The 288,358-nt window shown below is 36.6% G+C and overlaps 2 long non-coding RNA genes and 1 other non-coding gene across 4 annotated transcripts; 1 reads left to right on the forward strand and 2 right to left on the reverse strand.

The window, feature by feature from the left end:
* Positions 1-3,310: 3,310 nt before the first annotated feature.
* Positions 3,311-140,115, forward strand: LOC119866859. Of its 2 annotated transcripts, XR_005381430.1 has the most exons (5): positions 3,311-3,397; positions 57,542-57,637; positions 102,048-102,121; positions 130,345-130,400; positions 139,728-140,115. It is a non-coding gene; the product is annotated as an uncharacterized LOC119866859 (long non-coding RNA). The 2 variants fall into 2 exon arrangements; XR_005381431.1 differs by lacking the exons at positions 102,048-102,121; positions 130,345-130,400 and having other exon boundaries at positions 3,320-3,397.
* MIR8792 (microRNA mir-8792) lies at positions 42,630-42,774 on the reverse strand. The gene has a single exon (NR_128732.1). It is a non-coding gene; the product is annotated as a microRNA mir-8792 (primary transcript).
* A 79,852-nt stretch (positions 140,116-219,967) lies between the features above and the next one.
* On the reverse strand, positions 219,968-221,690 carry LOC119866825. The gene is made up of 2 exons (XR_005381337.1): positions 221,441-221,690; positions 219,968-220,138 (listed from the first exon to the last, which is right to left on the reverse strand). It is a non-coding gene; the product is annotated as an uncharacterized LOC119866825 (long non-coding RNA).
* Between the last annotated feature and the right edge of the window lie 66,668 nt (positions 221,691-288,358).

Raw genomic sequence — 288,358 nt, forward strand, 5'->3', positions numbered from 1 at the left:
TCAGTAATATTCATACGTAGAACTATTTTTCTTTGCACATGGAAGTGCAGCCAATAGATGAAAGGAGAAAGAAGTAATTTGTGAGCCGAGAAATCCACTGCTTCATTATCAACATAATTCGGATCTTACAGAGGGAGAGAGCTCTACCATTTGGATTCTCGTCTCAAAGGCTTACAATAGACATGATTCTGACAAGAGGTTGGTGGTAGCAGAACAGACTTAACAATTAATGGTATGCCAAGGCTGAGTTCAGAGAATTGCTTTACCCAATGCCAATCATTCATTCCTGGCAGTAGTACTTCACATCTTTCCTGGGATGCCATCCAACCACAGTGGCATCTAAAATATATCGAGCAGTGTTGTTACAGTTGGAGGTGAAATTGAAATTTGCGCCAAACAGAAGTGACAAATTCACATGGCTGAGTGTTGCCTAGCAATCAGGTCCAAGGGGGATGCAGCAATTCTGCCTTTACCCATGGGGGTGTGTAGGGAGGAAGGAAACATTTATATTAGAGCCTAGGTGGTCTCACAAGTACAGCCAGGTATACAATAGATTTCATTTCACTTCAGGGTGTAAGGAGGTAAGGTATTAGAGGAGCATAGGGAAGGAGGGCAGCAGCTGAAGTTGGGAGGGTAAGCAGCTTTCAAGGCGGAGATTCTCAGCAATTAACTTGGGGGAGGGGGAGAGTAGCAAGATGCCAAGATGCCAGACATGCTGCAAAAATTCATGGCAATTGGCCATCCTGCTGCCTTTTGACTGCAGGCCTCTGACGCACCTCTGTTCAGCTGACACTTGGCAGCTGTGTGGCCCCAGGGTAAATGGAGCAAATGATGGCTTTCTCTTCCTAGAAATCCACCTGAGAGCAAAGCTCTGGGTGGGCAACCAGATTCAAGAGATTCTTGGAAGGAATGGAACAGTCAAGCTGAAATTCTTATCTTGTGCCCTCATATATTTCTTTTTTGAGTTCCCCTTTCCATCTATTTTGTACTGGTCTTTTCTTTATCTTGAAGAATACTACCCAAACTTCCCCTATCCTGTCCTCTCAAGTATGAAATGATTATCAAATTAATGATTAACATAGGAAACAGCAAGTGAATATACTAAAATACCAACACTGGGGGAAGAGGCACAGTACTTGCCTTATAAAATGTTTTCAGGTCACAAACTGAGAAATTCTGTGCAAATACATTTTTTTTTCCCACCGCTCTCTTATTTGGAAGAAATATAATCCTGGACATTTGTAGAATGGATTTAACTGTAATGGAGGAATTTATAGAGGTATTACAATGACCACACCATAGATTATTTCCTCTTTGCCTACATTTGTTGTTGTTCTTTTTCTCTAACTTTAGGGGGCTAGTTAACCTGCCGAGTCTAGTCTTCACCTTTTATGAGAGAGGAGCCCAATCTTGGGTGGTGGATACTACCATTTTCTGGTGTGATACCCCTGCTCCACAGGCTTACTCTTAATGAATCTCAGGCTTTAGTGAATTGTCAATGTTGCAAAACTTCAATACCATGTCTATGGTATTTGGCTGAATTTGTATGTAACGTATTGTTTTCTGCAGAGACTAAATTCCTAAGGGCAGGAACCATTTCTTCTAAGTAGAGTCAGATAAGATAAACAGGTGAAACTGCAAAGTACTATCCAATTATATTTTGTTACTCCTATTATGTGTAGTATGCTATCCATTTTGTAATAGATGTTCAATAAATGTTGGTGGATCAAAGGATGGAATGAATAAACAGGATGAATTGATAATGACTGAAGAATATATAAAACTACACATTAATTTAAGAGATTATAAAGATCATAAAGCTAATAATATGATAATATAATAATGCAATAATAATAATTAATTGTATGGACTGCTCATTTTGTGTCATCCTAAGTTCTTCACATAATTCATTTAATACTCATAACAATATGAGGTAGATATGATTTAAAGTGAGGGAATTGTTACTCAGAAATGTTAATCAATTTTCCGAAATTGTAAGTGAGAAGAAGTGTTCTCTAACTGGACTTCAGAAGTAATCTCCATTAATGGTATTAATTATGTATATATGAAAGCATAAAATTTGGATATATTCTGTTTGAGTTCTGTAAGCATGAAGAGCTAAAGCAGAGTGCAATTAGTATACTATTGCGGTAGGCAGAAGAGTGGCCCTTCAAAATGATGACATCCTAATCCCTGGAACCCCTGAGTATGCTAGGTTAAATTGAAAAGGAAAAATAAGGTTGCATATTGAATTATGGTTGCTAATCAACTGACCTTGATCTGGGGGAAAGTTAGCCTGGATTATCTGAGTAGGCCCACTAGAATCATAAGGATCCTTAAATGGAAGAGGGAGGCAAAGGAGTCAATAGAGACATGCAACGTGAGAGACTTGACTAGCTATTACTAGCTTTAAAGATGGAAGGGGACCACTACCCAAGGAATGCACACTGTCTCTAGAAGCTGGAAAAGGCAAGAAAATGGACTCTACCCTTAGGCCCTACCCATACCTACCTCAGTTTCAACCCAGTGAAATCCATTTTGGACTTCTATGTCCAAAGCTATAGGATAATAAATTTGTTTTCTTTAGTCATTAAGACTGTGGTAATTGGTTATAGCAGAAACAGGAAACTAATAAAGCTTTCAAATATTAAAGTTACAGAATGAGTTTTGACTCCTTGCTAATCCAACACTGAAATTTAGTGACATAACTTCCGAGAGTTGAAAGTTAGTAGTCTTGGCCTGATTTAGCTTCATTATTAATTTTATTTTCGTTTGAACTATGACAAGGAAAATCTCTTCACTTAACATTCTAGAATTCCTTAACACTTTTCTTCTCTAAAATAAGCAATGTCTATTTTTATTCCATTTTAATCATATGATATTTAAAATTTAGAAACATAGTTCATCAAAATTATTCAGGAAACAGACATTAAGTCCTATGGACCATAATTGAAACTTTTCAGTCCTGTTGCTTCACCTTACTTGCTCTCTTTGTTTTTCCATCTACCTCCATTTGTCCTTTGTTAACTCTCAAAACAATGATCACCTCAAATCTGGTAAGCCTCTGGTTAAAGATCCATAAAGATGCATCCTTTTTTTTTTTTTAAGTCTCCATATGCTAGTATTTTTATTGTTCTTATTTCCCCTTTAATATTATTATTAGTAATAATAATAATATATGAAATTTATTAAGTACTTTCTATGTGCCATTATTTTGGTAAATGCTTTACATATGTCATTTAATCCTCATAAAACTTTAGGAGATATAAGTACTTTTGTTATTTTGGTTTTTAAGATAAGAAAAGTGAGGCATAAAGAGGGTTAGAGACTTGCCCTTGTCCCTCAACTCACAAGTGGAAGAGCTGAGATTCACATCCAGAGGATTGTCTACCTTCACGTGAGTGATCTTAACTTTACACTCTGCTGCTGTGTTTAATGTCACCCTGGGAACAACTGCTAGGTCCCTTGCTAGGCAGGAAGTACTTGAATTATTCACAGTGCTTAAGATCACAAAAGATCACAGCACTTAAATGCTCTGTCCTGAGGATAGCCCTAGGTGGTCAAGAAATAAATAGAATGAACAAGGGGGAGGTAGAAATCCTGGCAAGTGTTGTGCATTCAAAAGCCAGGGTTATCCATTTCAGAAAGTAGACCCTGAGCATATCAAGGAGGGGTGTTTGGTTTATTTAATTTCATGTTTTGAGCATTTAGCACCAAGATCAGTCTATAGTGTTTCACCAGAGATTCTAAATGGGGGTTTGTTGGACCACTAGGAATGTGATGATAATATTGGAGAGTCCATGTGTTTTATAGTCACTATTCTAAAATGTTGAAGGAAATTATTTATCTACAATGATAAGACTGCACACTTTAAAAAGATGAATTTCAGGCAGCCCAGGTGGCTCAGCGGTTTAGTGCTACCTTCAGCCCAGGGCTTGATCCTGGAGACCCAGCATTGAGTCCCACATTGGGCTCCCTTCATGGAGCCTGCTTCTCCCTCTGCCCTGCCTCTCTCTCTTTCTCTCTCTCTCTTTCTCTCATGAATAAATACATAAATAAAATCTTTAAAAAATAAAATAAAAAATAAAAAGATGAATTTCTTGACTGTTGGCTAGAATTCTACCAGTTTAGTAAGATTATGTACTGGATTCTTCATGATGACCAGAAGCTTTGATTAACAGATGTGTATGTACAATAAAATGGGAAACCAGATATGGCTTAAAATAAATTTTGTTTGAGAAACAAAATATTTCCAAACAAGAGTCCATGAAATTATGAAAGCTTCACTTAATGGTGAATGATGCAGGCAGGTTGAGTCCAAAAACCCAGGGGAGAGCCCTATAGGACCATCCAAGAAGGTCCTTGGCTCCATACAGGATAAAATGTCCTGGAACATGTATGTCATCTGGCTCTTTTTATAATTTTTTTTAAAATTTTTATTTATTTATGATAGTCACAGAGAAAGAGAGAGAGAGAGAGAGAGAGGCCGAGACACAGGCAGAGGGAGAAGCAGGCTCCATGCACTGGGAGCCCGACATGGGATTCAATCCTGGGTCTCCAGGATCAGGCCCTGGGCCAAAGGCAGGCACTAAACCGCTGTGCCACCCAGGGATCCCCATCTGGCTCTTTTTAGATATTATTAGGGGTTTTCGACCTAGGACAAAACTCAGAGATAAACTTTTTGCTTCACATAGCTTGTTTACCTTATTCAGAGGCAAAATATGGATCATGAGCAAATGAAGGCTAGCAAAAAAACAGTAGAGATGGAACCTTTTTTTTTTTTTTTAAAGATTTTATTTATTTATTCATGATAGTCACAGAGAGAGAGAGAGAGGCAGAGACACAGGCAGAGGGAGAAGCAGGCTCCATGCACCGGGAGCCCGATGTGGGATTCGATCCCGGGTCTCCTGGATCGTGCCCTGGGCCAAAGGCAGGCGCCAAACCGCTGCGCCACCCAGGGATCCCCTGAGATGGAACCTTTCTAAAATGGAATCCTGTCAGCTTCCCTACCTCAGTGGAAACATTGAGAACCATAATGTATACTCAAGTGTTAATCACAAAAATTGAGTGAATAGGTTCAAGTCTTGTTAAGTAAACCATAAGCATAACTGAAATAACATATAAAAGTATCTGATACCTATTGGACCCTCAAATATTGACTATAAATTTAAAAAGTGACCATATAGGTATAGGCAGATGGAAGCTGATGCCTGTAGTTTAGGGGAGATGTATGATGTTTAAAAATTGGGTTCTGCTGATCTTCAATTTTCTTACCTACAAAATGAAAGCATTGAACAAGTAGATTTGGAAGGTCACAGAAATTCTAATGGTCTCTGTTTCTGAGAAGCAAGATTTTAATGAATCACCCTAATCAAATTTTCTAGGCCCCAAAGCACGGATATAATATTGAATATAAAAATAATAGAAAACTTACCACTAATTAAAAAGACAACATTTGCCTGCTCGTTGGGCATATACTTATGGCTTGGATATATATGAGTTGGTGCCAGTTGGTGATGATATTATTGGATGGCAAAAACAGAAAGTAGTGAACATTGTATTAAGCCACATTATTCAGTTTGATAAGAAACTACATCTTATTGAGGGATTCTTCCCACTTCTTTGGTAGCTAATTCTCTTCATGATAAGATAGAGATAAATGATAGTAATTATTTATTCAGATTACCTTTCCTGGGAAAATGAAAAGTTGGCAACTATGTCAGTTGTTTTTTTATTGTCGATTAATTTTCAGGTTCGTAAAATTTGAAAGTCTAGAAATCACTGACCTAGAGCACCCACCAATAAATAGTTTTTATTTTTATCATTAGCAATGACATTATCACTAACAATGTTGAGAATAAACTTTCTGAAAAGAACGTTTGATTGTTCATTGAAAAGTACCAAGTTTTTAAAAGCCTCCCTAGCCTTTCTCAGCATCAAAGCTTAAAAACACATCCTTCCCCTGCCCCCACTCTGAGGAGAAAAGAAAAAGATATAAGAAAGAAGGGGCAAGAGTCAGATTTTTTTTTTTTTTCTGCTCCTGGGGGATCCTACTGACTGAAATATTTACAAGCGTGGAAATGGCACAGAGGAAGCCCACTTACTGCGGGAGAGGAAGGTCCGACCAGGCATCTAGCCTCCTCAGTGAGCCAACTCTGAAGGCTTGTCTGTATTGACCTAGCTCCAGGCAAGTAGCTATCAGGCCTGTTTGGGGTAAGCGATACAAAGAAGATAAAACATCAACAACGGTTTTAATGTCAGAGCTGCTGCTTGAGTTGCCACACTCCCAGCAGAATAATATAGTCTAGTTTTGGAGGATTTTCACAAGATGAAATTCTTTTTTAAAGATTTGATTTATTTATTCATAGAGACACACAGAAAGAGAGAGAGAGACTGAGAGAGCGAGAGAGTGAGAGAGAGAGGTAGAGACACAGGCAGAGGGAGACACGGGCTCCATGTAGGGAGCTCGACCCGGGATCGAGTCCCACCTCTCTAAACCGCTGCGCCACTGGGGCTGCCCCACAAGATGAAATTTTAACAGATATATTAGAAAGATGGAGGGAAGTAATTCTGTGGAAGCTTAAAGTTCATGCATAGTGATAGATTTTAAATCCATAATAAAGGCTTGGTTTTGACCACCTTCTGACTGACTTTTGAACACATTTCTATTGTAAATTAATGAACTTTTGTAATGCCTACAGACATTTTCTAACTTAAGAACTCAATCATGATAATCTATAAATGATTTATCAAATGTAAAAAACTGCTATTGTTGATACCAAGAGCAACAATATTGGTATTACCAACAATATGGTTTGTATTCTTATTGTTCTCTTTATGGAATTTGACTTTAAAAATAACTTTTATTTGTATATGTTAGCCTTGAGTGTTGAGTTATAGCTGACCTGTTCTTCAGACATACTGACATTAAGAGAAACAAAGGGAACCCAAACTAACTTTGAGAGTTCACCATATTAATCTGTTATCAGAACCAAGGACATGTATTTAGAAGCTCGACTTGCTCTAACTGTATCAGGCCCTGATACAGTTCTGAACATTGTTTTATATATGAGGGAACATGCCAAACAAAACGATAATATCTTACAGATGTATATTCCCTAGAGAAGGAACATGACTTCCAACATGGTGTCATTCTCCGGTCCTCAGTTAAGGTTTGATATTTTATTGCTCAGGAAAGCATCCCACCTTTTGACCGCTTCTGAGTTGATAATAATTGATTTTGATTCTACTTACCTGTTCAAAGTACAGGAAGGAAAGAGGAAGTACCTCTTTCTCATTTTTATTTATCATTGTGAATAGATAACCTATGTTAAAGTGTTTGAAACTTGCTTCAGGATGCCATGAATGCATGCACCTGTCTTATTAAGGTTTATTCTGACTGTGTGTGTGTTTGCTAGTGATGGAAGGGAAAGTAATAAATACAGCCAGCTACATTTTGACAAAATACTTGACTATCATAAAGCAAAATTTATATTTAGTGTTTTTCTCTCTTAAGCCAATAAAAGACCATATATTTAGTTCATCTATTACAAGGTGAATTGTATTTTGACGTCAAAAATTACTTTTAAGTTCTTTCTCTATCCTCATATGCCTATAATTTTTTAAAGATACTCATCAGTAAGAATAGGTATCTAGGTATTTGTTTGTGAAGAGTAGGAAAAAGGGGCACATAGAAACTTATCATCTCTGTAGCCTTTAGAGATACTGAAAAATCCTGTAAAGAACATAATATTATGTTTTAATCACATCATCAACAAAATTCTAAAGTGAGAATTTTTTCGTAATTGCTTCAAAACTAAAACCGTATGTTATAAAGAATATTTGTGACCTCATACTACTTCAAGAACACAGGTCAGGCATAGTTGTTCAAGTATGGTTCCCTGATCAAGACATACAAGGTAGGATTTTTTATTTCTAGACTTTTAGACAAGAAGTTTTAAATAATGAACACATAGTTTGACTCTAAATCAATTTCCTTTGGAATCAGTAGGTGTTCTTCTGGGAATGTAGGGACATATATACACTACATTTGTGTGTGAGATTTGAATGGACCACTCTGGGAACAAGCTATATATATATATATATATATATATATATATATATATATATATATATATTGACACACACACTTATTTTTAAGATTTTTTTATTTATTCATGAAAGACACGGAGAGAAAAGCAGAGACCTAGGCAGAGGGAGAAGCAGGCTCCCTGCAGGGAGCCTGATGTGGAACTTGATCCCAGGACCCCGGGATCATGACTTGAGCCAAAGGTAGATGCTCAACCACTGAGCCACCCAGATGTCCCTACACACACGTTTAATAGTCTAATAAAAAAGAACCTGTAGGCCTATATTCAAGTGTAAGTGCATATATTCGTATTTTATGCTTAAGCACAATTCTGATATCATTGACACTTTGCATTGGAATAGGACAAACTGATGTCACCAAACAGGAAAATTAATTCACTCAGTCCTTAGTATGCTCATGGAAGCCATACAATTCATTATAAGCATATTGCCAATACAAAGACAAACAGTAGATGTATCCTATTAGATCTAAATCATAGAAGGGGGCATCTGGGTGGCTTGTGGATGAGCATTTACCTTTGGCTCGGGTCGTGATCCCGGGATCTTGGGGTTGAGTCCCCCACTGGGCTCCCTGCAGGAAGCTTGCTTCTCCCTCTGCCTGTGTCTCTACTCTGTTTCTGTGTCTCTCATGAATAAATAAATAAAATCTTAAAAAAAAAATCATAGAAGAGAGTGATCTGGTGGAAAATAGAGTACATCCAGCCTTGAGCATTCTGAGTTATATTCATGAATTACTTACTGTATGCCTAGGTTCCACTCTAGTTTCATATTATTTACACAGGGTTATTATACATTGTACATCTTCCCAAATCAGCTATCTCCATAAGAGGTTCATGCATTATAGAACCTGGGGAACACTCAGAATCAGTCTAAGAATGGTGTGTCCATGGGGGAAAAAACAAAGTAAAAATTAGTTCTTATGTAAATGCACAAAAAATGTTGGTCTCTAAACATCAGATGATCCTAAAACTCCACCTGTGAGAAGTCTAATGGCTACTTTCAAGAAATATGTCATAGAGTTTGGATAGATAATTTAAGCTGTCATGAAGTCAGGGAGAGTGGCTAGTTAAATCTTTTGTGAGCTTGCTGCTTCTCCAAACACTCCCTACAGTGTCTAACACACAAACGCACTTTATGGAGCACCAGAGGGTTGTTTCTCACCCACCCCTATGATATTACTCAGACAAATATAAAAATTAAAGCCAGTGAAAATGAAAAAAGTAAAAGCCTAGATGTCTAAAAGTTCTTTGCTCAGAGAAAATTTTTTTGATTTTAATTTGAATATTGCAGGAGTCCTTCATGAATCCTTTGCTTTTTAAAGTTCAGTATGACTTTAGTGATATATTCAATGTTAGAAACTATATCCTTAAACCTATTTGGAAGGGATGTTTGAATTCTATATACCACCAGGCTAACCACTTGAAAAGTAAAATGTTCGGTTATTGCCACTGCAATCAATAAGCAAATTCCTTAAAAAAAAAAAAAACAAAAACAAAAACAAAAATGATTTTTTTAATGGAAACTAAATATAAACTCAAATAACAGATGGACTTTATATATTTTGTTCATGATTGTATTGTTAGTGACTAGACTGTAGTAAACATTCAATACATATTTATTGAAATGGGGGAAGAAATCAATGCATGTGACATGTCAGAACACAGCTCTGAGCAGGTGATATGTTTATCACAGTTGAATTTATTTCCTATGTGTGTTTGCTCAGAAATCCAGAAGATGCTACTTAAATCAGATTTTAATAAAGGATGTACTGATATCTGTGTATGGTCAGAAAAAGGTCAAAGGGGATGTATTTGGCTGCAAATGACAGAAAACTGTCACAGGGCTTTGTCTCCTGTGAGAGGAAGTTTGAGAGTAGGTAGTCCACAGTAAGTGTGTCAACTTAATAATGCCACTAAGGAACCTATTTTTGTACATCTTTCTCTTCTGCCAGACATAGTTCGTAGGCATTTGTACTCAAGCTTAGTATCTTGTGATTGCAGGAAAGATACTTGCTGCTATGTCTTATGGTAATATTCCATCAAATAAAAAGGAAAGATAAAGGAGTGAAGAAGGAATCAGGAATGGATGGTGACTCTATCAAGAAAGCAACAGCTTTCCCATCTATCCCAGTGGACATCTGCTTATGTTTCATAGAGCAGGACTATGCCACATGATTAGCATGCCACAGAGTCTGGGAAAGCAAATGTTTTAACTGGACAATTTGCTGCCTCTCCAAAAAGTCAAGGTCCTATTGAGAAGCAGAAGTGAAAAAGGATATTGGGTAGGCAACTAGCCATGTCTGCCCCAGGGCTGAGAATTTAGGGCATTATGTTAATTGCAAGAACATAAAATCTGAGCAGGGCTCCTCTCTTCTAAAAGATAAATTCAGACCAAAGTAGTTCTATGAGGCAACAATTTAAGTGGATATATTTTTCATGATTGAGTTAATTCAGACCTTGTATTCATAAATAACTAATAGGTGAAGATTTCTTTTTTTTTTTATTTTATTTGATATTTAATAGGAAAACAGTTACAGCCCAAAGTGCAAATGAGCATCCAAAATACAGTAAAAAGTTTCCACATTATTTTGTTCTTTTTCATATATGTTAATAGTGGAATCCTCAGCTTCTTTAAATAGTAAAATTGCTTCTTTCTTTCTTTCTTTCATTTATTTATTTATTTATTTATTTATTTTTAATAAATTTATTTTTTATTGGTGTTCAATTTACCAACATACAGAATAACACCCAGTGCTCATTTCGTCAAGTGCCCCCCTCAGTGCCCGTCACCCATTCACCCCCACCCCCCACTCTCCTCCCCTTCCACCACCCCTAGTTCATTTCCTAGAGTTAGGAGTCTTTATGTTCTGTCTCCCTTACTGATATTTCCCACACATTTCTTCTCCCTTCCCTTATATTCCCTTTCACTATTATTTATATTCCCCAAATGAATAAGAACATATAATGTTTGTCCTTCTCTGATTGACTTACTTCACTCAGCATAATACTCTCCAGTTCCATCCATGTTGAAGCAAATGGTGGGTATTTGTCATTTCTAATGGCTGAGGAATATTCCATTGTGTACATAAACCACATCTTCTTTATCCATTCATCTTTCGATGGACACCGAGGCTCCTTCCACAGTTTGGCTATTGTGGACATTGCTGCTAGAAACATTGGGGTGCAGGTGTCCCGGCGTTTCACTGCATCTGTATCTTTGGGGTAAATCCCCAGCAGTGCAATTGCTGGGTCGTAGGGCAGGTCTATTTTTAACTCTTCAAGGAACCTCCACAGAGTTTTCCAGAGTGGCTGCACCAGTTCACATTCCCACCAACAGTGTAAGAGGGTTCCCTTTTCTCCGCATCCTCTCCAACATTTGTGGTTTCCTGCCTTGTTAATTTTCCCCATTCTCACTGGTGTGAGGTGGTATCTCATTATGGTTTGGATTCGTATTTCCCTGATGGCAAGTGATGCAGAGCATTTTCTCATGTGCATGTTGGCCATGTCTATGTCTTCCTCTGTGAGATTTCTTTTCATGTCTTTTGCCCATTTCGGGTGAAGATTTCTTGATGGATTTTCATCCTATATTTGTGGCTTAGAACAAGAAAGTTACTGCCTTTGTACTGCCTGAATTTAGGGTCTTTTATTCTCTGGATCAGCATTTCCCTTATTTCTCCTTTCAAAACCATTTTTCCTAAATAGGAAAGTAGAAGTATGGTAAAGAAATTCATACCAAAATGTGAATGGTTGACAGTGTCTTTCTATATTGTCCTCTTTGGAGGCTATTTGAAGTTTAATAGGATAATTGCCCAAGTGTCCATCTTGTATTTCAGAAGCAACTGAAAATTGGCTAAGAAAAGCATTTTTTAAAAGGTTTTATTTATTCATGAGAGACAGAGACAGAGAGGCAGAGACATAGGCAGATGGAGAAGCAGGCTCCCTGTGGAGAGCCCAATGCAAGACTCTATCCCAGGACCCCTAAGATCATGACCTGAGCCAAAGGCAGACACTCAACCACTGAGCCACCCAGGTGCCCCAAGAAAAACATTTTTGAGCAGAAGAATCTCAACCTTAGCTATATAGTCACCCATATGGGTAGTTGTCTTTCTTATCTAATATAGGGCTTTGATTTCATTTACCAAGAGTGGTAAAAAAAAAAAAAAAAAAAAAAAAAGTAATAATTTTCTCTTTAATGCTTTGACAAGGTGCCAGAAGAACAATGATTTTTTTTAGCAGATGACCTATATGAATCATGTAATTCCATGGTTCTTTGTTCATAGAAATACAAGCTATTTAATAGTAGTCAGAAGTTGGAGATACTCAAATCTTTAATAAGGTTTTGGCCTTTTCTTGGATTTATAATTTTTTCACTAGAACAAATATTTTATTAATATGATGTAGAGAGATATTTGGTAGAAAGGTATAATGTAAACTAATCCTTTGTAAATTTAAGAACACTAGAAAGAGGATGAAATAAGTCACTTATGAATAATACAATGGAGACTGTGTTGCCAGTGTTCATATGTGTTTTATGTGCACCCAGAAAGTCTTTATAGTCTTCAAAACAATTTGTCTTTACCTACAAACTACATGACCTTATCTTGTATTTACTGCTCACCACCCTACTTGCTACTATATTTTCCTTCTTTGCCTGAAGACTTAACATTCTTGGAGAAGTAGCCTCATGGGAAATAGTCATTGACTTATTATTGAAGCAGTGTTTTTTCTGCATGGGAGCCAGGCTCCAAGGGTATTGCTACAGATTCCAGAATAACCTCCTTGATTTTACAAGAAGGACTGTGAGGGCCCCTTACACTTCAGTAATATGAGCAGAAAGTTTTATTTTAAGGTTTCACCGAAATGTACACACTTTCTTTACTCATATCGCTTGAAAGTCTTGCTCTTGAAGAATCAGAACCTGGGCTCTGGGTAAAGCTGTGTAAGAGACATCTCAAGAAGCTTCATCTTGACTGTCATTTGCTCCAGGTCACCCATTCATCCCCATTCTGGTATCTTCCATGCAGGCCTCCTCTAAGGCTGTGCAGGGTCTTCCTCCCTGCTGGACTATATAGCAGCTTCAAACTTTCTGTTCTAGGACGGGGGTTGGGTATGAGGACATGTAGATGAGATGTAAGTGGATGTTTTTCCAGTAATTGTCAAGAGACAAGGAATATTAGAGAAGGATTTTTTTTTTTTTTGCCCACACATGGAGCACATTGTCTGTAGCTATTCAAAATAAGCCTCTCAGTCTCAGAGAATCCTATCCCTCAGGAATGCCAGGAGAATAGCCCCAATTAACAGAATGTAATTACTTGAGTGGGAATCATATACTTAATGATGAACCTCTCCTCCCAAATGGCATAAGCTCTTGAATAATTTAGAAGGCAAGAACAATTCAATAAAAGAGAGCCTTCTTTAGAGTTAGGGGATGTTTTTGTCCATGGTCATGCACATGCATATTATAAGGGAGGGTTAGAATAAGAGAAGTTTAACTAGCCTTAAGTGGAACAGAGTTGATATTTTTAACCTATAAAGAGCTTATTTAAATACATGGAATGGTATCAAGACCCCTGATAGATAAATGGACTAAGGTTATGAAGAGGTAGCTTATCTAGGAAAAAATAAAACCAGTAAATAAGAAAGATGTACACTCTCATGAGGAATCCAAGGCAATGCATATTAAAACAATACCGGCCCACTTTATGTTTATTAAACTAAGTAAAACTTAAAAAAAAATAGACACTGCTAGTGAGATTGTGGGAAAGCCGGTATCTGTATTTATTGCTGGGCTGCATCATGAAATTTTTAGAAACAAATTTGATCATTTTATTATATCAAAAACCTTAATAGGTGACGAGTGATCCTGAAAGATGATTCAATAAAATTATAAAACTGCATGAACTAAAAGTAATTGCTGTATTTTCTGTAATAGCAAAATTTAGAAGCAAATACTTAAGAAAACACAATAGTGGGGCATATGGGTGGCTCATTTGGTTAAGCTTCCAACTCCTGATTTAGGCTCAGTGGGGAGTCTGCTTCTCCTTCTCCCTCTGCCCCTCCCTTCTCTTGTGCTCCCTCTCTCACTCTATCTTAAATAAATAAAATCTTAAAAAAATTTTTTAAAAAGAAAACATAGTACTTATAAATTATAAAATAATAATTTAATGGAATAGAATGAATTTTTTTTTACAATGGATGATTATAATATCCTAGAATATGATACAGGAAACAAAAAATACAAAATTCAAATTATACTAATGGATATAGCTATATAAAATATATATATATATTTATAGGCAAGCACTAAAAAGGAATTTATGAAATAGTAGCAATATGTTAGTGTAGGTATGATTTTTAGGGTTTGGTTTTTATTCTAAAATTTATTTTAATACGCTACAAATTTTTAAAGATCTGTAATGAGTTTATTGAGCACCCTCAGCTTCTTGGGATAAACATAAATTAGACTTATTTCTCTGATAATTCTGTACTATGCTGACCTGTCCAGTTTTTGTTGAAGCATTGCATCCAATTCTATGACTTTCCAGTCTTTTTAGTTACCTGGTCTTTTCGGTTATCTAAGTTTTTTTTTTTTTCTTTAATTTTATTTTTGGTGTGTATTATTTATTTTAACTAATCTCTGTGCTCAACGTGGGGCTTCAACTCCTGTCCCTGAGATCAAGTCTCATTGTCTACTGGCTGAGCTAGACAGGCGCCCCTGTAATTTTGTTTTTTGTTTTTTTTTAAACTCAATCCTGTGTGTTTTGTATCTTAAGCTCACATTCAATTTAAAACTTTCCCGTTCTCCCTCCAGACTTCAGTTATTTATAACTTGCTATGAACTGCATGTTTGTTTTCCACCAAATTCATGTGTTGAAACCCAAACTCCTACTGTGATGGTATTTGTAGGTGGGGCCTTTGAGAGGTAATCAGGTCTAGATGAGGTTATGAGGGTGGAGTCTTTATGTTGAGATTAGTGCCCTCATTAGAGGAGAACAGAGAGCTAGCTCTTGCTGTGGGAGAGGATACAGTGAGAAGGTGGCCATCTTTAAACTGGGAAAGGGGTCCCTCAGTAGAATCCAGCCATGCTTGTTTGCACCCTGGACTCAGATTTCTCAGCCTCCAGAACTATCAGAAATAATTGTTTTGTTGTTGTTTAAGCTACCTAAACTATGGTATTCTGTAATAGCAGCCCAAACTGAGTAAGACATGACTCATTTCCCTTCCCTCTCTCCTGTTTTGCTGCTCTGATGGACATGGCTTCTTTTCTGATTTTTCCCTTCAACAAGCATGTTCTCCTTTTAGTGCTGACTGTCCATCATCCTTCTTTGGTTCATCAGAGGGTCCTAAGAATGTCCCCTCCATAATCTCCTGAAATGGGAGATCCAAATTAGCTTTAATTTTTTTCCTTCTAGCCTCAACTCTTCTCAGGACATCTACCCTACAGCTTCTTATAGCTAGAGTCCCCTTAGTTAGTAGGCAGTCTTCTTGGGGATGGGTTGATACCAGGAAGACATCTCAAGCACAGCCAATCTTTTCAGGATTTATATAGGAAATCATGGATCCTGGTTTATACCTAATAGTGGAATGTGGTCTGTTTCATTGACTTTTCTCAAATACCATCTAACTCTTGCCCTGCATCTATACTCAACATCAAACATTCTGCTAGCCTAGTATCCCAGAAACTTTTAGATAACTTACCAGCAATTGCTAACTTAATGGGGGACAGGACTGTTCAGACAGTCACTGAGAATAATTCTCCTGGAGACTTACTCTATTTTGGAAAGAATCACCCTCTTTTTTCTTCCTTGATCTTCAGCTGTATGAACCTTGCCCTCTCCAGGAAAGCCATGCCTCAGTTTGCTGGTGATCGAGGTGCTGGTGATGGAAATATCTTTTTGGTTATGTTGAGAGAGTGTCTCTCTGTGAGTCCTTAAGGGAAGATGCTGGCTTTAATTACTGGCATTTCTTTAAACTTATATCATGAAGTATTTAGATGACAGTTCTGGCACTCAGCATCTAACATCATTTAAAGACAGAGAATAATCATTAGATGGTAGTTTGAGTGTTGTTAATTTATAGAATCAGGGAACTAAACTAGATGCACTCTAACTAGTACATATAGTTAATACCACCAATATTTATTTTCTGAATAATTAAATGCTTTTTGAAAATGTCAGGATAATAATTCAAAATGTTTTAGAAAGCATTCCTAAAGTATCCTAACCCAGCCACACAGACATTTTATTTTGAATTACTACCCCTAAGTAGTATCTGCTGAAAACCTGCTGAAAATTCTTACTCTCTAAAATACTTGCCATGCATACTTCTTCTTGGTTTAAAATTGTCACTATTATGGGTAGAGGAAGGGGTTTGGGGTGAAGAGACCTAGAATGTTGGAGCCAATGGGGAGAGATGGGACCTCCAAAGCAAACTACTTCCTTTATTTTTTACCAGGATTAGCACCATCACTCACATGATAATGAGCAGGAATTTTTGTATTTTCTTTTGAAATCTCTTTGTGAGTAGTTATTAACTCATAGACAATTAAGGGGCCTGAGGGCAGAAATCCTGTTTCCTCAGTGAAATGCACAGGTATTGCCTAATATTAAATAATGTGGATACTAATATTTTGAACCATTCCTCGAATTAGAAGACAATGGTACAGCTTTAAATCAATCAATTTTTCATAGTTAAAAACGGAAATACGAGTTAGAATTGACAACGAGGGTAGAAGAGAGAGATTTTTTTAACGAACTATTTAAAAGTTAGAAAAATTTCATCTAAACTTAAGTCTTTGGGATGCTTTTAAATTTAACTCAAAATGTTATTCTAAGGGAGTTGTTTAATTTCCAACACTGTCCATTTTTTTTATGGATTTTGTTTGAGACATGCATCATAGATGTATTTTTAAATTGATCAGTTTGACATAGTAGTTTAAAATACAACATGTCCCTTAAGACTCAATATCTTTGAAAATGGGAAGCTCAAGGTTGAAATAGCTAAAGGCAGAGTTAGAAAATGGCTTATATTAATATCAGTAAGCTTGTTTTGCTTTTGATCATGCACAGACAGAAAATCATGTCTCAGAGGTGAAATTGTGTATTATCAATATACTTTTCCATTGTTCTTATATTCTGTAGTGAAAACTGCTAATGATGATTCTTTATTTAGAATGATGTATTCGGTTTTAGTAGACTATCCATAAAATAACATATAATTGGATACAATAGACTCAGTAAAATGTAAAAAATTACATGTTAGGTGAATCTATAGCAGCTGCTGTGGTAAACTTGACTCTGGGAAGATAAGAGCTAAAGGGTCTGTAATTTTGGTCCATACATAATACCTACATGACCTTCAAATGGACCACGTGAACAAATATTTGACCTTTCTTAAAAATTTTATAGGCTTAGTTATATATTTTATCACCATTCATTTAATATTTAACTGCAAACTCTCTTGTTTTGTATTTAACTTTATATATATGTAAAACTTTTTTCTATTATTTCTACCCTGTGATCATTTTAGTCCATAAGAGGAAGATAAATGGAAGACAATCCCCTTAAACTACAGGGTTAATCTCTCCTTGTGTAGTTCTGCTTATTTGTGTTGTATATTGGACTTGAGACAACTTTTCTTTCCTGCAAACTTGTGATATCTAGTTCCAACTTTGTTGAACTTTTGGTACTCAGACATGACCTAGCTCCAAGTTTCAGCCTTCTGTTTTCTATTGCTAACCCATACTTTAGAATAACAAGTATTGGTACTTCTTCATCAAGGATAAACACTGGTGGTCTCACTTATGCTCCTTTTACTGGGATTTAGTTGGCAGAAGGCTAGAAGTAGCTCAGTTCTGTCAAAATGATTTGAGTTGATTCATGGTTAGTGAAATGAAACTTTCTCACTTCCTACATGATTAGGGATTTTGTTTCTCAGAAGGTATTGAATTTAAATTGTAAGAATAGAAACCACATCTATAGCTCTAAGAACAATGGTTAATTATACAGAGCCTTGAAAATCCAATTCCAATATATGTTACTACAGAAATCTGCTGAAATTAGATTTTTTTTCTACTTCCAGAAATCAGTTCAGAAATTCCAAACTTTTGTTAAGTCATGGTCTTCTTTGAAACCATATTTCTCATATGTTTTACATTTTCACTGCATGAGTTCTCTCTTCTTTTGACGTACTCAATAATTTATACTTTTTGCATTTTTCTTGTGACACAGATCCCAGAGCTATAAGAAACTGACCATTTATTTCATATAATTTGGGCTTAAAATATGATAAAAAAGAAAAATAGTTACTGTATCAAATTGCATTATGAAAGGTATTCTGAATAACAAAGCATATTCCATTCAGTGAGTTTTTCTACTAAAGTGATCTTGTTATAAGAAATTTTATGTAATGAATACTTCTCTGTGATAAAGTTCTTCTTGTTTCTGTCTTATAATCATTATCACTAAGCAGCAGATTTATTTGCTGCCTATGGTAATGATCTATAGATGAATTTATTACAATTACTTCATTCTGCCATCAAATACCAATTACACATCAACTCTCCTCAAGTTTTTACTCCTTTATTACCAAAACCAGTTCAGACAGAGACAATGACCCAAATATTGAAAGTTTTATATCACTATCACTGACCCCCAACAATTATAGTATCTAAAGCTTAACATGATGGATATTTCATAGCATCTTCTATTTTTCCTGACCACGAAATATTTTTTTTTTCTCACAAGGTAATTCTATTAGGAAAGCTATCAGATTTTTTTCATCTTTATCACCTGCAGATGGCAAATCTAATTTTAAGTAAGATGTCATTATTAGGCAATTGAGTGCTTCATGTAGTTTCTTGTAATGCTTTTGAACTATTGCAACCTGGTAACATAAGTGAAAGCCCATTATAATTCTTTGTGTGTGTGTGTGTGTGTGTGTGTGTGCATGTAATTTTGTGGTCCACAGGAAGAATTGGGCAAAGATACTGTGTTCTTCCTCCCACTAGAAGTCAGAAATATAGCACCTCTCTGCAATCTCAAAAACATTCACACCTTCCACGAATTGTTAAAATATAATCACTCACTTAGACTAATAGAAAACATTGTAAGAGATTCTAATATTGGAAACAAAATCAGACTTTATTCTCTTTCAACACTTAAATAACTGGGATGGAGGAAATATACTAAGGCATAAAAAATTGTATTTTTATCAAAGCCAGCCATAACTACCTACTTGGAGGTAGACATGAATCAATCACTCCTGAGCCTTTGTGGCCCTCCTAATACTTTCTAAATCTGAAATTCCAAATTATAGAAGGCAATCATGATAAGGGTCCTAGTATCCTTCAACTACTCTTGAACATTCTCTCCTCTTTATTACAGCATTGTAAAGTGTTTTTTATTTATTTATTTTTTTTGCCTTTTAAACAAAACTTATCAGTCATCATTAGTTTTCTAGGCCAATAGCTATTTTTCTTAACTAAAATTTTATTGGTTTTTGCCCTCACACATTTTGTAGCATGTATTTTTCTATGTGGTTCACTTTTGCTGAAGTTCATCTCTTAAATGTTTATGGTGAGAGCTTCTGTGTCGCAAGCTCTGTCTTTGTAGGACTGATAATATGTTTCCTTTGCCCTGATTCTGAAATGATAATTTATTTATTTTATTTTTTATAATAAATTTATTTTTTATTGGTGCTCAGTTTACCATCATACAGAATAACACCCAGTGCTCATCCTGTCAAGTGCCCCCCTCAGTGCCCATCACCCATTCACCCCCACCCCCTGCCCTCCTCCCCTTCCACCACCCCTAGTTCATTTCCCAGAGTTAGGAGTCCTGAAATGATAATTTAAGCAGATGTAAAAATCTAAGTTGACTTCTCTTTTTCTCAACTTTTAAAGATATTGGTCCATTGTTTTCTGGTTTCTGTTGACTTAGAGGAGATATCTTTGATGGTCTATTTTCATTCCTTTGTATGTAAAATCTTTCTATAGTAAATTTTAAGATGGCTTTAAAATTTTTTGATACTTTATAGATTAACATGGGCTTTGTTATGGGCTTTTAAAAATATTGTTCTTTGGAATACATTTTCTATTTAATCTTTTTCTTCAATTCTGGAAAATTCTCTTCAAATATTGCTTCTCTTTCATTCCCTCTATTTTATCCTTCTGGGGCTTTTATTAGATGAATGTGAGAGTTTCTCAATTTGTCTTACATTCTCAAAATTGCTCTTCTTATTTTGAAAATGTCATTGTACCTGGCATCCTAAGTGGCTTCTTTATTCCTTTTTCTACTATTGCTAATTCTTCAATTGTATCTAATTTAGTTTCATCAACCCATTGCATTTTTTATTTCAATGGCTATATTTCTAATGAGTTATCTTTGATATAAATTATTTCTTCTTTTTTATAATTAATTTCTAAATAGAAGTTATTAATCCACTTATCTCCATGAATATACAAAATATATTTATTCTTAAATACAACTGTCTTTTCCATAAAATTCACTTCCCATGAAGCAAATTCATGTTCTGATTGTTGTTTTATGGTTCCTTTCTTATTGGTAGATTTCTTCATATGTTCGGAAACAATAGTTTGCAAATTTATTTTGAATGAGAAGTTGTTTGTTCTTTCTTTCATTTTTGGCTGACTCCCTCTCTAGAAAATTTGAGGATTCATATACCTGGAACCTGCTCAGTACATATTAATGTACTCTTCTATATTTTACAGATTTCCTTATATTACTTTGGAGTTATGAGTCTGGTCTGGTTCTGGTAAATAGGTTGTAAGTGGAAGTAACATGTATCACTACTAGTCCAAAAGACCATTAAGGATTTATGTGGAATAGCCATGTTTTGTAGTTTATAGATAGGTAAAAAGAACACTGGATTGGCAGAGATGCTAGATGGAATCATCCTAGATTTCTAGTCACTGTTAGAAGACAGTTGCCAAGGAGAGCCACCTGACCTGCCATGGACTATGATGTGAACATGAAATAAAATTTTATTGTCTAAATCTGCTAATATTTTGGGTTTGTTACTGCAAAAAAAAATTTAGCTCTCACTAGTATACCACTTGCCATTCTATCCCCTACTCCAGCCTGTATTCTAGAACCAGGTTATAAAATGATTGTTTAATGTTCCTATCCTATTTTGATATTTGAGATATTAAAGATAATTCACCGAAATAGCAGGCAGATGTCAGTTCTTATTATAAAGCTGGTCTGTACATTCCCATTTCCCTAAGCCTGAGGGTATCTTTGGTCCCAGGCAGCAATCAGCAAGTCCCCCTAACCTCTGGCTATACAAGTTGTAGCTGACTCTGGTTCTTCATCTGGAGTACCTCATGTTTATGAAGCTGACCTGCCTGCTGCCAGTCTGCTTCTGAGAGTGATACCCAGCAAGCCAGGAGCTTCAGCCCCACTCAGCCATCTGAATTCTGGTTTATAGAGATGCTTATCTTTTAAATATATAGCTATGTATTTTTTTTCCGTTTCCATACTTTCTGTATCTTTGGAGTAGAGGGGTATGTTGCGATATAAGTTTACTTCACTACCTTAAATACAAAGACTTTTGGAGCACAGTTCTCCAATCTGGAGTTTAAAGTTTAGCATACATGAAAAGCCATAGTGGTTCATGCAGGCCTCCTTAGAGCCCTGTGGAAATGGGAGGATGTGCAATTGTTTTCAGCCATGGCTTCTGGAGTCATAATAGGCTTTATGAAGTTCTTGGCTTTCAGTATGCATTTTCATTGTCAATTGTCCATTTCACACTCTGACAACTTTTATGGTGCTTTTTAGAGATGTTTTGGAAGCTGTGTTGGAAGCAGTAAGCTAGGCTAGTGATTCTTAAATTTGAATGATATATAGCCTTTTTTTTTTTAAGGACAAAAGAATTCAAGACCTCCTTAATGTTGATTGACACTATTATTTTTTTTGAAGACGCTATCATAATATCATTATTATTTACTCATTAACTTAAGTATATACAAACATAAACTAGATATATGCTTCTTATGATTAAAGCTCAGATATAACTAAAAACAAAAAAAATTATAAATTAAATACAAATGAAACTATAAAACCAGTAAGATTCAGAGTAACACATTAATTTTAATGTGACAGATGATGTTGCTTTGCTGAAACCAAATTGATGCTCGTAATACATTGTAATGACCATTGAGATTTATTGTATCAGACAGATCATGGCAGAAAATGAAACACATTTATTTCAGGAGTATCTGAAGAGGGTTTAATAAAGGAAATATATACAAGGTAAAGACAGGGTTGACTATAGCAATAGTGAAGAGATTATCACCCATGAGACTGTAGAAGCAGATGAAGGAGTAACAATCAGAGCCTGGAGTATGGCTACAGTTATAGGAGCAGAATGATTTAGAGAGGTTGGGCTCTTTGTTAGAAGGATACAAACAATTTGTAAGAACCCAGCAGGGAGGAAGCCATCAAAATAAATACCCTGACCTTACTCTTCCCAGTCTTCAACCTCCTGCTATCAACTCCCATTTGTTGACCCCAACCAGAAGCCAGAGGGCAAAGAAGCCTGGGAATAAAGGTTATTTCCACCTTCAGAGTGGAAAGTAGAGAAAATAGTCTGGAGAGACAAAGGAAAATATTCATTCAAGTTCTTAGAAGTTCAGTATGTACTACCAGGTACTTTGTGAACATAGTTCTCCCATAACTTAAAAAAAAAAATTCAAATTGGTAAAAAAAAAAGCATTTGCCTTTCCCTTGGCATGAATACAAGTTTACAATTGAAGTTCCCTTTATTATTCCCTTATTAGTCTGTGACTATTTGAGTTGTAATTAGTGCCAACACAATGATAAACAGAAGGAAGTCATAAGCACTGAAATTTGTGGCAATATTCAGTTATAAGATGGTCATCTAGCTGATCCTGAATTGGATTTAAAAATTATCATCTAAATGAATACATAATATTTTAAAATTTGAAAAAAACAAAAAAGCAAGCAAATAGCAACAATAACAAAATCCTCAAAGAGATCTTCAATTTGTGCCTGTAGGTCCACTTGAGTTCATGGACCTCATTTGAGAATCACTGAGCTAAGCCATTTCATGCTTCAGTTTGGATAATTTCTCCCTGTTCCAAAGCAACCTGCAAATAGCTACTGGGAAAATTATCTGCAGCTGTGTTGTGATCCTGTTACCTTCTTTAAAAAAAAAACCCTTAGTGGCTCCTTATTTCCTACAGAATTAAGTGTAAGGTCCTCAGCCTGGAATTCCAAGCCCTCAACTTACCTTTAAGCTTTACCTTCCATGACTGTTCCCTTAGATATATTGCTTACTCTATAGCCAAACTAGGGTGTGTATTATGGCCTGAATATATCCTGTGTTTTTCTACTGATCTCTGTACCTGTTTTTTCTCTGCTTAAAAATTTCAGCTGCCTCATGTCTGCCTTTTAAAATCTTACACACCTCTGTAAGGTCATTTCAAATTCCACCTTTTCTATGAAGACCGAGCTAACTAACACTAGAAATCAGATTGCCAAATCAGACTCACAAAGTTTGGAAGTCTTACCTGATATCAAGATTTCCAACCATTTTTAAGAATACAAATACTCAAAAGTTACAGACTGGGCAGAGAAGGCTGGCTCATCCTTTATGACTTCCCACATCCTGTTGTTTGCTAGTTTGTTTTCTATAGACATGTGCTCTCCATCCCACAATAATAGATGAGGTCTTTGATGAGGATTGCATGTCGCCTCACACAATGGGGAACATGTAAGTTGTTAAACATCTCTGCATCATGTTCCAGAGAGTAAGGCTTATGTAACATTCTACGGAGAGTCATGCATCATAAGCCCATAGATTGTAGGCTTGTTTTCCTTAAACAATCCTAAACCACAGACATCCTGCATCATTAGTCTATTTCCTAAGAATTATAGTTATCATATATGTAAAGGTATTAAACTGAATCACTGCCTACTACCTTTTTCTGGAATCATCCCCATAGTAATTGAGAAAGAAATGGCTCACTAACCTACTGCTTTAACTCTTTCCTCCACACACATTTTCTTGATTGCTCCAGTAAGTTATAATCTTTCCCTTCCATCTCCTTGTAACTCTATCATAGCACTATTTTTCTGCCTTGCATTGTACTTATTTAAATTATATTCCCCCCCCTCTTGCAACTCAGGAGAAGGGATATGATATATTCATTTTCAGGTTACTAACAATACTTTGCAAAATGACTTGTATACAACAATTATTTAATAAATGTTGAAAGGAATTAGGAGAAAGAGAGAATTTTCTATTCTAATTAATTTCTACAGATACTACAGTTGAATATTGGACAGTGGAGAGGAATAAGACCAAATATAAGTGTACATATCAGCTTGTATAAATGATAACAACCCCACAGAATTATGCAAAATCCTGCATTAGGTAAAATTGTTTTCATGGGCCTTCCTTCTCATTCCTGAGCACCCTTTCCCTTTCTTCTCAATGCTTATTTCAATCTTGTTTATAGGGATGGACTTTACCCAGGTGAGATGCTGACTAGAAGAGTGATTCACAGTTACTAGGGAAAATACTAGAGGATGTTATCTAGAAATTCTTTCTTGGAGTATCAGAATCAATGGTAGGAAAGATGAGAGCCACAGTGGAATCAAGCTTGGAGTTGGGGAAAATTAGAAAATAGTCAATCAATGCATCAACTGGAAGCAGAGATATTAACCAGTGAAACACGGTGAGGAAGAGAGTCTAGGGAAATGTGCTAGCTGTTGAAGTGAATGGCTCAATATCTCTGTCTAAAAAAACTGAAGCATCCCCTGAGTATTGCTTTTATGTAGGTCTTAGAAAGTTTGTGGGGTGAAGGGCAGAGACTTAAAAGGTTAGAACTGGCATCACAGAGTTCTATATGAGTTCTCTCCATTCATATAAAAATCTCATTCTTACCATAGATATACCTCATTTTATTGTGTTTCAGTTTATTATATGCATGTATTGTGTTGTTTTGTTTTTATAAATTTAAAGTTTGTAGCTACCCTGCATCGAGCAAGTCTGTAGGGCCATCCTTCCAACAGCATTTGTTCACTTTGTGTCTCTGTGTCACATTTTGGTAATTCTTGCATTAGTTTAAACTTTGTCATTATTATTATATTTTCTATGGTGATCTGTGATCAGTGATCTTTGATGTTACTATTTTAATTGTTTTGTGGCACTACAAACTGCACCCAGAAAAGATGGCAAACTTAGTAAATGTGCGTGTTTTGACTGCTCCACTAACTGGCCATTCCCCCAAGTCTCTCCCTCTTTTTGTGGGCTTTCATATTCCCTGAGACACAACAATATTGAAATTAGGCCAATTAATAATCCTACAATGGTCTCTAAATATGCAAGTAAAAGGAAGAGTCATATGTCTCTCACTTTAAATTAAAAGCTAGAAATAATTAAGCTTAATGAGAAAGGCACATAGAAAGCTGAGATAGGCTGAAAGCTAGGCCTCTTGCACCAAACTACTAAGTTGTAAATGCAAAGGAAATGTTCTTGAAGGAAATTAAAAGTGCTACTCTAGTGAACACATGGATTATTAGAAAGCAAAACAGTATTATTGCTGATATGGAGAAAGTTGTAGTGGTCTGGATAAGAGATCAAAGAAACCACAACAATCCTTTGAGACAAAGCCTAATTCAAAGAGAGGTCCCAACTCTTCTCAATTCTGTGAGGACTGAAAGAGGTGAGGAAGCTACAGAAGAAAAGTTGGAAGCTAGCAGACGTTGGTTCATGAGGTCTAAGGAAAGAAACCATCTCCATGACATAAAGTACAAGGTGAAGCAGCAAGTGCTGATATAGAAGGTGCATCAATTTATCCAGAATAGCTAGCTAAGATAATTAATGAAGGTGGCTATACCAAATAGCACATTTTCAGTGTGGATGAAAGTCTTATACTGGAAGAAGATACTATCTAGGACTTACACCTTGAAAGAAGTCAATGCCTGGCTTCAAAGCTACAAAGGACAGGTTGACTCCCTTTTAGAAGCTATTTCAGCTGTTGACTTTAAGTTGAAGCCAATGCTCATTTGCCATTCCAAACATCCTAGTGCCTTAAAGAATTATGCTTAATCTACTCTGCTTGTGCTTGTTAATGGACCAACAAAGCCCAACTGACAACACATCTGTTTACAACATGGCTTATTGAATATTTTAAACCCATTGTTGAGACCTACTGCTCAGCAAAAATGATTTCTTTTAAAATATTATTGCTCGTTAACAATGTACCTGGTCACCCAAGAGCTCCAATGGACTTGGACAATAAGATTCATGTTGTATTCATGCCTGCCAACAACATCCACTCTGCAACCCCTGGATCAAGAGTTCATTATGACTTTCAAGTCTTATAATTTAAGAAATAAATTTCATAAGGCTATAACTGCCATCGATAGTGATTCCTCTGATTAATCTGAGCAAAGTAAATTGAAAACCTTCTCGAAAGGATTCACTATTCCATATCTCATTAAGAACTTTTTGTGAAGGGGGATCCCTGGGTGGCTCAGTGGTTAAGCACCTGCCTTCGGTCCAGGGCATGATTCTGTGGTCCTGGGATCAAGTCCCATGTCAGGCTCCCTGCATGGAGCCTGCTTCTCTCTCTGCCTGTGTCTCTGCCTCTCTCTCTTTCTCTGTGTCTCTCATGAATAAATAAATAAAATCTTTAAAAAAAAAGAACATTTCATGATTCATGGGAAGAGGTCAAAATTTCAGCATTAATAGGAGTTTGGAAGAGGTTGATTCCAACCCTTATGGATGACTTTGAGGGGTTCAAGACTTCAGTGGGGAAGTAATGGGAGATTTGATAGAAATAACAGAGAACTAGAATTAGAAATGGAGCTTGAAAATGTGACTGAATTGCTACAGTCTCATGATAGAGTTTTAATGGATGAGGAATTGCTTCTTACAGTTGAGCAGAGAAAGTAGTTTCTTGAGATGGAATCTACTCCTGGTGAAGATGTTGTGAAGATTGTTGAAATGACCATAAAGCAATTAGAATATTACATAAACTTTGCTGAAAAAGCAGCATCAGAGGTTGAGAATATTGATTCTTAATTTTGATATAAATTCTACTCTGGGCAAATGTTATCAAACGGCATTACATATACCAACAGCTATAGAGAAATCATTTGTAAGAGTCCATCAGTATAGCAGACTTCATTGTTGTCTTATTGTAAGAAACTGCTACAGTGCCCCCAACCTTCAGCAACCACTACGCTGATCAGTCAGCAGCCATCAACACTGAGATACAAGATCCTCCACCAGCAAAAGGACTATAGTTTACTGAAAGTTTAGATGATGGTTAGGACATTTTAGGAATAAAGTATTTTTATTTATTTATTTATTTATTTATTTATTTATTTATTTATTTATTTATTTATGATAGTCACAGAGAGAGGGAGAGAGGCAGAGACACAGGCAGAGGGAGAAGCAGGCTCCATGCACCCACCGGGAGCCTGATGTGGGACTCGATCCCGGGTCTCCAGGATCACGCCCTGGGCCAAAGGCAGGCGCCAAACCACTGCGCCACCCAGGGATCCCGAGGAATAAAGTATTTTTAAATTAAGGTATGTACATTGGTTTTTAGGCATAATGCTATTGCATACTTCATTGATTATGCTGTAGTGTAAATACAGTTTTTATATGCATTGGGAAACCAAAAATTTCCACTGACTCACTTTATTGCAATACTCGTTTTTATTGCAGTGGTCTGGAATCAAACCCACAATATCTCCAAGGTATTCCTGTTTGTAAAAAGGATCGCTAATAGTTTAAAATATCCTCCTTCCTAGGACAATAAACAAATGCCTAGAACACAAAGCCATAGGCAAAAATGAAGAAAGGTGCATTTTTGTTTTTGGATTCGGGAGAATCGGGGCCACAGAGACTTTTTAATACTTAAATTGCCTGGATGGATGTCATGATATGACACTTCTCTTATTTGGCTCCCTAACATTGAGAACTTATAAACATTTCTCAGCCTAACCTCTCTAATTGGTAATAAAATACCAAGTTGCATGCTTTCTTCCCTGTGGGGAGAGTGAAAGATCCCATGGTTATACTTACTTAATTTTATTGTTTGAATAACTGTGTGTTTTTCTTTATCTGTTTTAAACAATGTTTTTCTTGGAAATTGTTTTTCTAGTACTATATAACAAATTATCACAAACTTAATGGTTTAAAGCAATGCACATTTATGATTTCCCACATTTTCTGTGGGTAAAGAGTCTGAACATGTCCTGGCTGAGTCCTCTGTTTAGGGTCTCATGAAGCTGCAATGAGGGTGTTGGATAAAGTTGGATTCTCACCACCAGAAGCTTGACTGGAGAAAGATCTATTTCCATGCTACTTAGGTTTATGGTGGATTTATTACTAAACAGCTGTAGGATTCATAGCAGCTTGTTTCTTCAAAGTCAGCAACAAAGAAAGCTCCACAAAGTTGATGCTATGAAACCATATAATCATATACACATAATCATGGCTATCCTATCACCCTTGTCATATTCCGTTGGTTAGAAGCAAGTCACAGGCAGGGGGAGATTACACAAAAATATGAATATCAGAACATGAGGATCATGGAGGGCCACCTTAGGGTCTGTCTACCACATAGGTATAATGCCATTTATATAAATACTAAGTGCAAATCAGTCTATACTTATGTAGATTTTTCATGGATATGTAGTGATAATGACTCTGATGATGATGAAGATCATGGAGTTGCAGGGCCAGATTTCAGAAATTTGTGCAAGGGCTCTAAAGAAGAAGGAACAGCTTCTTTATTAATAAACTATTGGGTCTTTCAGTGACATCTGAACTTTTGATCATATATTCCTTGAAATATTTTCCCCTTGCTTTAAGATACCACATTTCCCAGCTTTACTTCCTGATTCTCCATTAGAAGCAGTGTCCTTTGTGGACTGCTCTACTCTAATGAACACTTGAAGATGAACATTCCCAAGACATCTGATTTTGGTCTTCTCCATTCACTGACCAATGTTTCCCAAATGGTGTTCTTGAAATGGTGTCATTTCATGATAAAATCATTTTGTGATAAAGGATGATAGGGTAAATTTTTTATATACCTTATTTGGTTAATTGGAAAGATTATCCTTTTTAATATTATGTCATCTTTATTTTTATAAGTTGAAATTCCTTCTCCTTCTATGAAATAATAGTGATAGTATATGGATACTAATATATATTTTTAATATCCATGAAAAAGTAAAAAAAATGAGCAACCCTTTATGAGTTCCTGTTCCTATTTAAAAATGTACTGGACATGGGTATTCTGTTCTACATTTACTCCCAAAGTAATTTCATTGGTGGATAAAACTTCAGTTATCATTTATATGATGATGAACTCTAAGTAAAAAATGTCTCTATTAAGCTCAATTCTGTGTATCCAACTTCTTATTGAATAAATGTCTCTTAACATTTGCAAGATCTTTTGATTTATCACATCTAATCTTGAACTCATTGTGTACCTACTCACTTGCTTCCCACTTTTCCATGTTTCCTATCTCCCTGAATGGCATTATCTCATCACCTAAATCAGAAATGAAAATATCACTCTGAGTTCCCCCTTCTTCAATACATTTTTCACACCCAATTATCAACTTCTTTCATTTTTATCTTTATAATATTTCTGTAGATCATCCATTCTGTTCAATCCTCCATCTTCTTACTGTTACCTTATTTAGGAATACAGCCAACCAATCATCATCCATTCAGCATACATTGACAGAGTCTCTACTTTGTACCAACACTGGGGATTTAACACGAAAACAATATAAGAGCCTATTTTGAGGAAACATTCTTTAGCATTACAGCTTAGTTTAGGTAATGGTTGATTTTCAAATCATATGAATATTTTGAAATTTTCCCATGCTTGGTCAGTGCTATGTATATTTTAGAGGTTTATATTGGAAATATTTTGGTTTGGGGAGATTTAAAGTGAATTATTTATATCAAGCAAAGAAGTTATTCCCTGAACCTGGACTGTAGCCTAAGGGAAGTCCCTCAAGTCTCTATTCCAGTTTTCCATTTGGAAAATGGGATAGTTGTGTAGGAAGCTAAGGGAATTTGATTGTTATGATTTAAGAGCTGCATGGATAAAAATTTAAAGTGCAGATTTCTTATTTATTCATGAAAGATAGCTTTTGCTATGAGTTCCATGACTGAGGTATAATGGATTGTAATAATTAATGCATATTTAAGAGCATTCAAATGTTGCCAATTATTATCTTACCAGTCAAAACAAAACAAAGCAAAACAAAACAAGAAAACAAAATAGAAATCAATGCATGAGATTAGAGGGGATTAGTTAAAAGGATTTGACCCAGGACCATGAAGAAGTTGGGAATGGTATCTCCATTTTTTTATACTGTGGTTCTAAGCAAGGGCTATTGGAATATGCTACTTATCCTAAGTAGGGCATGCAAAAAATGGAGGTCTAAGGGTCAGTGTCTTGAAGGAAAAGGAAAAGCATCTGACTGGGTTCCAAGGTGGCAAGCATAGAAGAAGGAGAAGAAGAAGAAGGTGAAGAAGGAGAAGGTGAAGAAGAAGGAGAAATAGCAGCAGCAGCAGCAGCAGGAGAATTGGCTCTTTGGAATGGGTTACACCATCTGCTTTTGGTCACTGTCCAGTACCTGATGTTTCAGGACCAAAATATCCTGCACCTTTTATACTTTTCACTTGGTAAATAATTAAAACCTGAAAACTATCCTTCCTACTGCCTTTATTTTGGCATTTTTTCCTTTATCACTTATTTCTTTTATATTTCTTAATTGCAATAGATCTTGAAAAATATTAGTGGATAATATTATTTTTCTAAAAGGCTAGGATGCATGAGTACTGCAAGCTTGCTGGCAATATAAATGCTTTGCCAAATTCAGTATTACAGGGAGTGCCTAGAGGGTCTAGATTGCCATCGTGATAACTAAGATGATTCGGAAAGTTACCTATAGTTCCAGCATTTGTTTTAGGTTTCTAAGGGAATGTTTGACTTCTGAGTTAATGATCTGGACAGCATATTTTTGAGCAACATTCTCCAACCAGGAGCAAAAGAGCAGAGTTCATTGTCAATAATGGTTTGAATATTTCCAGGTATCTTCCTCCTTGGGTTTTGGGCCATTTTTAGAATCATGGAATTAAAAAAAAAAAAAAGAATCATGGAATTTTTAGGCAAAAGAGACTAAGAGATAATAAAATAAAATCTCTCCAATTTAGAATCCAATCATTGGCCTCAATCCCATTAATTTGTTCACAGTTGCTAAATTATTAATGGCACAGTTGTGATTAGAACCCAAACCCCACTTGGGACCCCTTTATTTTTTATTCTTTTCCTTTTACCTGATACTCCGCATTCTACTTTCTTTGTTGATACTTTTCTTCAAAACCTCCTTTGAAGAAATGGAACAAAACTAGTTTAGAATGGCTGCTGGCTTCATATGAACTCTATTTTTGTTCTTTCACAGCAATAAGTTCCTCTGATGAAAATAATCATAGAATATTAGAGCTGGAAAGGATATCTGTGGATTCTGATCTCCTTATTTTATAAAGATAAAACTCAAGGCCTACAGAGTCCACATGCCTAAGACCACACAGGTACTAGTTAAGCCTAGAATATGAACTCAGAGTTCCTATGAGTTTAGTGACTTGCAGAGAACTTCACTACCTTGAAAGAGCTACCTCTTTTTCTGAGCCATGTATATACTGGTTGAATACATTATGGCTATTCATTAAAATAAAAACTAGAAAGACTTAGGACTTCCAGTTCTGAGACTCAGTTGTTCTAGTATATCATGTGTCTTAGAGAATTAGTGAAGAAAGAAAATAGTAAAATGAATTTAAAAAAACAACAAAGCTATAAATAAAGTCAACATTTAAAGGGAGCTTAAAAGGAAATCATAGAGATAATAAAAAATGGTTTGTGCTTTTAACAATTATAGGTTAATTAGCAGCTCTCCTGATGTTAAAGACTGGTGTCCAATGTTTTTCCTCTAGAAAATACAGATACCAGCTTGTTTTAAGGCTCCAAGCCATTCCCTGTGGACTGTTCTTGGCCTCTACTGTCAAAAACTATAACTAGAAAAAGAAAATTGACAGAAAGAAAAGCCCTTAAAAGCTGGAGGTTTAATTTACCTTCATGGGAAAAAAAATATTTCAGTTTCTGAGATTTCTTTTGGGTTGCCTGACTTGGAGGTAGAAAGAGAAGCCAGAGGAAAAATCACCAAAAAAGCTTTTAAAAGAAACACTATGAAAAGAGCAAATCCTGAGAGTTGTGTTTAATGACAGTAGTGATGAATTTCCTGGCAGTCTATACTGAGCAGTTAAAGACCAACCAGCATGTGAAGGAGGCTGAATTAGTTAGAATGGTCTAGAGCAGCTTAATAAAGAGTGCCAGAAGATTTATTCTCTCATATGTATAATTTTAAGATATGAAAGATTCTATATTTAATAAATATATTACACCATCATATTAATTTTTACTAAGAGCTTCTAATTTGACTCAAAGCAGGGTCTGAAAAATGGAAGAGCAATGCTTTGAGCCACCAAGTTAGTGCCCCACAGAATATTTTAAAATTATTTAACACACATCATCTCAATGTCAACAACTCATCACAGATAAACTATCTAATTAACAGAACCCTTCATAGTAATTTGATAACTGAGTCTTGGCTCAGCTTTTATACCAGAAGGGCAATCCTTGATAAGCAGAAATTATAAAAGCAGATTTAAAAACCATTAATTCAGAAATAAAAGCAAATTGGTCCCAAATTAACCCCCTATTGGTATTTAAACTTATTTAAAAGCACTTGGCTTAAAGATAGCACTTGGAGAGGCTGCCTTTGACCAGAGTCAGGCTTTGTCTGGACTGTCAGCCTCTGTATTTTAATTTCCTTTGTTGTGTACCATCCTCCTTATGCCCAGTGTAATTGATGTGGGTCCTATACTAGGGACAGATGAGTTTATCCTGTCATTGAAGCCCTTCACAAGATGCTTTAATTATTAGAACTAATTCAAGGATTTGTGTTCTGTGTTCTACTTAGGAAGCTCAATTGTTTTCTCTTTCCAATTCCATGTTGGCAACATTTCCAAAGATAAATCCAATAAAGAATTAGTAATTTGGCTCCCTGTAGATGTGGAAAAAGGACAACAAGAATGTGCAGCAATAATAGTTCCTGTTTGTATGGTATTTTTTTTAAATATGGGAGTTATTACTGTTATAATTTAGGGACAAAGACCCATGAGAAAGTAGAGAAGGAATTTAAATTTCTACAAGGACTGTAAATTTTGATCTTTTTATCTCTGATTTTGTAACTGCAAGGGAAACAATAGTTTCCAATGGAGAGAACTGGAAATAAAGAAAAAGTAAGACATTTCCATTAAAAATGGTATTCTCTGAAAAAAAAAATAAAAAAATAAAAAAATAAAAATGGTATTCTCTGTTTAGAATGCAAGGTGACAAGCAAGAGGAGACACAAATTGTGGTTATTGCAATTAGATAAATCAGGTTACCAAATTCTCAACATAGTGATTTGGTGGAAGTGAACTCATTTTGGCTAGGTATCTTTTATATTTCTTTGGGACCACATGTTTAATTAAGACTTGCTGAATCTCATCCTGCATAATAGCTGAAACAGCAGCGGCCTCCATATATTAACAAAAGAATGTACTTCCCAAGATCTCAAAAAATATTCACTTCTTGCTTTCATTTTGGTATTATGGATGGTTAGTGCATAGATGGTTGATACCCCAGTATTGATTGTAATTATCTCTAGGTGGTAGAACTATGAATAATTTTTCCTTATTTTTTAATTTAACTATGTGTGTGTATGTATGTGAGTGTTCAGCTCTATTTTCAAAAATAAGCATACATTACCTTTGTAATAGGAAAATAGTCATTTCTAAAGTGCCTGCTTTGTGATATTCCTTCAGATGTGTGCATCGTGATTTCCAACATTCAGTTGGGGAAAATCAGGATATATAATATAAACAAACTCTCAACTATTTCATTCTGGTTTCTGGGGTTGATTTTTTTTTTGGGGGGGGGGAGGGGGTTGATTATTATCTAGATTTTGGGACCTGGTGGATTTTATTTCTGATACACGTAAGTTCAAAAGTTTAAGAACTTTTTTCATCTCTGTCCTTTGCTTGTAAGTAGACCAGTAAAGAGGAAACTATTGTAATTTTTCAATATTACATTAACATAGTTCAATTTTTCAAGGAGAGAGAGAATATAGATTGTGTTTGTATCAAGATAATTTTGACACCCAACCTGAGAATGGGCACTTCTTGGCAAGTGAACTTTGATGTCACTATTGTCAATTTTACAGAGTGGCCCCCTGTGTCTAGTCCCTTCAGAGAGAAACTTAAATTCCCTAGATTATCTTCTTGGGGTTAGGATCATTTTATTTACTGTGTGATCGCTTATCTTAATGAACATTTGAGAAGATTCCACAACCTTGTTTGGAAGCCAACTATCAGAAACTAGTTTTTATTTGCAGCTTAAATTTCTCAAATTTCATTTTCCATTCTTTTAATTTTTTACATTTGTGTACAGATCACTGCATAGACGTCATTCATATACTTGTAGCTTTATTATAAGTTTTATTTTTATTTTTATTATTATTATTTTTATTTATGATAGTCATCACAGAGAGAGAGAGAGAGGCAGAGACGTAGGCAGAGGGAGAAGCAGGCTCCATGCACCGGGAGCCCGACGTGGGATTCGATCCCGGGTCTCCAAGACCGTGCCCTGGGCCAAAGGCAGGCGCTAAACCCCTGCGCCACCCAGGGATCCCTTTATTATAAGTTTTAAAATCAGGTAGTGTAAGTCCTCCGACTTTTTCTTTTGGTTTTAAAATCATTTTGAGGGATTCCTGGGTGGCTCAGCAGTTCAGCACCTGCCTTTGGCCCAGGGTGTGATCCCAGAGTCCTGGGATCAAGTCCCACAGCAGGCTCCCTGCATGGACACTGCTTCTTCCTCTGCCTATGTCTCTGCCCTCCCTCTGTCTCTCTGTGTCTCTCATGAATAAATAAATAAAGTCTTTAGAAAAAATCATTTTGGATATTCTAGGACCCTTGCATTTATATGTACCTATACCTTTTTGAATGAGCTTATTCATTTCTGAAAAACAATCTGTTTGATTTTTGAATGTATTAAATTTATAGATTATTTTGAAGAGAACTAACATTTTAACAATATTGATTCTTTCCATTAACATAGTATATAAGTATTTAAGACATCTCTAATATCTTTTAATAATGCTTTGTAGTTTTCAGCATAAAGTCTCATGCATATTTTAAATTTATTTTTTCATATTTCATATTTTGTGTGTTAGTTTGTTATTTTTTTCTTTATTTTTTATCTCCTTCAGTTATTTATGTTCACAAATTTATTGAAGTATAATTGAAGAACAACCAACCGCACATGTGTAATGTATACAATTTGGTCAGTTTTGACCTGTTTATATATTCAGGAAACTATCACCACAATCAAGACAAAGAACATTTCCATTACCCTTCAAAATTTCCTCATGCCTTTGCAGTTGATCCCTTCCTCCACCTCTGGATCAGATAACCACTAACCTGGCTTCTGTTATAATAATACATTTGTTTGTATGCTCTAGAATTTTATGTAAATTTAATCATTCAATATTAAGCTTTTTTGGTTTCTTTCACAAAACATTTCAAGATTCATCCATATTATTGCATGTATGAATATTGTTTCATTTTATTTCTTAATACTGTTCTATTTTATAGAAACATCAGGATTTATCTCTCTCTTCAACCATTGAGGGACATTGGGTTGTTTTCAATTTATGGCAATTACAAATAAAACTGTGATGAACTTTATTGTAGAAGTCTCTGTATGGACAAATGCTTTTTTTTTTTTTTTTTTTTTCTCTTGGGTAAATACCTAGAAGTGGAATGGCTTGGTTAGGGCCTATGAATGTTCGACTTTTAAAGAAACTGCCTAACCGTATTTTTGTGATTTTAGATTCTGATTGTTCATCGCTAGTATATAGAAATGCAATTGATTTTTGCATTTGCTGGTATACAGAAATACAGTTGACTTCACTTTGTTATATTCCACTTAATAGTTCCATAGCTTTTTTATAGATCCCTTAGGATTTTCCAATAAAGGTGACCATGCTGTTTATATATATACAGCTTTACTTCTTTTTCAATTTGTATACCTATTATTTCTTTATCTTGCCTGATTGCCCTAACTAGGATGTCCACTATAAGATTGAATAAAAGTGGTAAGAGTGGACATTCTTATAATTTTTTTCTGCTTTTTGTACAAAGGTAATGATGGTCTCATATGAATTGAAAAGACTTCTCTTCTACTTTTGTGAAGAGTTTGTGTAGAATTGGCTTTATTTCCTTTTAAATGTTTGGTAGAATTCACCAATAAAGCCATGTGACCCAAAGTTTTCTTTGTAGGACATTTTAAAGTTATATGTTAATTCTCTCTAGCAGATAAAGGAACATTCAACTTATCTACTTCTACTTTTTTTTTTTTAATTTTTTATTTATTTATGATAGTCACACAGAGAGAGAGAGAGAGGCAGAGACACAGGCAGAGGGAGAAGCAGGCTCCATGCACCGGGAGCCCGACGTGGGATTCGATCCCGGGTCTCCAGGATCGCGCCCTGGACCAAAGGCAGGCGCCAAACCGCTGCGCCACCCAGGGATCCCTATCTACTTCTACTTTAGTGGGTTTTGGTAGTTCATGTCATCTAAGAAATTGCCCATTTTATCTTAGTTACTAAATTATTTCTTCATAAAATGCATCTTATTACTCTTTTAATGCCTGTAGAAATAGTGGTGGTATCCTATTTCTCATTCATGATATTGGTAATTTGTGTCTTTTCTTTTTTTTCATGATTATGAGGTTTATCAATTTTTTTTGTTCTTTTCAAAGAAACAGATTTTGATTTCCTTGATTTTTCTCTAATCTTTTTATGTTTTATATTTTCTTGTTTTTTGCTCAGATCTTTATTATATCTTTTCTTCTTGTTTCTGTTTATTTTTTCCATGTTTTTTTTAAATTTTTTAAGGTAGAAGCTTAGATCATTATTTGGATATCTTTCTTTTTTCCCCCATTCATAAATATTTAATGCCTCTAAGCAGTGCTTTATCTGCATTTCAAATATCTTGTTATATTTCTATTTTCATACAGTTAAAAATATTTTATAATTAACTTTGTGATTTCTTCTGTGACTTACAAATTACTTGGCTGTGTGTAATTTAACTTAAAATATTTGAAGATTTTCCAGATATCATTTAAAAAATTGATTTCTAATTTAAATCAGTGTAATCAGAGAACATACTACTATGTACATTTTTAATATTTTAAATTTTATTGAGTCTTGTTTTTGGACCTAAAATAGTTTATCTTCATAAATGATTCATATGCACTTAAAAACATTTTGCTATTACTCAAGAGTATTATATAAATATATATTTGGTCAAGTTGGCTGATGGTGTTGTTCAAGTCTTAATTAGACATACTGAGATTGTCTCTAGTTTCCTTATTGATTATTGAGAATGAGATGTTGAAATATCTACTTACAATTATGTATTTGTCTAATTCTGCCTTTAATTTTCTCAGGTTAATATACATGTATTTTGAATCTCTGATATTAAATACAAACATATTTAGGAGAATTAATGCTTCTTGAAAAGTTGACCCTATCATCATTATTAATTTGAATTTACCTTCTCTATCCCTGGTTATATTCATTGTTCTGAAATCTACTTTGTTTAATACTAGTATAGCCATTTGTGCTTGCTTTTGAGTGGTGTTTTCATGGTATATCATTTTGGTATCCTTTTACTTTTACATATCGTATCTTTTTATGTCAAGTGGGTTTCTTTAATACAAGATAGTGGTTAGCCTTGTTTATGTTTCAGATAATTGAACAATGTATACCTTCTAGTTGAAATATTTGGAAATTTTTTTCCTAGTATTTCATATTTTTCATGCTATTTTAAATTGTATTATTTTCTTTCTTTTTCTATCTTCTTTGGTTATCTATTTTAAAATGTATTCAGGCATAACTGAAGTACAAAAAGCTGAACATAGTTAAAGTATATAATTTGATTAGTTTTTTGACATATGTGTACCCATGAAACTATTACTACAGTCAAATAATGAATGTTTCCATCGTTGAACTGTTGTAATATAGGAGTTTAAACCATTCTATAAATATTGATATGGTCAGGTTTAAATCTGCCATCTGGCTATGTAGGCTTTATTTGTCCTATATGTTCTTTGTTCCTTTTTGTTTTTTTATTTTGTTTTATTTTTCTTTTTCCTGTGACTTTTTCTCATCAGATTAGTGTCATTTAAAATAATTCTATTTTATCTTCATTGTTAGCATCTTAGTTATACTTTATTATTTCATTTTCTAGATGGTTGATATAAGTTGACGTTACATATTTTCAATTTATCCTAGTATGTTTTCAAATAATATAATATCACTTTGCATGTCATGTAAGAAACTTATTAACTATGTATTTCCATTTTGACCTGTCTAGTCTTGTGCTATTTTTTAAATAAAGTTTATTTCCAAATCTAAATCTGTATCAATGTATTGTTAATGCTTTTACTTTAAGGAGATGAAAAATGAAAAAACAAATGCCTTTTATATTTCACTACAACTTAACCTTTCCTGTGATCTTCATTTGGTTAAGTAGATCTACATTTCCATATACATTTATTTTATTTCTGCCTAAAGAACTCCCTTTAGTGTGTTCCATAGGTATAGTCTGTTGGGAATGAATTTTCTCAACTTTTGTAAGTCAGAATAAGTATTTATTTAACTCTCATTTTTTAAAAGATATCTTTTCTGGGTATAGAATTCTAGGTTGACAGTTCTTTTCTTTCTGTACTTTAAAGATGTTCCATTGTCTTCTGGCTTGAATGGTTTCTTAAGAAATCTACTTCACTTTTTTGTTCTTGTTCATAATGTGTCATTTTTAGTCTGTCTGCTTTCAGAATCTCTCCTACAGCTCCCTAGTTTACATTAATTTTATTGTGATATGTCTTTGCATGGTTTTCTCTGATTTTTCTTCTTGAGTTGTGGTGAACTTCATGGATTTGTGGATTTCTATATTATATCAATTTGGAATATTTTAACCATTATTATTTCAAATATTTTTTCCACCCCTTACCTTTCTGGGTCTTTGATTATCCTTATGTTAGGTTTATTGTTATTTTTCCACAATCCATTGATGCTCTTTTCATTTTAATTTTACTCTGTTTTGCCATATATTTCATTTTATATAGTTTATATTGCTGTGTTTGTAAGCTCATTGGCTTTTTAAAAATTTAAATTCAATTTGCCAACATATAGTATAACACCTAGTGCCATCTCATCTTGTGCCCTCCTCATTGCCCATTACCCAGTTACCCCATCTCCCACCCACCTCCCCTTCTGCAACCCTTTGTTTCCAAGAGTTAGGAGTCTCTCATGGATTGTCTTCCTCTTTAATTTTTCCCCACTCAGTTTCCCCTCCATCTCTTATGGTCCCTTTCACTTTTTCTTATATTCCACATATGAGTGAAACCATATGATAATTGTCTTTCTCTGATTAACTTATTTCACTCAACACAATACCCTCCAGTTCCATCCATGTTGAAGTAAATGGTAGGTATTCATCCTTTCTGATGGCTGAGTAATATTCCATTGTATATAGAGGCTACATCTTCTTTATCTATTCATCTGTCAAAGGACATCATGGCTCCTTCCACAGTTTGGCTATTGTTTCTGATATGAACATTGGGGTACAGGTGTCCCATCATTTCACTACATCTTTGGGGTAAATACCTTAGTGCAATTTCTGGGTCATAGGGTAGCTCTATTTTTTAACTTCTTGAGGAACTTCCACATTGTTTTCCAGTTGTTGGGAATGAACCAACTTGCATTCCCACTGACAGTGAAAGACAGTTCCCCTTTCTCCACATCCCCGCCAACATTTATTATTTCGTGTCTTATAAATTTTAGCCATTCTCCCTGGTGTAAAGTGATATCTCATTGTGGTTTTGGTTTGTATTTCCCTGATGGCAAGTGATGTGGAACATTTTTTCATGTGCTTGCATAGACATTTTCACAATATTTATTCTTCCAATCCACGAAGCTCACTGACTTTTTCTTCTATAAAGCTATTTCTGTTTTTAATTCCAGTTGGTGCGGTTTTTATTTCATATTTTTTTCTGCCCTAGATGTTCAGTTTTTGTTTTTCATTTTCCAGTTCTTCAACATTTCATACTTTCCAATACCTTCTTTACCATACAGAGTATCTTGATTTTAACTGTTTTAATATATTATCAACATATTTGAGTATGATTCTAATAGTTGATTTTTCTCTTGGTTTTGCATCATATTTTCTCTCTTTTTTTGCACATTTGGCAATTTTTGATTGGATGCTAGCACATATGAATTTTAGGTGGTTGTTTTCTGGATTTTTGGAGGGAGTAATATTTTAAATACTTGAGAGCTTAGTTCTTGGATAAAGTTGATTGGGTCCAATTTTATCCTTAGGGGTTTCCTTTCAAGTCTTGTTAGCAAGGGTCCAGATATCCTTTACTCTAGGCTCATTTGCTGACAGTTCAGTATAGTACTTCTGAGGACTCTACCCCATAACCCATCTTTAGGAGGACTTTTTACTCTAGCTAGTGAGAATAGCACCTATTTCTGGACTAATTTAGCCTTTAAAGATTGACCTACCTCTTTCTGATAGCGCTTTTCCTGGCCTTACACTCATGTGCAGATCAGTATCCAGCCAAGGACTCAAGAGGAACACTTCTGTAGCTCTCCTGAATTCTTTCTCTTAGTAAAAATCTCCTCTCCTCTTTGGTACTCTGCTTTCAAGACTGTAGTCAGGAGGGCATTTAGCAGGGAAATTGGGCAGAACCACAGGAAGGGCAGGGAGGCCTCCAGTCTCCCGGGGTCACTAATAGAGGAAGTGCGCTTCAGGGAAAGCACACTGCACACCATGGGCTGATTTCAGTAAAGGGCTGGAGCCCGCACCCGGTGGGGCCTCAGGGAGAAGCTGGTAGGTCAGAGGGCTCCAGGTGGAGGGGTCTGCGCCCTGCTGCCTTTGGGAGCCACTGCCCCTGGAGCATGATTCCAGCAGCGCAGGCCCTGGATCCCAGGGTGCTGGGGACACAGCTCAGGATCCTGCACTCCCCCTGGGACAGGAGGAGGAGGTGAGGGCACAGGACCATGAGGACTCTGCTGCGGGGCCCCCAGGGGAGGCAGGGAGGTCCAGGACAGTGAGGACTCTCCTGCCGCTGGGTGCCCCCAAGCTATGCAGATCAGCATCCCCCCGCCCCGCCCCGGACTGAGAGCATCTAGGCCCGAGTGGACTGGGAGGTGCGGTAGTTACTGCAGGGAGCTGATCCCAGGGCTGGAGACCTGGCCACCGCCATTGTTGTTGTTCCTCCTGGTGTCACCTTGAGTCTGGGAGGGGCAGGGCCACCAGGGAACAGAGGCCTCACAGGGAACAGCTCACCTGAGCCTGGCTCCCAGCAGGGGGCGGGGCATCTCCCCAGGTACACACACCTGAGAATCAGCACAGCAGCCCCCCCCCCACCGCCCCCCAGTGAGACCAACTGGAACAACAGAGGAACAGCAAGTTTTTGACCAAGCAGCACTGGGAATCTCCAGGGGAAGTCGAGGGATTTACAGTATATAGAACCAGAGGGTACCCTTCCTATTTTTTTTCTTCTTCCTTTTTTCAATACAACTTTTTATGTCAGACTGTAAATTTCCAATTTTTTTCTCTTTTCCCACCTTAACTACAATATTTTACCACCTCTTCATTTTTAAGATTCTTCCTTTTTGACTTTCATATTTCTACAATTACAGGTCCTAGATGTATTTTCCACTTCTAGATTCCCTTCAACATACTCAACTTAATTTTGGGAGATATACAAGATACATTTTTTTGTTTTGTGTTTTTTGTTTTCTCTGTCTCATTTTGTTCTATAATGGTGGAAGTTAATACCTTCTAAAACATGACCAGTATGCACCCAGAATCAAGTGGTATACTGTGCTGGTTCATTCTGTGATATTTCTCATTCCCATTCTGCCCCCCTCATTTATCTCATTTATGCTTTGGTGGTCAATGTTGGGGCCTTTTACAAGTATTTCTGGTTTATATAAATTTGGGACTGAGCATCTTCTAACATACAAAACTTAACATACTCAGAACCAAGAGGATCACCCTCTAGAACCCCTCAGGTAGACTACATTCTCCCTCTACTACTACTTCATCACCACCACCATCTCCCAGCACTCCCCCCTTTTTTCCTCTCCTTTTTTCTTCTTTTTTCTTTTTTTTTTTTTCCTCTTCTTCTTCAGGATTCTTGGCCTTTTATTTTTTACTACTGTGTTTTAAAATTTGTTTTTCACTTTAGTGGTCCTTTTGTTTTATTTCATTCTGATCTTTGTTTTCAATTTCTGGTCTCTGACCTCAGCAGAATCACTTAGGGTGAAATTTACTTAGGTCGTGGTTGATATTCTTAACTCAGCCTGCTCATACAGCCACTCTGCACTGAGCAAAATGACTAGAAGGAAGAACTCACCACAACACAAATGAAAGAATCAGAAACAGTACTCTCTGCCACAGAGTTACAGAATATGGATTACAATTCAATGTCAGAAAGCCAATTCAGAAGCACAATTATGAAGCTACTGTGGCTCTGGAAAAAAAGCATAAAGAAATCAAGAGACTTCATGACTACATAATTTAGATCTAATCAGGTTGAAATAAAAAATCAATGAAATGAGATGCAATCCAAACTGGAGGTCCTAATGATGAGAGTTATGAAGTAGAAGAAAAAGTGAGTGACATAAAAGACAAGTTGATGGCAAGGAAGGAAGCTGAGGAAGCAAGAAAAAAACAATTAAAGGCCATGAGGAAAGGTTAAGGGAAATAAATGATGGCCTCAGAAGGAAAAATCTATGTATAATGAGGTTTCCAGAGAGCGCTGAGAGGGCCAGAGGGCCAGAAAGCATATTTGAACAAATCATAGCTGAGAACTTCCCTAATTTGGGGAAGAAAATAGGAATTCAGATCCAGGAGATAGAGAGGATTCTCCAACCCCCGGAATCAATAAAAAACATTCAACACCTCGACATTTAATAGTGAAACTTGTAAATTCCAAAGATAAAGAGAAAATCCTGAAAGCAGCAAGAGACAAGAGATCCTTAACTTATATGGGGAGAAATATTACATTATCAGCAGATCTCTCCACAGAGACCTGGCAGGCCAGAATGGGCTGGCAGGATATATTCAGGGTACTAATGAGAAGAACATGCAGCCAAGAATACTCTATCCAGCAAGGCTCTCATTCAGAATAGAAGGAGACATAAAGAGCTTCCAAAATAGGCAGAAACTGAAAGAATATGTGACTGCCAAACCAGCTCTGCAAGAAATATTAAGGGGGCCCTGCAAAAGAAAGAAGAAGCCCAAGGAAATAATCCACAAAAACAGGGACTGAATAGGTATTACTATGACACTAAATTTATATCTTTCAATAGTAACTCTGAATGTGAATGGACTAAATATTCCCATCAAAAGACGCAGGGCTTCAGACTGGATAAGAAAGCAAGAACCAACTATTTGCTGTCTATAAGAGACTCATTTTAGACCTAAGGACACCTCCAGCCTGAAAATGAAATGGTGGAGAACCATTTACCATTCAAATGGTCCTCAAAAGAAAGCTGGGGTAGCAATCCTCATATCAGATAAATTAAAGTTTACCTCAAAGACTGTAGTAAGAGATGAAGAGGAACACTATATCATACTTAAAGGGTCTATTCAACAAGAGGACCTAACAATCATGAATATTTGTGTCCCCAATGTGGGAGCTGCCAAGTATATCAATCAATTAATAAAGTTAAGACATACTTAGATACACTAATAGTAGGACTTTCTGCAAATGACAGATTTTCTAAGCAAAACATCTCCAAAGAAACAAGAGCTTTAAATGATACACTGGACAAGATGGATTTCACAGATATATACAGAACTTTGCATCTGAATGCAACTGAATACACATTCTTCTCAAGTGCACAGGGAACTTTCTCCAGAATAGACCACATACTGGGTCACAAATCAGCTCTCAACCGATACCAAAAGATTGGAATTGTCCCCTGCATATTTTCAGACCACAATGCTTTGAAACTAGAACTCAATCACAAGAATAAATTTGGAAGAAACTCAAACACGTGGAGGTTAAAGAGCATTCTGCTAAAAGATGAATGTGTCAACCAGTAAATTAGAGAAGAATTAAAAAAAAGATTCATGGAAACTAATGAAAATGAAGATACAACCATTCAAAATCTTTTGAATACAAAAAAAAAAATCTTTGGAATACAGCAAAAGCAGTCCTAAGAGGGAAATTCATTGCAATACAAGCATCCCTCAAAAAAGTGGAAAAAACCCAAATACACAAGCTAACCTCGCACATAAAGGAACTGGAGAAAGAACAGCAAATAAAACCTACACCAAGCAGAAGAAGAGAGCTAATGAAGATTTGAGAACTCAATGAAATACAGACCAGAAGAACTTTGAACAGATCAAGACAACCAGAAGTTGGTTCTTTGAAAGAATTAATAAGATAGATAAACCATTAGCCAGCCTTATTAAAAAGAAAAAATACTCAAATTAATAAAATCATGAATGAAAGAGGAGAGATCACAACCAATACCAAGGAAACACAAACGATTTTAAAAACATATGAGCAGCTATACACAAATAAATTAGTCAATCTAGAAAAATGGATGCATTTCTGGAAAACCACAAATTGGGCAGCCTGGGTGGCTCAACGGTTTTGTGCTGCCTTCATCCCAGGGCCTGATCCTGGAGACCGGGGATCGGGTCCCATGTCGGGCTCCCTGCATGGAGCCTGCCTCTCCCTCTGTCTGTGTCTCTCCCCCAACCTCTCTCTCTCTCGGTGTTTCTCACGAATAAATAAATATAATCTTTTTTTTTTTTTTTTTTTTTAAAGAACACCACAAATTACCAAAACTGGAACAGAAAGAAATAGAAAACCTGAACGGACCAACAACCAGGGAGGAAATTGAAGCAATCATCAAAAACCTCCCAAGACACAAAAGTCCAGGGCCAGATGGCTTCCCAGGGGAATTCTATCAAACGTTTAAAGAAGAAACAATACCTATTCTATTAAAGATGTTTTGACAGATAGAAAGGGATGCAATACTTCCAAACTCGTTTTATGTGGCCAGCATCACCTTAATTCCAAAACCAAAGACCCCACCAAAAAGGGGAATTATAGACCAATATCCCTGATGAACACAGATGCAAAAATTCTCAACAAGATACTAACCAATAGGATTCAACAATACATTAAGTTTATTCACCATGACCAAGTGGGATTTATCCCCAGGATGCAAGGCTGTTTCAACCCTCATAAAACAATCAATGTGATAGATCATATCAAAGAGAGAAGAACCAGGAACCATATGATCCTCTCAATAGATGCAGAGACAGCATTTGACAAAATGTAGCATCCATTCTTGATCAAAGCTCTTCAGAGTGTAGGAATAGAGGGAACATTCCTCAGCATCTTAAAAGCCATCTATGAAAAGCCCACAGCAAATATCATTCTCAATAAGGAAATGCTGGGCACTTTTCACCTAAGATCAGGAACACAACAGGTATGTCCACTCTCACCACTGCTATTCAGCATAGTACTAGAAGGCTTAGCCGGTAAAAATAAGTAAATTTAAGGGCACCAGGTGGTTTGGTTAAACACACAAGTCTTGGTTCAGCTACAGTCATGATCTCAGGGTCAAGAGATCAAGCGCCACCTTGGTTCCATGCTTAGTCTGTAGTCTGCTTAGGACTCTTTCCCTTGCCATCTCCTTCCCCCTCTGCCCCTCCCAGATCTTGGACACATGCTCTCACTAGCTTTCTTTCTCTCAAATAAGTAAGTAAATAAATAAATAGAATATTTAAAAAGAAATACATTTACACCTAAAAAAAAAAAAAAAAGACTGTAGTCATTTTGGCCTCCCAAAGTCTGAATTCCATCTTTGAAAGTCAGCAAGACTGCAACCTCTCTTTGGATTCCCCTCCTTATGTTGTGGCATTAAAAATCTGCAACATAAGGAGGAGCATGTAGTGAGCTCAGGCCTTTTTAGGGATCAAATCATTTGGTTTTAGTCTCTCAGGAATCATTGCCCAGTGCTTTCTGTTGTCCAGTGTCCATCTTATTCCATATATTTTGTCTGTTTAAAAATTTTTTTAAGAATGGAGGTTAATTCTGGTATCTACTTCATCATGGCTGAGCATATAATTTAAATGCAGGGGGAAAAAAGAAAAAAGAAATTTATTGTAAAGATAGAAAAGCATATCACAAAACTCAGGGCTAGAATAAAATCAAAATTAGGAATTAGGAATTTATAAACTTCAGTAACCCAGGCTATACTTTCTTTTTCTCTCTCATCTCTGCATCTCTCTATGGGTCTCAGTTGACTGGCTTTCTGCTAAAAATGACTAAACGGGTCCACTTCATTGTTGCCAGATTTACATATTATTTTTCCATTAACTTGCAGAAACTTCTTCTTGAGGAATTTTCCTTTCCAACAGTTTGTTTGCAAAACAATTTGTGATTACTAGAAAATATGTTATCAAATACTATTGTAACAATATTATTTTACATATTTTTAAGTAGTATTAAGTATTATGTTAAATAATATGCTTAATGTTGTTAAACCTTGAGGAACTTAGTGCTTTGTAGGTAAGAATTCTGATTTGAATTTATTATTTAATATGTCAAATTTAATTTAAATAGTAAATTTGAACTTGTTTAATACATAAGTATAGTTAATATCAAAATGTTCTCCACATTATTATTTTACCCTTGCATAATCTAAAGTTTCATTCACTTTTAAAAACAGCTGTTACAGTTTTGTTGATTTACTCAGAATGATGTTTTTATTTGTTCTTGAGTTAGTATGACTATTTAGAACCTGTGTCTCTAAATAATTTAAAAATTTCTGCCATTGCACATTTATGTTTATGTGTACTCAATTTTTATTTTATTCCTTTGATGAATATTAAGGCTTTCCTGCAAGCGATCGTATCTTCTCAACTTTGCCTCAACTAAATTGTTCAGTGTTGTCAATAATTTTTATATTTGAATTCTTTATCAAATACATAGCATACTAATTTTTGTTGTGGCAAACTATTCCTCATTAGATACTTCACCATTGACCTTTTCCCACTACAAAACAGATATTGCACCTTTAACAAATTAAGAGCTGATTTGGAATGAAACTGAAAGTTTATGACTTTACATCTTCTGTCAACTTATAGTAAAATGTAAAGAATATACAAGAAATACCACTGTTTTAAGGATCAATGTAAAAATACAACATTAAAGATTTTTGAATAAAAGTGAGTGATAGCTTATGTCAAGTATTCAGTTCAGTTCAATCATTGCTCAAAATATTGGTTGAACAAATAAGTGAATAAATAGTGAATATAATGTGAGCTATCACCATTCATAAATTAACTGTGACTCTCTTGGAATGAGAAGACACAGATCATCTGTAAATATTGTGTAATGAAATATGTGATTATGCCCACTATTATGTAACCTGGTTGTCTTTCTTAATTAAAAGATCATCTTTCTTAACTAATTTAAAAGCTTGCAGATGTATGATTTAAAAAAATGTAAATGCTTCTTGAAAACACTTTCATTGTTGATTTTATACCTCCTTAAGCTATTTGAATTTTATTTTACCATGTTCATTTCTCTTTAAGAAATGAAATAATAATTCTTATTAAAATTTCAGAATAAAAAAGTCACAATTAAAAAAATGATTACTTAGACTTGACACCAAATGCACAATCCATAAAAAAATTGATAAATTGGAACTTACCAAAATTCAAAACTTCTGCTATGCCAAAGACTGTGTTAAGAAGAAGAAAGAAAAAAAAAAAAAGATGAAAAGACAAACTGCAGAGTAGGAGGAAAGTTTGTGAATCACATATTTGACAAAGAACATGTCTATAGATTCTGTTAAGAACTTTCAAAACCCAACTATAATAAAACAAATATTCCCATTACAAAATGGCAAAAGACATAAACAGACATTCCATTGAGAAGGGGACAAACATATGGACAAATAAGTACATGAAAAGGTGTTCAACATCATTAGCTATTAGTAAAGGGCACATTCAAACCACAGTGGGATGTCATGCACCCCTATTAGAATGGCTAAATTACAAAAAAAAAAAAAAAAAAAAGAAAAGAAAAGAATAACACAAAATCCTGGTGATGGTGTTGAGAAACTGGTTCACTGATACATTGACAGCACAGATTTTAAATGGTATAGCTACTCTGCTAAAGAGTGTGGTGATTTCTTACAAAACTAAACATGTTTTTACCAAATGATTCAGCAAATGCAGTCTTGAGCATTTATCCTAGATATATGAAAATGTACATCTACATAAAACCTGCACATGAATATTCAAATCATCTTTAGCTTAATAGCCAAAGACTAGAAATAACCCAATGTTCTTTGATGGATTAATGGTTAAATAAACTGTATTACATGCCTCCTGTGGGACACTACTCAGCAATAAAAAGAGAACTATTGATATATCCTTTGATGGATTTCAAGGGAATTACACTGAGTAAAAAAGGTTACTCTCAATACTTATATGCTGTATGATTTCATTTGTATAATAGCGCTGAAATGATGAAATTTTAGAAATGACAAACATATTAGTGGTTTCCAGGAGTTTGGGAGAGGAGTTGGGAGGAATGTTGCGCTGTGGTTGTAAAAGGTAGTACCAAGAATCCTGGTAATGGAATTGTTCTGTGTTCTGACCTGTTGTGGTGGTCATACCAACCTACACATGTGATAAAATTATATGGAAATATATACACACAAAGACACAAATGAAGGAATGTAAAACTAGTGAAATCTGCATAAGATCAGTGGATTTTATCAATATTAATTTCCTGGTTGTGATATTGTGCTATTGTTATGCAAGATATTATCATTGGGTGAAACTGGGTGGAAGATTTTTGTGATTTCACTGTATTATTTCTTGAAACTGCACGTGAATCTATAATTATATAAAAATAAAAAATGATTATTCACTGGTAATATGAATCCACTACTGTAGTATGTACTTGCCATTTCTACAGACATTAATCTGAAGAATGATATTAAGTAACTGATTAGAACAGGTGAGATGGTGTTGGGGGAAGGGGAGGGGAAGTGCTTTTCCTCCAGGGAAGGAAAGGGGATGCTAAGATGAGAGGCTGGAGTGTCTGATCTAATTGGAGAACATGATCATAGTTCCAGGTTGAGTACAAGGGCATTGATAGAAGCTTGACTATAGGCTGGGTTTTCTGGAAGCAGATAATGAGACAGAATTTTGAGTATTTTGGGGGGATCAACACCTATGAAAGAAAGGTAACTATAATAGAGCTCTAAGGGGAGTATTGCTTTTCAGAGTCATCCTGAGCTTTACCTAATGGCTTTACTCAGGCATTAGATGTAGACTACTCTCAATGAGCAGAACCCCAGGTGAAGAGGCTCTCTGCTGCTAAGACAGATCCTGAAAGAGCTGACAGCTGGAGACTGCTGACTGCACTTCCTGTAGCTGGGCAGCAAATCCTGTCTGGAAGGGGGATGCAGACAGTGTATTTTTATGTCTATCACAGTTGGCATACATAGACCCAGGTCAGTGACTGAGTTAATATTGAACTTAAACAAATAATTAAAAAAAAATGGAATTTGGAGAAAGAGACTGGGAATGAACATGCAAGTCTTCTTAGCAACATGAGTAGATGTAACTTCATCTAAAAATAGGAGTAGGGATCCCTGGGTGGCGCAGCAGTTTGGCGCCTGCCTTTGGCCCAGGGCGCGATCCTGGAGACCCGGGATCGAATCCCACATCGGGCTCCCACAGCATGGAGCCTGCTTCTCCCTCTGCCTATGTCTCTGCCTCTCTCTCTCTCTCTGTGTGACTATCATAAATAAATAAAAATTAAAAATAAAAATAAAATAAAAATAGGAGTGATTGATGGTTGAGGGCTTTGGCTTCTCTCTGTAAATTGATGGGGTTATGCAATGAATGTGGGCCATAAACTTTGGTCTTTGAGCTCTTATGTTTGTTTGTTTTTTAATATCCTATTCTAGATAGTGTTTGCAATTGTTGGGTTTACTAAGAAATACCAGTTGAAATGGTACAAGGGATTTTATTATTATAATGGATATTTTAGCTTTGCAGAAAAGAAAAAATGTTTCAACCCACCCACTTTCTGATCCAAGGGACAACCTGCTACCTATCAGTCAGTTGCAGAAAATGTTGACAATGTCTCACTCACTGAACTGATTTCATCCTCCATTTGAGCAATGTGATATTTTACAGATAGGAGAAGCTGCTGTTTGTCCTCCATTTAGGACTCCCTCAATACGTTTATAAGGAGATGGTTAGAACTGGCAGGTAATATAGGAAAGGCTCTTCAAAGGAACCTCTTAGCATTTTCTTATTCCTGCTGAATGGAACCTGAAAAAGCTATTGTTACATTTCTTATGGAGTTCCCCAACGCCTCTTAGAAATGAGCCATATTTAGTTTAAAACAAATTTCCTGAAGTAAACAATATATTTCCCTGATTTTCATCTCTCTTGGTGAGCTTCCAAAAAACTTGGAAGTGAATTAGTGTGCAATTTGCATCCAAATCTTAGCCAAGGGGATGTGGTTTATTATAATACATAGTCCTCCTAATTATTGAACAGCCCAAGAAAACTCGGCCCAGTGTGCATCTGTTCTTGCTTGACCACACTGCCAAACATAATTTGGCAAGCACAGAAATGTACATTGAGCAGACCTACAGTCTAATTTGCATTAGAGTTTGTGGTAATTATATGAAAGCTATAACTGAATGAGCTTGTCCTCTCTTTTTAGATCAGTTCATTTCTAAAAAATAAACAAGAAGCAAACCCCTCAAAGAATTTCCTTTTTTTATGTGTCTTTGAGGTTTCTCAATGTGATTTAATCATTGCCCAAGTGTTAGTTCTGCTTATACATGAAGAAAAAACATCTTTCCCACATATTTCATGCAGACTTTCTTCCATTACCCTTGATGTCTATGGGTCGACTGTGCATGTTTCAATATATATTTGATATCATTCTCAAGAGAGTGAATTAGGCTACTGTTGACCAGATGTCTACATTATTTGGTAATTTGCATCTAAGAATCAACAAATGGGTTCATCCTCTAATTACTTTAAGAAGTAATAAGGAATCATTGAAAGAGATATAAACTAAAAATCACAAAGTTCTTATTATTATCTTTGCTGGGCAACCTTAAATAAATCACTAATCCCTCTGATTCTCAGTTTTCTTATATATAAAATGAGAATGTCAATGCATGCTTTATCTACCTTACATAGTTTATGTGTGTGCCAACTGGAAGGAAAAAAGATTTAAAAGTGTTTTGGCAAAAAAGTATAAATGATAAAGTTGTTATTAGCTACATACCAATACATACACAGAGCCTGTAGAAAATAATGTAGCCTACTACACAAACTACACTTAGAGACCACCAGGGAATCGGAAGCTTAAGCCAACCAAGTTGGAGATTCTGTGAGTTGGGATGATTATGGCCCAAGTGCTCTAGAGCTGAACTGTCCATTGTGGTAGCCACTAGCCACATGTATCCATTGAGCACTTGAAATGTAGCTACTTCAAGATAAAGTATGCTGTAAGTGTAAAATATACACAAGATTTCAGACAGCATAAAAGAGTAACAACCTTATTAATGTATTTATGATAATTACAGTACATTAAGTTAAATACATGTATCATCAAAATGTCTGTACTGCTTTTATTTTTTGAATTTAGCCTCTAGAGGAAAAAAGAGAGAGAGAGAGAGAGATAGAGAGACGTAGAGAGGGATAACATGAAACAGATTCTTAACTATAGAGAACAAATTGATGGTTACCAGAGGGGAAGTGGATGGCAGATTGGGTTAAATAGGTGATGAGGATTAAGGAGGGCACTTGTGATGAGCACTAGGTGTTGTATGGAACTGCTGAATCACTATATTGTGATTGAAACTAATCACTATATTGAAACTAATATTATACTGTATGTTAATTAACTGGAATTTCAATAAGAACTTAAAAAATAAAAAATGGGAGAAAAATAAATAAATTTAGCCCCTAGAAAATTGAAAATTACATATGTGACTTACATTATATTTCTCTTAGAAGTGCTACTCTAGGGCATGGAGCTATGGGATATCTGAATTAAATCCAGGGTTAACGCCAAGATTAGGAACTAAACAGGCAATTGAAGCACAAAGCAGGTACAAAGCAACAGGGTCGTGACTAGGGACATCAAGCCAGAATTTGTGGATTTGGAAGGGTGAGCAGTAAGTGGAGCTTAGAGGTATATTTTGGAACGTGCATTGCAATTGCACTTACAGAAAGCCCTTGGCTTTGTGGGTGGAGAGGGAGCTCTTAAAGACACCAACCAGCTCAGACACAGCAGTATTATTCTCTAAAAAAGATTATATTTAGTAAAACCACAAAAGTCTAGAGCCTTTAGGGAATGCATTTTTGTGTGTGTGTGTGTGTTTGAGTATTCTGGTTATTTTAGTGTTTATCCTTTAAATACCAAAGTTAAGACAAAATTTGAAGCATTTCATTTGGAAATATTTCTGAAAATATATTAGGAACCTTTTGCCTTCTTGTACATGATATACTGAATGTAATTTTTGTGACATCCAATTTATACAAGGTAATTATCATGGATGCAAATGATAATTTTCTATAATGTATTAATGATCCACGAAATATTGTGGGGTTTGATTTGAGAGTGGCTGGTTGCTCCAACACTAAATGGTCCCAGCTGGGAATGTGGTTCAAGTTATGTCTGTTTCTATATTTCTCCACACTTCCCCTTGCTACCACCAGCACATTCTTGTACTCTCAGTGTGTCTTCAAATAGCAGTCTTCACCCATTCGTTTGTTGTATCTAATCTATTGTGGATCTGGAAGTTGGAAGAAAAAAAAAAAAAAAAAAGAAAAAAAAAGAAAAAAAAAGAAAAGAAAACAGGCTCTTTTGTAGTGTAGAAAAAGCAAATGTAAATATATTCTGAATGAGGACCTACAGATTCCCCCCCATGCACAAGTTATGATGATGGATTTTGTGACATTTTGCTTAATTACAGGCATTTTTGTTATTGTTTAAGTGACCCAAACTGTAATCTAAGCTGGTTTGCCTGAGAACTAAAGTTTCAAATATTTGAGATTTAAATATGATACATTTCACTGTGATACAGAATCAGAAATAATAGACCTGTTCTGGCCTGCCAAGCAGGATACATCTCTTCCTATCAGGAAGGGGCATAATGCTTTCAGCTTGTTGGTATCCAACACTAAACTATTCCTTCTTTAGCACCAATCTCATATAAATTTAGAACTCAGGTGTCTTCTATGATTCACATGCTATTTCTTGACAGGGTATTCTGTGCAAAGTAATTGAGAGGGCCATGACATAAGAAGTAATGGAAAAATAGCTTTGCCAAATACTTAGTTAATGTTATTTATAAACTTATTTAGGCTATATGTATGTTAAGCATATCATGTGAACTACATGAAATACCAATATTAAACATGGATTAAGTTTAAAAGTAAAGGTCAGATTTCTGGTTAGGCCAGTGATCTTTAATGGGTATTTTTTCCATCTTTTCATGTGTTTATCATTAATTGCAGTTTTAGTGAGCACAAAGGCATTTCATCTACACTTTATGGTAACCAAAAATATGGGCTCAACCACTGTAGATTTAGTGAGATGTCTACCAAAAAAGTTCCAGTGTCCTGTTTCCTTTATGTCTGTGACACTTGAACTTGTTGGAGCTTGTAGATGCTGCAAATTATAATCACTAATTGTTGAATCTGAAAGAGAAGCCATTTTATTATTGCTAGGAGATGGCCACTGATTGTTTAGCCACACAGGGCTGTGATCTCTGCAAGGTGACAGCACATATATAATCGCAGGAGGCAGTGTAGAGTTAAGCGTGTGAGAAACTGGTACGAATCTTGTCTTGGCCGTGTAACCACTGTATCATCCTTCCTTTCTGTGCTAAACTCCTATCTACTCATCTGTGATGTAGAGATGGTAATAATACCTATATCCTGGTATCCTGTTAGAATAGCTGTTCTGTGATATCTCATTCCAGTGATGGTTTTTAAACAAAGCTGAGGAAAGGAACATGATTTTTTTCTCTATGGTTTTTGCTTCTGAGACAGAACAGCATATGGGTTTATTTGATTTTGGGTTTTAGAGCGATTCAACTAAGGATTGGGTGACCAACTTTACAGAAAGACATGTATAGCCTGTGAGGAAAATCAGTGCCAGGGTACATGAGAAACCCCACAAAGGATTGATAAATAGACTGTTGATTTGGCCAATATGGAGAGCTGCATATTCATGTGCCAATAAAGACACAAAGCGATAGAAGAATATGATGTAAATACAAGAAATCCAGCACTTTTTAAAGGAATGATCAGTAAACTTTCTGCCACTATTCTTAACTTTCCGTAACTAATATTACTATCAAACTAATGATCTAAAGTTTCCAAAATTGAAAATGAAATATTTCACCACGAATCTAGTGGTATTTATTCTAAATATGCTGTTGGAATTATTCTTTAAATTAAAATTAACATTTCAGCATTGTTAGTTTATTTTTTTTAAGATTTTATTTATTTACTCACAGACACAGAGAGAGGCAGAGACACAGACAGAGGGAGAAGTAGGCTCCATGCAGGGAGCCCGATGCAGGACTCGATCCGGGGTCTCCAGGATCACACCCCAGGCTGCAGGCGGTGCCAAACCGCTGCGCCACCAGGGCTGTCCAGCATTGTTAGTTTAATATGTTGAATGCCTTCTTCTTGAGTGTTTATTCGTGTTTAATCTTTTTTTGTGTGTTTAATCTTTACAGCACCTCCTTTTTATCCCCATTTTATAGATGAAGAAATGGATTCACAAAATGACTTACTAAATTGTGTTAGTTTACCTAACTAGTAAGAAGCAGAGGCAATATTTGATATTTGATATATTTGATAATATATATATATATTTGATATCTTATCAAATAAGAGTGGAATGATTCTGACAGCTACTTTAGCTTAAACAATTAGCAGGGATCAATTTATATGGCAAAGGCTCAGAAGTGATCATTGCATAAATTTCTCTGCTTTACAGAACACATAGACTGATTCGCTTGACTCCTATTCTTCTTAAAATGTCTCTCAACATCATCAAATACCTGCATATAGAAGAATTCAAATTAATTTTATACTGTTATTGAGATCCACAGAAATTATACCCAGTGACGTAAACAACCACAAATTCTATCCAAAGACCCAGGGTACTTCCAGAAGTTTATGTTTTGGACAAGTTTTGTGTAACATCTACACCGGTCATGACAGATCATTTTCTCAAGTTGATGTCTTAGTCTTTTTAGGCTGCTATAATAAACTGCCATAGACTGAGTGGCTTATAAACAATAGAAATTTATTTCTCACATTTCTGGAATCTAAAAGTCTGAGGTCAGACTCTTTCCGCTAGCACACTGCCAACTTACTGTATCCTCATAGGGTGGAGAGCAGAGAGGGGAAGTAAGCTCTCAAATGACTTATAAGGGCACTAACTGTTCCTGAGGGGTCCACCCTCATAACTGCATCTAATCCTAATTATCTCCCAAGGCACCACATCCTAAAGCCATCACATTGGGAGTGGAGAAGGATTACAATATGATTTTGGGGGGAACACAAACATTCAGCCCATAAAAAGTGAGTCTATAATCCATTCATTAGATCCAAATTCTAACTGTCCCATCAAACGACCAAATTTTTGATGTTATCAGAGTAAATCACCTATGTGAAAGCATTTTGAGAGAAACCACTATACAGTTAGTTATAACATTAATTTGAACCTCTATTTTTATGACCACACACTCTATAGGTAAAGGTGGCTGTGTTTTAACTTAAGGATTCCAAATCTGCCCATAGGTACTCTGAGCCTCCAGATCCATTAATATCTGTTAAGAAATGTTTATACTTTTGTTCAGTGAGGCATACAGTGTGCCATCAGATAGCACAAACTTCAACAGTGGTGTGAAGGCTTGAGATCTCAAGACATCAGGAGTATCCTTGAGTGGTACTCTGTAAATTACCGTAAACTTCTTGAGAGTAAGAACTGGGGTCTTATGTAACTATGCAACCCCGGCATCAAGCCATGATAGGCACAATAAATGTTTGTAGAATTGAATTCCTTGTGGTGACTCCAAAGCTGTGGTGGTAGCAAGGAAGGAGAAAAACTATGTATCAAACACTGTGTCCCAGCCAGGCCCCTACTGGAGCTTTCATTCTTATATCCTGCACAGAGTACAGACTAAGGGATTCTGTTGTGGTTCAGGGTAGGATGTTTATGTTCCATAAAGGTGTTTAAAGAGCCTATAACCTACTATGTGAATGCTGGTAACTAGAAGGCAGTGGGCTTAGTAAATAATTCTATTGTTCTTTACATGCAACTCTTCAGATCCCCCCGTCACAGACCTTCAACAACATTGGGCAAAGAAGGATTGAGGCTTATCACGTCCCATGGAATATCAAGTAGGGATTTCAGGGCTGCATAAGATAAATGTGAATAATAAAATTCCAATCTGTGCTATTATTATTTCTATCAATAATAATACTTTCCATTTCTCCATTTGAATTTATATTAAAGATGTATATGTCCAAATTAATAGAAGTTCTAGTTATTCATGATGTATTACTATGCTCCCTGTGACGTCATTTTGTTTTTATCTGTCTCGTATACTCAGTATTTTATGGTGCTATGAAATCTATACTGGAGACACACTGTGAAGTCTAGATTACTTAAGGTCAAATTCGATTCTTAGTCCTTTAAGTGTTTAGAAAATTGAGATGAAGAGACGGGCACTGAGGGGGGCACTTGAGGGGATGAGCACTGGGTGTTATTCTATATGTTGGCAAATTGAACACCAATAAAAAATAAATTTATATAAAAAAAAGAAAGAGGCTGAGATTTTGGATCTGATATCACTCAGCAATACCTTGCAATGAAATCAACTTTCCTTTGTGAAATTCTGAAAGTAAACACTAATATCTGAATCTTACACTGAATCTAATATCAAAGTAATAGACTGGGCTTGAAGCTGGAGAGGAGGGAAAAAAAGAAACTTCTTTATATACAGACTGTAATTCTCTAGCATTTCAGGGATTTCTGGGAAGACTTATTTAATCTACCTTGTCATGTGCTGACATTTAATAAACACCTCACTCCTTTCCAGGTATTTTTAACAGTGAGCTGCAGAAGAGTAAATCCCTGGCCAGTTAACAGTATTGAAATGACCGAACAGCTTCTCTCTTGAAAAACAAGACTAATGGTAAGAATTTCTATTTTAGTATGATCATCTTCATTCGGTCAACAGTATACATGTACACACCTGCAATGTACATTGTTTGCTAGGAGTAAACATATATTTTTGTCTTGGTGTTGATGCTTCTATGGTATTATGAATATAGTTCCATTTGAATGACACATAATTCATTGCTCTCTTTCGTTGGTTAATATTTTCATGAGGATTTTTTCCCCCCACATCAGTGTAAAATGTGCCTCCCTGTGCATAGCACACATCCTCAAAGAATGCTAACACTTTACAAATTTGCTGGCTAATGTATCTGCAGAGAATATCCGCCTCATCTGACAAACACCATCTCAGCTCAGGAAGCCATGTTCAATCCGTCTATCAGATCTGACATTGGTGGTATCCACACAGCCCTTCCCAGCACACACCCTGCCTTTAAAGGCCTTCCCATCCCTGTTATTGGTCTCACAGATGATAGAGTATGACACTCCATAAACAATGAGCTAGGCCTTTTGTAGGCTGCTTTGCTTTTCTTGGCTTCAAACTGCCACTGAATGTCAAATCAATTTGGCTCTCATTAGAACAGCTTTATATGTGCAAATGTATTTGGGTCTCGTTGCCACTTTTTTTTCCCTATTTTTTTCTCCTTTCTATTCCTCCTCTTCTCTTGAAGATGATGTAATTTTTCTCTAATCCATGCCAACACCTGTTTCTTTAAAAGAGAGAGAGAAGAGAAAGAAGAGTGAGAAACTGCTCAGTGTGCTGCTCTTTATCACAATCAGCATGAACACCAAGCTGCCACATTATGGCTCAAGTCTCCCCAGAACAAAGAGAAAAGGCCTTGTTGCCATGATATTGTACATCACAGGGGCCCAGATAAAGTCAGGAATCTATGTAAACCCTGGTTCCTGATGTCTGGAGAGACGGCTGTCGAGATAGAGCAAGGTGTGGAAGCTGGTTTTATTGATAAGTGATGAAGCCAGCAATAAATCTGATGCTGTGCTTAAGGATATCTGAGCCAGAGCACCATGTTTGATGGAAGACTCTTGATTTGGGAGAAATAGAGGACTAAACCTTACAGAAGAGCACACACTTAAAGAGGCTTGGGAAGCTGAATGATAAACAGACAGCTGGACAGAAACAGATAAAAACACAAACTAGAGTCTGACCAGTGTTTTTATGTTGATGTGTATACACTTTTTCATTTATATGGGACACTCTGAAACATGGACTTTGAGGTCTTTGATTCAAATAAGTCATTTTGTCACTAGAAAAGAAACACACATGTATCTGATAGCATTTAAAAAAAAGATTTTATTTATTTATTCATGAGAGACACGGAGAGAGGCAGAGACATAGGCAGAGGGAGAAGCAGACTCCCTGTGGGGAGCCTGATGCAGGATTCAATCCCAGGATCCCGGGATCACAACCTGAGCCAAAGGCAGACACTCAACCACTGAGTCACCCAGGAACCCCATCTGACTGCATTTTAAAGAAATGTGTGCAGCTTGATCTTTGACTTCAGTGCTACAAATTCTTTTCAATTTATTGATGCAAGAGAAATATGAAGTAGGGTGAGTTGAATCTAAATTCATAAACTAGCTTATTACTATAATTCTTTTTTTTAAAGATTTATTTATTTATTCATTCAGAGTGAGCGAGAGAGAAGCAGAGACACAGGCAGAGGGAGAAGCAGGCCCCACGCAGGAAGCCCGATGCGGGACTCAATCCCGGGTCTCCAGGATCACACCCCAGGCTGTAGGCGGCACCAAACCGCTGCGCCACCGGGGCTGCCCCTTAGTACTATAATTCTTAATAGTGTATGAAATTCTGAGACATTCAGGTGCTTGAGAGTTCACAAATGTATATGTATTTACATGCATACTCATTCACTTATTGAGCTCCTATTATATGCACCATTTCTGCGTGCTTGGGATACATCCTTGTACAAAATTTAAAATAATCCCCATCTTTATGGAGCTTATGTTCTAGGGGGGGTATACAGACAAGAGCCTAGGAAATATTGAAATATAAAGCCTGTTAGAAAGTGATAAATGTTACACAAAAAAGCTGAGTAGGGTAAAGAAGATTGAGAACTCTTGCTCACGTTTGGTTATAATTTTTAATAGGAGAATCAGGGTAGATATCTTTGAGAGGGTGACTTTTGAACAAAAACATGAAGGATGTAAGAGAGAGATCTATCTGTAAATCTGGGGAAGAAGACACTAGACCAAGGGAACAGACGGTGCAAAGTCTCTGATGTGCATGCAAGACTAGAACACATGGACAGTGTGGCCAAGAGAAAACAGGAAGGTCTATCAGAGAGAGAATGGAGGTGGGCCCAGGTAATGTATTACCTATGGAAAGGCCGAAGATTTTGTACTTTGAGCAAAATGGTGATGTATTAGAAGATTTTGACTAGAGAACTTATATGGTTCAGATGTCACGCATTTGTATCTACAACAGCACGTTTACTCAGATTGTAACCAGTTTGGAGTTCGCAGAATTTCTCAGGAAGCCCAATATACGAAGAAGAATTAGTTAGAGCAAGACATCTTAAGCATTTTGTAGACTTTTAGAAGGGACTGCTAATAAGAATGAAAATTGAAACTGTAACAGAAGAACTCTTTTAGGGTGTCAAAACCAAAATCTGGTGGGTAAATTACTAGGGAAGTAATTGGGGAAATTAGAAGTAATGACTTATATATGATTGTAGAAGTAGGAGCACAGGATTTGTGTAGATTCAAGGAATTTAAAGTAAAAGTAATCTTCCTGTGTGGCAGACATTGCAATTAGACAGACTAGGTTTATACCCCTGCTATGTTATAATCTATTTGTGTGGTGTTAGGCTAGTTAATTAGTATCTTGAACATTTGTTTCCTCATTGTAAAATGGGAATAAGATTAACAGCTTTCTGTACAATTGTTTTGAGAGTTAAATCATATGTCCTATGTGTGCTTGGCATAAAATATATGTTCAACACATTGTACTTTTCCTCCTCTGTATCTTCCACGGAATTCCTACTCAACAAATATTTTCTAATTATTTGAGAGATGTTAGTGACTGATTTGAGACAGGGTAGAAAAGCACAATGAAATGGAAGATGTCTGATTAAATCTGGCTCCTACATTTGCCCAGGTAGGTGATGCATAAAGATTCACTCATCTATACATTTCTAGGCATCCCAAACCCTAAAGGTAATGATGCAAATCAGATGTACTAGAGAAACACAGCAGAGAGGGGTTTCTTTTGGTGGCTGTCTGGCCACTTCATAGATTCAACCCAGGAAATATTTGTTAAATATGGGTATGTGGGCACTGAGATAGAATAAAGCATTGTCCTTGCCCTTTAGAAGCTTATGGTCTGAGGGAGCAGTTCCCAGTTAGATGGGATTATCTGAATCTTTCTACTTAACATAGAGTTTCAACTCATTAAGTTTTTGTATTCTGAATAAGAATGTTATGTATTCCTTTTAGAAATATTCTTTGAGGTGTCTGGGTGGTACAGTAGGTTAAGCTACCCCTTTGCCTCTTGGTTTTGGCCCAGGTCCCCATATCAAGGTGATGAGATGGAGACCCGCCTTGGCTCCTTGAGCTCAGTGTAGAGTCTGCTTGAGATTCTCTCTTCCTGTGTCCCTCCCACGTATGCACTCTCTCTCTTTCTCTAAAATAAGTAAATCTTAAAAAAAAAAAAAGACCTGTTTCTTCTGTGTGCTAGTTTAACAAGAAGTCACCATTATGTAAATGAGCAGATATGGAAGGATGGGGAGACAACTGCTGTTGTTATATCAATTAACAATTGCAAAATTAACATTCTTCGGAAGATTTTTTTTTTTTAAGTGTAAGGTAGCTATATTCAAAGGTCGTGTTTGGATGGTGGGGCAAGAGTTAAGAAACTTATTCTGTCACCAACAGCAAAGAACAAAATACTTAAATTCATGAATTTTGTGGCAGATAAAAACCACAATCCTCCTAGAATTGCTATAGTACAACTAAAGAGGAAAAATGAAATAAAACTTTTAAGCCCAAAGATTCTTAAAAATAGTCTTTAAAAGATAGAAAAAAAGAACAGAAAAATTCCTTTAAATTCCTGGGTCCCATAAATGAGATTTTAGTAGTGGCAAGTAAAACATATTGATTGGCACCAAAGTATAAGATCTTTGTCACCATCTGTTTCCTGATTGTGTCAGCAAGTATTTTTTCCCCACGAGAGTGTGAGAATACACCATAGCCTAAAAGTATCAAAGTGTCAATTATGCACCACATTTAAAAGTTGGAAGCCCAGTTCATGAAAGTCAGTGACAAAAGTCCTGATTCCTGTTTCTTCCTAAAGTGAAATCCTTGCACTTCATTCATTTTGCAACCTACAAAAAGACCGATGGCTCCAGGGCTCAGAGGCATGGGGAACTGTGGCAAAGGGAGGGGAGGGGAAGTCATCTTAAATGAATATTTATTGAAATCCTCCCCCATGCAAGTCACTTTGCTAAGATATGAAGTTATTATGAATGCTGTATGCAAATAATTTTTAACAAGTGTGGAGTGATAGGGAGGGATAAAGAAATGAAAGCAAAGGGTACAGAAGGAAAGAAGTAGGAAGAGAAGAAGAATGGGTAAACAGGCAAATATTTGGGAGTCTGGGCTAGAAAAATGAAAACAGGAGACACTGATGGAACTAGCTGAAAAATTAGACCACAAATAATGGGAGTTGGAAAGGATGGGAATCTTCAGAAAGATTAAAAATCCAGCGTTTTCAGGCTGAGATAAAGATTATCCCTACCTGTCTTCTCTTTTATCTAGTAATTTTCCTGTTGTTTTTTTTAATTTGATTTCTGATATCCTTTTTTTGTTTTTGTTTTTGTTTTGTTTTGTTTCTATTATGATCACTGCTATTGGTAATCACAGCTAGTGATTTAATTGTGCTGATTTTCTTTGAATTTCTGCACATATTACTTGGGGTTTGGGTGGAGAGAAGAACTTCCTTCCTATGTCTGCTCTGATTATTCACCTATAGCCAATAGTTGGTGGGATTATCAGTTTCTACATATTCTCTTAACCAAGAGTGTTGCAGTAATGTGTTGAGGCCATTTCTACATGACTGGAGGAAAGACTCATGCTCAGGTCAGGCGGTCACATATACCATCTGTCTGCTCAAGAGTTTTTTTCTTTTGTGGTAAATCCTGAGAAGTTGGTTCTCTGGGTTAGCACAAATCTTTATTTTGTAGATAGGAGACTGGGACTCACATAGGCCACTCAATGCTGTTAAAAGAATAACTGAAGCATATACAAATTTTTAAGAGTTTATTTAAGTAAACATTGATTTGCATGAGGCAGTGCCAAACCAGAAGTGGCTAGGAGCACTCAGCCAATAGCAGCTAGAGGAAAGACTTATGTAGAAAAGGTATGGAGGCAAAGAAAGAAAATTATATGATTGAGTATAGCTTAAAGTTTAGTTGGCTGTGATTGGTTGTTCTTAGTTTTAAATTTTATATCCTTGAGACTTTTACATGGTTAGATTTTGGTTTGCTTGCATAGGCTGTAATAGCATTATAGCCACCTCAGTCTAATGGCTATCTTTTAGTTCCTAACAGCAAAACACAAGGATTTGTGTTCTTTTTTTTTTTTTTTTTTTTTAAGGATTTGTGTTCTAACCAAGAGGTGTGGAAACATAGAGAAAGTGGCCTGGCTGAAACAACCAAAACTTGTGCCAAACAGAACAAAGGCATGCCACTCTGTTTCCTTGTTCTCACCTAGGCTGACTTGTGGTGTGGGAGGAACACTTTACCTTGTGCAAGGACCAGCCCTGTGTTGCAATCAGCCATGCCCTCAACTAAAGTCTGGGGCTTTAGATGTACCAGTAGAAGAAACATCCAAATTCTCTCTTCAGGTTTGATTAAAAAGAGTATTAGAGCCTGCCACATGGATATCTTAGCACACTCTCAAATCATCTGTAGCCATAATTTAAGTTATGGTTGTTTAGGCAAGTCTGGGAACCGTAGGTTACTTGAAGTATTGTGAGTTTGATTTGTGTTTGAACATGCTGATCATATGAGAAAAGGAGAAAGTGAAGAGCCCTTTGTCAGAGAGAGAGCACATAAAGTATCAGAACCACCAAAAAACATGATCATGTATTCATTCATTTACTCAACAAAACTTAAATTGAGTGCCTACTATTTGCAGGATACCATAAAATGCACTGATATATTAAATAGGTTTCTTGAAAACTTACATTTCACTAAAGGAGAGAAAAAATAAGTACAGAAATTAATAAAAGCAACATTGTAAACATAAAACCGTGAAAGAAGAAAAACAGTTTAGATAGAGTGAGCAGTAGGGACATTGGTGTAAGGAGGTAAAGGTAAATGTGCCTGAACTGATAACAAACTGAGACAAAAAAAGTTAAAATATGCTATGTTTTCCAAATAATTTCAATGGCATGCTATTGCTTTCTCAATGAACTACTTAAACAGATGTTTAACAGAATTAATGATCTGACAATATCCAACTTTTCTTCTTTATCTTTCCCTACTTATCCTTATCACATGGTATTGTTCTTGGAACAAATGGAACTACTCAGTGATTCTCATATGCACCCTGTGTTTTCCTGATTCAGTGTCTTCACTCATCTTTTCTTTCACCTAACAGACACTTTCAGGATTTTTGCATCCCCTAATCCTGTTGCACTTCAAAATCCAGCTCCAATGTCACCTCCTTCAGTCCTTCAATCCTGGTCTCTAAACTCTTTCTTTCTATCTCATATATTTATAACTTTCTTACTAATCCTGTTTTATATATTCTGATACAATTTTTAAATTTGCAGCTCTTATTTCTCTTTTTAATCTAAGAATTCCATAAGTGTGATGTCTTATATGATAACATTAAATTGCTTGTTGTCTCCTAGGCATTCAGTAAATATTCTTTTGAATAAAAATAAATCTAGTCCTACTGGCAGAGAGCCTGGAAGATTGAAATTACAGAGATTTTATATCTGAGTCACAGACATAGTATTATATTGGGTTTTCCCCAAAACAAATCATCTGACAAGGATTGAGTACAAGAATATTTTTTTGTTTTTGTTTTTGTTTTGTTTTGTTTTTTGAAGATTATGTTAGGAAGCATTGTGAAACGAGAGAAGGAAGAAAAGGAAGTCAATAAAGAGTATTATATTGATGACTGGGTTTCTACTGTGGGTTCACTTTTGCTAGGGAACTCTGAAACTACAATAAATTCAATATTCATACAATGAATTCGTATTCATTTCAATAAATGAAATATGATTCAGAATATTTCCCCTGAAGGGAGAGGGTGAGGAACCACCCTTCATTGGTTAAATATTGCTCGCAGGATGTTTAGCATTAAGTTTACCCTAATTTTGTCCATTTGGCATCCTTCCATTTCCATGATTGTTGTGCTCATTTTTTAACATCTGTGCTGGGAAGGTGCTACCTGAAAACTTAGGAGTCTGTTTTACTATAAGTGGTGGGGCTCTAAGCATGATCCCAAAGTTGTGCAAAAACTTTGTGTTCTCTGGTTTAACTTTTTGCTTTATATTTCCAAAACAATTCTCTAAATAGGTTATATAGCCTGCCATAAGTAACAGAGCCTGTTAAACTAAAGATTGGGGCTGAAGGTAATTAAGTAAACTTCCTCAATTGACACAGAATTCCTTAAGAAAATGGGTTTGAGATAGGACTTATATGAATGTGGACGTAGTACTTGAAGAAGAGGGGAAAGATAGTACTGATATGCTGGGCTTCCGTGACAGAGTGGGAGTCCCAGCCCAAAGCCCAGGAGCAAAGTATTCTATAGGTGTTAGAGTTCTCCCCTATTGAACTAAGTGTCTATAAAATAACTTATATTTAAATCCTGTTTTTGTTCCTTGAAAGGAAGCATTTGAACCTTGAATAGCATGCTTGGATGAGATGCTTTAGGAAGGGAGAGTGTCCATCACATAATACCTAAGATATCCTACAGAGACCCTGGGGCCATTGCAAAGGATGTTGCACATACTGTTATGCTTGATCCAGTCTTCCTAAAGAATGAGTGCTTCAAGGCCTCTGAAGGGATGATGGGAAACATTGACCATACCAAGGCTATTATGGTGCTGATTATATTTCAATAAGAAAGTCTCCAGCTGTGAATGGCAATAAGAGAAATTGTTGTAGAAGGCAAAGGAAACTGACTCTAGTTTTAAGATATATTGATCATGCCTTGAATCAAAGGAGTTCTGCTTAACAAAGAATTGTGGAAGTTCTAGCTGCCTGCAAAGAAGGCATGGCCCCTGAGATGGTTAACTTTTGATTGATGAAGATTATAAAAGACTGGGAAAAGCCTTCCAAAGAATGAGACTTTTCGTAAAGCTCACCCAGAGTCAGGCACGCATCTATGAATGTAGCATCAGAAGGCAGTCACAGATGATATATACCCCTGTGCCCCCTGCTGGATCCCAAATTACAAAGGAAGAAAAATTGATAGCTCAGAAACATGATAGTGTTGTCAAGAATACATGAAGTCAGCTGCATGAATTGTGAAACAAGTCATTGTTGTATTTGTTCTTTGGCTGTGTACAAATATGATCACTGTTTCCATCAAGATAGGAAATAAAAACACAGAGAAGCTATGAAATCTTGATGAAATTGGACTCTTTACTAGTTATTAATGACCTTGAGTTAAGAGTAAAAATTGTGACCTGGGTGTCTCCTAAGTTTTGCCACCCTCAAAGTTGATACTTTGTGCCTGTATATTTTTTTAAAAATGTATTTTATTTATTTGAGAGAGAGAGAGAGAAAGAGAGAGAGAGATTGAGAGTGAGAATAGGAGTTGGGGCAAAGGGAGATTCTCAAGCAGACTCTGTGCTGAGCTTAGAGCTTGATGTAGGGCTCAATTCCAAGACCCTGAGATCATGACCTGATCTGAAATCAAGAGTTGGATGCTCAACCATTTGAACCACCCAGGTACACCACTTTGTGCCTGTGTCTTAACCCTTAGCTTTTTACTTTCTCATTCACTTGTAGCTATAATTCAAGAGAAGATATTTTGGGGGGGGGTCTAGTTTGTTGTTGTTTTTTTGCCTATTTGTCACATTGACTGAGTGGCATTTGATATAAAATACTGATTTACTTCATGCTTACTCTTCATATTTATGGCCAATCCACGTGTGCTGCTGCCCTCCTCTTAGAGGAGTGCATAACTCAGAGGATAAATCTGATTTTTCAAAGCTTTATCCACAGACCAGCTCTACTTTCCATGCCTCCTTTCTATTCTAAATTTTTCAATATGAAAAGGAGATGAAAGATTTCCTATACCCTAAATCTTCTGTAAATTTTATTTTTCAAGTAATCATACTGTAAAACTGATTTTTTTTGGTGTAAAGTTCAATGAATTTTAACACATGGATAGATTTATTTAACAATCATTATGATCAGGATAAAGAACAGTTCTAACACCCCCAAAAGCTCCCTATGCTATCTCTTTATAGTAACCCCCTCCCTTGGCAGCCACTAATCTGTCCTCTATGACTATAGCTTTATCATTTTGAAAATGTCATATAAGTGGAATAATATAGTATGTTATATTTTGAGATTGATGATCTGGATAGAATAGATAATAAAATGCAATGAAAGTTACATTCTAGATTGTGTCACACAGAAAAGTTCAATTACGGCAATATTATTGTTGGACTAGGGTTTGTCAGAGCATGCTTCATGGAAAAGGTTAAGTGTAGAGGTTGGGTCTCAGAGAATTTGTGGTAATGGCAAAAATGGGGTATAGCATTTCAGGGAGCAGAGAATGATAATAAAGAATAGTTAAGGAAGTAAGGAGACCAGTGTAATTAGAGAGGAAGAATCCAGGCATCATTTGTAGGCTCTTAAAATGGAGAGCAACATAAACAAAGAAGTGGTATTTGAAGATTGATTAGGCAGAAATGTATGAGATATGTTAGCTGGCATATAATATTTGGAAGATGATGGTTGACGCCCCAAGAGCTCTGTGAAGGAGAGAAAGCAGAGGCAGTTAGCATAGGGTCAAAGACAAACTTGAGTGATAGCGGGGGCTGGGAGAGAAGAACCTCTAGAGGACTTAAATGAGAAACAGAGAAGAGCAATTGCACAAGTTGGATGAGAACCAGTTCTTAAAAGGGAGGCAGATAATCAAAACATTAATTGTCATGCAGAATTTGAAACAGTATTAAATAGAAAAAAATCATTGGTGAGGTTGGAGAAATTTGGTTATAGTGAAATTAAGTGGAAAAGGGCCCAACTGCAATGCAGTTGAGTGGTTACATTGAAGATAAAAATGAAGAAATCAGGGCAGACTTTATGAATTGGCCCCATATTTAGAAGGAATGGCAGGATCAAGTGAAGGGTTTACAAGTTGAATGGTAAGCATAAACATTGAAGGCAGAGAGGAGAAGTAGTAAGAACAGAGCCAAAGTCCACCATGTTGTTGCAAATGGCAAGATCTCATTCTTTTTTTATGGATGAGCTAATATTCCATTATGTATATATCTCACATCTTCTTTGGCGATCTCTATTGATGGATACTTGGGTTGTTTCTGTATATTGGCTATTGTAAATAATGCTACAATAAATACAGGAGTGCATATACCTTTCTACATTAGTGTTTTCATTTTCTTTGGGTAAATATCCAATAATGGAGTTAACTGGATTATATGGTAATTATAGTTTTAATTTTTTGAGGAACCTCCAAACTGATTCCAACAGTGGCTATACCTATTTGTATTTCCACCAGCTCAAATGCAGGAAGGTTTTTTTTTTCTTCATCTTCACATCTTCAACAATACTTTTTATTTCTTATCTTTTTGATTCTAGTCATTCCAATAGATGTAAGGTGATATCTCATTGTACTTTGGATTTGCATTTCCCTGATGATTAGTGATGTTGAACATCTTTTCATGTGTCTGTTGGCTGTTTGTATATATATTTTTGAAAAATGTCTATTCAGGTTGTCTGCCCATTTTTTAAATTGGATTATTTGTTTTTTTGGTGTTGAGTTGTGTAAGTTCTTTCTATATTTCAGATGTTAAACTCTTATTGGGTATAATGCTAAGTGAAATAATTCAGACAGAGAAAGACAAATAATATCTGATTTCACTCATATGTGGAATTTAAAAAACAAAACAAACAGAAAAAAAGAGACCAAAAAAATGAAAAAAAAAAAAAAAACCCATACTCTTAAATACAGAGAACAAACTGGTGGTTGCCAGAGGTTGGGGTGGGAGATGGGTGAAATAGGCAAAGGGAATTAAGAGTATACTTATCATGATGAATCCTGAGTAATGTATAGAATAGCTGAATTATTATATTGTACACTTGAAACTAATATAACACTGTCTGTTAATTATACTTGAAAAAAACTAAAAAACAACAACAAAAAAACCCAACAGAGCTGAGAAATTTCCCTCAGGATCCAGAGCTTATGAGGAGTTAGCTACTTTAGTCAAATTACCTTTGTAATTATTTTATCTGATTAGGCTCATGGGTCCAGTGGACTTCCAATAGTCTCCATCTGCTTCTCTCATCACCACTAAAGGCTGTTCTATTATTTTTTTAAGCTGTTCTATTATTTTTTAAGCTATTCTGTTATAATTGTTGTCTGTTACTTAAAGTTTTTTAGTTGTCACAGAATTTGCTCTCACCTATCACAAACTGATCAACTTAAAAAGAAGACTCTGCAAATTCTGAGAAAATAAATAAATACTGAAGTAAACTGGTAGCAACTATTCACCAATATCATTGCTATAATTTACAAAAAATTTCATAAAGATTTTTATTTCACCTACTAGTAATATTTAGAGTGATAAAAACTACTACTACAGTGTACTGCATGTGAAGATTTCCTAAACCTCATTATTAAAGACACCACAATTCTCTCCTGGAACTCAACCATGTCAATCACACAGTAGTATCCCAAAGCATTTGCCTCCAATTTTCTTGAATCGAAAAAAATCTCTCATAGTTGTTAGTATCTAGCAAGCTGAAATTTTAAACAAGGCTTTGCTTGCAACCAAAATTGATTTCTGTAATTCTCTCTAGCATGGCTTTTCTGACAAGGCTATTTCTAGATTACCCAGTGTTTGGGCTTAACTCATATTTCTTATGCAACTTTAATTCTTGCCTCTAACCTGCAACCTGGTCCCTCTGCCAATCACGGCTGGAAACATCCTCCCATGTTATGGACCTTTTCATCAATGGAGCTCTACCAATCACTACTATCGACCTCCTACTCCTCATAAAATAAAAACAGAGATTTCGAGGGCTTCTTGACATTTTGCTCTGGTTCCCTAAAGACCCATCCAGGACACCTCCATGGATCTGTTTTACTCTGTAAGGATGATATATTTCACAAAAACCTTACTATAACTCAAAGTAATCTTTAAAATAAACCTTGCGGGACAGGCTAGAGCATATTGATTACCTCTTCTCTACACTCGTGTCCTGGATAGAAGCCAACCAGACTCCTGTGAATTCTGGAAACTTATAACTTTCTATAAAGAAGGATGGCAGTATGGTATTGCTAATACATAGGCCCCAACCAGAATTTAATCCTTGAGACTCTCCTGATGTCATTCTTTCTTAGGCTAAAAAATATGTAAATTCAGTTCTTAATATTTGAAATGGGCAGGGGTTTCTCAAAAATCCTATAAATCTTTATTGTATTCTATCTGGAACTCACATCCCTTTTATGTTAGCATGTTTTCCTAAATTTATCAAACAATCAAGCCTGAATTTCCCAGTGAAATTAAAATACTTGAATTAAATATTACCTTCTTCCAGTAGGTTCTCTAGTGAGAGGTAACATGTAAGTCATTACCATAGTAGTACATATTAGGCTCTCAGATTTGTCTTTTGTGGCATGTCCCAGCGAGAAATGGAAAAGAAAGTGATACTTTGCTGTGTGAAGGCAGAACAGACCTTCACAAATCATTGGCGTTGTTTGCCTCATGGAAGGGAAAAAAATGATAAAAATTCCAAAGTTCATCAAATTAGAATAAATTATTCTACAATTTACTATTATAGTGAGAGAACCTATGTTTATTACACAGCAACTCCCTTGCTTATTACTTTGTAAAAAGTGAAATAACTTCAGAGATAGCATCCAATATTTCAGAAAATGAAGAAAACTGTCTTTATAAAAGATCTACTTAAATTAGGTCACCAGTTTTTTGGAATCAAAGAGGTCAGTAGAGAATAATGTCAAGAAAAAACTGTATAATCTATACTGGAATCTGAAGGAACTGTTATGCAAGGAATAGCTACAGGGCTTTAATGTTCAAATTGAACTGAAGAATAAAGAATCATGCATGGATGCCAAGAGAAAGGTCAAGTGAGGTAGGAGAAAATGAAGGATTTACCAAAAGGCCAAGAGCATGCTTAAGAACTAAGAGAGAGTAGACATTTAAAAAATAAATTAAACCAGAGGTCAGTGGAGAATAAAGCTGTAGTGGTGTGGTAAGAAATTTGTTGTAGTAGTATTGGTGAGATATAGCCATGAGAAAGTGGAAATATTGGGAACGTTGGATTCAAGGCTGCTAAGCAAAGGACCCCAGAAAGATGGTAACAAGTAAAACCATCTGCTGGTATGAAATTGTAAATGACAAAGATGAAAAGGAGAGAGAGCTAAATAATTTATTGTTGTTGCATAGGAAATCTCAAATGAATTCATTTATCCAAAAGTCATTAGCCAAAAATGGAAGAAAGGTTACATGACTCAGGATTGACATAGAGATAGACACAAATCAATTACAATGGGATCAAGAAACTAAAGGCAGAGGGATTGAAGTCAGGTGAGAAAGTAGGTGACCAAAAGAAAAAAAAAAAAACAGCTCCCCCCCCAAAACCCCTTGGTTTCAGTTAGGCTCAAAACAAGAAAGACTAAAAAGAATGGGTCTTCTGCTAGAAACAAATGGAATAAAGATAGCAGGAAAAGTAGAACCACTTAATCCCAAATTTGTTTTTTCTCTACCAACAAGGGCTAGACCTAGAACAACTAAGAAAAATTTGTGAAAATGTTTAGGAAATACTCAGATGCTCTCCAGATCTACCTAACATGCTTAAGAAGAAATATATTTTTGCAGATGTGATTCTATGTTATAATCACAATGATTACTAGTAGCTATTTTCTTATTTTGACATGACTATTTAAAATTACATATATTTTTTTACAATGCCTGTCAGTGATTTTTAAACTTTTGATCCTGATCAGTAAGAAATAATTTTATGTTGCATCCCACTATATATACATACATAATTAACAAAAGCAAAATTTTCATAAGTATCTGTCTTTAGTTCTTGAGTTGTTTGGTTCTATGCTGTGCTATTCTATCCTATTCTGTTCCTTCTCTCAACAATGAGCTATGACCTACTCAAGCTATGACCTACTCAATTGATGTTATGGCTCAGCAATTGGGTGGCACTCCACAGTTTGAAAACCACTATTTTAAATGATGAACAGGATATTGGCAAAATGGATTCAGGCTTGTTATTTGTTCATTACTGAGATATGTTTTGTCACATTCTTCTTCTTACTGAAAATATTTGATAGTTTTTCCTTAGGTAAAATAGTAGTTTCATGAGATTCAGTATCATATGGCTTGATTACAAATGTCTGAGCTAACCCCTCAACTTCCAACAAAGTACTTACCTGTTTTAGGGTTAATAATATGAAGCTAAACAATGTTTCCAGCGATAAATTTTGAACCAAAAGTTTGCAAACTACCTTTAGAATATTAGAGGGAGGGGCACCTCGGTGGCTCAGTGGGTGAGTGTCTGCCTTTGGCTCAGGTCATGATCCCGGGTCCTGGGATTGAGTCCTGCATCAGGATCCCCACAGGGAGCCTGCTTCTCTCTCTGCCTATGTCTCTGCCTCTCTTTCTTTGTGTCTCTCATGAATAAATAAATAAATATTTAAGAAAAAAATGAATCTTAGAGTGAAATACTTGCATTTAGAATCATATTTAAATATATCAGAAAAAATACAGGAAACAGTTATAGAATATGCTTGTGAACTGAACAACCATTATCATGGTTCAATTTTTTTATCATAAATTTGATTTTTAAAATAAGCTTTCCACAAAAATACCTATATGAGCCCAATTATCTATACCCATTCCCTCTTCAAAAGAAATATTTTCAATATAATAAGTTATAAATATGTATAAATCATTTTTCTAAATAATTAAAGAATGTATCCTGTTTGACTAATGTACTAAACCTAGTTCTAACTTCAATTCAAATCTGTGAATTATTTGTCTTTCATAAATTCCCAGAGCTCTCATAACTAGCCTAAGTTTGCTATACCAATTAAATAGTCTATACCTCTTAGACATATAGTTTGACATTGCCATAATGCTGGGCAGTTGTTTTACATTGGTTTAGTGTAAGACTTTACATTTTCTTTGTCCTTAGCCTCATATTTTGTTTTGAGTCAGGACTTAGGCCTCAGAATCTTATCTAGAATGGGCTTGAGGACAGCAATAGGAACCAAAATTATCTTCTGTGACCTCTATGTTGCTACTCTTCTGTTCAAAAGATTTATTTTGTATATCATTTAAGCTCAAATTTCTGAATCTTTTTCTCCAACCTTCTCTCTTAGTAGTTTTCTTACATGGATCTTCTTATCCAACCAGGTTTTTTGACCTACTGATCTTAAGTACACTTTGCATTTGCCTGCTTATGTGTCCTTGATCATAAGGTCTTTACCAGATATAACCTTTTTATTTATCCAAATCTTTACTATCCAAATCTTTACCTTACTACAGCCAAACCCCACCTCTTAAAACAAAACAAAACAAAACAAAACAAACAAAACAAATTTTTTCTTTGAAAATGTTCAAGATGGTTGCTTACATCCTTAAGTATCTATTATCCTTACAACTTAACTGCCAGTTAAGAGCAATATAAAGTGGTAGAGTGTTTGTTTCTCTTATCTTTTTATTTTTATTTTTTTAATAATAAATTTATTTTTTATTGGTGTTCAATTTGCCAACATACAGAATAACACCCAGTGCTCATCCCGTCAAGTGCCCCCCTCAGTGCCTGTCACCCATTCACCCCCACCCCCCCACCCTCCTCCCCTTCCACCACCCCTACTTCGTTTCCCAGAGTTAGGAGTCTTCATGTTCTGTCTCCCTTTCTGATATTTCTTACCCATTTCTTCTCCCTTCCCTTCTATTCCCTTTCACTATTATTTATATTCCCCAAATGAATGAGACCATATAATGTTTGTCCTTCTCCGATTGACTTACTTCACTCAGCATAATACCCTCCAGTTCCATCCACGTTGAAGCAAATGGTGGGTATTTGTCATTTCTAATGGCTGAGGAATATTCCATTGTATACATAAACCACATCTTCTTTATCCATTCATCTGTCGATGGACATCGAGGCTCCTTCCACAGTTTGGCTATTGTGGACATTGCTGCTAGAAACATCGGGGTGCAGGTATCCCGGCGTTTCATTGCATCTGCATCTTTAGGGTAAATCCCCAACAGTGCAATTGCTGGGTCGTAGGGCAGGTCTATTTTTAACTCTTTGAGGAACCTCCACACAGTTTTCCAGAGTGGCTACAACAGTTCACATTCACACCAACAGTGTAAGAGGGTTCCCTTTTCTCCGCATCTTCTCCAACATTTGTGGTTTCCTGCCTTGTTAATTTTCCCCATTCTCACTGGTGTGAGGTGGGATCTCATTGTGGTTTTGATTTGTATTTCCCTGATGGCAAGTGATGTAGAGCATTTTCTCATGTGGGTGTTGGCCATGTCTATGTCTTCCTCTGTGAGATTTCTGTTCATGTCTTTTGCCCATTTCATGATTGGATTGTTTGTTTCTTTGGTGTTGAGTTTAAGAAGTTCTTTATAGATCTTGGAAACTAGCCCTTTATCTGATACGTCATTTGCAAATATCTTCTCCCATTCTGTAGGTTGTCTTTGAGTTTTGTTGACTGTATCCTTTGCTGTGCAAAAGCTTCTTATCTTGATGAAGTCCCAATAGTTCATTTTTGCTTTTGTTTCTTTTGCCTTCGTGGATGTATCTTGCAAGAAGTTACTGTGGCCGAGTTCAAAAAGGGTGTTGCCTGTGTTCTCCTCTAGGATTTTGATGGACTCTTGTCTCACATTTAGATCTTTCATCCATTTTGAGTTGATCTTTGTGTATGGTGAAAGAGTGGTCTAGTTTCATTCTTCTGCATGTGGATGTCCAATTTTCCCAGCACCATTGATGTTTGTTTAAATCATTAGTTCCATTGACATCATTTATTCTTTGCTACAAGTATTTCTTTTTTTTAAGATTTTATTTATTTATTTATGAGAGATACAGAGAGAGAGAGAGAGAGAGAGAGAGGCAGAGACACAGGCAGAGAGAGAAGCAGGCTCAATGCAGGGGCCCCAACATGGGACTCAGTCCCGGGTTTTCCAGGATCAGGCCCTGGGCTGAAGGCGTTGCTAAACCACTGAGCCACCTGGGCTGCCTGCTACAGATATTTCTAAGAAATGTATTGCGGGCCTGATACGTATCAATCATTGTGCTAGGAATTAGCTTACATTAATTATCTACATATATTTCAAAATATGAACGAATATGATAGTCTAGGACTTGTTCATATTTCTCTTAGAAGTCTGTCAGTGAATAGTAATATTCATTAAAATTTCATCTGTTTTTCAGTATTTCCCAGGTTCCATGCATTTGGGTGGACTTATGTGACTAATTCTCACTAATATTATATAAGCAGAAATAATGTGTCATTCTGGTTGGAGGCAGGAGACAGTAATATGTACATTAAATTACTGTGACTGGAAATGAAAGACTTTGAGATGACAGAGTTTTAAGTTGGAAACAGCATGGTTCTGAGTCTCCAATTGGAGAGACCAGCACAGAATAGCCATGCAACCTGTATCAGATTGTGACATGAATGAGAAATACACCTTCATTGTGTTAAGCCACTGTGATTTGCAATTTTATTTGTAACTGAAAGCCTAGCCTATGTGACCCTGACTATGACAGAGTAATAGTTTTTTTATATGTTGATGATCAGGTCACTAAAAATGTTTGAATGAGGTTAACTTTGACTTGACTATAGGATCCTTGAGAGTAGAGATGTTCTGTTCATCTATATCCTTTTTTGATGTCCAGACCACTGCTAGGTACATAGCAGGCTCTAAGTAAATATTTGTTGGATGGATAAATAAACAAACTCAGGATAGTTATAAGGATAAATCATTAGGACAGAGCCAGAGGAAATAACTAGTGATAAAATTCAGAAGTGTCTAGTATATATTTGCAGAATGAGAAACAGAATTTAGCAAAGAGAAGGAAGTTAAGGATTAGCAAATGAAAATTGCTATTGAACTATCAGAATTTCTGAACTTTGAACTCCCTTGCTAGTACCCAGTGATGACTATTGTCTGTGATTTATTGAGAACAGCAGAGAGGTGTGGGCTAATAAGAAAATTCTGTCAGTCTTTTAAACACATTGATCTTTACGCTTTAAGCTAGCTCTCAGGCTTCTCTTTTGGAGGATGACGGGAGTTTTAGCTTCTCAGTTCCAGTTCTTTGGGAGTGTCCTGGTAGGCCAATTCTTCCTGACTCAAAGGCTATCTTCTCCAGAGAGTTGGTAGAATCATAATAAACAAAAGGTAAGAAGAGAAGCATTCTCCCTACTGGAAAAGTAGGAATTCTTCTTCAAATTATTATTGCCTTCCATTCTCTGTCATGTGTCCTGGACTAATTCCTTCCATTTGTTCTATGGCAAATCAGCATTCTGTATTCTTGAAGAAGGATGAGATTTGTCGCTTGTAGATATTTAGCTATAGCATCAGACTGGGGGGAAATGTGAATATATTAATTACGTGGTTTTCTTTTTAGGATGTAAAATGCAGGGGATATCTACTTACATATAGATAGATATCTCCTGTCATTTTACTTGAGTACTCTTTACCTTGAAATTATCAAAAGGAATAAATTCATGATAGTACGCTGAAATACAAACCAGGCAGATATATGCCTAGTATATAGATCATCCTCCCTACAAAAGTCAATAAAGGAAAAACAATCCTTGAGTAAATATTTTCTACAAGAAGAAACTCTTACTGAATGATATGCTTCTTACATAAGTATGAATAATTAGAGTAAAAAAATATAACAGTTAAGAAAGTAACTCCAGCCTCAAAACAATTTCATCCTCCGCTTTTTGCAGTCAGCTTTTTTTTTTTTTTTATTATAAAGTGTTATCTCTTTAAATCTTTTCCGCAATCCCAGAGAGGTAGAGAGGAAGGCTTTATCATTTGCAGATGGGAGATGAGGAAACTTCGACCCAAAAGCATGATACTGCTTGCTCAAGGCCACCCAGCTGCTCTATGGTTAGGCAGGCTGACTCCTAGTCTGGAGCTGTTTCTACTCCATCACACTTTAATTTATGAAGATCATTACTGTAAAGCCAGCCATAGATACGACAGCTCAGTGTGAGGGAAGAGGACAAACCAGCAGACTTTGCCAATGCAGTTCACTGATGGCCAGAGATACGCTAATATCTCATTCAGAGCTGCACACTCTTGCGACACTCTTGAGACACAAAGCACAGTTCACATCGTTTTGATGTTTTTGGGCAAGGCCTTCCCAGACAATCAGGTATAGCACCCTCCTTTGCATAGTTGATGGCCTTTCCTGAAGGCTATCAAACATATCTGCTGAGCTGCACTAAATGAAATGGCTGTCACTAAGCCATCTGGTGCATTTGAGCTTTTCTTTCCCTCTCTAAGATGCAAGTTTTCAGTTTGCACAGCACTTCAAATTCTTAATACACTTGACTAAGTCATTAATATTTCACTTTCATTACCATGTATTAATAACACAAGAATTTAGAATGATCTTGTTCATCTAACTCCTAGAAAACAAATAATTACATTCGTGCATATTGATTGTCAGATAACTAAAGATGTTTAGCCCGGAGCTACGAGAAATCCACCAGCAGGCCCAGTTTTGGTTCCTAGCCATGTTTAAAGTATATCAAGCTGATATCTCTGAAACTCTAGAAACAGCAGGAGAGAAGTTCTGAGAGTTACAAGGGGGAGTTCTTGAATGGACCCCATATAGGTCCTCACAATTCTCTAGGAGGTAATTTCTTCAGCAGGGTGTTGAAAGTCCTGAAGCATGCTTGAGGGAAAGGCTAAAAACTTAGTCCTGTGAGGTTTGTTTGATCTTGTTTTATTTTTGGTGTGCAGGGCTGGGGCTCATTATCATTCCTTTCCTACCTTTTGTCTTCATTAACAGAAATAGGTTTTAATGGTAGAAAAGTAGCTTAGACCTCATTCAGTGATTCAAGATTCATTCAAATGGAGTTAATATGTGTCTTTGAAGTGCTGGGAACTGGACTAGATCGCTGGCAGTTTAACATGGACAAAACAGTATTGTTTCTTGCTTACCAGTAGGAGAAATAGACAATATGCAAGTGAACCAACTTAAGAAAAATTCTATGACAGTATTTCCCCCCAGCTTTATTTAGATATAATTGACATACAACATTATGTAAGTTAAAGGTGTACAGTGTGAAGATTTGTACACATTTATATTGTGTAATGATTACCACATACATCCATTACCTCACATGGTTACTTTTCAAGGTGTGTGTGTGTGTGGTGAGAACATTTAAGATCTACTGTGTTATTAGTAACCTTCAAGTATACATTATAGCGTTGTTAACTATAGTCATCATGCTACATATTAATTATGTCCCTAGAATTTATTCTTCTTATGACTTTGACCACTATCTCCCATTTCTCCCACCCTCCCAGTCCCTGGAAACCACAAATATACTCCTTGTTTCTGTGAGTTTGTTTGTTTTAGATTCCACATACAAGTGATATCATACAGTATTTGTCTTTCTGTCTGACTCATTTCACTTATGGAATGCCTGTGCTCAAAGTCCATCCATATTGTTGGAAATGTCAGGGTTTGCTTCTGTTTTATGGCTGAATAATGTTCCATTACACACACACACACACATATATATATATATATATATATATATATGTATATGTATACCATATCTTTATCTATTCATCCATTGGCAGATATTCAGATTGTTGTGGCTATTGTAAATAATACTACAATGAACATGGGAATGCAAATACCTCTTTGAGAGAGTGATTTCATTTCCTCCAGGTATATACCCAGAAGTGGAATTGATGGATCATGTGGTAGTTCTATTTATAATTTTTTGGAAAAATCTCCATATTGTTTTCCACAGTGGTTTTCCCAGTTGACATTCCTATCAACTGTGCAAAAGGATTCTCTTCTCTCTACATACTCAGGAGCACTTGTTGTCTTGTGTCTTTTTGATAATAGCCATTTTAATAGGTGTGAGGTGATATTTCATTATGGTTTTGATTTGCATTTCACTGATGATAAGTGGAATTGCGCATCTTTTCATAGACCTGTTGGCTCTTGGGCTCTTTGTATGTCTTCTTTGGAAAAATGTCTATTCAGGTCCTTTGCCTATTTTTCAACCAGATATATGTGTATATATTTTTTGCTAATAAGTTGTATGATTTCTTTGTACATTTTGTTTTTTTAATAATAAATTTATTTTTTATTGGTGTTCAGTTTGCCAACATACAGAATAACACCCAGTGCTCATCCCGTCAAGTGCCCCCCTCAATGCCTGTCACCCATTCACCCCCACCCCCCCACCCACCTCCCCTTCCACCACCTCTAGTTCGTTTCCCAGAGTTAAGAGTCTTCATGTTCTGTCTCCCTTTCTAATATTTCTTACCCATTTCTTCTCCCTTCCCTTCTATTCCCTTTCACTATTATTTATATTCCCCAAATGAATGAGAACATGTAATGTTTGTCCTTCTCCGATTGACGTACTTCACTCAGCATAATACCCTCCAGTTCCATCCACGTTGAAGCAAATGGTGGGTATTTGTCATTTCTAATGGCTGAGGAATATTCCATTGTATACATAAGCCACATCTTTATCCATTCATCTTTTCTTTGTACATTTTGGATATTAACCCCTTATCTGATATATGGTTTGCAAATATTTTCTCCTGTTCTATAAGTTGTCTTTTTATTTTGTTTATTGTGGAGATTTGTTTTTGTTTGCTCATTTGTTTTGGTGTGTGGAAGCTTTTTAAGTTGATGGTGAGGTGCAAAATCATACGAGCCTGTGATAAGGAGTGTGGCTTTTCTTTTAAGGGTGGGTATGCTTTGAATCTTTGAAGGATGTTAAGCAAGGGAGTAACATGACAGGGGAGAGAAATGTAGAAGTCAAATTTCTAGATTTTGTCACCTGGTGGATGGTGATACTAACCATTAAGTCAGGGAAGCGTGGGCAAAATGAGAAAGAAAGCAGAGATAACTCAGTGAAGAGGGATCAGTTGGAAGACAGCCTTTTAAATCTGGGTGTCTTTTAAATGACATGATCATTTGTCCCACTGTGCCCAGGTCCATCTAATTTATAGCTACTGTCCCCAAATTATTAATTATGTCTTTTTTTACTCAAAAATATATCAGTTTAGGTAGTAAAGCATTTGGACATTTTAACTACCAATACTTTTCCAGGTCTTCTGCTATCTTTATTATATATTTGAAGCAGAGGGGAGAGCTCTTGCATGCCAGAAGCTTGATTTTCTTGTCATTTTCTGGCCATGTCTCTCCTTCCTGAGTAAGAAGTTGGTAGTTCAGTGTAGAGGAGATATGTTACCCTTTCTTGCTTTCTCATGCTGTTTGCTACATCTCTCTCCCCTTTGCAAACTCCCAATTAAGTTATGAAGATTCTTTCAAATACCAGTGGGGATTGTTTCACTTGGGGAAAAGTTTACCACATCATACTATGAAGCTTTCTTTTTCAAACACATCCTCTTCCAGGCAATACAGAGTAAGGTTGTAGACAGCGGTTGTGCTTTAGGTGGAGAAGACTCCACAAGGCTGATGACTGCTGAGGTCATTTTGGAGCACAAGCCCAAAGAAAGAGTTCATGTCAAGATTATTCTCCTCTGCATCTCCAAATCAAGGCAGCTATAACAATTATTCTTGCCCTTTCTAAATTTTTTTTGAGTAGAAGATAGAAAGAGAAAGAGGGAGAATCTGCCCAGCCTGGAGCTCAACACAGGGCTCAATCTCACAACCCTAAGATCATGAAATCAAGAGTAGGACACTTAACTGACTGAGCCACCCAGGCATCCTGCCCTTTCTAATTTTTTGAATTGATAACTACTCCCCCCCAAATCAGGACATCAAAATTCAACTTCATGACTTACAAGCCAAATCAGCCTTAAATAACTGTAAGATTTTCATGCTCAATATTTTGACTTCTTCCAGTTCTCTTTCATTGTTTCTTGCTTTTCCTTTAGGCATATCATAAGCTTTAAAAATACTGAACAACTGGGGCTCCTAGGTGGTTCAGTTGGTTAAGTATCTGCCTTTGGTTCAGGTCATGATCAGTTGGTTAAGTATCTGCCTTTGGTTCAGGTCATGATCCCAGAGTTCTGGGACTGAGCCCTGAGTCAGGCTCCCTGTTCAGTGCAGAGTCTGCTTCTCCCTCTGCTCCTGCTCCCATTCCCCATCATGCTCTCTTGCTCCCTCTCTCTCACTCAAATAAATAAATAAAATCTTTTAAAAAATACTGAGCAATTTGTCCTACTATATATTATTATTATGCTCTAACACTATGTCTCTGAACTTGAAATTTTTCTGCCTGTCACCTGCCTAACCAATTCCTCCTTAACATTCAAGGTTAAGTGTATTAATTTCAGGGAAACCATCTTATTATTATAGTATTCCTGAGATTAAGTATAGGTGCAAAGATAGAAAATTAAGAACCATAAGGTTAAGTGGTGGTGATATAGGGGAAATAGGACCCTTGAGCTTTATCCAAAGGCTATGCAGGCAGAAAAAGCACAGCTTCAGACCTTCAGGTGCATAATACCTCTCTTTCTTGAAGTCATACAAGCACCTTCCACTCCTTCTACAAAGGCCACTTAAATCCCCAAAACCTCTCATTTGGAACTAGAGACACAACGTTTTCTCATTCCCTCGAATCTGTGGAACTGGCAGAGAGGATTCACCATGCAAAAAAGCTGGCTAAGAAGGGAGGAGAACACTCTTTTTAATAAGCAGATGGTCTCTATAGATGAGGGAGTGTTAACATTAAAAACATATGCTCAGTACCAGGGAGGGAGAAACACAAAAGAGGATCATGAGGCACATGGTCTCTGTAAACAAGTAGTCTTTGTGGAAGTTTCCCATGTGAGGGAAACAGCTTTACAGGGTATGAAGAAACTTGCCTGAATAATTCTGACTTCATCTGCAAGACTGTTTACCTGACATGAATTATAATAGCACATTACCAAGAAACGACATCTGCAGAGATGATAGTTAGATGAGCTTGTGTTTATTTGTTTGGTTTTGTTTTCCAACCCATTTGATGAAATAAAAGCATTAGGAAATAGTCATGGTGATCTTGCACTCAATCTCTCTGTTTGTAGCAGAGAAACATAACTGACTTTTTGTCAGCATTTGATATGTGCTATGCAGCTATCTAACATATATAGAAGGAAACAGAAATAGGTATAAAGACAGTCCATAGTTGTTATTACTCTAGTGATGCAATTTCTAATTACTGTGCTACTTTGATTTTAGAGCAGGAAACTATTAAAGATGGAGAAAATTGAATAGACAGTAAAACACTACCATGTGAAAGAATACTTGCTTATGGGTCAAATTTAGCTAGGTTCATCTTATTCTTATTTCAATAAGTGGAAATTGATGTAGAGGCATGACTTTTGTTACAATCCAGTTAATGCATTTTTTCCTCTTTTTACACTAAAGGAAAACACATATAAGTGATGAGAAAGATGATAAGCTAAAACTACCATGTAATGAAATGAGCACTGGATCAGAAGTTAAAGATCTTGGTTCTGCCATTAACTAGCTGGTGACATTGGTTAAGGTCTGTTATTACTATTGATGTGATTTCCTAGACTATAAAACAAAGTGGTTAATCTAAATCAGGGATCACAAACTCAAACTTCTACATGGTCCACGCTGGTATCGTACATGAATAAATATTCCCAAGTATAAGACTACAGGGGTGGTAGGGGCTTGTGATGAACTAAAGAGAACATATTTCCTTTAAATGGGCAGTTTTAACTAAGCTCCAGCCAAATATTGCTATTTGGGAATAGAAGAACATGTATTTCTAGAACTTCTAATTTTTCAGTTTTTCAAGTTGATAATTTAGGTTTCATGTAAAATAACTTAGTATTTCAAGATGAATAATTCATTTACATTTAAAAGAAAAAAATGTATGAGTCAAATAATCATGTCAACAGGATACATCATGGTGCATGACCTAAATAAAAGTGTGAACTCTAGCCTAAGTGATCTCCAGGGTGTCTTCTGGTTTTAAAATTCAAGAATTCTGGGGTAGAAATTGAAGAAAGAGAAATTCGCTCCTGCTTTAAACAGACCATGTTGTTTTTTAATCTGCATAGGAAAGGAAAGAGATGTGGTGTGTTAATTCAAGGATGAAAGTGCTAAAGAAGGGGCTGGATGGTCATTGCCGGGGATACAGTAGAGGGGATTTCCATTTTTGAGGTGTGTGTGTGTGTGTGTATGTGTGTGTGTGTGTGTGTGTTAGTGAAGCTAAACTAGATTATTCCCTCAGTTCTTTTTCACTCTGTGGATCTATGATTGTAGCTTTGTACTCATTCTCTTTCTTTTCCATTTTTGCTCTTCTTTTCTTACCTTTATCCTTAGTTATCTCACTGTGATTTTTCAAGAAAAGGATCTGGATATTAAAAAGCCTGGGTAGAAATATGAGAGGGGCAATGAGTTTGAAGGAAAGTGTAAAGGAGTGGAGGGAAGTAAAGGGAGTTGAATTACCTACAGAAATGGTAGCTGGGAAAGTCTGTTATTTCAAGCTTGACTTATCTTTACTGTGGACATAAAATATGATCAGGGAGTATGATGTCAGTGCATCCACTCTCAATAATTGATATGATGAATAATCTCAACCTTCCAACACCTTCTGTATCTCCCTACATCTCAAGAAACTTCATTCATCAGCCACGTTTGAAATGTTTAAGTAATCTCAGTGATGTATGGAACCCTGACACTCCCTTGTTAGAAATTCGTGCTACTAACATTCTATCAAATTAAAAAGCCACTGAGCTCTTGTGCATAAAATTATCATAAATTACCTTCTGAAGGTTCATTGCTGTTTGGAATGTTTAATTGCTCACTCAGCTGAACTTTAACAGCTCCGTATTATTAATCAACTTGTCAAAAGGTTTTTCATTATGTAGTCTTTAGATAGAATTGGGCAAGGTACAAACTTGTGCTTAAGTTGGTCTGATGGTAGCAAATTGCCAACAAATCTTGATAGAGTTTAGCATCTTTTGTTCACCAATTATGATATTTTTACAAAAGATTCTTAAGGAAACTGGGTTATTTTATAGTTTTCAATAAAGAAAATAAATTTCTTTTGAAAGTGGAGACTTGTACTGACCATTTAAGAGCCAAAGAAGGCAAGTGAATGAATGATGACACTCTACTGGTAAGTGATTTTTCATGTTCCTATTTAATTATGATGAGCATTATGGATAAATTTCAAAATGTTACCTACATTTCTAAGAGGGCTTCTAATGTGGTTTTATAGTAATCTCTTATTGAAAAACAGTGTTTGGAGGAATAGGACATTTTAGATAATTGAATTGTGTTCGGTACAACTTTATAATGAGGCCAGCCCTGTCTTATTATCAATGAAATATAGATTTTTCTTCATCTAAGATAACAAAACCATATCACATAATAAGAATTCCTACTGAGCTCTAGTTCCTTCAACCTCGAACTCCTAAAATAATTATTTATAGCTCATTGGACATAGCATTTCCATAAACTGAGGAATATTGAAAATTTTAATAAAACTAAGATAATCAGGAATTTACATGGTACATAATTTTTTCCTTATTCTCTCTTTCTCAATCTCTTTAAATCTGCCTTTTTCAATATCATTCTCTTTGTGTAATTTTAAAAGAAAATTATGCAAATATCTGAAAAAAAGTAGCATGAAAAAACAGATTTTTCCCTTAGTAATGTATTTTCACATCCATAAGTTTTTTTCTAGAAACCCAGGAAATAAATAACATCCACCAAAGGAAGGAACCATATCAATTGGTGGTGGTTGTGGTTATGGTATTGGTGGCATTAAGAAGGGTAATACTTTGAGCCTCCTGATAGCATTGCCATATATAAGACTTATGCAAATGTCTGCCTTCTATGCCCACAAAAGTAAAAACTGGAATTTCATTATGATGTTGGAGTTGAAATTGTAGGACCACCCTACAATTGCTAACTTTGCTAACTTTCTTAAAAAGAACTTTGGTACTGAAAACTAATCCTTCTTGGTTGGGAAAGAAACTGACCTTGCCAGAAATACTTCTTTAAGGAAATAATTTTGAGTGAGGTCTTGGTAGATGTGCTTTATTACTTTTCATGTGGCAAAGAATGGAAATAAGACACCCACCAAAACAAAACAAAACAAACAAACAAAAACAATTCAGATGCAACTGGATTCTGAGATGACTAAGGATTCTTCTCCTTGCCCATATCCCTCTCCACCTACCCTTCAAAGCCAGCATAACATAATTTCATTAAAAATCCCCATGTCTAAAAAAAAAAAAAAAAAATCCCCATGTCTAGCATGTGGTAATATTAAAACCAAAGACTTAGTAATTTACCCTATGCCTTCTCTCTTGCCATCATTGGCAACACTATTTTCTGTCCTCTCCTGAACTGAGAAAAGTGGTATGGTTAGGCAGTTAGGAATGGAAAACAACTAACAAGAGTCAGAGAAATATTTTGCATTAATGAGAATGATACAAATGGATACTAGCAGACACTGACTAAACATTTGCACTAAGAAGGGAGGACTGTTTCTGAGATGTACATCATTTGTAGAGTGATGTAATATCTCATCATCATAATCATGGTGTCAGTTAGGATTGTGCTGGCTGCAAGTAACAGAACATCTAATGAATAGTGACTGAAACAAAGTTTTATTGTTTTCATATAACAAGAAGTCAGGAGACAGGCTGCTGTTGATTCAGTAAATCAGAGATACCATTAAGGACTCAAGCTCCTTTTCTGCATTTTTGGTCCACTGTCTTTACTGTGTGGTTCTTTTGTTCATTTGCCTATTACCCCGCAATGGGGGATGAGGATTTTTTCTCAATCAATTGTGTCAGCTACAAACTAATCATCTTTCTTTAGTGTTCATAAGATTAAATGTCATCGGTGGGGACTCTACTATTTTTATTCAAAGTCAATTTTTCACTAAGTCCCCTATATTTAACAAAAAGATTTAGAGTTCAGATGAAAGCTTGGAAAACAAGATCTAATGACAGGTTAAAATAAAGTTATTAAAGAAAAACTGAAGCAGGCTTTTCTATTCTCCAAGTATAAGAGAGACGACTAGGAAAATGTTGGCCAAATACATTACTTATTCAATATAGAAAAATGAAAATATTATTACATGCAGAAGAATTTACTATCAATGAAGATTTTGGAGTCCTGGAGATGTTGTTTGAAAATCTATAAGAACAGTTTACAGAATAACATATTTGAAGTAATCCTGTCAAACCTTGCTTTGAGTTAGGCTGCAAGAAATGATCTCTGGAGGTCCCAGTTCAACTTGATGTCTTTTTGGTCTGTGATGATAAATTTTCGTATGACTGAACTAGAATGCCTTAGGACTAAATTCCATTGAGTGATTCCAGTATCACATAAGAAAAAAACCCCTGGAAATTACCTCTTTATGCACAAGTTGCAGCAGCTGGTCTTTTCCCCCAAGCTTTGTAGTAATGCACACTGGAGAGTGGAGTGGAACTCATAGTGTAAATTTTTTTTAGTGCATGGATTATTGATTTAATAGATCATGACAATCTATTTTGTCAGACCTGCTACCACATGGGTTCTGAGTCAGCAGGCGGACGAGCCTTATGAAATATTTGTTGTGAAAAAAAATTCACTGCATAAGATAAAATTAAAGCTTCATAGTGTTATAGTCCACTTTCTGAGAAATGAGGTGACCATAACCCAAGGGCCAGAATCATTAGAAGAAAAAAAAGTAGTAATTTTGTTTTCTTGCTTTTGCTTCTGTCAAATGAATGACAAATTTTAGCCCAGAGGAAGGAAAAAAAAAAACACCCAACAAATTATGGGTCATTTAAGGATGTATAATATAAAGGATAGAATTATATCCAGTTTGATTGTTAGTTTTCAAAGGTGAGGTTCCCTGCAAGACAGACTAATTTGGCTATTTGGTTGTAGGAAGTTTATTGATTAGTAAAGGGAAGCAGGACTGGACAGAAGGAGGACTCAAATTGTAATAGATTTGTACCACCAGCTTGCAGGAAGTTCTGAACATGAGATATTACTTCAGAGGTATTCCAAGTATGGGCAAGTGTGTCGAACCTTTGTACCCTTGCAGTGATCAATCACTAGATGTGATCTGTCCCTGGGGAAAGGACATAAACTTGGTCGAACAGCTCTCTTTGGCCAAAGGCAATTCTTGGGGAAGGTAACAGTTGAGGAAAGAAATGACTTGAAACCTCAGAGGGATTTGGGCCGCACACCACAGAATCCAGTATAGTCTATCCCTCGCCACTCAAATCTGCTTGCTTAATATAGTAAATTCACCCCATTTGGGAAGAGAAACTCCATTCTGATTGGTTTCTTTTCCTGGAAAAACTTTCAAGAGAAAGTTTGGAGAAACTCTAGTGCCAGTCAGAATAGCTAGTTTCAAAGCTGTACTGAATAGTCATCCTTTCCCTTCTTAACTATGCATCCAAGATTTCCCCTCACCCTTGGTTAACAACTGGGCTGATCCAGATGGCTTACCTGAAAGGACCAGACTCTCATCTATCAGCCTATGGTCACCTTGGTTTTCTCAGTTCAAGGCTGAAGTACTTGTCCATTAACTATTAAAATGGGCCACTAGCTTATCAGGAGATGTCCCAGTGGATCACTTGTGTCCCAAACATATTCTTCTTTGTCCTTTTTGTATAAAAATAGACTTGATTATCAGGGCCAATTGTTATTGTTCGGAGAGTGATTCCTTTCTTTACCTGTTGATCTCTTGATCAGAGGAGTCCAAAGTGACCAAGAGGCACCTGAAGCTTAAAGTTTTTTTTTTTTTTTAATCTTAAAGTTTAATGAGACTCTGGATGTATCCAGAAATGAACATCTCATTTTAGATTCTTCCCTATAAGACTCTTGTACCAACCATCACAGATCAGAATCCTGGGGAAACAGGTTTGGAAATTTGGATACAGATGTTGAGGAGTCTTAGGAACACTACCTATGAGGGAGCAAGGACAGCAGACCTGGACAGCTAAGATGCTAAGCTGCAGTGTGGTTTCAATAACAGCCTCAGCTGATCTCACTGGGAGTGTTAAAACTTGAATGATCCTCCAGAGATTTCCCAAATTGAGGCAAAGGGCTCAAGCTTTGTAACCTTGTATTGACATTTCATTGGATATAGGCTGTCCCCAGGAGGAAACATAACCTTGGGCAAAACAATTTCATTTGGACAAGGGCGATTTCTATAGGGGAACACAGCTGTGATCTGTAAATCAGGAGAAAGAATGCCTCAGTTGTGAAGGGAGAATCTAGGGTGGTGCCATGGCATTATCCACTTTCATTTTGAATTTACTGCTGTACATTTAAGATAAAACTTTGATCTTAGGTCAGATGACTTTTATTCTTTCCTTCATTATGGATACTCAGTAAATCACTTTCAAGTAAATAAACGACTGAAATGATTGTTTATAACATGCCAGCACTCTGCTATGTATGTTCTGGTGAAATGGATAAAGGAGGCAGGGATAGTCTACCTTTGATTTTGATGAGCACCATCCTCCTTCTGCCCCTAACTGAAAGAAGATGTACTGGGCAAGCTATTTAAAACCTTGTATTTCCATTTTCTTAACTGTAAATTGAGAAGATCAGTGTTTGTCCTGTTTCACCTCAAGACTATGATTATCACAACAGTGTGTGGAAGTTCTTGGAAGATGCAAAAAATGTTTCATGACTCTGTATATAGAATTGTTATTATAAAAGTTAATATTTAACATACAATTAACACATAAGTGCTTCAATTGTGTTGGCTCTACGTGTCCCACAGCAGATCCCCATTTGGAAATGAACATTGCAGTTTCATACCCTTGTAGCCTATTGAATTTCTTTTTTTTTTTTTGATTTTTTTTTTTTGTTTTTTTTTTTTTTGGTTTTTTTTGGTTTTTTTTTTTTTTTTTTTTTTTTTTGAATTTCATTCTAATGTTATCCTTATATCAAACCATGTACCAAAACAGACACATGGATGGTCTGAACACTTGGATAAAAATTTATAATTAACTAAATTCAACTGGGTTACTTTTATTTGTCATTTTAGAGTTAAATGTCTTTAGTTTCTTACTATTATATTAATCACTTTATTTCCCTCCATTTTTCTTTCTAAATAATAATTATTTTAATTTTTTTTCAAATTTAATGAAAGAAATACATTTTTATATCAGTATGATAAATGTTGGTTGAGAATTTCATCTGAAAACTGAAGTCTCAATACTTATTAATATACAGAGAGAACTTGTACTTACAGGGGTTTGATACAGCTAGTTTAGACAACACCTGTCTTTATACTACAAGACTGACCAAATTCAAAGTCAATAACCATAATTGGACATTTAAAAACATGCAAAGCCCTGGGCCAGGTGATGTGAAGACAAATAAAGATGAATAAGATGTAATCTATGGTCTTCAGGGTCTTGTATTTAGTGAAATATGCTCACATTTTGTCAGGTATAAATATGAAAAATGCATTTACCCCATGTCAGTCTAGTGGAAGGGAGATAGGAGTAAATGACTTATGATTCAGACTAGAATAACTATTTCAAAAATCATTAAAAATTTGAATGTTAACTAGACTTATATGATCATTTAACAACATATGCGAGTATTGAAACATTATGTTGTATGCTTGAAATGAATATAATTTCATATATCAATTATCTACAAATTCAAAAAAGATAATATCAACAGCATTCTGGCTTTTTCTCTTCCAACTTTTAATATTCTTAGGAAGACTTGATTTCTTAGGACTTTGTTTGCTATCATCTACTTTATCTATCTATCTACCTGCCTACCTACCTACTTATTTCTCTCTCTCTCTCTCTATCCATCTCTCCTTCCATCTATCTCTCTTATTATTAATTTACACTAATTATAACTAAGGCACTAAGTCATCCTGGTCCAGATGATTGTCACAAACATCTGCTTTTGAAAATTATACTTTGTCTAGATTTTTTTTTTTACCAGCTGTAATAGACAAAGACAATTTCTCTGTAGTTTGGAAGGTAGTTTATTTTCTAAATCACCTTCTTTGCTAAATATTTGTCTGTGTTCCATTGAGGCTTTTACACATATCCCAAGTCCAAACTTTGTAGCAGCAACTAGAACTACCAAGTTAACCTCACTGTATATAGTAACATGGTGATTCAGAGGTTACTTTCAGTTTCATAGACCTTACAGGGTTTGGAAAAAATAAACTTTCTCGGAGGTGGTAAGAAATGAATTAGTGCACGGGCAAAGGAAATGCCTGTCATGAATGCATGGCCCTCAGAGGGCTAAGCAATATTCAATCTTTGTCCTTAAGTAAGTCTTGTAAAAGTCAAAAGGCAATAAAGTAAAAATCTGGAAGCAAAGTCTTGGCCACCCATGCTATTCATATTTCCCAGTGTTTCTACGAAGTAGTTTAGTGGCATCTATTAAACTGACAAAGAACAGGTTTTATTTTACCAGGCAGAAAAATTTTCTAAGGATATCAGCAATGAAACATGCATTGCAGAATTAAATAGCTTAAAATGAGCAGTTGGAGGGCAATGTAGAACACCTGGTAGACAGGTAAATCAGTGTAGAAAGATGTATAAGGAATCTTAAGCATCTACTCTACTAAGCAAATCCAAAACCTGGACTGGAACAAGAACCTAAGGACAAAACTCAAATATTTCATGGGCTGTGATGATGAGTATATTCAATGTTCTAAGAAAGTTCACTATTTATAGAACTAAGTATCAGTTATAGGTTATTGGCACTACATATACATTTAGCATTTATAAATGAGAACCTGTCAACTCTGCGTAGGCCACCTAAATAAAAGGAAAACTTAGGCATTGATTTCAGACAACTGATTTGGAAAATCATATTTAATTTTAGCAACTATTTATTGAATGCCTACTTTGTTGAGGGCATTGTGCTTGGCCTATTACATTTTTTTCAAAGAGAAGGATAAGATAAAGTCAGTCAACCAGTAGTACATTTACCAGGTACAATGTGATGTATGCCACAAAATAGATGCAGAGAGTTTATAGATGCAGAAAGGCAAATTATGAGAAATTTCACGAAGGAGGCAGCAATAGCATTTTGACAGTTAAATGAGAGATAGGGTAGGGTGGTAAGAAAATGTTCCTAGATAAGAGAATAATAGTAAAAGCCAGATTGTTTAGGTTGAAAATGAGAGATATATTTGGGAAATCAGGAATAGATCATTTTGCTTGGTTTATAGAACACTTACAGGGTGATAGGTATTTAGCCTGGAAAGGAAGTTTGGTGATATTTTCAAGAGCTTTACATTTCAGGATAAGAAATGGCAAAAGAATAAAAGTGGGGAGATGAATTTGAGACTAATGCAATTAATACAAGGAAAGAGATGATGAGGATCTGAGCTAGAGTACTGGGAAAGGAAAATGAAAGGATGTAGTGAATGGGAAAATATTGAATGAGTAGATATACAGGATTTAGTTAACTAATTGTAGGAGTGTGGAATAAGGGAAAAAGGGAAATAAGAGAAAAAACAATGCTTTGCTATTTGGTGGTGGATTGAGATGTTATTATATTTTTGTTTTGTTTTGTTTTTTAGAGAGAGTTCTTGTGAGGGGCCTGGGAGGGGCAGAGTGAGAGAATGAGAGAGAGAGAGAGAGAGAGAATCTTAAGCAGGGTCCATGTCCAGCATGGAGAGAGAGAGAGAGAGAGAGAGAGAGAGAGAGAGAGAGAGAGAGAGTATCTTAAGCAGGGTCCATGTCCAGCATGGAGCCCTACACAGGACTCATCTCACAACCCTGAGATCATGACCTGTGCCAAAATCAAAAGTCTGATGCTTAATTGAATGAGCCATCCAAGCACCTCATTATGGGGTTTCATGAGTCCATTCTGATATAAGGCTCAACTGGTACCAGGAAGAAGCAATCTGGACTTAGAATGATAGCAGTGTGGATTGAAGAGTTGTTAGTAAAGCTATTGAAGTGATAAGGTACTGGAAAATGCAAAATGGGAAAGGATGAAGAATATACAAGCTTGAGCCCTGAAGAATGTCAAACACCCAGATTTAGAGGAGAAAGATGAACAGATTAATTCATGAGCCAAGGTCAAATAATTAGGGGGAAAATGAGAATAATAAATATCAATCTCTTATCACTTTGGCTAGCCTTAATTACTGATAGCCTAAGAGTACACTGAAGCGGTTTTGTGAAATCTACCAGTAATTCTCATTACTTACTGTTTAGAAAATAATAGAAACCTAGATCCCACTGTCAGGAGTAGCCAGTGATCTGGCTATGAATTACTGGATCATGATAGGGTTGCTAGCTAAAATACAGTTAAATTTGATTTCAGATAAACAATGAGTAATTGCAAATACTGCATAGGACATGCCATGCTTACACTAAAAATTATTTATTGTTTATCTGAAATTCAAATGTAACTCCCTGTTCTGTATTTTATTTGCTAAATCTGGCAGCCCCAGTCATTGTCTCTTTTAGACACTGTCTGTGTGTTACCTAAAAGAGAAGTAATGTAGTTTTGACTAATGGTCATTGGAAACCAATATATTCTCCAAGAAGTTGTCCTTTGAAAGGAGACTTACACATAGGGCTTGCTGGCCTTCGGGATACCCTCCCTCTGCTTTTTACTACCTCCCAAGATACGAACAATCTACCAACCCCTAACAACTGCTTAAAATACATGGCCTTATTGGTATTTATGTTTTGTGAAGAGATTCTATTCTTATCTACTAGCAAAAATTCAATCTTCTAGCTATATGCTTATTTCTGGCTTTATTTATAACAGTAGTCCTTAACCTGAGGCCCTTGGAACTCTTAAGTGTTGTACATAGGTTTGTGATCCTGGACAATTGTTTTCTGAGAAAGAATGCATAGTTTTGACAGCTTTTGTAAGAGCTCAGAATCCTAAAAAGCTTAAGAATCATTTTCTTATGAAGAGGACCCTTTATAGAGAGCACTGAATCTCAAGTAAAATTTGAAATCCTTGCCTGTTATAGAATCCACTTGTCAATTATCAAGATTCTTTTACCACAAACACAAAAGAAAGGTCTGAATATGGTACCAAAAAAATTTAGATATGATTAAAGTACTAGCTTAAAAATAAGCTAGTACAAAATGCTCTCAGTTCTTTTCTATCTTAAAAAAAAAAAAAGAAAAGAAAAAGATAGGCTGAGATGTTGAATTTTCTGGAAACAATTTCAGCATCTGTAAAAGGTCTATACTATTTCTAAGTGCTGGCTACTCCCAGGTCTGACATGTGCCACCTTAATCAACACTTTGGTGCAGGCGTAATGGAAAACATGTTTTCTCTGCCATAACTCCAGCATAAGTTTCTGACATCAGCCAAATGGGACAGACAGTCTGAGTCCTGCGATAGACAGGCCTTCTGACAGCTAAATAGAGGACACCCTGCTCATGAAAGATAGCCTTTATAGATACCACAGCCTTCAAGTAAAAAACCCTCTCTTGGAATAGAGAAATTTGGCACAAGTTTTCCCAGAAACTTGCCAAAGGTCTTTAATACTAGAGGAAGTTCTCATAGTCACAAACTCTATTGGTTGGTCTACTCACACAAGTGCTTGGTGCTTTTCCATCTAATCAGACTTGACCATGGAAACAGCCCAAGGTTCCTCTGGTGTTTATATTATTTCAATGGTACTTCCTTTGATTTACCTAAGGGATGTTTTGTTTTAATTAAAGTTTATGACCAAAGACGAGCTGAAAAAGTATTGAAGTGGATGAACATTGTTTATGGGTTTTGAATACAATTATATCAACCATAAAAATAGACCAAACAATTTTGCTTGTCCGCTAGAAATCAATTCTTGATCATGAGATTTCAGGTCTTCATTTTGTTTTCATTTAAAGTAATAAAAGGTGCTTGGTGATCATTAAGTGGAAAAAATTGTGAGGTCAGTAAATCTGGAAACTAACATTTATTAAGTTTCAGTGGGGAATGTAGTAAGACGATCTGATGTTGGTTAAATTATGGACTCTTTCCAGTTAGTTGGCTCTCCTTCCAAAAGCAAATGAACTAAAAATAAAATGACTTCCTTTTTGATGTCAATTATAAAGTGTGTATTTTTTCTTCTCTTTTTGTCTTTTAGGTTTTGATAAGATTTGGCAAGATAGTTGCTTATGAACCTATCTGACACCTGCCTCAGAAATCATGCCAAATGTCATAAGGTCATGATCCATTTCCTTCACACTCTTTACGCTTTTATGTACCAGATTCTTAAATTAGAAGCAAGAGAAATGATGTACTGGGTCATCCATCCTTGTTGAGGACTTTTATTAAAACCAAACAAGCTCTCCTGAGGCAAAATATTAGATTAAAATGGCTTCCAAAATATACCCACCAACTTGTTGGCAGGTCTTATGAGTCCCTTGTTACAGAATCTTGGTTCTTAGAATAAGATTTACAACTCCTGGGGCTTTCCCCTGTGTTTGCAAAGATGTTGAAAAATACAATAGTGGGGGCCCTTGCTTCAGGATTTCCAAATACACATGGACTCAGATCTACAGCCTCTCTCTGCACTCCTCATATTCAGCAAATAGGGCAGTATAAATCAGGGTGCTATCTGTTTCTGGTCCTTCCTTGGGCACTAACATGAGTATTTCAGAGAAGACATCAGCATAGTGACAGGATTGCTGTTTTATTTAATATATGTCTTGCTTGAGGCATTTCTATTCTCCAAAATGAGTTTTTAAGGTGGAACTTAGGAGATAAAAGTATTATTTGTGAATATACAAATCATATCATGAAAACTAATTTAGTAAAACATTTGAGTTCTCCTTTTAACTAACAGCAAGGAATTTGAAATAAAAGATCGGGATTCTATTTTTAGTTTCATTTTTAATTATTGTATGTTCTTAGTCAAGCCATTGACAGCTCTAAAGTAGGGATACTAATACTTCTTTGTGGGAGGAGGAAGCTGAGAGCTTCTTCTCTAGAGGAACACTGCTACGAATTGTTTGGGTTCATTTTGTTGATGCAGTGCTAAAGGCTGTACCAGGTTGAAGACTGGCTCACACATGAGTATGGCCTCTTTAGACCTACTTGCCTCTGCCTCTTGAACTTGGATAAAGTTTCCTGTAGAGGCAATAGGACATCTTTCATATTTCAACATGGCTGGTAAAGTGAGAGTGACTTGGAAGAAGTTCCCAAAGTCTAGCCTGAGATCCAGGGCAGGCACTCTCACTTATGTGATTTCTACTGCTTCTGACTGGCATGTGTATTTTGGATTGGAATTTTCTTCCACTGAAACAGTAAGATCTAGGGTTAGGCTTTGGATGGGGGGTGGGGGTGGGGTAGGAGGCTTTAGAATTGTTTTGGCTGTACTGTAGTTGAATCTCCTTTGTTAGAGCAAAAGAAATCTTCCACATCTAGCCCAGAAGGCTAGAGTCCATGTCAGTGTTGAGGTCAAAGTCTCAGATAGTAATAAATAAATCATTCTTTGTTCCCTTGGGCATTCTTTTTTAAATTCAGATAACTTATGGAGAGATGACTGGTCTAGGACAGGACTTATGTATTTAGAATCTTATTTCTTGGCCATTTATTCTCAATAGATAAGTATCGGCTGGCATTCCATTTTGACATGATTTATACTTATCTTACAAGGTGGTTTACAAGATTAGTTGAAATAATATATGTCAAAATACATGCTTCAGGCACTATAAATAATTCTACAATATTTTTATTTGTCATTATTTATTGTAGGCATATTGTACAGGTGTATTTCTGCTTATTATTTATTACAGTGTATCATGCGAGGGAGTTGACAACTGTTTATTAGTCACAGGTCAGTTCTCCAGCTTCTTTCTTCTCTTTTTCTGAATTCACATTTTCCATCTTGCTTTTTTCTAGTTCTGTGAAGTTCATGTGTATATTCCCTGGGCTTTAAGGTTCTCTTTACACGTACTCAATGATTAGCTACTCTATTTCAGGTGCTTTGTGTTCCCAATTACAAAAATGTCTCTGGACTATGAGTTTGCTGTTGTTCTCTGAAGAGAGAAATGTCTTTTCTCATTCTTTTTTATGTCTTTGTTCTGTTCACGTTGCTGCATAGGGTGCAGATATCTGCCCAGGCTTGTGTTTACCTTTTTAAACTCAGACTGCCCTCCCAACACCACACTTTCCAGGAGACGGAAAAACTGAGTGGGAACAATGCCAGGAATTCATCTAGCACAAGCCCTCCTACTTACTCTTGTATTGCTGTCTCTGCTGTCATCTTCATGCCTCAATTTTCATTAGCTACCCCTAATTCACTCATTTAGGATTCTCATTCCTATTTTAGGCTGAGGGTAGGGATTACTGAGCCTTTCTATGCGGGCTAACCCCTACTTTCCTATTTGTTCCCCCTGCATGAGTAGATCACTCAGCAAATTTTGAAGGTTATCCACCCTTCAAGGACCAGTGAAAAGCTCTCTTTCGTGTCAATATTAATTTCTTTCTTTACCTTTTCTTGACACCATGTTTATATCTCCTTACACCACCTACCACTGTTTTTCCTGTATTTCTGTATGGCTTTGTCTCTTCTATGACATTGTGAGTTTGTGAAAGTGTGGCTTCACCATACTCATCTTTGTATAACAGAGAACACTCATACCATTCCTGGTAAATGAATAGTATGCAGCGAGGGATGTATGCAGTTGGTTTGTGTTGAAATGCTCCTTTCTAAACACACACACACTCACTCACCAGTACCTTTCTCTGGAAGGCTCTTCATCTGCCTTTCATCTACTTCATGTGTACTCATCCTCCCTCTTTCCATTTACATAGTACTTCTGCAGGTATCCCCTGGACTAGGTTAAAGGTCCTTGAGGTATACTCTTTTAGGATATGTACTTAAAGCTCTAAATAAGATTCAATGCACTTAAAAATTATTTGTTCAATATCTATTTTATCTGCTAGACAGTAAACTCCAAGTTGACAGAGGCAAGACATTCCTGCCTTATTCACGACTTTATATCTCGCATGGCACAACAATCTATTGATTCAGCAATGGAAATAAACCCACTATTTATTTTCTTCTAATTATTATTATTGTTATTAAGAAGCTATTCCTTAATGAATGGAGCACAGAAACTGGAATCAAATTTTCAGGATTTGTGTCATAGCTTGGTCACAAGTTGTATACCCTTAATCTCTTTGTTTCTTAAATTCTTCATGTTTAAGATTACAATATCTACATTGAGGGGTATGGTCCGGATTAAAAGAGATAATGTGTATTACTTGGCACAGTACCTTGCACGTGGAGGCACTTCACCATTTAGCTATCCTTATGGAAGAGAGAACAGAGGCAGATAATATGTGAAATTATTGAAAACTCTTTCCTTTCTAGCCCACCTTTTCAAACCAAGGTGAAGGGCCATTCAAGAGTGGTGTATGTTCATTCCAATATTCCAGGTAACCTTCTCTCTTGGGAGGGTTAGTATTTCCATGAGCTGCCTTTATGGGCCTAGAGCCCTATGTGGCTGTGAGGTGTGAGAAGGAGCCTTCCTAACACTGGGGTCCTGTGATGGAGACCTGGAGTACTTTCTGCTGCTCCATGACTTCCTTCTGAGATCATGCATCCCAGAGAAAGCACTGAAATGAGCCTATCAGTACTTTTTTGCTTCCAAGGATGAATATTAGAATTGAGGTAGCAGCATCTTTGAGCAAATGACTATACATGCATAAGATTCTCTCTTACGCTGCTTTTCTATAACTTTCATCCATGTTGCACTGGGTTGTTTTTATAGCTACAGCCAACACCAATATCCTTCTGTTTCTTCGTTTTCTTGACATTTTACCCAATCAATTATGAAGTAAATTGCTCTTTGCTCTCAAAATGGCATGGCTTTCTTTCTTTTGAACAAGCTTATGAAAATGTCAGAAATTGTTAAAGGAAGTGAAGAAACAAAAAGCCACAGAGGAGAAATGTGGCTTTTATGTTTAATTGACATACAGCCTGTCATTTACCCTAGTGATTTGGAATTGTGTGCATTAAGGGTTAGAGAAATTCCCTTTTAATTTTTCACACACCTTTTCTTTTCTCATTTGGTCCATTTACGGCCTTGTGAGGGGGTGGGGCAGTTATTTTTAGACCCATGTCCTAGATGAGGAACCAGAGACTCAGGGACTCCCTCAAAATCTTAGGCTCTAAACTTTCAGATTCCCTAGGTTCCTAGACCCAGCCCCACCACTTAATTGTCTTTTCATGTCCCAGTTTCTTCATCTGTAAAAGAATAACACTTTTATCTCGGGGTTCTTGTTAGGATTAATTTAATTAGTTCTGTAAAAACTGTGCTTTGCACATCATGAGTGCTCATTAAGTATCAGCTAGTAATATAATACTGTAAAATAATATTAGTAGTGAAGTTTAAATGAGATAATCCATGCAAAACTCTTAGCACATTTTGTGATGAAATAGAAGCACTTAATAAGTGTTTAGAATACTTTCAGTATTATTTTTATGTTTATTTTGTTGGTTATGGTGATAACATATAATCAAATGAATTATTGGTTAGGGACTAGAAGACTGAGTTTGAGTCTTTCCCTCCCTACAATGCTGGTGACAGCACTCAGCACTTTTAAGCTTCTTTTAATATTGTATATTTTTATATTTTTAAATAAACTTCTATGTGTGGATTAAAGACCTGAAAACTCATCAGTTGGGTAATTTGATAAAAGGTCATAAGAGGCCACGAATGCTATTTACCAATTCAATAACTGCCCTCAAAAAATAGCAGTGTTTATTCTTTCTTTTCTTTTCTTTCTTTCTTTTTCTTTTTCTTTTTCTTTTTCTTTTTCTTTTTCTTTCTTTCTTTCTTTCTTTCTTTCTTTCTTTCTTTCTTTCTTTCTTTCTTTCTTTTCTTCTTCTTCTTCTTTTTTTTTTTTTTTTTTTTTACCATTGTTAGGTATCATTTTATGTGTAGAAGTTTTGGAGAGCAGTTGAGGACATATGAGGAAAGAGGCAGCTGGTGATAACAGACTTTAGGCTTGGCAGCCTTGCCTTCAACAGATAGCCTTCTTCTCCTCCCTGTTATATGCTCCTGAGCTTTGGCTGCATAGGCATATCCTGATATGAGGTTTGTTCAGGAAGTGAAATGTTTTAAACCAAACGAAATTATTGACAATATTAAATCAGTTTTTAAGTTTTGCCTGTTATTAGCCACCACATTCTAAGAAACTGATTTCATATAAAGATGTGAACAATGCCTAATTTTTTTTAAAATTTGGGTTAGATTTCAGAGCTTGATTTCTTTGTCTTTTGAGTATCAAGAAGTTTTTCTGATAATTAAATGTAGCCAATGTACACCAGGGTTTTGACTATCAGGCCTAAGTTTTCAGTATTTTAGAAAGAAATTTGATAAGCCCTTTGTCCTTGCTTGAGGTGTAAAGTATGATAAACTTGGCAAAATAACCTCACCAGGTCTTACTACCTAACTCAAAGATGAATAGTGATTTTTAATATCTCTAGCAAGCTCACTTTGCTGCTGGATTGAGCAAAGTGGATTTAGCTGCTAATGTCGTCTGCCTCTCCAGGCCTAAATGTCTATGTCTTAAATTCCCAAGTGTGAAGGTCCAGTTCGCAGTATAGCTAAAAAGAGCTTTCTGGCATGTAATTTTAAATATCTTAGATTCCAATCTGAAATATCTAGTGCAGTTGTCCAGACAGGCCAAATTCTTCAGGCAATTGCCAAAGCACATGTCTGTTTGTGATGTGTAGACACTGTTTTCATACAATATCACCATAGTTAGAGGGCATCTTCAGTGCCTTCAACCGTGTTTAATGTCAGCCTATTTGTCTGAGAGTCCAGCTGTTGAGTGGAAGTTTACATTTGTCTCCCCTAGGGCTTTCAGAGTAGTCAGTATAAAGTCCGGAAAAAAAAAAAAAATGAAGGGTAGATTGTTCTTAGCATGCAGGAAGGAAGTTGTCAGGCGGAAAGAGGATATGGGTCTGTTTGCATGCAAGGGTCAGTATTTGCTGGCTAGATATTTCCGCTGTGTCCACACGACAAGAAAATCCTCAGTTTCCTGTGCTGGACAAATAGCAGGAAAGGGTGTGAGGGTTATTGAATGACATTATCATGTTATAGCCTCATGGGTGAGGAAAGCCTGCTTATCAAAACTGATAGCAGCACAGGGCTTGTTTGGGAGGAGACCCAAGGTGCTGGAGTCACATTGAGTGTTTTTCCTCTTGGGTACTTTGGATCATTTGGCTTTTGCAGACCTGACATTCTTCCTCTCAGATAGAAGGACTGTTCTTACTCACTGGAAAGTTACTATCAGTTCCATTATTTGTCATCTTCTCTCCGGCAAACAATTCAGGTAGAAAGGAAATAAGGAACTCAGGCTGATGGGCAAAGTAGAAAATATCAAGACCTGAAACTCACACCCACCCCTCCCCACACCAACTTCTTTTTATGTTTAGCCACAAATGCTCGTTCATACTCGGCTTTGTTCAAGTGTGGAACTTGTTAGTGCAAAGCTCATGTCTAGTAACTTCCAGGGCAATAGCTTAAATGAGAGCAAAGGTTAAAAGTACAACTCACTCTGCCACCTTAAATGTTACAGGTGTAAAAGCTCATTCTTAATATGGAACTCTGCCAGATAGAGGAATACATAGGTAATATCTATAGTCCTTACTGTAAATCTATTTAAATCATGATTTAGAAGTGTAATTGGGCATTTATTAATTTGACTATGATTAATTAGTGATTACCACTTTTAGCAATTACTAAAACCCCAAATCAAGTAGTGTGATATATAATGAGTAATTGTAGGTGCTTTCTTACCAGTAACCTACTTTTTACAACATGCAGTTTTAAAATTAGGATTCTGGACATTTTCAAAATTGGAGAATATCATGAGCAAAACAAATTGGTCTATAATATTTGCTCTTAATAAAGGTTAGTCTTATTTTTTGAGAGAGAGAGTGCACACACACATGTGCAGAGGGAGAGGGTGTGGAAGGGGGCAGAGGAAGAAGGAGAGAGAGAAAATCTTACATCAGGCTCCATACCCAGCATGGAGCCCAACAACGTGGAGCTCAGTCCCATGACCCTGAGATCATGACCTGAGCCGAAATCAAGAGTCAGGTGCTTAACTGACTGAGCCACCCAGGCCCCCTCTTCTGATTTTTTAAATTCAAATTCAGTCACAAACTCTGATTTCCAAGCAGAAATATTTAAGTCCAATAAAAAAAGAATAGATCAGAGCCTGTTTTCAAGGAGAAATCTTGTACTAAAAATAAATAATAGGAAGAATTAATCTTCTGAGAAACACATCAAAGAGAATTGAATTAAATCTTTTAAGGAAATAATAAAATGACTAACAGATAACATTGCAGAATATTAAAATGCCAATAGAAGAGGCTTTCAAAAACACTCTTTGGAAAGATATAGCAAGTCTTTAATGACACTCTGGGGATGAAGTTTGCAGTTTATCTTGAAGTTGGGGAATAATTTATTTTCTTATGTTAATTTAGAGGTATCCATTCCTCATATAGATTTACCAAATTAAACATTCTATGTGGGCCATAAGGAATTCTAGTAAATTCATAGTCAAGTTACATAGTTTTTAAATTTATAGAGTAAAGAAAAAAATAATGATTGTAAACAGATTTTTAAGGTAAAGTTAGTTACCTGCATTAAGTACCAAATTTTTCTATGTCACCACTGAGAAAACTGATATGTTTTTATACTCCAGGTATGAAAAATAATCACAAGGTTTTCATATATAGTTGTTTGTCTATACTACAATCAGTTGAAGCAGCCAAAAATCAAATAGATATCTTTAGAATGTTTATCCTAATTTGTTGCTCTTCCTATTTGGGGGAAAATCTTGTTTCAAGTTTTTAGTAAGTCAATGAGATGTTTTTTCAGCACTGTATCACTATGTGATTTTTCTGGGGCTTATGTCTTCTCGTTGACATAAGGGGTTACAGATAACTCTGTCTACTTACTGAAATATAATGTGTTGTGAATGTTCCATGCTCTGTCCTTGTGGATGTCTCCTTCCTATTTCTAGGTCTGTGGGAATTCTGGGAAGGTGGTAGAGAAGCATCAGGTGTTATAGGAGAAAAGGCCTTCAATTGTCTTAAGGTACGTGAGAATTCAGTAACTGGTTCCAGAGGTTGTTTATGGTATTTTACTATTGGAGTCACTGTCATCATTTTTTCTGCCTGGCTTCATTCCCAACCTTCTAGGCCTTTTCCACTTCAAACATTTTCTACACACTTCTCAGCATTATTTTGCTTTCTGAGAACTCTGACTATGTCAATCCAGCTTCTCAAAGGCCCCTCGGAGGCTTTTCTTCACTCTTTAGCTTGACTGCTGACTGCTACCTTCAAAACTCTCTAACACTGTTCCCACATTACCTGTCTGTCCTCTCCCCAAGGTCACTGCAGTATGTCCTGTGAAATGGTAAAGCAGTCTGGGAAGAAGGCTCTGGCCGTGCACACTTCTTTGTTAACCTAGCCATGTTACCCCTGCTTATTTGCATCTACTTCCCAGGTAGTTGCAAGCTAAAGGAGGAGCTCTGAGTCAGAGCCTGCTTGGTCTATAGGCCTTCATGTGATCTGAACCTTTGCATACAAGTAGTAGGAATATATACGTTCAATAGACATTTTCATAAGCAATTTTTCTCTTTTTTAGCTTTAATGTCTTCCCATATTGCATTCATCTGCATAACAGTAAACACATGCCCCGACAGAAAGTTGCAGGCAGGGATATTTATTTATAACAGATGGCACAAAGCAGGAGCATGATGAATTGGTGTGTGGCTCCTGAACTAGCAGGCCCATAAATAAAGTATCCTCAAAGCTACTTTGGGGATCTTGCTTGCTCAGAAGAAAGAAAGGAAAGATGATGCTCACAATTTTGTTGCCTTATATAATATAATCCCAAACATGTGCAATTTAACCACATGCAATCATAATTTTATAACTGAATTTTTTCATCCAAATATCTGTTCATAGGTAGCATTTCAGACCTATGACATAATTATAGCAATAACAGTTTTCCTTTCTTAGTTCCTCTTGTGTTTATTGATTTAAAGACTCAATGTATCTTAAAAAACAGAGTTACAAACTGATAATGGTCTAAACAAGACATAGACCAATAACATTTATTTAACCCTTTGCTTAAAACCTTATGTGTTGATAGCTAGAATAATGAGATTATTTCCAAGAACACACTAAATAAGATACAAATGTTGAATTTTGAATAATTTCTTGAATTTTGAATAATTTTGTTGCTTTCTCAATATAAGGTACACTAGATAGTGAATATAAAGGCCAAGTTTAGCACACCTTGTGAATGCAAATTATTTTTTTAAAGGATTTGAGACTAAGCATTTTTGTTTTTTCAACTTTAGGGTTTCATTATTAGCCTTGTTGTTATTTTAAAAATGTCTTGAGATTGAGATTTAACAGTTTTATCAATTCTGCACAAATGCAAGGAATCACATATTTTTACAGAATTGTATGTATATTTATGTCTGTGTGTATGTATATGTGGATATGTGTATACATGCATATAAGTGTGAGTACATATATGTATGCACATACATCAGTATGCAGAAATACATGCATGTGTATATGTTTGTATATTTTAACATTGGAAAAACTGCTGTTATTTTGATGGTGAAAAAAACAAATTGATATAGAGAAGTATTAGCCAGAGAGGACAAATTTCTCACTTTTTGGATATATAATCTATACTTAAATCATGCTTTCATGAACAGATAATATTTACTATTATGTTTGAATTGACAGTTAAGTGAAACACATAATTTGACTCAACAAAATTTCCTGTTTAGGTTCCTTTTTCTTTAGCAAGGGGAAGGAACATCAGAGGCTTACTCTTTATAAGTTAAACAAAATATGCTAAGATTCTAGAGGCATATCAGTCCCTACAATCACAAAGTTAAATTGCTATAAGCCCTTTGCAGATTTTTAAAAATTTTTATTTATTTATTTGAGAGAGGGAGACAGCATACAAAAGTGTGAGAGAGCAGGAGTGGAGGGCAGAGAGAGAGAGAGAGAGAGAGAGAGAGCGAGAGAAAATGAGCAGAGGGGAAGGGTAGAGGAGGGAGAAGCAGGCTCAGGGCTTCATCCCAGGACCCCAGGATCATGACCCCGAGCTGAAGCCTGACACTTAATGGACTGAGCCACCCAGGCAGCCCAACCCTTTACAGATTTTTAAGAATTTTTGCTAGAGGCAGAATAAAGGACAGTATAATCCAATGATAATTGAAAGGTGAAAGCAGAATTATTACAGAAAGAAAGGGTGAAGACAATATTTTAAAAGTTTCTTTGTTTACTGGACAAATGTTTATTGCACATCTATAATGTTTTATGAAATGTTAGGTGGCACTCAATACAAAGATGCATAAGAAAATCTTGTTGGGGAGATAGATAACTATAATAGAATATGACAGAGGTGCAATGGCGATATTGAAATTGTATTATGGGGTCAGAGGAATAACATCCAATCCAGCTCAGTGAGCAGGGTGTAAGGAAGAATGTCCTCTTTTTCAAATATATAGAACTGGAATGTAGCTAAATGCCTCTTATTGATGTTTCTTGGGAAAAAAATTGTAAAATGGCTATGAATTATTTGTCCTTTGAGTTGGCTAAGTATATAAGAATGATTTGTGGTATGTTTTTGAAACTAATAGTTTAAAAAAATTTTGAGAGTGCTTTTAAGACTAGGGCTTTTACGAGATAATGCCTTATAAAACACTTGGCATACTGGCAGCACATAGTAAGTGCTATAAATCTAAGCTGCTATTATTATTATTACTATAATTGTTATTATTGTCACTAGTTATATGACTAATACCACTTAGCCTACTGCACACATTTGTGGTTAGAAACAATGAGGTAATAGTAAAGAGGAAAGTGCCCTTATTAAACTTTGTAAAAATAGAAGACCTTTTCATTAGTTAGGGGTATGATCAGCTGTAAGAACCAGAATAGATAGTAGCTCAAAAAAGTATTTATTGAGTAGTTCTTTTTGTTTTTGTTGTTGTTGTTTTGTTTTGTTTTATTTTGTTGGTCTCACATACAACAAAAGCTACAAAGGATTGCTTCTGGCAATGATGTAGTAGCTTTACAATGTCAGGACCAACAACCCTGGGGTTATCTTTCCTTTTTTCGTACTCAGTTGACTCATTGGTAGAGGATAACTATTGACCTCCAAGCATCCTGTCTGTATTTCAAGCCTCAAAAAAGGAGGAAAACAGTTCTTCGTGACACTTTGTCTTTTAATTCTGGAAGGGAGGCCTTTTTAGCAGAACTCTGCCAACCTTTCATTGTGGAGAACTGACCCATGGGTGCTTACTTATAAGAGGGCTGGGAAATTGAATATTCAACTTTCCAGTTTTTAGAGTAGAGGAAGGCAAAGAACAAACTTTTGAGTGTACTAATATACACTGTCTGACATGATGTTTTATGAATATTGTAATGTATCAAAAACGCTGGTTTACATTTTCATAGTCATGACTCAACTCCTGTGTCTGGATTAACTGCTTTAAGTCTAATCAGGTCTCTAGAAATGTTTTCTCTGTATTTGTTAATTCTTTGGTAGACCAATTAGCTGGAATCTTGGACAAACTATAATCTTTTTTAGACTTTATTTTTAAAGAAAAACATGTTAATAAAATAAACTTATATCTTTCATAAAAGAAACTTACAGAGTATATCCATGCATTGTATGTATATATGGCAGTCTTTTATAATTTCTAAATCTGTAGCTCTATATGAGTTTTCTGGTATTCAGTTTAATACCCTCAAGTCTTTACAAAATCCTGAATGATAGATTTAATGGAAGTAGTAAGGTCAAGTATTTGAAATGGGAGCCCTCCTGGAAAATCCAAAATCCATTGTTACTATATTTTACTTGCTAGAACAGCAAAGGTCCAAAACCACATTTTGGAAATTTTTAAACCTTTTTATTCTGCATGCTGCTTGCTTTTTTTTTTTTTTTCATTGTCTCACAATACTTTAGCTCAAGGTTAGCTTAATATAGAAATAGCAAACAGAAAAGTGCCAAAGGCCCCAGGATATACTTTCCTGGGAAAAGCAAGCTGATGCTTTTATTTTATTTATTTATTTATTGCTCAATCTCATTTGCATTTCCTCACACCAGAAAATAGCATAGTTTGTGTAGACAATTGCCATTTATAAATATAGGCAGAGTCCCATCTTCCTAAGGCAGTAAAAGAGGATATTGAGGCTATTAGATATTCATGATATTAACTAGCCTAAAAGACATGATTTATTGCCAAAATTCGAATCAGTGCATTGACACTTATTCCCTTTTATCCCTTTAGCATATATTTCTTTCTTATCAGGAGCTAAATTAAAACAAAAAGTTCTCAGAAGAATGATGTCATTGTAACATCTTTTAATCAGGTAGTATGTAATTTTGTCTCTAGCCACATGTGCCTCTGTTACTAAGAAACTAAAATCAATAATTTTCAGGGTATGTACAAATATCCAATATAGATAAGTAGACTATCTCTGCCTCAGACTTTGGGAATCTATTCAAGAAGAAGAGACCTAGCCTCTCCTAATTTGTAAACTCAGCAATCAAATGCAGGTAACTTGGGGATACTCTAAGGGATGGAATTAAATTTGTAGTATTGTGATTATCAGGATGAAGAAGGTCAGAAAGAAGAAATTTGTTGTACTGTTTTTGCTAATAACAGAGGCATTAAATCCTAACATGTGACCCTGGTTAAGTCTATTTACTCTTTTGGATCTACATTTTCCTATCTAACATGTATGTTTGTATTTCCTTTGCTATTCCAAAAGGCTACCGAGAAAATGAAAGTGGAAATCCCCTTTAAATACTGAATATACTGAAAAGCACTTATGTTAGTCTCAAATTTTGCCTCCTAAAATATAGGAGGTATGTCCTAAAATATAGTCAAATGTTTGTCATCTGTAATCTTTGAGATTATTTCCTCTAGTATTTTATTTGATCAAGTGGATTGTACAGGTGTTTAGGAAATAATAAAGATGACTATATATGTGAGTGTGTGGAATTATATATATTTTATTTTGTGGTCCAAATGTTATTCTTCTGTACCTCAATGGGTTAAGTACTTAGGATTCTAATCTAATTTGACATGCTCCGTTGTTTTTGACCTTTTTCTCAGAAACTGTTTAGTCAATCCAATGCTCTGATGGTCTGTAAGAGTTTTACTCCTTTATGGAACCCCCTAGACATACCTGCTTAGAGAATTTGCCTGCCTGCACTTTAATTATCAGCTAAATTGGAAAGATTAAATTCAAAAGCAGCAGGAAAGTATGATAAAAATAAGTTCAGAACAAGTTGAAATTCTTCTGATTTTGAAAACTGTCTTGATGGAGGGAAACTACCATACCCTTTAGAGTGCATGTGTATACAACTGTTTCTTGGGATATAAAAAAGGTAGGACACATACTACAAGAAGGTAACTGTGATCATGTAGTGGCAGTGGGAAAAGAAAGTTTTCATAGCCTAAAAAGCAATATATGCCAGTGATTTCAGGAAAAAAAATCTCTAAACACTCCATCTCTACTGTTACTTGTTTCTGTTTTTATCTTTATCAATTTTTCTTTAGATCTTTGGATACCTACTGATATTTTGCATTTTTATTTGTTTTTATTTTTTAAGATTTTATTTATTTGAGTGAGAAAGGGACACAGAGAGAGTACACATGAGTGGGGGCGGGGGGTAGAAGGACAAGCAGACTCCCTGCTGAACACAGAGAAGGGAGCCCTAGGCAGGGCTCCATCCCAGGATTCTGAGATCATGACTTGTGCTGAAGTTGGAGGCTTAACTGACTGAGGCATCCAGGCGTCCCTTTGCATTTTTAAATCAGTCTGATTTCTCTTTTCTCCAGATATCTTATGTATTAGCCACTGATATCCTGACATATAGTATTGAATACAGAGTACAGAGATCCATCAAGTTCCTCTGAATTGGGGCACCTGGGTGGCTCAATTGGTTGAATGTCTGCCTTTGGCTCAAGTCATGATCCCAGAGTCCTGGGATCGAGTCCCACATTGGGCTCCCCACAGGGGAGAAGAGCCTGCTTCTTCCTCTGCCTATGTCTCTGCCTCTCTCTGTGTGTCTCTTATGAATAAATAAATAAAATCTTAAGAAAAAGTTCCCCTAAACTCTGCTTTTTTAAGGGAAATTCCTATAATCTTATTTATGGTCATAGTGGTTTTGGCTAATAGAATGAATCAGAAATGACTGTGTTCCCTTCTAAGCCTAGGCCTTGAGAGGTCTTTGTACATCTTATTTTCCTTATAATCTTCCAATTGCCTGTTAGATGATGAAAGACATGGCTCATTCACCAACCTCTCCCTTGTCTCAGCCAAGAGCTGGCATGCAAATGAAACTATCCTAGACCAGCAATCCCTGGGCAACCCATTCACTGACTATTGATGCATGAGGGTGCCCAGTCAAGGTCCGCTGATCCTGGCCCATATCAGCACAAGTTCTCAGCTGATCTGAGACTCATGAGCAAGTATAAATATTCATGTTTTAACTCACTGAATTTTGGGTTGGGATTACCATAGAGCAATAGCTGATGGGAACAATATAATTGTCTCGAATTTTCCATGGCCTGTTTAGTTTTTTAATTACTAGTAATATCCTTTTAAAAATACCATTTTACTATTAATTTTCTATTTGTCTTACCTCTGCAATGTTTTTGAATCTCTGTAAAATACCACACAGCTAGATTTTAAAAGTCCAATCTGAGCATCTTTTTAGTTCGTTTACTTTCACTGTGATTACTGATGTGTGTGCACGCGTGTATATGTTTATAGCATCTTTGGTGATTTCTGTGGGCATTTTTGTTTGTTAGAAACAACAACTTATTGTTTCTTATAAACTTCTACTTATTGTTTCTAATTCCTTACTTTATATTGGATTGACAAAGTTTATTTTTCCTATTTTCTTCCCTACTAGTTTGTTAGAAATACTTTCCATTTCTCTTAGTAGTTATCCTGACATTTTTAATATACATTGTTTGACTTAAACTCTAAGGTTGATCAATGTATCTTTCTTTCAAGCAACATAAGATCATTGGAGTATTTTAACTGGTTTTAACAACCCCATCTAACATGCTACTATTATCTAGCATTTTGGTACAGACTTGGTTTTAGCTCTACCTTTTAAATAAGTGGTCATTACTTCTGACAGTCCATGTTTATTCAGGTTTTCCTAAATATTTATCTGTTAACTTGATCACTGTTGCTTCCTTCATTCCATTTTTTTTCCTTATGTAATTTCCTTATTTCTGAAGTCTAAATTTTGCTAGTTATCTTAAGAAGGATCTGTGAATGGCAGACCATTACAGTTTTTGTTCATCTGAGGAACATTTTTATTTTGCCCTTACCCTTAAGAGTGCAGCTGGGCATGAATTTGGAGTATTTTCTTCTAACACTTTGAAGATATTATTTAATGACTATAGTTGCCATTGAAAGGAATTTGCTGTGCTTGTAATGGATAGTTCCATATACGCACTCTTTTCTTTGGTTGCTTCTCAGACTTTTTGATAATTTTGCAATTTCTCTAGGAATGTGCCTACGTGTAAATTTATTTTCACATATCCTCAGGACTAGTGTTTCTTGAATCTGAGTTTTCTTATCTTTGTTTAATTTTAGAAAAACTCTAAGCTATTCTATCTTTGGGTACTATCTCTATTCCATTTAGCTTATACCTCCTTTGGAAAAAAATATAAATATATATATTTTGTCTATTCCCTCAAGCTTTTATGTATTTTTTTTTTGTATGTTTCACTTATTTTTTTCCTTTTACTCTCTGTGCTAAAATCTTGGTCATTTCCCAAGATTTATGTTTTGGGTCACTAATCAACTCATATTTATGTCTAACCTTTTACTTAACTCACTCACTGAAGTTTTAATAATTGCAATTTTTGTTCTGTAACTTATATTAATTTCTTTTCCAAATCTATTGCTTCTTTTGTCTATAGATTTAGTTCTTGACTTCTAGTTTCTATCCTTTCTACTATGTCTTAACACTTTTAAATATGTTTTATATTCTCATTCAAATTGTTGTTCCATTGTTTTATTAGTTCTGATTTCTCCAGAAGTTGACCTTGAGAAAATGCAAGAGCAAGTGGCTTATTTGGGAGGTGAAGGAAATGTGTGGGAAACAGCTAGAACATATGTCTCAGAGTTATCACACCTCCCTCTCTTGCCCAGGAGCAAGGGAGCTGGGATATTTACATATTAGTCATTGGTTGAGGGCTGCTCTGTGGGTGTTACCTCCTTGGAACATGTAGTCTGCTATGTGCAAGGGCAGAGTAATTTATGCTGTTGCTTCAGAGACAGCCCTCGGGCAGACATATGCAGATACCTGCAGGTGGGAATTAATGAACATGAAGTGGTAAAGTCCAAGGCCCAAAGCATACTGACAGGGCAGTCAACATTTGCTACAAGAAGTTAATCCTTCCATTGGTTTTGTTGCTGACTCTTGGTTATATGTGCTTTGCAAGTTTTAACCATCTTTAGTGGTGCTGTGTGTGTGTGTGTGTGTGTGTGTGCATGTGCGAGTATATGAGTTTTCTGCCTTCTAGACTGAAGTATTCCTTCAGAGTGGTTTTATTTTATTTCTCCTATGTGTCCCAGGAAAAGATTAATTTTTTGTTAATTTATCATTTTAGGGGAATCATGAACTATGAAGGTAGTATAAATTCGGTCTTTAAATCTGTTCATGTTGCAGGCTTGGGATTTTTTTTTTCTTTTCCCCAGAGTTCATGGGTAAGTTTCCTTGTAATCTCCCTTGGGTGGTGGTCTATATTCTTTCTCTTATACTTTCCTCTGAAGGTATGGCTTTGAAAGTCTTGACTTTATGCTGTTTCAATTCAAATACCTTGTATCATATAGGCCCAAGGTCTTGTCTTATGTGCTTTGCAACCCTAAGCCCCTGGCTATTGCCGAACTAGAGGACCCTATTCCAGGACAGCTGCAAAGTCAGCTCATGTGCTTACAATTAGGGCTTTGAGTTTCCTGATTCTTGCCACCTGGGACTATCCTTTTTTTTTTTTTTCTTTCAAAGGTAGATATGCATTAAAAATATTGTCATGTTTTTCCATTATTTCTAGATGTTGGTAGCAGGATGGTTTCAGATATATCCAAGTGTGTGGTTTTTTAAAAAATTTCTTTCTTAGCTGGAATTGAACATTTGGATTTTATTTTTTTTTTTTTTTTTTTTTTTTTTTTTTTTTTTTTTTTTTTTTTTTTTTTTTTTTTTTTTTTTTTTTTTTTTTTTTTTTTTTTTTTGAACATTTGGATTTTAAATATTTAAAACATGTATGGAATATTTAAAAATAAGGTAAATAGGCATGCTTTTAGTAAAGCGTTGTGCTGCTCAAGTAAAAAGATTCTTAGGAGCCTGGACACTGTTCTAATCAGGAAACTTTCATTAATGAACTGTAGTAGCTTTAGACAAGCTATTAAAACTTTTTATGATTCATTTTTATCATGTAAAAAGGAGAATAGATATTTGCCAAGCAGTAATAAAATTCCACTAACTAGTTTATAATTAGTACACAATGCTGATGCAGCCAATTTAAGATAGTTAATATAATTAATAAATTAAGTCTATTTTCCTCTCCTTTTCACTGGACTGTGAATATCTCATGAGGCAGAAGAGGATGGGGTTTACATCTCTTTATACCCAGTGTCTAGGACAGTGGCTGGCTCTAATTCCATCAAAACTTGCTAGAAAATTTTTAGATGTGCTCCAAACAGGGATTCTAGTGATAAGTAAATCACCACTTCTTTATAGCTAATCCCTTCTTTTGCTTCCTCACTGCAACCCAAAACACCAACTTTCTCTCTCCTTAACAAAACACACTGTTAAGAATTTGCATCCTTTTTTCTATTGCCCTATCTCTCTCCTTTCTTTATGAACAAGCAATATGAATTAGAAATTTTACACCTCCCTCCTTTTATAAGCTCTTCTCTATTTTCATTTGTAATCCTAATCTTGCCTGGCCTACTTCCATCTCTCTGATTTTTCTTTCTCAGCCTGTTTCATGGTTTCTCTTTTAATTCTGCACCTAAAATTTTAATATAATTGAGGTTTTTGCTTTTCCTAATTCTATGTGTTCTTTCAAAATCATATAATCTATTACCAACATTTTAATTGCCTGCATGCTGACAATTTAAAAGACTGAAATAATATATTATTATACATAGATGTCTTAGTCTGTCAAGGCTGCTGTAACAAAAATACCATTAACTGGGTAGCTTAGAAACAATAAACATTTATTTCTGATAGATCTAGAGGCTGGGAAATTCAAGACCATGTTGCTAGCAGATTTGTTGGCTGGTGAGGGCCTGATCCCTGGTTCATAGACAGCACCTCCTTGTTGGCCTCTCACATAGTGGAAGAGATTAGGGAGTTCTCTGGGGCCCTTTTTTAGAAGAATACTAAGCCCAATATTGAGAACAGAGCCCCTGTGACCTAATTACTTCCCAAAGACTCTACCTCCTAATATCATCATCTTGGCGGTTAGGATTTCAACATAGGATTTTTGGATCAGGATGCTAACATTCAGACCACATCCACATATTTTACTTATTTTATGTATTAGTTTTTCTCCCCTGTTGAATCAAAGCCCCAATACAAGCAGGGACATTATCTCCCTACATCACTGCATCTCCGAAGCCTGGAATAGTACCTGGCATGCAGTAGGTACTCAACAAGCACCTTGAATTTAATAAACAACCAGTTTCAGTATGTGATGCCTCATGAAAGAGCTGTGTTTGATTTTTGCAACAGAGCAATAAAGGAATTTTAAAAAAGGAATCTGAAAAACTCAAAAGACCATCAATCAGGAATTCTAAGAAGAGAGAGACAGCAATTGCCAGTGTAGTTTTTGGAATTTCCCCAATCTGTATTTAAAAAAAGAAAAGAGAGGGAGCACCTGGGTGGCTCAGTGGTTAAGTGTCTACTTTTGGCTCGAGTTGTGATTCCAGGGTCCCAGGATTGAGTCCCACATCAGGCTCCCTGCAGGGAGCCTGCTTTTCTCTCTCTATGTTTCTGCCTCTCTCTCTGTGTCTCTCATGAATAAATAAATAAAGTCTTTCTAAGACAATTATTTTAAAAAGAGAAAAACTATGTAGCAAAACAAAAAACTCATAGATAGGCCACAGGATAAAACTAGGCAATAAGGCATTCCCATGAACCCCAAAAGACAAGTGGACAGTGCCAAACTATGTACAGCTACAGTAGCTGCATGCTATTGGCATCAGTGAGAAAGGAAGTGAAGAGAAACAATGAGATGAGAAGAAGAGAGCCCCCAAATAGGCAAAACGTGCTGTTTGGCAATGTGGCGGGCCCATTTAAGGGCAGCAGCTGAAACAGAGATGTTTTGCTTACCCAAAGTGCTGAAAAGTTCAAAGGTTCCATGGCCCTTGCCTATATACTCTCAAAACTGATGCCAGAGCTCCCTTTCAGGACAGGGTCCCACAGTGAGGAGAAACTTCTAAAAGTAGAATAAATAATAAATAATAGAAAAAGAAAAGAGTTAAATTCAAGTGATGGAAAACAGAGCAAAGAAGTCTCAGAAGGCAAGACACTGTATTTACTCTTATTGAGGTATAACTGACACACAGTAAGTGGCACATATTTCGAGTGTGCAATTTGACAAGTTTTAGATTTCTTTTTCTTTTTTCTTTTATTTATTCATGAGAGAAACAGAGAGGGAGAGAAGAGAGGCAGAGACACAGGCAGAGGGATAAGCAGGCTCCATGCAGGGAGCCCAAAGTGGGACTCGATCCCAGGTCTCCAGATCACACCCTGGGCTGAAGGTGAGGCTAAACCTCTGAGCCACCCTGGCTGCCCAACAATTTGACAAGTTTTAATATGTGATATATGAAACCATCGCCACACTCAAAAGGGTGAACATTTCCATCATCCCAAAAGGTACATCACGCCTCTTTGTGATCTGTTTCTCTCACCCAACTGTGCTTGCCTCTAGGCAATCATTGATCTGCTTTCTGTAACTGTAGATTGGTTTGCATTTTCCTGGAGTTTTACGTAAGCTGCATCATAATATTTGTGCTCTTTTTTCCTCCTGGCTTTTTAAAAGACTTGGTTAATTATTTTGAGATTTACCCATGTTGCATATATATAACATTGGTTCATTCTTTTTTAATACTAAGTAGTATTCTGCTGCATGGATATGACACAATTTGTTTATACATTCACCTCTTGATAGATATTTAGGTGGTTGATAGATATTCTGGTTGGGACTATTATAAATAAAGCTAAAGTCTGTATAAGTCTTTGAATGAACATATGCTCTCATGTCTTTTGAGTAAGTACTAAGGGGTAGAATGGCTGGATCATAGGTTAGGTATGCATTTATGTTTTTCAGAGACTACCCAACTATTTTCCAAAGGGGTTATACAATTTTACATTATCACCAGCAGTGTATGAAGAGTTCCATTTCTTCCACATCTCTAGCAGCATTTGGCGTGGCCAGTGTTTTTTATTTTAGTCATTCTGATAGTAATATCTAAAGGTTTCAATTACATATTTCCCTAATCACTAATGACATTGAGCATTTTTGTATCTTATCTCTGTATACATGGAATTTGTCATCTATGTATCTTCTTGGTGAAATGAGATGTCTGTTAAATCTTCTGCCTCTTTTTAATTGGTTTGCTTGTTTTCATAGTTTTAAGAATTCTTTATATATTCTTGATGCAAATCCTATATCAGTTATACCATATTTGTTTAACCATATATAAAAATAACATGAGAGTTCTCTATGAAGGTAAAAAAGCTTTGTAAGCTAAGCCTCCTTCTAAAAGTTTAGGAGAACTAAATATATAAAAATGAGCAACAGAATAGTATTGAGTTCAAATTTTATACAAAATTACTACAAGAAAAATAAGACTAATGAATTTTAGGACCCTGCCTATGACATAGGACAAACCTCTCTTCTAACTAGTATAGATGATTGCATTCTAAAATCAGAAAATAACTCAGTAGGCCTGTTGACAAGGCCTACATTTTTATCATTTTGTTTCTTTGTCTTAGTAACATTAAAAGGAACATAACACCAAAAGGATGATATATTAAGTTACCAACATTTCCATGAACATAATTTTATGAGATCTTTTGCAATGTGATAGAAAACTGAGAGATACTTCCTGGGCAAATAACCCATTCCATAGATGTTCAAATAGAGGGAAAATAGAGAGAGCCATTTATCATGTGACAAAACTCTAGTGAAGGTTATCTTAAGCTGGGGGTGTTGTATGCTACATGTGGTAAAATTGGGGGCAGTATGAAATCTAGTTTTCTGTAAAAGAATGGAAGACAGATCTTAAATGGAAGGAGGCAGAGCAATAATTGCTCACAATTTCACTTGAAGCTATCATGATTTTACCCTCCAGGTGGAAAAATAAATAAGATAAAACAAATGCTTGGCTCTGAGGAAGGTCAGAAATAGGAAGACTATTTCCTGATAAAATGTTTATGACTCAGGGAAAAAAAATACAAGGAAGAAGGCAGATGGAGAAATGAAAGCCAAAAAAGCAGTGTGTATGGGATGGAGCTGGTGGGGGAGGAAGGGATGGTTAGAAAGAGAAGAGGGAAGAAAAAAGAACACAGACGATTAAAACAATCTTTTAAAGGTTTGCTCTCTCTTTTTGAAAAATTTAAAAATATTTTCAGCAAACAACATTGCTTCTCTCTTGGTTTTGTTTTGTTCTGTCTTCCTTTCTACTGTGATGTCTGTTCTTTGTTTTGCATCCTAGTTTTGCAGGGGGAATTCTGCTTAACCAGACACCAAGGGAACTGCCAGCTATGTCAATCAGCTGTCATAACTAGGGCCAGAGACCAAAAAAGAACAGCATAAGCCAAAAAGGAAGAAAAAAAAGACACGCGTGCACGCGCGCGCACACACACACACACGGAGATGGTGTGTGGGAGTATGTTGTGGGCGGGGGGCAGGGCAGAAGGAGCTTGCTGGGCTGGGAAAATACATTTTACCCATTTCTCCCGAGTTACTTCATCTATACTTTTTTTTTTCAGTTCTGTGGGAAATCAAGAGCAAAGGCTTAGCTTATCAGTGATTTCACTGAGCCAGGATTCAGAAAGCTGAAGGAACATCCTGTACCAAGCTCTGAAACACTGACCTCAATAGAATCCCCACCCTGAAGATCTAACGGAAAAATATTTGCCTCATGGTGTGTGATGGCTCTGTAAGATATGCAGGCTAGGGAAGACAATAGGAAAAATTTAGAATTAAATACTGACTTCAATAAAAGATTGGACAATGCAGTGGACCTATTTCTTATTTGTAATGCAGTATGCTGAAAATGTTACCAAATCCAGCCATTTGCTTGTGTTAGGATTAGTCTTGGAAGGATCATTAGACCTGCATTTCTGCCAAATGCAGTTAGGATTTGCCCATGCCGATGCCCAAATATAGACCTTGAGTTCAGTGTTGTGTCTACCACGTGCCTTGTCTAATCCAGAATGGGCTTGTTCATCATGCTTTTCCAGACATAACATAAACCACCAGGACAATTGTAATTAACACTGAGAATACTGAATAACCTTTGGCTAGAGCTATTTTGGCCGAATAGTTGAATCCAGTGGAATCAGTCATCTAGGTTTATGACCCTAGCTGAAGTCTAATGCCCTCTGTGATGTCTTTTCAAGCCAAATCAGTTCTGTGTCCAAAAGTCCTGGGTTGCCCAAGGTGAGTGCATTCAGGGTTGTTCTTTTTATGTGTAACTTGTTCCATTATTATGTGTCATAATAATAACCTAGATTTAAGTATTCTAAGGCTTGATGGAGAATGAGAATATGAATTCTTGATATATTATTTTTAAACTTTTGATGTCTTATATTTAAAGATAGTTCAACTCAGCTAAGTAAGAAATTGGACCACATGATTCTGTTATTATTGCTAACAGATACTGGAACTACAATATATATTCTTTAGGTAACCAATAGATTAGAACCAATTATACATTAACACTTGTGAGGTTAGAGTTTCTAAGGCCCTCACAAATACAAATACTTCTGCCAAATTTGTCTTTAAAGAATTAGAATTATTTGAAATATAGATAATACATTTAAATAGCCAAATGCCTATCTGCACATCATTATTAAAAAACATTCATTTTATCAGAGGTTGGCAGTAACACTCCTTAATGTGTCTCCAGAGCTACATCGTTCCCATACTTCATCTGAAATATTTTTATGAATTTCTGGCCAAAACCACTTTTGATCCAAATAAAATGAGTTTTTTTCTTTAATTTGTGGCATCTCATGAAGCAAATTCTCTTATATTTGTAATTATTAGGTTCAGAGCAAAGTTTTTTAAAATAGCTACTTCTATAGCATCCAAAATCAAGTTAGAACAGATCAGAAGGCAGCATTTCTCTTAATATGCAGTTCATTTTGAACAAAGTTGCATTCAATATATGCACCATAACCGGAAATTGTGCGCATGCAATAATATTTTTACAGTGAGTAACATCTTGTCATTTGTCAACACGTTTGTCTTTTATATCCTCCTGCAGCTAAATTTAGTTAGAAAAAGCCTATATAAAAGACATCTATGTATTTATGTATTTCTAGTGCTCATCTCTGAAAGGCCAGAGCACTTGACAAGCTGGATATTTTAACACAAAATGATACAAAAGGATAAGGAGCAGATATAAGGGGAAAATATTAGCTTTTTTTTGTTAACTCCAGGTTTCTCTGAAACTGTAAATTTGTTACCAGATCAGGTCAAAGACGAATATGAAAAAGGGTAGCCTGCAGAGATGCAGTGATGGCTAAGATCCATCTTTCTGCTCCAAGTTCTTACTTATGTTTCTTGAAGTGAATTTATTTTTAAATGGATCATATTTGCTTTCTTTGCAAGCATATAACAAAACTTATTTGAAATATCAAAGAGCCCAATATGTGACTTGGTATGTTGAATTCACAAAGTGGACATAGGGAAAAATGTAGGGGGTAGCTGTCAGGGAGGATTATTATAGAAAATGTACAGAAGAAGGAAGGTAGAGAAATCTTTTTCTTTCCCTTTACTTCCTTCTTATCTTCCTTCCTCCCTCCTTCCCTCCTTCCCTTCTTCCTTCCTTCCTTCCTTCCTTCCTTCCTTCCTTCTTTCCTTCCTTCCTTCCTTCCTTCCTTCCTTCCTTCCTTCCTTCCTTCCTTCCTTCTTATCTTCCTTCCTTCTTTTCTTACTTCCTGGAATCCAACTTCTGTAGTTGTGTCATACCTAAATAAGAGACAAATTAACTAGGCACATAATTAATATTGGTGGAAATTTGGGGGTAAGAAAGGAAAAAAATGGGGTTGCTCAAGATTTGAATTATATATATCACTTCCTAATGAAAACACATGCACATGCACTACAGGCATACATGCACATGTACACGTGTGCACACATACAGTAATAACTTCCCTAAGCCTAAACTTGGAAAATTTTGTGCCTTAATACTTCTGCCATGTTTCTTTATTGATATAATGAAATTTACCTAAATTCCAAACATTTGACTTTTCTTGCTATTCCATAAAGTATTTGGAAAATTTTTCCACAAGTTTTCTCAGAGACTAGATAAAAACACCCTTTCACTGTTCCCTGTCTGTCACTCTCCAATTTCCTCTACACACCTACTTCTTGGACAGCTGCATTTAATGCTAAGTTCAAAAACTATGACTTCCAAAGAGAGGAAAGTTTTGAAGTAAGTGATGCTTTTATTTACACGCTTAGGAAAGAAAATCTTTTTTTCCTTGGACTGTTGGCTAAGAAGCTGGCAGATTAGCCTTCAAGTTCAAAATGGGAGAATATCATTGTCTCTAAATGTCTTTGATTGTTTTTGGAGGGAACATTCAAAGAACATTTTTTTTTTGAAATATGTTCCTTTCATATGAAAGAAATTAGGAAGAAAAGTAATGCTTTACCTTAATCCTAGAAATAGCAGCATCTTTGATGAATGTTCCAAACATCCCTAGACATATTTAACCATATAATTTCTGGGATTTTCTTTTTTTTTTTTTAATTTCTGGGATTTTCTGTAAAGTAATATTGATAGAATGGGCCTCAGTGTTAAAATCTCAGCATTTCCCTGTAACATGACAGCATTTCCAGATGAATCTGCTCTCTAGAGGTGGTAATTCCTGGTATAACACAAATTCATCCCAGCGACATAGTCAGTGTACAGTTCAACAAATGACTTGATGTGCTTTCTGTTGACTTGGGTGTGTGGGGGGGTGAACTCAGAGTTTTCTGGCTTTTCCTAGCTTAACTGTTATCTTCATTTCTATTTAGCTGTCTCCTGGGCTTTGAAATTCTATGTATTATTATCCCTTGAGTACCTCCAGCAGGACCTGAAGTTCACAGTTAACGTTAACAAGGTGAACACTGTTATAAGGCACTCTACGGCAATTTCCTAGAGTCCATAGAGATGAATGATATTGAAAGGACAGTTCTGGAGATGTAAGGTCAATTTCTGTGGAGCTACCAAAACAAGCATAGAAAATTATAGAACTTGCCTATCTTCTTTGGGCTACACCTTCAGAGACATGTGAGGTTCTTCATCATTTTTCCTCATTTATTGATGTGGAAATTTCTGAAAGATAAGAATGTGTTTTTCTTTTTTACACAACAGTTGTAGAAATGTTGTTGCTTATACTGTGATTTTATCTTAACTAAAATTACCTAGATTATAAAGTTCTGCATTAGGCTTTCCCACAGTAGTCTTTTTAAGGCAGAAAATCTTAGCCATATTTGTATCTTCTCTAAAAGCTGATACAGGGCTTTATGCACCATAGATGCTTGATGTATATATTTTTAAATTAATAGTCCATATTTAGTTTTCTCTGACAGTTTTCCTGGAAGGCTCCCAAATTGTTTTACCAAAACAGAATGTACCAAAAGCTCTAGGAGTGATAGATCAATAATAACCCCATTTCATTGAAGAGGAAATTGAGATGAAGTATGTCCAAATGACTTCAATGGGGCCATAATATAGAAACAAAGCTAATAAATTCTAGATTTATTTTGTGGTTTTTACCTAGAGCCACATATAGTTTGATTAATGTAACCTCTTTTGGCATGAACATATGGATATGTGGGGAAGGAAAGGAGAGATGGATGGAAAGACATTGGGGAAAACCTAGAATGATTCATCTGGCTTAATTCTTTTCAGAAATTCAATCCAAGTTTATATTTGGCACCTATTACTAGAACTGCACTATGTTGCATCTTATAGAATATGTAAAAGAGGTTTAAAAGATATCCCTGAATATGAACATTGTCTCAGAGCTTTCTTAAAATATAAACCTAATTAGCTGGATGACATAATTAATTAATTTATCAGCATTCCTAAATACTTGTTGTTTTATCATCAAGGATAAGAGTCCTAAGATAAAACGACTTGGAAAGGGGCACCTGGGTGGCCCAGTGGCTGAGCATCTGCCTTTGGCTCAGGTCATGATCCCGGGGGTCTGGGATTGAGTTGCATCAGGTCCCCTGCAGAGAATCTGCTTCTCCCTCTGCCTAGGTCTCTGCCTCTCTCTGTGTGTCTCTCATGAATAAATAAATAAAATATTTTTAAAAAAAAACAGGACTTGGAAAGGTGATGATAATGGTGGAGAACGGTGAAATCAAGTTCATTGGGCATTGTCCAGGAAAAAAGTGCTGGAGGTGGAAGTGGGGTGAACCATGGGGAGGATCCCTGGTCTAAAGAGGCAATGTGAGGATTCTAAGAGTCTTTGTGGGGAGATAATGTTAAAACAGAGCTCTGCTTCATAGTCTGGCTTAGACCTGGTTCTGAGCCCTTCTATAGTGATGATGGGGGATTGGTAAGAAGACATCAGAGGGGAATGTGATACTTTAGGGTCTCTGTGACCTTCTTGAAGAAACGTGAAGTCAGTGATTCTTCAGAAAATATCACTTTGGTTGCTAAGACCAAAGTCTCTGCAAGTGTTATTCCTGATGTATTTACTTGATGGTGGGCAATGTATATTAATAGTCCAATGAAAATATTCAGTCTTGTAGATTTTTTTTTCCTTTTCAGACCTCTGCATGAAATTTTTGAAATCAATTCTAACTGTAATCAGTCCTTTCTCTACTCATTTACTTAGGAATTCTTATTGTAAAGACAAACTTCTTTTATAAATAATTTAAATTGTTGTCCCATGCAATTGTATAAGCATATGTTTGCTTTACTGATTTTATTTTTTAAATGACTATATTAAATCATGTAAATATTGGCATGTAAAAACATGAAGTAACAGCATTATTTCAGGTTTTAACTTAAAGTGGGACTGCTCTGATAAGTCAGTACACTAGGGGTTAGACTGCACTGGGGACACCAATGGGTATTTCCTTAAATTTAATTACTATTTTGAAAGCTGTTAGGAAGAATCTGATTTTAGTTAACTAGTCTTAAATCTTGTTTGAACTTGGCGGTGCTCTGACAAATTTAGAGGGTGAAAAGAAAAATTGACAAGTTTGGATTCACATTTAGTGTACAAGGATGGGTTGATTCTAGAATTAGATAGATGATTAGGAACAGGAGAAATCTTTTCAGATGAAACTACTGGGAAAATATTTAATTCCAGGACTTGAGTTTTAATTCAGACTCTTCAGTTGCATTGCTGGGTGCCTGAGGACAAGTGCAGCCAATCCTTGAAAAGGAATTGAAGTAGTTCCAATGAAAGCCAGAAGTACTCTTGCTCTGTCTCTTTCTGCATATACATGACTAGTATACAGGTCTCAGAGGTATTTGTTATACTTCTAATTGCATGTTGAGACTAATTGAACAGTGATCATCTAACTCCAAATTCCTGGGAGAAGTGGTTTGACCCAACTTGGATCAGCCATTGAGCTTTGGTCTAATCACTTTGTCTGGTGGAGTTGAGTGGGGTAAGTAGAGAACTGAACTAATGAAGATCAGTCAACTGAGGACCTACTTCTGTGAGCAATTTTCAAAGAGAAGTAAGCCAGTTGAGTTGGGCAGATACTCAAGAGTGGTTGTGTAGAGTTTGAAATGGAGTTCAGTGAGTTGATGCAACAGGGTAGGGGAAAATGAGAAGATGAGTAGAGATAGAAATAACTTTTTATCAACCAGGATTAGAGTCAGCCATTCTTAAGCTTCCGAGTAAGAGTATTTCCTCTCCTTTGCCAGTGTGGAAGTGGAGAGCACTACGAGAATTTTGCCTCCTACCTAAAGTATTTCCTAACTAGTCATTTCTCACTGATGCATTTAACCTCTAAACTTCTACAGTTCTTGTTGCTACAGAGCTCTTGCTAATATAATATTTTATGAGGCTTTTTTAGTGCTATGCCACGTAGGGAAATGGTAGGAATATACATATACAACTTCTTCATAAGATACTGCTCTATTATGCAGAGAAATGATAAGTATATACATATACTACTTCTTCAGAGTAGAATTCATGTTATTGTTTCTTTATGACCCACCTGCTTCTAAGAGCACCTAAAGCAGTAATTCACCTAGAGATTAGGCTACTCAAAGGCTGTGCCTTTTCTTCACTCCTCAGCATCTAATTATTAACTGCAGAGCCAGAAAAATTGTGCTGGATGAGCTCTCAAATGCTTTCTACTACTAACATTCTCTGATTCCAGGGCTTAAGATATAAACTCTCCCCAGTGAATGGAAAACTGTGACAAATCACAACCATGGGGTGCCTCTGCCAATTTTAGCCTGCAGGTGCTGCTGTGGTGTAAGAAGAATTAAGGGGTGGGGAGGAACACATCAAACAATAGCTAGAAAAAGATGTTTTTAAGGATTCTGTTTACATCCCACATGCAGGAGTAGGTTTCCCTGCTCCAGCATCTCTCTGTGAAAGGACTGGGGTCGGTTTCCCGAACAGGGCAAGAACCAGAGGGTGTGTGTTCTCTCCAGCTGGACCTGGATATCTGAAAGGATGTCCTGTTTACATTTGGCATCAGAGCCTAGTGATTGCACTGCCTGAGTACCCTCGAGAAGAGATGAAACTCAAAATGGATTTTTCACACAAGTTTAAAAAATAACGCTCTGCTTACCTGTCATCATAACTACCTGGGATTGGTTTACCAAAGGCTTATATTTAAAAAGAATGCTTACTAAGAAGGGTGAGGCCATGGTATCCATGGAATGCAGTTTTTGGTGGCCATGGCAGATTTTCTTTATCCTTTCTCTTTCATTTCTTTTTTCTTCCTCCAATTCTTTCTTTCTTTTCCTTTTCTTTTTCCTTTTCTTTCTTTCTTTGTTTTTTTAAATAAAGAGAAAAAGAAGAGTCAGAGGTTTGGCTGATGGCCAGACTCATTTCATGAAATGAACTGTGTAGGTAACTGAACACTATAATATTATCATAGTTAAGCATTCAGTAAAGAGAGAATCAACAAAGCAAGTAATCTTTCTTTCTTTCTTTCTTTCTTTCTTTCTTTCTTTCTTTCTTTCTTTCTTCTTTCTTCTTCTTTTCTTTTCTTTTTATTCCTTCTTTCCCTCACTCTCTTCTTCTCTCCTTTCCTCAGTCTGTCTGTCTCTCTTTTTAAAGGAACAACCTATCCTTGAGATAAGGTCATGGTGAGGATCCAGACTAAGAAGAAGGAGAAATTAGAAAAAATGTTACTGGTGAAAAATCATTCTAAACACAAACTGTTAAACAATGAAGTTTGTCAGTCCTGGCAGTTGAAGTACTGTGATTGTGAAAGTTGTCTATTTGTCCATTGCAAATCTTTTTTAAGAAAAAAAAAGTATATATATTTATGTTATCTTCTTAAAGCTCCTGTTGTTTCTGACAGCTTGACATTCTGATCTTCTGGTTTATACTTAGTACTAAATATTGTTGTCTCTTATTATTGGCTACCATTCTGCCTTAAAGTCTTTCTGGCATGAAGTGGGTGGGGAAAAATATGTATAGAATAGTTTCAGGGTATGAATTTTGTCTTCCCAATGAGATTGTAACCTTCTTCAAGATAAGTCACCACAGAGTGCCATTTTTAGACATTGTGCCAACACAGAAATTAATCAAAGAATAGAACAACATAGAGGTATTCAACTTTTGGTCTTTCTCAAAGAATTTGTACCAATTTCATGATTTCTTTGTTTATTGTATATGAAGTATGCATAACAAGCGTCAAATACCAATTTGTGTGTATTTGATGATGCCAAGGCTCCTCTTGCAATAAGTGGAGCCAGGATTATCAATTGAATAGCCAAGTAAATGAAGACCAGGTATTCATAACCCACCATTTATCATGGGTTTGCAAGACAACTGTATTTATTTCCATCTATGTGTGAGAGAATGTGCCTAGCAATCAGGTCAGCACTATGAACATTGCACTGTATTTATCTTTAGTCCCTAAACATTGTGTGTAATCAAGGAAGTGAGATGGAGTAATAAAAAACCATTATAGTGTTCTGAAAGCCCTCAATTTCATATTTACATCTTGGAACCAGCTCATTCTGACTTCATAACTCCTTAATTAGAGGCACAGTCGTTTTCTTTTCTGTAGGGCATTTTTTTCACCCTCACAATACAAGCATACATTTGGTAACTAATACCAGCAATTAGCCTCATCTGCTATGTAAATGAGTGTAATTGCAATTAAATACTTTAGTAGGCCCAAAGGGAAAACATGCAATCATTACAAAGTAAGTAGGAGAGCATGGTTAAGGGACATTAGAAATGTTAGCAGAAGTGCCTTTTCCCTGCGGTGTCAGGAGCCTTTTCTATGGTGAATTATTTCACTGGGAGCCCTGGAACTTGACTTGCATTTCCTGTTCTGTTTTCCTATGGAGATCTGAAAACTGTCCTTTTCAGCATTTCTCAGGGTTGGTTGGTTTTGGTAAAAATCAATTTGGGAAATAGTTTTTCTTCAGCATGGCTCCAGAGCTTAAAAATATCAACTTTCAGCTACTTTTGTTATACAGAAATAGCATTGTTTACCAGAAAGATAATTTTCAGTGTCAATATTTACCCCTTAGTAAATCTTAAGGTTGAGAACTATTGAAAGAGCATAACACACATAGGAGAGAGTAATGACCTACTGAGGAGTCAAGCAGTAGCAGTGCTAGGTTAATAGCACAGGGTGGCTTAGAGCCTAGGCTCTGAAGCCTGAGTGTGGGCCTCTAGCCCTCATTAGCTACATGAACTTGGTCAGGTCATACACCTATATTCCCCAGTTGTTAAATGGGAAGACATAGTATATATATCTCCTAGATTGCTGAAGAGATGAAATTGGTTAACGTAAATAAAGCACCTAGAATATAGCCTGACAGGGAGTAAATGGTCAACCAATAACTGTGCTTTGAATAATCTTTGGTCCTTCCATTCCTCCATGCAAATTTTCTCTCTGGATAAAGCCAAACTTCAAAAAAATGCACGTAAATGGGATCATGGTGGTATCTAGTAGGAGTGAGCTTCCTCTTAAGATTTCTTTGAGGGGCATGATTCCCATGAAACTTACTGTTGTAGGCATGCATTAACTCCAGGAGTGATTCACACTTCAGTGTGGGGACTTTGTGAGAGTCCAAATAAAAACAGATGTTTTTTTTTTTTAATTTTTATTTATTATAGTCACACAGAGAGAGAGAGAGAGAGGCAGAGACACAGGCAGAGGGAGAAGCCGGCCCCATGCACTGGGAGCCCGACGTGGGATTCCATCCTGGGTCTCCAGGATCGCGCCCTGGGCCAAAGGCAGGCGCCAAATCGCTGCGCCACCCAAGGATCCCAAAACAGATGTTTTTATCTATGAACAGTGAATATGTAACAGATCATTTTTCTTTCTTTGCTTTGGTGGCTAAGAGTCACATAGGCAAATTCATAGCCAACACATTCTAGTTATCCATATAGGACTCTCCTGCATCACAGCTTTTGTTTCTCCTTCTTTTAGTTTCATAAACCTCCACATCCTTATTTGTGAAAAAAATCTTTTGCTATATGCATCTTGTAAACTATTTCAATTATTCTTATTTAGTTGGGTGTCATTGACCAAGTCACTATGCCTCAGCTCCTTTGTCTTTAAAATGTAAAGTTGGGTTAGGTGACTTCTATGTTGTTTTCCCAGCTTCAAAATGCTGATTCTTAATTAAAACGAGTTCCTTTTGTTGTTGTTAGAAATGATAGCTTGGATAAATGAAGGGAAGACTCTTTAGAAACAAGTGATGCATAATATCAGAGCTAAACAATGTAGGAGAATCTTTCAGATCTTCTCACTTTGAATATTTCTGTCTTCTCTCTAACTATAAATTACTCAGAGCATTTAAATACATGATCATGAATATTTCAGTTGGTTTTTGGTTCCTTTCCCTCAGTGAAGGAAAAGGTAGAGGCTTTGTTTCTGATAGTGGAAGTGGGCAAAGCCCACTTTTGTGACTTCCCCCATAATTTCTCCTATATCCTATTCAAGGGAATGGAAACAATGGGACCTCAAAGAATAAAGAAAATAAAAGACTGTAAACCTCTTTGCCACTTTTGATAGAAGGGAAAAATTCTAGAGTTCTTATCTTATGCTCTTGTTCACCTACCACCTAAGAGTTACAGGGATTGCTTCAAAGGCTTAGCATTGTCCACTCCACTGAACTACGTTATCAGAGAAAAGACTGCCAGATGTTTAGCAATCAAACTTGGTGCAGAACATAACTTTAATGGAAAACAGAAGGGCGTTTTGTTTCCCTCCCACTGTGCTATCTATCTGAGCGACTTTCAGGAGCCCACTTTCCTTACTGTTCTTTGAAAGGCACACACACACACACACACACACACACACACATTTTCTGAAATGCTGTAATTTGACCCATTTGATATAATATAAGGTGAATCTTTGCTTATACTTGTGAAATAAGTAACTTTACATCCTTAGGGAAGGAGTTCATAAAGCCTGTATTTTGTAGTGTTAAGATCACCTTAGAAAACAATTAATCAAATGCAAATGGTAACATTTGGTATTCAAACTACCCCAAAAGAGTCAAATCTTATTTTCCCTGTTTATATCTGGTCAGTTCCCCTGGCACCACAGATTTAATATCCTTTTTTTTTCCTTCTTTGTAAAGACCTGGCAACTTTTAATAATGGGCTAAGAGGGTAAGAGTGTAGAAAATGTGTTTTTTTTTTTTGAAAGAGACATTTAATTATTTTACCTTCATTAAGATCCTTTGAAAAACAAAATGTCCATTATTTTTAGACTGAATTGAAAAAGACATGCTTTCACTATATGATCATTTGGGTCACTTTGACAATGAAGGAAATCCTGCCCAAAACACTAAATAATGAATAAGGTGTGAAGGCTACTTATAGCTGCAGAGAACAGAGAAGTTTAACTTAATCAAACAGTTTAACTTATTAAGGTGGGACTGGCTTGTTTTTAAAGGATTTTCCCCATACCCCAGACTTTATTCTTTACAAATTTATGTCACAGTAAAGTGCCCATATTTGTGTTGTAAAGCAACTCCAAGACATCTGGCTGTAGTGGGGTCTTGGATAAGTGTAACGAAAATTTGGTGTCAGTGGCTACTCTTCTAGATGCTATGCATCTAGACAAGCTCTTATAAAAAGAACAACAAAACAACAAAAATATAAAATAAAATAAATGGTAAATGAATTGCAAAATAAAGTAATTTGTAGGTTTTCTGTTATTTATTATTTTGGTACATTTTAACCTTTAGATACAGTGACCACAGGAAGAAAAAAACCAAAAACCTTGGTATAATTGTGGGTTATGAAGCTGGTTGGTTGAGCAAATGTTACTCTATTTAAGACACAGTTCCCAGCCTCATCCCCAGTTTCCTGATATTCTCCTTCACCCTGTGAAGACCTGTGTCTTATTTTCCATTGAATTTCCAGTGTTTGTGAGCAGAAGAGACTCAAAAAATAGGCATTGGGTGTTGGATTGGGTGCTACTCTAGAGGGAAGTTTTCTTTCATAGACTTTGAGTATGCTCTGTGTGCCCAACATGATTGACAAATGGTGTTTGCAAAGGGAAATTGTTCAGAAGGTAATAAAAATATCTTTGTTTATAGTCTGACTGCAAAACAAAGTGAGAAAATTCTCAGGCCCAATTTTCAGTTCAGTAGTCCAGAGAGATCACTCAGACAGTGTTGGGTCTCACTCAATTTCCAGGTAGCCCCTCGAGAGGTGAGCTTAGGCTTTTGAGGTTAGGGTCATTATCCAGATGATTCCGCCCTCCCTTCCTCTGCATTCCCTCTAACAACAATGCTTTTCCCTTGTTCAGTGGCCTGTGAGGGGCCTCTGTGTGAATGTAACTTTTATTTTCACTCTTAAAAGAGTGTTTCAAAGAGAAGTCAAGATTTGGCCTGATCTCTTCCCAAGTTCATGGCCATGCTCTTAATTAGACAAAAGTTTCTAGATTGGATATTACCTATTTTAGGCACTCAAGGAGGACTTGGCTTTTCAAGGAATGTTAAATATCAAATATATATGTTATTTTTGAATTATTACTGTTAAAAACTATGTGCTTATTTTTTACTCTCATTTAAAACAAAATCACAGCAATTTCCTGAAATCAGATGTATTTTAAAAGGAAACCAAAAGAGATTGGAGATGTGTTTGTCTTATTTTAAAGAGGGGTTTTTTAGATGTATATTTTTTAAATCATTATTTAGGAAAAAAATCTGGGATCGTGTGAAAATGAATTGACTAAAGAAGTGGAATTTGTCTGGTGAAAGAATGTGTTTTTAGTCTTCTCAACTATATATTCTGGGAGGTACAGTTTTTTGTTTTTTTTTTTAGATCAGTAGTTTACATGCCCCAAGTTTTGAATTAATTCATGACTACTATTGAGACATTTCCTGTCTACCAGATCTAGAAACAAATCCAGATAAATTTCATGAAAATTTTTAACAACAACAACAAAATTTTAAGTGCACAAATCAGAATTTCAGAAGAGATCGGGGGCGTTCAGGGTGGTATGGCCATAGACATGTCTTTAGAATGTCAAACACCAAATCTTATTTGTCTTTTTGGTTTTGATAACAAGTTTTTGATTTATGGTCAAGAAGAAACTTGATGCAAACCAAATTGGAGTTTGAGAACTTAGGGACATAGTCATTCTGAACTACCACCTTTCAATGGATTATTGCAGTGGTGCCCAAAAAGTATGAGTTGAGAACATAGACCTAGCACTAGAAAAGAAAACTGAAAGTATTGCCCCCACTGGAAAAGTATCTTCATATCAGTAGAGCATCATGTTTGTGCTCCAAACCACATAGGGGCTTAATGTTTAAAAGAAAGGAGGTGGGGTTATGGTTCTGGAAGAGTGTTCATATAGAATGTATAGTCTTTTTGTGCAGTAGTTAACCAAAAGTGTTATCTACCCCAAACTACAATTAAAAGGTTAAAGCAAAGCAATATGTAGAAATACTTTAACAATTTGATAGTTGCTTCTTGAATGGCCCCTGTGACCCTGCTTTGTTGTAGGGTATTACAGAGCTAGTCTTTAAGCTCTATGAGCCCAGAGACTTTCTCTGATGTTTATGGAAGGCCCTTGCTGTTCTTAAAATGTAGTAGGCACTTAGTATTCATTTGTTCAATGAGTAAAAAAATAATGCAAAAATCTATAAGATGATGTCTCTGCCCCAAGGAGCATATTGATTAAAAAGCATTCACAAACTGCTTTACAGTTGACAAAATCTATTAACCTACTTTATTACCTGCAGTATTCAGTGGTTCCAACTCTGGTTTGTATCAGAATCACCTGGATAGACTCCCTTCCTCCCTTCCTTCCTTCCTTCCTTCCTTCCTTCCTTCCTTCCTTCCTTCCTTCCTTCCTTCCTTCCTCTCTTTCAGATGTTTATAACCAAAGTAACTCAGGGAATGGAATCTTTCTGGGAAGTGGCAGAGATGGTGAAGGAAACAGGTGTCAACATTCACCAGGTGATTTCTGGCACACAATGCTTACAGAAGTTTCCATAGTGGAGAAGAGGGTAGGCTGCTAGTTCTGATCCAGACTGAGTTTAAAACTGTCTCTAGTCTTTGCTAGCTTTTTAACTTTAAGATTAAGTTCTCTGAGCCTCAGTTTTCCCATCTATAAAATGGAGAGAATAACAGAACTACCCTCAGAAGACTATTGGATGGATTCAAGGAGATAAGCCACATAAAGTGCATATCCCAGAGCCTAGCACAGAGTAGGCACTCAAAAAACTTTATAATTGCTAAGCATCAGGGCCTGTGACTTACTTCATTTTCAGTACTAGACCTAGGAGGAAAAGCCACAATCCCTGTTCTCTTGGGTGAGGCTGTCATGACATTTTCTCTCATCTGTTTAACCACAGGATGGTGTGAGAAGCTTACTCCTCCTGAATCCCAGCCAGGACCAACTAGACATTTGGTAAGGTCAAAATAGACTATGGCATTTCCGATCCCCACTGGACTTCCCTCTAGGATGAACATACTCATGTTGTTTCAGGATTTCCAGCAAGTCTTGGCCTGGAAACCAGAAGCTAAAGTTATCCCAAAATGATAAGCTCAGGAACTACATGAAATGTTGATTTGGATCTAGTTTCAAAGGTTATCAAAGGTTCAGAAGCTGAGATAGGAATGGCAGTTAGGGTTGGTGGGGGGCGGGGGGGTCTAGCATTTTATACCCCCAGGGGAAAATTGTTCTATAGAGATAAAAACCAGTTTTGACTGAAATGGCCAAGCAAACAGGTAACTTTTAATTAATGATAAACTATAATCTGAGTCTCTCAGATAAACAAAATAAGCAGCTGTAATAAAATGGGGTGTATCAGAGTGCCGTAGGAAGGTCAGGCATGACAAATTGGGAAACTGGGATGTTGAGCTGGCTCATGACTATTATATAACTAATATTTTTGCTAAATTTAAACATGAGCAGCCTTCTCTGGAGGTGTGTGGGTGGAGAGGTGAAGGGGCAGATTGAAAACAATGGTCTTTCTTTTAATAATGTACTTTAATTTTAGGCCAGGGTTGAATGAGAACTTCCAGCTAACAGTATATTTTTTGGCAGTTCTGTATTTTTCTGAACTGAAGCTACCTTTGGCCCTATGGCACACCCTTATTTTTCTGTCAAACTACTACATCCAGTGCATTTTTCTCTGGCCTCCCTGGAAGTAGAATTGTCTCGGCCTTTCCCCTGCAGAACGCAAAACATAAACATAAGGGCATTAAAATGGAAACAGGATCTTGGTTCTCACTGTTTCACCAGGCTTCTTAGCACTGACCTTTGACCCTCATTAAGATCCCATGGAAGGTCTGGGCATCTGGGGTGTGTAGCTCACTGTGGGAATTTTTTTGTTGTTATGATTGTTGTTTTCCTCCTCCTGGATTATTTTGGCTTAACCTGAGGCTATGATGTAAAATAAGCCACTTTCAAGAGCTTTTCCTGACCTCGTCTGGGGATGGGGTTAGAATGAGATTTGACTACTGCTGCTGTCAACTCAACGAATCCATTTTCAAGGCTTTATTTAAAATTTATGTGAGAAAATAAAAGTTAGTATCTCTTGCATTCTCTTGTATTAATGACAGGTAAGTTCTTGGTTTTGAACACCCATGTAGAATTGTTGAAGATATCGAGGCTTCATGTTTTTATTTATTTATTTGTTTACTCACTTGTTACTGTTGTAAAAGTAGGGCTCTACATAGATACCCTTTCCCCTATTTTCTTGATTTATGTTGTTTCACATTATACTTTCATTAAAGAAGACATCTTTCTGGGCAGTCCCGGTGGCGCAGCGGTTTGGCACCGCCTGCAGCCCAGGGCGTGATCCTGGAGACCCGGGATCGAGTCCCACGACGGGCTCCTTGCATGGAGCCTGCTTCTCCCTCTGCCTGTGTCTTTGCCTCCCTCTCTCTAGCTATGTCTCTATGAATAAATAAATAAAATCTTTATAAAAAAAAAAAGAAGACATCTTTCCTGATCACTCAGTGGGAAATATTCAGATATGTTCGTTTTTCTTTAATGGAATCCTTTGTTGTCCTTGAGTAGTTTAAGAGACTGAAGTCCAGAAATAAAATTGGATGGTAATTTAAAATATTCTAGTTGAGTGGCTAATCTATGTACATATTTAGGAGTAATTAGTAGAGAATTTAGAAAATTTTCAATAAAAGCAGAAGAGCAATGATTTAGCATAAGGTAGAATAGAATGATTCTTTCCTCTTTGGTTGGGTACCTCTTTGGATGTCTCAGGGTCACAGACTTCTTTCTATTCAACAAGAGCTAAGTTTCATCTTAAACTTCACTAATCCATTGTAGACTTTTTTATGGCTCAGTTGCAGTTGATATAAGAGTAACTTATAAAAATGTTGTGCTTGAAGAAGGCTGATAAGTTTTCTTACAGGTATTTTGGATTTTGTTTTTAAGAGAATATTAACAGAAGCCAATATTTAATCTTTATAGTGTTTTTTCCCTCCTAAGGAATTCAATATGCTCTGTTCTAAAAATTCTGGAGATTATACAGAATTCTTATTTTGAAATGGAAAAACTGAGACTCAAGACGGCAAATAGTTTGCCCAAGGTTACTAAGTCTCACTGTATCTAAAACTCAAGTTCTCGGGGATCCCTGGGTAGCTCAGTGGTTTAGCACCTGCCTTCGGCCTAGGGTTGAACCTGGAGTCCCAGGATCTAGTCCCACTCGGGCTCCCTGCATGGAGCCTGCTTCTCCCTCTGCCTGTGTCTCTGCCTCTCTCTCTCTCTCTTTCTCTGTGTTTCTCATGAATAAATAAATAATATCTTAAAAAAAAAAACTCAAGTTCTCAGCCTCTAGTACTGTATTGTATCTATAAGTAAAAAGAAAATAAGAAACCCAACCCTGCTCTACCTCAGAAAAGAAGAGGAAAAAGCTAGAAATGCCTATGTGTGCCCTTTCAAGCTCTCACTATAAAAAAAGTAATCTTTCCCACAAAACCTTCTTTTTTTGGATGAGTATATATGCAATATTCTAAACTCTTCCTAGGGGAGTCCGTTTTTTGCTTCAATTTAATTTTAGGACTTAGGCTTCTAGAAGGCAGATATCTGGTTCTACAGCACTCAAACTACAGTTATTTAATAGACAAATGTCAGGAGGAGAAGTAAGGGAAGAATATATGATTACTAAGTTGTATAGGCACTTGAAGGGGGCCATGGAATAAGTCACACTGTGCCACACTATTCTTTCTCCTTGAAAATACCACTTCCCTTTGCACTCTACTATTCCAGGCCCAGAACCTTTATACAAGTTGCTTCTTTTATGGCCTCCTTTATTGACACAGTTCAGTTGTCTATAAATACCTAGATAGCTTCATTTGATTTCATATATTTTTTGCAAACATTCTTCAGCTCTTTCATGTGTCTGCTTAGTCTTTTAAATTAATCACACACTTCTTTTTTCATTACTTATTTTTTTAATTCCACAGGGCCTAACATGTTGCTCTATACAAAGCAGTCAATAGCTTTGTTGACTGATTATAATGACATGAATCATACGTACAATAAATTACTTGACCACGTATAGGGTTAATACAACCCTCTCTTCTGTGTGGAGATGAGATAAAAATCAGAAGAGGAGTGTGTTTTTGTATCCCATGTGTCCTTTGCAGGGAGTGCTAAATGAGGAGAGGTCTGACATGGCAAAAATTGCATTACCTTTATTAATAACTGTAACTTATATATGTATAGCTCCTTGGAAATTCAGATATCTTTAGTATATATTATCTCATTTGATTTTCACAGAAAACAGTCAGTCTGTATTGACTCTGTTCTATGGCTGAAGATACTGAAGCTCACAGGAATTTAGTGTTTTATCCATATTTATATCTTAGAAGTAGTTGAACCTTGAACCCAGTGTTTTGTTTTGTTTCCTTCTGCCTCTAGGGTTCATGCTCTTTCCAGCCCACCGTGTTGCTTCTCTCGTTCCATAAAGCCATCACTGCAATGCTCACAGTTTGTGACTCATTCTGGAGTAATAGCCCTGCCTCAAGTGATATCTGTAAATACTATTAACCAAGAGAGTTCTACAACTACTATATGCCCTGTAGTTTCTAGCATAATAGAGTTATAATATTGAAATAAGATGCCGCCCATTTTTTTTTTTTTTTAAATAAGAGGTCTTATAGAACTAAGGTTGCATGGAAAAAAAAGTCGCAGGTCACTCAGACATTGCATTTTGAGCATAATGAGCTCTTGTGCTTCATTTGACTAGCATGATTCTGGCTTTAGCTCAGAAGGAAGTTTAGTGTAAGCTTCTAGGTCAGCTGCCCACTAGAAGGAAGATTTGAATATCCTTCTCCTTTTTTTCAAAACTGAGAAGACATTTAATAACTTTCTGAGGTGAAGTCCAATATGTCTGAAATCATCAAAGAATGATGATCTATTAATACAAAATACTCATTTCCATAATGTACTTTCAGAACAATGTGCAATCACAAAGCATTCATAAGATTTCCATTAAATAACATGGAAATATTGGTGGATGAACTCCTTCCCATCTACCCCCAAATAACAATACTGTATGGTATTGTATGGTACTTCCTGTTTTGTTTTATTTTTAAGTCTTTGCTTGATTTCAACTAGTTTAGACTTCATAGTCTCAAATCTCTTATGAAGCGTATCTATTCTGGCTCAGAGCCTTCCATTGAACCCCTTTGCACTGCCCACCCCCAGCTACACAGACCCATTCTTCCAGATTTAGTAGAGATCATTACCACCCATAAATTTTAGGTGCATTAAAGGTAGTTTCTCTCTCTTGTAATCATTATTAATATTTGATGGCTAAGGTATTATTCTTTATCGATAATTTTATAGATCATAGTTAATTTAGAAAGAAAAAAATCAGAACTATAATGCAAAGTAGTGCAGCTCCACTTTAAAGAGTGACCTTGTCAAAGAGATGCATTTTTACTTCAATTAAATTCAAAGTCAGTCAGTCCCATAGGTAATGTTAGCAATTATAAGAATACTTTGCAAAAGTAGTTTAAAAACACTCAGAGAACTTTTATGTGATGCTGGTTTTTAAAGCAAGAATGTCTTCTAAAACTTCAATTCTTTATGAGATCATTTTGGAGTGTACTGTTACATAAAACATGAGGTCAGTAACTAAGGCTAATTAAATTTTAGTAGGAGCAAAAGTCACCAAAAGGTTTTTGCATTCATCCTACCAATTCTAAAACAGTGATACAATACACCATTAATAGTCTTAGAATTGCTAATTATTTCAACATGAATAGCGATATCAACGCTGTCAGTTTAATTTAATACACTCAGGAGAATTCCTGCAGAATGCATGATTTCTCTATTATTTCCTGGTTTTCACAACCACTAAAAGCTATAAATTCTCTTTCTTTTCTTTAGAGAGAGAGAGATTAGTAGTCTGGACCCTTCTCACCTTTTTGAGGAATGTTGCAGTTGTTATTTTTTTAAGAAATGGGAAGTAAAAACAAAATAGAAACTCAGAAATGAGAGTAGCCCAGGTTTAATTCTGTGATGGAGTATGAGGGAAAATATTCCTAACTCCAAAGTTAGGTATTAATTAAGATGCTCATGACTTCTGTTGATTTCAGTGGAGTTTCTACTTAGGAAATGACCTTAGACTTGGGGTTGAAATGTCTCCTTTTTGGAGAGGAGCTAAAATGAAAGTCAGAAGGAGTATAAGTGAAAAGAAATTGCTTAATTGAATAAGCAAGTAGAAACTTCATTAGAAACTTAACCAAGTTAAAAGGAAGGAGTAATCCTCTCATGTGGGGCGGGGGGCGGGGGGGGGGGAGAGTGAGTAAAAATTTATTCTACAAAGGATTCATCCAATAGTAACTAATTAAAAAGTATGAGGTTAGGCCTTAAAATCATGGAATCTTAGAACTGGAAAAAAACCTTGAGGATAATTTATTCTAAGTTTTTAATGCATATGATCCCTTAAAAGTGACTGATCAATCTTGCCTTGCATATCTGTAGTGATAGGAAGCTTACTACCTTATTTTCAGAACATTCTAATTTTTTGTACCCCCTTCTTTAAACCAGTTGAGTTTTCACTCATTTTCTGGGGGTTTAGCATCTTTTGAAATGTGGTATTTGACATGGTTTTAAGTGATATACAGAACAGAGTCTCAATTTCAACAGTAACATGTTTTAACATACATTAAAAAAAAACAAACACTATTGTACCAAACTCATGACTTCACAAATTATTATTGCTTAGGTTGGGGCTAAGGGGGGGAAAAAAAGTGAGTTCACCTAAGGCAGAGTTAGGAGACTCTAAGGTAAATATTAAGCATATATGAAGATGAATGTGACCAAAGTTGTGAAGGTAATTACAAAATGACTAAGTATGAAAAACAGTACCCTAGGCCTACTGGGAGAACCAGAACAGATGCCATAATCCTGAATCATGACAGACTGTACTATCATGAGATTAGTCAGGAAGGTGTATATAGGTAAATTGGGTCAGAGAAAAGTGGTAGAAGGCTGCTGTAATAATGGGGCAGACCTACGATGGCCTGATCCATGGTGGGAACAGCAAAAATGTCAAGAAAGAAGTCTGTTAGTGGAGTGTTATGGAAAGGACACTATCCTGCATCTCCAAGGACTCAGGTCTTAGTCCTATCTCTCCTTTACTAGAATTCCCTTTACTTCTCCAGGCCTCAGTTTTCCTCATCTGTGGAATGGTTTCCAATACGAGCATCAAAGTTCTTTCCATCTTTGAAGACCTTTGATTACATAATCATTATGCACACATAGACTCAGCAAATGAATGGATATACGAGGAATGGGAAAAGAAAGACTAGATGATGGCAGTGAGGTTTAAAGAATGGGTGCTTAGGGTCATTCACAGACAAGACAGTCAAGTGGGGAGGATAATTTGGAATCAGTGGGCAAGGAAAGATTGGTTTGGATCTATCGCAATAGAGATGCCAATCACATCTCTTTGTTATGTCTGATAGGTCTTTGGACACTTGGAAAAGAGTGAGATTTTATTTGTTCATTTGTAAAATAGAAATTAAGTGATCTATAGAGATCTGGACATCACTTACATAGAGATAGGTGAAACTATGGAAATGAAGAAGACGATCAATAAGGAAAAGGAGAAGAGAAAATGAGTCAAGGGAGTTAACTACTCAGGGCTATTATGTGTCAGACATATTATTTACATTGTTCCTTTAAACTATACAAAAATCACAGGAGGTATGTATAATTTGCCCCATTTTACAGAATAGAAAAATGATGCTTGGTGTGGACTAAGATCACACAAGAATGAATACATAGCTCAGACTTGAACCTATCTGCCTGACTTCCAAATGTATGTGATCCCAGCCCCATGAGGTCAGAGACTTGCGAAACATTGACAATGAGGGAAAGGAATGAGGACACTGCATCAGAGTCCTCTGAGGGGTGCAAGGAGAACCTCTGATTGTATGAGGGGAGTGCAGCCAAAGCCAGGGGGAAGAAAAGGAGGTGACAATTATAGTTGACCCTTGATCCCTATGGGGATTAGGGATGCTAACCGGCATACAGTCAAAAATCTGCATATAACTTTTGATTTCCCAGAAACTTAATTACTAATAGTCTACTGTTGATTAAAATCATCATCGATAACATAAACAATTAACACCTATTTTGTATGTTATATGTATTATATAGTGTATTTTTACAATAAAGTAAGCTAGAGAGAAGAAAGTATTAAGAAAATTATAAGGAAAATGCATTTACAATACTGTACTGTATTTGTCAAAAAGAATCTGTGTATAAGTGGACCCACATAGTTCTAACCTTTGTTGTTCAAGGGTCAACTGTGTATATACTGAACAGTTACTGTATGCCAGATGCTTTTCTAAGTGATTTACATGTATTAACTCATTTAATCCGAACAACAACTGGCTTACTGAATGGGCTGGACTCAGTAGGGTTCAAGGCAGTAAATAATTTTATTCTTTCTTACTAGAGCCTTTCAATCCCACCCACTTGGTACTCCACGACTACCCTGAACAATGTATTGAGCAGATCCTATAACTTTTCTTGATCATTTCTCACATACTATATTAGAAACTATGATCCATACATTAATATAATGCATATTATGTGGTGCCAAAAAGAATGAAGATGTTCTTTATGTACTGAAGCAAAAGGTTAAGTGGGGAAAAAAGCAAGAAAGTAAGTATAAAACCTATCAATATGTGATAAAGGGAGGAAAACATATATATTCATATTTAATTATGTATAATTAAACTCTTCAGAACATTGCAGGACTTAATGAAATTATGTGCCCATGGGAAGGGAAATTGTTGGCTAGGGTAACTGTAGAAGGAGGGAGACTTTCCACTGAATTTCTTTTTATTCTCTTTGAATTTTAATCTACTTGAATGTGTTGCTATTGAGCTTAGTCAGCTGCTGCCACAATAATGATGCATAATAATCATCCCCAAACTTGTGGCCATAAACACTGATTCTCCTGCTCACAGGCAAGTGGTTTAGTTGAATGGCTCTGCTTCAGTATGTGGTTCTGCAGACTGCCCACTGTGGTTCTACTTCATTTGTCTTACTTTGGGAACTCCAGCTAGAAGGATCAGAGACTTTCTGGGGTATATTCTTTTCACAGTGAAATCAGGAGTTTCCAGAGTGGTAACAGAGAACATTCATGCTAACTAAAGGTGTAGGTTTGGAACATCCACTTCTGGACTTCTACAGTCACTCCTGATCCACATGCTTAAATAAGCAGGGAAGCATACTCCTCCAGGAGGTAGAGAGAATGAATCATTGCTGAACAATAATCTACCCCACTATTAAAAAAATAGGTTAATTTAAGTCTAATAAAAACATGTTAATCCCTCATTCAGTCCCCTATTTCCTCTTTCTCCACTGTAGCTCAAACTTGACCCATATTTAGAAGTCTATAGTAGGGAAAGGAATCAAGTCCAGTTTCTTTTCTTTTCTTTTCTTTTTTCTTTTCTTTTCTTTTCTTTTCTTTCTTTCTTTTCTTTTCTTTTTCTTTTCTTTTCTGGGAGGGGAGGGATGTGCGGGAGGGTAGGGAAGGGAGGGGAGGACATGGGAAGGAATCTTCTTTCCTTTCCTTTCCTTTCTTTCTTTTCTTTTCTTTTCTTTTTTTTCTTTTTCTTTCTCTTCTTTTCTCTTCTTTTCTTTTTTCTTTTCTTTTCTTTTCTTCTTTTCTCTTTTATTTTCCCTCCCTCTCTCCTTCTCTTCCTCCTTTTCTTTTTTTCTTTCTTATTTCTTCTCCTTTTTTCACTTTACCTACCTTCTTCTACATGCTCTATCTGGCTTTTCCAAAGTTACATTCAAGAAAGAAGGGTGATTAGGAGGAAAGACTAAGTTTTTTGTTTTTGTTTTTTAAGTAGACTCCACATAAGCGTGGAGCCCAATTTGGGGCTTGAATTTATGACCCTAAGATCAAGACCTCAGCTGAGATCAAGAGTCAGACCCTTAATCAACTGAGCCATCTAGGTCCCCCCCCCCAAAAAAAAGATCAAGTTCTAATATGACTGGTCTTCTGTACTATTGATACTGTATGCCACTATGAGAAATAAGTACCCATACCTGCTGTTGATTAAAATATAACTTGCATCCAGTGTAGTCATCCTTCTCTGTTCATGATTAAACTTTTCCAGGTAAAAGCCATATTTCCTCAGCTTGGTTTTCATAGTAAGGAAGCACTTTGTTCTTTCAAATGCACAGTTATAATCAACAGATTCTCGCCTCTTTTTCACCTTTTTTCCACAGGTTGAAGATGGACGGTGTGTTAAAGAAGTGGATGGCATATAGAAGCATGGATTCTGGACATGGCTGTGCCACTAAGTACAGAAGTAACATGAGTGAGAATATAGATCAGCACCCCCTTTCTAAAGAAGAGGAAACACACTTCACATAACTTATTCTCTTCAATCTGATAGTGACAAAGCTCTGCCTAAATCTGTATTCTTTGGAGTCTAGTATAACTTTTTTCCCCACTGCATCAAAGCAGGAAGTCTTTCCTTATGTTTAAATAATTCTCTTTTGTGATTTAGATCCTTCCTTCTTGTTCTGGCCTCGGCAAGGACCAGACCAGGAGAGCAGCTGGTCACCATTTTTTATATGTGAACATTATAAATAAAACGTTTTCCAAACCTGCCCTAAGAGTTAGGGTTTCTTTTAGAGTCTTGAGCCCCAGGGACTCATTTTAGCCCATTCAAACTACAAAATACTTTGGTTCTGAAGATCTTCTTCTGAAAGACCCCAATAAAGATTTCTCCTCACAGTCCATTCATCAATTAGTCTCCTCGTATGGCTAAGGGGAGATGTGCAAAGTCAGCTGAATTTGGCACTCATTATTCCTAGAGGAACGTATATTTCAAACTTAATACTTAGATTCCAAACTCTTTTCTCTGTAGGAGTTTTAATGCTTAAGTAAAATAACATTCTTAACTCCAAGTATAGAGTTCTTAATAGGAACATATATCTTCTCCGCCCCCCCCCCCCCATTTTTGGAAATTTAAAGTTCATTAAGTTGCTAACTTTTGAAAACTTCCATCCTCCCACTTCACTGTCTGTCAGCCTAAAGGCTCCCTTCCTTCTTGTCACCATCTCTCTCCCTGTAAGGATAGATTCTGTTCCTCTTGTGTTTCATGTCTCACGTTTCTCAACATTATTGCCCTTTCTCTGCCTATCTTTGAAGGCTTGTGAGTGTGCATGCATATCCTCTACATTTGCATGCACAATGCAGATAGAAGAACAAAATCTCCTGTCTTCTGAAAAAAATTCTAACTCTCCTCAGGTACTGTAGGTGTCTCATTTCATATTCTTGCTTGAAAATATGAGGAGCCCTGAATCATGATCTCGCATTATGCCTCAGAATAGACCTTCTTAAAAGTACAGTTCCTTCCCCCAGAAGAAAGGAGAGAGCTACTTAAAACAAGCAATCAATCCATTTAGAATTCATCACCATCTAAACAACATTTCTTAGGATGATGAATTGAAAGAAAAGAGGAAAAGAATATTTTAAAAATGGATTTAAAAGATTTTGGATCCATCAGCATTCACTGAGTCCAAACATAGAAATTCAATTCAATTTATTATGAAGAGAAAAGATTAATCACTTACAGAAATCTTGAGAAATTGGTGTGCTGCTTTCAGAGTTGTTAAATAAGAATCATTTTTAATTACCGCTATCCACTCAGTATAAAACTTTGCTACATGATTTGATTATCTTGCTGCAGCATGAATTGTCTTTAATTCCTCTCTGTTTCAATCCTCAAATCAAATCCATTGCTCCCCATGACAATTTTTCAGAGGGTTTAGATTTATTCCTCTTCTTTTGAAAAGTCGGAACCTCACAGGAAGTGTCTACTTCACATGAATTCATACTATTCCAGTGATCTGTTACCTGACTATTGCTTTCATCTTCTCTTTACCTTTTTTTAATGTGTGTGTGTGTGTGTGTGTGTACACAAAAGTAAGGATCTTTTCTTTAAGTTTTATTTAGGGAATGCCATTTCCATGTGTAGTCTATCTACTACAATTTCTAGTTATTTCTTAAGTCAAATCTAAACTCAGGCTTACCACTCCAGAACTATATTTCTAATGCTGGTTTTGGTGGAAATTTTTTTTTTTGCCACTTAACATTTGTTTTTCCTGGTTATATTATTTCAGTTTTGCTTTATTGCATATAATCTACTGGGACCATCAACCAGGGAGCCATGCTCTGCTATGGCCTAAGCAAAAGTCCATGATCCAAACCTTTTACCCACAGTTTGACATGAGCAGAGTGACCAAAATCCGCAAAATGGCAGGAACTCATTTATTTCCAAGACTGTACATTTACCATACCAGCTCCCTGGATCCCCAGTGTTGCCTCAGCTTTAATCCTTGCTGAGTCTGTTTATTCAGCCTTCTTCACAATGCTGGGAGCTACTCAATATCTTTCAAGTCAATTTTGTTTTTCTGTTTAAATTAGATTTAGGCTATGTTGATTATATTAGAATTGTTTTTTGTTGATTACAAACCAGAAACTTCCAGTTGAGACATAATGGAATATTTCTCAAATATCCTCAAGTCCAGTTTTCCCACTTCTGGTCAAGATGAGGACAGGTTTCTGGTGGTGAACAATAAAATTGCTCTGTGGTCTTCCATTTTTTCCCCCTTTTTTTGTTGCTAAATTGTACCCTTTTTATCCTTTCTGATATTTCTTCAAATCTGACTTTTTCATGACAATGAATTCCATTTTATCATCCACATTAACATCCTTCCAGAATTTGCTTAGCCCTCCTTTGCTGTCTGTAAAATCCCAAAAGTAGCTCTTCCTTCACAGAAAGGATCTCTCAACTTTTATGTAAGGATAAGCTGCCAAATGTTAAACAAACAAAAATTGAGCTAGAGTGTCTCCATTCCTGTGTATTTCAATAAAGTAAACCAAAGACAACTTAGTGGTTAGACCAGTCCAGAAGCACTATTAACAAATGTAAATTATCCATAGGAAAACTGTTTTCAGAGGCTCTTCCCTTCAAAGAGCAGAAGATAAATTACAACAGGGGGAGGGCCAAAACTAGGGAGATGGTTCATGCACAAAATTTATGTTTGACCCATACTAGCAGAATAGGCTAGCAAATGATCCTGAAATCTCAGTGGCTTAATACAGCAAAAGCTGATTTCTTACTCATGCTCCACATCTAACATGGATTACCAGGAATTTCTGCATATCATAGCTTCTCAAGACCAAGTAGGTGGAGGCATCCTGTTGATGAATATAGTTCTTTCTTTTGCTTGTATTTCCTTGCAAAGCAAAAAACCCCAGATATGCTATCTTTAGTTGAGCAGGAAAATAAAAGCCATCCATGTGCCTGGAAAACACATAACTATTTGGCAAACAGTGCTAATGATTACCCTAGATGCCTTATTCTATCTATACTTCTCTTTCCCTCACCATGCTCAGTATTCATCAGTTTAGAATGATCCACCTCAGTCCAGGTACTTTTTTTTTTAATAGATTTTGCATTTTGTTGAACTTGATCACAACTGAGACATTAATCAACAATGATGAAAAATTGTATTTTATAATTTACATGGCATTTCTATGCAACATGTTTCTTTTCACCTTCGCCATCACCCAGGGAAGTAGGTGGGACAGAGAGTATTATTCCCAGTACCCAACTCAAATTCACAATGATAGACCTGGGACTTAACCATCATCTCTTTCCATACCAAACCCATTGCCATGTCTTTTCTTTTCCACATCACATCTAAAATAGTAAGCAAATAATGCATATGGCTTCTGCAAGCTTTATTGCCATTTAAAAGAGGACCCCAAGAAGATAGAAATTCCTTCCAGAACCAAAGAAGTGAAGCTATAATAATAGGGCAGCACTTCTAGCATATTACGAATATTGGAAGGAGGCTTTGTCCCCTGCCCCTTTACACACCACACAAGTGGCTGCCTGCTTCTCTACTTACTCCTACAAGTAGCTTAAGGTAGGAAAGCAGGCATGTATGAGTATGTGTTTTCTTGCCAATTGACAAAAAAGATGGAAGAGGGCCATGTAGGTGTGAAATGCTTTAAAGGAAAGCTAAGAATCCCTCTGATGTTGCTAGTAAAAATGAGTAGCTGAACTAACCCCTCTGGTTGGTAGCAGTTTCTACCTTTATATCAAAAGAATAGCAAAACATGTATTTTTAACATCCACTTTTCAGGTTAGGAAATTGGCCTAATGTAGTCCAGTTTAATTACTGAGCCACTAGGAATCAGTTTGTTGCAAAAAGTTATGGTCATTCCTTGTCCTGGAATTTCTTGTTTCAGACATGTGTTGGTCTATCAATTTTTGGATTTGAAATATTCATTGTATCCAAGGGAAGGGAAAGCAGTGCTGACTGTGGACTTGGTTGTATCATTTCATTCACTTCTCTTGTCAATCTCACAGGCATGAATTGTATTATAAGAGTATGTTGTGGATAGTACAGGGACTTGAAGGGGACAGGAAAAGAACAGGTGATGTATAATTGAAAGCTGCATTGAAAAAAACCCTAAAAGACAGACGAAAATGTGAAATTGTTGAGCAACAGTTGGCCCTGAATATCAATCACTGCCAATCACTGATAAACTTTTCCAGTACTTGACCTGGTGTTGCACATTTCCCTGGGAGGGGTCGTTGCCCTGTGAGGGCACAGCACACCTGCAGGCAGGCCTCTTTTGCCGTTGGCCTACAGGAAGGTCATTAAAAGGCATAACAAATTAGGGCAGCTCCCCCAGCAGTAGCAATTAACCTTCAGGAATCTGGCAGGCATAGGTATATTTTAGAACTGCAGAAAGCATTAACCTTCTTGTTATTTAAAGAAGTGAACAGTAGGAGGAAAATCTGAGATCTCTTTCACCATCTCTCTCCTTTACTTCCCCTGTCTTCATCACCCTCTTCCCCCATCCTGCTCCACCATTCCCCTTTGTTTCATTCATTCTATGGCTGTCTTTGAGATGTATAAACTTCTTTTCATGTGGGAATAATGGCAGTTGTTACTGTGTGCCATTCCATTGTCTTAATGTTTGCAGCTCTCATGTAGGGCACTTACACATGATTAAGTGAGGTCTTTTCTTCTCTGGGTCCAGTCTGAGGACCAGTCTGGAGGGATGTAGTACAGGTTCTGAAGCCTCCTCCACATCACAAAGCCTCCTGGCCTGGTTCCATGTGGTGACAGGTACCACTGATGCTTGTCACACATACAGGGCCCCTGCAGGTGCCTCTTAAATGCCCATCCGTCTCCTTCTCATCCTTTTCCCTTTGGCTCTCTGGAATAGACGGAAGCCCGCTCTCTCTGCAGGGGAGAGCAAACAGCAAGTTGGCTCATCCATCATTGCTCATGTCAGATGCAAGCTGTAGATGAATGAATGTTCAGAGACTGACACAGCACTGGCCAGAACCTACATAACAATGTCCTTTTTCTATTACCTAGGGATTTCTGATTGGGAAGAAAAGAATATTTACATATTTAAAAAATGTTAACATTAAAGAAATAGCATTTCATTTTGAATACCCATTAATCTGATGTCTATTATCTGGGGTAACTTACCTTTGGATGTGTACAAAAACACATCTGTGAAGTTTAATTTCACTTTCAATTAATGATTCTAGAAAAGCAATAGTGAAAACAAAAGGAAAACATGGGATGATAGTCTTGAGTCTCATACCAAGTGTCATTGATGTACATCCATTTAAGAGAGAAAAGAAAGTGTTTCATTTCATTAAAGAGCTAGGTGCTATTATTTCATTTAAAAATAATCCCTAGGGATCCCTGGGTGGCGCAGCGGTTTGGTGCCTGCCTTTGGCCCAGGGCGCGATCCTGGAGACGTGGGATCGAATCCCACATCGGGCTCCCGGTGCATGGAGCCTGCTTCTCCCTCTGCCTATGTCTCTGCCTCTCTCTCTCTCTGTGTGTGTGTGACTATCATAAATAAATAAAAATTAAAAAAAACTTAAAAAAATAATTCCTAAATTGTTAGGCAACAATATGAAAATCTAATCTGGAAACATGTTTATGATTGTTATAAGAAGACACGTATGAAGAAATAAATTCTAAGGAGAGGACTGATTCAGGATTTGATGTGGCTTCTGGCAAAGTGAGGAGATGCCAGGATTGCCCCAGCCTCTGAGGAAGCCTCTTTAATTTAAATGTGCATGCTGAGATGCAGCTGTGCTGATGAATGCATATTTATTGGACCTGGATAGGAGGCAAATGCGTAACTAATTAAACTATCCTAGTGTCAGCTACTCTGGCCAACATCCCCTTTAAAAAAAAAGCATCACTATTTAAAATATATTTTGGAAGCAAAAAGTTACTGCTCAACTGATAGACAAAAAATATTTGTGAAGGGACACAAGGGTGATTTCACTAAGATTAGAAAAATAGGGTTTAGGAATATCTTTAATTTAGAGGTGACTTTATGAAACTTTACTTAATGAAGAATGCTGATCGGCTATTTTTGCACTCTACCTGAGATGATGAAGACATATTGTCTAGAAAATGTATAGAATGGCATGTTAGAGCACATCTTGTCCACCTGTCCGCCTTTAGAGCTGAGGCAACAGAGCATAAAGTGACCGGAATATAAACAAAGTAAGCTTCTCTGTTTTCCAGCTGAGAATCCTTTCTTTGCGTTACTGTTAGTCAATCCAATGAAGGATTTTATATCCAATCTGGTAAATAAGGAAAGTTCTTGAAATTTGTTTCTTTAACAAATCTAGACAAAATAAGCATTCTGGCCAAGATGGAAGTAAAAAGATGGGGCTGGATAGCATCAGAATGCTGAATTCTGTTATCTCCTATACTCTGCAACATGTTAAATAATTCAACCTAGACATTTATTTCATCCATACCATGCATACTTTGGATTTTCATTATCTAATGACTAAGTATCTATTGATAGATCTAGTTTGAGGAGAATATTCCAATTTGGGGGTTTTCTGAGACAGCACAATAAATAATGCTTCTCTTCCTTACCCAGATTCTGAATTAATCAAGAAATAAATCAGCAGTAAGCTAATGGAGTACTGAAAGATCACCTTTATTACTGATAAATTTGAACAATATATCTTAGAGTGCATTCGGATGGGCCTGCTGAGCTGAGTCCCAGCATCCAATGGGCTGACCTGCTGCCTAGGAGCAAGGAGAGGGGCAGGGTCATATCAAATTTACTAATCTGATAATTCCATTTGCCTCTTATGCCTCCATCTTTGCTGGCAAAATGAAAGAGGAGCAAAGGTATCAAGTTGTTCTTTTTTAACTCCCTCAGAGAAACAAATAGGATGGAGAAGAAGCATTCCCTCCTAAAACTTTTCCAGTTTTGCCTTTTATGATTCTTCCCTTTCAGTTGGTTATGAAAGACATGAAACCCAACATTTTGGGGAAGCGCTTTCCTTGTTTATCAACTTGGGATCAGTAAATGTGTGTGTGTGTGTGTGTGTGTGTGTGTGTGTGTGTGTGTGTGTATTGAATGCTCTTCTCTCCATAGGCTGAGGGAAATATCTCCCTTTGTGTGAAGGTAGGAAGAGAGGAAAGAGGAAGGCTTTAGAATCATCAAAGAAGCAATATAGGAGCATTTGGGTGGCTCAGTGGTTGAGCATCTGCCTTTGGGTCCTGGGATCAAATCCCACATCGAGCTCCTCATAGGGAGCCTACTTCTCCCTCTGCCTATGTCTTTGCCTCTCTTGCGAATAAATAAAATCTTTTTTAAAAAGACGCAATATAAGGTGGGGAAAAAAAGCTAAAATTCTGTTTCAGAAACTCAAAGAAGGAGTTTGCCAAATAAATGTGGAACAAGGTGAAAAGAAGAAAGAAAAAAAGGATATTTTTCCGTTAGCACAGCAAGAGTCAAGCCTAGAAAATTCATTTATCCTAGATATTTATTAAGCACTGACTGCTGACTATGGATAAGAGAAGGTTCTAAGCACTGGGAATACAGCAGTGAAAAATTCTATTGATAAAACCCTGTCTTTGCTGAGACTGTATTCTAGTTGGGGCCGACCTGAGATCTGGTAGGCTTAGCGTGTTATCTGCTCTGGGGAGGTAAATCAAAGCAGGGGCTGAATACCAGGATGCCTATGTCAATTCAACAGTAAGAGTCAAGGGTTCATCAACAGGCCTCACTCAAGTTAGAACGGGCCATGCATCAAGCACATCAAGCTACTGACTTCAGACCTGAAGGCCAGCAGAGGGAGGAGCTGCTGGGTGAAAGAACATGATAGATCAGAGCGGACTTCTTCAATCCAGTGCCTCAAGACTTGGCAAGCTCCTTCCCCCAACACATACCCAGATACCATTTTGAGAAGAGAAGGAAGAAGATGGCAAAGTCTGCAAGTGGTTGGATCTTCAAAGGAGGGAGTACTTGAGCGGATCTTGATTAAAAGTGAATTATCAATGAACTGAATGTTTAAACTAAAAGGAAGTTTTATACTGAAATGACTGAAATATTTTTATTTGGGGGTAAATTTACTTCCTTTCCCTTGATATCTGACAGTAAGGATACCTGCCAGAAGAGTGTGGGTAATTTTATGACCTTGCCATACGATGCTATGGAGATGATGTCATATGAACAGCAAATGTACTTGGATGCCTCATTATTGACTATTTATCTTTGACTAATTTCGAGACAAAATAGAACCTTTTTCCTTCCTCTTTGAAGCTTGTGTTCTTAAGTAAACTCCATCTACTGGAGGGGGATGATTTGGCAGTGATTCCCACTGTACATTTTATCCTGAAGGCAGTAGAATAGTCAGAGGGTAATATAGAAATTGTCCCAGAACTTAGGACTACACATGGTTTAAGGTGCAGAAATTTGGTCTCCTACTGGGAAAATAAAGAGGTGCCTCAGTTGGGAGAGAAAGGGAGTTGCTGGGTCATAGCAGTGTCGGACCCAGGATTGACCAAGGATTTATGTTTGTTTTATTTGGTCCCGTGGGATTCTTTAATCTTTTTGTGATGTCTTCACTTCTTTGCCTTCCTGTTCTGAGTTCCACCCCCAATTTTAGCACTCAAAATGCTTTTCTAATGTCAGCAAAGACCTACAAGTCCAATGGACTCTTCCAACCTCCCATCCATCATCCTTCTGTTGTATTCTTGTTTTGGGGGTTCAGTGCTGAAATTGTGCTTCTTTAAGATTCTGAAACTGCAATTTGATTCTTCCTATCTTTTTGAAAATTCTTTGTCAATTTTCCTTACGGGCTGGACTGTGTTTCCCTCAAATTGAGGTCCTAATTTCCAGTACTTCAGAATGTGACTAAGATCCTTTTGGAGAAAGGATCTTTGAAGTTGTAAAGGGCCTAAAATAAAGTTATTAGGATTGGCCATAATGCAGTATGACTGGTATCATTAAAGAAAGAGGAAATTAGGACATAGACATGTACAGAGGGAAGGCCGTTTGAAGACACATGGAGCAGATGGCCCTCTATAAGCCGAGGAAAGAGGTCTCCAAAGAAAGTGTGATCCCTACTGACAGCTTGATCTCAGATTTATACCTTCCAGAACTATGAGAAAATAAATTTCTATTGTAAGCTCCCAGCCTGTTTTACTTTGTTTCAGCAGCCCTAGCAAATAAATCCAGTCTCATTTATTAGTTCTCTTTTTCTGCTCATTCTCTAAATGTAGACATTTTCCAAATTTCAGTCACTAGATATGTCTTTGTGCTTAGCCTTGCTAATATCATACACCTCCACATATTCAATTATTACCACCATGAAAGTTATCCTCTAATTTATTAGGTTGAACCATATGACATGGCTATTTTTGTAGGTTAAAAGTGGTTGGTTATTGACAGTTTCATGTGACTCAACCTAATATGCCTCTACTCTGAACTTTTGAGGCTCTAAACCTGCATGTCCCTCTGCCTTTTACACATGCCCACATGATTATACCATAGGAGCCTCCCAATACCACATCCAACATGGAACTTACTATTTTCTTAGGAAACCTTTAGGCTTTAAGCATTGGCCTCTCATCTTTGGGTCATCCCTCTCCTTCAGTGTACCATACCATGATGATCACACGTATGGTTACCTGTGATACCTGCCTTCTACACACATTTCTTTAGGTGCAGCTCTTTTGGGGAGACTATTGAGGAGCCTCCTAACAATTTGTAATTTAAAATATCCTCCCTGGACCTGCAGCATCCCCTTTGCCTTGAAGCTTGTCGGCAATTCACAATCTCAGTCCCCACCTGGATTTAGTCAATCAGAACCTGAGTGGTTTTGTTTGTTTGTTTGTTTGTTTTAAAGATTTTATTTATTTATTCATGATAGTCACACATAGAGAGACAGAGAGGCAGAGACACAGGTAGAGGGAGAAGCAGGCTCCATGCAGGGAGCCTGACGTGGGATTCGATCCTGGATCTCCAGGATCGCGCCCCGGGCCAAAGGCAGGCGCCAAACCGCTGCGCCACCCAGGGATCCCTGTTTGTTTGTTTTTTGAAGTCCCAGATGATTCTATTACAAATTAGAGTTTGAGAAGGACTGCCTTAGAATAGGGTAGTAGCCGTGGGAATTCTAACTTCCCAGAAAGATTATAAGATTTAATTTTCCACTGGCAGCCGGAGAATATAAGAAAACCCAACTCACCATAGCCTCACCAGCAGAGAGTATTGCCCTTAATTAAAAAAAAAAATAAATTGCATTTTTGATATGTGAAAAATTATAGTTTAATAATGTTACATTTTAATCCTTCTTTCGTTACTGGTGAGGTTCTCTATTGACATTTGTCCATGAATTTTTTGTACATAGCATTTGGTAGTTGTTTTTATACTCTAATTATTTACATATTTTTCTAAATTCCATTATTATCTTTTTTTGTTGCAATATGGCTATGGACGACTCCTAAGACCTTTTGTTAACCTGCTGAATTTGAACCAAAGGAATATTCCTGACAGCCAAGCTTTTAACCTGTGTAGAATTTGGGGAATAAATTTTCTTCCCAAATGGTTTTAATCAGCTTCACAAGTCACAAGTTTTTGCTTAATTTATGAGCACAATTTGAGGAAATTAATGGTTAACAATGATTTTAAAATGAACGCTATAGTGCTTAACACACAGTAGGAACTGGGGATGATTTTGAACTGAGTTGAAAGGCAGAAAATAAAAAGATAGCACTGCCCTATTCAGCAGCCTCTTCTTTAAACCTAGTAGCTGCAGCTACACACACACACACACACACACACACACACACACACACACGAGGAGTCCTTCTGGGGACCCAAGATGGATCCTGAGACACTGAGCACTAGGAATCATGCCCTTTCTTATCATTCAGAATGATTAGTCTGCTGGTTGTGACTCTTTGGGCAGCCTGGGAGGTGGTTTGACAAGGTTACTTAGGTCAGAGCAGGATAACAAGCAGCAGAAGAAAGAGCTATACACTATTTAAGAAAATAAATAAACAACCCTGATCATGCTCCTAAAGCCAGCAGCTTCACTTTGCAGTTGAGTAAGCTGTACTTGTCTTCCTTGTTTCTCTTTGTTTATGAGGATTTCTAAGTTCTTGCCTACTGATGGTGTAATTTGCTCAGCCAGACATGCAGGTACTGTACACAATAAGTTATTCTAAATAAAAGGGGCGATTAATCAAGGAAAATCAAACTGTGAGCCCTAGTACCACTCCTTCCTGGCTGGTCCCAGACTCCCAGCTTGTTTATTTAGTGTCACCCATAGTATGTCATGGCTGACCTAAAACTATCAGGAACAGCCACAATGGCAGCCAAGCATAAACAAAAATCTGAACTGAAGGTGCAGAGGGACTGCCATTCCACTGATAAGATCTATTGCTGTAATAGCCCTTGATTATGAAGACCAAAGGAGAAAAAAACACCAAATATACAGACACTTTTCTGTTTATTTATACATGAAGAAGGAGGGGGAAGCAAATCATTTACAAAAGGAGGGAAAAAAGGGAATAAGGTTTTATTACATGTCAGTGTTTCTCGGTTTATACAACAAGATTCTGTGATAGCAGGGGTTTGCTTCTGGTCTCCTTTGTTTGTATATTGACATTTTGCAATGCTTAAAAAAATCACACACTGGGGCCAGATATATATATATATATATATATATATATATATATATATATATATATAGAGAGAGAGAGAGAGAGAGAGAGAGAGAGAGAGAGGAATTGAGGTGGGAAAACCCACTGCACTGTTTACTAGGAAAAGAATGTTTTTCTCTTCCATGTAATTATTCCAAGTGAGCTATAGATTTAGGCAAAAAAATGAGGAGGTTTTTAGATGATCTTTCATGTAAAATGATGTGCTGGGATATTATGCTTTTCAGATGAACAGGATCCCTTAATTATTGCAGATGTGCATTATGCATTTGCAACACTCAAGAAACAAGTCTTGAGTGTAATCCTCACTTCTCTGTTTGCCATGGTATCCTTTCTATGGTGGAACCCTTTCATTTTTTTTTTTCTCCCATCAGCTTAATTTTAAATAGTTTGGGAATTACTTGGAAACAAAGTTAGCTAGAAACGGCTTCTTATCAGAATGTGATGGATGTAAGTGTCAGCTTCAGAGCCAATCTGGTCACTTCTCAAGATGGAACATGAAAAGATTACTTTCATCCTTAAAGAGACTCACAAGTTCTGGGAAGCAATGGAAATGGATCTCTTCATTGTTGTTTGTAGGTGCTATGCTGCTGTTGCTCATGTTCCAGGAGCCAAATTTATCCGTTTAATGGAGAAGTGTGCTTGTCCTACTAGCGTTCCAATTTATAAAATGTCTAAGAAGAAGGGCAAGATGCTTCCAGTAGGATACTAGTATTGAGGAATACTGCTCTATTGTTCTCTGTTGGTCAATTACTGGGACAAATGGCTGCAAGAAGTTCTCCCCAATCCATTTTCTTGCAGGTCATGCAGTATTACATTTCACTCCAAAGAGTAAAGTTCTAATGTTTTATCACATACCAATGCTCAAAAGGGAAATTGCTGCTAAGGTACTTAAGACTAAATGCATCCGTTTTGGTGTCAGTGACGTTGCCAGGGGCTGCAGATAAATTTCAACAAATCACACTCGTACACTAAGGAATTGGGATCTCATTTTCTGAGGCACTGGAGGAAATAGAGGACTCTGCTTCGGGAGGGCACAAAATGAGGGTTGGCGTTATCAAGACACTGCCCTGAAAAGGTGAAATGTCCTATCAGCTACTGTGGAAAACCCCAGCTGTGTTCACTTGCACGACTGGGTGAAAATTAATTTTCTTTTCCCTCGTGATGTTTTCTGACAAAGGAAAACATTTGGGAAAGTCTGGTATTAGGACTATCGCAGCATGCACAGAGTCAGGAAAAGGTCATGTGGGTAGCACTAAATTAATATCCAAATTTAGATGGATTCTTAGGTCCATTTCTGCAAGCTGTTCTAAATTCATATTTGTATTTTCTCAATTTTTTAATGATTCAGGACCCAAAGGCCTGAAGGTGCTTGAGAAGTAAAACACTATTTTTTTTCCTTGTCTCCTTAAAGCTTAACATGTGATTTTTCTTTCTCTAGAGCCTCCCCACTGCTCTCCAGTGTGACTCCTATCTCTATCCTGGAGGTATTGTTTGTGCATGGTGATTTTCTATGGGGGGATGCTTCTGTACATACAGATTACTAACTGCATTGAGGTCATTTTTAGGATAAAATATGATGACTATAATCAAGTGATTTATTATCATGTGTATTGATTCTATCTAATTTTACTTGCCTGTAAAAAATGTTTTTTAAATATAACCTTTGAGATACAATTCACATACCATAAAATTCACCTTTTGTAAGTGTATAATCCTATGGCTTTTCATATATTCACAAAGTTATATAACCATCACCACTATGGAATTCCAGAATATGTTCATTATCCCAAAAAGAAGCCCCATATCCACCAGCAGTCACTCTCCATTTTCCCTCTTCCCAATTCCTGGCAACCACTAACAAAATTTCTGTCTCTATGAATTTACCTATCCTGGATATTTCATGTAAGTCTATACTATACTATACTATACTATACTATACTATACTATACTATACTATACTATACGTGGCCTTTTATGTCTGGCTTCTTTCATTTAGCTTACTATACTCAAGGTTCATCCATGTTGTAGCATAAATCAGTATTTCATTTTTAAATTTTTTTCGAAGCCTTCATTTTTAGAGCAGTTTTTGTTTTATAACATTGAGAGAGAGACACAGAGATTTCCCATATCCCCTGACCCTGACTCCCTACACATACAGAGCCTCCCCCATTATCAACATATCAATATCACTTACCAAAATGGTGCTTTTTTTTTTTTTTTTTTTTTTTTTTACCAAGGATGACCTTACATTGACACATCATAGTCACCCAAAGTCCTTAAGGTTATGTGACAGTTCACTCTTGCTGTACATTCTATGGGTATATGGGTATGAAGAGTTATATAATGACATAGATCCATTACTATACTATCACACAGAGCATTTTCACTGCCTTAAAAGTCCTCTGTGCCCTGCCTATTCACTTACCCTTCCTACCACCTCTGACAGCCACTCATCTTCTCACTGTCTCCATAGTTTTGCCTTTCCCAGAATGTCATATAGTTGGAATAATGTAGTAAGTAGCCTTTTCATAATGGCTTCTTTAGCTTCATAATATGCATTTAAGCTTCTTCATGTCTTGATGACTCATTTCTGCTTAGTGCTAAATAGTATTCCACTGTGAGATGTATACATTCACCTGCTGAAGGACATTATAGCTGTTTACAAGTTTTGACAATAATGAATAACGTTGCTATAAACATCCGTGTGCAGGTTTTTGGGTGGATATAGTTTCCAACTCCTTTGGGTAAATGCCAAGGAGTGTGATTGCTAGATCATATGGCAAAAGTATGATTAGTTTTATAAGAAACTGCCAAACTGTCTTCCCGAGTGGCTGTACCATTTTGCATTCTCATTAGCAATTGATGAGAGTTCCTGTTGCTCTACATCTTTGCCAGCATTTGGTGTTGTCAGTGTTCCAGATTTTCATCAGATTGAGAGGTATATAGTGGCATGTTACTGTTTTAATTTGCATTTCTCTGATGACATAATGTGGAGTATCATTTCATGTGCTTATTCTCCATTTGTATATCTTCTTTGGTGAAATATTTATTAAGGTCCTTGGCCCATTTTTTTAACTGGACTGTTTGTTTTCTTATTGCATAGTTTTAAGAATTCTTTATTTTAGATAATAGTCATTTATTATATATGTCTTTTACAAATATTTTCTCCCAGTTTGTAGCTTGTCTTCTAATTCTTTTGATACTTATTTCACAGAAGTTTTTAATTTTTTTAAAAGATTATTTATTTATTCATGAGAGAGAGAGGGAGAGAGAGAGAGAGGCAGAGACCCAGGCAGAGGGAGAAGCAGGCTCCACACAGGGAGCCTGATGTGGGACTCAATCCCAGGACCCGAGGATCATGCCCCAAGCTGAAGGCAGGCACCTAACCACTGAGCCACCCAGGCGTCCCTTAAGTTTTATTTTAACAAAGCCCATCCTATCAACTCTTTCTTTCATGGATTATGTCACAACATATCTAAAAAGACACTGCTATGACCTAGGTCATCTAGGTTTTCTTCTATCTTATTTTCTAGGAGTTTTATAGTTTTGCATTTTACATTTAGGTTTCTAGTCCATTTTGACTTGATTTTTTTTGTGAAAGGTTTGAGAACTGTGCTTAGATTTTTTTTTGTTTGTTTGTGGATGCCCAGTTTCCTGACATCATTTGTTGAAGAGAGTCTCTTTACTTCACTGTGTTGCCTTTTTTTTTTTTTTTTGGTCAGAGATCAGTTGACTATATGTATGGGGGGGGTCCATTTTTGAGCTTTCTATTCTGTTTCTATAGCTTTAACTCTTCTACACAAAATATTCTTTGATCAGAACTCCAATATATATATATATATAATTATATATTTATAATTTATAATTATATATTATATAATTTCATAATTATACATATGTATAATTTAGTTTAATTTAAATGCCCATTCCTATTCCTTAAACTTTTTCTGACTCAAAACCTTTACTATGCCATTGCAGCCAGTTTTTTTAAAAGATTTTATTTATTCATTCATGAGAGACAGAGAGAGAGGCAGAGACACAGGCAGAGGGAGAAGCAGGCTTCCTGCAGGGAGACTTATGCAGGACTCAATCCTGGGATCATGACCTGAGCCAAAGGCAGATGCTCAATCACTGAGCCACCCAGGTGCCCCCTCATTGCAGTTAGTATTAAAGAGAAAGTAAAATACAGTTACTTTGATAATCAATATTATATAGTTGATTAGGTATATATTAATAGCTATTGGTATATATTAATAGCTATTGGTAAGAAAATACATTGATAATATTTATCAATTGTGGTTCTTTTTATTCTTTTGTGTTTTCAAAAAAATAATACTCTGTTTCACTGAAAAAGATTACCTGAGATCATATTCCAGCTATGAAATGTTCTATTTTATTTAACCATATTTATAAAAATCAAATACATTTTGATTCAGTGAGGAAAACAGGAACCTTTCAAAAAATCATAATTAAAAGAAAGCACCTGCTGACCTTGACATTAGAACAATAAAGTAACCAATTTGCCAGTTATGCTCTAGGTACTCAACAAAGGATTAGCAAATTGACTTATTTTTTTGAAAGTTTTGGTCCTAACTATATTGTTGGGACCAGTAAAATTTGGAGTCTCACTACCTTTTAAAACATTTGATGATAGTCAAGAACTTTTTCAGAGGTTAGGGCAAATAATGGAAATAAACCCTATTTGTTAACAGTGTTTTCAGTAAATAAAAAATGGCTATTCTGGGCCTTGACTGTATAATCATGTTATTTTTAATACATCAAGAATGGGCTGGGGAAAAAATGAATGGGCTTGATTGTCTGCTAAACTTAGGAAACAGCTTTTCTTCTAGCTTTTACTTAGATTCCATTTATTCAGCTTCCCAATTTTATGGCAAGTTTAGATATACTGTTTAGTGATGAGAGTGGGATTAAAGACCCATGAGAAATTGAATAGGAAAAGAAAAAAATCTTCTAAGTGAATATCAAGTGCATTTTAGAAAATACTAAGTTTGAAAAATCAATAACTAAACATTTCTAAAGGTAAATAATATTAGAAAGCAAACAAGCACCATTATGGTTAGTGGTCAGATTAGAGAAATTTTTCCTAATAAAGATCTTGTAGCACCAGGGAAACCAATACAGACTCTAAGATATTGGAATTATTTTTCATTTAGGAGAATGTCTCAGAGATCTACTAAGATGTTTGAAACCACGTAACTGACTCAGGGTAGAGAGCTACTTGCAGGTCTAAAAGGCTGGTTATTATGTAAAATACTGATGTGCTTTTGTGCAGTAGTAGATCAATTTGAATATAGCAAATTAGTAGTATGAACTACATAGCAATCTTAGAACAAGTAACAAAGCCTTCCTGGGAAAAGCTTGTGAATTTTATACATAAAGATAATTAGTAGTTGATTCTAATTTTAAAAGGACATTCACTGTTCTGCTTGTCTACTATTGAGATTTATAATATTAAAATCATCATTATTCCCATTTCAAAGATGAAGTCTCTACACAGAACTGCATTAAGATATTTCTTGTTTTTGTTATGAGTCACAGTAGCAAGCAACAGAAAGTAATTCTAGTAAGCTTAATTTGGCAAGGAGAGTTCATTATAAAGATAGAAGGATGAATCATGGAATCCAGTAGTGGAAAAGAACTTAGGCTTAGAAAGGAGTTGAAACTAGGGATCAGAAATTTGTTTTTTTCTCTCTGAAGACTGGTTTCTTTTGCACAAGTGAAATTTCTTCTCCACATTTCTTTTTTTCTAATAGGAAGTACATTGTCTTTTTAAAAATTTTTTATTTATTTGACAGAGAGAGAGAGAAAGAGAGAGAGTGAGAGAGAGAGAGAAAACAAGAAGGGGAGCAGGAGAGGGAGAAGCAGGGCTCAATACCAGGACCCTGGGATCATGACCTGAGCCGAAGGCTTAACTGAGCCACCTAGGCGCCTCTCTTCTCCACATTTCTAAGCCTATACCTCACAGGTCCAGACACTTCTAAAAGGACTATCTTTCAGTTCTAAATACAATTCCTGAGAGAAGGGACTCTGGCTGAGATTGAGACAAGTGCGCATTCTGATCCAATCATCCATGGCTAAAGGGATGGGGTTATAAATAAAATGGCTACTTGATGTGTCTACCATCATGGATGAGATGGCAGTGAATGTAGGTTGCCTGACAGTGTAATGTAGCATGTTGTGTGTGATGTGGGCAGAAATTGATCCAAGTATGCATCAACTAGAACTAATTTCAAGTAAGTCACATAGAATAAGAGTGTGAACAGAAAACTGTCCCACTCCCCAAAAATAATAGCTGTACTGTACTACTGTCCCAGAAAATTCTGCATGTGGTTATCATAAAAGAAAACAAATATTGACTTACATGTATTTTTTTTTCAAAGTATCAAAGGGAGAGCATTCTTAAGGGAGAGCATAGTAGAAGCTGTTTACTAATCTTTTGAATACATTCTCCAACTGGGGGGAAAATCGATTGCTATTTTAGTTGTCTCTATTAAAAGTCTTGTGAGGTCTTCAACAAAGAGCTTTCGGTTCAAGAAATTTCAGAGTCAAATAACTATTTATTCAAGGGCAAAGTGTAAAAAGTACAGTTGAACACAGCAATTGGGTGGTTGTTAGAGTGACTGGAAAATATTTACTGGGTACAGTGTTGTCTTTCCTCCACATCCTTGAGGAATAAAACTCACATAGGCTTTGTTCTTAACATAGATGTTTTAGAGGTTCCAGTATTATATAAACACTCAAATGAAAAGCAATAATAAGATATTAACTGTTTCCTAAGGAAGCTCTGTTTTAGGATTTTTATATTAATAAAAAATAAAAGAGAAGTTCTGGTTTTCCCTCTCTGTGTCTATTTTTTGTCTTTATTTGTAGATGCATATATTCTGTTATATACCATTTTAATCACACAGTTCCCTACTTGCAACAACAAAGACAAAAAAAGCAAAAACAAAGACAAAAACAAAACCCAAAAACAAAACTGAAAACCAGACATATATTATATTACAACAAGGATATATTAAGAGGTAATTGCTGCTAATTGAAAAGGGCTATTTTTTTTATTATAGTGGGCAGAGGCTTCAAGGGAAGGAAGGTGGGATAACCTAACTTGGGGGAGCAGGAAGTCAGAAAATATCTTCATGAGGGAAGGTGAGTTTAAAATTGTAAGGGGAAGGAATTATAGGGTAAGGAAATGTCATGATCAAAGTCACCAAGTGGAAAGGGAGTGGTGGAAACAAATATATATTTTTAAGACTTATTTATTTATTTTAGAGAGAAAGAGAGCACAGTGTGGAAGCAGAGAGAAGGGAGAGTCTCAAGCATACTCTGCACTGCCAACCATGAAGGCGTGGGGCTCAATTATCCATATGTGGGGCTTGATCTCACCAACCTGAGGTCAGGACCTGAGCCCAAACCCCAAACCAAGAATCAGTTGCCCAACCAACTGTGCCACCCAGGCGCCCAGGAAACAAATATTTCTTAAGCCAATATTATGGGGCAAAGATACTGTTAGGAGGTATGCAAATATTTTAAATTAGTGGTAATAGTGAGTATTTGACTAGAATATGGAATATAAAGAGTAGAGTACAGGCTGTTTTAGTTTTGCATAGAAGTGTGGGATCATAAAAATGGCTATGCAAGCTGAAACCACACAAAGCATTTTTAATAGTCATTGGGAAGAATTCTAGTTGTTCAGCAACTTTAAAAGAATTCTGTTAAAAGAAGAAAAACTGTTGGTTAGAAATACATAAGGAAATTAAAGCAGTAAAGGTATTTTATACACTGCAATAAAAACATGAGAAACATTGAGAATTAAAATATATTATTGTTTTTGTAAAATACCTATCAAGAGTGGTTTTAATAACTTGTCATCTTGCTTATAATTTATGATGAGGAGTGAACATTTTTCTATGCATTGGCATATTGTCATACCCCTTTCTAAGTTTTGATTAGCTTCCAAAATTTTATCCTTCATGCTTTCAATGTCGCAAAATATCTCTGAGAGCTCCTTTAATATTGAAGTCGTTTGCCAGCAACTCTTCCTCTGGGACATCTTCATCCTTTTTGTCAAAACCTCTTTCCTCATTTATGTTGATAAGTTCACCTTCAGTAAGTTCTTCAGACTGTACATTCTGAGTCTCTCAAATGGTAGCTCTGTCAACAATCCTGTGGTCAGCTGTTTCTTCTGTATACTCTACTTTGGATGAGAGTTTCAGTTTTGATATTTCATATTCTATTTCCTTGCTGAATTTTTATCTCTGTTAAAATTTTGATTTCTATTAAAAGAGTCCAATTCCCTCTTTCAATTATCCATTTTTGTAAAGTGTCATGTGGATTTATCACTGGGAAACAACACAACTGTATTCTTTACTGTTTATGTGTAGACTGAGTAATAGAGGTGCAGTGGCCAGTCACTGGCTGGCTTTGAGAGAAGTGATGTAATTAGTCACTGATCATGATGCATCTCTCTCTCTCTCTCTCTCTCTCTATATATATATATATATATATATGTATATACATACACCAAAGAGCTAGGTGTGAAGTTTCTAATTTATGCAATTACTAATAATTATTATGCTGTGGTAACTGAAATTTGGGTCATTTTGTTCGGAGCCTGGTATGATTTAACTTAACTATGATAACTGAAATTCATGCCAGTACTGTGCAAAGTGATGACTGCTTGTTTAGAATAAGAATGAGGTTTCCAGAGAACATGAAAGAGAGGCCAGAAAAGAGCCATTTTATATGTCTTTAAAAAATTAAGGTGAAATTCATATAACATACAATTAACCATTTTAAAATGTACACTTCAGTGTAATTAATGTACTCATATCCTCTCCCCCATTTCATGATAACTACCAATTTATTTTCTGTCTTTATGGATTTGCCTATCTGGATATATTATATAAAAGGAATCAAACAATATGTGACCTTTGTCTCTTGCTTCTGTCACTGAGAATAACATGTTCAAGTTTTATCCACATTAAGACACATGTCAGTACTTTGTTTCTTCTCATACTTGAATAATATATCACTATATTGATATACTTCAGTTTGTTCTTCCATTCATCCAAAGGCATTTGGGTTGTTTTCTACCTTTTGGCTATTTCTACCTTTTGAATAATGCTGCTATAAATATTTGCAAACACATTTCTGTGTGGGCATATGTTTTCATTTCTCTTGGAGTGAAATTATTAGGTCATATAGTAATTCTATGTATAACTTTTTCAGAAACTACCTGTCCATGTATTGTGCATATATTTATGTATTTCTTTTGGATGGCATTTCTGGATCTTAGGGTTTGTATATGCTCACCTTTAGTAGATGAGGCTAACCAGTTTCCCAAAGCAATTGTACCCATTTACACTCCCACTTGCAGTGTATGAGAGCTCCAGCTGTTGTTCCACATCTTTGTCAAATTTGGTATTGTCAAGCTTTCTAATTTTAGCAATTTTAGGTGAGTATGTAGTGGTAAATTATGGTTTTCCTTTGCATTTCCCTGATGACTACTGAGGATGAACTCCTTTTCATATGATTATTTTCTATTTGAATACCTCTTGTGAGGCACCTATTCAAACTTTTTCCTGTTTTCTATTGGGTAATATATCTTTTAAAAATGGATTTATAGGGATCCCTGGGTGGCTCAGCGGTTTAGCGCCTGCCTTCAGCCCAAGGCGTGATCCTGGAGTCCAGGGATCGAGTCCCACATCAGGCTCCCTGCACGGAGCCTGCTTCTCCCTCTGCCTGTGTCTCTGCCTCTCTCTCTCTGTGTCTCTCGTGAATAAATAAATAAAATCTTTTTTAAAAAAATAAAAATGGATTTATAGAAGTTGCTTATTCATTCTAGATATGAGTCTGATACAGAATTATTTTTTGTATATCACTCTTGTATCTTGTATCCAGTGACCTTGCTGAATATATTATTTCTAAAAGTGTATATATCAATTATTCAACCATAGTCATGTCCTATATGAATAAAGAGCTCTCAGTTCTTATAAACTCTTTGTTTCTTTGTTTTTGCCTTTTTGCACTAGCCAGGAACTCCAACATAGTGTTGAATAGAAGTGGGGATTGCACACATAATTGTCCTGTTCCTCATGTCAGCAGGAAGGTGTTGGTGATTGTGTCATACACATCACCCATACACACTCAGTCCACATCTGACTTGCTCAAACCTCCACCTTCTAGGAGTTCAATATTCTTCCACTTTTAAGGCACACAAACATACAGAATGCTAGTCAGAGTGGAGTGACAATATTTGATGTAACAAGCATCTTTGTATACAATATGGAGGTGTTTTAAAAAGAAAGGAATATTCTCCAAGTCAAGGATGAGAAATTAATGGCTTGTATAGTCAGTCTTCAGGTTGGTGGAAGAGAGAGAGAAGGAAAACTGGGTGTAATTGAAAGTGGTCGCCACCACTTCTTCATATGCAAACGTCTGAGATCACTAGCCTCTCATGGGCTTAGTGCTCTCTTTTTTTGAGAATGGCTGCCAGTGAAAACTATCTGGTTGAGTGATGTGTATGAAGTGTGTAACTTCTCCTTCCTGGCTTTTCATCATGGATCCATTCCTTCGTAAGTTGTTGGTCATCACCAACTTTCTTTTCAATAGGGAAACTCCCAGAATGTCTTAACATCCTGGCTGTTTCACACTTGCTTATCTTGGAGACTCTAGAGAATTGCTGACTTTGTGGGATTTGTCCAGAAGCCTGACTAGAGAAAACAGAGGGAAATAGAAGCAGAAAAGAACCATTTTGTACTTAACTGGGTACACAGTGGAGAGCTACTAAAGATTTTTGATCAGATAAGTGAAATGGTCAACACTATATTTAGAGGTAAAGTAATCCCAGTATGATGTGAAAGTTGGTTTGGTATGGGACTATTCTATTATTAAGTGATTTTAAGAATCCAGCTGGGAATAAGGCCCTGACCCATGGTTGTGGGTAAAGAAAAGAGCAGTAAGAGAAACAAAGTTCCATTCCCTAGTCCAGTTCCCGGCTGATAGTGGGTACTCATTAACTGCTAAGGTATCAGGCAGATCCAGGACAATAGCACAATTTATAGCTCTGCTTCTAATTATAAAGGAATTGTTTATCAGATTATCTTATCATGGTTCTCCAGCCTAGTATGAGGCCATATGTAGCTGGTGTATTCTTGGCAACTTTACAGGACAGAGTTGCTGTCTTGTGTACATCTGTATTCAATGTAGACTGCATAGGATCGTTTTATTTCCTGGTAGAGGTATCTTGACACTTTCTCCCCAGTTTCTCCTACCCCAGCTCCTCCCATTTATTATGCAGAATTTGCCTCAAACATCAAGACTAAAGGGAGAAATCCTAGAAACAGATAGTGAGAGAGCTCCAAATTATAAACTAAAAGGTGGTTGGTTGTGGCTAAATTTTCTGCCATAGGATGCACTCCATTGCACTTTGGGGGAAAAAATGCCATGCTGAGCTGCTCTTTTACAAACTCAATGTTTACCCACTGTTCAGTCCTCTCAGCCAAATTCTAATGACTCTGTAAAGAATAAAACAGGTGCAACTAAAAGCACCCAGGGATTCAATACTTAGATTCCCCTGGAAATCTTGCTGCCAAAGGAAAATCCTATAGAAATGGGTCATAAGGCAAAGTAAGGGGAATCTTTGTCCTAGCAAGCAGGTTAGCACAAGGAAAGTTAAGGGGAACTAATAAGAACAGGCTCTTGTGGATCTGATGCTATGCATTTGCAAGACTCAGAAGGTCTACAGTGTATGAAGTGACATCATCTGGTTGGGAAGTTTCAGAATGAAAATGTAATGTTGCTACTGCAGAAACCCTAGAGACTCTACAGGACCAGCAGTTGTAAGTCCTTGTATGAGCCAGGCCTCCAGACCTCAGCCTGTTACAAGGTGTAGAGATGAGTTAAATTGGAAAGGGATAGGAAAAAAAAATATGATTTGGGTTAAATGCAAAATCTTTGGAGCACTTAGTAATATCCAGCATATAGGAAGGCATATAGGTGTTTGATAATCATGGTTAATGCAGTACAAGGCAGACTGTCAAGCCTTGCCTTAGAATTACTCCTATAGATAAAGTCTCCACTGTTACTCTGGGTTTTCAAGACTTTTAATGGACCCTTGGTTAAAATACTTCTAAACATATAGAAATATTTTAGAAGTCTGGATAAATAACTAATTGTCTTATACTTTAATTTCCTCAACTTTATAGGTTATTTTTCAGTTCCTCATTTCCAGTGTCTTAAGATCTTTCTGTCTAGACATCAGCTTTGAATTTTCTGAGTTCTAAAAAAACCAAAACCAAAAACAAAAGCAAAAGAATTTCCTGAGTTCTATGAGCTATAGGATATACAAACTATTAGGTAAAGTATTAGAATTTAGACATGACATAGTATTCACAGATTTTCATGGTGAGATTTTCACTCGACTTCATTTTGGATTTTAATAATTAACCTACTGCATGTAATGAACATTTGTGCTAAAGATTGCACAAAGATTGCACAGGTGTTGGTCCTCATTTTATGAAGAAAATGTGAAGAAATTAAGAGTCAATAAATTTAAGAACTTACCCAAGGTCATTTGGCCACTGAGTCATGGAACTCTTGTCCTCATGAGTCCAAATAATTGCTCTTTTAATTTTGCTATAACATTACAAGAATTAACTGTTTACTGTTTTTTCATTTTTGATTTTATTGCTTTAGAACATTTCAAATTTATTTTGTTCCCATACTGTCTCTCTTTTCCCAATGTGTTTTTGTATTTCTCCAGAACAAGAGGAATGTTTTATACTTTTTAAAGTTTTTTTTTTTTTTTGAAGCAATGGTACCTTGCCCCCAAGACTTTAGCAAAGATTTAAGTAGGTTATAATGTTTCTTCTAGTTCTTTCATGGCCTTCTCTCTACTTCTCTTTTCTTGGTCAGCCGGTCAGTACTTATTTGTTTGGTGATTGTCTCATTCTTTTTATCATGTCTGTTGGCTTGTTTTGTGTAAGACTATTATCTTGAAAGTGGTCCAGGGACACAAAAGATTGTCTTTATAGATGCATGTTAATTATGCAAACCTTTAATATAAATATCTATGTAGCTTTGCCAGCCAGTTCATACTTGTAGGCATGGTCCTTCTACATAGTGTAGTAGAAAACAGAAAGAGGAGGAACAACACATGAACTTGCTATTGGTGGACTTAAAAAATCTAAAAAGAAAAATCTGAGGTTGCTAGAATCATATTTTGTCTATGTCAGCATTTTCTCTTGAGTCCAGAAGCTGATCTTTCAGGCAGCCCGATGGATTTTGCTACATTGTGAATACGAATCCCACGGTTTTCCGACCCCTAAAGTGCTGAGCAGTCAAACACAAAGTGTATGAAATCCCTCTTATCTATTTGACTAGCAGTATGCAGGTATGTGAACTATTAAGCACTATGTCTCTGTTTCCCATAATTTCATTAACATGTGCCACCTAGCTTTGCTAATGTTTGCTACTCCTTTTTTTTTTAGCAGACTGTGAAGCAGTCTTGTGAACTGTGTGAGTACTATTACTATTTTACAAATGAGACACTGAGGGAAAGAATGGCCATACTGCTAGAGCTTCTGATGCTCTTTTCTTGCTAGTTTTTATTCTTCTATTTACACATGGTATGAATTTATGTGCTTACATTTTCGTGTGTAGTTTGGTAAAACTAGAAAAAAAAGTTTTATTGAATGTATTATTATCATGGGGGGCTTGCACTTTTCATCACTACCCTTCATATTTAGGGTTTACAACTAGCTTATAAAATACTTGCCCCAGACTGAAGCTTGGAGGATGAATTCTCAGTATGTCTTGAAATGTGAATTTAGTGCAAATTTTCAAAACCTGTAGAGTACCACATTTACTATGAACAGGGCCTAAATTATAGCAAAGTATAGTACAAAATAGTTTACTTCCATGTCGAAGCAAATGGTGGGTATTTGTCATTTCTAATGGTTGAGTAATATTCCATTGTATACATAAACCACATCTTCTTTATCCATTCATCTTTCGATGGACACCGAGGCTCCTTCCACAGTTTGGCTATTGTGGACATTGCTGCTATAAACATTGGGGTGCAGGTGTCCCAGCATTTCATTGCATCTGTATTTTTGGGGTAAATCCCCAGCAGTGCAATTGCTGGGTCGTAGGGCAGGTCTATTTTTAACTCTTCAAGGAACCTCCACACAGTTTTCCAGAGTGGCTGCACCAGTTCACATTCCCACCAGCAGTGCAGGAGGGTTCCCCTTTCTCCGCATCCTCTCCAACATTTGTGGTTTCCTGTCTTGTTAATTTTCCCCATTCTCACTGGTGTGAGGTGGTATCTCATTGTGGTTTTGATTTGTATTTCCCTGATGGCAAGTGATGCAGAGCATTTTCTCATGTGCTTGTTGGCCATGTCTATGTCTTCCTCTGTGAGATTTCTGTTCATGTCCTTTGCCCATTTCATGATTGGATTGTTTGTTTCTTTGCTGAGGGTATTATGCTGAGTGAAATAAGTCAATCGGAGAAGGACAAACATTATATGGTCTCATTCATTTGGGGAATATAAAAAATAGTGAAAAGGAATAAAGGGGAAAGGAGAAAAAATGACTGGGAAATATCAGAAAGGGAGACAGAACATAAAAACTCCTAACTCTGGGAAATGAACTAGGGGTGGTGGAAGGGGAGGAGGGCGGGGGGTGGGGGTGACTGGGTGATGGGTACTGAGGGGTCACTTGATGGGATGAGCACTGGGTGTTATTCTATATGTTGGCAAATTGAACACCAATAAAAAATAAATTTGTAAAAAATAATAAATAATAAATAAATAAATAAATAAATAAATAAAGTCAGAGAAAGACAAAAAAAAAAAAAAAAGTAGTTTACTTTAGCCTAACAGGTTATGACAATAGCTTTACAAGTAAATTCTACTGGGTAGATGGCATCACTTCTATTAGGAGGGCATAGCAGGCTTTCTAATCATGCTGGCTTTTATTCAATTACACAGGTTTATCACCATTTTCAGCCTTATTATATGCCTGGATGGTTTAACTACGAGTAAATATATATTTACCTGAAGTGGGGGAATAAGAACAACTTCATTTTATTTTTGGGAGGACATACATTTTTAGGAATTGTGTCTCCTTTCTTGGAGTAGTGTAAGGACGCTAACCCTATATTCTGGATTGCTCTATTTACTAATTTTGCTGCATGAAATTTGATTCAGGTTAAAATAGTACTTTGCTCTAGGTTGGCAAGATATCTTTTTGAGGATCTCTGGATGCTTCAAAGCATCAGTGTCATCAAGGGAGTCATTTTTGGTCCATTTTATAGAGGAGAAAGGAGTAGAATCTAAAGATTTAGGAAGCCACTTGATCCAGAGGACTTGTTTAAATGCCAGTGTTCATATCAGGTATGGAAACACATCATCTTCTGGGTATATGTTTACAATTTGTTTTCTAGTTACAAGGATTAAAAACAAAACCTCCCTGTGAAAAGAGGTTGCAGATTGAAGATTTGGCTCGTTCCTCCTCAAAGAAGGTAAATAAATTACATGTTGCTGCAGGCTGGGGTCCTTGCTGACAGTTTTTTTCTGATGCGATATTTAGTCCCATTGGGAGAAAAGAAACAGGATGAAGGACAAAAGATAAAGAAGGGAAACTCAAAAAAAAAAAAAAAAAAAAGATGAGGAGAATGGGGGCAAGAGCATTTGGGCACTTGTTACCCCATCCCTGAAAGTTATCCCCTGGGCAGCCTGTGGCCAAAAGATGCTATGAGGCTCAATACTCAAGTACTCAGGAGCTTCATAGACCAGTGAATTAAACCTGTCTCAAAATAGAGGCCAAGGGGGATGCATCCTACCAGCATATTGTCAAGTCATTACCACAAGGGAATCAGTATTATCATTTGGGAGTTGAGTATATGCTTGCCTGGTCCCAGGAGACCTAGGATCCCTAGTGGGACATTGGATCCAGCAAAATAGAGGAAGGGCAGCTCCTGTCCTTATGCTTTATGGCCGGACTCAGGCACTTCAAAGCATCCCCATCAGGAAGTGGATATCCCTGGCACACATTTCTTAATTTAAAATATAGGAATGTTGTAAATGAAATTTCCAGTTTATTTTGTTGATCTTACATTAATGCATGCTTTTTCTTTGTCCATGTTTTATTTGGTTATGTATTAAGGTTATTATTGAAATTTATGTTCACAAAAATCATATTAATTTTGGTACTCTCCCCTTCTATTTTACAACATTAAAATCATAATTGGAAATATTAATCATTCAGTTCTCATAATCATCTCTGTCAAGTAGAATATTGACTATCATTCTCTTTTTTTTCCTTAGAAGTTATCAACCAATGGTTGTTTTATTTTTTTCTGCAAGGATGTTAAGAGGAATTTAACATCCAAAGTAATGTCTTTGTTGTCATTTACCTACTTTTGGTTGCATTCTTAATCTTTGCCATGCATTCTAAATCTGTGTTTACTAGATGTTAACACATTTAGAATTACATCAGAGTCCTGAACACTCTTGTTTCATAAACAATATCAATAGGAGAATGAAGAGGAATGTAATGGCTGCCTTTGTCACAAAGATAAAATATCACTGAAAAGTGATTTTTAATTTTTAATAATTTGGTATCTACTGGAATATCCATCTTCAAGTCAACTAGGAAGCCTGGAAGACAGCATTTCATCTTAGAACTGGAAGACACCCAAAGTCCTTTCCATTCTCCTGCTATGCTCCTTTCTCCAGTTTCCATTATCCTTAAGCCACTGCTCCTTGCACAGTCACTATCATTCTTGGACTTCTGCACAGGCTTCCTTCTCTAGTCTTTCTACCACGGTTCATATCCTCAGGCCTCCTTCAGTAACGGGGACTAACACACTGCTGATGGTATCATGTTACCTCTGATGCTCCTTCCTGTCCCACATGTCCCTGTTGCTACAGTTGGCATGGAGGGATTGTAAAGTGGGAATCAAAGAGTAAAATCCTATAGCATCATCTTTCAATTAAATGCAGCAGAAAGCCTTACTGATCCATGAGTTCTTCTGTATAGTATATTTAGGGCTTGGAATTATTTGAGAAAATTGTTTTCGGCATGTTCAGAAAACTGGTCTAAAAAAATGAAGAGCTGAATGTTCATCCTCCTTCATGAGCTGTTATTTGTATCTTATGGTGCTGCCGTCTAATCAAGCCAGGATATCTGCTAAAAAGATGTTTGTTTCTGTTAATAGATGTAGTTGTTTCTTTCCTTAAACTGGCCTTTTGAGGAGGAATACCAGACCTGAAGCAAACCCAAATGTGTTGCCAGAAAATTAGGTCTGGCTCAGGATGATTGAATGCATCCAGTTTGAATTCATGATCCTACCTCCAGATCTATCTTCCTTTAACTTCTCCTTTCCTGCCATCTCATATATAATAAATATATATATGAATGTATATATATTTTTCATATATATATGAATGGTTCTTAATTTCTTACTTTCCTTTCTCTCCAGATTCAATCCATCAGCAAGTTGAAATTATATCACAAAAATCATCCACTTTTCCTCCATCTCTAATACTGCCATTCTAGTCCAATACAAAACCATGTCTTTCAGATTTCTGAATTGGTTCCTAATTCATCTTCTTACTTCTATTATTATTTTTCTTCAGTTGTATTCTTCATACAACAATAGCCAGCATGATTTTTGCCCCCTTGGTTAGATTTCCCCAAAAGCTTCCCATTACATTTGGAATAAAAATCCCAACTCCTCACTGTGGATGGAAGGTCTATGGATGACTTGACCTCTGCATACTTCTCTAACCCTTTCTATTTAATTGAGTATCTGCTATATGCTGGGTACTAAGTGAGACACTTGGTTGGGATAGTGTCTAGGATAGACAAATAGTGTATGTTTCAGGAGATGAAGATGTGCCATAAACAGAAAGTTCAAAAGAATAAATATGATGTGTCAGAGTGACTGGGTCCCATCTTAGATTGAGCCCTGAAGGAAGGCCTCATTTTGAAGGTGCATTGAAGTGAAAATCTAAAAGACAAGATGAAATGCATCATATGGCTATCAGAAGGGAAGAAGTGCAAAGGGAAGCTATTGAAGGATTTTATGCATGTTAGTGATGTGAACTCTTTTATATTTTTAAAAGACTGCTCTGGCTCCCGTGAGGAGAATGGAATTGAAGGAGGCCAAGGAGAAGCAGGCAGCTCAGTTAGGAAGCTATGGCAGTGGTTTAAGCAAGAGATGATTATAATCTGGACTAATATGATGAATAGAAAAAGGCAGATACATTCAGGATAATGTGTCCAAACTAACAGGACTTGCTGATTGATTGGTTGTGAGGTAAGATTTTCTAGGCTTAGGCCCTTTGCATGGGATACCCTTCCCATGTATCGGCTTGATGAATCCTCATTCTTCAAGTCCCAGCTTCAGTGTACTCTATTTAGAGATATCTTCTGACCTCCTGCCTAAATTCCATTATTCTCTATTCGGTTTAATTTTTAATTATTTTGAGATTTAAGTAATTATTTGACCTTCTTACTACTGTAAAGTCTCCTTATGGGCAGAGAACCCTTTATCTGGCTCACTACTAAATTCAAATACCTCGTAGTAGAGATGGTACACACTAGGTATTCAATAGGTACTTTTTGATGATTGGATTATGTAGATTATTGTGCTAGCTTATTACTTCTGTGTAAGTACCCCAAACTTGTCTGATTTCAATTGAGTAGATTTAAAATAAATCAAATTTGATGTGTCCCCCTTGGTTTATACACTGACAGAAAGTTTTGATGAATAGATTACTGGTTTCTTCAGGAAATAGACTGTTCTTTACCTGTGAATGCCAGTGCCTACCTCAGGGTGACGTGGACCAGGTGCTTTATTTTCCTCTCTAAGTCTCAGTTCTGTAATCTGTACATCAGATAAAAAAAAAAATCATCTCTGTTTTAAAGAGTTGCTGTTAGAATTAAATGTGATAATTCATATAAAATGCATAGCATGGTTCTGAATTTCTTACAAGCAATTAATCAATGTGACCATTATTACTGTTATTATTATCGATATTCATTGCTGAAAAAACAGGAAGTTTGTGACATCTAAGGACCTTATAGAGCAGTAAGCATGCTGCTTATTATTCTTATTGTCTGTAAATAGAAGTTGTTATGTTAATATTCAAAATCTGCTTTCCAAACAATATTTTACAGTTGTATATTCTTCCAAGATAATTCTTAGAACTGGCTAAAGTGATTAACTTTATGATTCTTTCTATGATTTGAATGGATTTGATTAAAGGCCAGCTTTTTTTTCCTTAAAGATTTATTTATTTATTTATTTATTTATTTATTTATTTATTTATTTATTTATTCATGAGAGACACAGAGAGAGAGAGAGCAAGAGACAGGCAGAGGGAGAAGCAGGCTCCATGCAGGGAGCCCGACAGGGGACTCGACCCACGTCTCCGGGATCACAGCCTGGGCTGAAGGCGGCGCTAAACCGCTGAGCCACCCAGGCTGCCCAAAGGCCAGCTTTCTTAAGCTTCATCCTTAAAAAAGGTCTTCATGGTATTAGGCTTTTAGAAATTCTAAAATATAAGACGAGAAATAAAAGAAAAAACAGTCGACTCCTTACATATGTACAAACAGTAGCAAACAATTATGTCTACTAAGTAGATTAAAAGTACCATTAAACATCAGCTAATTATCCTTTTATTTTTAATATAAAAAACGTATCCGGGGGCACCTGGGTGGCTCAGCGGGTTAAGCATCTGCCTTTGGCTCAGGTAATGATCCCAGAGTCCTACAATCCGGTGGAGCCCTAGTCGAGCTCCCTGCTCGGCGGGGAGTCTGCTTCTCCCTCTCAGTCCCTTTCCCTCTGCAGCTCCCCTACTTGTGCTCTCTCCCTCTGTGTCAAATAAATAAGTAAAATCTTAAGAAGAAAAAAAAAAAAAAAAAGAAAAGAAAAACATCAGAATTCCACATAGCAAGTTACAATTAAGAATCCTTTCTTTTACTCCTAACTCTGGGAAACGAACTAGGGGTGGTGGAAGGGGAGGAGGGCGGGGGTGGGGGTGAGTGGGTGACGGGCACTGAGGGGGGCACTTGACGGGATGAGCACTGGGTGTTATTCTGTATGTTGGCAAATTGAACACCAATAAAAAATAAGTTTATTTTTAAAAAAAGAATCCTTTCTTTTTCCTTGGTAAACATCTATAGTTTTGATGATATGGTGTCATGATGAGATAAAATATCAATATGCTTAAGGACCTAGCACTGTGAAAACACAGATTTTTAATATTTAAAAGGTTTGTGCAATTGTAAATAAGACAGTGCACCCAATATCAGAGCATGCTTCATGAGAAAAAGATGCTAAATTTCCTTGACCTACTTTCATCTTCATGTTTAGGAAACAGTGTCTAAGAAGTAAACAAAGTAGTTGTGCCTCACGTAGGAGATGATTATTGTTTGAATTTATGATTCATGCCTTGAGCAAAATTTTGTTTGTGGCCTCATTTGCAACTATAATTTACAACTTTACCAGGGATATGCTGTGTATTTGGGAGGTAATATATCAGACTTGCTTTGTACTGGAACAATTTTCTAGCTCTGGGTATAGTATTTTCTGTGTTTCTGTTAGCTATAAAATTTCTAGGCATAACATTTATTGTAGCAAATATGGAAATTTTTTAAAAATTGTATTCCCCTTAGGAATGTCTTATTGTATTTATATTCTTATTATAGCTAAATCCAACTAGTGTTTAAAGGAGTTGTTAATCCTACAAATATCTGGTTGCACAAGTAGGAAGAATTAACCTTTTCAGATTCTTTGATATAAAAATTGCCTCATTTTTGCATTTTGTGTACCTCTCATCTCAGAAACTAATAAACACCATGTGACTCAGATACAGTATTTGTGTGCACCCTTAAAATCCAGACTTTTTTTTTTCTATTGCAAATAATAAGTAGGCTGTAATACTGAAAAACGATTTTTGTCTTATTCTCTTTGATCTGTGAGTTAGTGAAGAATTTCCCACAGCACTCACTGGAAGTTTTGTTGTCTGTTCTAGTTTCAGTTGTCTTAAGCAATACATCCTGAAATACTGGGGATTTTTAAAATAAATAAGCAAATAAATAAATAAATAAATAAATAATAAATAAAACTACTCCAAGTTGCCAAGATCCCCAACTGAATGTAAGGTTCTTCCTAATGTTGAATTATTTCTTTGCATATTCCTATTTTGTCACTTATATTAGCATGATCTTTTATTACGGCTAGTATTTATCCCTCCAACTAAACATTTAAAAGTTAACTTCAAACTTCCGTTGGAAAATCTGAGGTAGCTTAACAAATATAATCCCAACCTATCTTTTAAAGTACTAAAATTATAATTTTTCTATCTGTTTATATACATTTAAAGCACAGTTCCGACAAGAAAGTACTGCCCATCTTTCCTGTTTGCTGATACAATCAGTGAGAAATGAAGCTAAAAGCCTGAAGGAAATTTTAAAGTTTAAGGAAAAATGCTTGATAATGAACGTTGGTCCAATATGCTTCCTTCTACATGTGCTTGCATCATAAAACATGGATCAAACTAGAATCAGACTCTTCCACAAGTTTTTCCCTCTTCGGGTTATCAGAGTTTTTCTTGACATAAAGACAATTAGATGGGATAGTACACTGAGAAGGGAAATGGTCATTTTTATTGATGGGCACAGTAGGGAAGAGAGAAATAGGAATATGCCTTTTGCCTGGATGCTGTGACTTCAAAAACAGAATTAAAGCTGTTTAGTAGTATGTAGGCTTGAGTCATTTCAGCACTATTACATATTTCTTTTCTTCCCCCAGTAATTACTCATTCAGCTATTATAACTAACCACAGTAATTTTCTTAGAACAAAGGAGAGCATGGCAACAATAGCTTTAAAAATGACCAAGTTTAAACGCCCAAGGTCAGAGTGTAACATTTTGATTTCCGTAAGTATTTCAAATGCTACAGGCTTTATGTAATAATTTTAATGTGAAAAATATGCAGGCCACGCTTCACTGCTCTTTGCATATACTGCAAAGAGGGGGAAAAAAACCTTAAAAATTGCTTAGCTTTAATTGAGCAAAAGGATTCACATGTGATCTGAACTTGTGGCTCATAATTCCTCCAGACAGCTTCGGTTGCCGTGTGATGATCCTAATTAAATTATGTAACGGCACTGAACTAGCTAAGCCAAAGGGCCTGTTCTGTTCGTATCACCTGGCCATTTAACTCTTTGCAGGATCTTGAGTTTTGGGCTCTGGCCTTCCACCCGAGATTTTGTAAGTTTTTCATTGTTGAGGGTAGGAAAACACAATATTGACGGTATCCGCCTTGGAAGTTTCGACCTGTAGGTGGCAGCATTGTAAGGTTTTGGAAAGCTTGAGCTCTGAGGTCTCGCCCGTTCTGGCTGCCTCCCCCCAGGCCTCCGCCTCCGCCTCCGCCTCCGCCTCCGCCGCCTACTCCCCCGCCCCCACCCCCACCCCATCAGGCCCCGCTAACATCATTACACACTCAGGTCAGGTAAAACTAAAATGGAGAGAAATGTCATGGCCAAAAAATTAGGCTTTGTTCACTTAGGTCTGTGTTTCATTATATCTCTGATAATATGGTACATTTGTAATTCTGACCTGAGACTCAGCTAAAGGAGGCTCCTCAGTTGGTCCCGTTAACCCGTTGCAAATCAGACACCTTCCAGATAGGTGTTTTACCAAATACAGGAAGGGAAATTATACGTTGGGTGAATAATTTAACTTAAGCCTATCTGTTTTAATCACTTGGGAACAAGTCAGAAGGCTTCATGAATACACATCGAGATCGCCTTCTGAGGTCCCACAGCAACCTCAGCATCTTCATAAAGGTTGCTTGCTCTTTACTTTCTCTCTCTCTTTCTTTTCTTTCCTTCCTTTTTTATTTTGCTTTCCTCTGTACATGGCCACCTGTTTCAGTCAAGTTACCTGATTGCTTCTCTGATTTGGGCAGAGTAGAAAAGAAACAAAAGATTTACCAAATTTGATATATCTGATTAAAAAGTCATGATTTCTATGGCTTTTGAGAATGCATTAATTTGTGCAATACTAATATTGTTTAAGATTATACAAATCAAAGCATAATAAATAATACATACATATGTACAGATACTGGCATATATTTCACGGACTGTGATATTTTCCGCAAGACCCACAGAGATCTTACAGTTTCATCTTGTATATGCTTCTCATCTATGAAAGTTGTACTTGAAAAATTTCCCTAGGTGATAATGGAAACAGTGTAGTGTAAGGACATTGGTATCGGGTCTCATATGAAGTCTCTCGTTAACTGAATCCTTGGGGAAATCGTTTCTGAGGTCAAGATTGACAAAATTATTTAAGTATTATTGAAAATATAAAACAAAATTGTTTCCTCAATAAATATAATTAGCTGTATATACTGCAGTTTCAAGAACAAGCACTGATATTGGGACCAGCTCTTTAAATAAAATAGGACCTCTGTGGTCTCTGGAGGGAACATGCATAAAGCAAAGTAAATGATTTTCTGTCAACACTAAGTAGACAGGTGCTTACATTGAACAGCATTCTAATATGTCTCTGAATATTTATGTCTTCTTTTTCAAATGCATTGCCCATGAATGTCACAGCTGTCAAATGTCTGTACACAAGAAGATAAAAAATGAAATTAATAAAAGGCAGATCAACATTTCATTTGTTTGGAATACTTTTACCCCCTGTTCCTTTCTCTTTCCTTCCTTCCTTTATTTTTTCCTTTCTTCCTTCCTTTCCTCCTTCCTCCCTTCCTTTTCTCTTTTCTCTTTTTTTTAAACTCAGCCTTTTTTTAGGATTTGGGCACATCTGCATTTTCTAAAAGGCCAAGGGAAATGTGAGTTGACTTGTATTTTAGGCTGGCACCAGGGTCTGTCTCAGTATTTAAATACCAAAATAATCAATGGAATTAATTACCAAGAGCACCAGGGTCTGAGGATTTTTCTAGCCATTTCCGCTGTCCATGTGCTTGGTTTGCTTGGGTGCCACAAACGAGATTCTGACAGGTTGTCACTGCCCCAACCTGAGACTCAAGTTTGTGAGGTGAGAGGCTCTTAAATCTTTCTGCTTCTGTAGCCCAGAGTTTTAGCTCTACAGAGTTAGTGCCAAAACAAGCCATCGTGTGCCCTGAGAGTTATGAAGGAATTTGGTTTTCGGAGCAGAGATGACTAAATAGAATTGGTGGTGGATCAAAGCAATGGAAAAAGGGCCATTTAGTTGACAGATCCTGCCTCTCTGCTTCTTATGGTTACTGAAAGGGCCGTGTGTACAAAGAGCGCATATTGGGATGAACTCAGCAGTCACTTGATAAGCATTTATTTATTAAGAAGCAGCAAATTTTGAGGTGTTTGGTTATCATTGTTACTAACTAGTTCTCAGCCAGAATATCCCCCCACCTACTTCTGTATCTACTCTGAATTGTCTGAACCAACCATGGCCAAAGGAAAGAATGTAATTTAAATCCTGAACCAGGATTTAGGAACCTTACATCCCCAAGCTTAGGGACTCTGTGCCCTTGTTTGGTCCTTGAGAATTTTTCTCTGAAGAACTCTCTAAATCGTCCAATAGTTGTTGTAAATGCTTCTGTTTATTAAAACTTAAAATTTGTGGTCCAGATTTTGGTGACTTAATTGGTATTTCATTGATAACCACAAATATTAACCAGGCATAATGAATATTAGTTTAGCTCAGATTTGATTTGGAGGACATGCTGATTGCCCCTATTTTGTTGTATTTATAAAAGTTAAGAAAAAGTCACCCATTATGTAAACTACGGACTTTGGGTGATTATGATGTGTCAGGGTAGGTTCAACAATTGTAACAAATGTACCACTGGTGAGAGACATTGACAATAGGGGCAGCTATGGAAATATGAGGGCAGGGGATAGATGGAAAATCTCTGTTCCTTACCCTTCATTTTGCTATGGACCTAAAGCTTCTCTAAAAAAAAATCAAGTCCATGATAATAATTTAAAAAACCCACCCACATAGATTCAATTCTAATTTGAAGATTTTCACTTGGCTCTTTTTTTTTTTTTTTTAAAGAAAATTTCAGTTGAGTTGGCAGTCTGATTAAACAAATATTTGAGTATATTTATATTTGGAGTTCTATAGTTTGCTACATGGCTTAGTTTAAGTCCCTTTGATTAGCATTGTGCTATTGATATGAATCACTTCAATATAATATAACCTATTTCAGATCATTAATTTAACCTCTTATCAGTAAAATTGTGGGTGATCCAATTGGCATGACTTGTAAGCATTTTTGAAGGTTGCTGTTGATCCTTGGCTCCAGCCTAGAATTTTGCTGCATCTCTGCCCATTGAAACCCTACTTCTTTATCAAGATCCAACAAAAACTCTAAAATTTCCATCAAGCCCTCCCTGATCCTCCTTAGATAGAAGTATTTTTTTCTGTCCTTTTTTTTTTTTGTCCCTTTTTCATACCACATTGTGTGTATTTTAATTAAAGTGTCATATTTATGCTTTGGGTTATAAATGGTCATTTATGTGTTTACTTTTTCCAATATGTCATAAATTCTTTGAGAGCAGGGAATTTGTCTGTTTTAAAATTTGTACTATCACAGTTCTAGTACTCTTTTTTGCAGATTGCTTATAAACATTCTGGCTTTTGATGTTGGTTGAATCTTTGTTGTTACCTGTTTCGTTTGTCAGTTTGTCTTGGTGGGAATGGGTCACTTGGAAGGGAAAAAAACCTTATAGCTATAAAATATCATCTAAATGCTTACCATTGAAAATCTTCTAGGGCATTTCACAACACAGACACAGAATATCTAAAAAATATGCAACCATTATGAGCAGTTCACTCGTAAGTTCACATTTCAAATAGGTTGCATCTGTTTCTAATCAGGTAACTGAATGATTAGCAGGAGAAAACATATGATTAGAAAGCATGCAACCCTTGCTGATATGTATTATTTTTAAAGCTCTCCAAAGCTAAGGTCAATAAAGAAATGGTACATGCAGCAAGAAGAGCTAGATTAGAGGAAGAGTTTCAGCTGTAAACCCGTTTGTGAGCTGTTGTAAAAACAGAACTAATTTAAATGATGAGTTGAGGCATTTGGGACTGACATGCAAACTAAGGAATGTGCAAATAGATGAGAAGAATGGCGACTAGAAAAATTATGAGAGTTGTATGTGAAGAAAATAAAAATAAAAAGTTTACTGAGTAGAAAGTTAATGAACAGATGATTTCATTCCTTTTTATAGTGCCATACTTTAACTCAAAGAAAGCTAGTAAGAATAATGGGGAAAAGCCCCAAGTTTGAAAAAAAAAATAAAGAGAGGCTATTACAAACAAAAAAATGTTGGAAAGCTCTTTGTTTACTTTCATTACTAATGGGGCAAAAATAACTTTCTTGAGGTAGTTTATCATTTTAAGATCATACTTATCTCTTAGCTTAATCCATCACACTGAACTACCTCTCTTTTAAACAGTTTTTACACTGCTGATCTTGAAGTTCACAAAAGGAATGAACAAAAACTCTGTTCTCTACTCCTGATTTGAGCCAGACACAGCTCACTTCAACACTGCATGCTATCCTTCAGTTAATTACCCTCCTGAATTCTATCAGATGTCCCCCTCTCTGCAAGCTACAGTCTGCAAGGGTGGAAAGATATGGTGAAATTTGCTCTTGGTAACTTGTTTTTTTAATTGACTTGGTAATATTTTTCCAGAGTTTGTTGCAGAAACTGGCTACACTTTTCTGCAGACCATCCTTACTCAGTGTAGTTGAGACTCTCATTGGTTTAACAGAACTTAATGTCTGCGAACACTAGTGTACCTACACAGCTATCCCCCCCCGCCCCCCCCCCCCCCCACAGCTATTCTGATAAGAAGGGAAGTTTGGTCTGATGTGAAAGTCCATTATGCATACAATGCCTTAATGCACTGGGTTTATTATCATTATTACCATTATTTTTAATTGGATTTTGAGACTCAAGTTCCAAGTTCAAATGAACTTGAAGCCATGGGAAATACTCAGAAATATTGGAAGGCGTAGACCCTCCGAAGAACATGCAGCAGGGACCTTGACCCAATTTTAGCTAAATGTAAAGGACCAAATAACTTCACCTGACACTGGATTTACTTTTTTTGGTTTTGTTTTGTTTTTTAAAGATTTTATTTATTTATTCATGAGAGACACACACAGAGAGGCAGGGACAGGCAGAGGGAGAAGCAGGCTCCCTGTGAGGAGCCTGACATGGGACTCGATCCCAGGACGAGCCAAACGCAGATACTCAACTGCTAAACCACCCAGGCATCCCTGGATTTACTTTTTGCCATTATTTTTTCTCTTCTTGGTATTTATACGCTTATAGCTTAATTACATGCTGTAGTTAACTAACATAATTTGAGCAATTGTTTTTCTGAACGCTATCCTTCTGATCAAATTCAAAGGCTTAATAGCCAAAATATACAGGAATTTTTAATATAAAATTTGAAATACAGGTCCATTTTCTTTATGAAATGCCACAACGTCATTTATAGAATCCTAGTACCTACTTTAAAAAAAAAAGCAAAGCAAAACTTTAAGAAAGGACATTTATTGATTCTTATTATTTCCATCCCAAATTATTTCTATTGTGCCGTTTACCAATTAAGCTTTGTGTTAATGTTCGAATAGAATAGTTGGTGTCTGTTTCCTGTATGGTTTTCATAGGCTTGAAGATCATTTATATTAGTCTTTAACCTTCCTAGCTCCAGTGCAAATAATTCCATATTCCTTCATCTTTTCCCAGGGATCTTATTTCCCATAAATAACCACAAAGTCTCTAGACTCATAAAATCTTATAATCTGGGATCTGTTTTGTTTTTCTTCCCCACCCCTTTCCTTTTCTTTTCTTACTAATAAGAATAAAGAGGCTAAGAAATGCTTCTTCAAAAGTTGTGGTAAGACAAAGCATTTAATATTTTTCATTTTACCATTAAAGTTGTAGATTTCTTCATAGTTTATCTTTTGCTTAATAAGACATTCAATAAAACCTCTTTTCTAAAATCCAGACTACACATTTATGCCAATCAATTTACACCCTGCAAAACAGACCAGCTCACCACTCGGATCAATCTCCAAGCACATAGGAATCTAGGCAAGCACTTGTCTTTATAGAACAACTTAGTTTAAGCAATTAACAATCAAGCCCTATACACATAAACACACTATAATTAACTGTTTAATAGTAGAAGCTTGTTTTTCACATTTCTCCCTTTGAGTGTAGTCAAGGTGAATTACTTGGTTTTTCCATCACTAAATGCTACAGCAGCTCAGTCTTTTGCAAGTCTCCAGTCTCCACATATTTTCCTATACCCACTATATTTGACAGTAAAACTGCCAAGCTCCATTATTTCCAACTGGCAGCAATTTAATACATAGTTGAGTCAGTTATTTAGCTAAATAAATTGCTTAAAGTTAACTCTATTTGTAAGACCACAAGGTGTTTCTAAAATGTGCTGCCCTTTTATATCATAAACCTGGATTAGGTTTACAACCCCATTTCCCCTCAGCAGTTTATAAATCAAACAAAGAACATAGAACAATGCATAAAAATCCCTGTGAAACCACCCTCAGAGTTTTTGTTAATGACAAAAGCATACTAGGAGCTGGATTTACTCTGTATGGTGAAGAATAAAAGTTTGGTTTAAAGTAACCAGAGTTTATAAGGGTTACCCAAGCTCCTTTAAGAGTGATCAACTTTGGAAGAAGAATTTTGTGAGGAGCTACAAGCCATCTGTTCCATGTTTTATCTCAAAGAATGTCAGGTCATGCTAAAAAGCTTTGAGCATGCCCTTCCATCTCCTTTGCTCCTACCTATTAACAAATGTGCCAAATGTTCTTAAAAGTGCATGGGAGAATAAATATTGACTTACTTATGATGTCTCACCACAGGTGCTCATTAAATATAAATGTACAAATACACATACACACAAACACACACAAACCCACAATGCCTACAGTGAGCATCACATAATCTGGCTCAGATGTAATGTTTTCCTTTTCCAGTTAATCGGGATAGGTTTCTGAGCAAGATTAAATATAGCCACTGCTTTCACCGAAAGTATATTTAAAAGCATAGAAGGAAGCTAAAGATTAGGGTATTTTTCTCTAATAGCCCCAATGACTAACTCTCTCCAAAAGTGAACATACCTCATTTTTATGACTTACTTCAAGATCTATGTTTAGATGTTTAGATAGAAACAAATCCAAAAATCTGTAATGGTTCTATCTGCAAAGAGTACAAATCCAGAGATTAGAAATCCAGGTTGTATTTAAATGTGTAACATTTCGTTTAGATTTAGAAATGGTGGCATGGTGATATTTTTAGGTAACAGTGTTATGTGCCAAGTGACATCCTTAGTGCTCCATAGAAAAAAAGCCTGGAATTTCTTGGTTAGTCATTTTCTGAAAGGATAAGGACTGCAAGGTAGGTAGCCCTATCTAGCAAAGTACTGTCAACTTCTCCTTATCTACATTAACAAGAGGGAGATAATACCTAAAGCATTTGCTTTTGTCTCTGGAGGGACAATTTTATATTCATTACATTTGAATATGGACATATTGCACTACTGAGAGACTTGAAGGTTTTCATTCTGTCTCTACTCACCAGGGTATATAAAATCTACCACTTTCTCAACTTGCCTGCCTCCCACCTCACTTCCCTATCCTCTTCCACATTTTTCAAGGGGAGACTATTGTCTGGTAAACTGAGCTCCAGTTTGTAAAGATCTGCATGATTTATTTCTTAAGTTTAAATTCAGGAGCACAGACTTTGAGAAATGAAGACTGACTAGGCAAAAATAGTGGTACGAAGGCAGGATAAATTCCTCAGCAGAAAGAAGCCTGGAAGACCAGCCTCAAGCTTTGTTTCCTTGGCGGTTATAAACTCCTCTGTTCTGTTTTAGGCCACCACTGACTGTAAGTTAGGCTCTTCAGTAAGTCCAAAGACGATGAAAATTTCCCTGGAGAGGTTAAGACCAAAGTGCTACTTAGGTTGTTTGACTTTCAGCTTTTATTGGTGAGAACTGAGACGTTTGCAAAAGACAACAAAGCAGAGAAACACCCATAGCTAATCAAGGGTATACAGACCAGGAATAAAAGCAATTATTTACTAAGCCAAATTTACTTACAGAAGATAAAAAAAAAATAAATACAATATTAATAATGAAATACACAAAATACAAAAACCTAGGGGAAATTATCTCAGTTTTTCAGTATGCCTACCAAACTGCCAATAAATAAGCCAAAGAGAGCACTCTGTGATTTATCCTCTTTTTGCCTACCTTGACTCTTCAAGGAGAGATAAAGAAAGGCAAAATTTCCAGAAATCAAGCAGAAAAGAAGGAATAAATGATCTGAAGAATCCATGAATTTATTCTAACAAAAAAGCTTGGAAGCAGTGGTTAAGATAAAAGTAGAAACAAAGCAATACGACTCCCCCAAAACTGCATAAAAATTTTGATGTTAGTTATCTTTAAGAATTATTTCATTGCCTGGAGAGAATGAACTGCAAAGGAAGGGAAATACCACACAAAGACACATTCAAGAGACAGATTTGGCTGAAAGAACTGGACACGTTATATTTGGGATCTCAGAATAGTTGGATCACCATTCTTTTAAGTTTATTAACCACGGATTGCAGAATATTTATATACAGTAGACCAATCTCCTAAGACAATATGCGTGGGAATCTTAACTAGGAGCTAGAACTGGAGGTGACTGTGTCTTGCTTCTGATCTGAGTTCTGCTACTCTTTGGTCTCCTATCTCTGGATCACTTCCTGATTCTCACCTGTTAGGCAACTCTCCATCATTGCCTATATTGTTTCATGTCATACCCACTATTGTTTTTTATTTGCCATGATGTGCCAGTTACATAGAATTCTTCACCTTTGTAATTGTTCAAAGTCCATAGTTTACAGCACAAATAACTTCAGTGTTTGCGTTTGTTTCTGTAGGTTATTTCTCGCACTTCTAATTTGTTATTATGTATTTGTTATTTATTGTTATTTGTTATTTATTTGTTATCTAATTTGTTATGTATGTATTTGTTATTATGTAACTTCTTGCACATAATTAAACTTTTAGAAGTGTTGAAATACTCTAATTTCTACAAATATGCCTACACCATTGCCTTTAAATGCTTTCCCCTCTCTCTGTGCTGTTTTAGCGGGAAGGGATGTGTTGCCTCCTGCACAAAGCAAAACAAAAACTCTCTAGAAGGGATTCCTTAGTTAAAAGTTATTTATATGGGGACACCTGGATGGCTCAGTGGTTGGACTTCTGCCTTTGGCTCAGGGCGTGATCCCAGTCTGGGGATCAGGGATCAAGTTCCGTGTTCAGCTCCCTGCAGGGAGCCTGCTTCTCCCTCCATCTATGTCTCTGCCTCTCTCTCTGGGTCTCTCATGAATAAATAAACAAAATCTTAAAAAAATAAAATAAAAGTCCTTTATATCGTATTTGCCACAAGGTAAATTTTCTTCTTTCTTCCCTGTACCATTATTTTGGTTAAAGGTGCTTGCCATTTAACTATTTTATGGACTCATGAGCATGTCACCATAATTTAATAACATTTTTTTTAGAACCATCTACACTGGTGGTTAGCCAAACCATCAACTCAGGTTTCTGACACTGAGGCCATCCACTAGACCACAAGTCTTGCTTGCCATGGATTTACACTATAGAGTATAGGATATACACCCCATTCAAAATAGAAGATAATCCTTTATGGAAGAATTTACCCATATTGTTTCAACAGATTCTAGGCATTTTAATTTTATACCCAAGATCCACCAATTTGCTGAAGTATATGCTCCAAGGAACTCATTGATGATACAGGGAAGTTAGTTTTAAAAGATGATGTTAGTTTTAAGAATGGGTTGATATTTGTTTTATTGTTTTTTTGTCTTGCCAATCACTTGTATGACATGTTTTGATATAATTGTGTTAAGAATTTCTTTCTTTTTAAAAAAATCTGCCTAAGGGCACTAGGGATGGGTTCATTGAGATACACAAATTGAAAAATAATAAATTAAGAACATATTTGGTTTGTTACTGCCCTTTGGAAAATAGACAAAGGAATATCTTACTTTCTAATATCATTTACATATTAGAAATGACATTGATCTGTAGAAACAAATACTCCATACATTGAAGCTGTAATTGATAGAAGAACTAACTACCAAGAGGCGCTAATGTTCTACTATACTGAAAATACTGCATTCCTAAGATCTTAAAGGACTTTGCAAAACAACTTTGAAGATTCATCACTCAGTTACATATACATAGTCCTGAAGTTTGATGCCAACTCAAAGTCATCTCTCCCTCCTGGAAGTAGTTTGAATCTATCTAAACCATTTGCAAATTCTTGTTAGTAAACCTCTATTTCTTAAAACTTTGCATGCAAGAGATTTTATGGCACATATTCAAAGTTTGAGTTCCTACCTGGAAATGTTGGTAAGCTTTATATTAGTACTTATTATTTAAGAAAGACATTCTGGAGAGGTGAGGTATATGCTTTAATTAGAATTTACTATGTGCCTGTCACTGTGGTAGGCAGTTTACATTTATTATCCCATGTAGTCTTCACAATAACCTTTCCCTTTTAAAATGAATTTGCTATTATGTGGAATATTATAGATATTTTTGATCTTAAGAAAATATGTCCTTAGACTTAAATACTTTGGAGAGTCATAATCTTATTCATGCTATTCATTATATGAGCTTACAAAACTGTTAGACAATTAGAGGTATGCTTGTGAATGAGTCCTGCCCCTAAATGAGATTATGTTTTTAAGTTCTAACCTTGTTTTTAGTAGTGTCAAGATTTAGTTTGCTGAGCCAATGAAGTCAAGCTACTTCATTGTTCAAAATTTATAATGCATAAGCAATGATAAAATAATTCTACCTGCAACAATTTATGGGCAGAGGTTCTCAAAGTGTGGCTCAGGGACTCCCTATAGGTCCTTGAGATCTTTTCAGGATATTTTCAACGATAAAGCTATTTTCATAATAATACTAAAATGTTATTTGCCTTTTCACTCTCATTCTCTCATGAGTGCATACTAAAGCTTTCCAGATGCCACATGACTTCTGCCACTGTTATTGATTTGACAACTAATAGATTTTGGAGGGAGCTGGTGAATTCTTGTTTAGTAGAATTTTCTAAGGTAGTGGTTTGAGTGTATAAATATATGTGGGATTTTAGAAATTAACTCAGTTCTCAATTATTTCTACCTTGCTTTAACCAGTTTTTTTTGGTTATGCCTTCTGTAATATAACTCATTATTTATTACTCTCTAAATTGTTAATCTTATTTATTTTATTTTTTAAAAATATTTTATTCATGTGTGGCTTGATCCCAGAAGTTCGGGACCATGACCTGAGCCAAGGCAGACACTTATCCAACTGAGCCATCTCGGTGCTCCAACAGCGAGCTCTTTAAAAGACACATACTGTTCATTACATTTTTTTCAAACTACAAATGGAAAAAGAATCATTTTGAAGGTAAGTTAATACACTGCTTTGACACAATAGCTCGTATAGTTGATATTCTTGAATTTCTGCTGGACAGAAAACAGTATAAAAGAAAAATTATAGAGGATCCCTGGGTGGTTCAGCGGTTTAGCGCCTGCCTTGGGCTTAGGGCGTGATCCTGGAGTCCCAGGAATGAGTCCCACATCGGGCTCCTTGCATGGAGCCTGCTTCTCCCTCTTCCTGTGTCTCTGCTCTCTCTCTCTCTCTCTCTCTCTCTCTCTCTCTCTCTCTCTGTGTGTGTTTGTGTCTGTCATGAATAAATAAATAAAATCTTAAAGAAAAAAAAAGAAAAATCATAGAAGTGCCAACTAACTCATTGAATTAAAGATGTAGCTGTAAACTGAGGTTACAGGCTGGGTAAATACCTTGTGGGCAGAATTGCACTTTTGCCTTACAAAAGAGTGACTCTATAGTCATGGCTGGACTTGCTGTTTCACTTCTATTTTCCTGGTCTCGCACCAACAAATAAGCAATGAAGACTTTTCTGGTGAGTACTTGGCAAACAAACAAACAAGTACTGCTGAAATAGTCAAAGTACTTTGAAGTATTGAATAAGTATTCTGAATCTCCTTGTTTATACCAGACTTTTTTTTTTTGTTTTGTTTTGTTTTTCCCATTTACACTGATGGTGCAAAAACATTGCTGAGTAAAACTGCTGGTGCCTTAACAGGAATCAAGGCAGTGCCATCCAAGTGTCCTAGTAGTCACTGTATTCATCACCAACATGCACTCATAGTAAAATAAATACCAGTCTCATTCAGAATATCCTTCATGAAGCAATAGCAATTATTAATTTTATTAAATCTCATTTCTTGAGTGTTATCTTTCTTAGTAATCTGTGGGAACTATGCATAAAGCACATCTGCTGTATTCAGAAGTAGAATGGCTCTCTGAAGGAAAAGAACCTGTATAGTAGTTGTATGATTGGGGAAACTTGTATCTTCTACATTGAGCTTAATAGTTTTCCAATACTTCAGAAAACTTTTTCATAAGATTGGTGGTGATATAATTAAGTGTAATTTTTTGATATGCAATAAAATGTTTCAACATTTGGAAGATCTGTGTGATTTGATGAAACAATATTTTCTAAATGACCAGTTTATGATGTTACACAGTCATATATGGGTAAAAGCTCCATGGAAATGCAAGATATACCAGTGAATTTTAATGTAAGAGAATATGAAGAGCTTATTCAAAATTTCACATTCCATAGTGCCACTAACCTGTAATTACCAATTGTCCAATTTTGACATATTATCAACTAAGAATAATGATGATTATCTGAAAAGACTGTTAGCTATCTGAAAAGACTGTTGTTAGTCCTTCCATTTCCATCTACATGTTTATGTAAGGTTGGATTTTCTTTATGTACTATAGCAAAATGAATATATGAAAACAGTGCAGAGCAAATGCAGAAGCAAATATGACAATCTAGTCATATTTTATTAAGCCAGATATCAAAAAATAAGCAAAATGCCCCTCTTCTCACTAAAGTATTTGAGAATTGGTGCTATAATAGAAGCAAATTGATACTTTTTTTTTTTTTTTTTTGCTAGAGAGATAGAACATATCCTCTTCCTCATCATATAACTCAAGGACTCTTTAGGAAATAGATGGTACTGAAGTGGGATGACAGAAGAGAGTTTAACAAATGGACCATTTCAACAAATATGGACAGAATAACGGAAACCAACAAGAGATGGTGAAGCAGATTGGGTCTACTGGAGGCAAAGTTGCCATTACTATTAAGCTTGAAGGGGCAAGAAGATGGAGTATTTCCCAGAACCTAGGGGGAGAAGAATAGCAGTAGCTGTAGACCCGTCAGCAGGAACTATAAACTTTGTTGGAGAAACGTAGTCTCTGCCAGTCTGCAGTCTATCAGGAAGAGATCCTGAGCAATAAATACTCTAATCTCTTTCTGCTTTGGATCAACTGCTGATGCCTCCCACTGTCTGAGCTAACAGGGCACTAAGCTGGTGCAGTCTGCAGAGGACAGGACATAGAGAAGGTAGAGAAGGATGGAAGGTAAATCTAGAAGAAGGACAAAGAATATCCAAGCTAATCATTGTTGGCAGAAACAGCAGCAGGCAATATTGAATATTTATTATAGAATTATGAGATATAAAACACATTCCTTGCCTTCAAAGAGCTTGCACTTTTTATATTTTGCCTATATTAGTTACTTTTTTGACTAAAACTATAGTCTATACTGTATTCAGATTTCACTAGTATTTCCACTGATGATACATAAATGAATGGGGGATGAGAGGGTATATGAAAACAACACTGAACAGTGAGAGTGAAATGCATGAATGGGTGGTGGAAAGTGAGAATTGGGGAGGCTTTTAATATTTTTGTTTTATTAAATCCTTTTATTTTATACTCCATAATTGGATGTCTTCAATCTTTAAAATAATTTTTTTCATACACAAAAGCTACAGATAATTTATGTATACAGCTTAATGAGATTCGTGGTAAGGTGTATTAGTTTCTAATTTGGGTAAATTTGCCAAGAACGATAAATGCTGGGAAGTCAGCTAAAGATGAGGAGAGATGAGAAATCAAGGTGAGTTTGTGTTATTACGAAATATTTCATGGCAAGTATAGACACAAGCAGGACTGGAACCCAAAGAGAAGAGAATCTTTCTAGGTGGCATGGACTAATCTATGAGGTGGGAATCATGTGAATAATAGACATAGGGCTGACTGTACTCAGTCAGGGTTGAGAGGATACAGAGAGAAGAAACAGATGTTTATACATTAAGGCTGGCTCAAATGCTTTGAATGATAGAAGATTATACATGATTTAAGTGGCAAGAAACAGAGCCATTGGCCAGCCAACCTGCCATGGGCCTGCCAACACAGTGTGTAATAGGATCAGATGGATGTACACAGTAGTCCCTCGCTTATCCATGCAGGATACGTTCCAAGACCCCAGTGGATGCCTGAAACCATGGAAAGTGCCAGACCCTATATAGCTTTTTCCTATGTATACATACCTATGATAAAGTTTAATTTATAGTCACTATAAGAGATTAATAGCAATAACTAAGAATAAAATAAAACAAACAGCAATATCCTGTAGTAAAAGTCATGTGAATGTGGTTTTTACCTCTCTCTCAAAATATCTTACTGTACTGTACTCACCCTTCTTATAATGATGTAGAATGATGAAATTCTTGTGTGAGAAATGAAATGAGGTGAATGATGTAGGCATCGTGAAATAGCCTTGGGCAACTCTTGACCTTCTAAGACACATCAGAAGGAATATCACCTGCCTCCAGACCATTGTTAACTGCAGATAAGTGAAACTATGCATAGAGAAACCACAGGTAAGGGGGCAACTACTATAATTACAGCAAGATATCTTTACATGGTTGTCGTGTGGACTGACCACTTTTTGTGTGAGGGCATGGCCACTCATAGAAAGGGCAGTAAACTCAATTTCTCCAGAAAAGTTTTTTACTGTGTGTTGTCTGTATTGATGACAACTTTTAAGGGGTTTCTGTGAGGAGCCTGAAAGGCATCAGTGAGTTGTGTGCATTTGTGCATCTCCTTTCATTTACCTTTCACAGTACTTACTGGCTGGCTCAGTAGTGAATCAGAGGAAAAGCAAAGTTCATCTGAGTCTTCATTGTCCTTCCTACTGGTCCTCAAGCTCAGAACTGACTTTGGGTCTACCCGGGTCCACTCAGTCATCTGGAAAGAGATGGCTTAGAAGTGTTTTCAATCCTGGTGTCTGGGAACGGGAATTCTTGAAAGTGAAATGCATTGAGAATCTCTTATAAATTGGAAACATAAAATCCCTTAATAGATTTGGCAAAACTAATCTTGTGATGCAGGAGCAGTTTGCTTATTCATCATTGACAAACAATGGGGATGTGGCATTATTTACATGAGTTGCAAATAAAAATCCAGTGTGAGTGACGCTGGATTTTACATGAGGAAAGAAGTGAAAAGCATGTGAGAATAGAAGGAATACAGGCTATGACCTTATTCTCAGTAGTGAAAACTTCTTTTCTTTTTTAACATAATATCTCTGCAACAAAGCACGGTTCTTTGTAGACTCTAAAAGAAATTGATAGCTCATTGGAAAGGGTCAATGATACTATAATTACAAGGAAGCCATGCTTTTAACTGAATAACAAAAAATGTTTATTGATGAGATATCTGCCTCCCCTTGGCCCATGAAAAGAAATGAAATGACTAATTTTGTCAAATGTTTTTATTAATGCATGTAAATAAACATAAATTGCATTTTCAATCACTTCTTTTTTTCACCTTAGAGAAGAAAGACAAAATGAAAACAATGTCATCCTTTCTTTTTTTTTTTTTTTTTTTGTAACATTGTGGATTTTAATGTGAGGAGTTAATGATCTTCTGAAATCTCTGTCCTCTTTTCCACTGAGATAAAATATTCTTTATTAAGGAGATTTTTTTTCTTTGTTTTGGAGACCACATGTTCTGTGTTCTCAGAATCTGCACTTAAGAGAAAGCTGGCATTAATTGGGAGAGATAGATCTCCTCTGTAGGATCCTCTTCTATTTTGGGCAATACAGCATGCCTGTAGGGAGAAGCTTGGGCATGTCATTTTATAGTGATGAATAAAACTAATGGAAATTAATTACATGACATCAAAAAGGAAATGTAAGAGGAATGAACAGAAGTTAATTAGTAGGCTATGAGAATTAATGTAACATAGATATCTTCCTATGCATGAAACTAGTGATTGAAGTAGCAGACCAATGGAAGGCACAGACCCTAACTAGAGTGGCTTTGAGGCTGATAAATAACTAAATCATACAGAAATTTGTAAGAGACCTGATCTGTGCTGGGAGGAAAGATAAGACAGGTAAAATTTGCCTCTTGTTACCAAAGAAACTGCATTTGATGATACTTTGCAAACCATTTGAGGATCATAAGAAACTCTTACTGGTGTTTGAACGACACTCAGTGGGGGCTTTCTAGACAGCATTGCAGATGGTATTCCTATGTTATGCAGATTTCATAAGTCTCACAGAAGTTAGACTTTACCCAAGTGTCTAGTTTGTTAGCTCCAAACATTGCATCTCAGACCTTATAAAGATGCTTCAAATCTTTTTTTTTATGGTTACAAAGACTTTTTAAAACTCGATAAACTAACAGAACTTGTTTTGAGAGCCCTCATAGGTAATTTAAAATTTCTATTTCCATGATGCATTTCTAAAGGTGGAAGCAATTGAAGAAATGACTAGGGCAACATTCTAGATTGTAAATATTTCTCTTTCATTTGTGGCTTACTTTTCCCCAATTAGGAGAGCTAAAGGTGTTTCTGCTTGCTAACCGTTAGTTATGTAAGACAAAAAGTAACTTATAAGCATATCATTGTCTCCTTTCCAAACTTAAGAATCATGCATTTGATGTGCTAATAAACCATAAGACACAGTATCAATTAGTTAAGTAATACGTGGTGGGAAAAAAAAGTGACAATCTGAAATTATTTTGCTGATAAATTGATGCTGTTGGATATTCGCTAGTTGAAAAACTGGTCAGAGCAAGGATTATACATGTTTGAGATTACTTTAAGTAGATGTATTTTACAGAGATTTAGATCCATTAAATTGAGAAAAAGGAGGGGGACTTAATTAATTAAGGTCATAGAACTATTTTATTGTGTCTGAAAAATACTCAAACTAAAAAAAGGTAGGAGCTGTTACAATAACAATAAACATTCATTGAGTGATTCTTATGTGGCAGACACTTAGCAGACAGATTAACTCCTTTAATCTTCAGAACAACCTGTTGGGATAGGGATTATTATTATAATTCTCACTTGCAGAAGAGAAATCCTCAGCATAGAGTGTAAAGTCTCTTATCCAAAGGTCAGATAGTACGTGGCTGAGCAGAGATTTGAACTCAGGCAGGATAGCCTTGAAGCCCACTCATAGCCGCTATGCTGAGATTATTAGAAGACACATGTAACTGAGAAAAAGATATTAACATATCCCAATTGTGCTGATTTCTAGAAACCCAAACTAAGAGAGGACTAGAAGAGATAAATTGTAGAAATTTTAAACATGTGTTTGAGTGCCATTATTAGTTGTAGACATTCTTATGGCCTGGAAAAGATCAAGGTGAAGAAGAGAAAAGAAAAGCAAGTAAATGATAAAGGTGAGATGCCATAGCTAAGAAGATACTGCTGTGTATGGAAACACTGCTCTTAAATTCAGTCTTTCAATCTAATTACTTGTGAGACTTATTTCTTTTTTCTTTTTTTCCCCTTAGAAAACAATAAAAAAATGAAAGTTATATAAATTTGCTTAAGTAATTTTTACTCAATAGCCCTCTTCTGTAAGATATAAACTAAGGGTTAATTCTACATACATTAATGTACTTATTTGAATAATATGAGTATATTATAACTGGACAGAGCAATTTGAATATTTAATGTTTAAGAATAAAAGTAGACAAGATTGCTGCTGAAAAAAAATGCCTTATTATCAAAGGTAACTCTGAAGTTTAACTTCAAATAATCTTTATTGCCAGTGATACAATCCTTTCGTTTCTCACAAGGGCTATAAATAACTGGAATAATTGCATAAATTATTATTAATTATAACAATAGTGGCTAACTACTTAGGATTGTCTACCAGTCTCAGGCACTACACTAAGTGATTTACATAAATGTTCATGTACAACTTACAATAACCCCATGTGTTAGGTATATTCAAATCGTTTTACAGATGAGGAAACTAAGATTCAGTGGAACAAACTACCTTGTCCATAGCTGCATGCATCAAGCATGTATCATTTGCTTTCAATCTACTCGGGCAACATTGTTGAATTCATTGTACTTAGATATTTCACAGGCCTATAATGAAGTCATTGTAGTGATATATAGTTTTTAAATTTCAAAGCAGGATTTACAGAGATAAATTGAATAAAATGAATTATAATTATTCTAAAAGAATTACCCAGGATAAGCAGTGATGATCTGGTGAAATTACATTCTCCACCGAAGAGCTGTATTAAGTTAACTTTACTTTCATAATGGTATAGTTACTGGTACATACATATTATGCTCTGTTTTTCTTTTTTCTCTAGATTCTAGCTATAGATGGGAAAGGAGGGACTCCATCTACTGTTTTAGCTACTTGAGCTCAAAGATAAATACCTGGACAAAAATAGTAGTCCTTTCAAGGAGAAATGGGCAATGATAGGATTTTAAAAAAAAATAATTGTCCTTTATTAACAAAAACTGTTCCATAAGTGAAAGTTCTCTTCAATACCTAGACACAAAGGAGACTGCTTTCAATAAGGCAGCACTGAAGCACAAACACACATACTATTTTTCTCACTGTTTTGACTCTGTCAGCAGATGATGTGACATGCTGTGGTAAAGGGCTGATGTTTTTCTTGTGGGTGGAGACCCAGCCAGCTGTGACTGGAGTGATGGGTGGGGAGCATCATGCTTGGCCTTCTGTGAATGTTGATAACTTAACACTGACAAATGATCACATTATCATTAATCGGGGTGTTTGATATGAAGACCTGCATATTCATCATGTAGACACTAGCTTTAAACTCAAAACATTCCTAAATAATCGTATATATCAGGTTTAGAGGAGGAGTAGAAATGACATGGATATATGGACAGCAAATTTAAATTACCCTTCTAACTTAAAATCATTTCATTGATTTGGAAAGAAGACCATGAACTCTATCCAGTTATTCCTGAGCTGAAGTAAAATAACGAGACTGGGAATATAGAAGTACCTCTGCCCCCTAGCGCTCCATGCCTGGCTCTGTGGCATCTACAATTAATATTCATACTTAAAAAAATTATTTATTCCAGTGCCCTTTACTACTTATTGGACATATAAGAGATATCAGCTTATATTACATATGTGATGATGGGCTGTCTAGAAATACAAAATCAAATAATTTAATGTAGCTCTTTTAGTATTGCCCAAATATAGTTGATGGCTTCAGTGTATTCTCACAGCATAAATAAATGGTGCAGGGTGATGTTAAAAGAATGAAACAGACTGCCTGTGTTTGTGTCCTGGAACTACCATTTGCTGATGCCGAGACCTTGAGCAGGTTTCTCATCTTTAAATAATAGTAGCTACCTCAGAGGTTTAAACAAGTCAATACATGTAAACACCCTTGCTTGCATATTATAAGGGATTAGTAAAGATAGCCTGTTTTCTTTCACATATGTCTTTCATAATGGGAATAATTCTTTGACACTTCCTTTGGAGTAAGTAAATAGGATGATGTCTTATTCATGTTTGTATCCCTAATACTTAATGCCCAACCAAGTAAGGTCTACAATTATCTATATATCCATATCTACTTCTGTATCTCTCTCTTTCGTTGTCATCATCACCATCATCATCATCATCATCATCACCACCACCATCACCATCTTGAGTTCTCTATTTGCTGAAAGGCCAAATAGAATCCTGTATACTGTGTTTTTAATATTATTGTTATTATTATTTATTTTTATTTTATTTTTTTTGGAGAGAGAATGTGAGTGGGGATGAGGGGCAGAGGGAGAGGAATTATCTTCAACAGGCTCTATGCTGGGCATGGAGCTCAATACAGGGCTTGATCTCATGACCCTGAGATCTCATGACCCTGAGATCATGACCTAAGCTGAAATTGAAAGTTGGTGCTTAGCCAACTGAGTCACCCACGTGCCCCCTGTGTACTGTGTTTTTAAGGGTTTTACTAAAGGTATTTTAATAGCATGAAAAGTCCCCAAACTATTTGTTAGTTATAAGGACCTATTCTGCTTCTCATTTGAAGCCTGGTAGGTGGCTGGTATTTGGGGTGGTAAGGTGTGTTATGGATTTATTAGGTCAGGACATATTTATTGAGCACTAACTATATGCTAGGCACAGTTCTAGGACTTTAGGGATATGCAGGTGAACAAGACGCATGAAGTCTCTTCTTGTAGAGACTGAGGGTGAGAAAGGGTAGACAATAATTTTCAAAAATGAATAAATAAGAAAATGCCACAAAGTAATAATTCTCTACTATTGAGAATGAAAGAATGTCCTAAGATACAAGGTGATTGAGTGGCCATCTATATCAGGTAGACTGGGAGAACCTTTCTGAGGGGCACTTGAATTAAAAGAAAGACCCAGGCAAGTGAAGACAGAGGGCAAGGCATTTCCAGAAAAGGAAATACCTTGTGCAAACATTGTGAACAGGAGATTTAGACTGCTTGACCGGTTAGAGAGGGCTGGGAACAAAGGGGAGAGTGGACCAGGGTGGAGTTAAAGATGAATGCAGAGGCTCCATCTTAAGGAGTTTGGATTTTATTCTAAATGCAGATGACTACTAAAGTTTATTGACATATTGACTTATAGGTGTTGGGGATGCAGCAGCAAACAAGACAGATTAAAATCCCTGTGCTCATGAGGGTTCCATTGTAGATCCAATGTTTAAAGAATGCTATTTATGGTACTAAACAGTGCTCTGTGCTATTCTAGCAGCCAGGAACACTCCAAGGAAGCAAAAGAGAAACCTTTCTGCCTTGATGGAGCTTAGAGTCCACTGTGAAATATAAAGGGACAGAGGACAAGCCCGGGGTGATCCTGCTTTCTGTTTTCAGGGATGCAAATGAAGAGGAAGGAGATTGTAGAAGTTGATTTATCTCCCTGTCATTCCCAGGCCCTCATCATCACTGCAAATAATGAGGAGGAAGAGGTTTCCTGGACAGAAGCTGCCAGGGTTATGGCACCTTCCCTGTGCCTTGCTGCCAGCCTCTCTTCTGTAGGCTTTATATTCCAAATACTATGGTGGAGGAAGCCACTGTGCTGCGGTCCCATTAGTCTAAGTGTTGCATTTATTAAACCACACATTCTGGGTTTAATGCACAGGGATGTTCACTGCCACATCTGTCAATCAGTCACTTGCCAATCAGGTAACAGAGCCAGAAGCCAAGAATCTGCCCAGGGCAGAAAAAGACCTAATGGGTTTGTCTATCAAATGCTTCTTGATCCTCTTTTTTTAGTGAAATGTTTTGAGTCAACTGATAACCACAGAATGAATAACTCACTTTTTTTCTTTCAGAAAAGAAGAAAAGAAACTGTTAGAGATAGAAATACACTCTAATTGAATAAATGGCAGGGTATCAGATTGACAGAGCTTCATATTCTAGGTATATTTATTAGACTAATTGCAGGAAGACAATTGGGCTTAAGGCTGTATTTATTGTGGTCAAGAAAACTGTGTGTTAGAGCTCTAGACTTATGCTGACTACACTTGGATGGGAACCAGAATGACCAACTAATGTTTTTATTTATTTATTTTTTAAGAGATTTTATTTTTAAGTCTCCCTACACCCAAAGTAGGACTTGACCTCACAACTGCGAGATCAAGAGCTGCTTGCTCTACGAGCTGAGCCAATCAGGGGCCCCCTGACTAATGTTTTTAAGTGTCATTTTTTTCTTGGCAAAAAGTAAATAGAGAAATAAATGTTAATGAGGTCAAATTTGGATTTGAGTTCTGTATGGGCCAATGACTTCACCCTATTCCAATCCTATTGATCTTCGTGGAAGTTATCAATTTATTTCTCCAGTTTCAAATCTACCCACTATTGGCTGATTTCTAAAAATAGAGATGAGCCATTCAGATAGTCTCCTTTTTCCTTCCTGTATCATGTTAAGCTATATCCATAAAGGGCACTGAAAAGACACTGCAGGAGGATGGAGTTTTCCTTCCTATCTCTCAGCTGGCTCCTAAAGCACAAGGGTCTTCTCTAGTGCCCAGTTTCTACATTTAGAGCCACTTTTATGGGCATGCAACCCATGCAGTCATCCAGGGTCCTCAATTAATTTGTGTTCTACTGCCACCATCTTGAATTTTTTTTTTTTTTTTTTTGAGAGAGAGAGTGAAAGAGTGAGAGAAAGTGCAAGTGTAGATGATAGGGAGGCAGAGGTAGAGGGGCAGAGAGAAACTTAAGTCACAGGGCTCAATCACACAACCCTGAGATCATGACCTGAGCTGAAATTAAGAGTCAGATGCTTAACCGAATGAGCCATCCAGGCACCCCATCTTGAGATTCTTAATAAGGAACAGGAAACCTCACATTTTTGTGTTGAACTGGGCCTTACAAATGATATAGCCATTTCGGGGTTGCTTCCCCAGTGCCAGTCTCCTGCAGCATGGGCAACTCTCCAGCACCCAGGTATGGGGCAGGGCCCTAATGGTCAGCAGCACCCAGTGTCTCACAACTTCTTCCAGTAACCACATAGGCAGTTTACCAGCAGATTCCTCTCTGTGAATGGCTTTCCCCAACACCCCAGATTTGAAGCATTTTCTGGTCCCATCTTTCCTGACCTTAGTTTTGCCTGAGCATACTGAGTTCTGTTTTAGCCTTGGGCTTGACAAACCAGGAGGCAGCACTCTTCCTGGGCAGCATTCCTCCGGCTTTGAGGCAGGGGGCCCTGAGGGCTGCAATGGACATCAATCAGTCCTTGAAAGGAAGGCAACATAGTAAACAGGAGAACAAGGAAAGGAAGCAGAGAGAATGCTCTAGGGATCCGGAGTGGTCAGGAATTGATAGTAGGAAAGGCTGGGGAAGCCATCCAGGCTGTGTGAGAGCCTGTTGGACACCACTTCTGATGATATCAGCTGTGCCGAGGCTTTGATATCCTAACTTTAAAGGCCAGAACAGACCCACGTGACTGTCTTAGTAGTAACACATTCATGCTCAGACACTATGAGAGACTCTTCTTACTTGTTCTGTCCTTCTCTCTGTCCTTCCTTTCTTCCTTCATGCCATGAGCAACCCCATGCTGCTTTGTTCTCCCTTCAGGGATAAATAACAGCATCAGATAAAAACTCCAGACCAACTCTGTGCTTGATATTTTTAATTGTTCTCTGTCTCCAATCCTGGAATATTTCCAAGCACCATCTTTTTAAATTTTGCTTTTCTGCCATTCCACCAATGTCTTCTGCTGGAATTGATATTAAATGTGCAGAGAAGCCTCATATATTAATTTCCTTGTCTCTTAAGTACTATTTCATATTGTTTAATCATTTTATCTATTGGAGCTGCATTCTGGGGCAATTTCTCTGTACTTTCTTTCCATTTACCCATATTCTTTTCAATTACGTTCAGTTTAGAGTTTAATTTGTGAGATTTTAAATTTCAATTATTTTGTGTACTTTTTTCCCTCTGGAGTTTTATTTGATTTTTGTCCCATCTCACTTACTTTATTTAATTTTGTTTTCTTTTATGAGATAATTTCTTTTTAAAAAAGTGATAGTTGGGTTTTTTTTTTTTTAATTTTCTTCTTTGAAGACTAAACATATCTATTTTTAAAAGTCATTTTCAGATTGTGGCATTATTTTCATCTTATCTGTAGTGATTTAATCTCCCAACTATAGATTTTGTTTCCTATAGACTTCTTCCCTCCCCTTTTCCTATTTTCCTTCCTCCTCCCCTTCCATCTTCATTCATGTCCTCTTTTGCTCTCCCTTCCTTCCTTCCTTCCTTCCTTCCTTCCTTCCTTCCTTCCTTCCTTCCTTCCTTCCTTCCTTCTCCCCTTATGGTACCTTTGTTATCTTTGTCTTACAGTTGTCTCCACTTTGTCTCCCAAGTCCTCCAGTTCAAATCCAGGTCTTAAACTTGCAACTCAGGGCTAATAATCCACAGTGCCATTAGACACTCGTCTTATTTGATACCCAAGCCACTTGGTGAGTTGGGTAGATTAGGCTGCAAGACTGTTTTCTCCTTACTCCCTATAAGATGTAGCCCTTGTTTGTAGTCAATAGTGGTATGATTCTGATTCTTCTTTTGAATGGGGGTTTGGTAATATTGGAAGGGAAGGGAAGGACAGTGCCCAACTATGTATCTGTTCTTAAGTACTTATTTAAAGTACTTGTTCTTTTTTTTTCTTTCCGATTTTATTTATTTATTCATGAGAGACAGAGAGAGAGAGAGAGAGAGAAAGAGAGGCAGAGACACAGACAGAGGGAGAAGCAGGCTCCATGCAGGGAGCCTGATGTGGGACTCAATTCTGGGACACCAGAATCACGCCGTGGGCCAAAGGCAGGCACTAAACTGCTGAGCCACCCAGGGATCCCAAAGTACTTGTTCTTAATTTTAGTTCCTGTTTCTCTGTAGAAGTTCAAGTAAATCTTGTGTCTGGAGGATCTGAAGGATCTACCTTCAGGCATGGATCTGAGTGTAGTCTTGACCAGTAATCTCAAAGTCTTATATTTTTCTAGCATGGTGTGTGTATGTATCTGTGTGAGTGTGTATATATTTTTCATCCAAGGTTGGGGCTAAGTGGTATATTATGTTAATGGCTCTGAAATAGAATTTCATCCAGAAGAGGTATAATCCTCTGTTGGAGGAGGTCATCGAGAGGATGTGACCACCAATTTACCTGTAGGCTAGACCCGGAGGCTCCTCACCCCTCTCCCCTGTCCTTGGAATGCAAACTCTGTCTATTGTTTCCACAGTGGGAACTGTTCCAGTGACATAACCTTGAGAGAGTAAGGTGTTGTTGATACCTATCTGGACTGTGAATGTGATTGAACCCAGTTAGGGCCTCTATATAAACTTTTAAGATTATGGCAGGCAGGTTCAAAGGTCTGCTTATCTTGTGGTCACCCAAGACAAATCATGTAAATAAGTTCCCTTGCTTAATAAACTTGCTACCTAACAATGTGGAGTAGTGGTCTACCTCCTTCTTTGACCTCTCCTTGCCCTCTGTGAATATGGGGCCAGTTTCAGAAGCTCCCAAGGTTCTGAGCTAACATCCTATCACCCAAGGACCATTTTAGTGAACACATACTGTGAACTAAGTATAACCCTACTTCTTGTGGGAATAGGGAAGAATAAAGTAGAGGCTTCCCCTCAATGCTCTCTCAGGCTAATGGAAGAATAAGAATAGAAAAATTCCTTTGTCCCTGCCTTTGCTGCAAGTTTGACCTATGCCATTTCTGCTTAATTTTGAAATTTCAAAGATTATTATGGACAACGTGGCTCAATAAATAAACACATCGCATTGGAAATTTATGACAAATTCTCACCAGGTCTGTGATGTCTGAAGAACACGAAAGGGTAAGGAAGGCCACCTGTGCATGTCAAAGGATTGCATTGGTCAGCACACCTGAAAAAGTTCAGCTTTTTCTCATCTGCTCAAAAAAAAAAAAAAAAAATCAGCACAGCTTTTGATGTACTTACAAAAATAACTGAAACTTTGAAACTCTAGTTTTTATTTAAAGAAATCAGGCCTAACCAGGATTAGTAAGCAGTGCCCAGATTAGCTTTATTAGTAATAAATAGTGAGTCAGAAGGGAGAAGCACCATCAGGAGAACCAGCAGCTGTGCCCAACATGTGGCGTTTTTACCCATTTTTATCTTTCGTTCATGTTGTTTTTGTAAAGAGGCAAGCAAGAAGGGAAAGACAGATGAGGTAGAGCTAAAGAATTGAAGAAGGAGGATGGTCTAAGAGGGAGGAAATATTCCATAAAACAAAGAGCAGAGAGGTTTATTTGGGATAAGACAGAAAATGAGACTGGAGGTCAGGAAGAAAATAAAATCAGAACAGGGACAAATGAACTGTCCTTTCCTTTACATGCACAGAATATTTTATATGCAACATCCTTCTTTAACTCGCTAGACACCATCGTATATATTCAAGAGAAAGCTTACCACAAAGACATCCTACTTTTCAATACAAGCAGGAGGATAGCTCCTAAATAAACTCATCTCTTATTCTCCCTGTTCCCACAAGTCTTAAACGGATTCATTCTCTTAGGAATAGAAATTATGGAATCTAAGTGTAAGACAATAATCTGGAAAAAGAGAAATGAGAGAAAGGGCAAAATTTTCTTTTGTTTGCAAATCTAGTGTATTAATTGCATTCCTGGGAGACTTTCTGGACAGAGCCTCTGGTAAACAAATTAGATATAAACCGAAGGCGAGGGCACCAAGGTCACTGTGGTGAGGGAACATCAAGTGACAGGCGCTGGGACCCCCGATGCATGGCTTGCAGAGCAGATGTTCGCAAGGATGCAGTGATTATTGAACTGGTAATAAAAAAGCATCAGCTTACAGGCAGCCACGATGGATGCTGGTAATTATAAAGCATCCCCTGGGAGGAAAATGACACAAGTCAGCCACAACTCCGCAATCACCAGGGCATAATTAAAGCTCCAGTAACAGTTGTTAATAGGGTGCAAATAAAACAGGGGAAAAATTTGAACACAACCTTTTTTTTTTCTTTCTTTCTTTCTTTCTTTCTTTCTTTCTTTCTTTCTTTCTTTCTTTCTTTCTTCTTTCTTCTTTCTTTTTTAAGAGAACGGCAAAGGGCAATGTAATTACAGGGATAGCAGATTTTATAATTTTGCTGCACATCACAAAACAAAGGGTTGGGGCTATTAGGTGGTCATAGATATTTAAAGCATGGAAACCTATATATATATATATGTATACATATATATATATATGTATACACACATACATATATTATATATATTATATATATATTTACACACACCAAAGGGAAAAATTGTGTTTGCTCTTTGAATATGTAGTATGTGGGGGAGAACAGATTTTTAAACAGAATGTTTATATTCTAATTTTCAAAATGGTAGAAATACAAATATGTAAAGAAAACGGAATACATGTAAATATTTGGCCATTTCATCCTTTCCGGAAGATCTGTAGTGGTATAATGTGCCAAGCTATATGATACTGTTGGTTAAAATGGTTTAGATATTGTTAAATAAAGTCAGCAAATCACTTATAGTGTTGAAAGTGTCACTTTTTCACAGAACGCTGCCAGCCACTCCCTAACCTAAAACATTAAGCAAAACAAGGCTCATTTTTCCATGGGCTAAATCACGGAAGCTATTTGCCAGTACAGTTCCTAAGAAAAATCATCTCCACCCATTGCAACCCAGTTGCTTGGGCGATTGGGCAACTAACTATGCATCAGCGTATGCATTATCAATTAGGCCTATGTATAGATCTATTTTAAGAGGCACACGGGTAGTGCAATGAGAAGGAAAGGAACCTCTTGAGCTCCTATCTAACCAGTTTTCTATTCATGGATATTTGAAGGATTTAGTTTAAAGAGCTGACAAATGTAGAAAACAAACTCTATATCCTTACACTAAACTTAATGTGAGAAGTACATTGCATACCCATGTGTTTATATTTCAATAAATTGTAAGAATTAAAGGCAAAGGGAATAGCTATTTTCAGTAGAACTTAGAACTTCTTAGAACTTAGAACTTCTAAGTTTTAACATGATCATAATTAAATACCAGAAAGCATTCTATTGCTTCCTTGTGATATTTGGAGAGCTGGCCAGTTAAAACATAACTACGCATTGATGTATTTGGTATGGAATGCATGAAGAATAAATTATATTTCCAATATGAACATAGATTCATACAGCTGGAAAGGACCTGCAAGTTTATAACCATAATTACTCTTGAATACCTACTGTTTGCAAAGCACTGGTAAACATGAAATGTACTAAGAGACAATATCTGCCCCCGTAGAAGCCTCAACATAGACACAGGAAAAGTTAGCAAATGATAAAAGGTGAAGTCCTTGGCTTCTTTTGGGTCCTCAGTCTGCAGAAAAATAGTAAAAGCTTAACGAGCAACTTCTGTTATTCTAAGAAAGATTCAGAGGCACAAGATGTACTGTCCCAGGACTAAGATATAACAAATGTGGATATTTTGACTCTGGTGAGGGATAGGGCTTTCTTTAATTGGGAATTATGTCCTAAAGGAGCATAAAATATGCAACCATAGGGTCCATCCTGAAGAGTAGAACAAAGGGGAGGGGGAGAGAAGAATGATATCCTATTTTCACCTAAGGGAGAGAACAGGAAAGAGTTTTCTGCAGGTGGCTCAGGAATCTATAAGGAAAAGGGGGGTTATAATCAAATAAGTGGGAAATGCTGTTTATTGCATTTCCCTCTTGGAGATTCACAATCACATTAGCCTATTAAATGCTCTGATAAAATCCTGCAGGGAGACTATATATCAAACTGGTGAAACATACAGCTTGGCTTTGGAGCTAAAGGGTCTTAGTTTGAACCTCAGCTCTGCCAAAAACTAAGCAAGTTACTTACCCTATCAAAATAATAATTAAGATAACCCTACCCTCGGTTTCCTCTGGGTTGTGAAGATTAAATAACCCATGCCATGTAAAGTATTTAGCAAGGTTCCAAGTGAATAGGGAATACTTGAAATAGCTTAGATGTTATTAAAATTAATTTTATATTACATAATAAGCCAACCTGTGTACTTTTGTTGACATTGTTATTTTTCTAGTCTTTGAGTATGGACAAATACCTACAAAAATCTGAAGATACATTGCTAAGTGTTTTACGATAAACAGATTTAAAGCATTGGCCCTGTGAGGGAATCATATGGTCCAAGGGAGATGCTTATGATTTCTCCCTCCACCCTGAAGTTATTCAAGTTTGATATAGGAAATGGGGCTCAAGATGGGAAGAAGAGTAGCTTCGGGGATCAGGATGAATAGAAGAAGTCAAGTGGACAAAGGGGTTTAATAAGGAAGCAGTAGACCTTTTAGTATATTTCTGTCTTTGTAATTGTTGGCAATAATTGAACAACAATCATCTTGTGTTTCATTTGTAAAGTTACCACTGTCTGTTTACATCTCTCTCTTAAAACTTAATTACTACATTGTCTAAAGACATTCCATTACTTATCTTTATATTCTTAATAACTTCCCAAGGCTTCAAATAGAGCTTTCAAACTAATTCCCTAGATGGGGAAGCAAAGATTTGTCTCCAATACATTTTCCTTCTGTCTCATCTTGGGCTTCAAGCACCTCCCACTTTTACTCTTATTTCTCTGTTCTCTTATTTATTTTTCTTTCCTTTTTTCGCCTAAAGTATGGAAATATAGAAGGATGAAAAATGTGAACAGTGAAGTGTTCACAATTGGAGTGAAGGCACAAGGGTAGGTGAGGAGGTTTGCCAAGATAAGTGAAATACTATTTTCACTTATCTTCACTTCATTATCTTTCACTTCATTATGGTCTTTCATTTTCCCTGATCCCAAACCAAATTAAAATATAAAAAGTCTAATGTAACTTCTTCCAAAACTTTCTAAAAGGGTAATAGAATCTAGGAACAAACCAGAATGAATGTGCTAATGTGTAAAAGAAAATTTCCTTGGAAGATTATTGTCATTTTTAGTATGTAAATTCAGGATTTTGTGTCTCTTTTTACAAAGCAAGTTTTCTTCTAAGGACATTATAAAGTGTTTGTTAACAGTAGTTTTCAACTATTATATAAATTGTACTTAATATCTGTTTTAGATTTCACATAGTCCTACGATAAAATATATTAATTTTAGGGAAGGCTTTGGATAAATTACAACATTTATAGCTTATCCCAAATAATAGACTATTCTATAAAATTTGTTTCCACAGTGGTTCAACATAGAGCATACTATTTTGACATCAGAGAAACAAGAGCTAGACACAAAAGAAGAGGAAATACAGATCAGATTATTTAAAATTTTTTAAAGTGGTTCAAGAAGTGGTCTTATTTTCTTTTTCTCTCATTCCCTACAATTTTAACTCCTCAATGTGCTTAGGATTCTTGCCAAGAAATTTAGCCAAATTTGTTTTAGGTTTCTGATAGGACATCTTTATAGTAGACATATTTTTAATTCTTCCTCTAGGGAATTGGTGCTTTATTTATTTTTAATTGCATATACCTCCCTGGGATATTACTAATCTCTAGGTTCCTCATATGAAAAAAAAATAACTCACAACAAAACCTTCTTGGCTTATCCTTGAACAAAGCCAAAAGAAAACTGATAACTAATTCATTCAATGAAACTTTATTTATTTTTTATTTTTTTTAAATATTTATTTATTTATGATAGACATAGAGAGAGAGAGGCAGAGACACAGGAGGAGGGAGAAGCAGGCTCCATGCAGGGAGCCCGACGTGGGACTCAATCCCGGGACTCCAGGATCGTGCCGTGGGCCAAAGGCAGGCACTAAACCGCTGAGCCACCCAGGGATCCTCTCAATGAAACTTTAAATAATATTTTAACCAATGGGGTAATAAATGTTCAGTCATTAATTTTGGTCAACAAAATTAGTGGTTGTGTTTTATATTTCAGTGGCTACAGAAAATATTGACGATCCAATGACAATTAAGACTGTCCCAGCTTCAAGAAGCTTTCAGTCTACTGGCATGTTAAAAACAAAACAAAACAATCCTGGGGCACCTGGGTGGCTCAGTCAGTTAAGTGTCTGCCTTGGGCTCAGGTCATGATCATCTCAGGGTCTTGGGATGGAGCCCCATGTCACACTCCCTGCTCAATGGGGAGTCTGCTTCTCCTTCTCCCTCTCCCCCTCCCCCCTGCTCATTTTCTCTCTCTCTCTCTCTCTCTTTCTCTCTCTCTCTCTCAAAGAAATAAATAAAATTTAAAAAAAGAAAACCCCAAACTGTGCCTTTTGGGCTATTGCTATGGGTGCTATCACATGGTTAGAGTAGGGAGGGCCTGATGGCCGTTAAGGAGGGCATGTGATGTAATGAGCACTGGGTATTATATAAGACCTATGAATCACTGGCCTCTACTTCTGAAGCCAGTAATACATTATATGTTAATTAATTGAATTTAAATTAAGAAAAAAAGAAAAGAAAAGCTACAATTTAAATTGAATCTTAAAGGATAAACTGCAAATACAGAAGGAGTGGGTTGTGTGTGGGAATGATAAGGTTACTTCCTAGCTCTTTCCTTGGTTCTTTTTCTAGAAATTCTCACTTCCTAAGACGACATCAATTCCTTGTACGTTCATGTGATTACTACATTTGTTTCTTTAGCTCTGACTTTTCTCCTAAATTCTAGATTTATATCAAATTGCTTATTTAATATTGCACTCTAATATGTAGCATCACATTTTACATATTTAAAATAAACCTGCTTTTAACCACCTGCTCACCAATTTGTTCCCTGTCTCCTAAAATGGCACCACTTTTCACCTCATTCCTAGATCTCTCTTGTACTATATTATATCCAATCTCTCAGCAAATTCCATTGGTTTTACCTTCAAATTATATCCTGAATGTGAGCACTTGCTGCTGCTGCTCTCCCCAAGTAATTTCTTCTCTGCATCACTGCAATACTCTCCCAAAGTTTCCCTTGCTTCTCTTCTCATCACATTCCTGCAGCAGGCCCATTGCTTCTTTTGACTTATAAACCAAATCATGTCACTCCCTGGCTAAAAACCTCCAATGCCTTCCTATTAAAGAATAAAACCCAAAGTTCTGAGGCTTCAGAGGCTATGTAAATTTTTTATCATATATATGTATATCATATATATATATAAATTTTTATCATTATATATGATCCATAGTTGCAGCAGCTCACCTTGTTATATTTGCTGTTCTATCCTCAACAAACAAAAGAGGACCTAGAATAGAGGAAGTGCTCAATAAATACTATTTTTTTCCAATAAATATTATTGAAGGAGTTTTGAGTTTGATATTGTCTTGGCAGGAATGAACAGTCATATACATGAGTATGAAATTAGAAAGATTTGGTTTGGAATCAGAAATACCCAACATAGAGTAAGTTATTTAATTCAGACAAAAGTTGAATGTAGGTTGTGCAGTTAAATTCCTAAAAGATGAGAAAGAAAGTAGACATAAAAGTCTACCTTCTTCATTTAATAGGTGGTGTGTGTAGAAGCAAAGCTTGCGTTAACAAAGTTGTAAATTCCTTCCTGCCTTTGTGACTGGTGAAGTTGCTCCTTCCCTCCTTCCCTGCCTCCTCCTGCTACTCCTCCCAGAATGTGCTTCATTTCAGTGTGTCTCATCTAGCATAGGAAGGATACTCTACTTCAGCAGTTTATTCAAAAATGAAAGATATGCATGTGTTATATATGTATCTACACAAATATGCAAAATATAATATTAATATAAGTTAGAAGGTACTACATGACTTCATTGTAATGATCAAATACCAGGAAAATTTGCAAGATGAATCTAAGCTGGAGATTCAAGGAAGGGAAAAAGCATTCAAGAAGGCATTCGACTCCTAAATTGAAAGGCAGGCTCTATTGAGGCAGAGAAGGGACAGTTTGGACAAATGCATGGAGCTAGGAGTGTATAGAATATATTTGAGGAAACATATTCTCAGCCGGCCAAATCATAATCTAAGAGTTCTTAATTTAACAATTGAAGTTATACAGCATTCTTTCTCTTGCTTTTTTCTCACATGTCAAAGAAAATAAAATAACAGTCATTTTCATTGTACCTTATAGCATCATTATGTGTCAAAAGGCTATGGTTTTATTTAGCCCATATGTGTTTGAATGTCAGTGTTGCACTCTACTTTGAAGGAGATAAACCAGCGGTAGTTTATTAATAATGTTGCCAATCTCACCCAGACTCAAGGCACACCCAAGACATCGACTTCTGGTATGGTTTGAAAAGTCTCCTTTCAGGAAATAACCTTCCCCCACCTTTGTTTTTTTTTTTTTTTTTTTTTTTCAATTCCAGTCCAGTCTTTTGAATTCTTTATGCTTTCTTTAACAATGATTCCTCACATCACTGCCATAACAATAACCTGGGAAATGGCTTAATTAATATTCAGCACTTCTGATTTAATAATGGGCCCAGAAATATGAATGTTTAGCATGGTATGTGATCCAAGAATCGGACTTTGAGAAACACTGCTTTAGAGGGCAAACAACCTGTGAGGCTAGCGATTCATACCTTAGTGTGATTTCCTTTAGCTAAGCTGTTTTAATTTTAGTAACAGTTTAGTGTCAACTAGTATGTATGTATATATGTATGTATGTATGTATGTATGTATTTATTTATTTATTTACTTTTAAAGGTTTAATTTATTTATTCATGAGAGACACACAGAGAGAAAGAGAGAAGGCAGAGACAGAGGCAGAGGGAGAGGCAGGCCCCATGCAGGGAACCCAATGTGGGACTGGATCCCAGGACCCCGGGATCACCATCTAAGCCAAAGGCAGACACTCAACCGCTGAGCCATCCAGGCGTCCCTCAACTAGCATTTAATAACTAAGGATAAGAAATGAGAAATAGAGCTTCATCCTTTGTAGGTGTTCACTGAGTGAGAGCACTGGCCACCTGCAAACAAAAGTATGCATGGGCTATTTTTATTGTGGAGCAGGAGAGAGATGCCCACAAGTGAAATAAACATTGAGAGATTCTCTGGTTACTTTATGGCTACATTTTTTTTCTAATTTCTGCCAATATTATACTTTGAACTGTTTCATATGACTTCCATCTTCTTTCCACTGGGCATTTCTTCTATATAGTTTAAACCATTAGGGAATCTACTGAAGAAACATTTGTTTGAAAATTGAACGACAGAATTTTGGTATGAGAAAACTATAATGTGTAAATATTTCTGTTCAGTTTACTAAGAGCCAAGTGGATTTGGAAAAGAAAACTGTTTCCACACAATATTTTTTTTCTGGTCAGTTCTCTATAATTGTCAAAAATTTCTTTAAAAACAGGTCATATTCTATTCTTTATTTTTTATGATACTGCTATTTCTCTCTGCTTGGGGCTTATCAACTATATGAACACATGCATGCCTCTTAAGACCAAATTGCTACTCTTTGGCAGCCCCACTTGTCAAAAAGACTTATTCACTAGTCTCCATCAGTTTAAGCATTAAGAATAATGTCTTTGGCTTGACCAGCAAGCTATTTTATTGTCTAACTAAATGTTTAATCTTGGCAGAAGCTCTTCATAACTCCTACTTCATAGCGGCACCAGTGACACTTCTTATTTTAACAGTGTCAAATTATGCCCAATTTATTTTGTTTGATTTCCTTGTTGTGAACTGTTATGTGTTCTCCAAACCTTCTTTCTGGAAGTTAACCCACAGCAGGGAGACACTTGTCACAAGGTGACTTTACTAGCAGTACTTTCTCCTTCGTGATAGAATTGGTTCACCTGCCAGCTTCAAATGGCTTCCCCCAAACACAGAATGGCTGCCTCCCACTGAGATCTGAGGCAACCTCCTACATCTTGGAATCCGGCCAAAGTGACACCGCTGAGATACACAACTAGGAACTTTGTTATGTTTTCTGATGTGGAAATGGGACAACGGAACAGTGAACAAATCTCTTTAATTTGAGACTCTCCTTGGTGGATACGTGTTATAATCTTAAATTTTAAATAGGAAAAAAAGTTCTATGTTTTGAGGTTTAAAAGTAGGGATATAATCTTGTGAAGGGAGATTTGAACAAATGAGCAGTCCTTAAAATATAGGATACATAGTGTTACCACCTAGAAGCTTATAGCTATTTTTGTAGCATTGGAATTTTTGTTCAGTTGTGTTATGAAATATTCAGCTATTTCTGTATTACACTTGAAAAAAGGTAATTTATTATCTTCAGAAAGATACCAAGCCCTAAAATATAGTATCTTTAAGTATCGTATTTTGACTTATTATAGTTTACTGTGTTGGAATCACTACAGATTAATTCTCCAGGAGTGGAATTTCTTGTGACAAGAGATTCTAGAATCTGAGGTTTAAGGAGTCAGTTGTTCTCTTTGTTTGGTTACTTTGGTTCTCATCTCAATAGTGATGATTTTCAGTTTGTTTGAGGCCAAATTATAGAGATATGCATGCATAGTTCCCATTAGTGTCAATAGGAATTACGCACAGTGACGGAAGAATAGACCCCATATGTTTATGAGAAATGAATGATTTGAAGCATCTGTGAAACATTCTTAAAGGCATCTCTATCACTGCATGCAATCACAGCAAGGTTTTTTTAAAAAACAAAACAAAACAAAACAAAAAGATTTCCCTCATTACGTAGGCTTTGAGGAACTCATCGCTATGACTAAAGTATGCATAAAAAACTATAGCTTTAAAAAACACAGTACCTAGAACACTTCTATAGGTATCAAAGTAACTTTAAAACATAAACATTCTTTTAAACAAGGAATGTTTCTTTTGTGCTATTTCGTGTGTGTGTGTGCATGCATGTGCGTGTGTGTTTGATACCATTTTTATTATAAAACTCTACTCAGATTATAGAATCATGCTTGGCACATAGATTTTAAAACTTTTTGTTTTGGAATAAGTTTAGATTTACAGAAAAGTTGCAAAGATAGTACAGAGAATATATGCTCTGTATATGCCGTATATGTTCCTGTATATGCTCCATCCGTTATCCCCTACTGCTAACTTTTTATATAATCATGATGCATTTGTCAAAAGTAAGAAAGGTACATAGGTTTGGTATAATTAGTACCAAACTAATTTTGGTACAATCAGGATTTGCCATTCCTTTTTCTATTCTAGCATCAAATCTAGGGTATCATGGTGCATTTAATCCTCATGTCTCTTCATTTGATCCTCATAGTAGTTTCTCAAATCTTATTTTTCATGACATTGACAGATTGGGGAAGTACTGGTCTGATATTTTGTAAAATATCCCTCAATTTGAATTTGTCAATTTTTTTTTAATGATTAGACTGGAGTTATGATTCTTTTAGAAGAATATCACAGAGGTGAAGTGCTCCTCTCATCACAACAGGGAGTACATGCTATCAACATGACTTACCAAGGGTGATATTAGCCTTGATCACCTGGTTAAGGTAATGCCTGGTAAGGTTTCTCTGCTGTAAAACTATAGTTGATCCTTGAACAACATGGGTGTGAACTGCATGGGTCTACTTATACATGGATTTTTTTCAATGAATATGATACAGTACTGTAAATTACTTTTGTAAATGTATCTACTTTTCCTTTTGATTTTCTTAATAACATTTTCTTTTCTGTAGCTTTATTGTAAGAATACAGTATATAATACATATAACAATCAAACATGTTAATTGACTATGTTATGAGTAAGACTTCTGGTCAACAGTAGGCTATTAGTAGTTATGTTTTATGGGAGTTGAAAGTTACATCCATATTATTGACTATGTGGTACTAACCCCTGTGTTGTTTAAGGGTAAACTGTACTATTTTTTTCTTTTCTATACTCAAATAATTGGCAGTGATGGGTGCAACTTACTCTTAAGAGGAGAGAAACTATGCTCCATCTCCTGGAGGGAAGACTATCTCCATATGTTATTTAACTTTCTTCTATAAAGATGTCACTTTTAATTTATCTATCTATTTATTCATTCAATCATGTATTTATATCAGTCTTGATTCAAGGGTATTCATTTATTTTTTGGTTATAACTCAACACTATGGTTATTAATTTTGATGCTCAAACAATAGCTTTGACCAATGGAAGTTCTTTTAGTTTGGCTCCTACATCCTTTTTTTGTCTTTTTAAAGATTTTATTTATTTATTTATTTATTTATTTATTTATTTATTTATTTATTTATTTATTTAAGAGAGGGAGAGAGGTAGAGAGAAAGAGGAGAGAGAATCTCAAGCAGACTGTGTGGAGACCAGAGCCCAACAAAGGCTCGATTCTACCACCCTGAGATCATGACCTGAGCTGAAATTACTTCCTTATTTATTTATTTATTTATTTATTTATTTATTTATTTATTTATTTAAGAGAGGGAGAGAGGTAGAGAGAAAGAGGAGAGAGAATCTCAAGCAGACTGTGTGGAGACCAGAGCCCAACAAAGGCTCGATTCTACCACCCTGAGATCATGACCTGAGCTGAAATTAACTGACCAATTCACCCAGGCACCCCAGTTCTTACATCCTTTTGATATGCTTCCATCCTTTTTTATTTTTTAATTTTTGAGTGCTTCCTTATTTGGCAGTATAAGATACTACACAGGTCCATCTTGTATTTTCTCTGTCCCAGTTCTGGAATCAGCCTTCCTTGAAGGGGAAATGAATCCTCTGATTGGAAAGTGATATTTAGAAAACAAGATCTGGGTGTTGGGTGTTCTCATTGCTGTTGGGATGTCAGTGCATATATACCCCCTCAGTAGGCAATGTTAGAAAATATTTCATGTAAATTTACATACATTCAAATATATCTATCTATCATCTATCATCTATGTATCTCTAGCCATCATCCACCCATCCATCAGTATCTTAAAATAAATATTTTATACTGACATCTGACTATAATCCATAGTAGCATAATAGAGTTCATTCAAATTTGCTCCCTCCACCTCTTTAACTGTATTCTCTTTCTCTTACAACAAGAACTCTATCTCCCATTGTCATTGATTTATTTACTTATTTGTTCAGATCTGGTACATGTATAGCTTCAGAATTGCTAACTCATTGCCTTGTGAGAAAATAAATGGACCATTTAAAGTACAGTGTTTATGTGCAGTTCTTTTTGTTTTTCCAATGCCAAGTAGAATTAGCATTTCTAAAGTTATTTAGATTAGCTCATTCTTGCCCCATCACTCCCTTCAGTGAGTTTATATCATAGACATTTGTAATACAGTTAGATTCACTTGTTACCATCTGTATTCCATCTTGAGTCCTTCAAAATCCTAGTTGATTTTTTAAAACATTTAAATATAAGTATGCAATTTTACATCCTCCTTTCTTTTATCTTCTGTAGGATTAGCTTGCTGTTCTTTTTCTAGTTTCTTAAATTGGAAGATTATTCATTTTAGATCTTAATTCTTTTCTAATATGAGAATTTAATGCTATAAATTTCCCTCAAAACATTGTTGGCTGTTCACAATATTTTAATTTTCCTTTAGTTTGTTTTATCCAAAATTTATATAGTTACTCCAGCTTTCTCTTGGTTAGTGTTTACATGCTATACTTTTCTCTATCCTTTTACTTGGACCAATCTGTGTCTCTCTACTTAAAGTGGGTTGCTTTGAGAAAGCTTATAGTTGGGTCTTACCTTTTCATCCATCTAACAATATTTTAAAGGGTGTGTTTAGTTTAGATCATTCAAATATAAAGTGATTATCAATATGGTTGAATTAAACTCTACCGCTTTGTTAGCCTTTTACGATTTTATTTTATTAGTTCTTTCTTTTCTCCTTATTTTCTGTATTCCAGGATTTATGTGAACATTTTTTTTTATAATTCCATCTTCTCTCCTTTATTTATTTACTATTTAGACACCTTTTACAAATTTTAATGGTTTCAATAGGATTTGTAATATGAATTATAAATTATATAAGCCTATCTTTAAATAATTTTATACTGTCTCATGTTTACTTCTAGATCCTCGGAATATTTTCCCAATTCCCCCTTCCTGTTCTTTGTGCCATTTTTTGTTACTCATTTTATTTTTACATGTGATATAGACACAAAACATTTTACATATGATATAGACACAAAATCATTAGTATTGATTTTAATAGTCATTTAACTTCTATAGAAATTAAAAATAAGAATGAAGAAAACCAATATTTTACCTTTACTTATTCTGTTTCCACAGCCTACATTTATTTGTGTAGATCTAACTTTCTGTCCTTTATCATATTCCTTCTGCCTGAACAACTTCTTTAAACATTTCCTTTAAACATCAGAGAAGGTCTGATGACAATGAATTCCCTCAGTGTTCTTTTTTCTGAGAAATTTCTTTAGTTACCATTAACTGTTGGAGGATAGTTTCCTGCGCATAGAATTTTAGGATGAGAGTTTTTTCTATCTTAAGCACTTCAAATGCAAAACTCCATTGTCTCCTTCTTGTGTGTGTCTTTCTCTCTTCTTTTTTCCCTAATAAGAGGTTTGCTCTAATTCTTATCCTAGTTACTTTAAAGGTAATGTTGTTTCTCTCTCTCTCTCTCTCATTGCCTTCAAGATTTTCTTTTTCTTTTGGTTTTTAGCAGCTTGAGTACCATATGCTTACGTGTGTTTTTATTTTAAATTTTTTATTCTCTTTGGTGTTCTTTGAGCTTCTTAGATCTGTGGTTTGATGTCATTACTAATTTTGGAAAATTCTTGTGCATTATATCTTCATATTTTTCCTTTGTCCTATTTACTGTCTTGCTTCTTCCTTCTGGGATTTTAATTACACATATGTTACACCATTTGAAATTATTCCACAGACCTTGGATTCTTAGTTTTGTATTCTTTCCTCCACCTTTTGTTTTTAATTTGTATTTCTGTTTGGGTAATTTCTACTGACGTATCTTTAAGTTCACCGATTTTTTTTTTCCGTTGACTATATCAAGTTTAGTTTTGAGACCATCAAAGAAATTCTTTATTTCTGTTACTATGCATTTGATTATCAGCATTTTTACTGATTATCTCTTATAGTTTCCACCTCTTTGCTGAAATTACCTATCCAAATGCATGTTGTTTGTCTTTTCCTTTAGAGTTTTAACATTTTACTCATAAATATTTTATATTCCTTATCTAACATCTGGTCATATCTGAGTCTGGTTCTTAGTATTTTATTCTCTTTTGTTTTTCACGGTCTTTTTTCTTTATGCTTCATAATTTCTTTTTGAAAGACAAATGTTTTGTATAGGACCATTAATATTGATGTACATTTTTTTTATGCTTAGAGGTGAGCATGGCTTTCCTTTCGCTAGGCCTTTAGTGTGGGTGTTTGTGTTAAACCAGTTAGGGTTTAGAGTGGGTTTGGAGTTTGTTATTGCTATGTTTACCCTCAACTGTACCAATTTTTCTATGTGATTCCTGTACTTGTTCTGCCTTTGGCTTTGGGTGTCCCTTTGTGCCACATCAGAGGACACTCTGTCTCCGGCTGCCCCCACAGCAATATTCGAGCTGAACACTTAGCGTGATGGTTGTGGTTGAGGAAAGGAGACATTCTTATGTTTCGATTAAACCTTAGTATTAGAGAGGCCCAGATGTAATGCTGTGTGGGTCTAGCAAATCTTCATACATATTCCCCAAGGAGAGAGCTTATCTCTGCTCCTTGTCTTATCTCATTTGCAGTGGGCTTCTACCAGTGTCTTTGCGTTATAGTTCTGATGTCTTCCCTATGCAAATTGAAGTTTTTTTTAAGGAAGATGCCTTTGGGATGAGTTTCACAGTGGCTTCTGTTCTTTCCCCTGGTCATCTCCGTGAGACAAAATTACTTAGGATTCTTTTTTATTTTCTTTTTGGGCTTCTTGGAGTGAAAACCCGCAAGAAGGTGCAAAGCCCCTATATCCATGGCCTCCCCAGGGTTTTTTACTTTCACATCAGTCCACACTAAGCTTTTAGCACTTGTTAGACATTTCTTTTGAAGATTTTATTTTTAAGTAATCTCGACGCCCAATGCGGAGCTTGAAATTACAACTCCAAGATCAAGAGTTGCATCCTCTACTCAATGAGCCAACCAATTGCTCCTCCTTAGACAATTTCTAGCTTACTCTTCTTAATAGCTTATTTGGTGTTTGGGAATGTTTTTCCCAGGTAATCAAAAGCTCTGTTTCTGTTTCTTCCTGCAAGTGCTTGTCTTCCTCTAGGTTTGATGTTAGTTGTCTGTCCTGCAAACTTAGTGCTCTGATGAGTTCAAGAAAAGACATTTATACAGTTTGTTCATCTTTCTCTTAATGTAAAGGTGAAAACAACTCTTTTTAGCTTTCCACATTCCTGTTTGAACCTGGAAGGCTTGTTTTTTTTAAAGCTCTATTCACATGTGATTTTGAATGATCAAAACAAGTCAAACTGTTTGATGGGTTAGACTATTTCTTTGACTGATTTAATAATTCATGTCCAATTAGTCAAACAATATTGTGCATGTAGTTAAAACTGGAGTATAGGACAAAAATATAATACATGTATAGAGCATTTTACCCCTAGAGTCAATTAGTTTTGTGCTGTGTGTGCTCTTTTTAACTGGCTACTTCTTTTAACTTTACTTCCATGTTTTAAAGACAGTGAAATCAAGCTCTCTCTCCTCTTTCAATTTCTCCTTCATTTTATTTTACACAATGCTGAGAATAAAAAATACAGAGAGGAATGTCATGAGGGTTAATAAAAAATATAGAGAGGAACAGAATCGGGCTGGGCTACTACAGATTCCAAGACAAAGTGGCTTTATGTGGGCTGGGGAAGGGGACAGGGGCCATGTGCTATCCTGGCCTTAATCTCTTTTGCACTATCTTTTGCTAAGGAAATATGATATCTAATGTTGATGTATTTATTAGAAATGTGGACACAAGGCTAAGAGCATTAAACATCTTTCTTTATATATTCCCTTCCTTTCTTCCCTGCTTCTACTCTCTCTCCTTTCTTCCTTTCTTCCTGTTTTCCTCTTCCTCTTTTCTTCTTTCCGTCTCTCTCTCTTTCTCTCCCTTTCTTTTTCTCTCCCTTCCTTTCTTCCTCTTCTCCTTTTCTTTCTTTCTTTCTTTCTTTCTTTCTTTCTTTCTTTCTTTCTTTCTTTCTTTCTTTCTTTCTTTTTTTTCTCTTCTGTCTTAACTAATTGTGCAGATAGTCACCAGAGCCTTGAGCTATATTATAGATAGAATTGGACCTAAATGCATCATAGAGACAGTTCTTTTAGTTCGTAAGTCATTTTTGGGGCTTGCTCGTGGTGACTGTCCTCAAGTGTGCTGTTGAATATGGATGTTCTACGTATTGTTTATAGTAGAATTCCTCTTACTGGTTTATTTGTTCATGGATATTATACTTGTTACTTCTATTTTCACCTCCAGTTGACTACCTCCAGGGATTATTTTGTACTATTTGCCTTAGATTTCATGTTTTCCTTGATAGAAGATTCCATGTCCTCTGTGGCAGAGATTGCTAGCTACTTGCTAAAATCTATGCTTTTTCTTCTTTCCAATCACTCAACTATAGTACATTTTCCATCCCTCTTTCAGTTAGGTGAAGCCATTTGATTGAGTCCTAGTGAGTAAAAAGTGAAAAGTGATCTATGCCATTTCTAAGACAAGGCTTTTAAGAAGCAGATATACGTCCTCCTTGTTCTCTTCCCTTTTCTGCTTTTAGATGCAAATGACCAAGAAGACTAAAAGTAGAAGGAGAGAGTCTTGGCCCTGAATCATCACATGGCAGGAAGTCACCTGTCTTAAATTCATGTGATTAAGAAATAAACACTTATTTTATATGAGCTTTTTTTTTTTTTTTATTTGTGGTTTTTTTCTCCTTCTATTTTAGTCTACCTTAATATATATTTTTAAGGTTCTTGATGCCTGGTTGGTCATACTCTTGTGCTCCTCCAAGCCAAAATTCTTAGAAACACCACTCTGAGATTATTCTTTACCATTCCAAGCACTGGAAAAAAAAGACAGACTAAAATATTTCAATTTTTTGTTGGTGGCATGTATTATGGGGATTTGGCTTTCTCTGTCTTTGGCACTAAGATATTAACTAATTACTTCCACTTTTATGAATGGATATGCCCATATTGATTTTTAAATTGTGTTTTGCTGTCATCCATTCCCGTATTTCCCTTCAGCACCATCCCAGGTGAGTTAAAAGTTTTCTATGGCAAGAAAAAAAAGAAAAGAAAAAAAAAAGAAAATCAAATATGGAATACTTAAACACTTTATATAGTTTTTTTTTAAAGATTTTATTTATTCATGAGAGAGACAGAGGGAGAAGCAGGCTCCTTGCAGGGAGCCCTATGTAGGACCCGATCCTGGGTCTCCAGGATCACACCCTGGGCTGAAGGCGGCACTAAACCGCTGAGCCACCCGGGCTGCCCTTTATATAGTTTTCTTAGTTATTTTCATCAATCCTTAAAGGGACAGCAAAATTTAAAAATCAAAAGTGATCTCATTCCCTTACAAAGATCTGGGGGATTGTTGGAAACAATGTGGCCACAGCCACTGATATTGCAGTTTTATACTTAGGAAACTGCATGCAGGAATCCTTCCCACGCCCCTACCCCTGCCCCTTCATGTGCCAACAAATCTGCAGATCACTAGTCTTTGCTCCAAGAGTAACCAAATAAGTTTTGGAAGTGCTGAATATAATACCCCCCACCCCTTGGAATGTCATCAGGTACTTTAGCATACTCTGGGTTCTAAGAGAGACATCCTAAAGATAAAAACTTCTTAGCTTTATTTAGTCCATTTCCATATTAATATGAATGAAACTAAAGCATGTTATACTATTAAAGTTATTAAACTCCAACATCTCTCATAATAATATTGCCATTACTACTTATTTTTATTTTTTTGGTTTGCATTTGCTTTATATCTCTTTTCAATTTTTCTTTTTCAGTTTATTACTTATAAACTACATAAAGCTAGATTTTCTTTATAGACCTAATTTGACAGTTTTTATCTTTAATGGGAGATTTAGTCTATTTAGTGTAAAGACCAATTCACTGATTTTATGCCTTTCATCTTACTATATATATATATATATATATATATATATATATATTTTTTTTTTTTTTTTAGATTTTATTTATTCATTCATGAGAGACACAGAAAAAGAGAGAGGCAGAGACACAGGCAGAGGGAGAAGCAGGCTCCATGCAGGGAGCCTATGTGGAATGCGATCCTGGGACTCCAGGATCACACCCGGGCTGAAGGCAGGCCCTAAACCGATGAGCCACCCAGGGATCCCCACTTTATATATTTTTTTAATCTGCTTTTCTTCTCTCTTTTCTTTTCCTTGTTTTTGTTGGTTTGATTAAGTTGCTATTTATTTTATTTTCCCTATGGTTAATTTGAAAATTCTTCTCTGATTTTCCTCTCTAATTCATGGTTACATCCTCTTCTCATCTCATTTTCAGACATATTTTTTCTGCTTTATTTAGAAACAAGATATCATGACATTAAAACAAGATACTTTATTTCCTTTGATTTCTTACTCTTCAATAAAAGTGAAACTGTTGAGATAATTTTACTTTTCCCATTCTTCCCTTGCCCCACTCCACTCAAGTTTTAAAACATTATTTCTTCCTCTCTTTATCACTACCCAAATTTCTAAGTTTCAATTAGGTGGTTCATATTTTTTATTCTAGACTGGAATTATAATTTTATTTATTTATTTATCACTGTATGTTTCTTCAGTTCCAAAAGACATTTAAAAACTAGTACAACAGGGATGCCTGGGTGGCTCCACGGATCGAGTCCACATTTGTCTCTGCTTCTCTCTGTGTGTCTCTCATGAATAAACAAAATCTTAAAAAATAACAAACCCTCATACAACATATTCCTGTTACTCTACAGCATCTGTCTCTACTAATCTATCTCTGTCTATCCATCTTTTCAAATTCATTGTTCAACATAGTTCCTTCTCTTTATCTTTCCTCCTTATGAAGTCTGATTTTTGACTCATTTGTTATTTGGTCATATTTGTTTATTTATTATTGATATAGGCTGAGCAATGACTCTCTGATATATTGTATGTCTAAAATTATCTTCCATGTGGATATGTGACTAATTTCTCTGCATCAGTAATCTCTAGTTGGCATTCCACCATTTTATAGCCTCAAAGTCACAAATGAAAAGTCTGATGACCATTTAATTTTTATTTATTGGTAGTTTCTTTTCTGTCTTGATGTTGATTTCTGTATTTAAACTTAGATTTTAGCTTTTTTAGTCCCAGAATGTGCCATATTTCATTTTTCAAAAGAGCAAAAATATGGTAAAATACCTGGCATTAATCAAAACCATAATCATGCAAGATCTATATAAAGGAAACAACATGCTAGTAATGTAAACATGAGAATGCTCTCACTGGAAAGTAATTTTTCATTATCACATAGACACACAATCTGTTATAGGTGTCAATTGTTTCTAAAATAATTTACACATTTCATGGCATCCAAAAAGTTTCTTGGCAACTAGACAAACTGAATTAAAAGATATTTTGAAAGAATAAACATGCACAAATAGGTTAATTCATAACCTATTTGAGGAGATTTATACTCTGTTAGATTTCAGAACATATTATAATGCTACAGTAATTAAAACTATTAGGCATTCAAATGTATATGCACAAAAAAACAGAACAAATATTCAGAAATGACTCAAAATATAGTAGATATATAGTAAGTGTGACACTATCTATCAATGGGGAAAAGATTGCTTATTCAACGAGAAGTGTTGGGACACTGAGTTAAACATTTTAAAAAATTGTTCACTCCTTATCTTCTTTCTTTCAACAAAATGCATTTCAAATAGATCAAAGATTTAAACAATAAGTTGAAAGCATTATGTTATTAAAAGAAAATGGATTTAAAAAATCTCAGAAAGGAAAGCCTTTTTAAATGTAACCCCAAATTTAGAAATTTAAATGAGTTGATAAATTTGCATTTAAATGTGCATGGGAAAAACATCATAAACACATTCAAAAAACAAATAGTAAGTTGGGAAAAATAATTTGTAAATACATATTATAGAACAAAAGCTAATATTCTTAATATGTAATTTATCAAATTACTAGTAAAGTTACCAAAACCCAATGGAACAATGGTAAAAGAAAATTAACAGTTTACTGAAAAGATAATCTAAAGAGCACCTGGGTGGTTCAGTGGTTGAGTATCTGCCTTTGGCTCAGGTCATGATCCTGGAATCCAGAAATCGAATCCCATATCAGGCTCCACAGGGAGCCTGCTTCTCCCTCTGCCTCTGTCCCTACCTCTTTCTCTGTGTCTCTCATGAATAAATAAAATCTTAAAAAAAATATTTTTTAAAGCTTAATTTCATTAATAATAATAGAAGTCATAATAATAGATATACTTTAACATATAATGGACAACCACTATATAAAGTTTTATACATCTTAATGCTGGTGAGGATATGGGAAAATACACACTTTCATACATTGTTTTAGTATGAATCTAAATTGGTATAATTTCTACAGTGGGCATTTGATAATTAGTTATAAATTTAAAATACATATATCTTTTGGTCCTGAAATTCCACTTCTAAAAATGTGTTCTACAAATATATTTACACACAAATGAAACTATATGTACAAGATTTGTTGTAATATTTATTTATTTTTTTAAAGATTTTATTTTAAAATAAATAACTAGCCTGCTGCTATGTGAAGACATAGCAAGAGGGCAGCTGTCCCCTAGTCGGGAAGCAGGCTCTTACCACACAATGGATCTGCTGGTGCTTTGATTGTAGACTTTCCAGCCTCCAGAACTGTGAGAAATAAATGTTTGTTGTTGAAGCCATCTAGCTTATGGTATCTTTATTATAGCAGACTGAATGGATTAACTGACTGAGATAATGACCCTATAATAAAAGATATCAAGCTGAAATTTTAACTTCCTATTGGCCCAGTAGAAGGGGGTTGAATACAGTTTGGTGTGACAGTTAATTTGACTATTAAAATATTAAAATAAACACAGATATAGATGAGGGTCGGTTTAGGAGAAAATGTACTTGAATTCATGAAAAAGATTATTCTATAAAGTATTTACCATATGACTCCTTTAAATAGCTTTCAGTAGGATTCATTTTGCAGATGTTTTCAGAAGTACTTCATTGTGTAAAGAGAATTACACCTGAACATTTTTATTAATACCAGTTTAATACTGCCAAAGTAATATAACAAGATTTTCATGTAGAACAATTTTCATTCTTTGACATTCTATTCTCCTTTGAGTTACGTAGGTTATGTATCTATTTAACAGTGAATTCACACTTACATTCGAATAGAATTTAAAATGGAATGAACAGAAATACTCTTAATGCAGTAGCCATAAAAAGGCAGTTGTATGTATTACTCACAGATATTGCATAGTTACCATGATAATCTAACGACTATATGCTTCCTCTGAGGTTTTAAAGAACAGCATGAACAGTCATCTTTCTGGTTAAGTATAGTCATGTACTGTAGGCAAGGGGATATTTGGGTGGTTCTTCAGATCCCATTCTGCCATGTGATTAGTAGCAACAGTTGTAACAAGAATATGAAAGCTACACCTTCTTTAAAACTTGATATGTAATTTGGAATTTTTATAAAGACGGGTACCAAATATGTTTCGTCGATTAAAATAATTTTTTTACGAGGTAGATATTGGACAACACTAAACGTTAGTGAAAGCAATGTGCCATAGGAAGCAGATCCATTAATTGCTGATTTTTCATGCTAGTTTTTTTTTTTAATCTAGACTTCTGCACTACTGTCTCAAGAAATTACAGACATGTTTATGTTTTTTAGAACTATATTGTATCAAGCCATGAACTATCTAGTATCTATAACTAAAAATTCAGTTAATGGGAGAACTAATTTGTAAATGATCTTAGTTGTGTGATATTTAAGGTAGCTACCTGTAGAAACATTCAGTTGAACTAAATCAAAGAGCCATTTTTCTTAGGGATGGGGTAACTCATCCTCAAGGAAACTATAGTTTTTGAGTGATGACAGTCTCACAGAGATTTATTTTTACAAACACATAAATACATGGCCCATCTCTCCTCCAACTCCATGACTCTTACCTCACACTTGACAAGTACATTTGTTTATACCATAGCAGAAGGCTGGATTAAGTGTTTTGACAGTAGACATAAATTTGCACTTAATGCTGCAAGTTAGCAAAGGCTGCCAGAGTTCTAGACTTGAGAAAATATTAAGTCTAAGTAATCTTACAAGGTATATATTTACTCTAACTTGGACTCTCTAATGACAGATTTCTTCTTTTTGGGAGAATTAGACAACCTTTCCCAAAGAAATGGAATCCTAGTAAATGTCAAGAGCCTAGCTAGAATGATAAATTTAAGTTTCATTGAATGACATCACCATCAGCACATTATGACAGTGGAGGCATCTTATTACATTACTGCCACACCCAAGCCATGCATTAGATGTGTCTACTTTGGGACACAGTCCATCATGTTAGAATAGATCACATTTCTGGTGTCCTGTACATGAAAATGATTTATAGGGTCAAGCACTTCAAAAGGATGTGCCTGATCATTGGTGCAACATAGATGAGGCCCAAACTAACATGTTCAAGTACAGCAAATGCTCTTGTTGCTGTGCTGTAATTTCTGATGTGTCCCCTCAGTTATAAAAAAATAGAGGAGCAATATTTTTGAGACAGTATGTGTCATAAATTAGGTGGTGACCGTTTGTTCCCACAAAAGTAATATTTTTCCATCTGCTGGCTAATACTTATGAATACAAACAGCAGGTTTCCCAAATGCCTACTTAAAAGTTTCAGTACGGTATTTGTTGTATCATTTTACTTCACCTATAGAGATTGCTATTTGAATCTGCCTGTTGTAGCAAAAAAAAAAAAAAAAAGGCAAATCTGGAATTATCCTATCAGTTTGTCTGGTGTGTGTGTGTGTGTAAGAGAGAGAGAGATAGAAAGATTCTTTCTTCTTCTTTTTATTGTCCTTTTATTTTTTCCTTTGGCGTTGTTTCTTGACCTAGAAGACATGACTGTGCCCTTGTTCTCTGGTCCAGCTTAGGCATCCAGTTTTTAGCCATGTACATGTCTTCTGCTGGCTATTGGTCTTATACTGGGGTTTGTGTATGTTCCCTTTTCTCCTACCAGCACACCATGTGGACCTCCTTGATTCCCCAAGCATGGTGGGTTCTGTCTCTAGGGTAAAACATATACTCACAGAAGTCACTGTAATTCACCCCTGGCTGGCAAAAAGTAGCACTTACTTACCTTTATATACATAGACTTTTGAGGGCTAAATGCAATTTACATTTAGAAAATTCATCATCATACTTTTTGCAAAAGTAGGAAATAATCTTCTCAGGCATCCCCATGATTGAGGGAATGGTCTTGGGAGGAGACTAAAGACTTGCTCTCTTGACAGCCTTTCTGCTTTTTGGCAAACTTTTTCTTATGAGAACTGGAGGATGAAGGCTGAAGGGCGGGGATGGACAAGCCCTTAAGTGATGTGAATTGACTGACTTCTTACTTTTTTAGGCATTTTCTTACCCTCACCCAATAAGGGATGCAATAAGATGCATGTTTGACCTCATTTTTACTAATAAGGAAACTGAGGCTCATAGAAGTTTATGTGCCACTTTAAAGTCGTGGTTATTAAGTGACAGCTCAGGAGGTCTAATCTGGGTCTGAGTTTGTATCCACATAGCCTTGCTATTACATTAAAGCTGGCTTTGAGGATACAGAATGAGAACAAAAATAAAACACGCAATGGTAACAACAAATCTTATTGAAGGATACTAAAAAGAACCCTGGATATGAACAACTTAGCAGAATTATGAAGAAATATACTTTTTTTGAGACTCCCCCAAGGGTGCACCTGTCCAAAGGATTATTTGATATTATACTTAATTCACTGTCTGAAAAAGCCCATTTTGAAATTTTCCTTCAAATTTATAGTTTTAAAGAAGCTTTCAAGATAACAGGCTATTCTTCAAATAATTCTTTCTTGCATTGAGTTTTTGGCAAGGAGCTCCATTTGGTCAAAGGACTAGCTAGCAGTTTCAGCAGAGTTTCTGAACATCTTGACTATTTTGTTAAACCTGGCCTCACACCTATCTGGGGAGGTTATTCTGGCAAACTCTTACAATAGCCCTATTCCATTAGACACTCTCTGAGCTCAGCATGTAAAGAAACACTCTGGGGTTGAACTGTCTGATTTTGGTTCATGTGAGACTCAATAAAGTTGATTTTCCTACTCATAACAAGATTGTATTTTCAGAAAAAAAAATGCTCAGAGCTAGGCTAATTTGGTAGCTTTATTTCTAAAATATTTTAAGAAGATAGTAAAGCTGAGCCTTTCCCTCTCCCCTTTGTACCATCAGCTGTATTTGAAGTAGATTTTAATGTTGTTTTTACCAAGAGTCCACCTTCAGACAGCAGCTTTCATCACCAGGCTGGAGCCCTCGTTCAGCATTTTTAGAGCAGTCAGGGGTGAGGCCTTCCCACTCCCAGAGCCCCATTAATAAATGGAGAGCTGGCTCTGCAGCCACTGGCCACAGCTCCCAGCACAGCCACCCATCACAGCACAGTAGTAAATCAGCCCTGCGTGTTTTCCTAATTTTAGGTTTGGTCTGACTTAATCCATCTAATAGGAAAAACATCTGGTCTAGTTTTACTTTTAATCTGTTCTTTACATCAGGAACCTTATCGCCCAGGGACCAGGTAGTAACAAGAGGTCGGTTCTTGTACCTGGGCATGGCTCTGCATGGTCCGTGCCTAATAAGGGCCTGCTTTCCATTTATGCTTTCCAGTCCTTTATAGGCCTTCATTAACAATAAAGCATTGACATCACAATCAGTTTGGGATTGTAAATTCCCCGATTAGTGAAAAGCCTGTGTTGTGACACATTTTGGGTCAAGGGGAGCTGGGTATATAAACTGGGCTGGGGTTGCTGGTTAAAGTAATTTTTAAGTGATAAATTTGCAAAGATCTGAGTATTTAACAGCCTTTCCACTGAAGATAAATATTCTAAAATATTGCATTTGAGTTGAATTTTATTTTTATATCGTTGTATTAAGGCATACAAAATATTATTTTTAAAAATGTATGGAAGTGTCTTTGAGGAAGCAATAAAATACTGTCATATGGAGTCAAGTTTAGTTTCTGTTTATATTAGGCATGCAAGATAGCAGAGTGTATTTAACTCTTTTGAAAGAACCGTAAAATGACTCCATTTTAATGTTTTTGACTAGAGTTAGAAGTGGTTCTGGGTTTTAGAAATCATTTAAATGAAAAGGGACCAGGGGTCATTTGGTTTCCCAAAGAGCATTTTCCACTTTACTTCAGAAATGGTATTCATTTCTGATTCTTCTTCTAGTTTCAGCTCTCCTTCCTGAGGCCCTACCTTCCAGAGCTCTCTCTCCCTCTCTTGTTTTTGAGAGAACTTTCCATATAGTATGAAGATGGATTTTTCTGATTGAGCTGAGATCAATCGTTGCAAAGATGCCTAGCTCTCTACTTGGCTTTCTACTCCTCAGAATTGGTTTTAGAAAATCATGGACAACATGAGGTAACAGCAGACTCTCTAGGAATTAACTTCAAATAGCCCCAGGCCTAAAAGCTCTTCCCAAATCTACAGTATGTTAGGGGACTTTCACTCCCCAAAGTAATGTAGCTGTTTATGCACTCCTGCCTCTGAGTTCCTTTTAACTGGGGCCTGAGGAGGAGTGCATAAGCAACATTACTTCAGCAAGCAGGAATTAATTATTGAAATCAATTATTGCGTCTTTCCGATGGCTGCAGTCAAGTCCTCAGTGAGTTGACATAAAAAATACTTGTCTCAATGGCTGTCTCTGTGAAAAGAGATTGAAATAAATCAACAAGAAAAGGGAATGACTTTCGACTTGGTTTTGTTCCATCTCTTAGGATTTCTCAAAAACTTTACTAGTTGGGAGTTCAAAACAGAAAAGATTTTAACTCTTTTTTCCCCCTACAAATGGAGAGTTCTGTTTTCTGCATAGTAAAAGGATTTCTCTCATGATGAACAGAGTTGTTTTGCATTTCTTCTTCTTCTTTTTTAAAGATTTAATTTATTTATTTGAGAGAGAGAAAACACAAGCAGGGGAGGGGCAGAAGGAGACCAAGAAGCAGACTCCCTGAGGAGCAGGGAGCCTGGGCTCAATCCCAGGACCCTGAGATTATGATCTGAGCCAACGGACCCAGGTGCCTCTGGTTTACATTTCTGACAGGGGTAACTATTGAAACTGATTCGAAAGTGGTACCAGCCTTGTCAGTGTTGGTGTTGTCTGAAGGTTAAACCAGTATCTCTTACTGCTTGTGTTATTTGCCCCCTAATCTTTACCAGGAATGTTCTCTCCTATTTCTTTTTGTTTCTTTTGGAAACATTGAGAATTTACTTGGCAGGCGCTCTGTAATGTGCAAGATAGTTTACCATTAACAGACTTTTAATATATAGGAATAATATGGGTGAACATTTAAAGGGAATATTTCACAATGCTCTCAGGAAACAGAGGGTCACCTTATGTTAAGAAAAGTTCATTATAAACACAGTTCTATGAATTTCCAGTTGGGCCATTAACTTTTTTTTTTTTTTTAAATCATGGAGTTAACTTGTCATCTATAAGAAAGTGATTGACTTGCAATAGCTTTTCTAATTGGAGATGTATGATCCTTAGCAAATAAATGAAGAATGAGTCCAGGATTGGAATATACCTGTATTCCCTAGTACAAATTTACCACTAAATAGGAGGCAAAACTTGAATTCGCCAACAAGCGTGAAGCCTACTGAATTTGAAACTACAAAAAAAGGGAGTGCTTTGAGGCAAACATTAAGAGAAAGTGAGAGATTTCCCCTTAGAATAGAAAGCATCCCCTGGACCAGGAAGAGGAGGAGAGATACAGAACAGTAACGAGAGTAGAGAGGCCCGGAAACTCCTGTGAAAGGGGTTCAGCAGACTGGACAGTTAGTACGACTTCAGGAAGGGGGATCGTTGAAATAAGCACCTCAGTAGCCTCACAGAGATGCCCAGGCAGTGCCCTGCAGGAAGACCCACTGGTCCAGGTAGCCTTATGGACAGGATCCGGGATAGGCCAAGTGCAAACTGTGTGACTGCCAGCCATCACCTTCCCTACATCCCTACTCACATGTCTTCAAAATACCCTGGCCCTATGTAAATTTCCTGGGACTTAACCAACTTTGTATAAGAGGACTGGGCACCCCCTATCTCAATAGTGAAATTAAATTTTGGGGATCCCTGGGTGGTTCAGCGGTTTAGCACCTGTTCTTGGCCCAGGGCGTGATCCTGGAGTCCTGGGATGGAGTCCCACATCGGGCTCCCTGAATGGAGCCTGCTTCTCCCTCTGCCTGTGCCTTTGCCAATCTCTCTCTCTTTCTCTCTCTCTCTCTCTCTCTTTCTTCATGAATGAATAAATAAATAAAATCTTTAAAAAAAAGAAATTAAATTTTCTGCTAACTCAACAGAATCAAGGGATAGGGCTCGAAAGAGAGAGGAGGTTGGCTTATAGAAATATGAGATAAAATATATTCCTTGCACCATGGATTTCTGGACTATGATTTCTACATATTTTAAATTCTATCCTTAATTCATATCCATTCAAATTGTCTCCAAATCTCTAGCTCTCGACTGCCCTGTGGCTTGTCTCTTTCCTGCTGTCCTTTTTGGAGCTCACTAGCAGAGGCTATGGCACCTGAAAATTATTGCTATGTAATCTGGATTCTTAATAGAAATTCCAGGAAGCCCAGGTCTGGGCAGCATATGTGAATTGAAGGGAAATAAATATTCTCTTTTTGGGGTCAAGAAAAGTCATGAGTAATTTAATGTTGGTATCCTCCCTTGTCTCTTGTCCTCTTTGGAACCAGTGACAGTTATTAGGGATGGGTCTCCATCCTTGCCTTAGTACCTCTATGAAAATGTGCAATTTTCTATTTTCTTTTCTCTAGCTGTACAGTTATTGAATGGACAGCTCTTTTCCTGATTTCCCTCTTAGACCTTAATTGATCCATATAGCCAAAATAATAGATTGAACAAATATTTAGTGATTCCAGTGTGTAAGGTACTGCTCATAGCCTTGCCCTAGAAGTGATGGATAAAATCACACAAATATTGAATAGGGGGGAATGGGGCTGAATAAGGAGGGAAGGTGAATGATCTGTATGGTCTGAGTTCAGAAATAACTCTCATCAAAGCCACCACTAGAAAATTTGGGGGTGTCAAGAGGCTAGGTATCAACTCTGTGTGGGTAAGAGCCCACACAGAGTTAAATTTTCTAAAGCTGAAAATTTGGATTCTGATTGATGTATGAAATTATTCAATCACTTGCCATGGTTTCACTTTATTACACCAATCTTCCCCCAGAACTGCCTATTAGAAACAATACAAAACAAAATAAAATTGCTAAGATTTTCTTTATTAAGGAAGGGCCTACATTTGGGAATCCAGTACTTAACTTTGTATTTTGCTTGGGTTCTGTAGAAGCAGAGCCTGAGACAGGAATTTGGGTGGACATTGTTTTTTTGTTTTGTTTTGTTTTGTTTTAAGGGTTTTGTTTATTTATTCATGAGAGATAGAGAGAGGCAGAGACACAGGCAGAGGGAGAAGCAGGCTCCATGCAGGGAGCCCTACGTGGGACTCGATCCCACGTCTCCAGGATCACGCCCTGGGCTGAAGGCGGTGCTAGGCCACTGAGCCACCTGGGCCTCCCTGGGTGGACATTGTTTATCGAGAGAATGCTCTTAGGAGAAAGGAAGAGAGGAAGTAGAATATGATGAGGAAAGGATCTCAGTAAGGATGTGGTTCTCGGCGTGATCCCACAGGGAGTTCTGAACCATGTATTGTGTCATAGATTTGGTCTCTCACAGTGAGGTAAGAAGCTGATCTTTTGTACTTCCAGGAGAATCAGTCATCAGGTAGAGGCTGCTCATTCCATCTCCTATGAGTGTATGTGTGTGTGATTTCCTAGGCATAGTGGCTCTCTTTAAGTCAAAGGCTATTTTCCAACCCTCATGGCAGCTCACACCCACCCAATGAAGGGGGTTTGGGCAGACTCTGAACAGTATTCATGGATTTGGGATTCTCCATTTTAATATCTTTAATAATTAAAAAAAACCCTTTCTAAATATAAAATGTTTAATTTAACATTAAACAAATATCATTTCAACATGTTTAATAATTTTAACATCTTTCCTACTTAATATATGAAATATGAATTTCATATTCTGATGCTTTCTTAGAGTTAACTTGTTTTCTTAGAGTTAACTTTTCAATGAATTTCTGTTGATAAGTGATTGGATTCTATAGTGTTCTTAAGCAATATAAATATTAGGTAATCCTAATATTGAGTTACTTTATAGCAAGGGATGAGAGAAATAACTTACATGTCTACATTTGAGGGATTCCTTCTCCATCCCTATTCACCCAGAAAATATTAATAGAATACGTGCTTTCAAAGAGTGAAATTGGTTTTGTTTTACCCAAACTTTTCCAGGTAATGAAGTGATAATCTTAATAAACAAAGTGATATGAAGAATAAATAAGGAAAAGTAGAGAGCAGTGGCAGTATTTTAAGTCCATTAAGGGGCTGCCTTTCTCATTTGGAGGTCAGTAATAAGATTTATAAATGGCTTGGTAGCCTCAAATTGCTTACAAAGGTCATCACAGAGTATTAGCCAATAAGTGTAAAGAATATGCATCTTGGTGAAATGAGTAGTTGTTTTTTTATTTCTTATAAGACCACCCAAATGGATTTCAATCTTCAGCATTAAGAAAGACGAGGAAAATGTCCTGATTATAAGAGATCACAAATCACTATGAATTCCTGACTTGGTTCTTCTCTATTCACTTTAATGAGCCATTCAGACTTACACAGGAAAGCACAAAACTCTTCGGTTTGAAATGTATTATTTTCCCCTACCAACAATGACCAGGTAAGAGTCTTTGTACATCAGATGCTGTTACTAAGGATTTGAACAATTAGCAGATTTGAAGAAGGATACATTCTATGCTGTGAGGGTTAATGCTTCCTCACTGGCTGACTAGGAACAATTTGAAGAGTTTGAAACTTGTTATTTTCACATTGGTACTGTACATATGTCTCCAGAGTGTGGGAGCTTCATAAACAACACATTTTGATCTGAGCAGATGTACTGTATCTCTAGAGGTTAGGAAGTTCATTATTACAGACAGCCCACCTATCATCCATTTGGTTAGACTCCATTAGGTATATTAAAATACAATGTGAAATGTCTGAATGAAAAGTTTATTTGGTGATCAACAGAGTATTCACATCTCTTCCAGACAAGGAAAACTTTAGTCTCAATAGCAGTATCCACATTCAAGTGATATATATTTGTAATATTGACTACAGTGTGGGTACTACTGACAGCTTGTACTGTTCCTAAAATAAATGTCTTCTTGCAACACTTAATAGACATGATCTTAGCCATTTTTATATTCCAGGGAGGGACTAATGTTATTGTTCTTATAGGGTAGAAAGGAAATATGGAAGCAGACAAGGGGGATACATGATATTCTTATGTGCTTTTGATTCGTGTTTCACCTTTGTGGTCAGTCTGCTCTAGCAGAAGTGATTCTGTTCTTCCAGGAAAAAAAAAAGTCTGCTTTAGGATTAGCCAAACAGAAAATGGCATCCCTTAAAGCAAAGGGCTTAAAGAGGAAATTATGAAATATATTACATTTCTTTCAAATGAAATATATCTCCTAAGATGGCGATCAATTTTTAGTTGAGAGGTAGTGAATGGAGGTTAAATCATGAATTCACACTTTCCCTTGTGATCATCAAATCAGCGCTCTTAAATTATCTACTTTAAAGGCTCAAAGTCACTTGTTGTTTTATGCTTCTCCCATGTCCCTGGTGCTAGCATATTAATGGTCTTTGCCATTTGTAGAGTAGCAAGCTGCCAAATCAATAAGCGTGCTTAGCTGCTTGCCATTAAAATTGATCTGTACTATCCTTCCGATTGACGTCATATCCAGCTGTAAATATCATCAAGTAAGCTGTCAACTCATTTTCATTATGAATGTTTTTCATTTCAAAAGATGGACTTCAGTTGGACAGCATGTTAGGATTTTTCTTCATTATTTCTGACATTTCCCCAATAGCATCAAGTGCATCTTTAAAGGGATATCAGGATTGGCCAAGAACTTTTAAAAAGGAGGAGGAACTAACAACAGCAACAACCACCACAACCAAACAAAAAAGACAACTACAGGCAAACATCTTTGCAATCTAGAATGTCAGAAATCTCTGAGATCAAAAGTAGCAATGCTTGGATATTCTTTATCACATGTGAACAAGGCCCAGAAGGCCTTTATGAGCATCTGGGTTTGAGTAAAGAAAATTACAGTGTTATATTCTTGGAAAGACACATCTTGAACAGAGCTTACCATTGGAATTTCAAAGGTATATTTGTTTATGTTGACCAAAAACTCTTCCTGAGAAAAATTCTGGTTATTGTCTGTAAACCATCTTGAGAATTAGTGTCATATGGTGGTGAAGGTAACCACCTGAAAAAAAAAAAAAAAAAGAAAAGGTACCCACCTGGATGTCCATCAGTGGAACATCCTGGAAAGGTCACAATTTTTCTAAAAGAATGTTAAACTTGCCATGTGAGTTTGGCTTCTAAAGAATATTCTTCTGTCCTCATCTAGCAATATGGAATACAGGTCCTTAAGTTTCGTCTCCCATCCAGTTCCCACTAAAAGTATGAGAACAGAAGTGATGTTTCTTGTAGATCCTTTAAAGCTCATCTAGTCCTGTAAAAATTCTAAATTGGTATAAATATAGCAAAATATATATGTGTATACACATATACATAGCTTATAAATAAACAAACATGCACATAAATGTATTAGGGGTGATAAGATGCACACGGAAAATTAGAGAGCATTTTTGGATTATCAAATAGTCTGATATTACCATATTTGGACTACATTTTCACAGAATTATTACTCAATTCTTTTTTTACATCAGGACTCAATTTTTTAGTTAAGAGTTGTTAAGAAACATTTAGTTAAGAGTTGTTAAGAAACATTTCTATAAAATTGATAACTACATTTGTTACAAAAATAACTACAGTTACAATCTGTATCACTCCATATATCCTATATGAGGACTGGACTAAGAAATATCTTTTAGAGTTTAATGCTAAGCAAACTTTATTTCTTTAATGAGAATCTAGAATCTTCTTCTTTGTTGATAATGAGATTGTTCAACTGCTATTTCCCTTTAGTGTTGGCTGCCAGGAAGCTCAGAATTAAATTTGAAGTCCACCATAAAAATTTATTAAACAGATATGAAAGCATATATAGGTTCTATATAAATGCATTCTTGATTTTATGCTTCTATCATTGTTATAACTTTACATAATCTCCTTCTAAGCTATCTCAAATTCTTTGTGAAATGAGACAGGATGAAGTAAATTTTAACAAATGGAAGATTATTTATCAGGGTGTCAGTTTATGCTGTCTTAAAAATGTGTCAACTTCCAGTAAAAGTGAAAAACATGAATTATTTACTTTAAGAAAGTCTACATTTTTTTGACAGAATGAACAGAATTTATAGTACTAATAAGACCTAGACTGTGAATGCCTACTTGGTAATAGATGCAAGAATATCTACTGGATCGGCTAATCTTTCTAACCACCTTGCAAATAGAGACAATGTGTCTCCATTTTTCTGAGGGTCATTGAGTTTGAGTGACTTATTTATATTAAGGTCACCTACCTGATAGGTGATAGATACACTACTCAAATTCCTCACATGAAATAGGAGAATAAATTCTGTAGAGTACCGGTTGCAGAATCTAGTCTATTTTAAATTACAGGAATGATAAGTTCCATGTTTTGTCAATGTTTGTTTTCTTAGGTGCCTGCCTGGCAAAGAGTAAATGCTAAAGGGTATTTGATGCATAACTAAAAGATCAAATGAGTAAATAAATTATGAGTAATATAACCAATAGCAGAGATCATATGATATATAATATAATGAATAATATAATTTTATAATGTATATATGTCAATTATATAATATTTAAGTTCATATTAACATTTGTATTATGCATTTTAAATGATAAGCACTCATTACTTCACAGTCATTTCATAGGTGATTTTACACAAATTGTTTCACTGAATTTCACAGAAGGTCTGTGAGGCAGTTATCTAGGAAACCAGCCTCAGAAATCATGAAGCAACTAGCTGAGGATAGTGAGTGATGAATTTGGGATTTGAATTCTTGCCTAACTCTAGAGCTCATGATCATGTGAAACTTTGCTGATAAGTGAGCTTTATTTAATTGATATTTTATTTAATTCTAATGAGTGAGAATTATAATTAAAATTCTAATTTTAGAATCTTATGAATCTATTCCATTCACTCACAACTACATATCAACTTATTTGATCATTCCTTCCTGGAGACACTTTCTGCATTTGGCTTCCAGGACCCCACACTCTGTCAGGTTTCTCCCTACCTCATTTGTCAATCTATCAATCTTTTTTGTCTATTCCTCCTCTTTTCTTCAAGGACTAGAATGCTGGTGTGATCCAGTGTTTAGTCCTTGGTCCCCTTCAATTCTCTGTCAATACTCATTCTCTTAGTGATATCCAGTATCATGTGATTAAATACTACTTTTATGCCCAGCCTCCCAAGTTTGTACATCTAGTCCAGGCCTCTTTCCTCCATATTCCTAAATTCAACTGTTTACTTTACATTTTTTCTTGGATATCTACTATTCATCTCAAATTCAACACGCCCAAATCTGAACATCATAAACTTAATCCCCATCTCGGTTAAAGGCAACACTATTCTTGCAAATGCTTAGGCCATACACCATAGTGTCATCCTGGACATACCCCCTTCTCATTTCATATCCCACATCTATCACATTAGCAAATCCTATTGGTGTTACTGTTTTAATATATTTAGAATTTGATTATTGTCTTTAGAGCCACCACTCTGATTTGACCCTTCATCATTTTTCTTCTGGATTATCACAATCTCTGTTTAACTCGTCTGTCTGCTTCTTCCCTTGTCTCCTGACCATCATGAGAGCAAGCACAGTGATAATCACATCAGTTCTAGCCTTTCTCCCAGTCTTCCATACCCTGATCTACCTTTTCTTTTTCACCAACTTATTTCTAATATAAAACATTACTTATTATGCTTCTTTTGTTTTGTTTTGCTTTCTGTGTCAATCTGCCAGGATATAAACTTCTCAAGGACAGAAGTATTTATTTATCAATATATCCTAGTCTCCTAAACAGTGCACGAGTTATAGCATATGCACAGTAGTTATTAAATTAACAAACTAATTCTTTTTTTTAAAGATTTTATTTATTTATTCATGAGAGAGAGAGAGTGAGAGAGAGAGAGAGTAGAGAGAGAGGCAGAGACACAAGCAGAGGGAGAAGCAGGCTCCATGCACCGGGAGCCTGGCGTGGGACTCGATCCCAGGACTCCAGGATCACACCCTGGGCTGAAGGCAGCGCCAAACCGCTGAGCCACCAGGGCTGCCCAACAAACTAATTCTTATTTGAGAAATTACAGTACCCTTTCACAGTTTCTACAGGTTCACTGTCAACTATTCTAGGACAAAATACAGCTGACTCTTGTGATTACAGGCAGTTATTGTAGGCAGATCCATATCTTACCATACCTTTAAGGTTCAGTCAGACAAGTCTATGGTGTAATGCAGTCTGTTCATTTGACTAAAGTAGCCTCTAAACCTGTTAAAGGCATATAGGCGTTTCCTTTCCTTACCACTTGCCCTTTGCCACTCTGCTCATTGCTTATATAACAAAGATCTAGTAAAGCGTAGCACTGCTTATTACAGTTGGTTTCTGCTTATATTTTAGCAGAGATAACATCCTATTTGCAGGCAGGTACAGCCATGGTGAACAGGATTTCTCTTACTGGCATTCATTTTTAATTCCCTGTCACTGGAAAGGCATAGTTTAAAAGTGAAAACTACTAAACTACTTAGAAGAGGGTTTTTGTTTTGTTTTGTTTTGTTTTAATCCAAGTTACATACACATCTGACTTTAATTTTCATTTTGGCGTATTTTATCTCAATTCTAACTAATAGGTTAGAATTGACACACAATCCTTCATTGGTCATTAGGAAACCTTCTGATTTGTGAGTGTGCATGTGTGTATGTGCAGGCACAGAAATATTAAACACATTTTTAAATAAAACTATGACCCTATATTGCAAATATTTTCATTTTAATATATTATTCTTAGCTTTTTCCCACCTATATGTATATTTTGTATAGTTGAATTTGTAAAGTTTACTTACGTTTAATGTTTCTTCTCCAAATACCAACCTCACTTATTAGTCATCCATCTATGTTGATCAGTTCTGAAGCACCGAGTTTCATAAACACTGGAATTTAGTAACTAGAGGTAAACTCATAAAAAAGGGGTATGACTCTCTCCTTATAATAGGCTTTGCCTTCAATTTAGTGTATTCATTTCCTTTTAAGCATTTGAGTGAGTTTCCTCTTTAGCTATGAACCGAAAATGAAGTGATTAAATCTGTGATGAGTGTTATTAAGTACCCCATACTGCAAATCATTTCTCTGGGTCTATAACAGAGAATGAAAAAAAATCTTAGTAAGTTTAGAATTTCATATATCATTTTTAAGGAAAATGTTTGAACTTAATTTATTGCTTTATTGTCATTGTTTTGCTTTCTTAAAAACAACAGATCCTCTCTTTTAATGAGTTGCTTAATTTTTTTCAGTCTTGATAAACAATTTAAACTGTCTTGGGTTTTCAATCTGTTTTGAGTTTAACTCCCCTCCCCAAGTTCTGTATTCATTTTTCTAGTTTGATTTGATTTGCTCTCAATTAATTAATTTACAATTAATTAATTAATCCTCCCTCGATGACTGCCTTAGTGGCATCACAACTCATATTAATGGTGGCATGCCTGTTCTAATTAAAATCAATATATAGTTCCTAATGACATAGTCTTATCTACTAGAAATACTGAAACACTAGATGGAATAGATTCTGTTTTTAGACCAGAATCCATATGACCTAATAGCATTTTGATAGTATAATTGCAATAAAAAAACTTACTTTGTATCTTAAAATACAATATGACTAAGATCATTTGTATGTTGGTCACTATATGCCCTAGTAATTAACACATTGTCTAGAAATTAGAATGACATTGCCTTTTCAATCAGATAAATCATTCCTCCTCCATACATATTATCCACTTAGGATTTTAGGGATATGTAATGCATTCATTTAAATGTCACCTAATTTGCTAAGCTTTGCCATGGTATAAATTCTAAATTTATTGCAATTATTGCTAAAGTTGTAGAGTAAGGGTTTCATCTTAAAAGACTTTTTAGTTTCAATTGTGAATCTGACACTGATCTAAAATAACATATTAGGAGGAGACAACATTACTTCTGTATCCGCCCTTACTGGAGCAGCACTGATAAAATTTTATAGTGGGCTGGCATAGGGATTAAGTTATAGCCCCCTCCCAATTAAAGAACAGCCAGTTTATTATACTATGTATGGCAGAGAAAGCAGAGAGAGCTCATTTGATATTAGTTTAAATTTGGCATAGAATTTTATATAGTGTGGGCTTTGTCTAATGATCATGGATATAATTTTAAAAGATGTTTCAGATCATATGAGTTAAACTGAAGGGAAGCTCTGCCTTCTTGAGATGACCACAAAGTCTAAAATGGGCTCACAATAGCCCAACTTTCTAAAAACATTTTACTCTGTGCTTGTTTCTCTGACCTATTTTCCTTGGTCAGCCTTATGAGTTTTCCTTTTTGTCTTTGATTATTTATGTATCATGTAAAAAATCAGCATCTTTAGACACTGTGATAGTCTATAGAAGGCCATGCAATCAAAATTAAAACTGCTTAATCTATACAAAGCTCTATGTAGAAATCTAAAGAACTTCCTGCTCTCAGGGATCTAATACATTCATTTTCTGCTCAATGTCTGCTTATTCCTCCCTTCTTACTAGTCAGAAATGGTCAATTTTAATCTTTTTTTAAATACTATCTCATTTCTCTCTCTCTCTCTCTCTCTCTCTCTCTCTCTGTCAGACATTTAGATTTAGATGTCTGACAGAGAGATTTCATTTTAATTTAGATTTCATTTTGATGATTCTTAGTTCATCCATATTAACTCTTGCCACAAAATCTTGCTCTCCAATTTCATAAAGTTTCTTTTGTATTTAATCCTTTAGTTTATTCTCTTTAATGAACCATTGAGCAACATAACCCCAGTATCAAATGTAATTAAATCATATCTTATATGAAAAAGTGAAAGCTTACTCCAGTACAAATGCAAAACAAACAGACACTATTTCTGTAGTGCATCTATACACAATTCAAATTATTTATCCCTTGAGAATCACTGGTCATATAATATAGAGAAAAGCACCTTTCAAGGGAATAACCTAGCACAGTGTTTCTCCTTATCAATGCCAGTATTAATCTTTGTTGAAACCTAGATGGAAGGTAATTCTGCTAGTAAATCTGGCGACCGAGGTAGTTTGTGCATTCAGTGACATGTACTAAAATAGCAAATCAACTTTTTAGGTTTAGAAGACTCTTGGGCTTTCTGTTTTTAATCAGGCTATTGATTCTTGCCCAATTGCTACTACCAAACACAGACACACAACTCTGGCATATACTATTCATTAACAAAACCAGCCACTAACATTGGCTTTTCACTTGTATACTTTGAAACATACTGTCTTGAGGTGGTAAGAATGATCACTGAGATCACTGATCTGATACTATTCTTCATTATAAAAACAATATCTATAAAACAATGTGACCATTCCTTTCTCCTTTCCACTGATTTTACCTAGTCCCATAGATGATTACATTTTACATTTTAAAGACTTAAAAAATAGAAGGACAGAATAAATAATTTTAGAAATACAAAATTGTTTTATTGTACTGAGTTGTAAATGAGGTGTCTTTTCATCCTGTTTCAGTTCCTCCCCCCAAAGGCAAGTGAATGTGGCTCTTGGTTTCTTATGTGGCCTTCCATGTGCATTACATAGTCTTATACACCTCTATCTCTACTTATTGATCTATCTAGTGTTCTTTTAAAAATACAAATAGCGATAGATTATATACATTATTACTGAGTGAATTTTATACACAGAAACAGTATCCATTGAACGATTCCCACTAATTTATGGAGATACTCCCCCTTGAGGAGGTGGAACATAATTCTTTACTTCTTAAATGTTAAGGTGCTCATATGGACTCTGTTCTACAAAGTAAAGTATAGAAAAGGAGGAAAAGAATAATTTACAGTGGAAAAAAACAACAAACATAGCTTTAGCAAGGTGGCCAAGGTTAAGCATAAGCCGTGTTGATAAGTCATCAGTAATCAGTGGTCACTTTGATAGCATATATCCTTGATATCATGTGATGAGAATGGCAACTTACCTCTGTGGAATTTCTTCCTAAATCCCCTAATTCTTGTGTGGCCATGAGAAGGAAATCAGACAAACCTAAATTAAAGGATATTGTACAAGGATACTTGGCCCATACCCTCAAACCTGTCATGGTCATCAGAAATAAGAGAAGTCTGAGAAACTTTCATAGTCTAGAGGAGCCTAAGAAGATTTTATAACTAAATATAAGGTAGTATCCTGGATAGGATTCTAGAACCAAAAGAAGACATTAGGCAAAAACTAAGGAAATATAAATAAAGTATGAATCCCAGTTATTACTGAAGTATCACTATTGGTATTAGTTGTGATGAATGTATCGTAGAAATTGGGTATGAGGTATATGGGAACTCTCTAACATTCTTGAAATCTTCTGTAGTTCTAAAATTATTCTGAAAGGTTCATTAAATATTTTAAGATGAATCCTTTGTGCATATCTGGATTTATATTGTTTACCATCATAACCTACCAGGTATAATAATTTACATATTTCAGATAATGCTTAGTTTTCAGAAATAAACTATAGTTTTGAAGAGAATGTATGGAATGTTTAGAATTACTCTGTAGACTTATTCTCTTAATCATCTTCAATTAGATGTGGTATATGATTAAAGACATGCGAGTAAGACTGCTTCACTTACAACACAAGTATTAGCAAATAAAATGTGAACAATTTTCACAGCCAAGGCTATCCTATATTCTTATTGGTGTTTAACATCTTCATTAGTGATGAATTAAATGTCATGCAGCTCTTTTATGGTGTATATAACTCACTTTGGTGGTTAAGCCTAAGGTTAAAGTCACAAAGGAAAAAATAACATACGTATTTGGAAGAGATTGGCTGGATTTAAGCATAGCTATAGAATTAACTGTATGTTACTGAACATATAAGTTCCCCCCAAATCAACAATACACAGTAGTTTACAATGCAAGTCTGGGATGTGTCACTGTTGGAATAAGGCCACCTAACAGATGTCCAGGATAAAGCTAAGCAGAGTCCTGAATGGAAGCACAGAGCTTATCAGGCTGATCAGACAGGGACAGAGATAACCCTGGAAACCAGACCTGCTCAGAAAACCAGCTGCAGAAATGGGAGGATTATAGAGGCAGGTGGAAAATGGCATCCACAGAGAGAAAAAGGATCAGAGTTGGGAAGGTTCAACAAGAAATAACTTGGGAATTAAGTGATCAGAAGAGGCCGTACAACCAATAGGAATGACATCTGGTTCATTTGTCACAGGCACCTATTTTGATATCTTTATGCCTTTATAAATGCTGTTCCTCTCCCTGGAATACTCTTCTTTTCCCTTTTCATTACCACCCTTTCCTTCTTTACAATACAGTTTCCATATTATCTTTCTGGTGGTGAGGGAAGGTCCCTAAGTCTCCAGGTCAAGTTAGGTGTCCCTCCCATGTATCACTCCATGGTCCTCTGAACTTTATATTAGAGACAGATCTGTTGCTCTGAAGTTTGTCTATGTATCTCCTGCAGTCATTGGTGAATTCTGTCCTGGCATGGACTCTACCTTTATTTTTGTTGTTTGAATCTCTGTACACTCCATGCCTAGTGCAATGTGCAATCATAGTAAATACTCTCTGTGCCTGCAGAATAGAAGGGTTGGCAAAAATGAGGCCGGGCACCCATACTGAGGCCCCTCAGGTATTTGACAGGTTATCAACAGCAAAGAACCTAGACTCTCATATTTTGTGATTCAGTGCAGCATCATGATCCATGAGGCAGTCCTCAATTAATGCCTTGCATTATTCAGATCCTAACACGTGACTGACAAGAAATCTACAAACACACAACCAGAAGGAGATCTTAGGAAACTGAAAGGAGCTAGTGACACAAAGATGAGAAGAATTTGTAGGGAAATAAAACTTCAGACGAAAGGATAAAGGAATTGGTACTTTGTTGTCTTTAAGGGCTCAGAAGAGAAGTCAATTTAATAAAAATCTTCAAGGCTAGACAAGGAATTTCCATGTGAACTGAAGATAGAAGAAAAGAAAATGAACTAAAACTTGAGTACAAGGAGAAATTACCCATCAGTTACAACTGTTTATCATTAAGATACATTTAGGGAAGTAGTCACACAGCTATATTCTGGATAGATTTTTATCTATGGGAGTTAGTTTATGCTTAATCCTGTATAAAGTTGAGTCTGGGGGCTAAATGACTGTAAATGCTTTCTCTAGTCCTAAGATTCAGTGATTCCAGTGGTAAGAGTACATTTCTACTTATAACATTCATCCTGGAGATATGTGATTCTCTAAGTAAACTTTACGATAAAGCATTACAGTTTGGATCTTCCCAAATGATCTCTAAGTTGTTCTACACACTTGAGCCTCTGATGGTCATGAATCACTGCTAATCTCTTAGAAACATATTTCTCCAGATAACATCAGTTTCTCTCAGAATACAGAGAAGAAAGAAGGACTGCATTTCTTTTATGCTTCTGCTGAGAATAATTGTAGACCTTTACTTGAGACAGAAGAAGTTAAAATCACTTGGGGTTGGTATCTGGTTCATAAACAGGCAGGCAGTTCTTTGTATATAAACCCAGCTGTCCCAAAGCAGCATCTGGCCTGTTCCTTGTGGTAATTGTGTGCTCAGACAAAACTCTCCTTATATTTTTTCCGTAGTCGCATTTGCCAGTCACACCAAATCGAAGAAAATCTACCTTCTTTGTCAGCTTGGTAACTCATTATTTGGTGATAGCCTACAACAATCTCTGAAAATGTGATACATAATAGTGTTAATACTATGAGAATATTTATTCCAGGTGATGTTTAACTAGTTATGAAGACACTTGGAGTTTTCCAACAGTGGGATAAATTCTGTTGTTATGCCATTTCAAGGACTGTGAAATCTGTACTAAGCAACTGCAGAAGTGACAGTTCCCTTCTCTCATCCCTTTTATTTTTCTGTATTTAGATCTCTGAAAGAACAACCAATCCCGATGACCTAGAAACAAAGGGCTAGGTGAGCACATTCCACTTTTCTTTTGACCTTGTAGCTCTGATATGCAAGTAGCAAAATTTTACTTGAAAAATAAACCTTCACCACGATGACCACTCCACCCCCTGCCGCCTTCCTAAGGGGTAGAAGCCCAAGGCAAATATAATCAACTATTCCAGGAAAATTTAAAATATGTATGCAGCCATAGGGAATTCTAGTATTTGAGTGGAAATACACAGTTCCAACTGCAAGCTGCTGTTAGGGTTACAGTGCTATGACCACTTAGGCTGAAAGTGAAAGAGGCATTAATTAAGTAATAACGATCAAGGTATGGGGCATTTCCTGGGGATTAATGACCAGCTGGGGGAGTTGAGAGCCCACAGTGCAGCCAAGGGCCATTAACCCCAGCTGGTCATCAATTCCTGGGCCCTGTGTTATAGTCATTATTGCTATCATAAGCCAAAAATGAAAAGCAAATGGGTCTATGGATTACTTTTATGGATGATGCAGTTTCAATTGGTATCTACAGGGCATTCCTGGAGAATGAATACTCTGTCCACGAGCCAATCAGGTGCTTCAACATTCCATTCTACTTAGGATGCTGCCTGGGAGGAAAGCAGGGTGAATGAGATAGGCAGCCAACGGTTGAAAAGTTTCAGGTCTCTCTTGACACTTGAGAGCTATTGAAACCATAAAGACCACATGGAGGAAGATGCGGTGAAAGAAAAGTGCTATATAGGTAGTTGTGTGTTTTCTTGTGGGTGTCCCAGTTTAGTGCCTTTATTGTGAAGTGGAGAAAAATCATCGAATGGTAATGAGACTCCTAGAAGACAGAAAATGCCAATTTGCAGACAGAGAACAGAGAGATAAAAGGACTATATACTCTATTGGAAAAAAACCCTCACATACGTTAAAAATAAAGAATACGAGAGACTGTCAGCCTACAGTGATCAGGTTGGACAGATAGAAATTAGTTATATTTGGTTTAAGAAGCTGCTGCTGCAGCCTTGGTCAATTTTAAAAAGCACATTAGAAGATATCTCAAACTGACTTTCCAATTACCATGGATGGCAGCAAAGTGCGTTGAAACAAAACTCATTTTAAATGGGCAAATGCATTTGATGCTGACTGACAATATTTTTAAAATGTATACATTTAGTCAATGGTCAAGCTATTTTGAAGGTGATTCTGAGCAGGGTTGACCTCTGCTAAAGGAGAACAATATTAATGAAAGCCCTTCACCATCAGATTAATAATCTCAAATAAGAGGATGCAGTGGGACAGTGTGTGCCCACACATGTGTGCATGTCTGTTGGGGGATGCTGAGGAACAGAAATGTTGAGTGGAAAAACAATTTTGTACCAGAATTTTAATTTAATTGTAAAGTCATTTTCCAAAAACCAATACCAAATCCACCTTTTCCTAGTAGTTGAGAGTGATTGGAGAGATGAGTTTTCTAAGTGAGACATGTAAGAAATGAAGAAATGGGGTTTCCAGCAATTATTTTCTACTATGAGCAAATCCTTAAAAATCATACCTTTTCCATGGAGAACTGCTTGTGAAACAAAGTAAAGTATATCCTGTATTCATATAACATACTTACCCTCCTCCTACTCGGTCAGAAGCAAGCATTGAAGGTAGGCTGAAGGAAGATTAATGAAAGCTCAATGACAAACTAATAAATAGAATCTGACTGTTTCTATGGCTTCATGGTAAATAATAAAAGCCTACATTATTAGATATAAATAAAATACAAGTGGCATCCCTGTATTTTTAGGTTGTGTTCTTATCATTGCCATTTTCTATCTGTGAGGGCATTTTAAGGAAGAAAATTCATTTTTCAGATGAACATCATTTTAAACTCAGAGGATAGAGGAAAGCCTGGGTTCAGTCAGGTTTCTTTGACTCACAACTATGTGGAGAAGACTCAGTCTAATAATGACAATCCTTGAATGTTTGACATTTTCTTCAACTCATCTAATAATCTTCTCCACATGTTCCTGGATCATTAAAGATGGATAAGAGAAATTCATAAACCGGTTCGTATCATCTACCTACTCATAATAGATGTGAGCAAAATAAATCATGTTAATTGTTTTTAACCTTTCAACTCTGCTCCCCTGCAAAATGGTATCTGCCTTCAGGGATTCAGATATCCATACAAGGGGATGACCTCCCAATCTAGGTGTTCAGCAATGATCTCTCACCCAAGTTTCAGTTGTGAATTTATGACAGGCTTCGAGCCTTTGTATCCTATGGTCCTACTGACTCCTGATATTCAGTAGGTATCAATCCAGAATCAGTGCATTTCCCCTAACCTCTCTCTCTTTCCAAAATCTCGCTAATTCTGGAACTACAATTTTCCCATTCACCCAGGCTAAAGACTTGAAGTTATCATTGATCCTGACTGTCCATCTTCCTGCATCACCAGGATATTGTCACTAAATCCTAGCATTCTTTCATGTGCAAACTATGGCACACTTGTCCTTAGATTCCTTCCTTTCCTCCATTGTCAGGTGAATGGATGGTATAAACATGAAGGCACCTTTCTCCTAGCTGGGCTGTCCTGTTTAACATTTTAATCAAAGACTTGGACAAAATACATAAGTCACTATCAAATAGGCAGAAGGCAAGAATCTGATAGGAATAGTGAATACTGGGATCCCTGGGTGGCGCAGCGGTTTGGCGCCTGCCTTTGGCCCAGGGCGCGATCCTGGAGACCCGGGATCGAATCCCACATCGGGCTCCCGGTGCATGGAGCCTGCTTCTCCCTCTGCCTGTGTCTCTGCCTCTCTCTCTCTCTCTCTATGTGACTATCATAAATAAATAAAATTTAAAAAAAAAAATTAAAAAAAAAAAAAAAGGAATAGTGAATATTATCATTGGTGAATCAGAATGGACAAGATAGAGTGTCACTCCTTTCCTTTAAAAGTTCTTGAAGGTTTCCCATTGCCTTCAGCAGGGAGCCCATGTTTCTCAGCCTTGACTGTCAGCCTTTAGTTCTTCCCATTACTTTCCATGTACCCTATGCTCTAGCCTGCCCAGTCCTTCATGTGTCCTGCCTTTTCACACCTTGATAAATTTTTTCAAGGGCCTCATAAACCAAAAATAATCTTGTACTGCAGATCTTCCTGCTCCTGAAAAAGCTACTTATTCCTTTTTTCTTTTCACTAAAAGTTCAAAGTTTCAATCCAAATTTGGACAAGTGCTGGGAAAAGCCACTCCTATTTATACAATCCAATAATACAATCCAATAATCGTTCTCCTTGGTATTTACCCAAACGAGTTGGAAACTTATGTCTACACAAAAACCTACACTTGGATGTTTATAGCATCTTTATAATTGCCAAAACTTGGAAGTGGCCAAGATGTTCTTCCATTGGGGAATGGGTTACTAAATTCTGATATATCCAGACAAAGGAATATTATTTAGTGCTAAGTATATGAGCTATCAAGCCATGACAAAAGATGCAGGAATCTTAAATGCATATTACCAAGTGAAAGAGCCAATCCAACTAAGCTACATACTGTGTGATTCCAACTTTGATTCTGGAAAAGGCAATACTACAAGGTCAGGAAAAATATTGGAGGATTCCAGGGTTCAGGAGGGGTGGGCAGGTGGAAGGGGTGAAGAGACAGAGCATAGAGGGTTTTTCTAGGACAATAAAAATACTCTGTGTGATACCCAAATGATGGATACATGTCATTATGCAATTTTCTAATTCTGTGGAATGTACAACACCAAGAATGAATGGTAAACTATCAACTTTGGATAATTATGATGTATCAATGTATCAATTGTAACAAATGTGCCCCTCTGGTGTGGGATATTGATAACAGGGGTAGAAAATTAGGAGGTATAGGGGAAATATCTGTATCTCCCCCTCAACTTTGCCGTGAACCTTAAACTGTGCTAAAAAATATAAACTCTTCATAAAATAAAATAAGCAAAAATCTCCTACCCATCTTTCAAGGCCTAGCTAAATGTCATATTGTCTCTATAGTTTTTCTTAATGCACATAACCCTCCTAATAAGATTAAACGCTTCCTTATCTTTATTACCATGGCATTTTCCATAAGTATGCGATTTTAGTGTTTATAATTTTGTGGTATCTTTATATTTACTACTTAGTGTACTGGCAGCCTGTGAACTCTTTGATGGCAGGGAACTTTATCTTATTTATTTCTAATTCTTAGCACCCAAAGAAACAAAAGGCACACAATGGGTACTCAAATGTTTGTTGCATTTTGTTCAATATAGTAAGGGGCCAGCCCTAACTAGGTGAAAATGAACTTGAAAAATATCCTGTATTGTGCTGTTCAAGTATAAGGACTTACCAGCAACATGAATAAAGATTATCTAGAGGTGTAGTCAGTATTAACCCCATTTTGAAGCAATATGATTTTAGGTGGCATCAGTAGGAATAAATAAAGTATGCAGAAAACTGGGAGTTATAATTCCATATTCTATTACACTGGTATGAAATCAACCATAATACCTATATTACCTAAAATACCTATAATATTGTATACTATAAAATGTTGGGAACCATACTTTAAAAAGAACCCAGATGGAACCAAATGTTTTTTCAAAGGAGAACAGCAAGGATGGTGAAAGGAATAAAAAGCATGTTCTAAGAGGACACTCAGAAGGAGACAAAAAAACACTGATTTCTGACATTCCAGTGAATGTCTACGGTATGAGTGGAACTGGCTAGACTGTAGGACCTTAGGGATGAAATTATCAAGGGCCAGGTGTGAGCTTCCAGGAGGAAGATTTGTTTCTGTGAAAGAATAGTTTCTGATCATCAAAGCAGAACCTGACAGCATGGCTCACCTCTGGAAGTGGTATCACTTGGCATAGGTTGGACACCTACTTTTTAGGAATAATATAAAAAGGGACAATTAGATATTCTCATCGATGCATTTTTTTTGTTCAATTAGCCTGTTCATTACCATAAAAAATTAGAGAAAGTTTACATATGTTTAGATGGAGCATGAACTCATTTGATCATTAGTTGCCACAGACTTAATCTATTTTATTATCATAATTATTTGCTGCACATATTTATGTTTTTACCTCCCTAGCTCTTGGAAGACATTAAGTTTTCAATCTCTGATTTGGAAAGTTTATTCTAGAGGTAAGATTTTAGGCTTCTCTTCCTCAACACAAATTTTCTTGTCTGTCTGCTCGTCCAGTGTCTTAATTGGTCTGTTGAAGTATTCCTTATTGTAACAGCCTCTTTTCCTCTACATCTATGCTTTTAAAGTGATATCATAGGCCTGCATTTTGCATTTTCTAAGAACTCACCCTTGTTTTGAGTCCCAAGAGTTTCAGAGATTATTGTCCAAGTCGACACCAATAAACAGAACTTTTATTTCACAATATAGAAGTAAATGACTTAAAAAATAAAACAAAAGAGAAAGACTGCATTGAGGGGCTTAGCATAGCCTGAGAGTAGATTAGTCTTTGTAACTAAAGTTCCATAGTGGGCATGGAGATGCACGGGGCAACTTGAATTCTGTTCAGTAAGGATTGCTCACAAGAGGAAGGACAGAGCAAAATTATGCATACCCAGTGATCCTATCCAAGTTAAACTGTAAGATAAGGAACTCTACCTGTGCAAGATCAGAGTGAAGCCCAGAAGTACACTTTTTCATCCCTTTGATGGGAAGGAAACATCAAGAATGGGAAAATGTCTGTCCCATTGACATCATTTTTTCTAATTATTTGGTATGTGTAGGTCTAATCTCCTCCAAAGATAAGATGTTTGAGAGCAGACACTTACCGTACTCTTTAACTCAAACTGCCAGCACTGAGAAAGACTGTAGTATAAATGCTAAATACCATCACACAATGTAAAACACAGAGAATTCTAGAGACTTGAGTTATAGTTCTAGCTCTGACACTGTGAGCTCTTAATGCCTCCAGGCCTCAGTTTCTCATCTGTGAGATGGGGGGATGGGAAGAAAATATGATTCAGGAGGGAGTCATAGGCCAAAGACCCATAAATATGGTTTAAATAGATTCCATGATTTGGTTAGAAGAATCTGTTCAGAAGTCAAAATGGAATAAAATATAGTTTTTCACTGATCTTGCAGAACTGAATTGCCATAATTGAATTTAATACGAGTGAAAGAGCTTGAATATCTACATCAGCATCTGAGAATAGCATAAATGTCTTTTCTGCACAGTTAGTTTGCATTTGCAGGTACCCAGAGCAGCCTCCCCGGCTTCCTCTTCCTGGACAGGATTGCATACACCATAATTATCTTTTTCCATTTTATTTTGCCTTTAAAATATTAATGTTCTGATCTTGGCAAGGCATTCTTGAGGAGAAGGGTCTGGTAACCTAATTCACCCAAAGGTAAGAGGTTCATATCATGTGTTCTTTCATAACAGAATTTTAGGAAAGTGTTACACGCTAGGTGAGGAGCTATTTTTGGACATGGTGTCTTTTTCCAGCATCCCTCATACCATATTACATAGGCATCTGTTCAGTCTATGCACACCCCTTAAGCCAATTCAGCCTGTGTTTGAGAGAGATGATGATTGTGCACGTGCATGTGGTTGTGTGTCATGTACCATAAAGGCAGGCTGACAGGGAGGTCCATAGCTGGCTCTTGCACTTACAAGTGGATTATCCTGTGAAGTATCTTGAAGTGTATAAATCTGCTTGGATTCTCAAGAGATGGACTAGATAACTTAGTAGGGTTTTTTTTTTTTTTTGTCTGTTTCTATTTCCTGAGATCTTTTCTACCAAAAAAAAAAAAAAAAAAAAGAATTTTTTTTGGGGGGGTCTCACATGTTGGAACAATTATCCAAGAATATTTCATCCCTGAGAAAAATATAACCCCTGAGTTGCTGCCAAAGTCAGTGAGATCTATGGCAGCTTGCCTTCTGCACACAGACCTTGCACATTAACACTTTAAGGACTCAAGCAGAGAGCACGTTTCGCTGTCTTCTGCAGCTCACTTGTGAATGAAGGAGTCTGACTAGGACCTCAAGGAAGGTGCCCTATGGCACCTGAAGAAATTTTTATTACAAAATATGTGCTAAATGGGCTCATTCTATTTTTAGAGTTGCCAGTCATATGCTATAAACATCATTTCTTTTCGCATAACTGACAACTTGAATAAAATATTTAAAAGGCATCCTTCAAAGTTGAAGAATACGGTGACACAGATCACCACCTGATTTCCTCTACTTCCTGAACCCAAAGCTCAACTCCATTTCCCAGCCCTCCTTTGCAGTTAGGTGAGGCATGAACTGAGTTTCAGTCAACGGAACGTGATCTGAAATGACATACCCCACTTCTGGGCCTGGCCTGTAAAAGCTTCCCATTCATGACCCTTCATCTTCTTTTCCCTTTCTAGTTAGCTGGAATGGAGTCAGCCCCTAGAGTGACATCGGGAGCTACACGTTGAAAATGGCAGAGCCTGAGTCTCTGATACATCTCTTCAAGGAGATGTACCCAATGAGGAACTCCCACGAGGGCTCTTATGAGAGTGAGAAATAAGCTTTTTTTTCCTGTTAAGCCACTGAGATTTGTAGGTTTATCTGTTACAGTGGTTAACATTGCCTTGACCAATACAATTATGTTCACATTAATCTTCCTGAAGGTCATTTATATTGGACGGTTTTTGTAGAGAAACATGTTTTTTGTTGCTGTTGTTGTTTGATTGGGTGGGTGGGTGGTTTTTTGTTATGTTAAAATTATGTCTTACAGGAAACTACACTCTAACATTGTGATTTTTCCTTCTTCCATAACCGGCACATACTATCGCAACATTTTCTATTTCTGCCTAATATCATCTAAGTTTATACTGATGCCCATTTGCCTTCTTGTTTTATTCTTTCCTCCTTTGTTTCTTCTTTTTCTTTTTCAATGCTTTTGGCTCCCTTTTCTCATTTGGCACATTCATTCATTCAGCTCATATTTACTGTGTGCCTATTATGCGTCGGACATTTGCCAGGTACTGAGTTGACAGTGGTAAATGGAACGGATTTCGCTCTTCTCCCCTCATACAGAGTGTTTGGGACGACATGGGAGATTGTCTATGGATGGACAATAATTGTGGAGGGATGCAGAGAACTCTGCTTAGAGAGAGTTATCACAAAAAGTTCTGAGGGAATGGCATTTCAGCTGTGAGCAGAGGAAAGGGGAAAAGAGAACCATGGAAGGAGTAGGGGAGGAGTGTTATGACTTGTGCAAAGGCATTGAGGCAGAAACTATTTTGCACGCTCAAAGAATTGGAAGGAGGCCACTGTGACAGTGGCTCTGTGGATGATGGAGAGAATTGTGCAGAAAAGCTAAAATTAGAGGGGACAGGGACTTGCCCGTGGTTTCAAATGCAATGGAAAAGAGTCTAGCTTTCAGTGGAAGTGCACTGAGGAATTACTTAAGCATTTTAAGAGGGAAAGTCATACAATTAGCATTTTAAACATACTCCAGCTTTTGTTTAGAAAATAGATGATAGGGAACTCAGGGCTGGAAGAATAATAATCGAGGAGAGTTCCACGGTTGTCCAGGTGAAACATGATGTACTTTGGACTGCACAGGAGGCAGTGGATTAAGAGATACCAGTGTCTTTGCGGCACAATTTTAAATGCCCGTCTGATGACCAAGTTGAGATGCTGAACAGGCATTTAGATACGAGTCTGGAGATCAGAGGAAGGTTCCGTGGTTTAAACATAACTTTGGGTGTTGTGTTAGTGTACAGTATTTTAGTCACAAAGAATAAAGGACCCAAGTCCTCTACTTACAGTGTGCTTTTTGGATTGGAAAGTCCTTATGTGGGGGGAACAGGATACTAGGGTGCCAATCAAACATGGTGTTTATGAGAGCAACTTGCTCATCACCCCACAGCAACAGGAAATACATTTCCAGGTGGTTCTCAGAAAAGGTGATGGGCTGCCTCAAGCCATCTGCATTCCCCTTTCAATTACCAGCATCAATAAAGGTGCAACATTTACAAAAGAAAAGAAAAGTTAACTTCGGGGTTTATAATTTTTTGTGCTAATAGATTTCCTGAAGAGGAAAGGGATTGAATTTGGAAGGAAATCTGCAGGAAGCAGGAAGTTGTCTGGTGGACATTGAGGAAACTTGGCCTGAGCTGAGCTTTGTAGATCTCATTCTATGATGCGGGTTGAATAAGCTCCACCCTGGTGACACCCAAGAATGGTTTTGGGGTGAGAGCTCTTGCCGTGGGATGTTTTGTTTTAGTGCCAGGACTCAGGTGGGTCGATCCACACATGGTGGCCACCTGAGACTCACCATAGAAAGTGCTCTGATATAAAGGCCCCCAGCAAGAAGTCCGCTTGGCTAAAATGTGAACCAAGCCCTCTCTCTCTCCTTTCTTAGGCAATTAAAGAGCCTCGTTGCACACTTGGAGACACTGTTCACGCAGGCGATTCTTCTGCTATTAGAGAAGCAGATTGACTCCATTTTGATCATCCTGCCCTTGTCTGCTTGGCAAGCGCAGTGTGATGTCCATATGCTCTATTGTTCCCGTCAGCAGGGCGCTAACGTTTCTTTTGCTGCTGCTCTCACTTCTGTGGGGGATGTTTTTTTAGCCCCCTTTTCAATGTTGCCAACACATACATATATATTTTTAAAACATAGCACTTATTCTGGAGCTGCAGAAGGTGTGAGAGCTGTGTCCTCTAGCCATGGTACTGCATTTTCATTCAAACTCTGCTTCCTGCCTTTAAATGCAGCGTAGATTAGTTTTCCAAAGAGGTACAGATCACCAGTAAGTGGCAGTAGCCTGGCTTAAAGACAGGCTGCACTTACACTTCAGAGGCGACTGCCTGGAACTGGGAAAGGGTTGCAGCCAAACGGAATTTATTAGCGGGATCTATAGAATGTGTTTGAAGAGCTACGGTGGTGTGAGCCGGCAGGCACACAGGTTGGCCCACCATCACACAAAGTCAAACAGGCCAACTGCTCAGGGGATTCAGACTGGCATGCCTTGTCAGCATTTCTTTATTTCTTCCTGCAGAGAGACACAAATGGAACAAATTTTCAAGTCCCAGTGACTTATGCTTCTTGTGCATTTTCCCCTCTTCCTTAGAGCTTCCTCCCATGTTCTCAGCCTCCACTCCAGTCTTTCTTCCCCAGATGGTGTTAAGGAAGCAATTGTTTCTTTAGTGGTTCCAGCTGATTCCCTCTCTGCCAGTACCTGGATTTCCTGTTGGGCTGGATCTGTAGCTGGGGAAAATTTTCTCAGTTCCTCAAGTAAGCATTTTAAGCTCCATATTCAATGAGAAAGCTGCGGAATTTGGCTTCTTTACAAGAACTAATCAATGTAAAGTGTGGGCTACATCGCACCTGATCCTGAGAGACCCCCACAGGAGTGGAAAAGATCATTTATTCTTTGGGGGATATGCAGCATTCAAAACCCATTTCAGAAAATGTTGATTTAGTCCTTCCAGATGATTCTTTGGAGAATGCTGGTCCTGATAGGGACCACCTGAACTCTGCTGGAGACAGCAAGGTATGCCAGGAAGAGAATGCCCTTTGTAGTGGAGCTCATGCACGGTCAGATGTCAGATCCATCTTTACTGACCGGGTGACCTTGGAAATGCCAGTCCCAGTTCCCCTCCTCCAAAGGCTGGGGCGGGGCGGCAAGGGGGTAGGGGGAAGGAAGGGAGGTATAGCCATGTGACAGAGAGTTTCGGGACTGGGGTAGGACAACAATCCAACATTGTAGTGATGAGTCTTCCTACAGGATGATGTTCATAGATTTTCCTCATTTTACATTTATGTCATGAAAGAAATCTTGTGATTTTGACAATTCCTGAACAAGTAGACATAACCTTTCCCCCCCACACACACACAATGGCTAATTTTACCCTAATGCATTTCACGATCTATTCCATTTTTGATGGAAGTCTGAATTCTCTATCCTAGGGCCTTGGATTGGGATGCTGGGCGAGACATGTCCTAACCTGCATATGTTTTGTTAAGGTAAGAGGATTTTCCCTCCAACTCTCCCCTTCCTTCCCACCAGCCCTCAGCATTAGGATGAAGCAAGGTGATGTTTGTAAAACAGCTGGGAATCAATTTGAACTGCTTGATGTTTAAGTGACTGATCTGACTTATTATTATCTCAATTTACATCTTCATTAAGTTTTATTTTTCAATACCAAACTCTCAAAGGCAGCCTAAACCTTCTCATTTCTACAACAAGGAGATTGCAATTATCTGTAGTTATTCTGAAACTGCTACTGCTAGCGTTGTTGATAGAACATCCCTATAATTGTGATGGGAGTTTTGGTTTTTTCCTCTCCTCTTTTTATAGTTTGGGTGAATTTTGTCTGCATGTGAAGAAGCTCACAGCAGTCGTTGAAAAAGGGAAGCACAGTGATATCTGGTCATTCCCACCAGACTCCACTCCATTCCCACCAGACGGATCTCGGCCACATGAATATTCAGGGAGCCCCGAACAGTCCATTAAAAACAAAGTTGAACTCTACCTGTTTATAGATTACTTCTCTTTGTAATTACACTATGTTTCAGCAACTAATGGGAATGAGACTTCTTAACAAAAACAACTGACTTTCCATAACATGAATTAAAGGAGAAATTAAGGTCAATTCTGTTTCAAATAACTGTCTCATAAGGAAAAAAAAAATCTCTTCATTAATCAAAAGTATCCAGGTCTACTTCCCCCTATTAATCCAGGTATATAGAAGCTCCTAACGCTTGTAACCAATCTCTGTCTGCTCTAATGGATATTTGGAACCTTTATTGATTTGGGTAAATTTGCTTCTTCTAAGGTCAATAATGATAAATGAGTCATGTTCTGCATGAAGTGACTTGGTACTTTGAATTAAATGATTGTAATTATCTGTAGTTATTCTGTAACTGCTACTGTTACTGCTGTTGACAGAACATCCATGTAATTGTGATGGGAATTTTTCTCCTCAGCTCTTTAATAATCTGGGTGAATTTTATCTGAGTGTGGAAACCCTCACCACGGTGGTTTAACGGGCGATGGGACCACACAGGGCACGCTCACCTGTGCTGCTGTCCTTCTCTGCCACTCTCCACTGTTCCTGCCCTGGGTTGGCACTGATCCCCGCCGCCGCTCCGGCCTGACCCCTGGGGACTTTCAGGAAGGGGCCGAGGCACACGTGGTCGCCCAGTGCCCTTCCAGTGGTGAACAAAACCAGGCCCAGGACCCAGGGATGAAAGGCTAATCAGCCACTGTGTTCCCCAGGCCATCCCAACGGGGTGTCTGCTTGGACGTGCTCAACCACCCTTGGTGTGAGACCCTCACCGGCGATGAGAAAGCCCTGCCTGCCCCAGCCCTTGCTGTGTTTCCATCTGTAGCCACAGCTTGAAGGGAATCGTCTCCGTACAGAACCCTATATTCTGCTGATGCAGACGCAGGACTCCCCGAACGACTGTGTGCAAGTAAAATCTGTGCTCTCCGATGACCTCCGACCCCTCCGATGACCTTGCCCACCTACACTTGAGCCTCCAGGTGAGGACAATCCAGAGGCAATTCAGGGCAGATTTAAAAAGAAGAGAGACCCATTTCCCACCCCCCAGCCATATGCTTCTCCTCTAAACCAAGGGACTAGAGATTTATATTTTAACACACACAAGCCAATTTTAAGTTTTTAAAAATGTTTTAAGAGAAAGACATTAAGCTGGGCGAAGCATTTCTTCTTCCCGTGCTCAGTTCCCGTCCTTGCAAAATGAAGCTGAAAGAAATGAGTGCCTTTGAGGATCTCTGGTTGCTCTAACCCAGGTTTCTTGGGACAACGGGGCTTTTAGAGAGGAGGCAGAGATACCACCTTTGAATGCGAAGATGTAGGAGAAGCATCCTTCTTGAGGACCCTGTGGGCACGATCAAGGGACCACGGGGTGGGTCGGTCAAGTGCCCCTCTTTTAGCTCCGTGCATGTGTTTCAAAACTCAGAAGGGAGAGAGGGATGGGTGGAATCCGGCGGCAATGAGGAAGCCATTGATTTGCCTGAAGGGAAACAGGAGAGGCAAGAACTGCGGGGGTAGGCCCCGGGGTGCCAGGGAGTGATCCCAAACAAGAAACGCTTTTAAAACCCAGCAGTTTAGAGCTGACCTTTAGAGAACAGGACATGATTCGTGCTTCCAGAGGACAGAAGGGCGTAGATGGCAAGAGGTTGCTTGAGTTTAAGTGGCAGGGGGGAAAGGAAGAGCTGGATGAGAGCAGAACGCAGCGGAGGATCCGTGGAAGAGGCTGTTTCCTGCGGAGGGTCTCGGTAGGGAGGAGGCCCCGACGCTGGCGCGGCCGGACCCGGGCAGGCCAGGCAGTGGGTGCTGTGGGCCGAGCTGGGGCTTGGCTCCCCGGGGAGGCGCGGCTGCCGGTGGGGCAGGGGCGCTGGGACTGGGTCCTCCCGCCGGAGTCCTTCGTGCCCAAGGGCGGCAGCGCAGGGCGGGCCTGCCCGCCTCCGGGCCTTCTCCCCGTCTCCCCCCGTGTCCCCCCATGTCCCCCCATGTCACAGCTGAGGCCCATCCCTGCTGGCGCGCGCTGTTTCAGGAGCGACCCTTGGGCCCTTTCCCGTTCCCCGTAAGTCTGAGACCTGCCCCAAATGTGGGGGTTTCCTTCCGGGGGGGCCAGGGGAGCGGGCCTTCTCCGTCACCAGCTCAGTTACACGCACCCATGGGGAAGGACGTTCTAGAAGTGATCCTAGTAATTCAGGGTCACCTTCGCGCGCTCCTGGCTCCCTGGGACGAGGGAGGTGTTCGTGGCCACCGCCATGGGTCTCAGTCCGGCGGGCGTCGCTAATGAGGTGGAAGCCAGACAGGGCAGCCGTGCTCGGTCGCCGCGTGGCTGTGACGGCCGCAGAATGGGAAAAGCCCGCGCGGCGACGGGCCGCCGCCCCCTCCGCCGCCCCCTCCGCCGCCCCCTCCGCCGCCCCCTCCGCCGCCCCCTCCGCCTGGCCGCGCGAACTCGGATGCGCGGGCGCGAGGCCGGGACCAGCAGCGGGGGACGCCCTTGGGCTGCGACCCCTCGGGCCGGGGCACGCAGCCAGGCGGCAAGGGGGGATGGGAGCCGGCCTGTTTCAAGTCTGGAACCGAGGGGTTGGCCTTTAGCCCCCTCGGAAACGGGAGAGCATCGAGAGAAGAGACTGGGTGGACTTGGCTTTCCAGATGGAGCAAGTGGGGGGCCTGGTTCAAGAGTGAGGCTGCTAAGAAAGGCGAGGCTCGGCCCTGGGGACCCTGGTTTCTCTTTCTGCAGGGGACCCGAGGCAGCCCAGCCCGGGCCCCCCGGCTGTCCGCGGGGTCCAGCCGGGGGGGGTGCACCTGCAGGCTGCCCAGGGAGCCTGGGGGGGCGGCGGCCGACAGGGCTTCCTCGTCGAGGGCCCATTCCTCGCTGAAGACACACGGGCTTTCGACGGCGCGACGGCGGCCTGGGCGTCTGGGGAAGCCGGCTCAGCCCCTGGCCAGCTGGCCTCCTTCCTCGGCTCTTGCTCCCTCAGAAATCCCGCCGGCCGTGGGCCGCTCGGGGCCCCGGCTGCCCCCAGATGCCCCCAGATGCCCCCGGCTGCCCCCAGATGCCCCCAGATGCCCCCGGCTGCCCCCAGATGCCCCCAGATGCCCCCGGCTGCCCCCAGATGCCCCCAGATGCCCCCGGCTGCCCCCGGCTGCCCCCAGATGCCCCCGGCTGTCCCCGGCTGCCCACCCGCCCCACGCCTGGGTCTCCGCGGCTCCCGGCGCGGCTGCGGCCCACGGGCTCACGGGCTCACGGGCTCACGGGCCCACGGGCTCGCTGGCTCCTCTGGCTTCTCCTTTCCTCCCACCAAGTCATGGTGCGGGGCGGGGGAGAGTCTCCTCTGCCCCTCCTTTTCCTTCTCTCTTCCGCTCTTCCCGACCCAGGAGTGGAAAATACGTTCGCGGACGGGAGAGGGGGGGCGCCGGGGGCTGGGTCTCGCCCGGAGACGACGAAGCATGTGGCCCGATGTCCCCCCACAGCCGCCAGCCACACCCCGAGAAACCTCGGTTGGCCCGTGCGCCCATCCTGCTCGGGGGAGTCTTTTCGTGAAATGGTAAGTGATGACACACTTCCTCCCTCGGGGACTTCTTTCTTGACTTTTGTGCAGCTCAGGGACGGGGGCGCAGGAAAGAGGGATGGGCGTCCTGTAGCAGCTGCGTCGACACCAGCACCGGGGTGGGACGGGGCTGGGAGCCCAGGGACGGGGTCACCCGCGGCCAGTGCAACCCTCACACGACCAGAAGCCCCCTCACCGCTACGGGCAAGTGAGAAAGGAGACGGCAAACAGGCTTGGCGAGTGAAGTCGCGGCTACAAACACTCGGAGCCCTCAACCATGCCGTGGAAATATCTAACTTCTGTACCTTTTGTGTGGCTTATGATCTTCCATCTCAAAAACAAAGCCCTGGAACCAGTGTACAGCTGTGTACGGGCTGTGATCCCGCAGCCTTTTTTGTCACCCTACAGAGTTCCAGTCTACCCCGGAGCAGTCGTTTTTGACAAGGTCCTCAAATGCTCTAGGTATACCAATGAAGCAAAAGGAAATGCAAACACTAGTGGATCATCTCTACAGCAAATATTCAAGCAAGCTAACCCTGGGAAAGTGTGGGATCCTACACTTCCCATCTTCTATAAACTGAAATTCCCCTTTAAAGAACTGGCACACAGACTACACTTATCACTGGAAAAAATGGTCGATGGCAATTTCAATCAGTTTCCTCAGTGATCAATTTCGATCACTTTCCTCAGAAATAATCCACCTCTGTTTTTTGAGGGGGAAAAGAAAGAAAGAAAGAAAGAAAAGAAAAGAAAGAAAGAAAGAGAGAGAGAGGGATCCCTGGGTGGCGCAGCGGTTTAGGTGCCTGCCTTTGGCCCAGGGCGCGATCCTGGAGACCCGGGATCGAATCCCACGTCAGGCTCCCGGTGCATGGAGCCTGCTTCTCCCTCTGCCTGTGTCTCTGCCTCTCTCTCTCTCTCTGTGACTATCATAAATAAATAAAAATTAAAAAAAAAAAAAAGAAAGAAAGAAAAAGAAAGAAAGAACCAACCCTAGGAACTGCAGCCTCTACCCCTCCTTTTTCTGAATGCTGAAGGGGAGAGGACTGTTTAAGAAAAGATATCCTCGGAAAATTATCAGGTGCTGAATTATAAAGTTGGAGAAATTGGACACAGCTTTAGCTCTAGGACTATTTCCCCTTCCCACACCCAAATGGAATCTTAAATGAAAAATTGCAGCATCTCCACCCTGTAATGAAATGTGCAGAAGAAATGAAAAATGCATTACTTTACCCCATGTGTATGCACTACATCATTATACCACTGAGAATGCCTCACTAATGATACAGAACATATGGGGGTCTTCCATAATGAACTTGAATGAGGTACATTAAAAATATAGATGAGTTTAATTTGATATATTTATTTAATTGATCAGAAAAACCCCTTTTTCTCAGGCAGTTTCATAAGACTTTTCTAGATGGCGATTATTCCTGTTGGTGGAATCCAGGCTCTGTGTTCTTCTGAAGTTTACACCAACATCAGTGGAACGTGGTCTCATTAACCAAAATGAAGGATACAGTAAGGTCCAAACTCTTGCTTTCCTAATAGTTTGGGTTATGAACTTATTTTGTGCTCATCTTCTTTTTCTGAGTGTTGCCTCTAACTCTAGGCAAAGTTCTCTGGGTCAGCCTAGTATGTTCACATTCGTGATAAACATTTCCATTTCTCTGTAGGTGGAAGAGAGGTTTCCTCTCCCTTCCCTCCAAAAAAAAATAAAAAAAATAAAAAAAAAGAAAGAAAAAAGAAATGTGGAGCCTTTTTCCAAAAATTGCCATTCTGGTGCCAGAGGGATATAAAAATGTAATTTGATAGAGAATGTTAATGCTTTCTAATACGGCATGTAATTAGATCTTTCACCTTTCAGGAAGTAGGAAGTAGTTTGGCTTGTAGTTGGTATTGGATGGTCAGTGAGTTGAATTTGGAGGACTCCGATTTTCATTGGATTTACATCAAACTGCTCGTTCAGCCTCATTTGTGCAGTATAACCTAAGTCTTTAGTACTTTCAGAGAATGAAACTTTACCTCGAGATTTCAAAGAGGAAGAAAAGAGCTTTCTTAATTTTATTTCATTTTATTTTGGACAGTTTCAAGTTGTTCATGACAGTATCCACATTCAGCAATGGGTTATTCAGAAACCTCATCTTAGCTTAAAACTTGGACTCAAACTCAATTTTCTGTTACGATAATTTTATATAACCCCTGTTCCATCTCAATTTATGGAAATAATTAGAGCAAATTAGATCACAGGAAAGTTTGATTATCCAGGCAGAGTTTTGAATTAAAGTTCATTTTCTGTGAAAATTAGAAAAGCCTGAGTACTTGGTTCCTCGTTCTACGATGATTTAGCATCATACATCATTGGCATCCTGGGCAAGGAGCATGGTTGGTGTGCTCGCTGACCCAGAACTGGAGACCGGTGCTGGGAAAGCTGCATGGTTAGAAAACACCACTGCGAACCATAGACCAACCGTTTCTGGTACGTTAAACTCCAGGCTAAAATTTCTTGCTCTTGGTTATGCATTTGTGATCTTCACAAGCTCAAGAAGCCATTGTGTGATTTCTTTCTTTCTTTCCTTCTTTCTTTTTCTTTCTTCTTTCTTTCTTTCTTTCTTTCTTTCTTTCTTTCTTTCTTTCTTTCTTTCTTTCTTTCTTTCTTTTCTTTCTTTCTTTCTTTCTTTCTTTCTTTCTTTCTTTCTCTTTTCTTTCTTTCTTTTCTTTTTTTTCTTTTTTTTCTCTTCTCTTCTCTTTTCTTTTTTTTCTTTCTTCTCTTTTCTTTTCTTTGCCCCTTATTCCCATATCCTACATTTGCTGGAAGCCATAGGATAGGGTCCGTTTCTCACTATTCAGGTATGGGGATATTTTTTTATGTGTGGGATAGCTTTTCTCGTTTTTACATTCAGGATTGTGCTTTAATTTTTCTAATACTCAAATTATGGGATTTTCAAAAAAAAACAATATACGCCAGCATGTGGCTTCATATTTACTTTTGTATCCACTTTGGAGAATTGGCAAATCTGATGATGAAGATCTTTGATGAAAATGTAGTTAGTCCTGTGATTTAATGTGGATTAAGGTAGGTAATTAAAGCCTACCTTGAAAGCTGGGCTCCACTTCTCCACTCTTTCAAGAAGCCTCCCTGAATCTTCAGTCTGTCCCCTTGGCTCTCTTATAGTGCTCCTCACAGTCTGCTTTGTATTAGGTTATTTATGCATACCTCCCGCTATGCCACAAGCCAGGGACTTTCTATCTTCCATCTTTGCATATGCTACAGCACTTGCCACAGCATTTTGGCCACAGTATGTGCTCAATAAATATTTACTTTACTGATCACCAGTGTGAGGAGCTGTTTACCACCCTGACCACATGGTTTGGAAACACATCTCTTTGTAGTGACGCCTTTGAATTTCTTCTTTCAGTGTGGTGGCAAGGAGAGCAGTGATCAGCGTGGGAATTCCTATTGAGGTGGCCATCAGCTCAGAGGCCCCATGTTCAACTGCTACCCATTTCCCCTGATATATCTCTCCATGTCACCTCAGACCCATGATTCCAGTGTGAAAAGCAGAGTGCTAGCTACTGAGCACTAGCCAAAGATTATATTAAATCAATATTTTGTATCCTAAGTGGATACAAACAGACTTAAGTGGACTATGCAGATCAACCATGAAACTAAATTTGACTTCCCTGAATATGGTGGATGTATCAGAACCTTCTAGCATGAGGGGAGTTCAAATAAGTGTAGAAATGAAGTACCACAGAAATAAATGGAAACATTTGTTTATAAATTACTAATGGAGAATATGAATTTCTTTTTACCTTGATTGTAATTTGACTAAGCAAAATTTTTTTTAAGATTGTATTTATTCATGAATACAAGACAGAGAGGCAGAGACACAGGCAGAGGGAGAAACAGGTTCCCTATGGGGAGCCCTATGTGGGACTCGATCCCAGGATCCTGGAATCATGCCCTGAGCCACCCAGGTGCCCCGAATTTTTTTTCTATCCCTTTCTGTTATCTCAGCATAAAATTCCAACCCTGGCCACTAGTTCCTAGCAAAACACATCCTTTTTTTTTGAAATCTTTTTTTTTAATACTTTTTTGGTCATTATTGTTGACCTATTTTGCCAATTTTACCCATCCTTCACCCCCTGCCTCTGGTAAACACTATCTGTTGTCTGTAACTATGAGCTCAGTGGTTTTGTTTATTTTTTAGATTCTATATATAAGAGAGATCATATGGTATTTTGGTATTTGTTTTCCTCTATCTGACTTATTGCAGTTAGCATGATGCCCTCGAGGTCCATCTCTCTTGTTGCCAATGACAATACTTCATGCTTTTTTATGGATGATTAGTGTTTCACTGTATATATACCATAATTTCTTTATCCATTCATTAATGGACAGTTCAGTTGTTTATCTTAGCTATTGTAAATAATGCTGCAATGAACATAGGGTGCATATATCTTTTTGAGTTACTGTTTTCATTTTCTTTGAATAAATACCCAGAAGTAGAATACCTGGATTACATGGTGGTTCTATTTAAAAAAAAATTTTTTTTTTTTTGATGAACCTCCATACTCTTTTCCATAGTGGCTATACTAATTTACTAACATTGCACAAGTATTTCCTTTTCTCCACATACTTGCCAACATTTATTTCCTTCTTTTTTGATAATAGCTATTCCAAAGAGTATGAGGTAACATATTATTGTGGTCTTGATTTGCATTTCCCTGGTGTTTAAAGACATTGAGTGTCTTTTCATGTGCCCATTGTATATCTTCTCATATGTCTTGTTTGGGAAAATAGTCATTTAGATCTGCTGCCATTTTTAAATTGAACTGTTTGGATTTTTTACTAATGAGTTGAATGAGTTCTTTATTAATTTTAGATATTAGCTGTTTTTCAGTTATGATTTACAAATATTTTCTCCCATTCAGTACATTCCCTTTTCATTTCATGGGTGGTTTCCTTTGCTGTGCAGAAGTTTTTATTTTGATATAGTACTGCTTGTTTATTTTTACCTTTGTTGCTTTGGTTTTTGGGGTCAGATTTAAAAAGTCATCACCAAGATTTATGTCAAGGAGCTTACCACCTAGGTTTTTCTAGGAGTTTTATGATTTTAGGTCTTATGTTCAAATCTTCAATCCATTTGAGTTAATTTCTGTGTATGACATAAGATAGTAGTTGAGCTTCATTCTTTTGCTTGTCCAGTTTCCCCCGTACCATTTATTGAGGAGGTTGTCTTTTCCCCACCATATACTTGGCTCCTTTCTTGTAAATTAATTGACCATATACACATGGGTTTATTTGGGGCTCTTTATTCCATATCATTGATCTATGTATCTGTTTGTATGCCAGTGTCATACTGTTTTAATTACTATAACTTAAGTGTATAGAAATGCAACCGATTTTTGCATGTTGAGTTTGTATCCTTCAGCTTTACTGAATTCATTTATTAGTTTGAGCAGTTTTTGGTGGAGTTTTTAGGGTTGTCTCTATATAATATCACATCATCTGCAAATGGTGACAGTTTTACTTCTTCCTAATATGGATGCCTTTTTTTTTTTTTCGTGCCCAGTTGTTCTGGCTATGACTTCTAGTACTATGCTGAATATAAGTGGTAGGAGTGGACATCTTGTCTTGTTCCTGGTCTTGGAGGAAAAGCTTTCAGGTTTTCACTGTTGAATATGGTGTTAGCTAAGAGCTTGTTATGTAGGACCTTTATTATGTTGCAGTGTGTTTTCTCTATACCCACTTTGTTGAGAGCTTTTAAATTAGGTGTTAAATTTTGTTAGATGATTTTATGCATTTATTGAGGTGATCATATGATTTTTATCCTTCATTTTGTTAGCGTGGCATATTACATTGACTGACTGTGGATATTGAACCATCCTTGGATCCCTGAAATAAATCCCACTTGATCATGGTTTTGTGATCATTTTAATGTATTCTTGAATTCAGTTTGCTGATATTTTATTGAGGACATTTATATTTATGTTCATCAGGGATATTGGCTTGTCAACTATTTTCTTATTGGCATCCTTGCCTGGTTTGGTATCAGGGTAATGTTGGCTCTTAAAATGAGTTTGAGAGTGTTTACTCCACTTCTATTTTGGGGAATAGATTGGGAAGGATTGGCATTAATTTTTCTTTGGATACTTGGTAGAATTTACCAGTGAAACCATCTGGTCTGGGACTTGTATTTATTGGAAAGTTTTGGAGTACTGAGTCAAACTCCTACGAGTAACCCATTTATTCAGATTTTCTATTTCATCATGATTCAGTTTGGATAGATTCTGTATTTCTAAGAATTTATACATTTCTTTTTGTTGTCTGATTTGTTGGAAAGTATTTATTCACAATGGCCTCTTATGATTTTTTGTATTTAGGTAGTGTCAGTTGTAACATCTCCTCTCATTTCTAATTTTATTTATCTGAGACCTCTCTCTCTCTTTTTGGTGAGTCTAGGTAAAGGCATTTCAATTTTGATTTTGGTTCAAAGAACCAGCTCTTAGTTTCATCTTCTCTTTTGCCTTTTTAGTTTCTATTTCATTCACTTCTGCTCTAATCTTTTGTTATTTCCTTCCTTCTATTAACTTTGGGCTTTGTTTGTTCTTTATTTCTTTGAGGGGTAAAGTTAGGTTGTTTGAGACTTTTGTTTCTTCAGATAGGCATTTATCACTATGAACTTCCCTCTTAAAACTGTCTTTACTGCATCCCACAAATTTTGAAATGTTAAATTTCCATGTTCATTTGTTTCAAGGTTGTTTTTTTAAATATTTTTTTCAGTTATTTGTTGACTCATTTGTTATTCAGTAGCATGTCATTTAATCTACACATATTTTTTCTTTAACCATACATAGTGGCATAAAATATCAACGATGGCCACTGGTTCCCATCAAAACACATACATTTATGTTATCTGAGGACTAAGATTTAATTTTAGAGAGTTAATATTAGTTCATATGACTTTAAAAATTTTTTATTGAAGTATGATTAACACACAATTTTATATTAGTTTCAGGTGTGCAATATATGGTGATTCAACAATTCTATACATTACTCAGTGCTCATATAAAAATAAGTATACTCTAATTCCCCTATATTTCACCCATATCCCATCCACCTTGCTCTGGCAACCACCTATTTGTTCTCTGTGTTCAAGAGTCTGTTTTTTTTTCCTTCACCTCTTTTTTCTTTGTTCATTTATTTTGTTTCTTAAATTCTACTTATGAATGAAATAATATGGTATTTATCTTTGTTTGTCTGACTTATTTCACTTAATGTATTTGCCCCCCCCCCGCCCAAATGCTCATTTGTCTCTGAAATGTTTTTAGACTTATATTTGAGTCTTATGTCTGGTATCATAGGAATTTGAAATTCACCAAGTAAAATAAAAGCACACTGAGAAAAGATGACTAGAGTGATCTTCTCATTCTACCAACAGCTTTACTGAACTTGACTTGCTATCTCTTTAATAAGAGGAACTTATGGTCAAAATAACCCCTCTCAATTTACCCAATTTGAGGAAGTGATTAAGAATTTTGATTACAAGTATCATTAAATTGTACACTCTAACTGGGGAATATGAACTAATAGTATGTAAATTATATTTCAATAAAGGTGTGAAAAATAAGTACTTTTCCTGGATTACTGCAAGTGAGTAAACATAAATGATTTGGAGAGTCACCCAGATTTACCTACTTAGAATAAGTGTCATTTTAGACCAAGATATGAGAGCTGGAAGAGAATTTATAACTATTCCAGTCACAAAAACTGAAGGCCCAGAGAGACTGAATAATCTGGTTAAGGTCTCACAGTGAGTTTTTGAGGCAAAGGCAAGTTTTGAAGTCCATTCTCTCAAGCAGATGAGAGCAAAACTTGTCACTTGAAGTTCTTGTGAGTTTACGTTGCTGACCCATTTTCAGGGTTTATAGTTCTTTTAAAATTAGTGATCACTCAGGCATAGTGTAGTCTTATGCTTAAAACACTACGAAGCTGCATCCCTTAGTACTGAACTCAGAACCAATATCTAAATGAAATAAGACTGAGCCTAAATAAATATTTTCATCAGGAAAGAAACAAATGTTTCCGTCTCCTTTCTTTGGTTCTTAATGAATTAACCTTATCCACATCCTATGTTTTAGGATACTTCAATTCATTTTTGGAAAGAGTACAAAAAGTATGAAATTTCAAAAATCAAAAATGTCAGTCATAACCTCAGTGTTACATCATTTACCCTGTTGAAGATCTCTGAAATCAAAGGTTTCAGATCTTTGATATTAAGATTGCATTAAGAACTGATAAAAACTGCAAATCTGCTAGAAGCCATTTTTGAATTATAACTTTTTGATACTTTTACCAATAAATGAAAATAGATCACTATACTTGGAGAAATATTCATTTCATTGCATCATCATATGTGATTAAATCCTCTATAAAAAGAAACAACCTATTTTTAACCTTTACTTATTTTCAGCTCTAGGTCTCATATCACTTTAGGAAATATGTGCTTCATATTTGCAGCCAAATGAACTTCATATTCGCAATAAGAAAGATGTGCTTCATTATCTGAAACAATAACCCATGTTTTACTGAAAGACATAAAAGAAGACTAAAATTAATGGAAAGATACACCATGTTCCAAAGTAGAAGGAAAAATTTTCAAAACTAACTTCTTCCTAATTTTATTCTATTTCTAATTCCTAGCAGATTCCTATCAGGATTTTTCTTCTTTAATTTGGCTTTTATTTTTGGGTTGACTTGAAAAAATGAATGAGTGAGACTAGACAGGAAAATAAAAGGAGAAAGCAGAAATCAGAGGTGAAATTTTATACAATTTTTAAAGTGTGATAAAAGCTATAATAATAAAAAATGTGGTATTGGTATATGGACCAATGAAAATAAAAATGGAAACCAGGGGAAAAAAAGATCCTGGTAAGTATATACTAGAATTTTGGTGAAATGGAAAGATAAAAAGAGCTCATACTCTGGAATTTGCTTTAAATGGCAAGAGAATGAATATTCTCTCTTTGAGATCCTGCCCAACATCTTCTCCTTTTCTGCTTAAGAAGTGTTGGTGGGAAATTAATTCAACGCAAAGATTTAATCCAAAAACTTTAAGCCATTATAAAAGCAAACCGATTCCAAAGCTCTGTCTATTCTTTGCAAAGGGAAATTCATAGAACCAGGTTAGATTGCCCTTTTCGCTATGAATGCTCTCTTAGGCAGTGGACTCTGAGATCAATTTTTGAGTGCAACTAGTTGATTTGGGAGGTAATCCTAGGAAATATTGGCAGGGAAGAAATAAGGAGGAAAGGCAGCCAAGAAAGTTTTTGTTCTCAAGCACCTTACCCTTGTGAGCAAACAGAGCCTGACCTTGCTGAGGAAATTGGGGAGCCAGGATAAACCTACGCATAGACTCATCCACTCCAACCCACCAAGGGTTAGAGAACTTGGGTATTTACACAGCAAATTCTTTCAGTTATGGTATAAGGGGTACTGGGTTGGGAGAGGGGAAGGCATTAATCTCTGGGCACTTCCAACCTGTTGCTCCCAAGGACCAAACAAACTTTGGTGACCAGTAATGCCTCAAGCAATAATTGCAGGAGTTGGCAGTTGGCAGTCAGGCCAGAGAGATCCAAAGTAGTAAGGGCAAGGGGATGTAGATGAGGCAAAAAACTAGCAGTGTCTGATACAAAAGCCAGTACCTGGGTGTTTGCTTTGTATAGCGAAGAAATAAGACTTTTTAGTTTTCCTGTGATAACTTGAATTGGGAAAAGAAAAAAAAGAAGATGGGAAAGAAAGGCTGAGAATTGCTGAGCTCAGGAAACACACATGACAGGTGAGAGAACTCAGTAAGCAGAAAATAGCTTGGCATCTGGCCAATATAAGGAGAAACCATTGTGACCGTGATTGGAGGGGGCTGCTATGGGATTTCAGACACAATGATGTTTTAAAGTGAATCCTAGGACATTTCCCCTTCTATGTTATACTGTACCCCAATTATCTTCAAACTTTGAGTAAAAATCTGTTATGCATAACAGCCTCCTGTTAGCAATGCCTTGGGAAATAAAGACGAAAAGACTATGTCCATGTGAAGAATGAAGCTGTGCAGAGCAGTGATGAAATGGTTAGAAGTGTTTGGCAATTGAGCAAGAGTTTGGTATGAGAGGTGAGCACTCAGAGAGTGTAAGTCTCCACAGAAATCCCTGGAAATATTGGAGACACAGCCAGTAATCATTTACTTTATTGAGATTTTATTTTAAAGAATATTCTCAGGAAGCTGTAGTACTTGGTTCTGTCTTTACTTAAAACTTTGATACACTGCTCATTATGAAATTTTGCATTCATTTTGATTTTTAAAAATACTGTATCACAATACCATTTATCTTGATTATTGAGAATTTTTTGGTGCCCCCTTAAATTTTGCTCAAGAGATGAATCCCTTACTCCTCTCACCCAAATCCTCATCTTGACATGGGGGCTAACAATAGTATCATAAATTACTGAGAAGAGAAAACAGTGGTTATTTTGAAAAACGGAATTCTAAGTTTATTCTTTGTAGCAAAGTTTTAGTTTGATTGAAGTATTAAATAAATTAGAATAGAATGTTATTAGTTAGATCCCAGGATGTGGAAATCCTAAGTATAAAACAAAGAAAAACAATATAAAGAAAAAATATATGCATAGATTTAACTACATGAAAATTTAAACTTGTATTTGAAAGGTAGACAAGGAATTTTGCAACAAATATTTTGAAAGGATTAAATCATTAACACATTAACATCACTTTTGAAAAGTAATTCTGAAGTTTGAATAAAGACCTTAAAATCATCTGTAGTCCTTAATACATGTACACCACTGCTAAGAATCTATGGCTCAGTTAAGCATCTGACTTTTGATCTCAGCTCAGGTCTTGATCTCAGGTCATGAGTTCAAGCCCCTCACTGGATGTGTAAAATAAAATAGAGATGTGGCCAAAGATTTGTACATACAAATACAATATATACAATATATACAATATGCTTGTATATATTGTATTACAAAGGGTTATCAGTAATAAAAATTCTTGAAAGAATCCAAATGTCAATACAAGAATGGTTGAAGAAATCATGGCACACGGGTGCCTGGGTGGCTCAGTTGGTTAAACATCTGCCTTTGGCTCAGGTCATGATCCCGGAGTCCTGGAATCGAGCCCTGCATTGGACTCCCTGCTCAGTGGGGTGCCTGCTTTTCTCTCTCCTGGTGCTGCTCTCCCTGATTGTGTTGTGTCTCTCTCTGTCAAATAAATAAATAAAATCTTTAAGAAAAACATGACACAGTGATAGGATGGAACGTTATACAAATATAAAAATTATGCTTTGAAAAAATATTTAGCCTCATCTTAAGCTATAGCAGGGCATCCACATGGCAAGGGTAGCGTTATAGAGGAGCCAACAGGAGCAAACCTTTTAGCTGACTGTGATCATGGCAATGGAGACTACAAATGACTGAAGGATAGAGGTCCCTCTTCTAAAATTTGCTGGGTTGTGTAAACCCTAGTTTCTGTTTAAGATCCTAAGGGAAGAGAAATAAAAGGTGAACTATGCTGGATTTATATCACACCCTAGAGGCTTGGTTTTATGTCAAATGTGATTTGATTTAGAAAAATAAATATATATCACATAAGATGTGTCTTCTCTTAGTGATAGGATTATAGGTGATTTTCATTTTCCTGTTTACACTTTTCAGCATTATATTTAAGAACGCATTCTTGGAGCAAAGGATTTTTGTGTCTCAGCTCATTGCTTTGGTGTATCTTCCAGATGTTTAAGTAAACCTTCTTCCAAATAATATTATAATTTTGAACTGTAGGGAAAGAGGCCTAGGGAAATGGAATTAGTTTTCCTGATCATTTTCCTAGTTTAATAATAGAACACAATATATCTGTAAAAGGGAAAGACATGCAACAGAAGTATATTCTATGCTAGAGCAAACAAATGTCAAGACAGATGCTCTTTGGAATAAACTTAAAGACAATTTTTATAAGAAGTCCTTGTTGATTAAAGACCTTTTCATTTCTAATATGTTCAGTATTCACTCGTTTCTGTAGGAAGCCACAGGTAGTAACATGAGGAACACTGAACTGGGTATTAGGAGGCTAAGGTTCTAGTGCCCCTTGGATCACTACTCACCCAGGGAGGCTTGACCACCATACGTCATCTTTGTTGACTCTAAGAAGAAGGATTTTCTGTTAAATATTGATTTTTGGGTTGTATCTCTTTGACATATTAGTAAATATGAATATTGATATAGTAAAATTTTAGATAGGCTTCATCTTTGGATCTGCTCACTTGAAGCTTACAAAATACATGCTAACCAGTGATTGTATTTAATTCAATCCGTGGTATCTTCAAGCTGAGGACATAAATGGTAATAAGAGGCCCAACCTTAATATCTGAAAAAGCAACATTTTTTAGTCTGGGCAAATGGTGAAGAAATCTCCCATTAGAAGATATATAGTTATATACAGATATGTGTATATAATATGTGTATATAGCTATATATGTACACACATATATTTGACTAAAATTTTCATATGAAGTTTATTGATGGTATTGTTTTCAATTGATGGTATTTATTTATTTATTTTAAAGATTTTGTTTATTTATTCATGAGAGACACAGAGAAGAGGCAGAGACATAGGCAGAGGAAGAAGCAGGCATCGGGGAGCTCAATGTGCGACTCCATCCCAGGACCCTGAGATCACGACCTGAGCCGAAGACAGTCTTTTAACTGCTGAGCCACCCAGGTGTCCCAGTTGATGGTATTTAAATAAGCACTTTGATGTTAGGCATGCTGCAGGCATTAAAAACTGACAGCAAATGTATTTTATGAATAATAGTGAATCTAATGAGCACTGTACCATTGTGTCATTTGCTCAATGAAAATATCCAATGCTGGGGGCACCTGGGTGGCTCAGTCAGTGAGGCATCTGACTCAGTTTTGGCTCAGGTTTTGATCCCATGGTTGTGGGATAGAGCCCTGTGTTGGGCTCTGTACTCAGTGTGGAGTCTGCTTTGAATTTCTTCCTCCCTCTCCCTCTGCCTCTCCCCACTCCTTCTCTCTCTCTCTCTCTCTCTCTCTCTTTTTCTCTCTCTCTCTCAATGAATAAATGAAAAGAAAATATCTAATGCTCTATCACAAATGCTATATCTTTCTTCTTTATAGAGGGTAGCATCATGCAGGGAATTCAAATCCAAAATTAAATGATTTTTTTTTCATTGCAAAGGCAACATTCCCTCCCTGCTTTTTCTCCATGGCTCACTTTTTGCTTGGCTCCCTGATTCAATGAACTCAGTGAATAGTGGGTACATTTTGCTATTTGACTCAAAAGGTATATTTGCTATTTGACTCATTTATTTTCCTGCTATTGACCAAAAAAAGAAGAAGAAGAAGAAGAAAGAAAGAAGAAAGAAAGAAATCTTTTTAAAACTCATTGAAAAATCATAATCTTGTATGAGCAAAAAGTTCATCTTTGATGAACTGAGAGCTAATGAGCTAAGGAAAAGGGGAGTGGTCTTTGGATATTGTTCTTTGGATAGGATGCCACCTTTCAGGTGACTTTCATTTTCATCCCTGGGAGATGGGCATCTTAAAAAAAATAAACCCTTGGCTATTGTATATAAAGTTCAGAGAATTGAGTATTGTCTACTAAAGCAACAAGATTTACGAGAAATGTCTGGCTCAATTGCATTAGGGAAAAAAATGATTTCAAAAAAATCACTTCCCTGCCTTTTAAAATGAAAACCATCTGCAATGAAAAATTTAAAATGATAAATCTTCTCCTTTCACACTGCTACTGATAAATGGTTAGTTTTCTTCCTCTTTTAGGAGGGGGCAGAAAGAGTATGTGATATTTACACAGACCTTTATTAAATACGTAGTCTTCTGGAGTTTCTAATAAGTTTCTAAGTTGATTATTATGATTATTAGACCCATTGTATGGAAACTCCAAATTGTAACTTTTTAGAGTTGAAGTTCAATAACATTTGACCTTCCTTAACTATGAAAACAAACAAACAAACAAACAAACCCTTCTTCTGTTTCAATAGTATAATGATTTCAAGCCATTGGGTATATTTAAGTCAAGATCTGTTCAATGGAATGACACTTCAGTCAATTTATACAAGTTTATACTTGATTTTAAACATTCCATGGTGGATGCTTTTTTACAGCAAAATATACTTTTCGTTTTGATAAAATTCTACAGATGCTAGCATTTACCTATTCAAGGTATAAAAGAAAGAAAGAATTCTATAATCATTGTTTGCTTTTTCCTCTGGGCCATGTGCTTGCACACACGTGGACATTCACAAACACGCACACAAGGAAGGCAGTGACTGAAGTAATAAAGCTACATGTAAGGTTTTTTTTTGGTTTTGTTTGTTTTTTGTTTTTGTTTTTTGTTTTTTTTTGTTGTTGTTGTTCTTTACTATAAAAGCACTTAGGCAACTGTGTCCATTGTTTTCATTTTACCCAGATCCTAACTAACAAAGGACAAGGACGTCATAAATGAATCCTATAAAACCATTCTCTACAGTCTGTGGTTCTCAGTTTATTAATCTAAAGGGCACGATTCCCACATGGCTTATTCTTGATCAGGAATAAATAGAACTGCCCCTAATGGTGGTGCATCTTCCTTTCCTCAAATATCGGGGCACTCAGGCTTCTTTGGAAACATGGAAGTTTAATTGGAAATTCTGGCGCCCACTTTACTAGTCATAAACTGGGTAATTGTTTCCTAATGCAACCTGGCAGTGCCATTGAGGGCAGATTATACAGAGCTGCCATCCTGAGGTGTTCTAAACAAGTGACAAATCATTAACAGCAAGTCTCTGGATCTCTGTGAGTGAGCTCTGCGGCTGCCACTGGAGGCAAACAAGACCAGAGACGAGTGAGGGGGATCTGAGGAGGCAGGCGCTGCCGCGTTAATGACTGGCATTGCCAGCGCTAGTGCTGGGATGACTTCAGCATCTTCGCTTCCACCTTCTTCTCAGAGGTGTTGCTATGGGTACCATCTCAGAGGTGTCAGAGAAAACCAGAGCAGGAGGGAGACTGGCGAACAACATAGGAAGTAAAGGGTATGCAATGGCATAACAATATGAAGACATCCTTCCCTTACAGACGTGTGTATCGCATACTCCAATAGGGACCCATTAAATTTGGAGGGTGGCAGACAGGAGAGTCTGTTGAATTGTCAACAAATGACAGATAAAAGGTGCTTCAGAACTATTTTATGGCCCCAATTATCCATAAAGATAATCGTAGTGCTGGACCTTTATCACTCAGGGTGTAACCATTTGTCACTAAATTAATTTATAAGCCCCTGGGAATTGTATACATGTGTGGTGTGTGGGTGTTTTACGGGTATAGCGAGACTGGGGAAAGCTGTTCATTATTTTAAAGGCTATGTTTTTCTGCACTCTTTTCAAACTCCTGCTCCCTTCCATGATCAGAGATTGTGTGAAGGTGCCAGCTCCCTAGCACTTGGACTTTGAAATTAAACATGGTGGTAACCTTCCCTCCCCCAAGGTGTTAATCATCATTAAGCCCAATTCTCTCTCTCTCTTTCTCTCTCCCTCTGTGTCATACTTTAGCTTTTGAATAAAAATCAGAAAAAATTAGTAGGAGCATTTTAACAAATTGCAGCATTTCAACGATCATGTCGTGGTTGTCAGATTTCTTCCTGGCAGAGTTGGAAAAGTGACATTTTCTTAGTCTCCCAAGTTTGTTCAACTTATTAAAATAGCATAAACAATGGTGAGGTGGAAAACAGGTTTTGCTACAGACCTTTATTACTGTGTTATAATCATAGAATCCAAGCATGTATATATTTATGGGGGACGTTATTAGAAATACTCCAATGGAAATGCAGAACAACCTTCCCTCAGTTTGATTGAAAACTATGAATTCATATTTTATGGGTCATGTGGCATTCAGCCTTTCCAAACTGGCTTAAGTAGTTTTAAGTAGTTTCTGTAAAAAAAATAAAATAAAAAATAAAATACATATATATATATATATATATATATATGTTTTTGGGGGGATTGTTTTTGTTTTCTTCCTTTCCCTCTTATTTATTTATTTATTTATTTATTCATTCATTCATTCATTCATTTATTTATTTATTTTTACTTTTGCTATACCATCTTAAAATCATAGTAGTTGCTGGGCATGTCAACCAAAATAACATTCATAATCTGAAACCACTGCCCGTTATTTTCACACATATATCATATAACTGTCATTGGAAACCAAATTCTGGGGTTATTTGACCAAACTCTTGGAAGGCTGTTGCAGATACTTTGCTATAAAAAATATGTTTTTACTAAAATCCTCCAAAAAGACCCTTGGCCCTGACCCTACTGCATATTTATTTTTTACAGGCATCAATTTACTCTGGCAAAGAAATGAGGGAAGTTCTTAGAGATGAGGTCCTGACTTTCAGACCCTCCTCTTTTTCTGGCTCTATCTTAAGGAATAGATTGTCCTTAGAACTAGAAGTAGGTATTTATGGGAAAATTAAATTGAATTTGACTAAAGCAGTAAGAACAAAGACAGATTAGCACATGTAGAGTAGACCTGGGCTTTATTCACTGATTTTTTTCATTAATCCACCTTTTTATGGAACAGCTCTCATGCACAAGGTTCTGTATGTGGCATAGGGAAACAAAGATAAATAAGGTGCAAGATTCCTCCCAAGGACCTTGCATCTAGAGGACATGGTCTTTAAATAGCTTATTGTATAATATTGTTAGTAGCGTGTGTGTATACTAGTGTGATCTGAGATGTCTACAAGTGAATGAAGTACTGAAGAGTGTAATTCACTAAAGGGCTTCCAGAATATCAAATAAAAGGAATTCATTAGTTTTCAAAGGCTCTGTAGGTATAAAAAACCACCTCAAGTACTAAACACAAGAAAGGGTGCGTTGAAGGTGATATTACAAACTTGTTGCTAGACAGAGACCAGGCTTAGATGAAAACTACTGTGAGGAGTGTGGTTGGGAGAACCCTGGAATTGACATTAGTATTTGGGACTTCATTACTTACATGTTGTATCTACCTTGAAAACGGAATATTCCTTGTGGGAAGTCATTAATCCTTCCTTTGAAGTGCCATTATGGCAAGTAAGTTTTAAGAGGTTTCTATAGTGCCTCCTAGGTTTGAACTATATGATCTGGACATTTTTGGTAACAGTTTCTGGAAATCACTTCTTTTATTACAGGATTAAAAATAATTTTCCTTCCAACTGTGATGTCAAGTTATAGGCAGTCCAGCAAAATAGTATTTGGGAAGAATTTGCTTGTTTTGGAAAATTCAATCATTATTTAATTAGTTTAAATTCTATCCCTAAATTTGGCCTTTTGGTTTGAATTTCTCTCACTTCCCCAGATTTGAAAGTTTTCTGAAGATACTAGAAACATTCGGGGTAATGTGTGCAATTTATAAAGTTGCTAGCTCAGCACTGGTACTTACTGAACAATTAATAATGCCACCTGTCATTATTAGTGATATAATAAAAGTAGCACATATTAAATCTTGCAAGATAGCTAGAGGCCATCAACTCATCTTTGCAATACTACAAATTTTAGTAAATTTTAGAAAATTATCCATTCGATTTAAAAGTTGAATTTAACATATTTATAACCCCCAAATATATTACAACGTGATTATAAATTGCTTTGGGATTTTTTTCATACTCAAAAAAAGGTCAGCTTTTAGTACAATGTAAAATTTAGAGCCTTTATTGAAATATGTCTTTAAGAAGGCTGCTAAGAATTTTTATGAAACCATTAAATACACAAACACTTGTAAAGGACAGTGTATCTCTATATACATACATATGTGTATATATATGTATGTGTATGTATTTATACATATTTATATAAAGCATGCGTGAATATACATTCTCATATTTATCTGTACATATGTCTGCCCCTGCATCTGGAAGAATATATTTGTGTTTGCAGAGAGTTGGTCCAGTGTTCATATCCAAATGCAAATTTTGACTCTCTGAAGCACATTTTCATATTTGCATCTCTTTCTTTCTCAGTAGTTTTGCCAGTTGGTGTATTTCTTTGCTTATTTCCACTTTTTTCTTCCTCTGCAGTATCCCCCATGAAGTGGCGCTGAAAGATCACGTTAGCACAGTTCTATGATGTGAAATACCACAAGTCTGCAATTTTTCGGGCTTGAGAGCATCGCTGGGCTGAGAGGATGGAAATCTTTCAGTAATTATACCAGTTTGTATTCGTCTCACATTTGGGACCAAATACAAAACCGATCCACTCTTTCTCCCTGTGAATATTCATAAAAAACAAAGTGCCAATTCTGGGCTAATCATGTATGGAACCAAACACGTTGATGAGTCCTAAGTATATACTGTCTGTATGTATACATATGAATATATATATTTATACACATTAATTTTGCTTGTGTCCTCCTCTGTGTAATTTGTTTGTTTAGTATAGGGGTTGCTGTTATAAGTGTTAATAAGCTGCTGAAAGCTTGGCACCTATTCCTTGAAATGACAGCTATGTTAGAAGCCTATTAACACTCAGAGCAGCAGCTCTGCAGCTACTAGAAATGAATTTCAAAGAAGGTAAATGAACAAAAGCGATTCATATCTCTAAGAAAAGCAAATACCATGCCCAGAACCATATATACTTTGGAAATGTACAGTATATAAAATGAAAAAAAAATCCTCTTCCAGTTAAAGAAACAGCGGAAGAGAACATTTGGAGAAAGGGAAACTGCCTAAAAGATTTCCAAACAACCTTGAAGACATAAATGTAAAGGATACCAAGCATAACTTCCTCTCTTTGTTTCTATTGTATTTAAACTAGGATCATGTCAAACTCAGTTATAGGAACAGAACAGTACAGGTAAAGGAAATTCACTTTTTTCTCCATGAGAAAAATTTAAATCATCTGGATTTAGCTCAAACTTTTTCTTAGTCTCTGAACTTGGAAGGACACCATTTGCTATTGTTATCTGAGGCAAGGGTTTTTATGAATCAGTTCACCCTGCCTTTGAACTATTTTACTTTTGACTGTCACTGAAATTTTACAAGTTGGCTAAAAGTTCTGGGTATACTTTAGCCATGATGATAAAAATGTGGCAAGTTAGGCTGGAAGTTGCTATTTCCCTAAAGACGGTATGTGCATGCGTGTGTGTGTGTGTGTGTGTGTGTGTGTGGGGTTGGGAAGTTTATGTGTTGGTGTTGAACCGGGGATAGCTGTACAATTTTAGGCTAAATTAAGATTAAAGTGCCTTCATTTTTTAAGGCCCTTGTTTTTGAAACCAAGTGGGAAGAAAACATAAAAAGACTTTAACATTTCAACGTATGTACAGAGATTAGAAATCTTAGCTTTCAGAGTTGGTATAAAACTAGCAGCCAAAGGTGATAATAGGCAGTTTCATCCCTAGAGCAATTTACATTACCTTTATCTCCTTAATGTGAAAACTGTAATGTCTTGGACACCTAGTAGCACTATCTTTGAATTTATAGCACCATAATATCTATCATATAATATATTGTATATACTACACTATTCATTCTCTTTCTGTGTATGGCTCCCTTGCCCTCTAAACAGAAATATTGAGAAGTCTTTGGAAGAGATAGAAAACATGTATAGAACTCTAAAATTCTGTAAGTGTAAACCCCAAACCATTCTCTCTGTGTGTGTATGGGCACTTGGGCGCACATGTGTTCATACACTAATAAGGTTTCACAAATTAGTTTGGGACAGATTATTGTAATGTCAGAGGAAAGAGGCAAGAAGAAAGGCAGTTCTTTTCTCAGAGACTCAATGCAAAATTTACTTTGAATTCTGTCTAAATGAAATTTTCCAGGTAAGGAGACACTACAATTGTTCTCCAATACACTAACTAGGAATGTTCTTACCTCAGATCCTACCAACAAAAACTTGTGTTTACCTGGCCCTTCTGTATGTCAACAGTAAAGTGACAATTGATACTTATTATCCTAAAGAGACTCAAATGAGGTAAATTTTGCTTTCTTGATTACTAATATTTGAATATGCCTACTATTATTCATATAAAGTAGTTTTTAAAAAAATAGATGCTAACACCTTAAATATGTAATTAATGTATGATATAGAGAGTAGCTCTACTCTTCAAAACATTTGACAAACCAAACAGCCTACTCTGTGCCCAGCAGAAAACAGGGCAAACTTAAATTAAACTGCATTTATTGGAATTTTCTGAAGACTTGTATTCAGAAATGCCAATTACCAGTTGTTTGTGAGTTGCTCAATATTATAATCACCTGAAATTAACTATGAAATGGGATCTTCTCATTCAAATGACAACAGCAAAGGCTATATATCACTACCATTTCCAGTAGTAAAAATTAATTTTATCCTTTCACTTTTTAAAATAATTATGTTAGGCCTTTTATTGAAAACATTAGATACATATAGAAAAAATTCATGAAGCAAAAATGTGAGGTTCCATGATTTACCATGAGGGCAACCCCCAGGTGGCCACCACACAGGTGAAGAAGTATTAATTGCAGCATCCTAGAATCCAGTCACTGTCTTCTCCCTCCCATCCACAGTAACCACCATCCTTACTTTTGTGCTTTTCTTTAGTTTTACCACCGAAAGTCAAAGTTTGGTTTCAGTTTTCAGTTTGGAATTATTTGAAATATTGCTGCCATAGACAATGCTTCACATGTCCCCTGGTACACATGGGCATGCCATTTCATTGGGTGGATATCTATGAAAAGAACTTTTGAGATACAGGGTATATGTATTGCTCAACTTCAGAAGAGAATACTCACCCATTTTTCAAGGTGAATGAAAGAAGAAGACAAAAAGATACGGAAAACATTTCTTATGACTTCATGGATTGGAAGAAGAAATATTGTTAAAATGTCTATTCTACCCAAAGCAATCTATACATTTAATGCAATCCCTATCAAAACTTCCACCAGCATTTTTCATAGAGCTAGAACAATCCTAAAATTTGAATGAAACCATAAAAAAACCTGAATAGCCAGAGCAATCCTAAAAAAGAAAAAAACTGGAGGTATCGTGATTCTGGACTTCAAGCTACATTACAAAGTTGTAGTCATCAAGACAGGATGGTACTGGCATAAAAACAGACACACAGATCAATGGAACAGAATAGAAAACCCAGAAATGGACCTAAAACTATATGGTCAACTTTGACAAAGCAGGAAAGAATATACAGTGGAAAAAAGTTTCTTTAACAAATGATGTTAGGAAAATGGACAGCAACACGCAGAAGAATGATACTGGACCACTTTCTTACACCATACATAAAAGTACATTCAAAATGGATGAAAGACCTCAATGTGAGACAAGAAAAAATCCAAATCCTAGGGGAGAACACAGGCAACAACCTCTTTGACCTCCCCCTAGCAACTTCTTACTAGACACATTGCCAGAGGCAAGGGAAACAAAAAGCAAAAATGAACTTTTGGGACTTCATCAAGATAAAAAGGTTCTGCACAGTGAAGGAAATAATCAACAAAACTAAAAGACAACCTACAGAATGGGAGAAGATATTTGCAAATAACACGTTGGATAAACGGTTAGTATCCAAAATCTATAAAGACCTTATCAAACTCAACACCCAGAAAAATAAATAATCCTGTTAAGAAATGGGTGAAAGACATGAATAGACCTTTTTCCAGAGAAGACATCCAGATGGCTGACAGGCACATAAAAAGATGCTCAATTTCACTCATCATCAGGGAAATATAAATCAAAACCATGATGTGATATCACCTCACACCTGTTAGAACGGCTAAAATTAACAAGTCAGGAAATGACAGATATTCATGAGGATGCGGAGAAAGGGGAACCCTCTTGCACTGTTAGTGGGAATACAAACTGGTGCAGCCACTCTGGAGAACATTATGGAGATTCCTCAAAGAGTTAAAAATAGAACTACCCTACAATCCAGCAACTGCACTACTAGGTATTTACCCAAAGGATAAAAAAAATACAGATGCAAAGGGGATACATGCACTTGATGTTTATCCAACATTATTAACAATAGCCAAATTAGGGAAACAGCCCAAAGGTCCATCAACTGATAACTGGATTAAGGTGTGAAATATGTGTGTGTGTGTATACATATATACATATATATATGTATATGTATATATATATATGAAATACACACACATATTAGAATGCTACTTGGCCATCAAAAAGAATGAGATCTTGCCATTTGCAATGATGTGGATGGAGCTAGAGAATATCATGCTAAGTGAAAAAAGTTAGAAAAGACAAATGCCATATGATTTAACTGATGTGGAATTTAGGAAACAAATGGATGAATGTGTGGCGGGGGGGGGGGGTGGAGAAAGAGAGAGGGGGGGAGGCAAACCATAGGAGACTCTTAAAGATAGAGAAGGAACTGAGGGTTGTTGGGGGGGGGGCATGGGCTAAATGGGTGATGGGTATTAAGGAGGGCACCTGTTGTAGTAAGCACTGGGTGTTATATATAAGGAGGAACCACTAAATTCTCCTGAATCTATTATTACAGTATATGTTAACTAACTAGAATTTAAAAAATTTGAAAACAAAAACAAAAAACAAAGTGACTGTACTAATTTATACTTCTGTTAGTAGTAGAGAGTCTTCATTTCCCTACTTCCTCACCATCATTAGTTACCTTTATTCTTTTAAAGTATCATTCTTGTGGTATCTTACTGTGGCTATCTTTTCCCCATATTTCTAATGTAATTGAATATCCTTTCATATATTTATTGATCTGTCTTTGTGAGTGACTATCTTTTGTTGCTTTGTCAGCTTTAATTTTTTTTAAAATATTACGTAAAGGAGTCTTTTATTAGTTATGTGTTCTGAATACTCCACAGAGTGCTTTGGGTTTTTTTATTTTTTTATTCTGTAGTTAATGTATTGTGAATAACAGGCAATCTATTCAAATTTAAATATTTTGGTCAGCTTTAAGTTAATTTTTCTAGATATCCTTTATTTAACCTAAATCTTCAAAGTTATTGACATAATATCGTTAATATCCTATAGCATCTGTAGAGATGTCACTATTAGTATTGATATTGGTTATTTTTGCCTACCACTTAAAATTTTTATTAGTTTTATCAGGGATTGCCAAATTAGTCTTTAAAAAACAAATTTGATTTTACTGATATTTTCTGTTATATGTTTATTTAATTTACAATTTCTCCTTTTTTAAATGTACTTCCATCTATTTCCTTTAGGTCAAATTTCTTTTTTTTTTTTCTGATTTTAAAAGATAATTACTTCATTGAGTTTTAGTTTCTCTTTTTTCTAATATATGTATTTAAAGCATTAAATGCCATTTATAAATAGCTTTAGCGGCATCCTCATATGTTTTGATAGGTCATAATCTCATAATCAATTGGTAAAAATATCTTCAAATGTCTCTTTTCATTTTATTTTGATCCATGAGTTGTTTAAACGTATATTGCTGAATTTTCAATAGCATGAGGATTTTCTAGTTTATTATTTATTTATTTATTTATTCTGATTTCTAGCTTATTTGCATTGAAATCAGAGCACATATTCTATATGATTTCACTCTTTTTTTGAAATTGTTTTTTGACCCAATAAATGGTCAGTTTGAGGAAAATTTTATATATACTTGATAAGAATATGTGTATTTTGAAAGCCACAATTTTTTTATGTATTTCAATTACATTTCTTTATGAACCCATTGTTAAATACTTCCATGCAATTTCTAATTTTTGTGTGATTATCAATTACTGACAAAAATCAGGGGTTATTTGTCTATTTCCTCGGTTCTGTCCACTTTTAATTTATATATCTGAGGCTATGTAAGGGCATATTCACCTAGAATTGTTACATCTTTCCAATAAATTATACTTCTTATCATTATAGTATCCCTCTTTACATATAGTACTGCTTTTTACTTTTTTTTTTATTTTTTTATTTTTTTATTTATGATAGTCACAGAGAGAGAGAGAGAGAGAGGCAAAGACATAGGCAGAGGGAGAAGCAGGCTCCATGCACCGGGAGCCCGACGTGGGATTCGATCTCGGGTCTCGAGGATCACGCCCTGGGCCAAAGGCAGGCGCTAAACTGCTGCACCACCCAGGGATCCCTGCTTTTTGCTTTTGAATCTACTTTTTCTAATATTTATGTGGCTATACTAGCTTTCATTTCTTCTTTTATTTTTAACAGTCTGTATCCTAAGGCTTTAGAAATATATATCAAAAATGGTACTTACTTGGCTTTCATTATTTGTAATCATCTGAAAGTCTTTGTCTTGAATTATTTAGTACATTTATGTTTAACACTATTTATTGACATATTTGACTTAAATCTATGTTTTCAAGTGATTTTTATTTGTGCCATTGGCTCTATGTTTTGTTTTTCTCCTTGCTGTTTTCTTTTGGAGTGATTATTTTTTATAATTTTACTTTGATTCTGTTACCATGGAAGTTATACTTTTTTAATGATTATACTGCTTTTTAAATGATTATACTAGAGATAACTGCATGCATTCCCTACTTATAAATGTCTAATATTGATTGGTGCTTTTACCTTCTTTCTGAATAATTTTGTTTCATTTATTCTCTTTTGTGTGAATGTATATATGTCAACAAAATTATTTTTATGCAGTCAAGATTTATTAATATTTCCTCTAATATTATATTCTAAGATTGACTTTTAATCTTTCCTTAGTTTCCAGTCTTCCATCTGAGATTATTTTCTTTCATCTGAAGAAAATCCTCTAGATTTTTTATTTTCTTTATTAATTATAGTTCTGTTGGTGACAAATTTTCTTAGTTTGTTTGAACAGGCTTTATGTAGCTCTTATTCTAGGAGAATAATTTTTATTCTAGAAAAATCTAGAAAACTAGGATGTAGATTGATAGTAACTTTTTTTCCTATACCTTAAAGATTCTGTTGCATTATATTCTGGCTTCCAAGTCTACTGATGAGAAATTGACTGTAATCTGAATCTTTTTAGTGGTTTTGCTATTATATCTCTTGGGATGACTTTCTTTGTATTTGTTTTGTGTATGATTCACAGAGCTTCTGGAATCTATGGTTTAATATCTTTCATCATTTTTAGAATGTTTCCATTGTACCTTTAAATGTTGCTCCTGCTTCACTCCCTATTCCTGGTTTTTAGACTTTCAACTGTATATTTTAAATGTTAGGTCTTTTAACTATGTCATCTATAGCTAAAGAGATCTGCAGGAGCTATACTAAGCCTTTGTGAATCTGTTTCTATTTTGTGTTTTTACTATTTTTTAAATTGCCACTTTTTTGTCTATGTCCCTATTTTATCTTTTTAAATTTTTTGTACACTGGATGTAATATGTGAAAAATTGTTTACAGAAATAATATGAAAACTAGGGTAATGTCTTCTAGATAAGCTTTTATTTCCTTTTTCCTCCAGAAAATACTGTGGAGGAATTTGCATTCAGGGATGTTAACGCAGTGTCTGGCATTGAGATTCTTTAACCCTGGCCTCCAGTCATTCTAAGGTCTTATCTAAGTCTAGTTTATCCTTGCTTAGAATACAGTTCTTCTAGATCCTAATCAAAGTCAAGGAGTTCATAGAGCCCTTTTTCTTAGAGACCTCTAAGGACTCCTGTGCTTAGGGTATATACTGGTCCCCTGTGCTTAAGAGGAGTCCCCTTCTTGAAAAAACAGGTGCCTTCAGAGACCCCAAATGCACTCATTTCCCCGGATCTCTGTTTTTCCCCAGATCCAGGTCTGTTAATTTTTGCTACTTTATAATATTATTAGCTCTTCTTAAACATATTTTTTTTAATCCCCTGTGTGTCTGTTCAGCTTTCTGGACTTCCTCAGGAGGTGATTTAGTCAGAATTACCTAGCCTAGAAAATGAACATGCTACTATAATCGCTGATCATCTAGTATAGTATAAAGGGTATAATAATGACCTATTTCACTAGTCAAAAATATGATTCATCTAGTATAGTATTAAGGGTATAATAATGACCTTTCTCACTAGTCAAAAATATGATGATGATTAATTCCAGAAGATTGCATCTGTCCAGAGATTTGGCTAAAATCATATAAAGTCATCATTACTCATGTGAGGTGTATCCCTTATAATAATTACATGTAAAAATTTTCTACATTATTCTCCTATACTTCCATTCTGTAGTCACTATAGAAGAATTGAAGTGGGATCAATGATAGTGACTTTAAACATTTATTGTCTGAAATCCTGATATTTTACAGCACACTCCATGACTTCAAATATTTAAGTAGAAAAAGAAAAATAGACTCATCTTGAAAACTAGCTTTGACATATAATCAAATACTTTTTTTAATCAAATACTTTTAGTAAATTTTTATATTGCAGTTTGAAAGACAAAAAAATTCTATATTTAATTGGTTCTATTACATTCCTGATATTAAATATTCCTGCCCAACTATGGAAAGTAGTCTTTTTCTGTACAGTGATTAGTTCTAGCTTGATGATCTTTCCAATTCTGTGGACAGATTCTCAGAAAACTTGAAAAGTTCTGTGAAGACTCATCTCAACTGATTCACCTGTCACCTCAAGTTCATGTTTACTTGGGGTTAATGTGTACCTTCTTAGAAAGACTGTTCAATCATTTCCTGAATTTAGTACCTAAGTCTCAATGTCATTTCTAGCAGGCTCTCATTTCTTCCTGGCTTTGCATATTCTTCTTTGGGCCAGGAGCTCCCTTGTAAATCAAAGGCAGCTCTTCGTAGAGAAGGGAGACATGCAGAGGCAGAGGAGCCCAGAAACTGACCCTGTGTTACTGCCTCTGCTTGAGAAAGCAGAGAAGTTAAAAACACTCACTAAATAATTCCTTTAAATCAGAAGAGAAATGATTTTTTACAGTTAACAGTTAGATGCATGATGATTAATGTTTTCAACCTTGAGGGCAAACTCTGCCTGTTTAGTATGAATTTTTTATTTCTGTGTTTCAAGTGAAAAATATCCTGAGGTCCTTTTGAATTTCAAACAATTAGTCCAAATCAAAATGTATTAGGTTAATTGTATATTTTTAATATAATTTTAATATTCTTTGACTCTGAAACTGATAAGCAAGCATTTATTTGCTCTTGAAACCTTTCAAAGTTTATAACAATCTTTATCTCTTTTAGGTGGTTTAATGCTTAATGATAAAAGCCTGGCCTAAGGAAGAGATAACATTTAAGTATTGTATGAACCCATGGGGGCCAGGAAGTAAACCATCCATCTGGTCTACTCCCTTTCCATGAGTATGGATTATATGTTATGGAATTCAGTGTAGGGCTTCCTCCTCTGGGGGACAATTGACTCAGATATAAGTAATGGATGAGGGAGATGTGAGCACTGTCATTAGCCATACCACTGGATTTCATGGAAAGGCAAAGGCACCAATTTATATAGTCTTTGTATGAGGGAATCAAAGGTAACTGCCTATTTTTTCTTAATAGGAATATAGGAGACAGACCTGAGTTAGGATCCCTGCTCATTTGTGTTATTCTGTGCAAGTATAAATTTCCTCCACTGTTAAATGTAGAAACCAAAACGTACTTTAATATGCACTTAAAAAAAAGTCAAGAAGGTATACAACAAAAGGTTAATGGTACTTACCTTAGGGAAGTGATTGTCTTTTACCTTAGATTATTTTTTTTTTATAGCAAGAAAAAATAGAGCAATCTTGTAAGACTTTTTATTTTATTTTTTTAATTATTATTATTATTATTATTCATGAGAGACATTGAGAGAGAGAGAGGCAGAGACATAGGCAGAGGGAGAAGCAGACTCCCTGTGGGGAGCCTGACATGGGACTTGATCCCAGGACCTCAGGATCACAACCTGAGCCAAAGGCAGTCGCTCAACTACTGAGCCATCCAGGTTCTCCTTTTGTAAGACTTTTTGAAGGTTATGTTGCTTACCCCCACTACAAAAAAAAAAAAAAAAAAAAAAGTTTTTATCAACACAGCCTCTATTTTACATGAAACTTCAGTACATTAGATAGATGTAAGTGGAGCTGCCCTGCTGAAGTAGAAATAAGAATGCAAAGCCCCAGGTGCTGGGCCTTGTCTTCCTTCTTCATGTGGCCCCTCAGGCATCTCCATGAGGCCCTGGGCTTCAGGGACTAATGTTTAAATCCCATTTTGATATGGGCTAATGAAAACCACAAAGGAAAGTGCCTCAAACAATGCCAGCCATGTAGAAGTTACTCAAGTAACACTAACTGTTAATATTGTTATTGTCACCAATTATTTTTAGAATTCACTCTGGAAGAAAGTAGTATAAATTATGAGAGGGGAAATGAGAGAACATATCTTTTGCTGAAAGAACATTTACCAGTTCACAATCTCTATCATGGAAATGCTTCATTGGTGAGATTCTGTTGCTGGGCCATACTGTTGTGTTAGGCCTGAACTGACTGGTCAACCATTGTTGCCCACTCAGGGTTCCATAGTTTCACTTTCTTCTGATCCAAGCCAAGCAGAAAAAACAGTACTGGGAAGGGTGGCTGTAGTATAGTCAGCCCAGCTTGTGTCCATCAGGATTGCTTACTTTTATTTTCACTAGGGCCACCTGATTGCCCTACTTGAAAGCTCAACCTTGCTCAGTCTCTCAGGATCAAACCTGACCTTTGCAAGCAGAATGAAGATGGTCAAGCTTATCATTTTGGGATTCAGCATCAATATTCTGACTCTTTATCAGTTTTTAATCTTTTCCCTCATTGAAAATCAGGCTTCTGTCGTGTGCTAGAACTAACTTGCACTGGCTCACAAGAGCCACTTGTTAATGTTTTAGGAATTTTGCAATCTAGTGGGATGTCACGTAGGTAGTTTGAAATCAGCATATTTAGATATTTATACTATGGAAATTGGTCAATTCTAAATCTCAGGGTTTTCCCCTGAAGATCCAGTTAAGCATCTACTACTGGTTTAGGAACTAGCTAACACCTCATGCTCTAGTTCTTATAAATCAATCTTCATTCCTCCTTAGACCCAAGTTCCTAACTTGGCATTGTAAGAAGAGTTGAAACCTTCATTCTTGCCAGATTCCCCTACAATGGCAAGAGTTTGATCATATATCCCAGCTCTAAGCTGGGACCTTGCTTTCTATACCCACTCACAGATCATCTGCTCCCCATACCTGCTCACAGATCTCTCCCAAGGCTTATCTAGCTAGATTATGAATAAATCACCATTACCTAAATTTTCTTATCTTGCTGGTTATGGGTCTGGAGTCATCATCCTGTAGTCCATAATATGTGATATTAGATCCCTTAATGTTTGTCCTAATCCCCATTGATTGACTTCCCCTTTAAATGATGTGTTCTATCTCATTCCTCCCCATTATTTCTATTCTGTCTCAATTAACTGAAATAACTATATTCTCTCTGTAGATTTTTTTAAAGTTTTGAACATACTCTTCCTAGAAATCTTTTTTTTTTCATATTATTAGGCTCTAAATTATTTAAGTGTGTTAGTAGTTTTAATTTTAAAACCTAATTTAGCATTTTAATAAATAATAACATTTAATATCCATGATGAGGATTACCCATATATAAAGTAATTTCTTAACACAGCACCTATATCTTCTCATAAAATAACTGACATTAATTGTTGTTCTCCATGTCCCAGACACTGTTCCGAGTGCTTTGCATGTATTAATTCACTTAATCCTACAGAATTCCTGTGGGACATGTACTATTATCTTCCTCATTCTACAAAGGAGGAAATTGAGATAAAGGGAGATCTTGTAGCTAATAAATGGCAGAGTGATGGCTTGAACTGGAACTGTCTGTCTCCAGAGCCATGCTCTTAACCCTTCTGCTGTTCGGTCTCTCTCTAAAATGAAGCACAGAGCTATGACTTATGAAAAACTCCATATTCTCTTATTGTTAATTGTTGATGGCTCACACTGTTATATGGGGGAATGAAGAAGGTGTGGCTAATAAGAGATCTTTAAGCTGTGAGAGTTCCCTCTCAGATTCAGGGAGAGATGAGGAAGTGGCTCAATGGGGGGACTACTGAATTATATAGGATCACAAGCTAAGAAATAATTATACTACCTTACTCTCTGTTCCTTCACTTTAGTTTTTCTCCAGTTATAACAATATTCAGTAAGGCTGGCTATAGCAGATGCAGAAAATTGGGCAAGGCATTATATGCTGACTTAAGCAAAGAAGCTAACAAAATCCATTCCTTTTTGTTATTTGAGGAAATATAAAAATGCATGTAAATAAACATGTTAATAATTTAATTTATTTGAGCATAAAATTAAATATATAATATATAGATCTGTCTTTTATTATAATGTTTATACTATCTAGTAAAACTGAGGTTCCAGAGTAATGTTAAGGCTAGGATAACTGAAAAATTTTCTACAATGCTATTTTGCCATTTACTCTCAGAAAAATAATACCAAATTATATCTATCTGGTCAAGATATTTGGCATATTGAGCAGAAAATGATGATATTAAATTGCAGCAAGATAAAATGAAGAGGTAATAGTTCTGAATCCTAGGGCATTTTCTGGAAAGTTCATAAGAGAAAATAAAACCTTGTAGGTTGAAAGGCCTCAGGAACCCTCTGCATTTAAAAACCATTTTTTCCAGGTGATTCTTATGAGCCTTATAGTTTAAGAACTACTCTATAGCAGGTCAAGCAAAGTTTGGAGTGATTCACTGAACAATCCTAATTTCAATCCTTAGTCTCACCCTCTGCGATGGAACCTCAAAAAACAGAAAAGATGGAAAGTAAAGATCTTTTGCAAATTTTGGTCCCTGCTGCCTGGGGTTGAACCTTCCTTGGGGCTTTCATCACAGCTGCCCATCAATGGATTTGTGGAAAAAAACATGTGAATACCATGGAAACATATAAGACAGGCAACTGGAGTCTCTAAAATAGGATTTTCATTTTGGAATCTAAGCAGGAGATAGACCCAGCAGTGAGCCTGGATTGGTTTGTCATGGGTGTCATTTTTTGTTAACCCATTTTCTTACATCTTATTGCAAGAATAGTGAGAGGGGAGTCTGTTGCTTTCCTGCATGTTTTCAGTTTAAGAAATGGTTGGATCCCTTAGGTACATACTTAGATTTGCTCTGTTCTACCCAACAGATCCTATTATCATCAATTTCCAGAAGAAGAAACTGAGACTCCGAAAATGTAAAGAATGTGAATATGTGACTAATAAATGGTGGATTTTGAGCTACAGACCAGGTATGTGGTTCCTAGTGCTTCAATAGCCCTTTCAGGCCAGGTTTTCACATTTTTGTGAATAGAAAATATGTAACTATGATGCTCATAATTAATTTCTGTTGAATGAGAATGCGGGAAAGATTCTGGCAAGCATTTGTGGCAGAGGCAAATCTTTTGTACTTCTTTTCTGCTCCCAGTTGGCACTTTCTCTCCTTTTATTGCTCTCAGACCTGGTACCTGGGACTGCTACCAGTTTCCTAGATGCTTTGGTCTTCTACGGGCTCTGCTCACTACTCACCACAACCCCTTCTCCATCTGTGCTTTAATGTCCCTTCTCTTTACATGGCAATGTACTCTTCCTCTGTCCTGAATCCTCCAGACACAAAATTTTGCCATGTGATGGTCAGATAAACCAACCCTTTCTGTTATCTATCTATCTATCTTCTATCTATCTATCACCTATCAATCATCTATCCATCTATCTTTTCCTCCATCAGATATTTAGCAATACCTCATCCAAGTTGAATTAAGCATTTCCTTAAGGAAGTACTTCTAGGGCTAGAGAAATACCTGATAGGAGTTCCACATTTAGTCAGGGATGCTTTGGTGTGTTTAAACCAAATATGCAGAGACTTGATCCACTTATACATAAGGCTGGCCCTGAACATTGGCATTTACTTAAATACCCTCCAAGGATATTCAGGTCTTCAATGCTACACACACCGATTGAACCCAAATATACACACTGACATTTCCTCCCACCTATTTCCCTAGAGCTCATAATATTTAAAGCTGAGCTCATGTCAGGGACCCCCCCCCCCCACCGACCCCCCCAGAAGGGAGCTGCTCCTCTGGGAGTTTGCCTAATGGAGCAACTGCCATTTCTTAGTCCACCAGAGGAGTGCTGAGCATGCAGCCTTTGCAAAGTCCCTAGGGTCTATCAATTAGCATGGAGCCCAATAGAACAGTCTGTTCAGACCAAATCCAAAACACCTAAGAAATAAGTATATAGGATTCTGGATTATCTTCTTTCTGTCCCACCTCTCAGCTGCAAATTGCTACCTGCTTTGCAAGGAGCATAAAACAATGAAAAATAACTGCTATTGCTAATATCAAAACATTTTCATATGCCTTCCCTCGTTTGATGCTCTCAAGTATTACTTTTCTACTTTTTTTAGATCTGGGATTATGGTGAGAATTTTTCAAGTCTTCCTAGCTAGCTGCAGGAATAACAGTGTAATTTACT

The sequence above is a fragment of the Canis lupus genome, chromosome 30 (genome assembly GCF_011100685.1).
Source record: "Canis lupus familiaris isolate Mischka breed German Shepherd chromosome 30, alternate assembly UU_Cfam_GSD_1.0, whole genome shotgun sequence".
In the NCBI taxonomy this organism is placed as follows: Eukaryota; Metazoa; Chordata; class Mammalia; order Carnivora; family Canidae; genus Canis; species Canis lupus.